At 31.2% G+C, this 288,358-nt stretch overlaps 6 protein-coding genes and 1 non-coding gene across 18 annotated transcripts; 6 read left to right on the top strand and 1 right to left on the bottom strand.

Annotated features, from left to right (window-relative positions):
* The first annotated feature begins 17,070 nt into the window (after window positions 1–17,070).
* Trnaa-ugc (transfer RNA alanine (anticodon UGC)) lies at window positions 17,071–17,142 on the top strand. Its single transcript has one exon. It is a non-coding gene; the product is annotated as a tRNA-Ala (tRNA).
* A 49,691-nt stretch (window positions 17,143–66,833) lies between these two features.
* LOC129920593 (uncharacterized) lies at window positions 66,834–67,232 on the top strand. Its single transcript, XM_056002019.1, has one exon. It carries the CDS (start codon window positions 66,834–66,836, stop codon window positions 67,230–67,232), a length of 399 nt encoding a protein of 132 aa, XP_055857994.1.
* A 23,692-nt stretch (window positions 67,233–90,924) lies between these two features.
* Window positions 90,925–154,364, top strand: LOC129907088 (protein Wnt-4). Of its 2 annotated transcripts, XM_055983144.1 has the most exons (5): window positions 123,032–123,315; window positions 123,370–123,488; window positions 153,154–153,652; window positions 153,717–153,941; window positions 154,022–154,364. In XM_055983144.1, the coding sequence occupies exons 2-5, from the start codon at window positions 123,436–123,438 to the stop codon at window positions 154,262–154,264; spliced, it is 1,020 nt and encodes a 339-aa protein (XP_055839119.1). In that variant the 5' UTR covers window positions 123,032–123,315; window positions 123,370–123,435; the 3' UTR covers window positions 154,265–154,364. The 2 variants fall into 2 exon arrangements, with proteins under 2 accessions (XP_055839118.1, XP_055839119.1); XM_055983143.1 differs by lacking the exons at window positions 123,032–123,315; window positions 123,370–123,488 and adding an exon at window positions 90,925–91,399.
* A 17,473-nt stretch (window positions 154,365–171,837) lies between these two features.
* LOC129907084 (sodium bicarbonate cotransporter 3) lies at window positions 171,838–252,073 on the top strand. Of its 11 annotated transcripts, none has more exons than XM_055983130.1 (13): window positions 171,838–172,480; window positions 203,943–204,046; window positions 204,456–204,587; window positions 209,890–210,363; window positions 210,600–210,776; window positions 229,002–229,233; window positions 233,138–233,948; window positions 234,001–234,138; window positions 234,202–234,704; window positions 234,765–235,077; window positions 237,717–237,971; window positions 242,954–243,195; window positions 243,500–243,966. In XM_055983130.1, exons 2-13 carry the CDS (start codon window positions 203,953–203,955, stop codon window positions 243,729–243,731), a joined length of 3,603 nt encoding a protein of 1,200 aa, XP_055839105.1. In that variant the 5' UTR covers window positions 171,838–172,480; window positions 203,943–203,952; the 3' UTR covers window positions 243,732–243,966. The 11 variants fall into 11 exon arrangements, with proteins under 11 accessions (XP_055839105.1, XP_055839110.1, XP_055839107.1 ...); XM_055983135.1 differs by lacking the exons at window positions 171,838–172,480; window positions 243,500–243,966 and adding exons at window positions 183,417–183,749; window positions 250,351–250,661; XM_055983132.1 differs by lacking the exons at window positions 171,838–172,480; window positions 210,600–210,776 and adding exons at window positions 183,417–183,749; window positions 225,252–225,386 and having other exon boundaries at window positions 243,500–243,967.
* Window positions 252,074–259,357: 7,284 nt separating this feature from the next.
* LOC129907086 (elongation factor G, mitochondrial) lies at window positions 259,358–266,108 on the top strand. The gene is made up of 4 exons (XM_055983141.1): window positions 259,358–259,541; window positions 259,614–261,009; window positions 265,145–265,766; window positions 265,823–266,108. Exons 1-4 carry the CDS (start codon window positions 259,461–259,463, stop codon window positions 265,962–265,964), a joined length of 2,241 nt encoding a protein of 746 aa, XP_055839116.1. The 5' UTR covers window positions 259,358–259,460; the 3' UTR covers window positions 265,965–266,108.
* A 2,554-nt stretch (window positions 266,109–268,662) lies between these two features.
* Window positions 268,663–274,757, top strand: LOC129907089 (thioredoxin domain-containing protein 17). The gene is made up of 3 exons (XM_055983146.1): window positions 268,663–268,941; window positions 269,000–269,078; window positions 274,535–274,757. Exons 1-3 carry the CDS (start codon window positions 268,797–268,799, stop codon window positions 274,686–274,688), a joined length of 378 nt encoding a protein of 125 aa, XP_055839121.1. The 5' UTR covers window positions 268,663–268,796; the 3' UTR covers window positions 274,689–274,757.
* A 62-nt stretch (window positions 274,758–274,819) lies between these two features.
* LOC129907087 (vacuolar protein sorting-associated protein 52 homolog) lies at window positions 274,820–285,913 on the bottom strand. The gene is made up of 6 exons (XM_055983142.1): window positions 285,038–285,913; window positions 277,911–278,126; window positions 277,694–277,849; window positions 277,513–277,631; window positions 275,523–275,643; window positions 274,820–275,468 (listed from the first exon to the last, which is right to left on the bottom strand). Exons 1-6 carry the CDS (start codon window positions 285,779–285,781, stop codon window positions 274,839–274,841), a joined length of 1,986 nt encoding a protein of 661 aa, XP_055839117.1. The 5' UTR covers window positions 285,782–285,913; the 3' UTR covers window positions 274,820–274,838.
* Between the last annotated feature and the right edge of the window lie 2,445 nt (window positions 285,914–288,358).

Below are 288,358 nucleotides of genomic sequence, written 5' to 3'. Positions count from 1 at the left end.
AGTGCATATAATTTCCTACTCCTTTTGTGATTCATAAAGAAAAATTCATTCAAACTCTTTTCTCTTTCTTTCTTCGACTTTTCCAACCAGTACCAGAACTAATGTGGTAACATTTCTTTATCTGGCAGAGAATTGTTTATGGCCACCCTGTGGGGGACATAGAGCTAAGCTTATTAGTTTTCTTTGTGGTGAATGAATAAAATACCTTGAAAATGAATAAAATCAACTTTCATTAGGTTTTTTTTTTTTTTCTTTTAATTTGAGTGTTGAATAGTTAAAGACCTCACACAGATCGGTTATCATTATGGAGTTAGGGAGTTTAGACATTGATGATTGGTTAAAATATGGAAAAAAAGGCAGGTATATTTAAAGTTCTTTTTCTTCTTATTAAAAAAAAACAAGCATTTTTTTTTTTGTTAACCGAAATATTTTATTATGTTAATGCCACAGATCATTACCAAAAAAAAAAAAACTTTGAACTAATTCCACTCTTTCCGGGCATATTTATAATTTATCTTATTTTTAATATCTAAACCCCACAATTTGGACGCGATCATTTCATCTCTCGGTCTGTGTGTGGGGTCGATCTCGATCTTGTTGCAAATTGTATCTTTTTCACAGAAAATTGTAATGAATTTATAATTAATGTGGAACACTCATGCTTCTATCTATCTATCTTGAGTGGAAGCTAAAGCTTTGGTGCTTATAAATCAAGTTAACAGATTTCCCGCTGTGAGCTTGTATTATAAGACAATAAACAGCAATTTATCTTCGTACCTATCATCGCGCATCGGTCGATTGCTATTCGGATGTGATGAGTTATACTTTTTTTCAGGTAACTTGTTGAGCTTATAATTTAATTTTAAATTTAAACATTTTGTTAAATACGATTAATATATCATGGAAATTTTGTGGGCGGTAGCGGTGCGGCTGGCGGGTTTTTTAATGTTTGCATATAAAAATGATTTTATTTGAGTAATAAATTTTGTGGTTAATTCAATTGAGTATAGTTTATTTTTTGCGTATTTGATTGAAAATAGAAATGAAAGATTCATTTAGATATTAATAAAAAATGTATGCAGTTTATTTATAAAACAAGTGGGAAATTAACATCCTTAAAAGCATAAGGGAAATTAGTTTTTCTAATTGAAAAATATATTAAATTCACAACTGGGTAGCACTTTTACTTGCTTTTATAGTTAAAGATGCTTAGAATTTTTAGGCTTTTATTTACAAATAAACTCTTAATAATTTAAGAGAAACGTACAAAGCATTTTATTTGCAAATATTTCGTACAAATAAAATTCTTTGGTAAGAAAAGTGTGTGTACGCAAAGCGATGTTGACGAGATGTAAAAAAGAGGTTGTCGATGATTTTACGTGATAACGTCGTAAGAAAACAGGTTGTGGGCTTTTAAAATGAGCCATTTGAAGCGTTTATTTATTTCAAACAATCATAATTTACAAGAAAAAGCTAAAAAAAATACCTTTTTTCTTTTCTCATTATATTAATTTTTTTATTTTAAAAGCTCACAAAAAAAATTATACCATTAAAAAGCCAAATATTTTTTCTAAATAATAAAACCATTTTTAAATTTTTACAATGAGCAAAAAGTATGAAAATAATTTATTGAAAACAATCATTTCTTATGAAAAAAGTGAACTTTACCCAAAAACTAATTTTTTTGATACAACAACCTATAATAAATTTTATACCACCTGAAAGCTTATTGCTTCAGCTCAAAATATATATATATAGATCATGTCTATTTGACATCTACAAAGAGAGCTAGAATTTTTTGAACTCGATCAAATTTCATTAAAAAAAGCAAAAAAAAAAACATGTAAATTTATCTTCTCACGCTATTAAATCCATTTTTTCCCTAACAACCTATACACAATTTTATACCATGTGAAAGCTTATTGTTTCACCTTTCAAATGACATATCAATCTCATTTCAAAGTTGCCTACAAGAGCAGTTAGAATTTTTTAAAGTCAACCATGTGGAATTTCCAGACTGAGATTACAGTACTTCCCACACTGGTGGCTGTTCAATGTTCATGGCGCAACAAATCTCCACTGGTGGTTTTAGGTTTTTCGCAAGTTTCTTGATTTAACATTGTGTGGCTTGTAGTTAGTCTAGCGTTATGTGTGATATACCAAATGAAAGGTAATTGTATCAGGATGCTCATAAATGTTTAATCAAATTTCTATCTGCTCTTAGTAAAAAGTTATAACCTGTTGAATTCAAAAATTTTATTTTACCTTTATCGAAAATGGTTGAAATTTCGCACACATAAAGTCGTGGTCACGATGAAAATCGGTTAAAAACGGCAAAAAAAACCTGTTTTTTAAAAACTTTTTTTTCTCCGTATTCAGTCAAAACTCTTTTAACGATTCCAATTTTTTGCAGAGTTGTCAAAAAAAATTTCCCCTACCAAGCCACGATTAAGTATTGAAAAGAAGAAAAAAAATATGACATTTCACAGAAAACACTCTAGTTTGCTCCCTCAACTCTTTTTATTTTCGGAAGTTGAGTTGAAGTTAAGAATCAAAAGTTGAAACTGTCAACTTTGTCAAGAAAATTGCAAGTTCACAATAAAAATCTTCAAGTTGAGTTCAACTTTTAGTGAAGAAAACGCTCTCTTTCGTATTTAAAATTTTCTTTTCCTATATAGGTTGAAAATTTGTTAAGTTCATTTATTTATAGGAATGAGTATATAATCGAAGTTGCAATGACTGGAACTCAGTAAAAAAACACCTCATATTTCAATATTTAAAATCTCCAAAAAAAAATAACAGGACTGTCAGAAATTCCATCAAAAGAAGTTGGAAAATTCAGTCGTGCCGATTTGATATAATTCAGTAAAACCAAATCTGGACAACATTCAATTAAAGTGGAAAACTAACAGGTTATTAACCCCTTTATCAAACAGTATAGAAGCAGATTATGTCGAAAGTAACAACAATAGCGGGGCAAAAATGCTTCAGAATCTATTTAAAATATATTGTTTGGATAAGCTTAGACGAAGGCAGTACGCTAAAATTCCTTAATCGGACTCACTTTATCTTTAATAGTTTGTGAAGATTTACAACTATTGGATTTTACAAAAGGCAAAGTAATTGATATTTCTAGTATTTTCAAATGGTGACCTTATTTGGTACTTTAATTTACACATGCGGAAATATCTGGAAATTGGAAGCTTCATCTAGATACGATTCAAAAAATGATACCGTTTTGTATTGCAAATAGTCATGGAAAGATATGCACAACATTCGTACTAAAATGACTCCTGAAAATTATAAGAAATTCAGTTTGGTGCTTCATAATCCGAAGATGAGGGAAATTATTCTCTGGAACTTGATCGGATGTGACCATGAAGGGGATTTATATGAAAAATGTACATATTATATTCGATGGAAGGACGCAACCTACTGATCATGGATTACAATCATTTCCTTACAAATAGCTATTTCCGACCAAATAGAAAGTTTTCGCAAGTAGTAGATAGTAGTTACATCTCATAAACACGAAGATGCAGTAATTAGCAATATCACGAAAACTCAAGGATGTAAAAGATGTTAAAACTCTGTTAGATTGGTTAGATCATCCTACATTAAATAAAAAGAAATGATTTCGTTTGTATTAGCAATGGCTTAATAGCAAGTTAAGATTTTGATCTTTTTGATGAGCAGACCGAAGGCACTTTCATCAAGTAATCAAGGAGAACTTTGACGTCATCAAATAAAATAAAATTAAATTTAAATGTGCATTTTTCCAAAATTAACCCTTTCGACCCTGTTGGGCCACATGTCCCAGCGAAAGTTCAAAGTGCTCTGAAATTTAAAATACAATTCGGATTTGGGTGAAATATGTCCCAATTCGTAGATTTACTATTTCTTATGGGTTTTTTCATACTGGAGGTGCAGTTGTGGAAATGTTTGAAAGTTCAGTCAGGTTTTTGTGGTAACAGTTCTTCTAGTTTACAACTAATTTTCGGAAAAAAAAATAAAACTGAGCATTTCTAAGTGTTATTTGTGAATATAAAGTGAAAAAAAAGTAATTTGATTTGTTGTGAATACAGTAAAAATACAATGTTATTCAAAAAAAACCATTTATGGTAAAATCCCGAACCGTCTTTTGAGCCCCGACTAAAGGTTTGTTCTTACCGCGATTCAATCGTTAATGCCGACTTCAATCGTGTTGACACCTCACAGGTAATTAAAAAAAATCTTCCCTCAAAGCCTTTTCAATTACACTGCTCAGATTATGCAAAAGAAAAAACCTTAAACCAATATAAAACTAACTGATGAGGGAGGAATAAAAAGTGTTATTGGCTGCATGCTAATTATGTCCTACAACAGAGTGCCTTCTACCAATGGTTATTGGTCTAAAAATGTCTGGCTTAGAAATGAGGCAATACAAAATGCCATTTCACGGTATCGGTTTGTTATGCTTATTTCCAAAATGTATTTCGCCTTTCCAGAAAAGCCTAATGAAGCAGAAAAAACGTATTACATTGTTGATATAGTAGATTGCATTGCTCGAAGCATCGGTTCTTGAGACCAAGACAAGACAGCCCCTCCTTCCAGAGCATTGACGAGTCTATGACCAAGTTCAAAGGCCGTTATACGTATGACTTCAACATTTACAGCCAAAAGTGTAATCATAAGTAAAAAGATTCATATATTTATTTTTGTCTATTTTTAATTTCTCTTACATGAATTCATATTTTTATATATTTATATTTTATATATATTTTTTCTTCATCCTTTCCGCTGTTTATAAACAAAAAGAAATATGGATATTTTTAGAACTTTTTTGTTGGAAATATTCTAAGATTAAATCATTTGATCGATTCAACGAAAAATATTTCATGTTAGGTTAATAACAGCATTCCGGGTTGGAATGGAAGGGTTTTAAAGTAGATGGTGACAATAGTTCTGTCGGTTCAGATTCAGAAACACTTTTTCGAAGAATGCTTTTATTGATAAAAGAAACAGGTGACAGTTAAGCAGTTTTAACTTAAAAAAATCCACCAACAATATCTGGGATTAAGACACGCTTTTAGTGGTTGCGATACTGCATTATCATTCTTATAAATATTTTAAAGTGCTCTTTAAAAAAAAAATGAAAGGAAGAAGAAATTGAATCGCACAACGCACTGCGACAGCTTATATGTTGTTTCAGTGCAATATGGTGCAGCATCTAAAACCGATTGTCTGAACAATTACTACTTAGGTACAATTTTTGTCCAAAATTTGACAAAGAACGGTAAACGTTTTCAATTTTTTCAACTTCCTTCAACTGCTTTTGCTAAAAAAAAGTTAAATATTTATATTTTGAAATAAAGACCTAGGGGTGCTTCAGTTGTGCAACTAGCGGAAACAAATTTTTTTTGTCACGAACTATACCTACTAGTTTGTATATATTCTGTACTCACAAAATAAAATCATAAATACAAATAAATGCTTCTGCCTGTTAATTCTTGTTGTAGCTACAACTTATTCATTAAAAACAATTTTTTTCCTCAAAATTTATTTTTAAAAATTACCAAACAATTTTAACCACTCATCCGTCATACTCTTAGACCGAAAGATCACAAGAATATTTGCTCTGGATAACCGAAATCCTTCATAACAAAATTCCAAAAAATAAATAAATAAATACATTTTTTTAATGCGAAGGATATAAAAAATGTATTCCAGTTTTTTCTACCCATAATATTTATAGTCAGCTTAAATTCTTATTTTTTTGTTTTTAAGTTACGGCCATGGTACCATGATAAAATATTTCTTTATTATTCCAATAATCTCAGCTCCCAAATATACGAAATCATTCAACAAAAAAATAAAATAATTCAAAGGGAATGACCGTCAGACGACAACTAAAACCGACATATTTCCCCTGGACTCAACTGTAAATTAACAAAAAAATTCACCAAAAGAAATAAATCTCACGCATTTCTTATATATCGAGACTTTGATTTGTGAAAGGAATTTGTTATTCCCTTCAACGAAAAACCACCAACTCTTGGTACCGTAAAAATTCCAAGGGCAGAGCAAGTAGATACAACACACAAAAAAAAATTGGCTTGAACTCCACATCAAGAAAAAATTTCTTTGAAACAAAAATCCATCGTGTCGAGACCATCTCGAGCATCAAGTTCCATAGCCCAGATGAATCAGAGAGTCACAAACAATAATACAAAAAAACGCTAAGAAAAAGGCAACAAAATGCCTCGCGTCTTGAGATCCCTCGCATCTTCGAAATGACAAAAATCGTATACGTCTGTCAAAGTTGCGTTGCTGTCGCATCGGCAATTAAGCAAAAACAACACGGGAAAGGACACTAAATTGTCTCCCACAGTTCCTTTATTTTTTTTTTATTTTTCTGTTTGGGCTTTCTAGAGACGGGCCTTCACCGTTGAATGACTACTGACCACCATTGCTGATGGCCATTGGCCACGGCATTTGTCATTCATCTCTAAAAGAAGACTCAGTTTGCGTCTTGCAAACAATCATAATAATGTCCATAGCCAAGGGGCAAATAGCTTTTAGTGGAAACTATTTTTGATTGCGTTGTTGGCTTTTCCCACATCATGTTTTTCATTCAACATTTTCGTATGTGTGTGTATTACTTCGCTTATAAACAAAGCAACAATAGACTTTTAGGCTTTTTTATGATTCATGAGAAGATACGCATAGGTTGATGCTTTTATCTTCATACCGCAATTCTCTATGCGTGAGTTTTGAGTTTAACGCACGCCTCGCCTAAGAGAAGCTTCGACTGTAGACTAATTTACTACTTTGTGCGTTGCACCAAGATTGGTTTCTGGAATGTTATGTTTGGCGTTGAGAAATATAGATTTGAAACTTATAATAAGTATACTTTACAAATCAACAATCAGAAAGCCCCAATCAAGTTCAAGGTAATCAGGTTAGACTACTGCAGTCATAGGAGACCCTATGTAGTAGAATAAAAAACTGAAAGAGAATTTGTGATCAAAGTATTGAAAGACTAGAAAAGGTATACATACTTAGGCAAGCAACTTCAACGAAAGCTGTGAAAGTAGTCCACTACAAGATTTCTTCGTCTTTCCCCGGTTTTAGGTTTTCCTGGTAGTATCTGGTTTTTATTTAGGGTCATTACTTATTACAAAGGTTGACTAGCACCTTAAAACGGCTACAATCCAATTTGGATTCGGTCCTCAACCACCAAGCTTCTCAATCTAGCTCTATACTCAGCTAGCTGCTTCTAGTTTAGCCCGCCAAGTTGATTGCGCCACTTTTCTACTGCGCCGTCCCTCTGTTTTGGAGTCGAAAACTCTGCGGGCCGGAGCATTGTTGTCTATGCGCCCCGCATGGCCTAACCATCTCAGGCGCTGCACCTTTACTTTCTTGGCTAGGTTAGCGTCCTTGTAGAACTCGTATAGTTCTTCTCCAATCAGCCTCAATTCATACGGGACCAAAAATCGCCCGAAAAACTTTCTCTCGAAACAATCCGAGCTGTTTTCATCCGCCTTCGATAAAGTTCATGCCTCTGCACCATGTGGCAGGACTAGTATGATAAGAGTCATGAATTTATAGGTATTTTTGTTACCTATATGCTTGACAGAGGGCTTTGACGGTTAAAGTAGCAGCGGAAAAAGTTACCCATCGTTTGATTTCAATGCTGTGGCCCGTTCTTTTATTAAATAAAGTTAGCTTTGGTTGTGGTGTCCAAAAAAATCATTGTATTTGTTTTTGTTAAATTTTGTTAGGAAATTTCAACTTTGATACTGAAATAATTCCTTTAAATTGAATTTTAAGCAAATTGAAACAAAAATATGCATTAAATAATTTCAAATATTAAAACAAACAATAAATTCTCTTCTTGCACCTTCCCCTCTCTTCCCATTTAGTTGTGTTTGACAGATTAACATTGAAACTCAAGTCCAGGAGCTGAGTTGGAAAAAGTTACAAAATGTAACTATTTGACACATTTGTTACATTTCGTAACTTTTTTCTCATCTAGGAACGATGAAAGTTAACTACTGTTAACAATAGTTAACATCGGCGAATAAAAGAACGCACTTCTGGTGTTGTGTTCTGTGCAGCAAAGGTAAACGAATTACCTTACTTTATTACCTCTTAGTTATGAATGTTCTTGGTGATATTTTGTCCAATACGTCAGTGTTGAGAGGCTGTTTTTGGGGACAGCCTTATTGACCGTTAGACCTATTTTTGCCGCTTCCGTTCGTTGCTCACAAAAGCGCCACTCCCACTGATGTTCTATCTTGGGTTTTTGCAAGAACTGCTGTAATGTAAATATTTTGTCGATAGAGGACTTTTCTGATAAGGACTAATCCGATTATATTGACGAGGTCATCCGTTCCTAAACAAAGGCAAGGAGAATCCAAACATATTCGGCAATTTAGTTGGTTCGTACTCCTGCTGCTTTAATCGGCTAGGCAGCAAGGCATTTACTTCCAAGCTCCCGCAGCTTTATTTTACTTAAGTTTGGTAAGGCCTTCCTTCATTTCGGAGAGACGGAAATATTGGCTTTAATCGTCGACGCGAAGTTGAATGCTGCAATCTGCCAAAATCTCAGTAGATATCGCTTGTGACTATATTACTATGTTTCCTTGTTCATCTTTGCAGGCTTCAGTTCTAGGTTTATAGCCTTGAGATGTTCTTTTTAACTTCTGCCAAGACTTCTGGGCCTCATTTCTGCTCTAGCATCTCTATATTTCATCAATTGTACTTTTTCGTGTACAGGGGCGTACTCACCATTGGGGCAAGCAGGGCATTGGCCCAGGGCCCCCGACACGCCCCAGGGCCCCGGAGATAATGCTGAGAAGGCAACTTTTTATACAAGGAACGAAGAAAAAAGATAAAATATTTAACATGAATCACTTCCAGACAAATTATATTTTATATTCTTCAGTGTAGTGTTCAACGGTTTTTTTTTGTGTTGAGCTCATTGCCAGCTTTGGATGGTCCTTCTCTGCAGCGCCGTTTTGTATGCATTCTAATAACCTATATATGCTTGCCGGCATTTATTTATCAAAATAACAGTTTTGAAACTAAGCTTAGCTTACAGAACTTTCCATAGAACTGCTTTTTATCTCACAAAATGGCTTTTTTATAACTTCATTTGAATTAAAAAAAAGCTTCTTTTCCAATACACAAACAAATCAGAATTTTGTTTGCTTTGAAAGATGTGTACACACCTACTTACTTACAAACTCACCCTTCTACCTTTTCTTTAATATTCTTAAAATTCCCTTCAATATTAGAACGTGAGAATTTATTAAAAAAAAAAAACACAAAAAAAAGAAAGAATTTTATGTCACCATAAAACTTCAATTTTCTATTTATGGAGCGTGGGAAGGTGCATAAAAAACACTATCTCTTCAATATAAGAAATGGAGTTGTATTTTTATGAATACAACATTGTCATGTCAAAAAATTAAATATTGACCTTTTTGTCATCAATTAGTCATTGCGGCGGCAATATTGTTTGCTATCGACACACCTGTATACAATGATATGATGTGTCAGTATACAATGTTGACACCAAGCAAATACTTTTTGTTTCGATATCTTAAGAGTTTTTCCTCTTGAAGAAATTTAACATAAAGATAGGTAAGACAAAAGACAAGAGTCAAGATATATCTGTGTAGTGTGTATATTCCCATTCCCACCCACGACAGATAAGCTACGTTTACTGTGAAATCGCATTAAAGCTATTAGCTAGTGTAAACATTTTTTCCTTGATTATTTGTTATTCAATTGCTTATAATTAACAAAATTAACAAAACAAAAAATTTTAAAATAAAATAAAAAGAAACTCCCACGATTGCGATAAGAAGCAGGGTTCGGACTTTACTTCGATCGAAGTAGATTTACTTCGATTTTGGGAAAAAAATAAAATCTACTTCCCTACTTCTCTTTTTGAGGATCTACTTCTTTTCTTGATTGAAAAATATTTTTCAAATAATAAATTTAGAGAAAGGGATTTAACTTCAATTTTAAATCTGGTCGAGGAATTAAGAAATAAAGCTCAACTGAAATCTCAAATGATGAATGGAGGTCAATTATTCTTCGAATTCAAGATATAAATAAAGTTTATTAAAATAATTTTGACTGATTTTGGAGAATTTTTGATCAAAAATTTGTTAGATTATGCTGAATTAACCGTTTTACCCCAAAGCACCGTTACAACCACTAGATGAGAAAGGTTTTTTGGAAAAGATCATAATAAAAAAAGGAAAGAAAAATAATTTTGTTGAAAAATAATTTTTTTAGAATAAATTTTTGTAAATAAATGTTCTGAAAGTTTAATTTTGAAATCTACTTCCGAAATTTGGGATCTACTTCACTTTTTTTTTCAAATTTGCTTCGAAATTTTGAAGCTGAAGTCCGAACCCTGATAAGAAGTAAACATCTCTTTTAACTTTTATTTTAACCATCAGTCTTATAGAAGTCTTAGTGTGGGAAAGTACAATGAGCTCTGTTTATCAAGTTATAAAAATATACTCGCAATCTATATAAAGGTAAAAAGGTCTATAAATTAAAGGTATCAAAGCTCATCAAGAAAAATCTGTGGTTTACATTTATATAATCTACTATTAAATAATTTGAAAACAGAACTTATTTGAAAGATAAGGCAAGATTGGTTTTTTTGATTATTAAATCATAATGAAAAATGGTTCATGAGCTTAAGATTCAAGGAATCTTTGGCCGACACTTAGATACTAAAAACTAAACTGATACTATACTTAAGCTAAGCAGACCCCAATTGTCCCTTTTAGTTGGAATCCGTACAGGTCACAACTCAATTCGAACCCAAATGAGCAGAATAGACTAGGAAATTGTCTCACCTGACTTGTGTAGAGGGTAAAATGATAAAGAGGTGGAAGAGGCCTAATAGCGCTTCCTTTGCACGAATGCCCAAGTAAAGCTTAAAGCAGGAAAACAACTCTCGGAGACTACTTCATCGACGAGATAGATGACGACGCCTCTCCCTTGCCACTAAAAAACATGAAACTTATCCAAACTTCAGGATGGTTAAGCGGATTTCTGCATGGGTTTTTGCCAAGCCGACGTCTTTAATGAAGCGGAAATCTACTTAATTTAAAATGGGAATCTTCTTATTTTTATAAGTAAAAGAACATACAATTTAAGATGAAAATCTTTTTATTTTCATAAGAATAAGCAGACTTTCTTCTTTAATTAAGTAAATTTCCGCTTAATTTAAGACGGAAGCTCGTATGGCAAAAACCAATCCAGAAATCCGCTTGTTTTTAGGTGGTCTTTTTCTAGGTGTAAAACTGCACTAAACCCTTTCATTTAATTTTTTATCCAAATCCTTCACAACCTAACCCTGGGGAGCACAATGGATCCAATGAGATTCGAGTGAGATGATTCGGCTTGTCAAACTATCAGCCCATACCACCTAACCTAACTTTTGATCTTAGGATTAACAGAGTTAAATGCACAATGAACACCACCGATGAGAAATGTTGTTGTCTGGAAAAAAGTACCTAAACATTATTGTAAATAAATTAATTAAAAATATTTTTAGGTATGGTAGGGCTATATAAAACAAAATTAAGGAATAATCAAATGAGCATTTCTGGAACAGGTTGCGGACCTTGTAAGTATAGAAAATTTTACTTTAACCGCCAAAAAGCGGACTTTTAAGAACTGCCAACTGCTGTCAATTCAAAAGGTTTAGCAAAGAACCAAACCAATTTTTCGTACCTCTCAATTTGAGCAGCAAAGAACCAACCCAAACCAAAATGTATAATTTCAATTCACTTTTTACAAAAAAGTTTACCGTCGATTGAAAATAAAAATAAAAAACTTCAAAAAAAAATATCAAAATACATAAAATTTAAAGAAAAATAAAGTGCAAAATTTGATGGATATTGCATTTTTTAGAAATGTGAATTCTTAATTTTTTTTTGTTTCTACCTATAAGAATTTTTTTAATAGTTTGGCAGCAGACAATGCACACAGGTAAATTTTCCCAAAAACATGGCCAAAATTATTTTTTGTGTTTATTCAATTTATTATTGCATGATTATATCAAAATAAGATAATTTAGATAAAATTCACCATTTTTAAGTAAATTTACACGAAAATTCACAAAAAAGAAGCAAAAAATGAAAAAAGTCGTTTTTTTTTTACTTTACGCCATAGGGTTTCTTTAATTTGACATTTAATAATACAATATTTATACATTCAATAGATTGAAAAAAAAACAGTTGAACAGTCGTTATTATAAATAAATAAATAATGCAGGCATAGATAACAACTATATACATAAATAAACATGAGTGTGAGTTTGTATGTGTGTATATCATGACTTGTGAGTTGTGAAACTGTAACTATAAGTCTGCTTGCTCGATCTCTGGTTCTATTAGAAACTGAAGTATTTCAGAGGGAAACGCATTTTTTGTTTTAGGATTTAGTTTTCTCAAACCACTTATTAATGGGTCAGAAGAGACCAAGAGATAAAACACATCTTCCATATTTTGCTGCCTCGAAAATTTTCTTGGGAAACTTTCTCGAAACGCTTTATATCTTTGTTTCGTGATTCTTGGGCTTCTTCCCCGAGCTGTCCAATGAATGAATAAATTTTATTGAGGCTTAAGTTTGGATACATATGGTTATTATGAAACTAAGTTAATTTTCCTTCAACAACTATTGAAAGTGCTTCTTCTGCTGTATATGGAATAATTTTCTGGTCAATTTTTTTTAAAGCTTTTGATATTTTTCAGCACGTGAAGGAGTTGAAAATATTATATTTTTCATTACATTTGATGAACAAGTTTCCCTTTTTCTCGCAGTTGCATGGCGCAGCATAGCTTAATTCTTCGAACGTTAGAACGTAAATCTTCTGTTTTACGTCTCTTTGACCGTTCGCTTAGGTCTGAAAAATCCATTTGAGGCCGTCCAACAAAGCCATGGGCTCAGCATGGAAACGATATTTCATATTGCAACCAATTTATATTTTGTTTTAAGAAGGTGTTGTTAATTCTGGAAGCACTCAGCCATCTTCTTCTATGTTCATATATGCAAAATCAAAATCCGTTAAATTTTTCTCTATTTGCTCCGAAATTTCAATATTTCAACCTTTTTTACCAAAAAAATTAATTTTTTCTGTAATGTCACGTGACGAACAGCTTTTAAAAAATTCAGAAAGCTTATTTCTTGAAAGAAAAATGAAAGTTAATTACGATCCTGTGTCAAAAAAGAAAAATCTAATTAAAAAAAAATCACTGTCCCCAACACCTTTTGAAGCCAATATTATAAAAAGTCGCAAAAAACCGCAATGTTTTAGGATTGTTTCCCATAAAGGAAACATTTAACTATTTTTCAACACTATTTTCAGTATAGAAAAACGCAAATCAACTTAACTTTTTCATTATCAAAGAAAAAAAATTTGTTTGTTTTTACTGCTCAAACACATTATCTTAAAAAGCTTTAAAATTTACTTTAGACTTAAAATTTTGCATTATCTTTGTCATTATCTTTTTTTAACATACCACTAGCAACAGAATCCATGTTAACTATTTTAAAAATCGCCAAAAAAAATTAAATAAAAAATAAAGCAAACTACTTCTTATAAGAAACCAACCTTGCTACTGCACTCGTTAATTAAAATGTTCTACTTTGAAAGCATCTACTGATTAAACAGTTACAATTTGCATCGCATGATCAATCAGGTTCTAAGCTTATGTTATTTGTAAACAACGTGGCATTAAAAAAAAAAACAACAAATCGCAAATTTTTTTTTTGTAGTTTTGGCCATGAATTTGGGAAAATTTACCTGTGTGCAATGGTCCAATCCCATGTCTTGGTTAAGAAGGCCGAATAATAACTTAACCAACCGTACCAAAGCTAAAATTATTAATTTATTGCTCTCAATAGAACAAATTGGAGATGGACCTCATGTTTTGGTAAGTTTTAATATTAATTGTAAAATCTTGATTTTTTTCTCATCTGGGAATAATTTATATGTCCAGCAGGAAGGCGTTAAAATAACCTGGGGCCCTATTTTGTAAAACGATTATCGTTGAAACTACTTCGTTCTCGTTCAAATGCGATTAGCTATTACGATAATCGTTTGATTTCAACGATACTCGTTAATGCTTACGACTGTCATTTCCCTATCGTTGGACTTTCCTTCTCGTTTGTCTTGCTTAGAAAAAAAAAAAAAAAATTGTCAAACTTCGAAGCCAATTTTATTTCCACTGATTGCAACGAAATAACAAATATGTATACAAACATACTCAAATATTAAAACGAAGAAGCAATTTTTTTATGATTATTAAAGCACCACAACACAACAAAACTATAAAACAAACAATTGATCTCAATCTTCATGTCCAATTAACAATGGCAGAGATAAAGTTCTCGGAAAGATGATTTTCTTCTTTAAACTTATAAAATAAATAGTGGAAATCACAAAATATGTCCATAAAGTCAATTTTATTAAGTTTTTGAATAGAAAACATTATTAAATAGCACAAGAAAAGTAAAAGAAAATTTTTTTGCCACTGAAGATTTTGTTTATCTACTTATTTTTTGACAGCTTTTCATCGGCGTGAAGTTGGTACGCTTGAAAAAAAAATGTTTTTTTCATTTTTATCTGGCAATATTTTCAACCATGCATTATCGTTGTACTAAATCGCTCTATGTCGTGACTATCGTTGTCCTGGGTATCGTTGTTTTGCCTTTCGTTTCGTAATACAAAATAGGGCCCCTGGAGGAGGGTAGTCCGAATACGCAGGAGGGTACAATTTTGGGTACGTCAATACATACATATACAATTATACATATTTAAAATTATAATTTTGTTATATTTTTTATTGGCTTTTTTAATTATTATAATTGCTTTCTTTTTCAAAAATTTAATATATTTGTACAGTGGCTGAAGCTGAAAATCTAGAAAATTGTAAGGAAAATAAAGAAATATTAGAAAATGTAGTGGAATATTTTGTGTGGTTGGTTTCTTTATTTAGTTATTATTTTAACAATGTATTTCATTATTATATTTTATTAATTCAATTTTTTTTTTAGTTTTATATTCTTTAAACATATACTTATATATAAAATATTTTTCTAGTTTTTTTCATCCATTTTTAGCTGGATAAAAAAAATCATAGTCGAACCAAGTAAGGTCTATAAAATAATCCAGAAATCGAGATTCAAGCGAAGGTGTCTTCGTGAAGAAAAACGAACTATTCATATAGCGCAACGAAGTCAACGATAATTATAATTTGTCAGCAGCAGCACTGCTAAAAGAGTGCGGTAGAGGCATCAAATTTTGATGAAGTAGAGCCTTTAAGGAAGGTAAAACGATGGTGAAAATGCAAAACACAAAAAAAAAAAAACAATATTCCCAGAATGTTTGTAAATTACAACAAATGCATGGGCAGGGTGGACCAAATGAATCAATCCATAAAGTTTAACCGAGAAGTTACAGAAGCGCGTTGTGAGCTTTGCAAGAAAAGCCTTTGTGTCCAAAGACCTTGTTTGGCCGTGAACTCAACCTGCTAAGTCTTTTAGCCTTAAAAAACTTGTAACAAGACCATATCAGTTAACAGCGCCACCTTCAGTAAAATCTTAAATTTCTCATGATAAACCAACAAATTCAAATTCTCAGAAAAGTATGAAGTAAAACTACTTCATAGAATCAAATACTATGACTGACTTTCTCAGAGCAGAAAATTCTAAGGTTAAGTGGTTTTGTAAGTACTATCTTTATAATATTCAATGAGATAGATAATGATAAACATGTTAAAATAATTCTTCCATTCTTTTACAAAACCACTTAAACGATAATTCTATATGAGACCATTTATTTATTAACATATTTATCATGAGCCGTAAAACTTTTTGGGTGGTCAGAACAAAAAACAGAATGAAACAAAAGGGACACGCTATGTCAGTCAAATTATCGCAAAAGTGATAAGTGTCCTAGCAGGGAGCCTAACACACCACACACACGCACACACATCAAGAAGAAGAAGCTGCAAACTTCCAACAGCGTATTATAACAATAAAACTGTCATCACCGCTTCTGCATTACATTGTATTATCATTGAACAGTTAGGGCCACCGGGTATGAAAGAAACGAAGAAAACAAAAAATATCCCAGGACTTTGCCAGAACCCCTACGATAGAACCTTTCACCTCTGGATTTTTTGTTTCCTTTCGGTGGCCTTTCCACTCTCTTGTTCAACAACATTTTGAGGTGCCTAATTTGGGGTATTAGAAAATAACATATTACATCTCAATTTAACAAAAAAAAAAAGATGTCCATCCCTTTACGATTGTACCTAATGTGTATCTAGAGAGAGACGGTCGCCTTTGTAGTAATTGTAGGTCTTCGTGTAATCATTTTGTACAAAAAAAAGAAAAATTTATGTTCAAAAATAGGGTTTGTCTACCGTGGCGGTCAAACTAATAGTAATGAAATGAAAAAGCGTGTTTGACTATTTGAAAATAATAGAAATGTTACCGCCTTTATATGGCACCCTTTTGTCGGTATCAAATAATATAGTCGCATAAGCTGTTATATCGAGGGTGGCCAGTTTTATTTTATTTTATTTTATTAACTTCTGTAGGGTCCAAGAGTTGGAAATAAAACATTGACTTCCATGACAATATTTATGTTCCTCAGGTATGTCAACCGCGACGAATTAAAATCAGATAGGTGTCCCGGTCCATTAACATGCATGATGTGAAATCGATAGCATGAAAAACGTGCCCTATTGCATAAGAGTCAACAGCAGATGTCAAGATTGATGGAAACAGATGTCAAGAGGCGCTTAGTTAAAAATGTGACGGCCAATTGAAATTTGGGCTATCGAAATATGGTTTCGCTTAATGCAGATTTAACAAAAATGGAAGATTGATGCCTTTCCAGTTGTCAAAATTGATACGGGCGTAGTGTTTGTAGGCTTCCAAAACTGTGTAAAAATAAATAAAACCTGCTCATGTTTTGGAATATGAATTTTAAATATAAAACCTTAAAAAATAATCAACAGTTTATTGATGTTTTACGAAGGGGATGTAGCTCAGTGGTAGAGCGTTCGCTTTGCATGTGAAAGGCCCCGGGTTCGATCCCCGGCATCTCCAATTTTGATTTTTTTTTTTTTTCAAATGAACAAATATTTTAAATTCGAAAGTATGCAAAGGACTTCTCAAAAAAAACTTATAAGTTTTGTATTTAAATAAAACACACAAATTGAGACACAGGGAGGGCTGAAATTCACTGCAGCACCTTCCTGTGATATTGGCCTAAAAAAATTTCAAAAAGATGACTGGCATTGCAAAAATGTATTTGCAGCAAAGTCAAAGGGAGAAAAAAAAAATACTTTAGAGCTCACACAAAAATGCTTGCGAATAAATTGCATTTAAGGCCATCATAGCCTAGAAGAAGATTTCGGGAATTTTTGGAGAAAATATTTCGGTAGTGAAACCATCTAACGAAATTAATAACAGGTGCGTAATGATTTATAAAATAAGCAATATGTGAAAACTGATGAAAAAGTAGAACCTGTGGAAGCATTGAGCCATTGATTGAAAACGTTTTTAGAGAAAAAGATGGACAATACTTTGAAATTCGGTTATTATGATCATTGAATTTAGTACTTCGACCAAAAAGTGGTAAGGGTAAGTGGTATCGTGTTTTGATCTTTATCAATGCCTTTCAACTTAAACTTTTCGAGTCAGAGCTAGTAGGAGCTTGGCTTGCCTTGAATTTTTACTTAAAGTGGGTAATATTTTTCAAAATGCCGTTAAACAATTGGAATCTATCGATTTAAACGTTTTGGAAACGTACAATATTTAAAAAACTAAGTTAGAGGAATAATAACCTTAAGACAAGATTTGAAAGAGAAGCCCAAACTGTTTCGGAAATTGCAGTAAAAACTTTTGCAAAAGCATTATGATTAAAAAATAAACAAAACTCACTTTTGCTGAAATCAATTTTTGATGTTAAGATTCATAACTTTAAATATTAATATTAATTTAATTTTTGAATTCAAAATAGAAAAAAAATGTATTTTATAGGTTAAATTTATTTTTCAAAATTTTATTTTATTATCCGTACTATTAAAGACTAATTCTTATTTGTAAATTGCTTATTAAATAAATTGAAAAAAATTAAATTGAAAACTCAAGTGACTCTACCGTAAAATAAAAAAAAAAAGAATAACATTTAACGAAATATCGGAAATTGTTTATAATTTCACTATAAAAGACATTGATATTTTCAGAATTAGCTGTTCTTAAGAAATATATTCAAAAGTAGACCTATAATATTTCTTACGTGAAAAAAATGAGTCGGTTTTTTTTTTAATTGAATGATGCACAAAATTAAAAAAAAAATGTCAGTTTGCGTTTTCTTTACCAGATTTCACTGCTAAGTGCTAGAGAATTTTAAGTTTTATGGCAACTGCCTTGCCACTCAGACTAAACCCTTCATCAATACTGCATCCAAATTTTGCTGACTCCTGTAATAACTGGTTATTTACAATTAAGGAGAACAGAACATACTACATACTTAATTAGTAAAGGACAAAAATACAAAGTTCTTGGTACCATCAAATTGAATGGATTCACATCAAATAATGAGTGAATTGTAGAAAACTAAAATACTATTAGACAATTTACTTAAAATTAATTTCAAAATACCTAGAAAATGGCTTAAAATTTATACACGAGCGTTATTACGTATAAATTACATTAATAATAATATTTTTAAGCTCAAAACCAGCGATTTAGTTGCATTTATAGTGCAATAATAGTTCGAGTTCTTGGTCTTGGTCATGTTTAGACACTGCTCTTACATGTACAATATTTGCAAAGTGTGATACTTCAAACTTTCTTTGTAAATAAAGCCTAGGTAAAATAAATAAATCCCAGAAGCACGACACTTGAATGCATATAATTCAGCGTTACTACTAATCCCATAATGCCACTAATTCCTTAAAAGGATGACAATATAACCATCGATGGACACGAGCCCAATTAGGACCGAAATGAATTACTATTACAATGAAAATAGATAATGACTCTTTACAGTATAGGTACAGTGGAAAATGCAACTCTTAGCCATTTTATTAAATCTCGCAGTTTTCAGAACATAAAGGACTCGTACCTTAGCATCAAACAAGAATTTATAATATACAACGACATGGAATGAATGTATAACCGACGCATACGTCGAGCAGTTTTCCAAATCAAGATAAGATAAACTTCATAGGAAACAATAGAAAACAAAACCAAACACATTCCCTGACAAGCAGAGAGTTGAAACGCGGATGGCAATAAATCTAGGATCACCTTCTAGGAATTAGCTATTGTTCCGGCAAATTAGCATTTAATACCACCTCTGTGAGGTGTGTGCGGCGATGGTGGCAGTATGCTATGCACACATACCGCTTCTTTTCAACTCAAGGGTTTCTGTTTCTCATCAAATATCCATCCCATCCATATAATTTAACAGGTACAAATCATAGGGCTAATCCAGGATGCAGGTATCTCTGATCTGATGGTGAAGTGATGACTATGTTAAGTATAACTAATGAAACATTCTTCGCCATTAGAGGAAGAGGACTATGATGATGGTACAAATTGTATATTCATCCGTGAAGTTGAATTTTTTCAATTTTTTTCTGTTTATACATAGATGGATGCATTCATATGAATGTGTATAATTTTAAAGGACTCTTTTCAGGACCTTACATATATGGAGTAGGCTATAATCTATTTAAATCGTTTCAAGTTTTCCAGTTGTTCCTTTTTCGGTTACTTTAACTTAATAACTCACAAAATGAGAGCCATATAGGATTTAGAGTCCTCCTTGCTAGGCTTTTTGTTTTGTTCTGAAAAGTACCTTTAGTTTGTAAGGATACAAAACGTTTGTATTTTATGCAAATCATATGTAATCGGATTGACATTATTCCTTTTCTGTGCGCAGTGGGCTCTTCGTTGTGCTTCTGGAGATTAGTTGTTTTGTTTACATTTGTAATCAATACCTTTCAAGTTCATAACGTATCCTTTTAGTTGTAAATCTCTTCAAAAATTAGTTCAGTTTTAAGTAGGAATTGCAAAGAATTCAATTCAAAATTTTAAGAAGTAGGATTTAGAATTTGGGCGCACCTGTCTTACCTGATACGCTATTTAAAATCTTAGGGAAAATATTTTCAAAGAAAAGCTGAATCAATTCGAATATTTAGATAATAATATTTGGGTTAGTTCTACAGATTTTAGAACTTCAAGAGGCTAAAGCAACAAAAGTTATTTGTAATGAAACATTGCAATATACTCTAGGAAAATCAATTACAACAGCTAAAGTCGCAACAAACGATTCCGTAATGAAAATAGAAGAAATCACAATGTAATAAACCTATTTATTTTTTTTTTCTAAACTTATTATATCTGCATTTGTTTGGTTTTGTATAAGATCGCCAGTTGTTGAGATTAAGGATAAATCTAACGAATTCGAATTTAAGTGAGGGTTTTTTTCTCAACTTGCTGCAAGTTTTTTTAGTGCTGAATGGAGTTTAGTTGAAGCCGAAAATTGTTCACTTTAATTAAAGTTGTGAATTTGTTAAATAAATTTAATCAAATTAGGCTATGATTTTCAGAGAAAAATAGATAAGCTTTGAAAACACTATACACGAACTCAAACTCATATCAGTTTATATTTTGTAGCGAAGCAGCAGCAAGACCAAATTTTGTGAGCTGCAAATAAAATCAAATAACTTCAAAATGTCAGACATTTTTTTCAAAATGTGTGGTCATTTGCCAAATTGCAGTACAAGTCTGCAATGCAATGCTGCAACAGACATCGTATGAAACAAATATGAAAGTACAAAAATACATTTCAGAAAATTTGCGATATTTCCCGTCTAATGACTTTTCAGCCCGACGGGGCTACGACAACTCCAGGAAATTTGTGTCCTACAGAGACAGAAAAAAACATAATAATATGTTGTCTTGGCTCTGATTAATCGGCGAGTCCGATTAAATCTGATAAGAGAAGACTAAGCATCGATTCTTTCGTGGAAGCACTTGACATTGGTGGCATCAACACCATTTTCAAGATGTCTACGACAGAAGAGATGTTTTTTTTTTTAATAATTTATATATATATATTTCAAAGTAATTTTTTTCAAAATTTCATGTAACTAAGTACTAATTTAGTTTCTAAAATTCGATGCTCTTATTTATTTCTAAACAAAAACCGAAAACCGCATTGAAAAATATCTTGTGATTTTCGAGAAATTAACAAAAAACCAAAACTACTTTTTTCTAAAAAACCTCTTTATTTTTTGTTTTTACATGGCTGGACTTGTTGATAAATTAATTTATGAAACATTAACCATTCGTCAACTATTTTTTAAACATTCAGACTTAAGTAAGGATACATTACAGATATACCGCATTGGATTAACCCTGAATTGACCAACTTTTTTCATTGATAACATCTGAAAACTTACCTGAGAATTTTTCTTACTATTTCGGGGGTGCTCGCTGCCCATGGATTCTAGCTTTAAGGGCTTTCAGGCAATAAAATCGCAATTTCTTCATGGAATTTGAATAACAAATAATAATGTTGATCCAAAAGATTAATCGAGGACAAGAAATGGCAAATACGAAGGAAAAGAATTCAAATGTTATCTAGGAAAAAATGATTCTCTTTTGAAACCTTTAAAAATAAAAAAATATGATTTAAAAAGTCCTTTTTTTTATTTTGAACTGCTTGCGCAAGTACTATTTCATTGTTTTTCATTAAAATAAAACAATTATACTGCCTTAAGACCCTTACAGCAAGAATCCATGGGCAGCGAGCACCCCCGACATAGTAAGAAAAATTCTCAGGTAAGTTTTCAGGTGTTATCAATGAAAAAAGTTGATCAATTCAGGGTTTATCCAATGCGGTATCACTTTAATGTATCTTTACTTAAGTCTGAATGTTTAAAAAATAGTTGACGAATGGTTAATGTTTCATAAATTAATTTATCAACAAGTCCAGCCATGTAAAAACAAAAAATAAAGAGGTTTTTTAGAAAAAAGTAGTTTTGGTTTTTTGTTAATTTCTGGATATTTTTCAATCCGGTTTTCTGTTTTTGTTTAAAAATAAATAAGAGCATCAAATTTTAAAAACTAAATTAGTACTTAATTACATAAAATTTTGAAAAAAATTACTTTGAAATTAAAATTAATTTTTCAAAAACTGTGCCATAAAATGGATTTGTTTAAAATGTTTGTAAAAGACTAGGGTTTTGGCTTTACAAAAAGGTATAGCACGTTATTGTTAGTACAACCGTTGATTTTTAATAATTTTTTTTTCCAAAATAAGTCAATTTTTTTTTAAATTGCCCCTCCCCGCTAAACGAAGGGGAATAGACCCCCCCTTCCCATACAATTTTTTCTTGTCTCGACCTAACCTACACGCTCTAGCTTTTTGGCACATTACTCCTGAATCACCCTGTATGTACATATTTATTTATTTTATTTTCAGGTTTTGGCATTCGGCACAATAGCTAGGTGGTGTTGTACCCTTACAAGAAGGGAAGGGTAGACACAGGCTGGCTGATGGGCCCAACTTTTGTGCCCAAGGACGAGACGGATGGGTCCAAAAGCTCCGTCCGGTTTATGAAAGTTATATTGCAAATTTTAATTTTTTTATTGAAATAAAATTTGCTTCTTCTTTTTCATAAAAAAACTTTTTTTTCTTATTGAAAAATTTTTAGAAGTATCTACAAAAATGGTTTGATATATTTTTCCATACCAGCTTTCAGTTACAAGATATCGCTAGTTTAAAAACTTTAAAAATGATGATTCTTTTTTCAATAATGATGACCCAATATTGTAATTTTCTTCAAGTTCGCAACTAACTCTAATTTTTATTAATTTTGGTGATAAGTATGTGAGGTTTTTTGAACAGTGGGCGTGTCAGTGGGTGAAATTTATTGTGACGGTATTCTATAATAATTTATTAGTTCTAAAAATATTATCGAATTCCGTTGAATACTTTAGATTTTATAGGTTCAATACGCCTCGCCTTCCCAAACAGTTTCAACAACTGTGCTCTTTCATGATTCAATCGACGATTCCATGGTCTTTCAGCAAGATTTGCTGAAAATATTCTATAAAAATTCAACTTTTGATTTTTATAAATTTGGTGCATTAATGACTTTTTTCAAAAAGTCAGTGTGTGGAAATTGATTGTGATTATCCTTTATGAGTGATAATTTTATTTAAATTATCTGACTGGTTCAGATTTTATGACTTAAAACTGACTGGTCATACATCGTTCAGGATAAAAAATCGACTGGGCTCTTGGTCTAATACATACCTAAGAAAAAAAATTACCCATTAGCATTTCAACTTTCTGAAAATTGAAATTCCATCCCAACAGCTTCCAATTACCTAAAAATAGAAAGAAAAAGAACAATTTAAATTTGTTGATATTATGTATAACCACTTAATTCGAAGAGCGCCGGGCGGGCCATCCTTTTTCATCTGAGGATCTAAATAATAAATTAATTAGTTCATTCCCCAAAAATTATAATAACAGAATGAATGTCCATTTGAATTGAAATCCCAAGTGGTTTTTGGATTCCATAATATTGTGCGTCTGACAGAATACACCATTCCAGGTAATTACAACCTTTTAAAACAGATTTTTTTGTTTTCTACTCACCTTTTGTCAGATTTTCTAACATAATAAGAGACTTTTCTTTCCCATCTGTCGACAAAAAAAGCGTGTTGCATGTGTTATCAAAATCGTTCAAAGGTCAAACAATCCTCCTTCTTTAGCGCCGCTGCCGCACCGCTTATATTTTAAAATCTCCCGATCAGATAAGAAAGATTTGTAAGAGCGCATAATGAAGACGCACATATAAAACGTCTTGCCCATCTCAAAAAAACACACAAAAAGAAAAAAAAACTAGGAAAGAAGAATATTGGGAGACGGAATTTTAAAAAGGCTTCCAAAATTAACCACTACACACATAGCAAATGAGCGAAGAAACCTACAGCATCGAAATCGAAAAGGCAGTGAGGAGGGGTGCTTCTTCAGTGTGTACCGCCCTTAATGTCCACTTTTGATTCATCTTATTGTCTCTTTGGATTTTTGTGTTCCTTTCTTCTTGGTGGGATCACAGTATACCTAAAAATCTATGGTGTGAGAGCCTCGCAGTTAATTTCTCACATTTTCTTAAGACCGACGAAGGAGTTTTCGATGATGACGCAGAAGCGCCAGTTGAAACACATTATATACTCCTCTATGCTCACCTTCAATAAATTTATGACTTAAAAGATTGGAACAACAGATTTTATCGTTTCATCCTTTCTCTGTTAGGGACACAGAAAATATAGAATATCGAAAATAGAGATCGAATGAAGATTCTGGAACATGGTGTATGCATTTTGAGAACCAAAAAATCAATAATAATAATAGCTTTGCGTCTTTTTGGCATTGCTATCAGTGCTGCCACAATGTTACAAGTGTAACAAAAGTGTTACACTTTTTTCAAACCCAATTTTTTTGTTACTGTGTTACTTTATTTTCGTTTTTGTTACACTTTTTTTTTAAATCATTTTTCATTTTCGTCTTTAAAAATATTTACTGGCAGCACTTTTCTTATAAAAACACATTTTTCATAATTTATTTAAATGTATTTGCTTTCTTGCACATTTTCGCCTCATCAAACAACAATGACAGATTTCCCTAACCCTTGAAATCACACACATTACTAATACACAAGCATATTCAAGAAACTGTAATAAAACTACAAGTACAACTACAAGGTAATGTCTATCTATAGCTCATCGTTCTCGGTGTTATTTATCTTTGTTTTAAATCTAAAATAAAACGAAACAGAAACGGTTGTTTAGCTCAAAGTAAAATGTGAAGCATTTAAATTTTTGAAGAGTTTGCTGTGGATTTTTTCTGATTTTATTGTGAAAATGGACAAGTAAGTTAACATAATCATTAGAAAATTGTTTCATATGTAATAAAAGCTATAATTTTCAGGTACATAACACGAACAAAAAGACAAACAAACTGGCTCCATTAGTTAAAGTTCCAGTTCATCATCATCATCTGGTGATGATTTAAGTGAAAATGAAGATTAAGACCAGCATATATAAAAAAAAACAATTTTTTAATGATTTGTTTAACTAATTACAGTGGACTTTAATAATGAGGCCTTAAAACAAATTTCATTGATCGATCCTGAAAAAATAGTAAGTAAAAAAATTTCAAGCTGACATTGTACACAACTAATCATGTATCACAACCTAGTACAAGATTGAAAGAAACAGATGTATGTGCAAGAGGTAAATGAATCAGAGCGTAGTTTTTTCTTACAGACAGAACTGCTGCAGTTTATAAAGAGGGTTTAATCATCGTCTTTATTAAAGATTATTTCCTTTTAGGCCGCAAAATTAAAGAAACATTACCAGACATCTAAGACCAAATATCTTCGAATACAATTGTATTAACTAGACCAAAGTACAAATCTACTTCAGTATTATTAAATCTTGAAAACAAAATATCTAAAGTCAAAACAATCAATGAGCAAGAGAAAGTATATGTATGTGTTCAATCAAGAACTTCAAAAGAACTTTAAACAGTTCATTGCCAAGGAAAGTTATTTAAAACATGAAGCCTTTTGTACTGATTGTAATATTAGCCAACAACAGACGATATGACTTGGAATAACGCATATCATCATTAAAACATAAGAGTTCCGTGAAAGGGGGTGACATATACTCAAAAATTCCTTCGATGTAATTTCCAAGATATACCAAACTCGATGACAAAATAGCTGCTGCTGATAGAACATTTGCTTTTCATGCTCTCAAGCATCATTTAAATTTTCGTTAAACGGATTGTTCAAGTTAATTGTTCAAAGATATTTTCAATGATTCGGATATCGCGAAACACAAAGACTAGAGAAATTCAAAAGCATGTCGTTGCGTTTTCAGCTGACAATTGCAAATAATTGCAATAGAAATTTGGGAGATTTAAAGAGAGCAGGAGTTAATAATGTTCTTTTTAGACTTAAATCTTCAATACAGAATGATTTGATTTGCATATTGTTCGAAATGTTCTCTTTTATCTTCTTTTTGCATTATGGACACCCCAACCTACAGAAACTGACTCTGATTCTTCAGTTGAACTTCTTAAAAATGAAAATGATAAGGAGAACATTTCTGGTAAGCCCCAAACAATTAGAAATATAAGGTCATTTTATGTCAAAAATACACTCAATTCCACTGAGCAAATTTTGCATGAAGAAATTTTACAAATTTATTAGTAAGAGCAAAATTTACTGCCATTTGCAGGATTTTTTTATCGAATCGAAGCCATTAGATACAAATGAATATGGGAAAATTGATTTTGTAACTTTTTTTTGAAAATTTTCTATCAAAGGATATTGTGATGGAAATGGTTACATATACTAATACTTATGAGGTTATGACCATGTATTGAGAGCATTACGATTACGAACGTCTTTTTTAATGAAAACTCTAATAATACCCCTTCTGTTTATATCCACGAGTGTGTTACGCGCGTAGCTTAAGCTTCAAATTCGTTCTTTTCTTCAAAACGCCCTTAAATTGAAGCCGGAGAACAAAACAACAAATTGTCATATATGTAATACATACATACATACATACATCCCAAAGATGAAAATAAAAAGACACAAACAAGAAGCTTTTATAAATAATTCCTTCAAAAATCTGGAAAAAAGCATCCAAAAGCTAAACTAAGGAAACAAGCAACCAACATGAACAGGGTTTTGAATTACTCATTATAAGGATCTATGGAAATTTAGCACCAAAAATATATAAACCCGTGTTTTCGACTGGATGTGCTGTTTAATTATTTTAAATAGCTGAAAAACAAAGTAGGTAAACAAAGAGACGTTTCTTTGCCCTTCGACTGGACCCCTCTCAAGCCAGACATTATCTCTGGAAGAAACTTCGGGACATTGGATCGGAGAACAAAGTACTATTGACTGCAACGATTTAAATAGGCAATTTACTTCTCATCCAAGTTTCTGCATTGTTGATAGCTATACATATAAATATTTCGGAGGAACTTAAGCAATGGAAGGTTTAGACAAGCTGGGATCTGTTGTTATAAGATTCTCTAGATCTGAAACCCTCTTAGGTGATTGGCAAATTATTGTCACTGGCAATTACTAAACGAGCTTACTGAATATTAGCAACGTTTACGTTCATAAAAGACCGCAATCTGACAGGTCTATCATCCAAAATAAACTGAATAAAAAATCTAAGGCATTGCTTGGGTATCACGATGCTAAAATGTCGTGATAAACGTGATGTTCTTATGGTATCTACTTGCCAAAAATGACACGTCGCAATAAGCCTATGAAATTGTTAAAAAATTATACCAAATGGTTTCATAGGTTATACTTATAACAAAGCTAAAAAAGGTATTGATATAGCAGATCAATTAGCTGTATTTCATTCGCCATGAAGAACAAGTAGGAAAGAGTAAGCAAGTTCAATAAGAGGGACCCTGGCCATGGACCCCCCCAGAAAAAAAGGCTAACTACGCCAATGATTCTATGACTCTATTAACATCTATCCTTATAAATATTTTATTATCAGCAAATAGAAAGAATAAAATAATAATCCTTTAATAAGGAAATCATATTTCCCACGAGACAGCGATCATGTATGAGTTTCACCTTATCGCAGTGCAGCCTCATGCAACATCCCACACAAATCGATACCACCTGAGTAGAATACTAGGTCGTCCTCGTCGCTCGATGGTTTCTTGTTTTGGAGAACAAGCAGCAAACTGGACTGATTTCTTACACATTCTGTGCATTAAAAAGCATTTCTTCGTGGTGATCGCGTCCACCTTGTGGTAGCAGTCCCGTGACGTTGTCGATCGTCGTTGTCGCGTCTTCATCTTCAGTCCAGATCGTCATTAACATCTGTATATAGACTGAACCGTACACAATCATAAGTGAACTGAACCAGCACCAGGAGTGTAGTCAAAGTGAATGAGGAGGTCCAGTATATCGGCCTCGAAATGGCTACATGATCTCCTTTTTAACTTCTGGTTGTTATTTGATAACACACAGACAGGTGGAATTCTATTACGATTCTCTTATCATTTAAGTCCATTAGAGGTTAAATATATGTATTTGTTTATTGCGGCACTACATTTGATCCGACAGGCAGTCGCATCGGTGGCAAGGCAGTAGTTTGTGCAAGGCTACAACGACCCCTTAGCATCAGTTAGCTAGCCCCAGTCCAATAACTGGCCTAAAGAAGTGGTAGCGACCAATTTATTGATTGTGAGAACTGCATGTAGAGCACAAGCGATAAAAATCCCCCGGGTGGTTTTGATAAATTTGGACACTTACATATGCTGGAGCGCTTTAGGTTGAGATGGTCATTGATCGGATCTTAGAAAAAAATTTATATTTAATTGGTATGTATTTTGGTTTTTTTTTCAGGAAATTTAAGTAAAAGGAAAATTTGAAAAATGTAGCTTCAACTCTTTGAAGCAGGAAGTGAATGGAAAGAGTTGATAACAAAGAGTCATCTAACTTATATTTTAAGATGAAAAAAATAATTGACTTTCTAATTAGGCACAAAATAGCTTGGCTTACAAAATCTTTAAAGAATTATATTCTGTTGGTTTACAAGACTATTTTTTTTTATATCAGAAGGAAAAACAGAAGTGCAGAAGACAAGAACGTTTTATACGAATTAACTTTGTAATGCATCTAATAGATACCTACTAGGATAAGTTCTTTGGAACAAAGGATTGTTCTGGGAAACCTTTTGAACGTTTTGTAACGTTGTGAGATTGTCAAAGAAACAAAATCAAACAGTTAAAAACTAGGCCGACGCACGTCTCTTTTGAAATCAAGAATGTTTCCGAAGGATTTAGACCGGAAACAGTATTCGTACGAAAGTAGTGAAGAATTCTTCGTAGCTATTAATAAGATGTGATTTCAATTAAGATTGCCAATTCCTGAGGTAGATGTGGTAAAAATGATTAAGAGGAATCTCAATGAAAAAATCCGCAAATTGGTATTTTCTCAAGCAATATTTTCGCTCGACTAGTTGAGATTTGTGTGCAAAGAAGCGAAAGCTGCGTTTTATTTATTTATTTTCATCAATCAGAGATATAAACTCTTACAGACTAATATATACATATTAACAAATATTTTAGTAGGTGGGTTATAAAAAAAATTAATAATGCTATACTTTATTTAACAATTATAACAGTTTTTTTGTAACAAGCAAAACAAAAAAGGAACATAGGAATTTATACAAATTAAAATTGAATATACATAAATAACAAAGTAAAACAGGTAAAAAATATAAATAACATTAAATAAGAGATATCACAATTGATTTAAAAGTATCTCTTGTACAAATCATAAAAAAATCTATTCTTGAGCATATAGTATTAGCCTCTCTGATGCAACGGGAAACAGGTTCATTGCGCCCATAGTTCCTGCGATGATACTGTTCATATATTACAAAACGTTCACGTGTTAATCTAGATGGTGCATTTCCTTCAAAAAATAGGTTTTTTAAAGGAGGGCATTGTATATGACCGGTTAAAATATCTCTAACAAACATGACTGAAAAATATTTCCGTCTTGTTTCCAGAGTTTTTATTCCAAATAATAAGCATCTGGTTTCGTAAGAAGGTTTAGGAATTCTCCAATTTAACTTAAAAAAAGCAAACCTCGTAAAATGTCTTTGAACTCTTTCGATTCTTACCAAAGAATTAGAATAATATGGATTCCAAACTGTACAGCAGTACTCAAGCACAGATCTCACTAATGAATTGAATAAAGTTACCAATGTAAAAGTATCATTGAATTCCCTAGTGTTTCTTTTAAGAAAACCTAGCATTTGGTTTGCCTTATTAACCATATAGTCATAATGCGGATTAAATGACAAACTTACATCAAAGATAACTCCTAGATCTTTTTTCTGCATTACTCTTTCTAGCTCAGTGTTATTAACATTATATTCAAAAGTAATTGGACTACGATTTCTGTAACATGATAAAACTTGACATTTGGCCACATTGAGATCAAGGCAATTTGTCTTGCACCACTTGACCAAACATTCCAAGTCAGCTAACAAAAGATTACAATCATCTTTGTTTGAAATTCTACGATAAAGTTTCAGATCATCGGCAAAAAGAAGACACTGCGAACTAAGAAAAAAATTGGGGATATCATTAATGAAAATAAGGAAAAGCAATGGTCCCAAGTGACTTCCTTGTGGAACGCCAGATGGAACATATATATTATCAGATTGGTAATTTAAAATTTTAACAACTTGCACTCGTTCAGTGAGATAAGACTCTAACCACATTAACAAAGATGAGTGAATGCCAAAGCATTTGAGTTTAAACAGAAGAATTTTATGATTTACCCTGTCAAAGGCTTTAGCAAAATCTGTAAAGATAATATCTGTTTGAAAACCTTTTTCCATATTTGTTAATATGGCATTCGTCATAATCGTTAAATTCGTTGCAGTTGATTTGCCCACAACAAAACCATGCTGGTAAACTGATATTTTTTCTTGAATTGTTCCCGATATTCTTTTATAAACTATTTTTTCAAATATTTTTTGTATAGCTGAGATTTTACAAATTGGTCTATAGTTAGTTATGTCTTGCTTAGATCCAGACTTAAAGATCGGAGACAAGAAAGACATTTTCCACGCATCTAAAAAAATTCCTTTTGACAAAGATAAATTGAATATCATTGTTAGTGGTTGAGCTATCTCCACAGCACATTTTTTTAAAAGAATAGGAGGAATGTTATCAGGCCCATCACTTTTATTAAGATCTAGACTTAATAAAGCTTCTTCTACTTCATCTTTGCTAAATATAAGTGATCCAATATCAACACATTGACTAACCCTAGGCAAATCTTGATTTGTCAGCGATTCTGAAGAATACACTGATTGAAAATATTTCGCAAACAAATTGCAAATATCCGATACTTCACTAGATGTAGTGCTTAAGTACTTCATACAACTAGGTAATCCATATGATTTTCGTTTAAGATTAATAAAACTCCAGAAACGCTTACTGTTTGTTTTAAGATCACTTTCAACTGAAAGTATATAGTTTTGATACAAAAATTTATTCAAGTAATTAAAATTACGTTGGCAGTTCAAATAAATTGCACGAAGACTTAGATTTTCTTTATTTTTTTTGTAAGCTTTATATGCTTTGTTTTTTTGGTTCTTCAAATTACTTAACCTTCTATTAAACCAGATAGGATTAGAATTCTTTTTAACATTTTTTTTGGAACATATTTTTCAATCGCGGTTTTTAAAATTGATATAAAGATAGCGTAATCATTTTTTAAATCAGAAACGGTTAAAACATTTTGCCATGAAATACATGACAGATAATCTACCATTGCATCAAAGTTAGCATTTTTATAATTGTATTCAGTTATATCACTAGTATTTTTGATTTTTAAATATTTATAAAACAATAACTCTCCTTCAATTGCAAAATGATGAACCGAATTATTTACTACAGGAAATTCAGATTTTTCTATACAAAAATGAAATTCTTTATCCACAAATATTAAATCAAGAATGCGACTTAAATCATTTTTTAGAGAGTTAATTTGTATTAAATCGTATTGACTCAAGAAATCAACAATAGATGATTCAATTTCGGTTGTAACATCAAAAGGAATTAAATATTTTTCCTCGGAGTCTAAAATCCATTTAACATTTCCAATATTAAAATCACCAGCGAAAACAATGTGCTGGGAGTTATTTAAATTATCTAAAATTATTTTAGAATTGAGCAAATGTAAATTATAAAACTCTAATGAGCTCTTAGGCGGTATATAGCTTGCTAGAACATAAAGTTCAGATTCATTTAAATTTACACAAATAATTAGTTGATCAATATCTTGGCTAGGAGAAGAGGAATATGATTCTAATTTTATTTCTTTGCATGACAAAGAATTTCGAATCGCAACCAACACTCCTCCCCCCCTTTCCATTCCTGTTTTTATTTTGCATCTATCTTTTCTGAATACAGTATAGTTATTAGAAAATAATTCTGATGTTAAATAATCTTGGGACAACCAAGTCTCAGTAAGAACAATTATATCATAACTGGATTCAGAAAATGAAAGAATAACTTGATCTAGCCTAGTTCTCAACCCACCTACATTTTGATAGTAAAAAGATAAGTTTTTTTTCTCAAAATGTAAAGATGTTGTTTGGTTTGATGAATTTGAGGACGGCATTGGTGAAATATTTAATCGTTTTTTGGAATGTAAACAAAAGGGCGTATTGTAACCCCACTTGGCCAAAATTGTGCATCATAAACAAAGTTTGTGTACTCTATTGGAACGCAGATTTTAAAGTTTATGGACCTTTGCTTATGTTCCTTTTTTTGGTTAATCAAAAAACAAGACAAACCGGAAGGATTTGTATGCATACGTAAATTAGAAGCAATGTAATCAATAATTGCGCCGGCGGTTGTATTTGGATGAAAACCAGATAAATGAAAACATTTTACTTTGCGTATTACCTTGAGGTTTTCGCATTGCCCTATAGCACGTGTTGGATTGCTATTCCTTTTTCTTTTCTCGACGACGAAACACTTTTTATTTTTTTAAGGTTTTTATTTTACTTATTCTTAATAAAACTTTAACAATATAATTTAAGTTAGGTTGGGAGCAATATTGCACCAGCACACAATTTAATAGTTTTTATAATTTAATTGAAAATTGAAGTATGAACTGCATGAGTGATGAAATGGAAAGCGAATGAATGAATGAATGAATGACAGACAAAAGTTAATTATCAAGAAAACAAGATTGACAGTTGGTTTTTTGTTTTCGTTAAGTTGTTTTGGTGAGCGTTCAGAAAATGAAACTTTAAGTTTGAAACAGAAGTATGCGGTTGCGTTCGCGTAAACGATTTAAAATCGCGATGCGATTTTATTTTGGAGTGTTATAAAATGTTTTATTTTATTTTATAAAATGTTTATTTTATATAATGTTTATTTTATATTATATCCACCACATCACCCTCCTCCAATCGAGTCTCCGTCTTCGAGATTTAAAAGTCTTTTAAATTAAATAAACTTTGATTTATTTTGTTTGTAAAATTAGATGCAATGCGCTGGCTTAAGGCGATCGATGGAAATCGATACATTTTTGTTTTTTATTTGAACTACAAAATGTTTTCTTAGGCGTCGAATGACGTTATATGGTCCTTCGTATGAAGGCATAAGACCTGTTTTGACTTTGTCAATTCTAACAAAAACTTGTTTACACGCGTCTAATTGCTTTGGTATGAAAATTTCTTGATTTTGTTGTCGAGTTTCTGTTGGGATGAGATTTTTCATTGTGTTGCGAAGTTTTTCGATTAAAGTCTCTGGAGAGGTTTGCTTATTTTCGTTACCAACGAAAATTTCTCCAGGTAATCTTAGATTTTGTCCATAGACCATTTCTGCTGCAGAAGAATTTAAGTCTTCTTTGACTGCACATCGAATTCCTAACAGGATTATTGGAAGTTCTGAACTCCAATTGATGGTATTGCACCTAGCCTTTAATGAACACTTGAGTTGCCGATGAAAACGCTCAACCATTCCATTAGCTTGCGGGTGATATGGCGTTGTGTGGATCTTGTGTATGCCTAAAAGTCTAGAAAGTTCACTGAAAAGCTTTGATTCGAATTGGCTTCCCTGGTCCGTAGTGATTTTTAAAGGAGTACCAAAACGGGAGATGTAGTTTTCGACAAATGCTTTTGCTACACTGTTAGCTGTTATATCCACGAGAGGATAGGCTTCTGGCCAACGCGTAAATCTGTCAACGGCCGTCAGAATATATGAAAAACCGTTAGATTGAGGAAGAGGTCCTACCAAGTCTAAGTGAATGTGATCGAATCGACCAGTTGGAACTTCAAATCTACCATATTCTGATTTAGTGTGTCGCTGAACTTTTGACTTTTGGCATCCTATGCACGATTTGGCCCAAGTGTTGATATTTTTGTTCATACTTGGCCAGAAATATCGTTCGGAAATTAGTTTTCGAGTTGCGCGAATACTTGGATGGGAAATTCCATGAAGGATGTTGAAAACATTAAAGCGTAAATCAGATGGAATGAATGGACGATTTTTGTTGGTTGAAGTTTCGCAATAAATATTTACGTTGGGAAATTTGAACTCTTTCAACGAAAATTTTGAAGTTTTCTTTGAGTTCTCATTATTAAGAAGTTCTTTTAGTTCTTTATCTGTGGATTGAAGTTTTGCGATCGTTTCTAAATCGATTTCGTGACTTTTCTTGGCGGCGATTTCTTCAATGCGAGAAAGGGCATCGGCGACGACATTTTCTTTGCCCTTAATGTGTTGGATATCAGAAGTAAATTGAGAAATGAAGTCAAGATGACGTGTTTGTCTCGGACTTCGTTCCGTTTTGCTTGTGAGTGCGTATGAAAGTGGTTTATGGTCTGTGAAAACCGTGAAATCTCGTCCTTCGACGAAAAATCGAAAATGCTTGATTGCTAAATACACAGCTAATAATTCGCGATCGAAAGCTGAATATTTTTTTTCTGAATCCTTAAGTTTTTTAGAGAAAAACGCTAAAGGTTGCCATGATTGTGAAATCTGTTGTTGAAGAACTGCGCCAACGGCTATGTCGGATGCATCAGTGGTGATGCTAAAAATTCCGTCGTGGATGGGGTGCGCTAAAAGTGTGACTTTTGCAAGTGCATCTTTTGCGTTGTTGAAAACGGAGTTGAGGTTTTCGGGCCAAGAAAAAACTTTTTTTGATTTTTTGTTTTTTGTGAGCAAAGCTAAATATTCGTGAAGAGGAGCGATTGTTTGAGCAAGTTTAGGAATGAAGCGATGATAATAGTTAATCATCCCTACGAAACGTTGAATTTGCTTGACTGAGTTGGGAGTTTGGAAGTTTAAGATTGCTTCAACGCGATCCTTTGAAGGAGAAATTCCTTCAGCGCTGATTGAGTGACTTAAAAATTCCAAGGTGGAAACACCAAAGACGCATTTCGAAAGATTGATGTTTACTCCATATTCCTCTAGTCTTTTAAATAAAATCTCAAGATGCTCTTTGTGTTGTTCTTCAGTTTTACTGGCGATGAGAAGATCGTCGATGTATGCAAAAACGAAGTCAAGTCCAAAACAAACTTCATTCATAAAACGTTGAAACGTTTGAGCAGCGTTTCGTAGCCCGAATGGCATTCGAAGCCATTCGAAAAGACCAAAAGGTGTTGTAATTGCGGTTTTATGAATGTCTTCGGGTGCAACGGGGATGAGATGATATGCTCTCACAATGTCAAGCTTCGAAAAAATTTTGCAACCATGAATATTCATGGAAAAATCTTGGATATGGTGAATTGGATGACAATCCGGAACCGTGGCAGCGTTTAGTCTGCGGTAATCACCACAAGGTCTCCAATCTTGGTTGTTTTTCTTTTTCACCATGTGAAGAGGTGAGCATGTGCTTGAAGATGAAGGCTGACAAATTCCCAGTTGCATCATATGTTCGAATTCAGTTTTTGCAGCTTTGTGTCTAGAGGCGTCAAGCCTTCTAGGCCTTGAAACTGGGAGCTGGCCTTTTGTGACAATATGATGAACAATTGTATGTTTTATTGGCGCAAAATAATTGGGTTCTTCTGTTAAACTCGGGAATTTTTGTATTATATCATTATATTCCCTTGTAACTTGAAAATGTTTTGGGGTTGGATCGTCAGATCTTATAGCTGTTGCGTAAGTATGGAGCTTTGTGAGGGGATCAATTAATCTTTTGTTTTTTGTGTCTACTAATAGATTGAACTTTGCTAGAAAATCGGCTCCTAATATTGGTCTATTTACTGAGGCTAAAATGAAGGAGTGAACAAAATTTCGCCTTAGGCCAATATCGAGATTTAATAATTTGGAACCGAATGTTGGAATTGAAGTTCCATTAGCAGCTGAGAGTAGAAACAAAGGATTTTGAGATGTTGATCCTCTTTTATTGTTATGAGGAAGAACTGACAGATCCGCCCCCGTATCAACAAGAAAAGTGAAATTGGAAGTTTTATCTTTAATGAATAAGCGGCGAGTTGAAAGACACTGCATGTTTGCCGCTGCAACAGCAGGTTGAACTAGTTTGGGTTATTCTTTTTATCAAAGTTGCAGGGCTTGTCGCATTTTTTAGCATTTTTCCTAAACCGTCTATGATACCAACATATATTCGACCCTAAATTCGAATTTGCACGACTGTGTGAACGACTACTCCTGCTTCTATTATTTTGAAAAGTTCTATTTTTACTACGTGAACGGGTATCGAACGAAATTGCTTCAATCATCGACTCAATTTTACTAAGCCTTTGTTCAAGTTCATTAGAAGAATTATTATCTTGCTGAGCAGTGGAAACACTACAAATGTTTGTATTTTGTGAAGCTTCGTAAATTTTGTCAGCGAGAGATGATAATTCTTCTAGAGATTTTTGACCGACCGATAGTAAAGCGATATTAATTGGTTGTGGTAATCGACGCATCCACAAATTTTTGACGATATCGTCATTAAAAGAGGTACCGGCTAACATTTTCATCGAACGTAAAACTTCTGATGGTTTTCGATCACCAATGTCCGCTTTGTCAATGAGGGTTTCTAAACGTTTTATTTCGGAAACCGAATGGCGTTCTACGAGTGCTGTTTTAAGTGCGAGATATTTGTTTGTATTAGGTGGATTTGAAAGAATGTCAATTACCGAGTCACAGGTGTCTGGTGGCAAAGCAGCAACCGTGAGACAGTATTTTGTCTCAGAACTGGTTATTCTATGCACTGTGAATTGTGCTTCTGCTTGGATAAACCATGTGACCGGATTGGAATTCCAAAATGTAGGAAGTCGAACTCTAATTGACTCTACTTCTACCGGAGGGGGACTCGATTGTACCGGTGGTGGTGGTGGATCCGTTACGTTTGATCCATTTTGACCACTTGATTGAATATCACCAGGCATTTCAATTTTGATTACTTTCATAAATCAGAACTTGAAATGAAATTGAAATTCCGAATGAATTTCAAAAGAATCGTAAAAATTTTGCAAAAAAAAAAAAGTTTGCACGAACCTTTCCGCTTTAGTTTCTTATTTGTAGTATTAAGCTTAAACCGCAAAGAATATTAAATTAAAAAAAAATTACTGTCAAAACTGTTGTTCCGATAAAAAGTTAAAAATCGAGAAGTATTTTATAAAGATATGAAATTACTGGAAATTTATTTGTATGTGTGTGTGTGGTGTTGCAATTAACTCTCACCTGTACAATTTTTCACAAAAAAAAAATTTTAATTCAGGAACCAGGATACCAGGAACAAGGCTACCGGCAAGTTGAAATTTTGAGCCGGTGTACAAGATGATGCTGCTTTCGTTTGAACTGGTATTCTAGTTGGGCGCTGATGAGTTTCAGGATTTTGCGCTGATGGCGTTGATGCAGCTTGTTGTAAAATGAGGCAAGTTTTTGTTTCGGAAAAAAACTTGGAAAAAATGTTGACAAGTTATTTGTTGGGAGAAAAAAACTTGTAAAAAAAATGGCGGCAAAGTTATTTATTCCAAAAAAAACTTTGCGGAAAAAAAATGTGTTGCAGCGTGTCTTCTTTGTGAGATGATTGGTAAAACCTTTTGTGGCGAGCGGTTGCGAGGCGGTGCCCGCTTAAGCACCTGTATGCGCTTTGGTAGCAACACTGATCGATGGCGACAATCGTTGGTGGTGACGACGGAAGCGTTGGAAATAAAAGTGGTAGCAGCAATGACGAACAGATGTGGTAGTGGGTGGCAAGCAACGACGGTTAGCAACAACAACTGGCAGCAAACAGCAATGAGCAGCAACAACGGTGGGCAACAATAATCGGCAACCGCCAAAATGGGCGGTAGCAAGAGCAACAGCAAGCGGTAGCAACAGCAAGCGGTAGCAACAACGAGCGATGGTGAAAATTTTTGTGGCAACAAATGATGAGACGTATTTGACTGTGCAGTGACGCTTGGCAAATTTATTCGTGAAATTTTTCTCGAAAATGCCTGCACAAAAATGTTCTTGTCGTTGGTGGCACTCGATATAAAAAAATGTTGTTGAAACTCGCTGGCTTTGTTGAAAAACTTTCGTTTCAATTGAAAGCGTGGTGTTGTATGCCGTTATAACTGTAGCGTGTCCTACAACAGTTTTAAAACTGCACTTTCTATATGCGGCAAATGGCGTCGTCTCGATGGCGAAGAAAAAAAAATTTGATTCGGGGTCACCAATATAGCACGTGTTGGATTGCTATTCCTTTTTCTTTTCTCGACGACGAAACACTTTTTATTTTTTTAAGGTTTTTATTTTACTTATTCTTAATAATACTTTAACAATATAATTTAAGTTAGGTTGGGAGCAATATTGCACCAGCACACAATTTAATAGTTTTTATAATTTAATTGAAAATTGAAGTATGAACTGCATGAGTGATGAAATGGAAAGCGAATGAATGAATGAATGAATGACAGACAAAAGTTAATTATCAAGAAAACAAGATTGACAGTTGGTTTTTTGTTTTCGTTAAGTTGTTTTGGTGAGCGTTCAGAAAATGAAACTTTAAGTTTGAAACAGAAGTATGCGGTTGCGTTCGCGTAAACGATTTAAAATCGCGATGCGATTTTATTTTGGAGTGTTATAAAATGTTTTATTTTATTTTATAAAATGTTTATTTTATATAATGTTTATTTTATATTATATCCACCACAGCCCCTTACTGCCGTAAAGTCCTTGAGGTCTACGTTTTGGTTGTTTTGAATCATGCATTTGTGTTCTAGTGTTTAATGCAGCAAGAGCATCAGCATCTGCAGCATTTGTAGCCGAAGCAGAGACATTAGCAACATCAATTAATACGGCAACATCTTTAGCAGCAACATCAACATCAGCAACATTACGATCTTTAAGAGCAACATCACCAACATCATCAGCAACAACAAGAGCTCCAGCACCAGCAACATCAACAATGGCAACTCCATCATTAGCAACATTAACAGAATCATCAATAACAATTTCTTTTTCTTCTATATTCTCCCTTACATCAACATCACCCATAATTTTTTTTTCATTCACGTCATCTGAGCTTCGTAAATCGTGTGAGCCAAAAATTAAACTTTCATCAGTTCCATCAGGACCAGCGGACGGATATGATGCGGAATCTTTAGTAGCAGACGATAGATCAACAGCAGCACTTATCCCTTTCGATGTCGAAGCTTTCAAATTGCAAGCAGCATTATTAGCAATATCGTCGCTCTGCTTAGAAGAGCTCGATTTGCTTGTTGTAGTTGCTCCACGCTTTGACGACGAAACCGGTTTTTTCTGAGATTTATTTGTGCCATTGTTTAGAGCAGGAGATGATGTGGGGGAGTTTTTGGATAGAGGAGAACAAATTTGCCGCACTCGAGGAGAAGATGAGAGAAGAGCTTTCTCTTTAAACAGTTGTAATTGTTTGTTGTTGTTGTTGTTTTTTCTCTCCGTACCCGTTGATGAAACTTTGGAGCGAGTTACTCGAGAGGGCTTTAAAAGATCATCGAATTCAGATTTATGGTCGACAAAGAAACGATACAGATCTCTTATTTTCGGCAAGCAACTTAAAAAAGAAATGTTTTTGCAAATACTGCACTTCCAGAATATGTTATCATTTAATTCAAGCGTAGCCCGGTCAGTTTCACTCATTTTAGTGCATTTGAAATGAAAACCAGATTGACAAACTCCGCAAGAAATTAGATCACATTTAGAAGTAAGAAAATTACATTGAGAACATTGAATGTCCATAGTGAAAAACAATAGCAATTTGTGTATAGACTTTTTGTGATGAGAACAAGACTGTATGTAATGAGAGCAGAACTAACACTGAGAGAGAAGGAGAGAACATCGAGAACTACCGAAGCCAGCTGGTAGGCTTTCCGCTAAGTATGGTGTGAACGAGCTGAAGTATACAGAAGAATACCAGCATTCGGAGGAACAACTAGCGGCTTATCAGTTCAGTCAGGCTCGTCCTAGAAAGCCTCCTCGGAAATACGCCAATATTTCGAAGCTAGAGTGTTGGAACTGCAAACAGCAGGGACACACCTGGTAATTGCCCGTTCAAAAAACGTATTGTAAATTGCAATGCTAGATACGAAAAAAAAACTGTTAATCAAAATTAATTTTCTTCGAATTTTTACTTCAAAGGGGCATCGATCTTTAAACTTTTAAATCGTAAGCCAAGAATCACCTCCATCAACCATCTTTATTTATCATATGGTAACCATACATTTTCATTAAAAACTAACTTGTGTCATATTTTCAATCACCCAGTGTTATTTCATAAATCAGGTTGTCTTTAATTTTGAATTAAATTTGTATATTTTCAAAAATTAACACAAAATCCGAATAAATAATTATTGCGAATGCAAATGTTCTACAATAAATTACCTGTCATTGAGAACAACATACTACCGGCTTGACACCTTATCAAACTCACCTCAATTCAACCACAACGACAATCATCATCATCACAAAAACTCATCACATAATATTTAATTTAATTGCAAGATCTTCAAACAATAATGACTTCCTCCGAAAACAAATTTCCCATGACATTCAACATTGTTGTGTTGTATTTTTTGTCTGTTAATTCAAATTTACGCTCAATTGAGTTAATTTAAATGCAAATCAGTGGCGCATTCGGTTAATTTGGCTTCCAGAAAACATCGATTTTACATTAGTTGGCAGTCAGCAAAAATGTTAATTAAAGCAATAAACGACAAGCAATCGCGCATCACCGAAACCAAACCAAAGTTAAAGGTTTTTGTTGGCTTCTTTTTGAATTTTGATAATTTTTTTAATCTGACTAACCCATATCTAGATGTTCGGATTGATTGGTGTGGTTCTGGTTAAGATTGTAAAAAAAAACAAACAACAACACAAGGATTAACTGAACAGAGACGAAGAAATTTTAATGGAATTCTGCAATAAATTTAGATTTTATGGTAACTCACACTCGCGGTGGCGATTAGCTTGGTATATTGCATCCGTATCTACACTTCGGGTCAAGAGATTATACTCGAATAAGATTTGTTTCAATTTTTAATGGGCAAAACCACAGTAAGAAGTTGTATCATCCAAACAATAAGAGCCATAAATAAACACCTTCAAAGTTTGGTAATGCCAGTTCTCAAGAACCCAGAAGACTGTGAAACGATTTCTCGTTCCCAACTGCCTTGGAGCAATTGATGGAAAACATGTTCGCTTCGCGCAGAGCTTCGACAGTTCTAATGGCAGTGGTAGATTTGGAATACAAATTTATAATGATGGGCTAGGAGCCCATGGTCCCAAAGCGGTTCCCATCGTGATTTCATAATTGTACTTTGGAAAATCTGGGTTAAATTATCTCCAAAAGCTGTTTGTGTGCCTCCTGGTGTCCCACAAGAAACTTCCCTGAGGAGCCCACACAAGAAAATCATCTGTAAAAGCACTAGGAAAAGAAATTCCTACTCAAGCCGTGAAGTTAAAAAAAAATCAGCCACGACGGAAAAGGAAAGAGAAAAGGAAAAAGAAAAGGAAAAAGAAAAAAAACGAATTGTAGAGCGAAGGAAAACCGAAGAAAAAAGAAGCACAGACAAAAAGCTAAACCAGAAGATTTATTAACCAAGACGAAGGGCAGTAAACAATATTCGTTCCTTAAAGAAATCCACAACACATGTTGGTCGGAAAGCTCTTAAGCGTATGTACAAATCTAATACTTTTTTGGAATTGATTGGTCTACGTCTGCTTTGGCTGAAGTACTCCGTTTGCTTTTGAAAAACATTTCCATTTGCGCATTAGTTTTCTTTTGTTGGAAATTTTCGATCGCCATAAGCACTCGCTGGAACGGCTCATCCAGGTGCGATCTTCTTTTCCTCGGTACATTGATGGATGGTTAAAGTGTATTTGGCGATGTGTGTTTTCCTCTTCGAGGCGTTGCTGTTTTCCGGATCGTTCTTGGCATACAGATAAATGTGGCTTCCTACCTCAATTACCTATACTATGATAATCATTGTGTCTGCTTCCTCTGATAGAGACTCTACGGGCAATGCTGCTGATGTACCTACTTATTTTGGCATTGTGATATTAAATATTGTGCACAGTTGCTGGCATATAATACCAAGAATATATTCAAGGGCCAAACAATTTTTTTCTTCAGTATAAGCCTCCAATTTGATGGAATGCAGAATATCGTTTCCAGAATTACACTGAATATTTTGATTAAATTTTAATCTATCGTCGTCATGTCTGCTGTTAAAGAGGGGGTTCCGAAAAAATCTCCGCTTGGTGTTGCCATTATTTGTTGTAACTAGTCCTTGCTTTACAAGTTCTACCCTTAAAGCAGAAACACAATCACGCTTTGCCGTCGATTTTGACAACTGCCAAAAGTTCAATCATACGAAATCTGTATAACCTCCCACAATGACGCTTTTTTTACGTACGCTTTTTTTGACAAACGTAAGAAAACGTAAGAAAGCGAGCAAAAGTTCAACCAGACTGAACTTTTGCTCGCTTTCTGACATTTATTTATTTAACAAAACTAATTTACTAGTTTACAATAATTATACTTAATCTATCTTAATTTAATCAGACATAGTTACAGTCACCCACATAATTGTTGCGCCAAATTTGAATAAAAAAAAAATAAATTATTGCAAAACTAGGTGTGTTTTTTAATTTCTCTTTATAGATGTTGCACATAAAAACAACATCGAGATATTTTAAATCAAAACAATTTACTTATTAAAAACAAAAATAATTTAATGATGTTGTAGACTGAGTTTTACTGGTAAAAAACAATTTTTTTTGATTGCTTTTGTTTTTATAACTATAGGATTAAAGAATAAACAAATTTCTATGCATTTTTTAAACACATTAATATCCTTCTTCATTTTTCCACAATTAAATCAAGATAAAGACTTGGCCTAATAATTTTGTGAGTGACTGTGTTTTTTTTTTATTTGACAGCAGATTTTATTTTTCAATCAGCTGTTCGAAGTCAAAGTGACAGAAGCGCGCTTTGAGGATTTCTCAACGTAACGCGACGACGCGTCTTGCAAAGCGTGATTGTGTTTCTGCTTTTATACCCATCTATCAAATAAAAAAATATATGTTAGCCCAGTAGAATTAAACATTTCAAATGGAAAAAATTAGATCGTGCAATTTTTTTTCATAGGATGATAGAGGGGATCACTGGGAGCTTAAAACCAGTTTTTCGGGAAAATCGACCTTGTGCTTAAGCCGCCATCTTGGATTAAAGGTAAAACACGTTTTAGTGAATAACTCGGCCATTTTTGATTTTTGACAAAAATTATACATGTAAAACTTGTAGAAAATTTTATTTTCTATAACTTTTGTCTTAATAAATTTTTCTATATGACCTATATTTTTCGAGTTAATTTGAAAAAACTATACCCCTACTCAGCTTAAACTTTATACCCGCTTTGATTATAGATTTTAAGATCAATATTTTAAGAGCAATATGGGAGTGTTTTTATATGTTTTTGGGGATGATAAATCTAGCTGCAATGTTAGTTTTTGCAAATTCATGAAATTTTATAAACAAACGGAACTATCTCAAAATCGGTAAGTGTCGTTTTAAATAAAATTAGTAAATATTATAATTGATGTCTAGCAAGACAAGCAAGTCTTTGAATTTTTCAAATCGGTTCATTAATGCCTGAGATATGACCAATTGTTTATAACTCACTCTCTCTTTTAAGCTTTTATTATAAACAATTGGTCATATCTCAGGCATTAATGAACCGATTTGAAAAATTCAAAGACTTGCTTGTCTTGCTAGACATCAATTATAATATTTACTAATTTTGTTTAAAACGACACTTACCGATTTTGAGATAGTTCCTTTTGTTTATAAAATTTCATGAATTTGCAAAAACTAACATTGCAGCTAGATTTATCATCCCCAAAAACATATAAAAACACTCCCATATTGCTCTTAAAATATTGATCTTAAAATCTATAATCAAAGCGGGTATAAAGTTTAAGCTGAGTAGGGGTATAGTTTTTTCAAATTAACTCGAAAAATATGGGTCATATAGAAAAATTTATTAAGACAAAAGTTATAGAAAATAAAATTTTCTACAAGTTTTACATGTATAATTTTTGTCAAAAATCAAAAATGGCCGAGTTATTCACTAAAACGTGTTTTACCTTTAATCCAAGATGGCGGCTTAAGCACAAGGTCGATTTTCCCGAAAAACTGGTTTTAAGCTCCCAGTGATCCCCTCTATCATCCTATGAAAAAAAATTGCACGATCTAATTATTTCCATTTCAGCTTAATTTTTTGTACATCCCGACTGGGCTATGTGTAATATAGTGATTCGGAGTGTTTATTTTCATTTCTTCATATTTTAACAAATCAATTATTTAATAAAAAAAAAAATACATACAGATGTATATTTGTATATACACACAATTTATTAAATGCAGATCCCTTTTCAAATCTGACGATGTGTCAGATTCCTGAAACAATATCATGCTCATTGAATTTGTATTTATCCACTTTAAGATCTGTCCTGAGATGTATCTTGATTTTTCTTTTATATCCAAATGGCTCTTTAAACATTATTTTTAATTTGTTTTTGTTTTTTTTTAAGCTTGTTGTTCTCCTCTGTGTCTTTATTCATGATTTCTTTTTATTTTATTTGTAAATTTATTGGATACATATTAAAATTAGCATAAATGTGTGAATGAAATTTGTCAGCAGCTGAAGTGATTTTTTAATCGCTTATATTTTTGTTTTTCTTTTCCTGAGCATTTAACGTTATTTTGTAATTTTTGTGTTTAAATTGTTGTTTTGTTTGTTGAAATTGCTACATTGTGTTGTTTTAATTTGAAGTCAGCAGTGAAATGAAAAAAAAATACCTTACTCTTATTATAAAAATCATAAAATTTTACAAATGATTTTTAAGTAGGTATTGATAGTAATTTAGATAAAATAAATCTATACCATCGCTGATCCAAAGCAGACTAGGTGAATAATTTGCCGTTATTTTGGCGTTAATTAGTTGTGGTAATGGTAACTTTTAACTTGGATTGCTCATCCTTAGCTTTCACAATTCACAATTGAATTTACCGTTTTAAATTTTTCGTACATATATGGCATATGAATTGAGCTGATCAAAAGTTAAGTTAAAGTGGTAAGTAAATAATTTTACTTTTTACAGCAGCATATGTTTATTTGTAAAACTCTCATTTTATACATACCTACATAAATAGATTTGTGATAAGGACACCGAAAACTAAAGCACAAGAAGTAAAACAAATTGAAATAGAACCTAGCAAGAGCACATCTATCGATGAATCGCAATCACAAGCCGCAGAAGTTCCTTTTCCTTTAAAAGTGAAAAGGTAAGTATTAAGAACACCAACATATAAATATATCAAAATACTCTTCAAAGAAAAATATTACAAATCCTTGTTTGAATTTAAAATGGCTTTCAAAAACTAAATAAAATACTTAAATTCAGACATATACCAGTTCCAATTAAGGACGAAAATAGGCATTGACGTAGCTCACTTTGGACGAATGCGTTGAAATCCGAAAAAAAGCAATTACAATTTTTAAATATTTTCCATTGCGTACGTAACTGATATTATGTCAACGTCAGGTGGAAGCAACCAAAAATATTGAATAACTCTTAATTAAGTGAATTCGCTGGACATGGACACCCATTTCTCCAAGCGGCAGTAGACTATATAAAATAACTGATCACTATCGTTAGGCAGGAAATGGGGGATTTTCTAGATCAAAGCTTGGACATGGAAAAAGATGATGAAGATCTGGAAAAAGACTATGAAAATGACAATGTTCTAGAATATTTGGAGTAAGGGAAGAAGAAAAAATTCTAAGAAAATGGAGGATAAAGTAAAAGGCACCATTGAAAAAGTAATCGGGGATGATTTGAACGGAAAATATTTCCCAACATTTTTGACACACCTTTTGAAGCAATTGACATTGATTCCACTAAGGACGAATACCAGTACCAGGACCAGCTAGTAGTGCTCCTGTTAAGCTTGAATTCAAAACTCTTAAGCACTTAGTTTTGAAAGATTTGAAAAATGTCTACCAAGCAGTAGATATTCTGTTTAGCGATTACGAAGACAAGCTAAAAATAGTAGATTGTGCTATGAAGAGGAAAATTCAGTCTGATTTTTTTAAGTACCTACCTTCAAATACATCTGAAGAAAAAAGGAGCCCACTTGGAAATTTATCTTCAATAGAAACGGCTCTCAAATTTGTTCTCTCAGTACTTGTACAATACTTCAAATGCTTATTTCTTGAACGGATGGTCAATTCCTCTTGATGGAGAATAAGAGGAGTTTTAAAAGCTCTGACTTTCCCACAAAAATTGCTCTGAAGGAAGTTGAGAATTGGTGCGGCGGGGCCTGGGAAGAGAAAACAGAAGAATTCAAAATTGGTAGGTACTACTTGAGGAAAGCAAATGAAGGGCAAAATAATTTGATTTTAAACAGTGCCAACTTGGGGTTGGTTACATTGGGACCCACAAAATTTTCGGCAAAAAAAAATTGCGCTCTAGAAAATTAATTGCTCTCAAAAAATAAAATTGATTCCTCAGGTATGTAACGGTAACCCATCAAATTTTAATGAAGTTTTTTTAATTCTTTCTTTTAATTATACAAGAGCTTACCAACATATTTGGCAACGATACCAAAAACATTTGTGTGTCCAAAAATAACACAAATTTACAAAATATTAGGAATAGTTTAATACTGCAGTGAGTTCAATCATACTTTATCCATCGCAATTATTAATTGAATGCTGAGTTATTGGTTTATTCCAAATTCTAAAAGAGTATGACTCAGAAACAAAGGACATTCAAGAACCGACCTCGCACAATCAAATTTTGACGAATTCTTGATAAATTTGAAAATGTCCAAGGACATTCGTACTTTATTGATGAGCATGAAGGAACTCAAAAAACCTTTCCTTACCGCACGTGCTCTGTTATGCGTGGAAAGGGAATGGTCGTTTTTTTGTAGGAATTGCTACAATTTTGTTAAAGGGCCGAAAATTCTAGATACGACTGTTCCAAGCATCCTAAATTTTTCTGAATTCTCTATGATTCCCAAAGATTCGTTGCATAGATATGTTAGACTGTCTGCTGAAAGATATATTTAATTTTGGTAAAAAACGACTCTTTTTGGTGGGAACTTCAGACAAGTTCTTCCTGTTGTTAGACACTACAAAAGAACCACTATTGTTGAGAAAAGCAAAAAGGTCCAAAATTTAAAAATTGAGAGGAATATGAGAGCAAATGATGATCCTATTTTTTTTCAAGTGGTTATTAGAGTTAGCATTAGCAGACGAAGAAAAAAAGAGGATTGTAATAACAAGATAAACAGTTACTTAGTTGACAAAACGGTTGAAGGCCATCTAAAAACCTATTACAGCAATGATTCACTAATTTGAATTTCTGAAGAATAATCTTGATGAGCACCTCTATATCTACTATTAAATTTCTAAATAGTATTAGTCTAGGACTTCCACCTAACAAACTGTTATGTTAATAAGAAACCTTAAAGGCTTGGCCACACCGGAGGGTATGCGGTATAGCGGTAACGATATTTGTACTAAAAAAATTCCACACCTGAACGTTGATGTGTCAGTTTGGAATTTTTTTCATACAAGTACCCTCACCGCTACCCGTACCGCTACCGCATACCCTCCAGTGTGGCCAAGCCTTAAAGCTAAAAAAGATATTATAAATGGGGCAAGGATGGTTACCACTCCGATTGCGTCAATTTTTTTAACAGCGAGGCTCTTAAACAACGGTAGTTACTAATTCTCAGAATATCACTAACACCATCCCATGTAACGATGCCATACTTAAAACCAGAAATAAAAAAAATAAAGCCATTACACTTCTTAATGCGACAATAAAACAACATCTTATTTTAATAATTGAAATATACTAACTAGTCAATCTTATCCAATTCAAGAAATTACTGATTGACAGGTATTTCACTTCAAATAAATATTTCTTTTGAAACCACTAAAAAGCATAAAATACGATTTTTACATGGCTCAAGGCAAGTTATAGCGGCTTGACTAATTAAATCAATTTATTATCCCCAAATGAGTCAAAAAACTTGTGTTCATCTGAGTTGAGTAGACTTCAGAAAATAACTGAGTTAAGTAGACTTCAGAAAATAACTGAGTTGACTTCTTATTATAGACATTGGTAAGCTTCTATACCTACTTTATCTCTACTTCATTTAAATAATATGATATGCGTAGTAGTCTACATTATTCAAATTTAAAATTTGTCAATTTAAAACTAATAGATGCGACCACCAGGTAGTTCTCACAATCAATTTAAATCTTTTTTCAATAATCTGATGTTCCAATTTCACGGCACGAAAAATGGAATTCAATGGTTTAACCAATTCAATCAGATTAAAAACGGCTATTAGCTAATTATTACTACCGAACTTCGATTTACTATATAATATAAGCTTGAATCGAATTCCAAAAGGAAAAAGGTAATAATTACTTAAGGTGCTGCTATTCATAGTGACATCAGTGATCAGTGGCAGTTGTAAACAGTTAAAAATAGATTTGTTCTTGACATCATAGATAAAGGTTATGAAAAGATAATTCTTTTTTCTATGTTATACAAGATTGAACATATGTAACAGGAAATAAAATAAGACTTTGAATGCAGTAAACGTCAAAGCAATAAAATATACCAACTGGATATTGTTGAAGAAGCCAATAAAGTTGGAACTTTAAAAGCTTTTAATTTTAATTTTTAGTCCTTAAAAGCTAAAAATCTGTATGGATTATGGAAATAATTATTTACAAAAAAGCTACACATAAAAAGTTAAAGAAAATTTTTTCTTATTTCTTGCAAACTAAAGCCCCCTTCAACATTATGTGCAGTCTCAATCAAAATGAAACTTCTTTCACAACCTTATCCAAAAATTTTATTTTGCTTGGTGAGTTTTGCAGTTATTTGTGTAATCTGGTTTACTTTTTACTTATTTATAAATAAAATGGTATTTATGTAAATCTAAATAAGATTTTGGTTTGTAAAAGCTAGGACTTTGAAGCTTTATTTTTTTTACTTTTTCCTATTTATAAACCCTTATTCATTTCTTGGAGCTTTTGAAAAGCTTTACTTTTTATTCAAAAACTCAAGAGATGACGTAACATTTACATAAAAAAAATAAATACACATATTATTCTGTATTATTTGAAAATTATATTTTATTATGGACTTGTTTCACAATATCTGATTTTTGAAGTTATTTAATTTAATATTAATTTCCATTTAAAACATGAAAATAACGACGACAACACTAGTTTGCAGTAGCTTACCTACTACAAAGAAAATCAGATATTGTGAAACAAGTCCATAATAAAATATAGTTTTCAAATAATACAGAATAATATGTGTATTTATTTTTTAGTTCAATAATAATTTTCGAATCCGAGCATAAATAGGATGTTTTATTGAAAATATTATCATAATGCTTCTTAGACCCATTTTTTTGTGGAAAAACAAGTTAATTTTTTTTTTTTTTTATTTATGTTGCACAACCTAAAAAAGTTTTACAATTATTCTTTTCCATTTATAAATTAAAAACGAAAATGAAAAAAAAATTACATTTTTCAACATTAATTTCAGTAATGAAAAATGCTGCATACTTTTTGGATATTACCACTCTATGAGCACTGAAAATGCTTTTCACAAAAGTACAGCTACTACTTCATAGATGGTGAAGAATATTTTTAAATAAATAACTGTCAGTTATTTCAACCCCATATTCAAACGAAGCAAATACTTTCTTATTGGAATCACACCCCGTTGTCGACATTGTGCACATAATACATGTGTATGGTGATGGTGAGTTATTGCATAGAATAGAGTGTGTAAGAAGAGTCTATTTTTAATGCTTCAGTGAGATTTTTGTGCTTCATTCAGTATTGATAAGTAGTATCATCATCATCAGGCAAATATAAAGAAGTAGATTGCTATAGGAACACTGAAATATTTGTTGAGGTGAGTATGTATTTCAAATCGATCGACTACTAGATTGAATGAAACTTAAAGTTATTGGTTGGTAATGGCGCAAAAAATCTTAGTGGACTGAAGTAAAAACGAGAATGAAAGTATATAGGCAAAAATTAATATGTTAATCTTAATTGGTTATTAGTTTTATTAGTTTAAACTGGAGAAAAGTTCTTTATTTATTTCTTCTAAAATTTTATATTGAACCCGCATTTTTGCAGCAACAATGAGGGGCTGCATCCTTCTTGTCGTGTTTAGCATGAACTCCTCGTCAATATCCTTAGCAGCAGTCGGAATTGACGAGGGAGCAGCCAGTTCCATTACTGTTTTTTGGATTTCTCCCTTGAAGGGAGTCATAAGACTGTGTTTGACTTGGCTTCAATCATCCCTGTCAATGATTATAGTCAGTGTTGCCAGGACCGGCTATTTATAGCCAACGCGGCTCCTTCAAGTTTTCTCCGGCTCCTTCAAATTCTGATTTCCGATTTATCAAAATTTGGCTCCTTAAGTTTTCAATTTGGCGATTTTTGGCTCCTTCAAAATTAAAAACTTTTATATTAAAAGAACTTGATTATTATGATCACGCCTTAAAAATCTTCCAAGTAGAACTAAACTTCTTCAAAGTAGAATCTGACGTCTTGCTGAAAAGCGCAATTTTTAATGTACTTACTTCCATTTTCATTCATATATGAGGCGTTCAGAATTATAATGGGTCAAGCCCACTTCTCTTTAGGTTGAATGTTTTAAGGTCTTAAAAATTAAGGGTTTCGTTTTATGTCAAATAAAATAAAAGAAAGACTTTGGAGAAATAGCTCAGGGAAATTAGTCAAAATATGGGCATGAAATCGCATTTTTCGCGGGACAAAATTTTTTTCATGAAATGTGTTCGGGTGGTTGTCCTTATCATAAAAGTCAATTTGTTGGCATAATTGGAGGTTGGGAACAGCCGCCATCTTGGAAAAGAGATTGGTATCGTTTTTATTGAATAGCTCCATTGTTATTCATTTTAACAAAAAATGACAAAGGTAAGACTTATTAACAATAAAATTATCTAAGAAATGATATACAAAACAATTCCGTGAGTTGATTAAATAAAATTTTATAGTTGGTCAAAGTGCGGGTTTGTATCGCAAGGTTGGGACAAAATGACATTTTTTCATATATCTGACGAACTTTTGATTTGTTTGGATAATTCTTCAAGAATGAATTGTAGTACTTATAATTACCTATAAAATGAGCCCACAATCGTTATTGTCACCATCGTATTGTAGAAGTAATCTAACTCCGAAACTCTCCATGTACTAGTCAAAAGTAAGAAAAAAGCTGTTTTTTTGCTAGTAGGCCGAGAAAATTTTGGGAGTAGAGGTATAACCAAAATATAAGTACGCAGTTTTGCACCCATACGCGTGTTAATGTCGATTTCGAAGGTCTGACAAGTCTAATTTTGTGCTTTATACGGTTTTTGGGGGGTTACATAACGTAAGTTTTCCAGTTAATGTGAATGGGCTAAATTTATACTATTTGAAATTATAAATATACAAGCTGATGCTCTATTATTTTTCCTAAATCTGGACACCTCAATCTCGGCTATGGGGTTAATAGAACTCACGATATAAGCTTTTTTAACTAACCATATCAGGCTTTTCAATTCAAATAAACAAACAAAAATCTAAACAAAAAAAGCTTCTAAAACATAATCGTATAAACGGCTTATATATAGTTCTATTGGTCACATCCTCAAGATTGGGGTGTTCAGATTTAGGAAAAATAATAGAGCATCAGATTGTATATTTATAATTTCAAATAGTACAAATTTTGCCCATTCACATTAACTGGAAAACTTACGTTATTTAACCCCCCAAAAACCGTATAAAGCACAAAATTAGAGTTGTCAGACCTTTGAAATCGACATTAAAACGCGTATGGCTGCAAAACTGCGTACTTATATTTTGGTTATACCTCTACTCCCAAAATTGTCTCGGCCTACTAGCAAAAAAACAGTTTTTTTCTTACTTTTGACTAGTACATGGAGAGTTTCGGAGTTAGATTACTTCTACAATACGATGGTGACAATAACGATTGTGGGCTCATTTTATAGGTAATTATAAGTACTACAATTCATTCTTGAAGAATTATCCAAACAAATCAAAAGTTCGTCAGATATATGAAAAAATGTCATTTTGTCCCAACCTTGCGATACAAACCCGCACTTTGACCAACTATAAAATTTTATTTAATCAACTCACGGAATTGTTTTGTATATCATTTCTTAGATAATTTTATTGTTAATAAGTCTTACCTTTGTCATTTTTTGTTAAAATGAATAACAATGGAGCTATTCAATAAAAACGATACCAATCTCTTTTCCAAGATGGCGGCTGTTCCCAACCTCCAATTATGCCAACAAATTGACTTTTATGATAAGGACAACCACCCGAACACATTCAATGAAAAAAATTTTGTCCCGCAAAAAATGCGATTTAAATTACTAATTTCCCTGGGCTAATATAGAGCTATCGATCTGTGAAACATTTATTTCCTTTAGTTTCTGAGAAAAAGCACAGATTTCAAATGGACTTCACCCATATTATTCTGAATGCCTCATATTTTGTTTCCACTTTTCCACAATGTATATTTGTTTTGTTATTTATTACTAAAATAAAAATTAAAGAATCTAACTTGAAGTCTGATAAATTTAATACAGAGTATTAATTCTTTTTTTATTTTTTTTTTTTACTTTTTATTTATGTAATCATATATCTAAGTTAATTTGAAGTTGGAAAAAAAATGATGAACAAAATAAAAAAAAAATGGTACAAAATACATTATTATGAGTTTTTATGAACAATTTTTGAAATTGGCGATTTTTGGCTCCAAGACTTTTAAAATTCGGCTCCATGCCTCTAAAATTCTCTGGCAACACTGATGATATTTGTGGTGGATGATTTTTTATTTGTTCCTTTTGTGTTTCCTTTCTTTTATTATATTTGTTATTTTTTAATAAAAACAAACTTTATTTTACTTTTAATTGAACATTATAATTTTTTTATTGCGATTTTAGTTTGTATGTACTACTGTATGTACTTTTACTTTTTATAAAAAAAAAAAGATTGTAAGAGGCGAACTTGTGCCGATGAGTGAATGTGTTTGAATGTAAGTAATGATTGAAAGGTTGAAATGGAAGAATAAAAAAAGAAGGAAGGGCAGCCAACCGCCCGCCACAAAAACAGGACGAAAAAATATTTGCTGATGCCAAATATTGTTTCGTTGATGATTTTGTTTATAGGTGCGTGAACATAGGTAATAGAAAACAGACAACAGATAACATTTTAAAGTTAAAACGGAGAAAACCAATATTTTCCACATTTTTCTTATGTATGGTAAAATAAAGATAATTGCATTTAAAAACTTTCACTTGTAAATTTTGCCTGAATAGTACTTAACAAAAGAAAAATATGTAATATTAGACACAAAAACATTTGCGTGAAAAGCGTTCTCTGTATTTTTTTAAACATTTTGTTTTTAGCCTGCTGCGCTTCTTCGCTTTGTTGCCCTATTAGAAGTTAATTCTATTTATGACAATGCCACCATGGATTAAAACTTGTGCACGGTAGGGCACATAAGGTCTTTAAATTTTACAAAAAATGTTGGTTCTTTATCGTAAAAGATATTTTTTTATTTTAATTCACTCATTTTTTCTTTTCATTGATATAAGAGCTAGGTTGCTCAATCTTTCCTTGCCTTGATATGTTTCTATCCTCAGGGCTGAGAAGGAGAACGTGCGTTCCACTGGATACAGGGATAATTCATATTAATTTTTATAGTGCATACACCTGTTCCAAACTTCATGTGATGTTTATTGATTCCAACCATGAGAGGATATTATATGTAGTTAATGTTTTGAAGGGTACGAAATTTTTAAATCGACAGAATTCGCATACAAAATCGTGAGCTCGTTTTTAATTTGGATTATTTCAAAAATTTCTGGTACTACTTACCTACTCTGTAAAAAATAAATTAGGAGTTTTTTTTGTTACGGTTTTCAACTATCTTTAACCCGTTTAAGAGATTGGAGAGTTTTAGCTTTTCGATAGCGGAAAATCTTTCTGAAACTTGCATGACCAGATTATCTATAGATAATTCCATAAAAGTTTTTACTGGTCATATTTTAAAATCATATATATATAAAAATATTCTCACTTTCTTATACTATTTAGTCTTATTGGAGATTTGAAAAAATTCTTTTAAAATCCGTTTAAATCTTTTCAATATCTCTTTTCTTTTCTGGTAAATTTTCTCTATACAAAATCTTACATTCATTTGTCTCTTACTTTCATTTGCGTTAAATAGCAGATCTCGGAAAGTTTCTTTGCCATTCCTTTTCAAATTTTGATATAAACGTATAGGCAAAAAGATACAAGCTAACAAATCGAACAATTTTTAATTTATTTTTTAACAAAACTAGAAAATAACAATTATTGAAAATAATCAAAAGAGATAACAAAAACATATATTAATACAATTTTAAGTTGTCGCGATTTTTAAATATGGCATTATATTTCTGGGTCTATTAGTGTAGGGACTTGGTTTCTCATCTTGTTCCGAATGGCAGATATCAAAGGATCAGATGTTAAAAACAAAACATTCATTAAATCGGTGTTAGAGTTGATTCTAGACGATTTTCTTGTGTGATGCTCAAGTAAATTTCTCGAATCTTTGTGTCTGCCTTCCAAAACTTCAGACAACTGACCAATAGGCAAAGTAAATGATTCGACAACATCGGCTCCATGTATTAGGACCTTATGTTTAGACATGGGCATGTAATACAATGAATATGAATTTAGGTATAGTCTCCTCTCAGCAAGTAAATCTTTGAATTTTTCCAAATTTATTTAAACACCACTGGATAGTACTCTGTTTCTGTTGATGAAAAAAAAAAAGTTTGATCAATTCTTCGTTAACCCCCGTTATTTCAGCACTAACACTCGACTGCCGAAAGAATGTCCTGGCGGTATTGCCATTATTGCTCGAGCCATAGCCGGGCTTAGGCTTATCAAATAGTAGGCCCATTTTTTCTTTGAACTCGTGTTGTATTCTTTTTTTATTTTCTCCAAATATTTATTTGTTGGGACTACCACGTACTTGCCAACAATTTAAGGGCAATCTATAACCAATATGCAGTAACATTCAAAACTTCGAATCCAATTGCGTAAGGTTGACAATCCCAACTTATATGTAGACTCGTTTGGCAGGCGATAACGATACTAACTTCATTCATCATTTTTGATAACAGGTCTGTGTTGAATTAGTTTTCCATCGAATATTGAAAATCGTTTCAAAACATACCGTTATAAAACCGCCAGCAACTTTTAACGGCAAAGATAGGTACTTTCTCCAAGCCAGGGGCGGATCCAGGATTTTTTTCTGGGGGGGGCACAAGGGACGGATTGGCAAAAAAAAACAGCAATAACAGTTAGAAATAAAGTGAAGTACCATACGACTGACTAACAAGCAGAAAATTTTAACGACCCACAGTGGTCTAAAACCTGGCCAAAAATATTTAGGCACATTTCCCACATCAAATAGGTACCAAATGACCAAAAAGTTATTCGGAAGGAAATTTTCATTTTCTTGTTACAGTAAAAGCCACTTAAGTGCTAACCCTCTTACTCCTGGATTAGCCGGAAGAAAAAAAATATAAAAAATCAGAAAATGCACGTACAATTCTGTGCTATATTAAAGTTAGTAATCTATTCTTTGTTTAATTTTTTGACTTAAGTTGTTTCACCAAATAGATTTTGAGAAATTAAGTTTTAAAGATGAAATTTTGAAAAAAAAATGTTTACGTTTTTTAATTGATTTTGTATAAAATTTTGCAATATTATGGACATAATTATACCATTAGGTAATGACCTAGTAGTTTTTAGTCAAATACTAAAGACTTCATTCTAATAAATATTAAAGTTCCTAAGAATAACAAAAAAACTGAATCCTACTTTTTTGCCGGGAAACCCAGTTTTTTTTTTTTATTTGCATTAACCTTTTGTAACCCAAGGTCGTAAATTTAAAAATTAATAAGTCAATCGATTGGCCTCTATCTTTAATAAAACACGTATTTTTTAAAAATTCAATAAAGTCATTATTTACTTAGTTATTTCGATATTTTGGGAGTAAAAAAAAGTTTAAATAATTTATTTTTATATAAAAATTCAAAAATTCAAGCAAAAAACTATCTAATATTAATTTTTAGGCACTTTCCTAAAATCCAAAAATAAAACCCCGTGGGGTTTACTAACAAAAACTATTTTTTTTCTGAATTTCGTAGTTTTTATACAAATTTGCTTATTTTCAAAAAAAGCCCAACTTTCAACATTAACTGTCAATTAAAAACTATTGGTGCTATTTATTAGAAATTTGAAGTACTATTTCGATAAAGCAATACTTAAAGATTATAATATTAGAAGCTTCAAAAGAAAAAAAAATAGTTTGTAGAGCTTTTTTGCAATCTTTTTCGGTTTGTTACAGAAATGTCACATGGGGCTACAAGGGGTTAAATTGTTTTATACCTCAAGAATATTGTGTTCAAATCGTAGGTCTCTTGGAGCCAAATTGACCAAGTTATAAGTATTTTAATACTACCCTTAGGAACGTTTTAGTCTTTTAGTCCAAAGTTCAAAACTTTAAATCGTTATCCCCACAACTAATGTTTTCAACGCCGGTGCTCCTCATAACTTCAAAACTACTGCACCGATTCTTTTGAAATTTGGAACACTATTTTTTTTACATATTTTTAGAGGTATCCCTGGAGAAATTTTCTCAATAAAATAATATTTATAAAAATCTATAAGGAAGGGTCGCTTTTGAGGAGTTTTTTTTCAAGGGGTCTTTATTTTCGGGGTGCAAACTTGGGCAAACTTCTGAAATGCAAGTTTGTTCTACATATATTGCAGTTCTATAATGTATAGTTTATGCAATTTTGTGACGTGTTCCGCTATTTTAAAAACACTAATGTTGAAAAAAAACAACGAAAAAAGTGCAAATTTTTTAACCCCTCTGTATGAAAAAATAGAGTTGCATATAGGTACAATTATTTTTTTTATATCATTCAATGTCATTCGATGTCCATATCAAAATTTTTCACCAAAATCACTTTGAAAATTCACTTTTTTTTAAATCGAAAAATCGTTTATTTATTTGTGAGGTGGAGCTTTTCATGGGAAAGGGATGAAACAATCAACAAAATTCGCATTTTCAGCCAGAAATAGACAAGAATTTTACTCAAGTTCTTTCTGTTATTATTCATATATTTTTAAAACTCTTATAGTTTGATTTCCTTTAAGTATGAACTTTAAGTTCTGGGGGGGGCACGTGCCCCCGTGCCCCCCCCCCTAAATCCGCCTATGCTCCAAGCTGTTGCGATATCTTGAAAGTTATTTGTGTCCAGTGTAATTGTGATGCCATCAAAAGTCAAATTTTATTTCTCTATTTATTTCTTCTCAGGAGACAAGAAATAAGTATATAAATAAAAAAAATCTAGACATAGAATCCACAAGAAATATTGGCTAAATGACATATTTCTTGCAATTATTCATATCTGGTGAAGGCGTAGGGTAAGGTTTCTTTGGATGCTGGAAGAATTTGTGATGAGAAACATTCACCTAACTCGGCCATTAAATTGATTTTACTCCCTTTCACTACTACTCGTTATTAGCAATATTAATTAGGATAGGAGTAGGAATATAAACAAGCACATTATAGGTAGAAGTAAGAGGTAGACAACAAATATTTGTTTGCAGCATTTTTTTCTGCGAGACTTCAAGTCGAATTCTGACTAAGGCAATATTCTAGTATAAAATTAGCTTCTTTCCATAATACACAAGTGTCATCTTGGTCCATTGTTATTCCAACACATTGTTCTGGTGCATTTTGAATTAATTGAAGCGAAAGCTTCCTTCCCCCAATTTCTAACCAAAACTTAAACCCAAATAAGCTGCTATACTCCACACACATATTTCACATTACATTTTTTCTTAAGCAGTTCTAGGACAATAAATACAGTTTTTTTTTTTTTTGTATTGTGTATATGTTCTGATTCTCTTAAGTGCTTTCAAGGATTATTAACCGCGATGAAATTTTCGGTTAAAATTTATACCAACAGGAAAGCCATAGCTATAGAGAGATAAGAACAAGAACCCATTGTGTTAAGTGGGCGTATGCGTTCTATTAACTACATGACAATATTATATTCACGAGTAATGCTCACGCATGACAGTAAAATAGGGTTGCACACTTCATTTGTTGGCTTGAGAGTAACAAAACAGTAAGAAAAGGTCCCATTTTTTGTTGTTGCTATTATTCGAAGGTATGCACACACAGAGCAGCCCTAGGCTAATCGTACGTACTCATAAATATATGCAAGTTGCACCCGTAAATCCGTCCATTCCATCTTTATAAATGTGCTATGCATCTATATTTAACGAGCTTTATTGCAATACCAGTTTTCAGTATCCTATACGGTGACCATATTTTTTTTAATGAATTAAAGGGCAGTAAATTAGAATTCTTCAATTTTTAAGTTATAAAATGTCTGAAATTTCGCTAAGTTCTAATTCATTCCTCAGTTGGGCAACATTTTTTACATTTAAGGGGTGACTCTTGAGTATATTAAAAGGAAACACCAGTTGGATAATTCTGAGGTATAACTCGTCGCCGGAAAGCAAAATTGTTCTAAGTCACAAAAAGCAAATTTTAAAGGGGACGAATTTTAAGTTTCAAATTGATTGAAAGTGATATTTTTTTGCTCGTCGGTAATTCAAGTTATGTTTTCTTTCTTTTTGAAGAAACAATACAAACTTACCTAATTAGTAAATACATACTATTTTTAAATATTTTTAAAAACTAAAATTCCTATACAAGTACGCACTTTCCTTAAATAAAAAGTGGACTTAGAACAAAATATGATGGAACAATCAAGAATACTCGGGTCTCATTTTCAGAAGGCTATCCCCTGTTTTTTTGTTCTATGTCTCATTAAATTATATTATCTAATGAAGAAATTTTTTAGACAAAAACGTTTTTCTCGGAAAGAGCACCCTCAAATAAGTAATTGATTTAGAACAATTTTGCTTTACGCCGACGACATCTGCAGCAAACAAGTAGCAGAAAACTCAACAACTAGTCACAAGGCAATGTTACAGTGGACAAATAATCATATTAGTCACACTTTCTGAATCACTTCAGATTCATCCAGGATCACTTAGATTATACGATTACACCACAATTGGTGCTCGAAAATAATTTCTTCTATTCCTAGTCGAAAACGAGTTCCTACATATGCCGTGGAAGGATCCGTCGTAATCTTGCCTTATTCCGGGAATTGGTTCTGCCTTTCGTTTTTGAAATGGACTTTAATAACACTTAATTTTCGGGAGGTCATAAAAATGGGTTTCAAAGCTGAAATTAGAGAAACGAGAACTTATATCTTTTCTTTAATAAAACTGACTTTCCTTCAACCGAATGCAACATCGATATTGCAATTAGTGTGATAAGAAGCCTCAAAACGAATTTCCACAAAAACTTTTTGTTCGGGACCGAGAATTTAATGTTGAAAAACTTTGGAAACGAAGAACAGTTTAAACAAGTGCACGATTTCTGATTGAATTGTACTGATAAACATTTAAAAGATTGCCTTTTCAGAAACAACATCAGAAACTTCAAGGTTTGTTTTGATAATAGTCTTTGTTTTTACTGAGCCACTTGCTTTGAGAACCTGCTTTGTGTAATAAAAGAATTTTTATTTCTTCAGGCATGGAGCTTTGTTATTTTTCGTTACTTAATATGCAAGGTATTTGTTAAACAAAATATTACTTTAAACGACTTTTTTTTTATTTTTTAAGGATTAACTTCTTATCTATCTATTCCAGCACTTTGAAATGAATGCATAAGTTGTGTTATGTGCACTTATGTAGATACCCTCATTGACTACAAAGGGAACCTTCATTGTGCATTCACCATCTTTCTAAGTACTTCGGAGTCGGCGTCTTTAAAAGAAAAGGTAAGTCAATTGTCCGCTCAACGACATTTGTTTGTTGTTGAATCTACTCCTAGAACTTTTATAAGCTTATTTTTTGTATATCCTCATTAGCAAGGTGCTAATCAAGCAGTCTCTTTATAACATTTGGTAATTTTTTTTTTTAAACAATACGAGTATTTTTGTATAAAAGGATCCAGTGTTTTAGTCTTTGAGTATATGAATTTTTGAAGGGTTAAGAGTTCTAGGTTTATAGAGTGCACATATTCATAACATACATATATAAAAACGTAGGGCTATATTGTACACATACTAATATTTAAGCTTTTCAATTACTCCCTATTTTACTTTTAAGACACAACATTATTTTTCTTTCTAAAAAGAAAAATCTCATCGAATATTTGAGAGGTTAGAGAAGGAGCTAAGAAAAAATACCAGTTATTATACCTACCTACAAAAAACCTGTTACGAAATACTATGAAACTATGGTAGTCTCAAATTACTGGGAGATGATTTAAAAGGGGAATTTTATATACTAAGGACTTGACGGCATTTAGTCATAAAAAGGATGATTTTTTTATATGAAAATACTGAAAAGGAAGACGAAATCAAGTACTGCAAAAACAAAAAAATGCAGTAGGTATTGTTAAAAGAAAACTTCCTAGGTATCAAGGTAGGTATATGACTGGACGTTGGCCGATGAACTCTTCCAAAGACTTTCTTTAAATAAAAATCAAGAAAAGACATCCAAAAGTCTGCTAACCACTTACTCTCTCTTCTCAATTTTTGTATAAATATGTTTTTAATTAAAACAAAATCTGTTTTGTTATTTTAATTAAATGGACAAGGACATTGATTTACATTGAAGATATAGCCAGTACGGGATGTACAAAAAATTAAGCTGAAATGGAAAAAATTAGATCGTGCAATTTTTTTTCATAGGACGGTAGAGGGGATCACTGAGAGTTTAAAACCAGTTTTTCGGGAAAATCGACCTTGAGCTTAAGCCGCCATCTTGGATTAAAGGTAAAACACGTTTTAATGCATAACTCGGCCATTTTTGATTTTTGACAAAAATTATATATGTGAAACTTGTAGAAAATTTCATTTTCCATAACATTTATCTTAATTAATTTTTCTATATGACCAATATTTTTCGAGTTAATTTGAAAAAACTATACCCCTACTGAGCTTAAACTTTATACCCGCTTTGATTATAGATTTTAAAATCAACGCAATATGGAAGTGTTTTTATATGTTTTTTGGGGATGAGAAGTCTAGCTACAATGTTAGTTTTTGCAAATTCCAAAAATTTTATAAACAAAAGGAACTATCTCAAAAACGTTAAGTGTCATTTTAAACAAAATTAATAAATATTATAATTGATGTCTAGCAATACAGTTAAATCTTTGAATTTTTCACATCGGTTCATTAATGCCTGAGATATGACCAATTGTTTATAATAAAAGCTTAAAAGTGAGAGTGAGTTATAAACAATTGGTCATATCTCAGGCATTAATGAACCGATTTGAAAAATTCAAAGACTTAATTGTCTTGCTAGACATCAATTATAATATTTACTAATTTTGTTTAAAATGACACTTACCCCAAAAACATATAAAAACACTCCCAAATTGCGTTGATCTTAAAATCTATAATCAAAGCGGGTATAAAGTTTAAGCTCAGTAGGGGTATAGTTTTTTCAAATTAACTCGAAAAATATGGGTCAAATAGAAAAATTTATTAGAATAATGTTATGGAAAATAAAATTTTATACAAGTTTTACATATATAATTTTTGTCAAAAATCAAAAATGGCCGAGTTATTCACTAAAACGTGTTTTACCTTTAATCCAAGATGGCGGCTTAAGCTCAAGGTCGATTTTCCCGAAAAACTGGTTTTAAGCTCTCAGTGATCCCCTCTACCGTCCTATGAAAAAAAATTGCACGATCTAATTTTTTCCATTTGAAATGTTTAATTCTACTGGGCTAATATAAGATTATGAAAAATTAAGTATAAAATGAAGTTCTTCAAATATTTTCAACAATCATATAATACATACATACTTGTGATAACAGTGTCTACATCGATCACTGGCTGGGCCTGTGAGACACTCTTCACCCATATTTGCGCGAAGCCAGGTCTTAAGACGTCTCAGTGTCGAGAGTTGTATTATATCTCTGCCTTTGCCACACTCACAGAAAGTAAAGCAAGTATTTGCAAAAATCTATGTATGCTTGAACACAGACACGTATCACAAACATCTAATATTTTTGGAAGACTATCCGGAAAAATTTGACCACTTTCAGCTTCTCTTTCCCTTTATTTGTCCACAATTGCAATTGTTGGACAATCGTGGAAATGGGAGGAGGAGGATTATTTAAAAGCTGTTTGTACAAAGTTGTTGCTCTACGCACGGATTCCAAGTCATTTTCTATGACCGTTATTTTTGGCAGAAAACACCCAGTGAAGAAAGAATGTAAATTTTTCTTTATAAATAGAGCTGTATACTTGAGCTGGCTGATTATTGTCTCTATGGATTTGTTTGGAAGCAAATTTTTTTTTTATCTCAATGTCGAGTTGGTCGCCTATCTCTTTCTCTTCTTTCTTTTGTCATCTAATATGCTCATCACATCACTTACCAGCATTCGTTGCCTTACAAAGGTCTAATGAGGCTTTTTGTAGAAAAGCTGAGAGATACAGTAACACCTGAAATAAATATTAACGATCAGTAAAATAATTTTTGAGTATTATTTTTCTCTATACCTAAGACGTCGAAAAACAAATGCCATTATGAATTCTGAACTTTGCAGGGCTTGTTGAAGACACTGTGCCTCATACGCAGTTTTGCTGTTTTCCCAACAGGATATTTTCTCCAGAGCATTGCAAATATAAACGAGGTTCAGACCTTGAAATTGAAGGTGCCCATCATGTCTCTCGACCCATCGTATTTCACTTGTAGGATATACGAACATAATCAATGAAAATTATCCTACGCGCATCCCAAAAAACTAACGCCATGACTTTGCCTGCAGATGGAACTGTCTTTGCCTTCGTTTGAGCCGATTCTCCCCTTTCAGTCCATTGTTTTGACTGGACCAATGTTTCATCCATGGTTATGAATCGAAGCAAAAACTCTGCTTTATTTCTGTGAAACTTCACCAAACACTCGATGGAAACATACTCACGACGCTATTTTTGTTCCATTGTTAGTAATCGCCATTTTTTCTCCATTTCTGGTGTGGTCAACTCATTTGGTCGACCAATGTGATGTTAGTCTTGGCAGCTCGTACGACCTCGTTTAAACTCTGCCACCCAATATTTGACTGTTGTAAACGAAGGAGCAGACTCCACTAGTAGCGGCATCTATACGTCAGGTCGCCCAGGTCAGATACTTCTGGGTTTACCCTCATAGCATTTGTAGCCTGGTGCGTTTTCTCACAAAAATGACAAAAGAAAAGAAGTATAACTTCAAAATCAAACTTAGAGAGGTTGATTGCATCATCACTTATTCAAAATGATGATATGATGCCTACAATGGTTAGGTTAAGACTAATCCTTTTAATATTCTTGTCGAAACGGAAATTTTCACTATTATAAGCTTGTTGTTCAAAGCTTATGTTATTCTATAAATACAAGTACAAAAACATCACTCAAAAAAAAGTTGGGATAGGTTCTCCAAGTATTGGACGAAAAGACAAAAGACAGTAAAAAATTCTCCATTAATTATAGTTCGGTCAATGATCTAGGAACAAGGAGTGTTATGGACTAGCCTGGGAGTTCACCGGATAAGAATGGCGCTTAGTAGAATAAAGACGCTTGTGTGCTGATGAAAAAAAAAAACAGGAAACCGTCGTGGTATTTTATGAGAGCTTATCCATTTAAAAGGATCATGGGGCTATAGTAAGTTTGGGATCTGATGAATGTCCCATACTCTTATGTTAAAGAAGTTATAAAAAACAAGTTTAAAATTTGAGAAAAATATGAAATTCATGACTGATGGTCACCTTAGGCATATACTGGATCATACCTTGTTGACATTCGCAGTGAAAATGTGTACCTACTTATATTGCCTTAAGTACTTCTAGTCCTAGTCCTAGTGCTAGTCGTACGCGTGCAGAAGATGGTTCTTCGGCAGCGAAACGAACGTTGCGCGCTGTGCAAATTCGTTGAAAGTCTTCAAGTGACTTCCTACTCAAACTCAATTCAAAAAACAGCGCACGAAAATAAATGAATACGACGAATACGAAAAAATGGGGGAAATCATTTGCTGCTGAATCGCTTGTTCGCAATCGCACATATAATATTTTTATGCTGCTATCAAATTAAAAAATGACTGCAGGAGACACCAAATGTTAAAATGTTCCTCTAGAGTGCCAATTGTCTTGGAATATTTACTTACATTCACATTTAATGTAAGGGAAATGTTAGGCTATGGGTAATAGAGAGGGTATGTGAGTTTCTGGGGGACTCTTCTCGCGAAACAACACACTGAATACTGCCTGATTCCAAGCATCCCCCATTGAATGGGGGTAAAAACTGTGTAATGGACGTGTACGCTAATTAGCAAAGTTACTATATGAAGATAACTCACCGAGTGGCCACTTGGAAAATGCAACAATACGAATAAGCCACGCATGTTAAATAGAATGTGACACTACTGGTGGATGCAGAAAGCAGAATATGCAGTTGCATCATCAGTGCTCAGTGCTGAGGCATAATTTCAATAACCATACCTACTGCCTACATTCATTTTGAATGATGAGTATAAGACCACATCCTTCAGTTTTATTTATATGAATGTAATGTAATATAAATTATATACCTACTCATACTTTTAATATAACATCATGAGGTTCATTTTGTATTAAGAAAATGTGCCTATTTACATTTTTGCGAAAGAAAAGGATGCACCAGAACTGCAGCTTTGGGTTTATAATAAAAGAAGATGCACTGTTTTCAAGTTCTTTAAGACATATGAATACGGAATTCAGTTACCAGTTTTTTGTTGTTGCATTAAGTAAATTAAAATGTGCAAGGATTTCAAAAAACTTTGCTATTTCCATGACTTGGTCGTAGAGGGTATCTACATTTCATTTAGTACCAAAAACAAAAATAATGGTAATATTCCATTAGGAACCTAGCTAATTAACTTATCATTTCCTACATGATTGCTTTCAAACAATGGGCCCTATCGCCTATCTCGTGAATATCCTTGGGAATTTTGTTTCCTTTCCCTTTTGTGGGCTTGTTTTTCAGTCACATTCATGTGAAATTCTTCAGTAGTTGGCAAGCTTCTGCTTTAAAAATACTTTAAATCATTTATAATTCCTTAATTTAGTTTCTGCATAATTTTATCAAAATTCCACTTTTTCATGGAATTACCCTTAAAAAACTTTGATACAAAATTAAAAATGCTGGGAATGAGAGTAATTTTACTGATAGAAGAAGAAAATCAAAGAAAAAAATAAAGAAGTTAGATGTATGAGAAGAAACTTGAGGGATTGATCAAATGGCTTGGAGCTGCCTCCAGAATTGTAAGTAAAAGTAAACAACGAAGTTAAGTTTGTACCTTTTCTTTTTTCTTCAGATTTAAGCGGCCCATTGACCACACACTTGTGTGCACACGAGAGCGACAAAATCAAAACTTTTTGATTTTTGTATATACCTAGTTACATTTTACACACATATTCAATTAAATTCAGAATTTGTAAACTTAAACGTTACTGACATCATAGACAAATGCTCAACTCATCGCTTTTTGTCCATGTTTCTATTTTTAAATTAATAGAGGAAGTTAAAAAAGACCAGTGCTATACAAAAAAAAAAAAATAAGAGTACCTACTCCGATTATATCCTCTAGGAAAAACTGTGGGAAAAAGTATGTGATGCAGTAATCCCTGATTTGAATCTGCTTAGCACCGAGAACAGAGTATAAAGGTGAAAAATTCAGACATTATAATAACGGTGTTCTACTGGAGTAAGATGGGTTATTAAGGTCGTTATTGGTTGGATAAAGCGTGATTTTGAAATTTTCCGGCAAGAGTATTTTAATTGTGCAGTCACCCATATGTTTGTATACATACGTATTGTTGCTACTCTTTTGAACAGGTTTAGAGAACCGTTAAGAAACGGCCAAGGGGCTCAATTTATTTTAGAGGTTTTAAATGAAAGAATCCATATTGCGAATAACCATAACCGCGAAGGAAATTCAACTTCTGTTCCAGTATTGACGGAAGATGATCTTTTGCTCATTTCATTGGGAAGTTACCAAATAAAACTTGCTCGTTCGTATATGAATGAACATACAGTTAGTCCCGAAATTGAAAGTACACTCATATAAAAAAAGTTATTCGTGGCTTTGCACTATTAAGATGCGACGCTTTTGGAAAATACACTTACATTTTTTTTATTTATTATATTTTTGTATAGATACAAAAGGAAAAATTACTTAAACAATAAACAAAATGCAGTATTTTTTAAAAAACATCAAATATTGCAACTTTTTAAATGAAATAGAACAAAATCAACCGCTGATTTTACTTGTTACTTAACTGAATTTGATCGCAGTTTCTATCGCGAATTTCACGTCAAAAAAATTCATTCCTTTCAAAGTTATTTTTAAAAATGGCAGAAAAAAGAAAAGAAACTGATATTGGTACTAGACAACTTATTTTAAAATTGCACTTGAAAGGTAATTCCTTGAGCGAAATTGATGGTATTGTTGGGCGAACACATTCAACGGTCCAAAAAATTATTGATAAATATCGTTTTGAAGGAACGATCCATAACAAAGCTGAAAGGGGACGAAAAAAGACTCAACAAGACGAAAGAGTAATTTTGAGAAAAATCAAAGAAGACTCCAAAACAAGTGTACCACAGCTGACGTCGGAAATGGCAACACGTATCCAGAAACCAGTTTCAACCGAAACTGTTCGACGCGTCCTTCGGAAGAATGATGTTAATGGCAGAGTAGCTAGGAAAAAACCTCTTATTTCGAAAAGGCGAAAGCGTCTTGACTCTTGAGTTCGCTAAGATGCACCTCAGCAAACCCCAAAGATTATGGGACAATGTTTTGTTTTCAGACGAAACCAAAATTAATTTATTTGGGTCTGACGCACAAAGCCAAAACCACGAATCTGCAAAATTGTTGTTCAGAGAAAAACGGCTTCAAAGTTTTGGAAACTCATGCAATCTTATGTAAACTCGTGCAACGAATTTGATAGCTTATGCTCCTAACCAACAGATGGAGGATTGGGATCGAGGCAGTGAATAGAGGGACCGATAACTAGTAAAATGACGCATTAAAGTGAAAATGTCAAAAAATGCAGATTCGTGGTTTTGGCGTTGTGCCGAGGATGTTATAGGGGCTGCAAGTGGAACGGGAACATTCGAATTTATCGAAACAATTATGGACAAGTGGAAATTTCTGGACATTCTCAATAGAAATATGCGTCAATCCGCAGAAAAACTTAATTTGCCACCTGACTTTAACTTCCAACAAGACAACGACCCTAAACACAGTGCGTGCGCGCCAGAGACGCCGCTTATCGAGGAATTTACAGACGAAAATAATTCACGTACGTATTTTTGGTTTTATTTCTATAATAAAGTTCACAAAGTGATAAGTGATCAATTTAGAACAATAAACAATAATTATAAGGCCATACGAAAAGTTTTGTCACCTCTAACAGAATATTTTTTTTTATAGAATTGAACAGTTTTTGGTCCGACCAGGCAACTATATTCTTTAAGACGATGTTGAGGAGTCTTCGCCCAAAGTTGGGTTAGGTTTCAGCTTTAAAAACAAAAACAAAGATGTATAAAATTGAAAGTTCTGAGACCTAAAAAAGGCCATTACTTTGAATGGAACCAAATTGAAAACAAAACTAAACTTTTAGATAAGAAAAACAAAAAACTCGGACCAGTGTATATTTCAAAAGTAAGAATTGACTTTTTAATGCTCAGAACTGATTCCATATTTGTATGTTATTAATTGATTGCAGTGAATTACAAGAGCTTTACAAGGACCGGGCAAATGTTTTTCCAGAACTGCTGTTTTCTAGCTGCTCAAATTTGGAACCCCTTACCTGCTGATTTTAAAAATATACTAAATTTGAATAATTTTATCCCTTCCATCACCAATCATCTACGAAACCCTGACATAGCTTTACATTTTCACTAGGGATGCAAACGATACATCGATGTTTTCAAAACATCGATGTTTTGGTGAAAAACATCGATGTATACATCGATGTTTCTTAAGCCGATACATCGACGTTAAATCTGCAAAACATCGACATCGTTCATTTTGTTACTCGTTTTTCTTTTTTTGCATAATAACAGAACTTGAACTCTCAAACTCAATCTTTTTTGTCTAGTGTTCAAAGCTTCAAAGTTTTTTTTACTGTTTTCATTCAAAAGACTGTTTCTGTGTGTTCAGAAATCAGAACGCGACCATTATTAACATGCTTGTGAGTTCCGTTCAGAGCTCTGAACGTTAAAAAAATTACATCCGTTTCATTAGAATTGATGGTATTTATATATAAATAAAAACGAAAATCGTATTAAAAAAATATGTTTCATTTTGATGATAAATTTGTCTGTTTTGTGGTATTGAATTCAACTTAGGTTTTTATGTTTTAAACAGATAAGACATAAATATTTTGTTCTTTAGAAACAATAGATCATATTTATGTCAAACAAAAAAACATCGGGAAAACATCGATGTATCGAAGATTGAACCGATGTTTTTTTAACATCGATGTTGTAAATTAAACATCGATGTTTTCCAACATCGATGTTTTTTTTAACGATGTTGCATCCCTAATTTTCACTCTCTGTTTGTTAATTAATGTTGTGAGTATTATAGCAATAGCAATTTATTTTTTTCTTGAATTACGTTTGTTGCATTTTTCTTTAATAATATAATATATATATATTTTATATATACCTACATTATTATAATTCTATTGTAAATTTTTAGGCCATAAAACAAATGTTAGTCTTAAGGCTTTTTATATAAATAAAATAAATTGAATTGAATTGAAATAAACAGAGTTAATCGAAGAAGTGGGTATTTGGAAGGGTCAAATGCTTTTTTTTAGTTAAAACCTCTTTCTTGGAGTAATATGGATGCATTTCCTATTTAAAACTTTATGTTCAATGACCAAGAAATATAAGTTTTTCGTCTAACAATAACAAACAATTTGCATACTCTTTTTCACAAAGTATTTCCGCCAGCGAGAAAAGTGGTGATGTAGTTAAGCCTATAGACTCCCACCCAATAAAGTTGCGATGGGAAATATTTAACATTAAAGAAATTAACGAAAATAATTATTCATGTTAGTATTAATGTTTCTTACAAAATAAAAGGTAGGGATGTAATGAATTTCATATTCTTTTTGTCTTAAAACGTGGGCAACACTAATGGTGGGCCTTATATTTATTTATTTATTTTACCACTTACAAAACATATAATCTACATAGAACAAGGGTAAGTAAAAGCTCACATTATAAAAAAAAATATAATTTTAAGGGTTGAACCCCTTGCTTAATAAAATGGTTACAGGATATGTTGACCTTCTTTAACGAGCAAATAGTAATTAATTGTTTTTATTTGTCTTATAAAATAACTAATTATAACTGCGTTACTTTTGATTCAAAAATAATGAGTAGATAATCTCTTAGTTCTGAAATCAACTACTATTTGCTCTGTTACCATTATATTTGTTTGAATAACTTTATATAAACCAAATATCAGTTTATATTTTGCTGTGGGCTGGTTTGTTTTATGAAAAGATAATTATTTTTATTTTTAAGTAGGTCTTCTATTTGTTGGTTTTTGTTTTTGGGCTTCTAAGGAAGATGAGTGTTACGTGATTTTCGAATCATCTTTTATGTTTTTGTATTTCCTTCATGAAAACTGTATTCTTATAAAAATAACAAATTGAAAATTTTGAGTATCTTGTCAATGAAAAAAGTTCTTTTGAAGGGCATGATTCTTCATTTACTTAGTGCAAAACATTGTAAGAGATATATTAAGTGGAATTCTTTTGGCCTGTTAAGAATCTAATTTTTGAGATAACAAGACATCTTTTCTCTCTTTCGTCAACAATTTATATCTCTGTCATAAAACTAACCAAATGTTATTTAGCCCATATCATTGTCTATATCTGCACCCTTATCCATTAAGAGCAGCATCGAAGATACAAAGAAAAACTTTCGTCTTTCGGGTGCCATTGATGATTCCAAACACAAAAACAAAAAAATGCTGAACTAAAGTAAATTTTCCAAGATTATATATATTTCATTTTACAAGACATTAATTTCAGATGAGCACAACATGTCCGAATTTTCTACTTAATTACACACCTGGCTACTTTTAACTTCTGTTTGGTTTGGTTTATATCTTCCTGGTCAAGGAACACACATCCGTTTAGTTATCACCCTGCTTTGTGTCGGGGCGTCTTTCATAAAATTTGAACCATTTTTATCCCTGAGTAACCTTAAATACTTTATGACTAATTAAGTTGTTCATTATTTCTTTCATTTTTATTACAAGGCAGAAAAATATATAAAACTGAGGTAAATTACAAGCAAAACGGAAGAATTATCAAAAAAAAAAACCTTGAAGCGAAAGGAAATAAAAAAAGTATAAACTCCAAAAGAAATTTTTTTGAACGCATCATGTGTTATCGGCATAAAATGGAAGACGTTACTATTACTATAACATCTTTAATATGAAAGATGAATTCAACCATGAAAATGGATTTAAATCATTATGAAGATTTTGAATACATCAAATACTTAAAATCAATTCTACATATATTATGCTCACGCCCAACCTAAACAATATAAGGCTCCAGAACTTGTTTAGGTACAAGTTTTATAAAATAGGGTGAAGATGAAGACTGAAATATTTGAAATAGGTATGAATAGGTATGAAATATAAATGCGTTTCGTGAATGGAATAATTATAATTGATTCACTCTGATAGTTTTTTGGATGTTTTTGTAGCAGAAATAAGACATCAATTCTGGTGAATTCAAGTATGCTGAATTCAGTGGTGGCACCCGTTTATGTTGGGCCAGTTTTTTGTGATATTTTTAAAATAAAATTTTAGGTAGAAGCTCTCAAAGTACTGAGTGAATTTTTCCGCTAAAGTCTCATCTGTTCGGACTGTGCCTTATTGGGAAAACTCCCTTGTAATTAGAAACAAGCAATAACCTATTCGGCTTTTACCTGTCGTCGACCTTGGGAGGCCCGAGGCCCTCCTGCTAAAAAGTTTCGCGATCGCATAGCTCTAAGCTTCATAGTGGAGGTATGCCCCTTCGCCACGTTTAGACTTATACTTTACTATCACGGAGGGACTGCTACAAATACTGATATCAGCACAAGTCATCGTCGACATCGGATGATTCTTATTGAAGATTTCTGTAAATATCAACTAGCAATGAATACAACTTTGTCCACTGTATCAACGCTCCTGTTGAACACGTTAACCGTGCTCCTCAGATTCCCAAGGGGAGTGTTCCGCAAATTTTTCACGGGCAGCAATGTAGGAAGTGTTTCAGTTTTAAAGACATACTATAGCAGGGAAGGGCTAGCAGTGTTAGGTGGTAGATGCTGCCTATATTATTTTAGGGAGTGTGTTTCGATCCAATTTCTTCAAAATAAATCCCCAGGACAGGGAAAGTCGCAATTTATCAAAATTACAAGTTTTATTAGTCAAATTAAAATTGCAAAAAAACTAATGCAGAACTTTTTGAAATCTTTGAAAATCAAACCAAAGAGGGGTATAGTATAACTCCGTCAATGGGATTAAAATTGATTGTAACCACTTGGAGAGACGATACCGAACTATCTTCCAAGCTATCAAAATCAAAAGTGATTTACAATCGATTCTGCTTGTGTTTTTTTATAATAAATAATATTCTTGAAACATATTCTAAAACTGCTTTGTTAGAATCTCAAGTTTGCTTTTATATTGACTAAGAGGAAGAGCATTCTACAAATCAGCATCTTTCGTTGATTGCCTGATATCCGAGCCATTCAGTATTCCTATTTCCTACTTTTATTTTCATCGTACACGGAGAAAAAAATGAAACTTTAAAGTAAAACAATAGGATTTCCGCTTAAAACCCGCTTAAATTCTTTTAAATTTGAACTTCATTTCATTTTAATATGCATTTTATTCTTAAAAAAACTTCAGTTTAGTTGCAGTTTATCATACTAATTTCCAATAGTGAGATTATCAGTCTGATGGTAAGGCGTTCGGCTAGGATTTTCCACTTAAATTAAATAGATTTCCATTTAAAATTCCAAGAAAATTTGTTAATATTTGGTTGTGGACCCCTTATTTGCTTATAACTGCCTCACGATATCGCTTCATAGAGTCAACTAAACCATGAAAGCTCTCTGATGGGATAACTTTCAATTGCAATCCAAAGTTAATTATTGTTAGTGGGTTTCAAAGATGCAAGCAACTGTTTTTTTTTGCATCTGACTTAATATTCTCGATTGGTTTGAGGTCAGGTGATTGGGGGTTTGGGGAGTCTAACCCAAATTTAAGGATATCAAGCATTGCTTTTGGTGGTTAAATTCAATTTCCTAATCAGTTCTAAATCAATTTAAGAAAACCAGATGCTAAAATCCTACAGTTTTTGAAGAAAAAAAAAAACAAAATATACACTTTATAGTTTGTAAAACAAATTTTTTTTTTCGTTTATTATGCGGATAGGACTTTAAGGTCGATTATTGAATATCAGCATTAACTTTATATATATTATTCCATTTTTAATATATAAATAAATATTAAAATACATCATAAATAAAATAATAATAAAAAAAAACATAATTATTGCATTTAGCTTTTTTAAAAATAAGTATAGTTTTTTGTTAGGTACTTTGTTTTCATACACAAAAAGTTGCAAGTATGTGAGTGCAACCCCGTTTTTATCGGTCGGAGGTCGGAGTGTCTTTTCTGAACTCCGTTTTCTTGCTTGAAGGGTTGTTGCAAAACAGTAGAACCTACAAATAAACGTTTAAATTATTTGAAAAGTCTTGTAGATGTCCACGGATTATATCGTTGTCTCCTTATCTTTTTTGCTGGTGTGCCTCAGGTTATTTATTATCTTGGTGGATCTCTTCTTGTGCTTCTGGCATTTAGATTATTTCTTCTTCTAAATTTTTCTAAACTTTCATTGAAATTGAATTTCTTTCTTAGCATTTGGTCAGTTTTTTTTATCTCTGCATAAGTTTTTCTTTCCGAAAGAAGGTGCAGAATGATTCGGAATTTCTCCGGAGTGCATGTTTACTACGTCTCACACTGTAAGTGTATTTCACTGTCTAAATATGTAAATACTATGAAAACAAATATAAGTGCATTCAAGACAAAATTAATACTACAACTACAACCTATTCACATGTGTAATCGCCTAAATGTAATGTAATGGACCAATTGCAATGAAAATGATTGCATTAACATTATCATTGCTCTGTTCAAGCTTCAAGCATACCCTTTCAATTTTCAAACAGTATCATTTTGCTGTCGTCTACTGCTTTGATATCTGCTATACAATTGACCTCAATCCTTTTAACATTTTCAAAATCATTGAATGACATTTAGCATGAAGTTCATATAAAATCAAATGATGAAATTATCGTAGGGAACCATTGAGCCAACATAATCTCCGGTACTTGTAGCTACACACAAAAACTTCCCATCACATCACCATTGTTGCACCAACATCCAATTTAAACTAAACAGTGTGGAGTAAATGCAATTTCAAAAATCAAATAGAGAGGATTGTAAAATGAACAGGAAGAACCTTTGGCCACCTGCGTTTTGTGAGTACGTCTGTGCTACAGTTCCATCGAGCGAACTGTGCAGCCGCTTTTATGGGCACTCGTTGCCATTATCATATGGATCAAAGCCCATAATGTAAACATTATTTTTATGGTGCCGATATATTTTTATGTAGTTTTTGGTTGAAGTTCCGGAATTAGATCCCCATTCGAAGAGAACATCATGTTTGCCAGCCAACGCAAACGTAGACAAATCCAAAAATAGCTACGTTTCTATATTAAGATTTACCTGTCGTTTCAGATCAAAGGATTAAGACTACTAATAAAATATTTTTTTTTGTGTTACTGTTTTTAGAGACACACTTTGCAACTCCTCTATTCTATAACAACTTTGTACGAATGAAGACCATACTATTGAATAGGTGTGATTGTTGCAGTTCTAAATTCCTTATGAAAATGCTTGGGATCACCAAAAAGTCGAGAGGAATTGCAAAAGTTCTTAGGAAGTAGTTTAAAAAAAAAACCAGTCAGTACTCGCTGGAATAGTTTGTTTGATAGTCTTAATCAAATTTATGAGTTGAAAGACAAGCTTCTGACTCGGGAACTCATTTCGATATCCAACAAATTAATGCTATTTGTAAATAGCGATTTTGACTACATAGCTAACTACCTTACTTGGTCTGCCCCTTTGGCTAAGGCTATTGATATTCTACAAGGTTAGGAAAACTGCCACTACGGGTTTCTCCTGCCAAATATTTTGACGGTGACAAAAATGGTAACTGTTGCTAGAACATGATAAGACTTACATTTAGTGGTCCTGTAGTTGAAAAGTTAAAAAAAAAACCCGATTCAAAGACATTTTCGATGCAAATGATAGAGGTGAATGTGCAGCGATTGTTGCGATGACGCACCTTCGTTTTAAAATTGCATGAATAAATATCCAGGACAAATTTAAAAGTTTAGTGCAGAGACTTACCAGAGGTCCGAGAACAGATCGTTCTGTAAACGATGACTCAGACAACAGCGATGACTTTGGTGATGTCCACAAGCTTAGCAAAAAAGTGAGATGATGAAGTTTTTCGTCAGTTGATGCTCGAACGAAGAGCTTCAAGCATTTCGCTCAGTGAGATCTTTGTTCGAAAAGTATAACACCGCTTTACCGTCGTCTGCCCAGTGGAGAGATTGTTTTCCTATAAAATGAGCAATTATTTGAGATGAGGGTTTTGTGCAAAGCTAATGCTAAAAAAAATAAATTGCACGACTGGGGTCGCACGTACTTGCTCTTATGCTTAAAGTAACTATTATGTTAAAGCTTTTTATTCAAGAAATTTAAAATTTGATATTTTGAAGAAATTTCATAAGTAGTATAAAAAAATTAAATCTGTTTTTATAATTAATTAAACTCCATTTTAAATTATCTTAAAAAAAGAAACAAATATGCCATTTTATTTCTTGTATAAAAAGGTATTTTAAGAAAAAAATTTTCGAAAACTGTAGGAGCCGTTTTTTAAAAAAATAATTTTTTATGTATAAAAATTTTTTAACATTTTTCAAAAAAAAGTTGGTATGCCATTTTGAAGAAATAATTAATTTACACATAAAAACTAAATTTCAAAATTTTTCATTGATCCGTTTTCAAAAAATTGATTTTTCAAAAAAAAATTTTGAAATATTTTTTAAAAATCCAAAAATGCGTTTTTTGAAAATTTTCTAAATTCTTAATATTATCTTTACTTACACAAGTTTGTATAAAAATTTTCATTTAAATCGGGTTAATGTTGTACGAGATATTCAGAAACAAAAAAAACCGTTCTATGACAGGTACCATTAATAACGGTACAAAAAATATTTTTTTTATTTTAAAAGTTGGCTCTTATGTGTAGTACTACACACAAAAATTTAAATCAAAATCGTTAGAGCCGTTTTTGAAAAAAAATAACTTTTCTATTTCCGTTATATGGCAAGTACCGTTAGTTTTGGTCATAAAAAAAAAATTTCAATTTCCCCTCTAGGGAATCACCAAAAACTGCTAACTACCAAGTTTGAAGAAAATCACTTCACTCGTTTAGGCTGCAGCTCCAGATAGAGACAGACAGACAGACAGAATTGCCGGACCCACTTTTTTGGCATACTCCATCATCGTAATGTCATGTAAAATTGTTATCTCGAGTTCGATTTTTTTTACGAACCCTAAACTTGCCCTATAGTACCTATATCGCAATTAATAATTAGGTATAATAATATTCATTTGTATATTAAAAAATATGAATATTCATTATTTTGTTTTAGGCCCATTTGCTCATACGGGTCATAAATTTGAATCCTAACTAGGTCAAACATAGTTCTTAAGTTCTTCTTATTTTATTCTACGTTGCTAAAAAATATTTATATGGAACTCAGCAATGATTTACTTTCATGATATAAATCGCTGAGAACTTCAAATCCAAATGTCAAATCGATAGAAAAGTCAAAAAATTCGAATTGTTTTTGAGAAAATTAAGCAATTAATTTATTAATTAAACAAATTTGTTGTTATGAAAAGTTTGTGTCTTTTTATTACAGAAAAAAAAGATTCAATAGTGAAAGTGACCAAAAATATATGTTAAATTTAATTTTGAAAAATATTCATTTGAAAGAATTTAATTTTTAAATGTGTGCGTTTGACAAAACTAAGAATGAAAACTATGATAACAAAAAGTAAACAGTGTTTCAAAAATTTGTGTTGGAAGTTTTTCCATTTGTAGATGGTAAATTCTAATGAAAGTGAGTAAATTTCTATTAAATTGATAATTGATGTAATTTTTGACTACATACATCCATTTCTTAAGCCGCATTCTTTTCTTCTTTGTTTAGTAAAAATGCCTAAGTAGAACATTAACTTCTTATGTTCTACAATTTCTTCCCCCTAAGTTATGTTAAACTTAGGATCGTTTATGACATAGTTTGAAATTCGAGCAAACCGTTATGTGAAACTTAGCTCTTTAGGTTTTACTTAACTATTTAAGTTTCGTTTCAGCAAATGGGCCTTAGTAGTATAAGTTTTAAGTGAAAATATTTTTTTTATATATTATTTTACTATTTTTTTTTTTCTATGAAATCAATTTTATTTTAATTTATATCTTTGTTTTTTTTTTTATAAATACCTATATCTTTGTGATATTTGGAATAAAGATGATATTTCTTATTACTTTTTCCCTAAAAATAAATCAGAAATTTAAATTTATAAAATGCTTTGGTTTCCTTTCATTAAAAATTTTTTCAGGAAATTATATTTTAGTTGAGAATTCAAAAGAAGTTAGGAATGAGCCTACTTAAACTGGGTTCTTCCATCCAACCGTTTTTAGGGAGAGAGTTTATGAATTTCAATATACCTAGTTTAATTTAAAAACCAATTTTGTAAGACCTTCATGCTCTTCTTTTTAATAAAAAAAAAAAAAAATAAAATAAGGTAATATTCTAATATTCACGAACAAATTAGTGTTTTGTTGTCTTCGAAATTGCGAAATCTCCGCTATTTTTTCATATATTTAAAAATCGCATCAAAAACATAAAAATGTACCATGGTTTCAGACAAAGCGTTGGCTAGCATTTGGCATTGCTTTTTTATTTCCTTCTTTTGTTTATGTATTCATATTGATATAAATAAATAAATACTGTCGGAGTGTGTGACACGCAATTTTATAGAAAGTAGCAAACAATCGTCTGAAATAAAATAAACTTTAAATTATTTCAAAATTGTTTGCATACTCCACGAAAATATAAGTTTAATAACATTGTTGTATGATACAAATTTTCCATTATTATGCAGGAGTGCAGGGATATTCGTTGGACCGCAAATTCGCAAAATCATGAATGATGGACATTTTACTGAGAAATTGAATCAGGTAGAAAGAAGAGCATGGAGGAGTTTCATTCCTCTTTGTAAAGCAAAAAGTGACGACTACGTTGCCATCGTAAATGAATTTCTACAAGCCTACGGAGATATGGGATGCAGAATGTCCATCAAAATTCACTTTTTGCATTCGCATTTGGACTTTTTTCCGCAGAACCTCGGTAAATTCAGTGATGAACAAGGAGAAAGGTTTCATCAAGAAATGGCATCAATTGGCGCCTTGGTGGAAAAAACAAAATTGACATGTTAGCAGATTGCTGCTAGTCCCCAGGGCTGCCAGAAATCATGATTTATCATGATTTTCATGTTTTTTGAACTAAAATCATGTTTTAATGTTTTCGTGTCCAAAATCATGTTTTTTTTTTAATCCTAGAGAAAAATCTTTACAATCTGTTTGTTAACCAACAACTTTTTTCACTTGGTGAACTGTTATTTGTAATAAGTTACTAAATACATGAAGTATTTATATGAAATTAATTTTAAATGCGTACAAATTATAAACTTAATTATGTTTTCAAGTTTTATTCCCGCTATCTTAGTAATTTAAGTTATAACTACAACTACAACTTTTTGGAAAAAGTGGGAAAATTACAAAAGCAAAAAACTATTTTTTCCTACAAAGTCCATTTTTTTCGGAAAAATAAACTATAAACAAAATGTTTGAAGCCAAGATCTAAGCTTTCTGCATCATAAAATGAGTTTAAAATTGTTCACTTTTAGAATTTTTTCAAAACGGAGCCTATGTAGTTACCTTTGATACTTTATTAAAACTATTTTATAAAATAAACTCTAAATAATTTGTTTTATTTATTCCTCCCTAGTCACGATGTGGTTGTTCATTTTCTATCAGTTTTTTCTTCTTTTTTTATAAATCATGTTTTTTTAACTGAAATCATGTTTTTTATCATGTTTTTTCAAATTTCGAAATGGCAGCACTGCTAGTCCCTCAAACGCGAGACGAGCGATTCTTCTCTTAAACGACGAAGCTTCGTCGAGGGTCGGCTAAGCATTTTTTATTAAAGTTTTAAAAATACATAATAATAAAATCATGTATAAAACAGATTGTTTACTATTTTTAATGAAGAAAAAAAAAAAAAAAAATGATGTTGTTTTTGAACATAAATTAATTTCATATGATGTCATTTCTGCTGCAAATTTTTTTCTAAAATAATAGTGCTCCATGTTTAATAGTAAAAAATTCCATATCATTTGAATAAATAGATCGGGAAATATAATTAAAAGAGAAACAAATAAATAATTTAAATAAAAGGACGTGATCCCTTAAATTCACAATTTTTGTTTTATTTTTTGGAGTAGTTCTTACGCGTTTATTTTTCCGAAGCAATTTAGCTATGTGTTCAACTTTGCTTCAAATAATAATAATTTATGATTGACTGTTTGTATTGTAAAAAAAAACTTTGACTGGTAGTCAATTAACTTCTGTAAAATTGAGGATAACATCTTGGATTAAAAGAGCAAGTTCCAATAGCCTTGACTATTTTAAGTGGGGTAGGAGTCTGAAATAAAATTAAATACATTTTCTTATAAACATTTTTCTGACAGCAGAACTGATAATGTCATTTGTCACCGTATAAATTAAAAAATAGTTGTCCTGAATTTGTCAACACCGGTTTCAGCAATTTGTGATCAACTTTTCGTATCTTTTTGCTGTAAGAGCAAAATATCACTTAGAAGTGTAAAAGGTTTTATTTAAAATATACGAAAATTGCCGTTAAGCAATAAGCAATAAGAAATGTAAAGTTGAATGTAAAGTAACGAAGAAAAAAATAACAAAAATAATAAAAAATTATTAAAATTATTTTTTATTTTAAGTGGAGTGATTGAATATAATTCAATTATTCAATATAAGTTCAAGTGACCTCAACTCCAAAAATTTATAAAGCGTTTCGCCCAGGTACGACAGTGGGCTCATCAGTTAGATCTGTCGTACCCTTACTAAGACGCCTTATTTTGGTCGATGTTTACCGACACTATATAAAACTCACAGCATGAATATACTGTGAATTATAATATTCTAAGTGAAATTTGTTTACATTCAGACACTTAGAAAATGTATGCCCGTGGTCAGGCCTATATAATAACGAAGAAAAAAATAACTCCACTTAAAATAAAAAATAATTTTAATAATTTTTTATTATTTTTGTTATTTTTTTCTTCGTTATTATAAAGCCTGACCACGGCACGGGCATACATTTTCTAAGTGTCTGAATTTAAACAAATTCCCTTAGAATATTATAATTCACAGTATATTCATGCTGTGAGTTTTATATAGTGTCGGTAAACATCGACCAAAATAAGGCGTCTTAGTAAGGGTACGACAGATCTAACTGATGAGCCCACTGTCGTACCTGGGCGAAACGCTTTATAAATTTTTGGAGTTGAGGTCACTTGAACTTATATTGAGTTGAATGTAAAGTTTCTATGACTGATTAGTTGAATTCAATCAAAAGTGAGTGGTACGCTTCAGACACATGTACAACTAAGATTACACATCGACTGATAAGTTCCCTTCAAGCAAACAAATCCGACCTCGGTCCGAATCCGTTCCGCCTCGGGCGGAGCTGAGTCCGACTTCGGCTCAGAAACGGGTCCGAAGGCGGCTCAAATTAGTATGGGAATTATAATCACCGCGGAGCCGATTTTATATGTATTGGTTTTTTCACCACGATTTCTCCTTCGACTTTGTGTTCATACACAAAAAGTTGCAAGTGTGTGAGTGTAACCCCGCTTTTCTCGATCGGAGGTCGGAGTGCCTTTTCTGAACTCCGTTTTCTTGCTTGAAGGGTTTTTAGATGACAATGACATAATAGAAACTGTAACCAGCGTTACCGTTGAAAATTTTTGAAAGGTCGCTTAAAAAGTCGCTTTTTTGTCGAAAAAGTCGCTAAACCATTTTCATATGTTTTATATAGAAAAATAGACACAAGTTGCCTTGAAACAAAGTTTTTATTAACAACAACAAAATAAAAAAATTAGAAACTAAAAAAAAAAACAGTCTTCATTTTATAGCGTGTTTTCACCATAAACAAAAAATACCAAGACTGGAAAATTTCGTACGTCTTTCCCCCCGAAACCCTTTTGTGTACAGTGCTGTCTGTGAATATATGTGAAAGCCACCACGTTGGTAAATGACGTTAACACGCACACATTTATAGATTCACGACATTCACCACACATTTGACACGAACACAACGATAGGTTCACGACATTCACCATACCACGCAGCTTGTAGGCAAACGTCAGTTGACCGCCGAGTTTCCAGTCTTGGTATTTTTTGTTTATGGTTTTCACTACAGCCTAAATGAGATAATTTCGCAAATTACCAAAAAAGTGTTTTCACTATGAAATATCTCATTTCGACTGTCAAGTGTCAATTCAGAAATGAGTTAAGATTTGAAAGACATTTGACAACAAACAGAAGGTTTTTTAAACTCAACAATTAATTTAGGCAGCATCAAAAATGTTCTAAATGATTGAAATGATTTTTGGGAACAAATCTTAAGTGTAATGGGAACAGACAGAGTACATGATGATTCAACAGCTATAGAATCAGGCGTGGCTCCAGCAGTAAGTTTTTAAAAACTTGAGTTTGACAAAGCAGTAAATATTTTTATTTTTATTATTGAAATATTAGAAGATGACTTCTTGTTCTTAGAACATCCTTCAAGTATCATAACACTCGATGACAGTAACTTGGAACCACCACAGAAAGTCCCTAAACTTGAGCCATATTCTTCAGAGCCAAATTCCTCAAAACAGAAGTCCTCTAAACATGAAACACCACCATCAGCTAGTTTCAAAACTGAAATGGAAACTGCAAGAAAGATGTATGCTGCATTGTTAAAAGACGTTAAGCAAAGAGATTCAAAAATCGACAACATTGAAAAAAAAAAAAAAATTGAAAAAATTTAAAAATAAAACAATGATCTACTCCCAAAAAGTTAATTTTGTAGTTGATTTGTTTTTAACAGATGTTTACCGCAATAGATTCGATTAATATAGTTCTTGCAAGAAAACACACAACTTCTTTAAAAATATTGTTCTTCCCTTCTAAATTACAATAGTTAGTAAGTATCTATCATAATACAAAAACTTATTATGTTTTATTGTTCTTTACAGTAAAATAAAATTGTTATTTTACTTACAGAAGACACAACATTCAAAAAGAACCAATTGACTTCTGTGTACTTAGTAATAAAACAGCGAATAACTTGCTCAACCTAATTTAAGACTTCTTTGATCTTCTTTTTTTTCCAAATAAGATCAAAAAAACCAATGTATTTATATTTTCTCCATGAAAATTAGCTGTCGCATCGCAATTCTTAAACATTATTTCGTTCCATGTTTGGCGAGGTGATGAGTAACAGAGGACAAGATCAAAACAAAAAGAAGGACCACATTTTGAGTGACAAGATCACATGTTGATGAATGAAGAAAACTATCGGTTGTATATGCATGATCTCGCTGGCTCTGGGTGCATTTTATATAAACTATTTTGGAAGTCTCCTAGTATAAACAAGCTAACACGAGTTTCTTCTGGCATCTGTTTAGCACTCAACGCTGACGCTGACTGTATAAGGAAGGCTTTTGTGTCAAGCATTTTAAATTCTTGACGAGGAAATTTTTGCGGATTGATTTTGAAAATCTCCTATTCGCAAAATAAATTTGTTTACTAGATAGATGTTATATTCGATGCATTTGGACTTAACGTTCAATTCCAATTAATTGATCATGTCTCATACCTGTATTTGGAATTTTACAGTTGAAGTTTCCTTCTGTCATGTGTCAATACAAAACTATAAGGTGTCGATTAAGAAATCTGTCGGAAAAGTCTCGTACTCTTTCCGGCATCAATGTTTTGTTAGAATAAGTGAAACGAAGAATTTAAGAAAAGAAAGAAAATGAATGCTCACATGAAATCACCGGATATGATAGAGTCAATTTATTGTGTAGGTATGAAAATGGATGTTATCACCTTATTTTCTAATCATATTTATCAAAAAGGGTTTAAGTTTTTTATTTAAGGTGATGAAGATAAAAAGAAGGACCAAAATTTGTGTACCAAACTATAAAGTCTTCACGGCACCTCTTGGAATATCGTCCATTCTGTAATCGAAAAAATGGATTCCCCGCTCACCTTAAGCAACCAATGCTAACAATCGCCACACAGACTTAATTTCAATGCTCAAAATTACATAGAAATTATCAATTGAGTGGACGATTTGCTATCTCCTACATTGTTGAAAAATATAAGCGACCCGGAAATAATTTCGTTATCAAAAGTAATTCAATTCCTAATTGGAAAAATGATTTCCCAGTTCACAAGCAGGCAGTTGAATAATAATAAAAATTGCGTAAAACTCGTTTGTGGGTTCGAGAATAGAGATGGATTTATAATTACCACCTTGACGTCAAGGGTAGCCATCCAAATTTTTCGCAAAAATCTAAATTTAAATTTCCTTTAGCTCATAGAGTTTGAAACGAAGTTGTTCATCATAGCAAAATGTTGACAAAAGAATTAAGCAAACATTTATTTGTTGCTCAATTTCATCAACTTTAACGTTCCTATGCGGCCGGCAGTCCTTTAAAAATTTTAACCATTTATTTTTCTTCTTATGTCGTTTGCAATTGTATAATATATATATTGTGTGATCGTAAACAAGACATTAACTTTGTATTGGACAGTGCTATAATAAATTTATCATAAATTTTGTTTGTAAAATGGCAGACGTTGATTCAGCGGATTACGACTTGATCTGCCAGGAAAATCGAGATCTAAAAGAGATTGGGTGCAATCGTTCTCCAAAAAAGAATAAGTAAGTAAAAATATTAATTCTTTATCATATAAATTAATAGTTTATATATTTACTATAGATGGACACAATGTTAGCGGCCGTCTATGATGATGTCACCAAATTTTACGACGTTCCCAGTCAATCGCAAGTTGATAATAACGCGGTAATTGATTAAACTATAAGCAACAAGGCTCAGGTGGGGCTCGTACATATTTCGTGTATACTTAAATTGATACCTGTTGAAATGCCTATTTCTTTTTTATCAGCGATACATAAATGATATGAGAATGAGCCTGAATCGCTATAAGAACCTTATGTTGAAAGTCAGGAAAAAGTTGGTCCAATAAAAAAGTTCAGATCAAAAAAATATATGTTGATGCACATTGCCTAAGAATGTGGCAAAAGGCACAACAATAAAGTTACACATGAGTAAGTAGGAGGCCGTTTTAAAACTGTTATCAAGAAATCGAAATTGGCCATTAAAAATAATCGAGTGTCCGGAGTCAGTCGGAACAAAATTCCCTTTGAGTCGTCAATGCTAAAAATACCATAAAACGACGACCCTCTGGTACCCAAAATTTGTATTGGCCCTGACAAAATGCTACGGAAGGAAAACCTCTTGACTTAGAAACGGACCTCTACTTCATCATGTGTTTCGGCTTCTGTTCCTCTTTTAATTCTTTGTCAGTTGTGCCAACAGAAGATCAGTCTGATCGAAAAACATCGCCTTCCGAAGAGTTTGTGGCAGCAAAACCTGAAAGAAAAAATCCGAAATCGTTTTCGGAAAAAATGATCGATAGATAACAAAAAAAAAAAGATAGCAAAAAATGTATTTTCTCTAAGCAGATTGCATATCAGCTCTGTAATAGGTGTCTTAACAGGACACTGTATCATAGGTAGACACGCCATAAGACTTGGCGTAGTCTCTAACGACTTCTGTAGAAGTTGCCTTGATGAGGAAGAAGAAACAATGTTGATCTTCTCTGCTCATTCCCTGCCCTTTCCAATAGACGTAAAAAAAACTTGGAAAAATATTTCTTAGAAGATACTAGTGAGTTAATTAATACTGACATCTTCAACCTTCACCGCTTCATTAAAATCTCCAACTGGTTTAATTAGTGAAGAATTTCCTTGCAAAATCATTGTATCACAACGGATCAATAAGTGGTCTAAGTGTGTCAGTCGTTTTCCTGCCAGCCATTTCTACCTAACCTAACCTAGTAGATAGCAAAGATGTGCACACGAAACTACAAGTAGAGAACAAAGAACGGAGATAAAGAGAAGATCAAGAAAAAATTAGAAATCATTGAAAAACTCCTGGAAAATGTTCTCTCTCAGAAAATTAAGCCAAATTTTTTTCCTGTTCTTGTTTTATTTTTTTAAATGAAGTATTTAGTTTCAAATGAAAAAAGACTGAAAAGAAGGTGCTATTATGTTTAAGTTTTTTTAAATTTTTTTTTTGTTTTTATTTTATTTTTTACATTTTGGTTTTTTATTTCTGAATTATCTTTTGTTTTTATTCATAAGTATTTTTTAAGAAAAATTTGATATGTAAAAGTTCCTGTAATATATAACAATAATTTATAAAAACGAATTACTAATCCTATTTTTTTTTTGTCACTCCCAACTGTCAGTGTCTGTTCCTAGCAAATTCTCAATCGGTCCTGGTACATTACCAACGTTTTCGATTTCTTGGCCTCGGCTTCATTTCATAGGTCTCTTTTATCAATGCAGAAATTGTGTAGGACACAACATGCCGGCAGGTCGTTGTTTATAAATGAAAGCTGAAAGATTCTGTCATCATGGATATTACTAGGAAAACCAATAAACACATCAACAAACCTTTTATCTGCATCGCGAATACCTTGAAGAGTTAGCGAAACCAAGTCAGGGGTTCAAAAGTCTTATTGATGTCGGTTTTAATTTCTACAAGTTGTCTAACATTATAACAAATAACGAATCGGTCTGAATACATTAAAAATTTCGGAGTTAGATTGAATTTTGTAGACATGGTATATTATTTTTGTGTCAGTCTCCTCGTGCAAGGAGCATAGGCAAAGAGAAATTCGAGCTCTTAGTCTACATAATATTTCCATTGGCATCAATTTTGTTAATGCTGTATATCTACACTGTAGATTCTACAGCCTTGTAAGAAGCTCAGAAGAATTGTTTTGTTTCCCATTAACGATGTAAGAGCTTGATTTTTTCCAGTTTTTTATTAAAAAGAGGGCAAGAGCTTGTTTAAATTTATAAATCCTTAAATCTCAGACATGGTCGGTTGTCCTAGCTTGTTCAGGATCATAGATTACATATTCATGATGACTATCAGATCCTTTCCTGATCGAGCATAATCCTCACAATGGTAACAAAACAATACATCTTTCTTAGCTAAAAACTTCATTACTAAAATCGAACCATTATTGTGATTTGTGAACATTGTTTTATTTAATAATTTTAATGTTTCAGCATTTGCAGCAATTTCATAAATATATAAATCAGATATGTTTTTGGTAATAAAAATAATGTTCCTCTCAATGGAAAAAAAATGTTTTAGTAGTCTTCAAGGGTGTATCTATGGCACCTTATTTTATGAAGGTGAAAACCTTCTACTTGAAAATCGAAATTCATAGATTTTACAATATCTTGCATCTAACTTCATAGACTTGGTTTCCAAATTGTTCTGATGTTTCTTCAGAGCTGTCCTCTGGGCTCTGGCTAAAAATTCATCTTGTTTATTAATATTTCTCGTTTTATGATAAGTTTGAATACCTTCTTTTGGTGGAAGCAGGTTGAAAAAACGTCAAGCACTCTGAAAACTCCCAATCGGTGTTGTCGTCATCCAGATGTTGCTCAGCTTCACCCGGGTTTTCTTCTTCTTCAGCTGGACCCTCGGATTTATCCATTTTCCGGCAGTGGCTGTGGTAGCGGTGGCTGTCTCGCAAGAACTTCCAACCTTGCAAGTAGCTTTGCACTTTGCAGCCATCAACTAAATTTATTTTCGTTAATATTAAGGCCGTGTGTGAAAAAAATCGTGTACTAAACTTAATGTGCTAAAAACTGTGAACTGTTTGATTTTTATCTGGAACTCGGCTTAAATTTGAAGAGAATTTTGTATAGGAGCTAAAATTTAGAGCGATCCGCGCACCAGTCCTTAAGGGATAACCACAGCGTCCCATATATATTTAGTTTTTTTTTACCGCAACATCGTCTTGGAGTTCTTTAAATTCAAAATTTCTCTTAGGTCACAAAAAAATTATAAATGTCTCGGGCTTTTTTTCTTTATTTTCTTTCTTTTCAACTTTAAATTGTAATTTTTTTGCATGCACTTGAAGCACACAAATACAAAGAATGAAAATCTTATCGTTTGAAAAATTCTCAAATTTATGTCATCACAGAAGCATTGTCTGTAGCTAAACCTATAATATTTTATATGGGTGTGTCCAACATATTTAAATGGTCTTTAAATGCACTCAAAAATGTACATGTTTCTTCTGAGAATTTATTTAAACAAATAATCATTTCGAAACTTTTTTGTTGATGGTCAATCAAATCTTCACTAAAGGATTATGTATGTGCTAATAGAGCCTTTTTGATGTTGGCTTGCAACAGGATCGGGTTCGGAATTCGCGGTTGTCTTTTTTTTGTTGTTTTTATTTACTTTTTTTTTTATTTGTTTGTTTGTTATTTGTTTATTTATTTATTTTTTTAAAAAAGTGCAAGATGAAACATTGGCCTTGCTCTATTGTCTATTCATTTTAATGTTAACAAAATTTTTTTTTATGATTGTCAAATGTTCTTTAGAATTCCTTAGAATTATACAATTATTACAAATGAATGTTTTTATACTTTTGGTAATATAAATATTAGGGTGCTTCTTATATGGTCGAAAAAAATCTTTTTTTCGATTTTTTAATGGGACACCCCTGCATTATGTTCTACCATATAAGCATAGTGTATGGTATTTTTTTCCGATTTTAATATTAAAATTTAGGGGTCGCTACCATTCACTAAAGATTTAAGTAAAAAAAGAAGATCAATTTCAACAAAATTTTTTTTGTTACAATACAAAGTAAGTTTAAGACCAGGGGCGTACGTTGAGTTGTGGGGGCCCCGGGACAAGACTAAATTATGGGGCCCCTTTGATATAGAAAATAAGAACAAATAAAAAAGTATGTACATATACGCCCACTTATTTTTTTTTGGGGGCCCCTGATGTACCTATCATTTGTTGGTCACGAAGAATATGCAAGTAATAATTTTTGGGGCCCCAAGATAATATGTAATTTTTTTGTTTCTCTTGTGTCCGAAGTAATTCATGTCAAATATCGTATCTTTTTGCTTCGATACTTTTATAACCAGTTGGCTTCTCTGCATTGTCTCCTTACGGGACCCTGGCGTGTTGGGGGCCCCGGGGCACCGCCCCACTTGCCCCAATGGTGTGTACGCCCCTGTTTAAGACCCGATTTTTCAATCTTCTAATAAACAATCAGTTAACTGTCTGTCGAATAAAGATATTAGGCTCATAAACAATCAGATAAAATCATTGAATTTTTCAATTAAGCTATTCTACAGAATAACACAAAAAAATGTCAAATTCGAAAAATATTCTAAATTAAACTTCATTTTTATTCCGCTGTATTTTTATCAAAACTTCTTTCAAAACAGTTAAAGATTTAATATAAAGTACCTAATTCTGATTACAAATTTTTAAATTTTCTGAGAAAAAAAAAACAAAATTTGGTGTATTTTTCAAAACTTTGAGTTGTGGTAGCGACCCCTAGAACGTGTTTAAACTGGACCAAATTTTACACAATTTATATTTAAGGCAGGAAGAACAAAATGAAAGGGTGTCCCATTAAAATTGCGAAAATTGATTTTTAAGAAGCACCCTAATAAATATGTTCCTATAACACGAAGTGTGAAATGTAAAACTTTCAACGTTAGTTAACTTTGTATGTTTTTCATCGTTTCTTTCTGTACTAGCAGCAGTGATAGTTGCAACACTCTGAACTTTTAGCACTCTATTTGCTTTACTGAAGATATTTTTATCACAGAAAAAAAAAACAATTTTCCATTGTAAAATTTAAATATAATTTCTACGAAAATCCTCAACGAACGCGAAAAATGTTAAGCGAATGTAATCGTCTGACTTACTAGGATCTGCAAAGTTTGCGTTTGTAAACAAGAATTCAAAGCTGACTAATGTATAGACCTTAAAACTTTATAAGATACTTAAATAAAACAAAAAATGCGAAAAAATAAGATAGGTTCAAATGGCTTTACTTCGGTAAATTTTCAATGAAAGAATTACTTGAGTTTATCATTTTGAAGGAAATTTAATATTCTTTATTTTATTTAGAGCCATGCTGCTTATCACATCCCAAACAAAAATACAGAAAAAAGGCAAAAAACTCCACGTTCTTATGAGAATCGACCCATACATGACGGACTCGACGGATGCGTTTTATGGGTCGGTTCTCATAAGAACATGTGTATGTTATCGGGCTGTCAATTAAATCCGTCGATGTAACGGATACGACGGATTCTATGGGTTGGGCCCTTAAAGGTTTAAAAGCTACAACATGGAGAAAAACGGTCCACTGTGATGTGAGATGGACTAAAAAGATACCTGTCTGGTGACTGGATTTTTTTCGTCTTACACATGGAAGAAAAAATTCGGAAACTTAAGGATTTGGCAATAAGTTCAATTAAAGCTATAGGCATAACCCTTTTCCATAATTCTTTCATTTCTTTGAAATTATAAACTATTCGTTTTAGTACTTGAACGAAAAAAGCAAATTGGCATCCATGGTCATACCCAACAAGTGCAAGTCGTTGTTGCGTCGTGCAACATTAGCTTGTGTTTTGTTGTCTTGTTTTGTCCTTTCCTCTTCTCTCTCACCAATGCGACCTACCTTATCATTATTTTCCTCAACTCTGTGTGGGTAATGTAGTTTACCAATGCAACGTAAATCAAACTCTCATAAACCATGTTTGTTTGACATCGGCAATTCCGTTATCGTGTTTCGTTCGTGTGGCATCTGGCGTTCCTAGTCTATGACGACTTCGGCACCACTGCAAGTGCAGTGCAGCAGTGTCATGGCAAGACAATCATTATGCGTTGTGTTATTTGTTTACCAATTCCACGACCAACATGACACTCGACTAATACCACACTGAGCCAAATACGGACGCAAGCAAGCAAACGCGCCGATATATGATGTTACGAAGAAAAAGAACTTCGTCAGTGCTGCAGCTCAGCCATCTGTCAGCCAAAAAGCAAAGCGTATCGTATAAAGTTCTTGTTCTGTTCTCTTGGTTTTTGCTTTAGAGGAATCCAGGCAGGAATTCAATGATTTCCTCTTCCCGAATCAAACACTCCGGTTGGAGTTGGCTGTTCTATGTTCACTCTGCTCTGTGGTTGTCTCCGTTGTTGGTTGTCGGTCGGTTGTCGCTCTGTTTGTTCGTGCCACGCTGCGCGCCGTTGTGCTGTGGTGGTGGTGAACTTTTATATTACGATGCTCTACCTAAACAGTTAGTTTGGTTCTGTGTTGTTGGATTTTATCAGTTCGTGCCACAAGCATTTGTGCCACCACTGGTACTGGTAGTCTTGTTCACTCTCGGAACGTGTAGTACGTAAGAAGAGTGCCCGCCGCCGCCGGCTGACGACAATTCAAACAAACAAAACAGACAGACAGACAATTCTATTGTGCGTGTGTTTGTGTGTGCTTCAAAGAATTAATTATAAATACAAACAATCCGCTAGTCGTTATTTCTTCTCCTTTACTTTATTTTTTTTTTTTTTTTTTGTTATTTGTCATTCGTAAGGCTTTGCATATATTTCTGCGCTGTTTTTCGTCGTTTGTTTTTGTTTATATTTTTATTGCCGGCTCTCTTCTTCCAGAACTCGCATTATTCTTCTTCTACTCCTTCGAACACTTCGTCTTCATATCAAAAGAAAAAAAAAATAAGAAATAAAATAAATACGAACAAAGCAAATAACGAATAAATCCAAACAAAATAATATTTATAACGTATTTCTTGCCAAATATTTATAATCAAAATAATTAATAATTTAATAAGAAAATAAAATAAAACTTTAATTTAATTTATTTATACATTTTAATAAAATACTTGTACATAAAATAAATTAATAATTTATACTGCAATAGATAAAAGTGTCGTCATTTTTAAATTTTAAATAAAAATTAGTTTAAAACTTAGTCTACGTGTGTTTTTTTGTTTTTGTGTTTTTTTAAATTTAAAATTTTTCGTCTAACTTAATACTTAAGTCTATTTAGTATTAGATTAATTTAAAAATATTTAAAATAGTACAACACAATCCAATCTCAAAATCGACAAAAAGAAATATAATATATACCTAAATAAAAAAAAAAAATAAATCCAAAAATGTATATAAAATTGTATCTGTGGTTCGTGTGGTTCGCGTGTGTATCTTTTCGCGAATTCATGTGCGATGATCTTGTACCAATGATGATTGGTGGTAATAGCAGTATTAGTGGCATTAGCAGTGGCAGCGTAAGTGGCGGTAGCAGCAGCAACACCGGAATCAGCAGTGGCAGTATTGGCGGTATTGGTAGTGGCGGTGTTGTGGGAGGAAGTGCAGCCATTGGTTATGGTGGTGGTAGTGTAGGCGGTATTAGCAGTAGTTTTAGGTAAGTAATAGTAACAACAATTATAAACACTGGCCTCAAACGAAATAAAATTTCTAAGAGCTATCATTCAGGTGTTCATAGATTTGTGTACAAAGTTTGATCGTACCTACGTTTTTTTTTTTGAAAGATAACAGTTTTGTGCATTTCTACAAGAACAAATTTGCAATTATAATGAAGTATGCACTCACTTAAAAAAGTTCTTACTTTTAATGCCATGTTAAATTAAAGTGATGAAAATAAGTTAGAGGAATACCTTTTAGCTACCAAAATTAGAATAGGTACAAAATCGTTGAAATCTTCATATATGGCAATGCTGGTAGAGTTAAAAACCTTGCCCACGTTACTACCTACCCATTTTTTAAGAAAATTTGAAAGTAGATATTTTAGCCAAAATCGCACTGTGATCAAGCGAACGGACCAAATATGTTATATTTTTACAATTTTGCTTAAATCTAATTATATTAATGATAGAGTTCATGAAAGATATCTAGGTATAATCGGATACAAATAATATTTTTGTTTTTGGACTAGAAGTAGGTTCTGAGCTCCACAAAAGGTTTAAGGCAGAAGTCTTTTGTTTATCCTCCAAATAGAACTGGACGCATCGTTCAATGGGGTCATGTGCGATTGTATCAATTTATTCAGCCCGATTTTGAACGAAAACTTTTGGAGAAATGCGTTCGGAAAAAGGGCTCCGATATTATCATTCCTTTTTTGTTTTATTTTTGTTCCCTTGGTTTAATAATGATGAAAAAGAGCGAAATTTCCCGGGAGTTTTCATTTAGAATATGGTTGATTTACTTTATCAACAAAAATTCGTTCCTATCTTTGCATTACCTTTAAACCTAAATTGTTTATAAAAGCTTCTATAAAGTGTAGCAAGCCATTTTACGAATGGGGCAAAAGAAGTATCTTGTCTTGTATTCCAGCACTTGAAATCTGCCAAAGAAATACCTTTCACTGGGAATAACGGGGCAACGCAGCCGGACTCAAGGCAACACGATTCTCTACACCCCGATTCAGATAGCCCGATTCAATTCTCAACCAGACTCAAGATAGTCCGACTTTCCCTAGCTTGACTCACGACAACTCGACTCAGGTAGGCTTGTATTTTTTCGAGTTTAATTTTTTTCAAGAATTATGACGGTTTTTGTTATTGGTTGGTGGTTGGTAGGAAAAATAATGCGGGAGGACAATTTGGTTAGTTTTGTCGAGTTGTGATGAGTCGGGCTATCTTAAGACTTACTATGTATTTAGTCGGGTCTGAGTCAGCAGTCAGGGTGTACAAAATCGTGTTGTCCTGGGCTATTATATCCTTCCAGTTTTTTCGAAGCCGCATTGGACTTGAACATTAATTTTATATATTTTAAATATAATTTTTTTAGGAGTAACTCGTATTCGTTTATGTTCTCTTCTTAATGGACTTTCTTTACTATTTATTATTAATTTATTTTCTAAGCATCGTAAGTTGTAACGATTCTAGAATTATTTATTCTAATATTAATAAATTTAAAAAAAATATATAATGTACACAAAAAATTTGAATTTAAAACTAATATTATAAAGATTTAATTTTAAAACTCGTTCAAAGAGATCATACACAATTCTACCAAGTAGGTATCCAACACAAATTCAAAAGTTTAATAAAAAAGAAAAAGAAAGAAAGAAAATTTCATAAATATCTGACCTATTCAAGTTAAATTCTTCTATTTATTAAAATTGGTGTTCCTCTGTGAATAAAAACTATAAAAAAAGGATTAGACGCGTTTATTTCACTTTTTGAGTTTCCATTATTAAATTATTAAATTTTCTATTGTGAACTAGTTATAAAAAAGGGATTAGAATTAGAACTGATAAAAAAATTATGTAAATTAATAAGAGACACGAAATGACACGGAAAATGCAAACGTTCTAAACGAACGGACAATTCAATGAAACAATTTTTTAATATGAAGGAATCCTCAATTGTTTTTTACACTGCGCTTCAACTGAATAGGTGCAATAAATATATATTTATCCACGTTGATGGAAAAATCAAAGAACAGTTTTCATTGGTCTCCGAATTCATCTGCACAATTTTCCAACATTTTAAAGACTATGGATTTTCTGGAATTTGGAACACTCTTATTATAATAATGTTTATGATAATATAAGATGGAATGGAATGAGAACTTTTCTTATAAAAAAAATATATTACAAGATGCATGCTTATTATTTTGATTAATAAATGGGAAAAAAAATTTTATTTAATGTAGTTTTGCTTTTTAAAAAATTACTGCAAAATTTTCCACCTTCATGAATTAAAAGAGTAAATATGAGCACTTGAGCAGTGCATTTACGAAAAGCACACATAAAACAAAACTGGGAGCCACTGTAACTCGGTCTAAGAAATTCTTGGGTTACTGCCTTATTGTTTGAGTGCTTTACCATCAGGCCAGCTTAATTTTGAAAATGAATATAATAAATTGCAACTACAGCTGATGTCTGATATAAATTGTAATATTTTCCTATGACGTTTGAACTTAAATTCCAAGATGTATGATATTAATATACCAATGTCTAAATTTTCGTTGCGTTTTTTCCCTCATAGTCTTCCAATGTTTTTATATGTTAAACCCTAAAACCCTTCCCTACATAATTTCTAAATTCAATGAAAATTTCTCCAGGAAATATAGCCAGACAAAAATACCTAATATGTACATTGTATAGTATTTGTATTTTCTTTTTTTTTTGCTTAAGTTTTCTTAACTTACCTAAAATATCCACCTATATAATTGCAAGTTTTAAAATGATAAGTTTTCATGTATTATGACACACATTTTCCAAATAAAAAAGAATATGCATACAATCAAGCCAAAACCGCCCTCCTTTTTTTACCAGTCCACCGCACTTATGAAAGGTCCTTTTGCAAGAAAAGTTTTAACATTTAAGAAAACCAAGGCACATGTTGTAAGTTCTTATAATGAACAACTTAACAAATCCCCCTTGATAATGCTTATTGTTATAAAAAAAGAAAGGCTAAAACCAACTTGAGTAGGAATAATAATTATAGACAACAATCCACCCTTGAAGACATTATTCTCAAATCAAAATGTTTTTTTTTTTTTTATATTATTGTACTAAACGACGAAAAGTCACGACAAACAAAGGGACAAGTTGGTTGGGTAATTTCAAACATTACTCTGCTAACTACTCACAATTCATTCAACATAAAAAGAAATTAAATGACGGGAATATGCCAGGGTTGAAAAATCGTCTTTGAGCATTGTATCGAAGTGAAATAAAAAGTGTATCGAATTGTACTTTTTGAATCTTTCAAACTTTATTGAAGAACAATTTAAAAAATTTATTTTAAATGAACGAAAAACTTTAAGATAAACCAAAAACTAAATAAATTTTTTTTTTTTCAAAAAAATCTGAAAAACTTTTGAGGTCATTTTTGATTTTGTTACTGTGATTCTATTACAGTTTACAACTGCAAAACACTGATGATTCATTACAACTCAAAACTTTGGTCTTTCGTGATAATGTAAATATGCAGTGAAATATGTAAATATACAGAATTATTGCAGGTATATTGAACTTCAAAACATAGGCTTTAATCTTATCGTCAATGGCTATGAAAATTGAGGTGAATTTTCCAAAAAAAAAAATATTAAAAAACCTAACCTGTGCCAATTTTTCTTTTAATAAACCTCACATGTAAACAAAAAAGTAATGTCCTGAAAAGAAAATCTTATTTCTTTGAAGAAAATTAAATAAAGACTTTAAATTCACCCTTGACCGTTTAATGTTCTATTCAAATCAAACGTGTATTTGACTAATATTGCAGTTTTAACAATATCTTAGAAGAATTGATAAGAAAAAATTGATCCAGAATACCTTTTACATTGATATAAGCGAGCGGAAGAACAAAACTGTATCGAATTTAGTAATAGTGTATTTGTGTACTTTAGCCAAGCCAAGTGTATCGAAAAAAGTACAATCGTATCGACTTTTGCAACCCAGGAATATGCTCGTTTGTCACGATGAAATTAATGTTGGTAGTAGGTATTAGGTAGTTTAACATGGTAAAAAGGTCTAGCTTAGCTAATTATAATATCAAACTGAATTTGCCCTTTTTGGCAAACGACCTCTTTTTACCATGTTTTTTTTTTTGCTGTAAGGAAGAAAGTAATCGCAATGTTTATGTAATTTGTAGTAAATTTCATAGTCTGTAATCACACAATATCATTTTCTTAAAGGTTTTTTTTTTGCTGTTTTGCTGTGGAAGTTGCAATTACAAAAGAGCCTTACAAGGACATGTAGAACCTTGGGTTTGTTTGCAGATGACTTTTAATATTACTTCGAGGAATATTGTGTAAATATTACAGGAGAGAAAATAGAAATTCTCTTTAAAAATTCTGTTAGAAAAAAGGACTTGAAAAAAAGGAGGTCCTTTTGAAGTCCTTATCTTAAGGTTAAAGGGTTCAAGAAGTCCTAATCAAACATACCTACTTTAACGAGTTAAGTTACTGTGAGACAATTTTGTAATTTATCATTTCTATTGCGTCTGTTATGCTCTAGAAGACTGCAGAGACCCCTTATAGCAATTATGCAGAATTATCTTCATTTAAAACTCGCAACAACAAACCCTTCATAATTCTTTTTCTACTCGGTACCTATTCAAAAATCAAACCATTTGTTTCAAATGAACAACTTCTATTGTTGCAATATGTACCTTTTCTAAGAGTACTCATTTTCATCCCTTCAATGTAAGAAGATTTTAAAATAAGACTAGAATTTCCTTTCCCTTATATTTTATGCTTATACCAAACCAACCATTACAACCATAATAATATTGTAATATTGCGCGCCCCCATCCGGAGAAATACCATTACTTAGTCAATCAATCAGCAGCCGTCTAAATAAGCAACCACTTTGTTAATCATTACTGTAAAACAAAATACAGTTGATCTCGTACAAAATATCTTATAATATAGCCTATACCAACCTGCAATCTGAAACTCTTGTAATAATTAAAATAAGCGTATAATAAAATCCTTAAACAAAAAAAAAAACAGAAATATGAATTCATACAAAAAAAAGGACAAAAGCTTTAAACTCAACAACATGACGATGATGATTGAGAACAATAGAAATGAAAACAAAAAGTGCTGTAATAAAAAAACATCTCGATATGAATAAAAAATAAATATGAAGAAAAATAAAATACAAAAAAAAAAAAAAAAACAAATTTGAAGTAATATTGCTTTTGTATGTCCTTCACAGTGAAATGAGTATCTAGCATTTGGGTGACCATTCAAGGTTTTTCGAATTTTGAATGATCAATTTTTGATTTTTTTTTCATATGTAATTTTTAAGATTAGTAAACTTGAAGATTATCAGATACATTGTCAAAGACACTGTCAAAGATGCTTCTAAGAAAGACGGGAGTTTATCCCATTCAAATAACATTGGATGAACCCCAGTCTAAGATAAAATGGGGTCTAAAAACGACCACGAGTCTTTAAGTTTTTTGTGTGTATGTATAAATTGTATTACGAAATGTCATTCAAAAGGTTACGGATTGGACTTTCGATAATACTCGTATCTAGCTATATCAAGGAAAATCGCTGCTTATCTTTTTTTGTACGCTCGATGACACACTTATTAGATTCTGAAGGAATCACTAAAAAGGTGCGGTGACTCTGCAACAATCTACTGATGCAAATAACAAATGGTGCGGTGACGCAGCGGTTATATGGGAACCTGCGAAAGAACGATAATACCGCAGCTTCACCACACGAGAGTTGTAAAAAAATTATCAACGTTTAAACTTTGACAAAACAAAAGCATGCACTCTTTTAAAATTTATTCTTGATCCTTGAAGAAATTGTCAGAAAAAAAAGTTTTTTGTTAGTAGACAAATCTGCGATTAAAATTTTAAGAAAACTATTTAAAAAGAAAAAAAATGTCTAGAGGTTTTTATCTATTTTGGAAATAAAATATTCTTTCGCTGAAGAAGTATTTTTCTGAGATATGTATGTAGGTTAGGGTGGTCCTTAGGAAAAAAAAAATTGGGGACGCTCCCTAGATTGGTTCCAAATCAGGAAAAAAAATACCCTAATTTTTTCAAATTCTTGTTCCTAACCCTTCCGGACCCTATTTCATTAAGAAGTTTATACGTATGAATAATCAAACATCCGCCATTTACCCAACACCTGATACAGAATATCGCCCCTGCTCTAGTAACATCTTATCAAAATAGGGCCAGGATAGCGATAAAAATATGAAAAAATAGTGTATTTTTTTTCCTGATTTGGAACCAATCTAGGGGGCTTCGCACTCAATTTTCGCAAAAGAGTAAAATAAGGACCACCCTAATATAGGTAGACGTGCCTGATTCCGGCAACCTCGAGTGGCCGGCTACCTTTCAGAAAAATCGTTATAACTAGTGATTTCCAAATTTTTGCTCTTTAACTGCTCTCTTAAATTTTTCTCTTAAAGTTGCAATATTCTTGTTCTTGTTAGTCAGTCTTCTTAAAGAACTCGGAAGTGGGCGTGAACGGTCTTAGAGGCTTTTGTTAGAGTAGCACTACTAAACTAATGTAGAAGTAATATTGTAGCCATTGGAAGGATATGACCTAAGTGATCTGATAGACCGGACGCCTTTGCCGCCTAAAAGAATGTCTTTTAGAACAGCAGTATTAAATGGTAAGTTTTTGAAGGATATTGGATTATATATTTTCTTTAGATACGGAAATTTTAGTAAATTGACTAAATTAGTTTGGATGTGATGCTATTGTCAAATTTCGAAATTTATTTAAGAATTTTACCGGTCGCATGGGTAAGACACCAAATTTCACTTAACTGTAATGAATATATTAAATTAATTATAACCGATAATGCACTTTTTAGTTGTTTTTCACACAAATAAATTTAACTTTGCTAAATTAATTCTTTAATTAAAAACAATCTGCTGTCATGTTGACAAAAAAAAACTTTCCTAAATTTTTAGGGAAAATTTTCTTGCCTAACTTTCCAGTCAGCTTTCCAATAAAATTACCTAAATTGGAAGGATTCTTTTTGACAGCTGACCAATCAGAGACCGAGAAATCACCTAAATATTTAGTCCCTAACGTTTCTGAACCTGCCCATTTTCTCGGCTTATCGTTAAATGGATTTTTTTGTCTTGTTGACGTATTCTCTAACTTTCTTATTAAATATTTTTTTATGTAATCGTTTTGTATAAGAAGATATTGACGAAAAAATTCAAATTTTCCAAGATGATCGTGAATGTTAAATTTTTTCTCGGTTTAGGTTCATCTGAGCAAAAAAATTCTTATAATAACTTTAGTACTTTTTTTTTTTAAATATGGTCACCATAATAGCATATCCGATACATTGAGAACCATCAAAATACTCATAATAAGTAATTGGTACGAAAGCTAAAGAACATAATAGGGTGAATTTGAACAAGTTAAGCAACGGATTAATTTCTCCTTGGCCCTTTGTTCTTATTTGGTTGTTGGATGTAATAATAATATAATTATTGTTCTGGTTGATACTTTGGTTAAATTTAACTATTACAAAGGGTACTCCACTGATAAGAGATTGCCAGACGTCTCGTCTCTCTTTAATAGGATATTTTGTACCCAATAATACCAACGTCAGTACACAATTTTGTGATAATTGACATAATATGGCTTACCATTCGCTATTATGAGTTTATTAATAGGACTGCTAAGGTATAAATTTAAACTTGAAAAAATTAATAACTTTTCCAATTTTTCTCACTCTATCTTTGCCTACTCTGGCAAGATCAAAATATCGGTTAGTGAAAACATTTTTAAAATCGGTTCAGCGTTGTTACAGTGTTTTAACTTTACTTAAAAGTGAGTAGGTAATCTGTTCTGGTGCAAAGGTAGAATTTTTTTTCAATAGGTATTCGATTGAAAAAAACTTAATATAATCTAGGTACAAAGAAATTGGTAGTTGATAGAAATAAAATAAGGGCGCCATGGCTAGCCCGCATGTATTTTTATCTTATACGCATTGACAGAGCTTTACTCTCTATGGAAACCTAATCCTGTACTTTTCTTCAAACAAAAATATGTCTAACTTCAATAAAGTTATTAAAGATGGTTCATCATAATTTTTGTCTGCTTATGGTTATGGTTTTATTTCTGAAATCTTAAAATTATAGAGACCCAGTTTGAGTTCTTTTTTATTTGTTTGCTATTTTTCTTAGAAAATACGTATGTAGGTACACAATTTAAGAACGTTGCCAACAACCTCATCATAATTATACTGGTAGGCAGCAGGTATGCCATATATTAATAAAATATTTTTCGTATTCATATTTTTTTTTTCTAGGTTTATTTATTATTCCATCATTCTGTTCTGTGAACAAAATTTTTTGATTCATTCAGTTTTTTTTTTTGTATAAATAAATTTTATATTTGTAGATGGATAGGTACCTCAACCTAACCTACGCTACACCTACAATAATGTTTACATACGCGTATTTACACTCCGTGTCAACTAAATAAATTCGCAAAGGTATATTTTCAATTTCTTGGTAGCCCATTATAATAAGCTCCTTTAAGCCAGAACTGCGACCTCAAAATTTTTAAACCAAACTATAGTCTAATGGCGTTGGTCTAATTTATTTATCTAATTTTTGGACATGTTTGTCCACTCAAAAGGGAAAAAACGTCTGTAACGCTCAAATTTAAAGATAAACTTATAAAATCAATTGCAATCGTTTGTCCAACCTACATGAAAAATTTGAAGTTACCTAATAGGTATCCCCAGAGTTACCTTTTATCAAAAATTCAAACTTCTATCTTTTGTCAACCTCGAGTTCTTTACATACACCAAAAAAAATTGTTGTTCATCGTACGTTTAGAAGATTTGCACTGAAAAATTCAGAGTCCACAAAAAAATCTAAAAATGTTATCACTAAAACTTAGTAAAAATTCTTGGCACAATCATTTTATACTTTGATTTTTTCGGTACCTACAAAATTAGTTTTTTGAATATCTTCTAAGCGTAGCGTAGGGTGGACAAACGATAATTATCGTTTATAAAATTATAATATTTGGTACCTATATGTAAAGACCTTGAGTTGAACAAAAGATTGCAATTGTTTTTATATGTACCTACGTCTGTCTCAATTTTTCTTGAACGGGGGTGGACAATACAAAATTTTAGGTGGAAAAATATGGACAAAAGGTGGTTGAAATTGAAAATTAATTAATAAATTAATTAATAAAAGGCGCCCCTTTTTCTCAATATTGCCGATCCGGCTCTGGAGGTAGAGGTCGGGACTTTTAGGGCGATTTTGTTCACTAGAAGTTGAACATAACTTGAGGATTTTTATCTTTAACTTTCGAATTTGCTTTTGTTCGCTAAAAGTTGACGTTTTCAACTTTCGATTTATCAACTCGAGAGGGTTTATCAACTTCCAGTTTTCTCAACTTCCGGAAAAAGTAGAAGTTGGGCAAGCAAACTTGTTTTATTATAAATTTTTGTTTTAAACAATTTATCGTGGTAAACAAAATTATTTATGGACAAAATCGACGTCAAATGAACCGAAATGGCTCTTAAGCATGGAATACACGATACAATAATCGTACAGGACTTGAGATGTACCGATATCGGTAACAATATCGAAAGAAAGCATATACACCGTGCGATTCACTAACGATTTTATTATCTGTCAAATTAATTTGACTTGCCAATTTAGCTTGCCAAAGCAGCAACAAAAAAAATATGAAAAAAAAAAAAATTGATTCTTTTGAGCAAATTCCTTTTTTTTATTGTTACATAGTACTTGCAAAATCGATTTAACTATATTTCTTGCAAATTTATTTTATTTTCAAGCTGAATAGTCGCGCAAAAAGTAATCAAAATAAAAAAAAGCTAAATGTTTATCAGCTGATCACTCGGATACCTGAGGTATGCCAGATACCTCAGATTATTTTTTGACAGAAAATGGTTCGTTTCTTTGCTAATTTTTAACATTGTTTACAACAACAAAAAGCTATCCGATAGCTTTATGTTAACTGTTTGAACGTGCCCATTCACATTTCCCGCCGTTTTGTATTTATGTAGGTACACACATATACAATTATACATCTGACTTCAGATTTTTTGTTGTCGAACGGCACATTCAAATTTTTGCAAAAAAGGGAATTATTTTCTTAAAATTTGAGCAAATTAAAACAAAATAAAGTTAAACACCAATTGTTAATACAAATTTCACATTTTAAACACAAAAATTGCACAAAATATAAAAAAAAACTTCGATATAAATAACAATTAACTTTAAGTTTTTTGTTTAGCTGTCACAAATATCCTAGAGATATTGGGCACGTTCAGGAAATATTAGGGACTAGATATTTAGGCAACGTCATTTTCTGAACGGAAATTTGAATAAATTGACTAAATTAGTTTGCATGTGATGCTTTTGTCAAATTTCGAAATTTATTTAAGAATTTTACCGGTTTCACTTAACTGTAATGAATAAATAAAATTCATTATAACCGATAATGCACTTTTCAGTTGGTTTTCACACAAATAAATTTAATTTTGCTAAATTAATTCTTTAATTAAAAACAATCTGCTGTCATGTTGACAAAAAAAAATTTTCTTGCCTAACTTTCCAGTCAGCTTTCCAATAAAATTACCTAAATTGGAATGATTTTTTTTGACAGCTGACCAATCAGAGACCGAGAAATTACCTAAATATTTAGTCCCTAACCTGTCCATTTTTAAAACTGCAAGTCAGCTAACTTTTATTTTATAAACTCGAGAGTTGAGAAAAAAAACAGTGAACAAAATAAATTACCAACTTTTGTTTTAACTCTCGAGTTGAAGTCAACTCTCAAGTTCGTCAACTTGAGAGCTTGCTAGAAGTTGAGCAATAGTGAACAAACTGGTCTTAGTAGAAGTTTTAAGGAATTTTTTGAGCTGAATATGTATGAATGAAAGGAGAATGGGCAATTTAGTATGGAACTTGGACGTTCCGCGGCCAAGAACAATTTTGTTATTTTTTGATGTAGTTAAGTCTTACATACATTGTGCAGAAGTTTTATCCTTCTAACGTTCTTCACAAACCGATAAAATGCATTTTTGCATTTAAAAGTTAATGCAAATTGTCTCAATGCTTAAAATTGAACGTGTATTTTAAGTGCAATATATGATAATCTGTCATTTTCCCTGAGCCTGAAGACCTTTATCTTGGATATCCAACCAATAGAACCCAAAATATTGGCTTTTAAAACATCAATTTCGAGTCTATTTTAAGACTTTTTTTTCAATTTTTTATTTGTTTTTTCCTTTTGAAAACTCAAAAACAAAATCTTGAAGTGGTTGGCTTAAAAAGCTTATATTTTGAGGTCCATTGGTCGGATATTCAAGATTTAGGTTTTAAATCATAAAAAAAATGACATTAAATCATATTTCATAATTTAATTAAAATAGTAATTCTCATATTGCTCGATGCATTAACAATACTAATATTGCAATATCTTCCATTCCAAATGCAATACAACGAAACGGCCATATTACAAATTTTTCCTACGTTATAGTTCTTTCATTTGATACCAATTTCATTACTGGCCGCCAAACGTCCAATATGCCCATTCTCCTTTAAAATTGTTTGGTTGAGAGATGGAATGAAAGATTTCAGGGTTTTCATTTTTTTTATCTCGTTGGTTCTTTTTTTGTTCGACGTTTTTTTCAGCCGGTTTTTTTCGGTTTTTCGTTTTTTTTTTCAAAAAACCGGTTTAAACCGAAAGGACAAAAAACGGAAAAAACCGGTTGACCGAAGCAAAAAACCGAAACCAGTTTAAACCGGTCGGTTTTTCCTATCCCTACCTTAATTTAAGTCTCCACCAATTTTCAGCTTTTAATTAATTAATTTAGGTATTTTTGCTAATTTGACTGCACTACTAGTGAATTACAACTTTCACCTTTTTCTGTTTAGTGTAATTTATTTGGAAGAATGAAAGGACTTTCTAACTTCATGCCGAGAACAAACGGTTAAGGAGGGAAACATACCAATATCCATTTAGAGGATGAACCTAGCTTTTGTTAAATAATTTGGATCTTCTTCAATACTTCTTTAAACATTCAAATCTTCATCAAACCCACTTTTATGCTTTACGCTGTCAATGCAACTTGCAAAGATATTGCTGTCCTTAAACTTTCACCAATACAGAGTATGTGCTCTATAAACTTGATCACTAGCTTATTTAATCATAATATAAGTCATTGACCATTTTTTAACTATTCATGGAAATATGTTTTATAATAGTTTCTTAGAAAAAAACATCAAAGTCGTGGCGGAATAATTGTGCTTACAGCAATTAAAAATACTTTAACCAAAAACTCATTAAGATAGCATTAATAGTGGAGTAAAAGAACAACAACTGTTTCTAATATTTACTTTATACTTTTCAATTGAGCTATACCTTGTTTAAAATTGTAACAGGTCATTAAAATATTGAATTAAAAACCTATGATGATAGGGATGGATTTTGTTTCTCTCTTTTTGACTTTACAACCTTCTTCTTACTTAACGCTGCTTAACTAAGTTGAAATCCTTGATTAAAATCTTTTATCTTTCAAAGTTCAGTGATCCAATTATTGTATTGCTTGCTTGACTGTATGCTTTATGATGTAGTTTAAAGCTTTTATAAGATAATTTAACCCTTCTTAAACCTATCGTTCTTTTTCTTTTTGACTGTTCTGAAGGAATTTATAACACCATGGGTCCTAAGGACTTTTAATGACTAACTTAAAGAGTTTGGTTCATTTATCATTAATCTATTTCTTCCCAAAAACAACTGCACCAGCAATATCTTAAATTTATGGTCTAAACTACTAAATTCACCTCGAATATAAATTCCACTAAAATGCATGTAGTTATAAGGCTTAGTTTCTTCCACAGAAAAAGAACATTTGTAAAATCAGGCGCAATGATTACTTCGAAATTACCTCCATAAAATGGCATCAACAATATTAGGCACCTATATTCTATATTATCTACTCGCGCACAGTGCAGCCAGAAACACACCGCAAATGATTGCCAATTTTCGAACATGTGCGGACATCTAAATTTAGAAACGCACGCTTGAATTGGTTCACAAGCCCCTCCACAACATGTTGGCGGCTGCTGCCGTGCGTTTATAAGTAGTATCATCCATTGCCTTGCCGTTTGCCATCGTCGTTGTAAGAAATTAAAAAAAAAAAAAACGTGAAATATAATAAAATGCGTTCGCAGAAAGTATGCATTTTGCTGTGGTATCGGATTATAAGGGGGCAAGGTTGCCAAATGTTTCCAAAGAGGTTTTCAGACCAAGTTTAAAGACTTTTCGATAATGTTCTTACACTCTTTAAAAAGTCTTACTCTTTCAACTACGGTAACCCTGATGCATTTTCGAGCGACCCAAACATTGGTCCTGGAAAATTTTGTTACCAGTGATCTCAGCATTGTTCAAGATAAGATTTCATGATTTAAGTAGCATAAACCCGATATATGGCAACTCTGCTTATGCAATGTCGGAATACTACTTTCAATCTACATTATCGGCAAATATGTGACTAGCGCCAAACTCTCTAGAGCGAGCGCTGCAAATTGTTGCGTCAGCACTTTGAACCTGAAAAGACGAGCCGCGCCGCCAAAATGGTATTTCAGTGCATTAGCGGCCTGATGTTCTTCTTTTTTTTTAAAGGCTTTCCTCCCGAATTTTTCTTTTTCCTTCGGGTGAGTTATGTTTATATCTTTCTTCCCTTTTATTTTTTTGTTTTGTTATCCCTTTTAACAAGAGTTCGGATCTTTTATTCTTATTTATTTTATTTTTGGTTCTTTTATAAAAGACTGATGGTAGTGCGATTTGTTTGATTATTTCGAAATGAGACAACGGAATCAGTCAACAAAAAAAAAAGAAGAAAAAGAGAGATTTTCTTCATCAAAGGCTTAGATGTCAAATTGTTTGGTGGCACTTTACTTGTGTTGCCAATGATTGGTGGTGTCGATTGATTGATCTACACACACATACAGTTGTTAAGGCGCTGATAGTGCATGCATTTGAAGATGTAAACGACACAAGGCAATGCTCGCAACACAGAAAATAAGAGTGTTACAAGAATTTCTGTCAAATATATCTACCGCAAGAGTTCGCCTGTCAATTGTCATTAGCATGTGAGGTATTTGTTTTAAAATAGACAAAATGCATGTTTAGGGAAGATGAAAAACAATGGTTCTTTCCGTCACGTCGTCTTTTAATCAGGTTCTTTTAGCACCACCTACAATATAGTTGGCTGTCTATTTAGAGAATTTAAACTTGATTTTTTTTTAAACATTCTAATTTGATTTATTTTCTTTGTATTACAAGTTGGTGTTGTTTGGATGTAATCGTGAAGATATGGTTCCCGAACCTGACATGGTGTTATTCCTATCAGCTTTTTATCTCGGGTAGATTGTATGGGTGTGCTTATGCTGACTTGGTCATTTAGTTTATAGAGTCGTTTGTGGTAAGTGTGCGCACTTTGGACTTTGAAGAAGTATTACAAGCAAAATATAAGATGTACATAAAAAAAGTAAATTGATTATTAGAGATACATGTTTTGACTTCTTAAATTCAATTAAAATATAACTAATATTTATAAAATTAATTATGTTTCTCTAAGAAAACCAAAACAGGTCATATTGCGCACACTTAACCCTTAGTAGGGGTAAGTGTGCGCAGGGTGTACGGTAAGTGTGCGCAGGTACTTTTGCTTAGTAATCTTAATGAATATCAATTGTTCTTTTTTTAAATTTTTAAAGACATTTAAAAACCAAACGAGGGGCCTAAGACCCCCGCCCCCATACGATTTTCTTATTATTTTGATCGATTCTGTACACTGTGAAATTTTGATGCATTTTGAAGCATTTTATGCAAATATATATATTTTCAGTAAAATCCCATGCATTTGCATGCGCACACTTGCCCCCAAAATTTTGCGTACACTTACCCCAAATGCAGTTTTTTATTGTTTTTGATAAAATATTAATAAATAAATACTAAAAACAATAAAATTTTAATTGGAACATAAAGTTTAAATAGTAAGCTCAATAAAAAAGATCAATTGCCTTCACTTTAAGTCAAAGGCAGACCACTGTCAGAGTTTGAAAATTGTGAAAAATTTTAAGGAAAGTTAGCTTTTTTTTCTTTTGCTTTTTCTCGAAACACTAAAAACAACAGAAGCATAAATATAACGGACTTCGACGAAGATCAGATATCTAATTAATTGTGCATTAGCAGAAATTTAAATTTTTACACTAGTTTCGAGAAATTAGCAATGCGCACACTTACCGGCTGCGCACACTTACCACGAACGACTCTAAGATCGTTAACGAGTAGAGGTATGAAATGAAAGATTATTTTCTTTAACGCATTGCAACCGTAACAGGCATGGTCTAAACGGTCCGTTTAGCCGAATTTTATTACCTTTTCAATCCACTGTCTTTGGAAGTATATGAGAAACTCCTTTAAAGCATTTATTGCATTTCTTGAATGTGCTTGGTTGTCAAATTCAGATTTTATCAAATTAAATCCTGTGAGAATGTTCGATGGGCTCAGCAATGGAAGAGCTAATATTTTTTTAAAATATTCGATGAACATCATGGTCTTTCCGCATTATTTGAACAAAATTTAAAATTTTGCTTGCTTTTCTTCTCAAGGCCAATGTATAATTAAACCAGCAGGTGTTGAATAAATTGAAACAAATGGGTATAAATTGCTTCCGATTTTGTATTTATCAAAACATAAATCAATGTTTTTGCTGTTTTTTGGACATTTCGGAAAGGCACTATTTTGTATATTTATTAATTGTCTTTGCATTTTTCCAAATTGTAATTGTAGTGCACTTTCCTTGTCCATAGCACATTCATCATTAAAAACTTCCCGCATACCACTCCTTATTAATTTAGAATCTGCACATTTTCTTTTGATTTTACTTGCCAAGCATAGTTACGCTCTTAAATCCTCTTGATAAGAGTGTAAATGAAGTGTCTTTGGGAATGCGCCAAAATTTCGTACCCTCAAAATCAATAACAAAACTTGCATGTTTTTTTGCATGTTTTCTCATAGCAAACATATCTTTTAACACCGCCGGAGTTTGATTTAAAGCTGTACAATTGTTTAATTTGTGGGACATAAATCAATTTACTATCTTTTCTTCGATCTTCACACACTTCAAATTCAAACACTAATTTTTTTCCATCACTCATTTTAATATTTTTTATGGAAACTTTTACTACTTCACAAAATGATCCACGAACTATTTATGAGAGGCTAGTTGCAACAAAATCTCACCAAAACAATTGTGTTATCAGTTTTCCCGTTAGTGTAAGTTTTGATAACATAGTAAGAAACAAACAGTTCGAAGTGGGGTACACATTTTTGCACAATTTGGTTTTATTTCTATTTCTAAACCGAAATAATGCCAAATTCATGAACAATTTGGCTTTATTTCCATTTGGAAAACGAAATATTGCCAAATTTTGAATTTAAAAATTTTCCATTTTTGTTGGCCTTTCTTTCTTTTAATGGTGTTATTTCATTTGACGTTCACGTCACCAATTAAATACTTTATTCAGTATAGAATGACGAATATGTGCTAAATAAAATGTGAATGCTTATCTAATAGGTCTTTGATTTTGTTTAAGAAAACCACCAAGGAAACATATTCTGGCTCAAAAAAAAAGATCTTTTAGCAGTACCAACATAGTCTGCCGTTAAAAAAGTCTTTCTGAACTTGCTTAAGTCTCTGGAAAACCAAGATATCTTTTCACCAAAGTTGTTATCGCTTCCTTCGAGTACCCACCACGCAATGGGGTCCAAGCGGTTTGAAATTCGAGTTTCTGCGATAAACTGCTCAAACTGAGAGGTGTTGTCTAGAACTTGCCGTTGCAAAGAGGAATTCTAAATCCTAGTCATGACTGCTTCCGCTGAATTCTTCTTCTGTGACTGTTTCAGAGCATGTTCCCAGAATTTTTTTCTTAGCAAAAGTTCGAATTTTTTCAGCTACTTCACTACTCTCAGTTTTAATGTCCTTGTATCTTGGATCTTAGAACGATTCTACTAAAGCAGGTAAAATTTCATCGGATGGACACATAGTTGGAAAAGCGTTTTTAGGGAGTGAATTACATTATTTTTAAATGTGGTTGCTTCATCACTGTCGTCGAGCTTAGGTTAAGGTGGTGCAGGGAACTAAGCCCACAGGAATTAAGTCCACTGAGGGACTTAGGTAGTACCCACTCAGTGGGAACGAAACCCACTTAAATGAAGTGGGCTTAATTCCCATGCTAGGTGGGAATCTAATTTCGAAAAAAATGTGGTTTTGGTTCCCTGCGAATGTAAAATTATTTCCATTTTAACAAAGAAAAATTGAATATAAAGGAGAGTTTTATTAATCAAATAATAACTATTGTAGCCTTCCAAAGCACTTGGTTCGCATTCCTTATTGTAAACTAAAATGATTGCGGAGTTTCCTGTTTAAAAAAAAAATATGAAAATGTGTACATATTGCATGTCAATTGTCAATGGTTCTTACAATCAACGTCCACTGCTTTTTGTAGTAGCCCACAAATGAAAACAAGCTATCCGAGAAAATTTTGGTTGCTTCATTTTCAATCAACAAAAACGCTTGTTCTATGTTTTCAATGCTCAAAAGAGGCAATGTTAATAATTGTTTAAAAATGTTGTGGACCTTTCCGTCTCTCCTAATTGCCCTTAAAAAACTCGATGATCTTAGAAGCTTTTCTCCTTAGCGCTCTTGTGTAGTGAAACCAACATCCGTTACCTAATTTCAGCATTTAAAAACACCGTTCTAAGAGCGTCTCGTAAACTCCGGTCGAAGTCACTCGTAAAAGAAGCTGCATAAAATTCATACAGATTTCTTTCGATGAACGCGAAAAGATGCTTATACATATACATAGGCATTGACTTATTTGTGGCCAAAATATACAGTGCGCTTAACATGGTTAGACGCACCAATTTTCGTTTACATAAATCTAGTTTTTTTGTAGGTATGTGCAAGAATAACCAAAAAATGTTATGTATTAAAATGGTTATTTAGTTCTCAATAGAAAGGTCCTAAGGTTTTTCCATAGACACCATTGCCAAAAAAAAAATAGGATGAAGTGACCATTTCGAGAGGAATTATTTTAAGAACAGTGCCTCCTACGAAAAAAAAAAAACTTCAAGGAAGGAACAATAGAAGCTTTTACACCTCAGGAAAAAAAGAAAAGCGTCGAAAACAGCTCTATTCCCAAGCAAAATTTAAGAAAAGGCAAGAACATCAACTTTTCGGCGAACTTTTTTGAGTGCTGAACATTCTTTATTAAAATAAAGTTTAAAAATACACAGAGAAAAATAGACCACATAAAATAGAACAAAAACAATAAGATTTCTCTATGGTTTTCATCCAATAAGGGAACCTTATTAAAACAATCGGGTTTTCCTTATTGTTTTAAAATCTGCAAAAAAATAAAAAAAAACATGACCAGGCTGGGAATCGAACTGGAGACTTCAAATCATTAGTCGCCCACCTTACCACCTGAACCAACCTGCCATGAAAATATTGATCGCGATTTTTGTTCTAGTGCTAAGTTGCAAAAAAAATCAACTTTTCAGTCAAATTTTAATAAGATTCTATAAAATAAGATAAGATTAATAAGATTCTATAAAAATAATAAGAAATCTCCTTAAAAAAACCTTATTAATCGTTGATTTTAATAAGATTTCCTTATGAAATGTATGGACGGTAAAACAATATGGCAATCTGTTAGTTTTTAGCGGGTCATATTTTTTTCTGTGTAGTCTTTAAAAAACGCCGTTTGAAAAAAATAAAACACCTCTAAATTGATTTTCCCGTGGGCAAAATTGTTTGCCGCTTGGCTAAAAAAAATCACACACACTTGAAAATCCAATTTACCTAACTCTTTCAGTCACACTTTTTAGTTTATAATTATATAAATGTTATTATTATATTTGTTTATAGTTATATTATTTATTATTTTTGTTTGGTTAGAAAAATACATACAATTTTTTCAAAACCGTTATTTAAAGAAAAATAATAGTAAAACCTATATTTACCGTTATAATTTGACTTCAAAATCATGTTTTTTTTTATTTTTATATATTTCAGAACTGAAAAATGAAGATTTTGTAGGTACCTCTTGCAAAATTAAGTTAAATTTGTAACATTTTCACTATTAAATAGTGCGAACTGATTCTCTTTTAGTAGTACTGCATGTGCAAAATTAAAAAAAAAATATATAAATTAACATGAACTAAGGTGAAAAGCATACTAACGGCATATGCAAAAAAGGAATCCGTCAAATGACGTGGAAAAAACATACACAATTTTGAAAATGTGGTTTGATAAATTAACCACCAAGACTGAAAGAGTTAAAGGACTTTTAAACTAAAAAATTTAACAAAACTTGGTATTGAGTAAATACTTACGTGCTCTGCGTAAAATGTATTATTATGAATTGCTTGTAGCCACATGATGTGGGTAAAACATTAAAGGTTCCATCCACAAAATAATGTTTTTGAAAAGTGTCAGACATTTCTCGTATTATTTCTGTGATTTTTTTACCCATAAATATAGTGTATGCAAAATCATTTTTCAAAATAGTTTGCTGATAAAATTGGGTTTTGTTGCTTAGCAGGGAAAGTCCGTAGCTCTCCATGAAAGTTCCATTCTTGTAGCATGTTAATAAAACGTTACCTGGACTCGTTGAGCATTTCGCTAGGCTTTGATTTGTAATTTTGTTCAGGCTTATTTTTATACTTTTGAAATTAATGTTTATTGACTCATCGCTACACTTTACCTGATTTTCATTCATTTTCCGTTTTAAAGGTGCACTGACACAATCTTTTTCCATTGCATTTATAACTTTCATTTTTTTTTCATTGTTTTTTCTTGATTCTCATGGGAAGATGATAAGCTTCATTAGGTTTTATGAGTTCTTTACTCCCCGCATTAATTACTATGCTCCCTTTGCAAGCCTTGTCAAAATAGCACGTGTATATCGAGATATATTTTTTTAAGTAAAGTTGTTTTTCTTCCCGATCATAAATTAATTCGATAGTTTTTCGAGATCCCGGAATAAATTCGATTTGATTATACATTGTATTTTGTTATACAATTTTTATTTTATAATACACTATTAAAACACTTCGCACTGTTTTCATAAATCAATAAATCGACTGCACTCATCAAGAAACGCGTAAGAATAAGTTTAAGGCTTTAAAAACTAACTGTTGTTTAAGCTTGTGTTACCTTACCATATAAACTTCTTATAAAGCGAGGGCGAGCAAGAATATGTATTTTTTTGTTCTTATTTGAATGTATACATAATATAATCTTAAGTTTAGGCGTAAAAACTTTTGTAACTAGGTATTCATTAAGAATTTCTTAATTTAAAAAGATACATTTTTACAAAAAAAAAAATTGGCCTACTTAAATGTACCTAACCACTATACCTTCCTTTTTTAACTGCAATAAAACAAAGGAGAAGGACCATCCTATTTTCAATGATGAAAATTCTTCATACACAAAAATGTGATCATTTCCCAGCCAGCCAACATCAAATAAATCTGGTGGTAATAAAAAAAAACTACATCTGCTGGAAAATTAGAAACAACCAATGTCAACATCGAACAAGGCAAATATATTTATTTTCGTATATAAAATAAATTGAGAGGTCATACTCATAGCCAACTTCGAAATCCAGATTACACAAATTCCAGTCATATCTTTTATACAAAACAAAAAAGCAAAAAAAAAAAAAAAAAACTCATCCCGACATTCCATTTTTATTTTATTTGTCTTCGTAATTTCCTTACATCCTTACATACCTATGTTTTGTATATGTATCCTTATCCTTGGTATATTGTACAACAACGAGTAATATTATTATTATGAATGTACAGCAAAAATATTGCCTTACAAAGCAAAACTCTCCTCCAGATTGACTTCAATAATGATCCCAGAGCAATGTTGACGACAAGCCAGCCAAAGCGACTATATAGAGAAGAAGATGGACCAGAGGGGTGACAAGAGGACGGCTCTCTCTATGAATTTCATTCAAACCCCCTGTTTACATTTCATTTACATTGCTCAAAAAAAAAAAAAAAAAAAAAATTGTTCAAATTTAATAAAGACACAAGCATTACAGTTCAACAACATTCAAAATAGGGGATGATGATGTTGTTGATGATGAATTCAAGAATCAAGAATGTCTCTATTACAATATTGATTGACGTTTATTGCTATAATTAAAATCAGACCGACATACACAAAAAAAAAAAAAAAATACAGAGAATTAAATAAAATGCCTTACCTTGCCTACTTAGAAACAGACACTAGGACTAGGACTCTATGTGAATACCTATACCTCTATGCTTTTACCTCTACGCTCTATCTACCAACAACATAGAAAACATTTCCCATTAATAAAAATATACATATTATTATACCCCTCTTGCTTGTGACTCCTTTGGATTGCTCAAGAACAGGATTCTGAATGTTTTTAATACAAATACACTCCAACTTTATTGATTAAAGCCAAATATATTTTTACTAGGACAAGTTAAGGATTCGGAAAAAAATCTACCTAGAGATAACAATCAGACATTTAGTTGAGTCAATGAGGAGTCAAATGCAGGGGATCCGAAAAAAGTTGTGACGTCAGCTTAGTGTGGATGCAGTATTGAAGACTGGTTTATCCTGAGTATAAATCTCCGTTTCCGTATTAAATGGTTTTATGGAGCGTCTGCCATTTTGAAAAACGCATTAGTTTCAATATCTCGAAAACGCCTGGTCGGATAGAAAAATTGCAAAGATTTTTTAGATTTTACTACATCATTTTTCTCTAAGAGTTATACTTTTAGAGTAAGAGAACCGCAAAGTATCTCATTTTCAGTTATTTCCCACTTAACTCTAAAGGTTGTTTAAAATATTTTAACAACCGAATTTTTGACCATTGACTTAACTAATGACATTACGATGATGGAGAATGCCAACAAAGTGGGTTCCGTAATTCTTCCTGTCTGTATGTAACAACGTATCCGATTTCAACCCAAATTTTTGAACAGAAACTTTAAAGTAAACGTAATGTAAAAATTTTACAAAACTTTCAATACACATTTTTTGATTTAAAAATAAAAATTGAAAACGGGTTGATGAATTTTTTCAAATTATTTCTTTTATGTGTTAAATAACATTTTCATAACGAACGATTTTGTCCAATAAAAAGCCTTAAACCCTTGACATTTGGTTACTTTTATCATAGAGCAAGTACGTGCGACCCAGTCGTTCATTTTATGAAATGTCTTTTTAGTTTTTAATTTTGACAAGCATTATTTAATTTGACTGAATAGAAAAATAAAAATTTGTTTTGTTGATATCGGTTGAGTCGTTAATGATAAAGTAATGGTCAAGAAACCGATATGTACTAAAATAGATAAATATGTGTTTTTTACCGACTTCCAAAAAGGAGAAGGTATTCAATTCGTCTGTATTTTTTTTTTTTTTTTTTTATGTTTGTTACCTCATACATAACTTTGGACTTAGTGAACCAATTTTTATAATTCTTAGATTTGTATTGGAAAGTTGGTCCCATTTCAATTTCTTCCAGTTATTGCTACAGAAACTATGAGAAAAAAACATAAAACCCAGTTTTGATCCATGGAAGTCGGTTTTTTTCTTATAAAAATGATAATTTCGGTTTATATTTGTTATTGTTTTATAAGTATACAAATTAATCTGAGTCACTAAAATCAGACATCTTTGATGTGCTAGGCATGTTGCCACGGTAGGTATAGATTGCAATTAAAAATGATAGAGATACACAAATGTACTACAGCTTATTTGAAAGGTTATAATCTAAATGTGAATATAAATTAAGGATTTTTAAAAATTCAATCATTAAATAGGTTTAATAGGAGTAAGAGGGGATGGTAAAAAAAAAATTATTTTCTAAACGTTAGATTGTAGAGAGTTGAATTACCTATTTTTACACAGATAAATAAAATTTCAAAACCAAGTTATGAACGGTTTTCTTAAATGAAAAAGATCTTCGACAAAGTTCTTATTATAGAAAGGGACAAGATGCCACTCAAAAGATAATACAAATATTTAGGTGTCTAATGTGGATTGTTTTAAGGGCCTAAGTGAATGAAATATGATTTTTTGAAAAACACCTACTTTTTTATCGATTTTTGGGTGAATTTTTATTTTTTAGACTTTTTTTAAAATATCCAAAATTGGCATTACTGATGCGCATGCGTGTAGAAAATCGGGATTATAAAATGATATTTGTCTGAAAAACGGGAAAACAATTTCCTTTACCCCAAAATTTTTGACCACTTTTAACCTTTATTTATGAAAACTGATTGCATTTGAAAAATTGCAGCTCTTTTTGTAGATTTCGTACAGTTATTATTAAGGTAAATATTTTGAGCTAAAATAATAAGCTTTTAGATAGTATAAAATATGTTGTGGGTTGTCAGGTAAGAATATTACCCAAATGTTGTGAGAAGAATAAAAGGTTTTTATTTTTTTTTTTGCTTTTTCCATGAAAAGTTAGTGATTTCAAAAAATTTCATTATTATTCTTTTTCCTAATATTATAAATTCTTTATTTGTTAAAACAAAAATAATGCGCGCCAAATCGATAGGAAATTATATGAATAATAAATAATTTCCTAATTTTCTAAGCGTAGATATTCGCAAGAAAAGATTTTTTTTGGATGACATCGTGACATTTTTAGTGGTAAAGAAAAAAGTTGAGTTGAGAATTAATGGGCCTACAAAATAAGTTAGACAAATTTTAATCATAATGCTTTTTTCGAAATAATAACTAATATTCAGCTTAGAAATTTAAATTGTTTAATGTCGAAATGTGACTTACCAAAAATATAGAGTCCAATAAAAGTGTCACAAATTAGTTGTAGCCAGGGTTGTAAAAAATAGGTAGGATAGAAGATGGGCCATGGCAAAGCCACTTTAAGGGTGCCTTTATCAGAGAAACAATTAAGATATCAAGATAAAAAAATGTAGTATAAAAAGGTATTTTTAGAAAAAAATTTTCGAAAATTGTAGGAGCCGTTTTAAAAAATAATTTTTTATGTATAAAAATTTTTTAACATTTTTCAAAAAAAAAGTTGGCATTCCATTTTGAAGAAATAATTAATTTACACATAAAAACTAAACTTCAAAATTTTTCATTGATCCGTTTTCAAAAAATTGATTTTTCAAAAAAAAAATTTGATTTTTTTTTTAAAATCCAAAAATGCGTTTTTTTTAAATTTTCTAAATTTTTAATATTATCTTTACTTACACACGTTTGTATAATAATTTTCATTTAAATCGGGTTAATGTTGTACGAGATATTCAGAAATGAAAAAACCCGTTCTATGACAGGTACCGTTAATATTTTTTTTATTTAAAAAGTTGGCTCTTATGTGTAGTACTACACACAAAAATTTTAATCAAAATCGTTAGAGCCGTTTTTGAAAAAAATTAACTTTTCTATTTCCGTTATATGGCAGGTACCGTTAGTTTTGGTCATAAAAAAAAAATTTCAATTTCCCCTCTAGGGAATCACCAAAAACTGCTAACTACCAAGTTTGAAGAAAATCACTTCACTCGTTTAGGCTGCAGCTCCAGATAGAGACAGACACACAGACAGACAGACAGACAGACAGACAGACAGACAGACACAGACAGACAGGCAGACAAACAGACAGACAGACAGAATTGCCGGACCCACTTTTTTGGCATTCTCCATCATCGTAATGTCATGTAAAATTGTTATCTCGAGTTCGATTTTTTTTTTGAGTCCTAAACTTGCCCTATAGCTATAGTACCTATATCGCAAGTAAAAATTTTATTTCAAGTTGAGTGATTGAATTAACATTTTTTCCTTTGATCAAATTGAAAGAAAAAATTTTTGCAAATCGTTGAAAAAAAATTGTATCTATTGCAAATAAAATCTTTTGTATAAAAAAAAGTCTCTAATCCCTTAGTCCTAAATCTAAAAGACATGGAGTGTAAATAGGTATGAATTAAAAATGTTCGTTAAAATTTTCTCATTTTATTCATTTATTTTCTGCATTTTTAAAAATGAAATTCTATAGGACCTTTTGTGTGCAGCAAAATTATTTGTTTAGAATACCTATATTATATTCACGCATTATTATGGTCGGTGCATACTTATTAATAATTATTATTTTATTTCTATATAAATTAAAAAATACATTTTGTTTTTTTTAAGAAACGATTTATGTATGTGTATGACAGTTCTTTGCATTTTCCTCTATTAAAAGAGTTATATTTGTACGTGAACTAGTGTTATGTACCTACAAAATAAAAAAATATTTTTGCTATTTAAATACAATCCACGAGGCAAGTGTAGTTCATTCACTTAACTGTGTACTATTTTCCTTTTATTATTGTACGCAAACATAAACATTTTTATCAGCTGTTGTTTATATATTGACGTGCCTTATAGAGGCGTACTTTTACCTATATTTATTAATGTCTTTTTCTCTCAGCTAGATAGTGATATTCAGAGATTCTGAGAAAATGCGGAACCTTTTAAAGAATAAAGATTCCGACAAAACCACATCCCCAAAGGTAATCAAAATACACGTTAACTCATCCGATGCACTTTAGTCTTTTTTTTTTTTTTGGTAAGTTATTGTGTGGGAAAAGATTTTAAGGTGTTGATATTTGTCTTCTGTTTTTTTTTTATTTTCCTTTTAAATTTTAGGCGGAATTAGCTTGATTTATGTTCTTAAATGCACTCGAAAAGTTATCACTAAAAAACAAGGTACCATGCGACATGAAAGTAGGTTATTATAATTTTGTGTCTGTTAAATAGAACCTTTTGAATGGAACAAATCCGTGCAAGAGTTTTTATTGATGAGTATGATTTCTTGCCAAAAATGCTACTTAATCCATTGGTGCATTTCTGAGAAAACGGAAACACGACCAGTGTCTTCAGTTTTTTTTTTTTAATTTAACTCGAATACCAAGCCTAACTTTAAAAAATTAAAAAAAATTGGAATAATATTAGGAATTTCTAAAAACTTACATGATCTGTTTTCTTGAAAAGTATCTACAAATAAAACTCAACCCAAACTGCACCTACAACGTTTTAGACCTAAAAGCCTCGAAGATTTAGGTTGGAGAGTGGAGGAATTTTTAAAGCATTCTTGTTTTTTGTTCCTAAAAGTCAACTGGACTCAAAATATACCTAGCCACTAGAAAAACTTTTCACTCTACTAAATCAAAAGCAAGATACCAATTCAAATTAAAAAAAAATAAAATGCACGACTGGGGTCGCACGTACTTGCTCTTGGAGTTAAAGTTGCTTAAATTTTTAAGACTTTTTATATAGAAATTTGAAAAAAAAAAATAAAATTCGTTTAAAAAAAAAAATAAAATAAAATCTTAAATTAAATTGCCCTCCAAAACAAGTATGCAGTTTGGATTGATATATTAACGTGCATTTTTAGAAAAAAAATTTTCAAAATCGTTAGAGCCGTTTTTTAAAAAAACAATTTTTTATTAATAATTTTTTGGAAAAAAAGTTTTAAAATAAATTTGGTATGCCATTCTTTAGAAATCACTAATCAACATCTAAAAACAAAATTTCAAAAAAATTCAATGTCCCGTTTTCGAAAATTTGATTTTTCAAAAAAAAATTTTCAAAATTTTTTCAAAAATCCAAAAATTATTTTTTTGAAAATTTTGGTTTTGGTTTATATTTAAATTATATAAATGCTTCTTCACAAAAAGTTTCGTTGAAATCGAATAAGAAGTTTCGGAGACAGACAGACAGACAGACAGACAGACAGACAGACAGACAGACAGACAGACAGACAGACAGACAGACAGACAGACAGACAGACAGACAGACAGACAGACAGACAGACAGACAGACAGACAGACAGACAGACAGACAGACAGACAGACAGACAGACAGACAGACAGACAGACAGACAGACAGACAGACAGACAGACAGACAGACAGACAGACAGACAGACAGACAGACAGACAGACAGACAGACAGACAGACAGACAGACAGACAGACAGACAGACAGACAGACAGACAGACAGACAGACAGACAGACAGACAGACAGACAGACAGACAGACAGACAGACAGACAGACAGACAGACAGACAGACAGACAGACAGACAGACAGACAGACAGACAGACAGACAGACAGACAGACAGACAGACAGACAGACAGACAGACAGACAGACAGACAGACAGACAGACAGACAGACAGACAGACAGACAGACAGACAGACAGACAGACAGACAGACAGACAGACAGACAGACAGACAGACAGACAGACAGACAGACAGACAGACAGACAGACAGACAGACAGACAGACAGACAGACAGACAGACAGACAGACAGACAGACTTCCGGGACCCACTTTTTTGTCATTGTCTACCATCGTAATGTCATGGAAAAATGTTATCTCAATTTTTTTTTTTTGTACGAATGCATAACTTGATATATAGTACCTATATCGCAAGTAAAAAATTGATATTGGGGAAGAGCCGACATTTAGGGTAAAATTTTGTTATATGAAAAAAAATTTTTTTTTTATTTGACTTTTTTGAGAAAAAATAAAAATGCAGTTTTATTTCCACTGCTTTAAATATTACGTATACAAAGTTTAATCAAAATCGTTAGAGCCGTTTTCGAGAAGTTCGCAATATCGTATTTTTTTGTATGGGAGGTATACGTTCTAAACGAGATATAAAAAAACAAAAAAAAAAAACATTTTTTAGAATTCCATAAAAATCATCTGTACCAAATTTGAAGAAAATCCGTCCACCCGTTTAGGCTGTGGAAATGTGTACAGATGGACGCACAGACGGACGGACGGAATTGCGAAACCCACTTTTTCGGAATTCTCCATCATTGTAATGTTGGTTTTGATTAAAACCTCAATTTTTTTTTTCGACACGAAACCAATACTTGCCCTATAGAGCAAGTAAAAAAATATATATGTTGTATAGTTAAATAAAATTTATAAACATACTCTAATTTAGCCTAGAAATGCAAAATAAGGAATTACCTAGTAAATGTTTTTGAACGTACAAATAATAAGTTTGTAAAAAAACATCGATTGCGTTTCCATCAACTTCATTTATTTCAATATCGGAGCATTAGCTCCGTGAAGCCAGAACTTCGACCTCAGACAATTTGAACCAAACTTATCTAATTCGTTTGTCCACCTTTTGCCCATGTTTATTCACCTAAAATTTTCGTTTGTCCGCACCCTTTTTAATAAGGTTGAAAAATGAAAAATCGTCTAAAACGCGTAAATTTTGAGATAGACGTATAAAACCAATTATTGCAATCGTTTTGTCAACCTGGGGTCTATTTCTCGACGAGTTACACTTACAACATCAACTACTTTAATTAAGACCACAAACAATATTTCCCAATATTAAATGGAACTTTACTATTGGTTTTAAGGGTCGTCGATGTAGTAAATGTAGCTGATGGAGTTGATGTAGCTTATCGAGAAACAGCCCCCCTGGAGTTCTATACACAGTCGACTCCCTCTAAGTCGAACTTTCACGGGGTGTCATAATTAGTTCGATTTAGACGAAATTCTTAAAAAATTCGTATTAGAGGGATTACATTATTTTTTTGTTTTTCTTGAATATAAAAAAAGATAACAATGAATAAATAAATAAAATAAATAAACAAAAGCTTCTTACTTCTTTGGCTCGTTAATTCATTACCGTCAAAATATTGCCTCAAACAAATTATTTAAATAAAATTAATAGTTTTAAATTGATTAGAATTTGTTCGAGTTAGAGGGAATTTCGACTTAGAAGGAGTTCGACTTAGAGAGAGTCGTTTTTCCATCCTCCGTTTAGAAACAATTCAGAAAACAAATTTCGCACTGAAATAAATAAATTCCCCTAAAATCCCCTTAACGTAGGGTGGACAAACGACGATTTTTCGTATAGCTACTTATGTAAACAACTCGAGGTGGACAAACGGCAGAAATTTGCATTTTAAATAAAAGTATTTTTTGGGGACTTTACAGGACTTTGATTTTTTTAGTACAAAATTAGTTTTTTGAATATCTCCTAAACGTAGGGTGGACCAACGATGAATTTTGGTTTGTATCCACGTGGACGTGGACACTCGCCGTGGACAAACGATTGCTGTTTGAATTTTTGTAAAAAATAATTTTTGGGATTTCAGGGACTTTGAAATTTTCAATACATATGTACAGTTGGGAATTTTGAAAAATTCATTTATTTCATGTTATTATTACTATTATTATTATAAAAGTTTTTATGAATTTTTAAGCATTTTCTAAGCCGTCAGCTCGACTGGTAACTTTAAAAAATTTAAAGTTAAACAAAAATTTTAACATATTTGAATAAGAAAACAATTGCAAAATTGAATGAATTACCTTTGTATTTTTATTATAAGTTTTGAGTTATGAATATTTCGTATTTAGAAGCATTCTGTAGCGGTACCTAACTATTTCTGTCAAATTTGACAAGTTTGGCCCAATCTGATCCATTTAAACCTTATCAAAGCTCGTTAACAGATTTAATTTGCAAAAAATTGATCGGACCCATTTAAATACCTAAAAGACTAATTTCTACGAACCATCTGGAGTTTTTGCAAAATGATTTACTTACTAGAATTATTGAAATTCAACTATCATCATATCACCAAAAAAATGAACCATGGACTTGAAGTTAAGAATTTCTGAGAATTGCAAGATATTGAACGAAATTTGGTATTGAAATTATTGTTTGTAATCGATGTACTTTCTAGCATGTGAAACACTGAATTTTTTGCCGAAAAACACACACCAACCTAACCAAAATGTATTCGAATAAGTAGTTTTATGAATGAATTATGAAAATCAGTGTGTAAGTGTAGTATATTTTTCATTCATTGAAATTTATGAGTTTTCGTTCACCCAGCCAACATAATTTTACCTCATTGCACTTAAAACATACAAACACAGCAAAAATAAAAAAAAACCTGGTCCTTTTTACAACAAATTCTAACCTTGCTTTGAAGTCATTTGTATCATTTAATCCATAAAATCCACCTCCGCTATATGTATTTTCTTGTTTAAAGCCTAAGTGCATTCCATCATCATCTTAAAGCACATATCCTACTCATTCACTGTGAACAGTCAGTAAAAAAAAAAAAAAAAATTAACACAGTTGAATCCTCTCCCATATATCATCAAGAACAAGAACGAACATCCCAAAAGAATATGTTGTGATGCTCTGCTCCCCCAAACGTACATCATCGTACAACTTGCAACGAGCGTCGAGCGCATATAGTGTCAACCGAAGCTTCATTTAATTGCAATTAAAATTTAATCCAAGAAGAAAATAAAACGACCAAGAAAAAAGGAAAAGTTCAAAAAGGATTCACACTCATTTCGCACGCATTTTAAGCGCCTTTCAGGTCAGGTGTGAATAATTTCAAATAATCACTTTCATCAGGCATTGTATATGACCTCTAACAGCGGCGAACATCAAGACTCTGACTGTGAGTCGACTGTCGAGTATACACAACACAAACATCAGGTTTTTATATGTTGTTGGAGCTGGAGCTTCTGGAGAGATGGAGATGGATGAAGGCAGGCAGAAGCAGAAACAGCAGCAATTGTGGCAGCCAGCAAGCATAATGCACCTTAGGGCACCATCTTCATCTAACTTACCGTCAAGCTCTTTCAGTCTCATATAGTCTGTGCTGTGCAGCATCGGGCCGGGCGGCCACCTTTTCTTTGATGTTGAGTAAAGCATAATTAATTGGTAGGTAAGCTCGTAGCACCTGACTGACAGTGGAGCTCAATTTTTTTTTTTTTTTTATACTGGGGTTCCGAAAGATATACTCGTACATCGCATCATCTGCGCCTCATATAAACATCAAGCTTAGATGATGCTGATGCCTACACACGCTGCGCTGATGGCTGATGGCTGCATATTATTTATACGAGATATGGTGTGGCTTTATACGCCACCATCAATGCACCCATCATCATTCAGTACTGTTGCTTCTTATAGGTGTGACTAAATACTCTTTACATACACTTGCCTGCAATATACAAAGGGTCCTTCGACACTTGCATCTTTGTCGCCAACATTTGACTGATGTAATTATAATTAAATGATTTTTATTCACATACACGAGCGTGAAAATGAAGACAAAAAAAAAAAACAATAAAAAAAAAAACAAACAACGGAAAACAAGGCTACAAGGCTACAAAGTGTATCAGAGGGCTTCCGCTAACACAACATAGATTCTATGACAGAATAAATCGTGTCTTAACAAACAACTATGCCACTTTAAAGGATATTGCTTGTTGGGTTGTTGTTTATTTAAGTAGACTTAAATCCTTTGGTTATTGCGGATGCTACAAATATGTATATTATTTTTAGGTCCTTTAGAAAACACTTTAATAAAAATTACTCTGTATATATCAAATACCAAAGTAGTCCAGTAACCTTGTCGCTAAAAGGGGAAAAACTTACTTCACCTACTTCAAAGTTTTTTTAGCACTACTAACGATTTTGATCGAAACAAAAGCAACATAGTCAAAAAATTTCAAAATGAAGTTTTAAATAAGTTAATATTAAATTGTAACAACAAATCTAGACTCTTGTTAATATGGCCTCCGTTGGAACGGAAAATTCTCCGATTCCATACTAATCATGCTTCCGACATTGAAAAACTCTCCGATTCGTACGAAATCGGACAAATTTCCGCTCCAAAGGATACCTCGTTAGGGCCATTTTCAATTGTACAATTCTATCTTTTTAAAAAGGTATCATTGATAACTGTAAGTATTGCCGTTGAATTTTAATAATTTTTTTTTCAGTTTTTTAGAAAATTGCCCCTCCTGCCTAAAGGGGAGCGCATAGACCCTTCCTCCCATAACAAAACAATGATTGTATTGAATACCTCTACAAAAAACCGTTTTCAATTCTCGGCGCCTAAGTTATCGTACTCGAGCCTTGCGTTGATACCTATGAATTTTTCACTTCTAATTCGATCAAGCTTTATTACTCCATCGCAGCTGCCCTTAACTAAGTCCCAAATTTTCTGTTCACTGTCTAAAAACTGAAAAATTGAAATTGAAAGTTGATTTACATTTAAAAATATCTTCTTTCCAAAATCCGAGGTTTTCCGTGTCAAAGCTAAGCAGTTTCTTCTTGCAGCCATTTTTAAGGTTAGAAGTGCTGAAAGCGAGTTTTTTTGGAAGCAGTTTAACAATAAATCACAAATTCGTTCCAGAGGTGTAGATAATTGTAAAAACCGTATGAGTTTTTGAAATGAAAGGCATACCCGTTCAGGGGTGTGCTAAAGAGCGATTTTTAAAGAGCATAGATTGAAAATATAAAATACAAAATAAATTCATAAAAGGAAGCGATAAGTTATCATTAAAATAAGAAGATTTTCTTCTTAAATTAAGTAAATTCTCGCTAAATCTAAGACGGAAATCATCTTGGCTAAAAACCATATGTTGCTTCAGGGATATAATATCTGAATTATGTATACTTTATATTTGCCATTACTTTATCCATTATCTATCCAAAACCCAAAATTAGAACTTAAACCAAAAATTTTGTTTATATCCAATATTAAAAAAATTATGTCAGCAGTTACTTCGTATATAAACCATTAAATCACGAAACATTGTGATCTCAATCCAAACCAATAACTTTCCAAACAAAAATTTAATTATATTCGCGTTATTGCAACAAAAGCAAAGTATAAAGTAACAAAAATAATATTGCCACGCACATAAAAATCATAATTATTGCTCTTTTTCCACAAAAACTCCAATTCGTAATATACTTTTCTTAATGGAATTCAATAAAATGAAATGAGAAAAAAGTCCTTCGCATAATTTTCCCGCAAATTTTGCTAAAACAGCAAAAATTGACGAAAAAGTCATCAAACTCTCTGCTCGCCTGCTCAGCCCATAACATTTTTAATGCGTTTACCACATAAAATTCATCGAATGGAGAATGTCTAGCGTACACCCTAGATTAATATATTTTTTAACCTACAGAGAATAACAAATCAACTTCCAGCCGGAGCCCCCATCTCACAGATGGTGCACCCAGCAACATTCAGGATCAGGACCACGACAACGATGGCGATGGCGACGACAATGTAATCCCTTATTTTATTGTGTTTTTTGCAAAAGAGAGTGTTAATTTGTGTGATAACATTTTTATAATCCAATTCGATGCTTACATCGCACACACACGCAACCCAAAGGAAAAGTCTTCAATTCCAATAGAACTCTATGGCATCAGCCATATCCCAAGAGGGTATATTTTATGGCGGCCAAAATGGTTGCAAGAACACTTATCAAACGCGCTCTGTACACTGATACAAAAATACCTTTATTTACCCCCCGAGTGCGAGTCTGTTGCTATTTTCAGCAATTTTTTTTCTTTCATAACACACGCAAACATAGAAGAAGTGCGATAAAAATTTCGGAACATAGATTCGGAGTTATGCAGCTTCACGAAGTGTAAATTTGGATTTGGAGTTCCCTCTTTTTTTATTTAGCTGCTGCTTTTGGTCTTGTGCTGTGAACTGCAGTAAAAAATATGCTCAAGGATTAAGGTTTCCTTGTTTCGTTGTCTCGGTTGTTCATTTTTTTTTTTGCTTTGTATTTTTCGGGGATTTTATTACAATTCATTCCAAATGTGCTATGTTACGATTATGATCCAAATATTGGTGTTTCTGATTAATGCGAAGGAAGGATCATACCTTCCAACATCATCATGCGACAGCCTGCGTTATGACATGAAGATTATATGGCCATCCATTCATATATCAATCCATCCGCATCCATTCAATGTTTTTCACCCCAAATTTATGAGCCATATAGTAAAAATGGAAGCAGTAGAATTGTTGGGTCTTTATGGCCTTGGTTGTCCGCTTTTCCTCTAGGTACCAGCAACATTTTTTTTCCTGGCCTGCATAAGATCGCATTTCTTTTGGTGTGTTCTAATGCTGTTGCTATATTACTACTGCTCCAGCACTTTTCGGTAGAACATCGATTTTCATTTCATCGTGATTTCTAGACCTCTGTGCATGTTGGAAGCATGGAATTCATCATATTACACTCTTTATGAAAGAAACAACCCCAAGTAATAAAAAATTCAACAAAATATTTACGATATCTGTACAATCTACCTCTACCTACTCGTACTCCCCAAAAAAAATTGATGTTTATACATTTTTACGCACAAAACACAAAACCGAGGGGGAATTTATAATAATGTTTAATGGTTGGGTTTTTTTTTGTTTTGTAGCTACTCTTTGCTTTAGAATGATGCAATGATTTTTTTTTTCTTTTCATTTTATTGGAGGTATTAGGAAAAACCTTTAGATACACAGATAAGGTCATAGAAAAATTGCATGAGTTTATTGTTGAAATTTTGTAGGAGGAAATCCTTTCGGGTGCATTAAAAATAAAAACCTCAAAATATGTTGGTTTTTATGACCACAAAATAGAAAGAAACAATAGGGCCACCTTGGTGCAAAGAAATATATGTTGATACTAACGTGTTAGAGCCGTTCAATATTCGAACACTTTGGGTGGACAAAAACATAAATAAAAAAAAGAGGTTGTCGTCTGTAAAGCCGGTTGACGGACGATGATTTTACGTGATAACGTCGTCGTAAGAAAACAGGTTGTGTGCTTTTAAAATGAGTCAATTGAAGTGTTTATTTATTTCACACAATCATAATTTACAAGAAAAATCTAAAAAAAATTACCTTTTTTCTTTTCTCATTAGGTATATTAATTTTTTTTATTTTAAAAGCTTACAAAAAAAAATTATACCATTAAAAAGCGCAAAAAGTATAAAAATAATTTATTAAAAACAATCATTTCTTATGAAAAAGGTGAAAAAATCATTTCCATCACCCAAAAATTCATTTTTTTTTTTTGATATAACAACCTATAATAAATTTTATACCATCTGAAAGCTTATTGCTTGAGCTCAAAATATATATATCGATTATGTCTATTAGGCATCTACAAAAAGAGCTAGAATTTTTTAAATTCATCAAAAAAAGCAAAAAAAACATATAATTTTATGTACTCACGCTATTGAATCAATTTTTTTAGACAACCTATACAATTTTATATCATGTAAAAGCTTATAATTTCACCTTTCATATGACGTTTCAACCTTATTTCTGCGATGCCTAGAAAACAAGTTAAAATTTTTTAAAGCCAACCATGTCGAAATTCCAAACTGATATTACGGTACTTCCCACCCTGGTGGCTGTTCATGTTCATGATCAACAGATCTCCACAGGTGTTTTGAGGTATTTCGCAAGTTTTTTAATTTAACATTGTGTATGTAGTGAATGTACAGTTATGTATGATATATCAAATGAAAGGTAACATCATCAATTAATGCTCAATAAAGTTAAATCAAATTTGTATTTGCTTTAGATCAAAACATAGAACCTGTTGAATAATAAAACTTTATTTTACAGTTATCTCAAAATTGTACAGATATAGTCCTATCTATTATCTATCTACAATATAAATTTCATTTATTTATCTGTTGAAGAAAAAAAGATAAAAATAAAAACGGTTAAAACAGGTCAACTTGTTTTTCCCGTTATTCGGTCAAAAACCATTTTGAAATACCAATTTTTTGCACATGTATGCGCAAATCTTTGGAGCAAATAGTTTGGCTGGAATTTAAAATTGATGGGACAAGATCCAAAACCCCAATTCATTCCCATATAAGAAACTTCAACCGCTTGTAGGCACGGGTTAGAATTAAGTTTCAGACTTGAAACTTGTTCCAAAATTTTTTATTTATTTTCAACAATATAAGCCCTTGGGAGCAAAAAAATTCCAACTTTTTTTAAAATAACGACCACCCTTATATAAATGCATATGTCTGTTTGTCTCTTAACATTTATATTGTTGAGGCCCCTGTTCCTCAAAAGAACGCCTGGGCAGTCCTGTAAAGGTTTTAAAATTATCATAATGTTCATTTTTATTTTGCATTTAAGAGAAAACCATTAAATTTTGTGGGGGCCCGATAAAATTACGGTCAATTGGGTGGTCAGCTATCAATGCAGAATGCAAAAAGGCTTTAATTTAAAGTGAAATAGAAAGCACAGTGATTATAAGATATGTTTGCTTCGTTGTTTTATTTATAGTAACAGATATCTTCCCTACTTAACTTCTCAGGGGCCCTGGCATACGTCGAGGGCTCCGAGGCCATGTCCCGGCTGCCCCAATGGTGCGTACGCCCTGATTGAACATAAGTAGATTGTGGAGTGTAAGTATCGTGGTTAAGCAGCTTTTTAGTTTAGATTTTATTGTTTGTTCTATTTAAATCGGAAAAAAAGTAGTCTGTGTAAAGGACTTTATATTACACTGCCCAACACACAAAAATTTTCCAGACCGTTGTTTATCATTTCTTACCAAAAATGACATTAGTTTTTTTATTTATTCAAACATGAAAATTCATAGAAATTCATACAATTTTTTGAGTTACGCTTGTAATAATGAAATCTAAAAAAAATAGTATGAAATTACCCCAAAAATGTGAAAAGTTAAAATATCTAAAAAAATAGAGCTCCTAGAAAGCAACCAGTGTGATTTTTAGGCTTAGTGAACCCAAATGCATACAACGTTTCAACACGAAATAGAAAGAAAGGTAGGCCTAAAAACTCCTGGTACAAGCAAATGCAAAACCACCAGCATTCAGTTGGCCTTAGAAATGGAACAATACAAAACCGGGAGGCTTGCCGCCGATTTCTGAGGTCAACCCGGCGAACCCCACAGGCGGATCACTAGTGTGAAGCAGTTACGTGGGATAGTTATGATCCCCTCGACATCGAGATCATAACAGCGCCGAGAAAAAGGAAGAAGAAGAAGTGAACCCAAATGCATTAGGTTTAATAAGAACATTTCTGGAAAATCTTAACAAACAGTTAAAATAAGCATGACTTTAAAATAAGTACGAAATTACCCCCAAAATGTGTAAAACTAAAATATTTCAAAAAATAGAGCTCCTAGAAAAAAATGAATGTGATTTTTAGGTTTACTGACTCCAAATACATTGAGTTTAATATAATTTTTTCTGGAAAACTTTAATAAACCCTCAAAATAAGAAAAATGTGAAATGTGAAAAATTAAATAGGTATTTCAAAAACTAGAGCTGCTAGAAAGAAACCAATATTATTTTTGAGCTTACTGAACCCAAATCTATAAAATTTGATATACACCTCTCTAGAAAATTTTAAAAAGTTGAAAATTGTTGGCCAGTGTTATTTGTGACTTAATTAGAAAAATACCAACAAAATATTTTGGCTACAGAAATATATATTTTGGATTATAGATTTTATTTTTAACTATACTCAATTCAACACGAAGAGAAGTATTAATTGCTAGCCTTTCATATTCATAAGTTACAGGTGGTCATTTTCATATTCACCAGCATAAATATGAACAAAAATTCCAAACATAAAATACTTAATTGTATAATTTTCAAAAATTATATCACATTAAAGGGAGATACTCGAATATTTCAAAATTATAACCACGATTAACCCCACAAAACAACGATATTGTTTGAGTGCGGATTTATAGAAAAAAGACTGGCGTGTTTATAAAGAATATAAAATTGTTTGTATTATAAAAAATCAACTATAGAAAACCATTCCTCTATGATGAAGTCGATGGCGATATGGCGCCAAGGTGGCCTATTTGAGCAATTTCATTGCCTCACCAAACTCCAAAAAATCTACCATCGAAACCAAACCAAAAACACCCAAAACAAATAAAAGGAAAAATTGTTTGTATTGTATCTTTTGGGATGTTAATAAAGTAGAAACAGTTTAATCTACTCTCGGACTTAATTTGCTATAATATCAACTTGAACGGTCGAATAATTTCCAAGAAACTTGTGTGAAAAAATCACAAACAAAGATATTATATCTGCTCACACTTGCTCGCATTTTTATAGAATACACTAACTTTTGCATGGATTTCCTCTCTTTCGATATCGGCACGTTTTGCTCTTCTGCTTTTTGTTCTGGCTTTTATTTTGTTGATGAAAATTATGAATATATATCTATTGTTTATGGGCCAATTAATTTGTGATGAGTGTCTTGTTTATTATCATTATTTTACTTTTATTGATACATCCAAGGATACTCGTGTTGTTGTTATTGCTATCAATAATTTAACTTCAAAAATGTTTGGAGGAGTACAAAATTACGCAATTGATAGAAATATTCTATTTTTGGGTCTTTTTGTAGACACAAAATAAAATCAAATGTATCTATCTTGTTTAAATATTTCAGCTAGGATCAGACTAATATTATCCATGTCGCTTATTTAAGGATAACCCATTTGCCCTTGAAAAAAAGTTTTAACATAAAGTCTTTTGATTTGTTAAACTTTTTAGTTTAGGCCAGCATTTTTTTAGGACATTTCTTTAGTAAATTTCTTTCAAAGTCTCTTAGATTTTATTAAAGTTTTTCAGTACCTATTTTCTATTCGCATTTTTAAGGATGAATTTCTATCTTTAAAAAAGTGTAACAGAGTGTTTAACTTTAGCAATACATCAGGCATTTCATTATCTCATGGACAAACGTCATCAAAACAGATCCACTACAAGAGTATTGCAATCCAGTGTATATGATGAAGGCAAGAACAAGTGATGCGGATGGGATAATGATGCTTTATGCATAAATCCCGGTATTATCCGTGGCAAAGTAAACGAAATGACTATACAGCATAGAACACTGATGACTGAGTAATGAGTGTATCAGGAGTCCGCGATTTATTTTGGACTAGAATATTTGAAAAAAAGAACGACAACAGAAAGTATAATATCCTGGGCATTGGATGGGATTTGCAAAAGGCTCCTGTTAAAGGGAAGCTAGAAGATTATAAAGACAAACAAACAAACAAACAACACATTTTTCATTTTTTCTGTTGTTATGTGTATGAAGGACCCTTGACTATTTGTGTTTAATCAGGGAACAACAACAGGAGCTATAGATGACATATAAATCAGCTCTTTTGGATAATTACAATCCAGGATACGCACAGGAGAGTGAGCTGATAGCATAAGCAGGAATTATTATACGCCTTGCAATTGTGACATTAGTTGAGCAAAGGTTTGGAATATAGACGTACTACACTTTCACCCTTTCTTTTTGAGGTTCAAAAATCAAGAAAATCTTTAAAAATTCGTTTTTTGTTCTTAATTTTGTAACAAATTGAAAAATTATAATAATCAAACGCGCAAGACTTATTTTTTGTAGGAAATTCATTGCTCCACAAAAAAGGTCTTGTTAACTTTTTTCATTAATCTAACCATTCTAAAGATATTTGAGGTCAAAGTTAAAAAAAATTATAAAAACATTTTTTACTATTAAAAATGTTTTAATTTACCGAAAGTTCATTATTATCAAGTTAGCAAGATGTTTTCTTGTAGGGGCTTGAACGTTTTACAAAAAAATTCCTTGGCATCAAATTGATTGCTTTGACCGTTTAGAAGTTAGACCTTTTTTGTGAAGCATTGAATTTTCTACAAGAATAAGTCTTGCGCCTTTGATTACACTGGTCAACAAAATTTAACTTTTGTTTTGCCACAAGAACCAAAATACACTTTTATAGTATTTTTTGAGGTGCTAAATCCGAATCCGAAAAATTTTATTGGAATCCGTTTTTTAAATATTACCGTTGTAAAATGCTAAAAATCGTCATTTTGGCTGTTTTCGAGCTTCGGTTTTTATGTGGGGCAATTCATTATAAACAAATTTGTATAGGTGATTATAAAAAAAGATATTCTTCTTTCCAAAACTGTTTAAATATTCCCGATATCTCTATAATTGCTCGAGATATCTTAAGTTTCAGTTAGTAAGCCAAAGGGAAACTAAATTTAATCTAAAGTTTAAGTCACTGGTCAAAGAATTTTTGCCACAAGAACCAAAATATACTTTTCTGAAGGTTTATGGGTTACTGAACTCGAATACGCAATCAGAAAAATTCTATTAGCCTCCGTTCTTGAAATATTACCGTTATAAAAAAAAACCGTTTTTTGCATTTTCTAACGGTAATAATTCAAGAACAAAGGCTAATAGAATTTTTCTGACTGCGGATTCGAGTTCAGCAACCAAAAAACCTTCAGAAAAGTATATTTTGGTTCTTGTGGCAAAAACAGTTTAATTTTGTATGCCTGTGTTGTTTCTGATTCAAAGACCGCTACTTAAATTTTAAATATCTCGGGCAGTTAAAGAGATATCGGAAAGATTTAAACATTTTTTGAAAGAATAAAACTAGCTCTTATAGGCACCGTTACAAATTAATTCATAATGAACTACCCCACATAAAACATAGCCTCGGAAACAGCCAAAATGACTTTTTTTGACATTTTCTAACTATAATATTGCAAAAACGGAGGCCAATAACAATTTTTTGACTTCAGATTCGATTTCAGCACATCAAAAACTACTAGAAAAGTATATTTTGGTTGTTGTGGCAAAAACCTTGTTGATCAGTGTTATTATAATTTTTCAATTTGTTACAAAATTAAGAACAAAAAACGCATTTTTAAAGATTTTCTCGATGTTTGGACCTCAAATATCTATTAAATGGTTAGATAAACGAAAAAAGTGTAGGAGGCCTTTTTTGTAGCGCGTTCAATTTCCTACAAGAATATGAAAAGAAATTTGATAAAAAGTCAATTAACAAAAAAATAATTTTTGTTTAGTAGAAGCTTGATGTAAAAATGGAAAATTGCAAAGCGGAGGACCTTCCCATTAATATAAAGATCTCATATTTGGTGTGTATATTCTAGAGGTGTCTAGCAATCGATTTTTCGGAGTACCAAATCAAAAAAAAAAAGAATTTCGATTTTTTTGACCCACCCTAATATACATTAAAGTTTGGTAACTTTTTAAGAACACTTTTTGCATTTGAAGAATGCAAAAAATCCCTCATTATTAGGTATTATGCTATTTGAAAAACTATTTGACTAGTTGTTAATAGTACCTAAATAACTAATTCCTATTATTTGGATATAAACCAACTTCTGAGTCATTTTATTGATTGGAATTGTAAAATGTTTTATCAGGCTAAATTATGAGAATGCAAGAGGTATTTATGGTGACTCATGAATGCAAGTAGCACGAACATAACATAAATGTGATTTGATTTGGTTTTCTTTCTGACGAGTCAAAATTAAACCTACAATAATGGAAGCAACTATATAATTGAACTAGACCAATATTAATTGTTTCCGAGAATGACTCATAAAGTAGTTTTACATCGATCGGATCAAATATGTAAGGAGAGTTCAATTTGCACATAATATTTGGCCCTATTAAAAAAATTAATATTTAAAGGTATACATCATATAGCTTCATCGTGTATCATTCCATATACATAAGTTGTTATTCATAAGAATAACAATTCCATTAAATTTCAATTTCAATTCCATTTAATTTATAAAGAGCTGGTGACAAAAAAAAACTGCCAGAAAGGGAAAATATATAACATTTAACCGTGTTAAATTTAAAGATTGAAATAGAAATTTCTTTATGTAACTTTCAACCAATAACTCAAGGGATGCAAGTTCGAATGAACTATTTTTTTTTTATGGAAAAGAGGTTTATTTTCAAAAATTAATTACAATTTAAAAAGTTTCTATGGCCTGTAGTCCAAAATGAATTTTATTTTTAAAGTCCACAAAACATTAAAAAAAAATTATGAATTTATTTTCATTATTTTAGTTTTCTGTTTTCTTTCTTCTTAAAAATTAATTAATTTTTTTTTTTGATCGGCGACGAGGACATTTCTATTAAAGGAACCTTCGTAACTTCAAAAAAAAAGTCTAAGTCAAAAAAGATTTTAAATAAAATACATGACAGAGGCGCACGAAATTTCTGATATACTCTTTGTACTGATCTAAATTATTTGCTGGTATTTTTAAGTGAAAAAGTTTCATAAAAATGTAATTAAGAAATACAAAAATTTCTAACCGTATTTTACAATTTCTAAAATTTGTATTAACCAATAAGATATTTCAATACAGAAAAGTTACACATACGCCACAGTGATCCGCAGTTAGGACGCAAACAAAGTAATTAATACAAATTTATAACTGACCAAGCAATTAAACCAGTTCAACTTTGTTTATCATTCAATATAAATATCAAAATTTTACATAAGTGATGGTAAGATTTCGGAGTAAAATACTTTTTCCATTTTCGCTTGCGATACTTAATCGCAAACGAAAATGGGTAAAGTATTTTTTACCCACTAACCGGAAATTTTAATTTTCTTATACCTGATAGGAAGAAATACGAAGAACTACGATATTACTTTTTTGTTAATTTTTCTTTTCGTGAAAAACACTTTGTACTCCCACCTTAAATGATCAAAATTAAAAATGAAAAGAAACTTGGTTAGTTGAAAAAAAATGCTTTAAATAAAGTTAATACCTTTAACTTTTAAGATATTGTATATATAAGTTTGTATTTTATATATTTTTCTTTAGATAATCGAAAACATAACAACAGCTTTTTTTTGCAATTTTTGCGATTTGTTGTTTTTTGTTTTAAAAATAGTAAATATAATAAACTGAAGGATGATATTTCACCTGAGTAAATTGATTTTTCATAATCAGAAGAAAAAATGTTACTCAATAACGCCTTTTCCAGATGATTTTTTACAGTGTATTTTGCTTGCTTTTTTCAAATTCTTGTTAAAAATGCGAACATATTTTTCACAAAAAAAATTTTCAATACTTATATAGAACTGAACTAAAGATGTTATTAAAATTTTTAAAATTAACCTAGTTTATTGGTCTTTAGTCCTTTTTTTTTGTCAAAATTGAAATTGAAAACTCGAAAACCGGAGCCACTGATCTCAGAAGTCTTGAAATTCAAGAAACTATAATAAAGATACGGCCATTTAAAAAATCCTTAAAAATTTCTAATTTTTGTTGGGTTCTTTGATTTTTATAAGTGTGGGTAGGTAAAGTTTTGAGCGCATGTTATTTAGATTTTGAATGCAATTACAGTAGGTAATTTTATAAATTAACCACTAAGATATCATCACACTACTAGCTAGTTGAAAGTTGTGGATATTTCTCTGATGATTTATGTAATACCTTTAGTTCTATTGTTTATTTGACACTTCTTTTTGCTATGGTCACAATCGATAATAAATACATACAGCAAAATGTTAAACATATCCAAATTAGACTTTAAATGAATCAAATTTAAATGAATTAAATAGATTATGATTATTACTATATTCATTTTTTTCTGTGCGTATAGTCTCTCAAAGAGCTATAAAAATGAAATCAAATGCATTCATACCTTCGCCGGAAAACATTTTTTGAATTATCCTGTTAAAAAAAAATTTTTCAAACGAAAAATTTGGTCCTTGTGGCTGCTATTAGTTGCAAAACTTCAACTATTATAGGATATAATACAGGAGCAACATATAGAAGGAGATTAAACTGACATAAAAATGATGTTCAGTATTCAGGCCATTAACTATGTATGCGCGCTCACAAAGGTATGAAGATGGAATAATATTACTATAGTAGGTATAGGTACAAGGTGTATAAGTACACCCCAATACTAATGTGTGCATCGTTTATGCTTAAAAGCCGCACTCATAAAAGTTGTCGTCCTGCAAATCCTATAAATGTTTAATGTTCCATTTCGAATACAAAGCTCTTAATGTGCTTAACTGCTAATGGTGGTGCGCTTTTCATAGCTTATTGCGTTTGCCTAAGTGGAAATTTGAAATTTGATATCTTCGTTTGGACAGACGACGATGATGATGACGACGACTATCTACGACATCGACGACAGACGGACGCGGCCAGTCAGACCGAACCGTACCGAATCCCAACCAGTCTCTAGTTGTGGATATTTGTTTTGATTACATGATTCTATATCTTTTACTATTTGGTTGGTCGTTGCCCATCATCAACCATCAAAACCATGATCTGATGGCTGCTATCTCTGCTCCTGTCCTCTTCATGGTAGATAAATTCAATATCTGTACACTGACTGTATCTAAAGTTTTCGTCGGTCGGTTCACTTCAAATTCTCGTTAGTTAACCAATCCTATGGAATAATTGATGAAATGTGTGGGTGGTTCTTTCAGTGCCACTGGCAATGGCACTGCCATTGGAGGGACCCTCTTTTAATAGACCTTTACTATTCAGATTTAGAGAGAAGTCAATTTCGTTTCTATTAATTAAAATATTATTGAATTTAAGAAATATCATTAGGTTTGTTTTCTAGGTTTCGAGAGGGCGAACTTGCATAATTTGATAATACACAAATTGGCTTGTGTTTGATGTTTCATGATATTTATAGAACAAGGGTGGTTGAATAAAAAAGAAAAATAATACAAAAAAGTACACAAAAACCTTTCGTCGATCTAATTCAATTATAAGGAAATTGTTAAGTGAACCATTATAAACATTTCTTTAAGCTTAATTAAGTCAATTAAGAAAATCAGATGGCTGTGACAAGTGTGGGAATACAGTACAGCGAAATGAAATAAAAATAGTTTTGAACCGATAAAACCTTACATTAACTGAGTTCTTATGTACTTTGTATGTCTCCGAAATACAGCAGGAACAAAGTTCAGGGAGTGGAAAGAATTTATCTAAGGCTCAGAGTCCGGACTCAAGGACTTCAGCGTCAATTTTAGAAAAAAAGTGGTTGTCTGTAAAGTCAGTTTACGGACGATAATTTTACGTGATAACGTCATAAGAAAATAGGTTGTGTGCTTTTGTAAAAAAAAAAAAAATATCTAAAAAATATTTATTTGTCAACTTTTTTCTTTCTTAAACTAAAGATAAAGCTATGATTACACGGTCAACGAAATCGGTCAACGTGTTGACTCTCTGACGTAAAAATGACGTCACTATCTGTCCAAAGAGTGTTACGTCGTGTGATCGTCAACGAAAACTGCTGTCATTGCGTTGATTGGGTACGATGACACTCGCGTTGACACACATTTTTGGGTCAACGCATTGACTATTTTCGATGACCGTGTTATCTCTCTTTCAATGTCATTGGGACGCGTTGACAGGGTTATAGGACTGGGTGTCATCGCAATTAGTGATGGGAACTATCAAATAAAAACTATCAAACTATCGATAGTTGTAAAATTTTCATTCATTCGATAGTTTTAAATCATTCATTCATTCATTTAGTTACTATTTTCATTCGAATAGTTTTTTCATTCGAATAGTTTTTTGTATACGATAGTTTTTTCATTCCAATAGTTTTTTTTATACGATAGTTTTTTCATTCCAATAGTTTTTTCATTCAAATAATTTTCTTAAACGATAGTTTTTTCATTTGAATAGTTTTCTTAAACGATAGTTTTTTCATTTGAAAGTTTTTTAATACTATAATTTTTTCATTCAAATAGTTTTCTTAGGGCCAATTTTTCAATACTCAGATAAACCTCAGTTAGAGCTTATTCCTAGGAATAAAAGTTTTTTACTTGCGATATAGGTACTATAGGGCAAGTTTAGGATTCGTAAAAAAATCGAACTCGAGATAACAATTTTACATGACATTACGATGATGGAGAATGCCAAAAAAGTGGGTCCGGCAATTCTGTCTGTCTGTCCGTCTGTCTGTCTGTCTGTCTGTCTGTCTGTCTGTATGTACCTCGAGCTACAGCCTAAACTATTGGAGTGATTTTGTTCAAACTTGGTAGTTAACAGTTTTGGGTGATTCCCTAGAGGACAAATTGAAATTTTTTTTTAGGACCAAAACTAACGGTACCTGTCATATAACGGAAATAGAAAAGTTAATTTTTTTCAAAAACGGCTCTAACGATTTTGATTAAAATTTTTGAGTGCAGTATTACACATAAGAGCCAACTTTCGAAATAAAAAAAATATTTTTGTTACCGTTATTAACGGTACCTGTCATAGAACGGTTTTTTTGATTTATGAATATCTCGTTCAAGACCATACTGATTTCAACGAAAATTTTTATACAAAAGCGTTTAGGTGAAGGTGATATTAAAATTTTAGAAAGTTTTCAAAAAACTCATTTTTGGATTTTTTAAAAATATTCCAAATTTTTTTTTTGAAAAATCAATTTTTTGAAAACGGGTTTATGAAAAATTTTGAAATTTCGTTTTTATACGTAAATAAATTATTTCTTCAAAATGGCATACCAACTTTTTTTTTGAAAAATGTTAGAAAATTTCTATATATAAAAAATTATTTTTTTTAAAAATGGCTCTAACGATTTTCGAAAATTTTTTTCTAAAAATTCCTTTTTATACAAGAAGTAAACTTGCATACTTGTTTTTTTGTGAAAGATCATTTAAAACGGTATTTAATTAATTATAAAAACAGATTTTTTTTTAATTTCTTGAAAATATCAAATTTTAAATTTTCTTGAATAAAAAGCTTTAACATTAGAGTAACTTTAAGCATAAGAGCAAGTACGTGCGACCCCAGTCGTGCATTTTATTTATATTGACATTTGGCATTTTTTGTTCTTCTGATAGTCTAACTGAAGATTGAAAAATCAGGGCTTAAACGATAGTTTTTATTCGATAGTTTTATTCGATAGTTTTTATTCGAATGAATAAATGAATGAACAATTCGATAGTTCAAATCATACTGGAAAACTGTTCAACTTTTTAATGGAATTTTGTAATAATTAGATTTCATTTAATAACGGTTACCTTTTTATTTTATTTTATTACTATACGAGTAATTGATTGAGGTTTTTTCACAAATATAGTCCTACCTATAAAATCTATCTACAGTATAAATTCAATTCATTTATCTGTTAAAGAAAAAAAGATACAAATAAAAAACGGTTTTTTCCCGTTATTCGGTCAAAAATCATTTTAAAACACCAAAACACAGGTCATAGACTCCATGTTCTATAAGTTTGAGATTTTTTGAAGGCTAGGAAAAATTAAAAAAATAAAAACACACGAAAAATAAAAAGTAGGTGTTTTTAAAAAATTCACATTTCAAAACGCAGAAACTTACCTTTTCTTTTATTCTCTTTCGAATGACGTTTTTCAAATTGTCAAAAAAAAATATCGCCTACCTGTAATCACTACTTTGTCAAAGGTTAACCTCGTGTTTTAGTTTAAAAAACCATTTATAACTCTGTTTTAAATTTTTTTAGAATTTTTTCAATACTTTTGTCAGCTTAAAATAAATTTATCAATCTATTAAAAAAAAATCAACTTTCTGTAACGTTGCGTTTAGAAAATAGCCACTTTTTTGCAATTAACCCTATCAAATGACGGAATTTTTAAAAATCCTTCATTTGTATTCAATTTTAGGTTATTATATTTCAAATAAGCTATAAAAGATTTTTGAATCTCTTATAGTTTATTTGTGAATTGAAATTTTTGCCGCACTGCTAAAAATTTCAAGTGGAACGGGAGAAAATGGCGTCACTTTTTTGTGGATGCTGCCATGGTTCATCGATTTATAAAACGTTATCATGTCAAAAATTAATTTTACCAACTGACTTCTTTTCTTTTCTTTGGTCAACGTTTCGAAGTAACTCAGTTTATAAGTCTTAAAATGTTCAATTATATTCTTACGAAATACTCATTAGTCATTACAACATTACCTATATATAACATCTAAATTGACATAATTTTTATTTTAAATTTTAATGATAATAATATCTAACAAAGAATAATTTTCTTTTAATCCAATAAAATGCCATCGTTACACTTCTTAGCCAAATACCAGTGGCCGGTCGGTCGATGTGGCGGCACACTTCTTTCAACCATTAGCGGCAACATCAAACTTACAAAGGGCGTTCTCATTTTATTTCACACTTTTTCAGTCTTTCACTTTGTACCCTTTTTTTCGTCTTCTTCTAAAGAACTAAAATGCCTACATAACAATAAATAATTCTATTTAGGGAAAACCAAATCAGAGCAAATATTATGATGCTGAAAATAAACATAAACACGAAAGGACTCCGCGCAAAGAGCTATTTGACTTGATGCAATTATACAACTACAGTGCTGGTAGAAAATTATTTACTTGGCAAAAAGTGTAGTTGAAAATATAGATACTTGAAGTTAGAACAAGATCGTTTGAAATTCAATTTTTTTTTTCAAAAGTTAAATAATAGCAAGTGGTAAATTTTAAAGGAAATGCCAGTTTTAACTGAAATCTTAGGACCCTCTTTTATATAGAATATATTTGCCTTAATGATGTCTTTGTGAATTTAAAACAATCTTTGATCAGTTTAGGTTAAGAAATCATTTAAGAAAAAATTAAAACGTTGAAACCCGATGGGAATCTTATGGAATGAAAACAGACCACAGTTTATTTTTATTAATAATGTAACTCATTTTTTTTTTGACGTTACTGTATTGTTGATGTTTGAAACCTAAAGAACTTGCGGATCTGTAAATAAGAAAATCAATATGGATTTTTTGCAGGAATTGGACAAAAACACATAAAATAACTTTAAATTGAAGAGTTTGTGACCCGGGATATAAGTTCTAATTGTTATTTGTTGAGATTTTTTGTAGAAGGTCTATTTAAAAACCGTTTATTAAATTTTTTTCGAACCATTATATCTTACTCATGGTGCATTAAAATATTACAATTTTTTGTGTTACCTTACAGAAACTTCGCTAGTTTTTCGGATGCACGTGGCCTATTTAAAGTTCGAATGCTCGCCGTGGAGATCAAAAAATCGTTGTTCAATTTCCATTTGCTTCTATCGTTTGCGTTATGGTTATCACTATCCTAGGTTTGTAGTTGATTCATGGCTCAAATTCGTATCAACTCCTATTTATTTGACCTAGAGAAATTTCGAACCTGCACCATATAACAGGACTGTAGTGATAAGAAGCTTGTATAGAAACACCTTAGTTGCTCAAAAAAGTAGGCTTTTCTGGTCAATTGCCTTCCAAACAAAAGTAGCAGCGGATGGCAAGATTATTCTTCATTTAATTTAAGAAGTATGTAGTCCTGTTGTCTGTGCTTATAGCGGATCCTAGTAAGACGAAGTCTAACTACCTCGAAGTTAACCTGCATTGTGCATATGTTTGCCGGCATTTATCATCAAACCAGGGATTTTGTTGTGGTGGCTTAGTGAAACTCAGAACTATAGAGGCGGCATTTCCGATTGCTTTTTGGCATATTCTTGCCAGTGGCGTACGTTGAGTCGCCGCGCCGGAACCCCGGGGCAAGACTACATTTTGGGGCCGCTTAGATACAAAAAGAAAAGTACGTATACGCCATACATTTTTTTTGTATGGCTTATTTATTTTTAGGTTTATTTTATTGTCATAATATGTTCCTAATGCACTTTGCTATACTTAATTAAAATTTCTATCATAAAAGTAGTAAATACTTGTACTAGGGGCCCCCAAAATTAAAATATTTAGAGACTCCTAAAATAAAAATATTTTTAGCTTAGAATTGATAGTTCTTGGGGCCTCTGTTCTGAAGTAATAAATACATAGGTATTTGATTTTCCATCATCAGACATATTTTTTTTTATTTTGGGACCCCTGAAAAATTATTTTTGGGGCCTCAAAATTAAGTGCTTAGAGGCCCCTAAAATCTAATATAATTTTTTTGGAGCCAAGAATCAATAGGTATTGGGGCTTCTGTTCTGAAGTTATATTCGGAATGCTACCAATAACGTAATGTTTTTTTTATTTTGGGCCCTGATGTATTTATGTTGGGGCCCCTGAATTGATATTTAATTTTCCATTTGATTGTTTTGAACCACTGAAGTAATAGCTTTTGAGGATGCTCAAATAATATTTGTCATGGACATCAGAAAATTTGATAAATATTTTTGGGCTTCTTAGTAATAGATTCTGGGGCCCCCAAATTAATATTTAATAGATTTTGGGGCCCCTAAAGTAATATTTAGTAATCCATCAACAAATGTAATTTAATTTAAAAAACAATTTTTTTTTAATTTAATTTTTTTTTTGACGCCCCGAAGTAAAGGTTTTTGGGGCCCCTGGCCTGAAGTTGTTTTTTTCTTTTTTGGGACCCCTAATGTATATGTCATTCTTTTTCGGTTGTAGTCGTGTCCGACTTTGAACTTCTTCACAATATTTTCTTGTGGTGGTGATGGTCTGGATATCATATGATCTCAAAACTAGAAAGATCGAACTTTAAAATCTTCTTTTCTTGCATGCCCTAACTAAACCACTGGTCCTAGAAAAATGGTTTATACCTTTTTGAAAACGTTGTTTAATGTAGACAAGAACCTCATTAAAAAATTTTGATTGAAGTCTATATCTAAAAAAATGGCTCCATAAGTCAACACATACCTATTTCAAATGATAAAAAACTTAAACCCTCTTGGGGCGCCATCTAGTGTCAAAATAAAAATCTGAAAAAATTAGAGTTTTTTTTTATTATTTAGAAACAGTTTTTCTACTTAGGAACTTGATTCAAAAATAACGAACGCCCTAATATACATATTTATTTAAGTTAGCTTAAACCATTTAACTTTAAGCCTTGAGTTTGAAATGAACAAGGGACTTAACTACACATATTTACTCCTATTTAATTATGTTCATCGATAAATTAAAAGAATATAATGAAACATAAACAATCGATTATTTGTTGCTCCAAGTGTTATTTTTAGATTTTATCTTTTGTGTATCTAAGGAAAGTTTTTTTTTTTTTTTTAATTTTAACACCGGTTTTTCATTCATAACAAAAAACTGTGTGAAAACAAACAAAAAGTAAGATTGATGAAGAGAGATCCATCAGGTGTTTGGTTTTTTTCAAAAAATAACTATAAAATTGTTTACAAAATAGAAAAATCATCAATTCTATGTCTTCGTTGTTGTCCTTCAATGAGTAATTTTCTTCTCAAATATACTTGTCTAATTATCACTTACTTCCAAAAAGCTTCCACACTTTACAAAAATAAAAGAAAAAAAAAAATATTCATCTTCAACAAAGAATCAATCAGAATCTTTTCACGACATTTTCATTTTCAATTTCAATATTCCCGTATCGGATATAATTTTTTTTTTGTTCTTTTTTCTTCTTTTACTCATGCACATCATGTGGGAGATTTTGTGGTTTTTCTTTTTATGTTGGATCTACAAAAATACAAAAATCTAAACAAAAACAAACCAACAAACTTCTGACTGTTCATATTTGTATTCAGGGTTCTTGAGATATTAGAGGATGCTGAGTTACATGAGCTGCAGAGGCGCAGAAAGGCGGTGTGATGCAGGCGGTACTGTAAATTTGAAGAAGAGACCAACACAGGCGTTGAGCGATGCATATCAATCAGCATCGAATTTGTACACACTAGTACACAAATCGGCGTTTAGCGGCACAGATGATAAATCTTTACGCCTTTGCTTTCGTTTTGTAGCTCATGGAGCTCATTTTTCAGATACACAATTTATCACAAGATTGATTATAGTATTTCATTATAGATAAATCAGCGTTTGTAAAGAAAACCAAAGACAGAAACTGTTTTGAATTTTGATGGTCAACCAAATATGATGCCCTAAAGAATCTATTTTTGAAATAATTTTTCTTTGCACTGCCATGTTACAAGTGCGAAGATCGATTGATCGCACTTGAACTCCAGATCGTGAGAGCGAAGTATTACCTATATCAGAATTTTGTTAAATTTAATATTCAGTAGGAAGAGGTTTACTTTTGATTGGCGAACGTGCATTTTTAAGTTGAAACAGAAGTATTTCGTTGAAAAAAAGAGGTTTTCTGTAAAGCCGGTTTACGGACGATGATTTTACGTGATAAGAAAACAGATAATCACAATCATAATTTACAAGAAAAAGGTAAACAAATTACCTTTTTTCTTTTCTCATTATATTAATTTTTTTATTTAAAAGCTTACAAAAAAAATTATACCATGATATAACAACCTATAATAAATTTTATACCACCTGAAAGCTTATTGCTTCAGCTCAAAGTATATACATATATCGATCATGACTTTTAGGCATCTACAAAAAGAGCTATAGATTTTTTTGAACTTGATCAATTTTCATCAAAAAAAGCAAAAAAAAAACATATAATTTTATGTTCTCACGCTATTGAATAAATTTTTTTTAGACAACCTATAAAAAATTTTATATCATCTAAAAGCTTATAATTTCACCTTTCATATGACGTTTCAATCTTTATTTTGCGATGCCTACAAAAAAAGTTAGAATTTTTTAAAGCCAACCATGTCGAAATTCCAAACTGAGATTACGGTACATTGGTGGCTGTTCATGATCACAGTTACGTGTGATATACCAAATGAAAGGTAACATCATCAGGATGCTCAATAAAGTTAGATCAAAATATAGAACCTGTTGAATAATAAAACTTAATTTTACCGTTATCTAAAAATTGAGACTACAACATTGATTGAAATTTTGCACAAATATAGTCCTGTCTATTATCTATGTACAATATAAATTTCATTTATTTATCTGTTGAAGAAAAAAAGATAAAAATAAAAAACCGTTAAAAAAGGTAAAAAAAACTTGGGACAAAAAAACTTGTTTTTCCCGTTATTCGGTCAAAAACCATTTTGAAGTACCTATTTTTTACACATGTATGCGCACAGTCATAGACTACATGTTCTATAAGCTTGAGATTTTTGGAATGCTACAAAAAATTAAAAAATACCCCAAAATAAGTAGGTGTTCTTCAAAAATTCATATTTCGAAAAGCAGAGATTTAAAAAAAATCTGTATCAGACCATTAACTTTTTTTTTATTATCTTTTGAATGACGTTTTTCAAATCGTCAAAAAAAATTTCCCTACCTATAATCACTACTCTGTCAAAGGTCTACCTCATGTTTTAGTTTTAGAAAACCATTAATAGCTTGGTTTTGAAATTTTTTAAAATTTTTTCAATACAATTGTCAGTCTTGCAATAAATTTATCTATTGATAAAATAAAAATTCAACTCTTTACATTGTCGCGTTTAGAATACTGGAATAATCGTACTGGAATAATCCTTTGGTGCTTGGTCATTTCCAAGCTTCTGTTCTTTGGATGAAAGCATCAGCCTCATTACCTAGTAACTGTCAAATACGTCTTCATTGTAGTAATTGTGGGCAGGATTTTCTTAGTGATTGTTGTTGGTCCTACTCATGCGCAGTGGCGTATCCAGAAAAAAATTTGGAGGGGGCTGGAAAATTTTTCAAAAATTTTTTAGAGGGGTACGAAAAATGTGTCTCTCTAATTTATTCATCTTTGATCGAGAGTGAAGCGCAGTGCTGCGGTACTGAAAGTAGTATAGTAGCATTTAACTGCTCTTGACGTAGACAGCTTCGTACTACTGTCTCCTATTTTTAAAGTTCTTGTGTCCCAAACATTTTACACAAACAGCAAGAAGTTGAGTCAAATTTAAAAAAACACTTTATTTTGTTTGAACTTTGTCATGTGCTGTGTTTACAGATTTATTCCTTTCACGGTGTAGTTTTTGAGCTATACTCATCACCATTTTCGATATGTTCCGCAATTCGACCGCAAGTCATTTGAAATCACTTTTCAATTTCACGTGAAATAAAATATCATATTCTTCATTTCGATCGATTTCGAAAAATTGCTTCGAACTGTCAAAACTGAAGGATCATCCATTTTAATTTTGTTTCTGAAGTTAAATTATTACTACTGGATGCAATTTTATCGACAATTTTAATGGAAAAAAAGAAGAATTCAAAAGAAAAAAAATAAGAAGACACACATAAGTTTTGATAATATTTTGTCCAAAAATTACAGTACGTATTATACTAAAGAAGAGACCTGATGTATTCCGAATTGGACTTAAATTCGAAAAAAAAAACTACCCCAACCCCCAACTTCAGCTAAGGCTCTTACTCAAACAAACACAAATAGCAGTTTCAGAGTTTGGAGGGGGCTCGAGCATCTGAGCTGCCTCTAAATCTATAAGATTTACGAACAAGTTTCAGTCAAGCATATTCATTACTATGAAATTAGGTAAAAAATAACATGATCTTGAACGCTTGGGGGGGGCTTGAGCCCCCTGAGCCCCCTTTTCAATACGCCACTGCTCATGCGTTCTTGATTCAATATTCATTCAGAAATTGATGAACTTGTGGGTTGCCAATGAAGCTTCTTTTGAATAAAAATTGACAGGGTTAAACTCTTAAACCAGGATGACCATGAACTGAAAAAAGGTTCGTCGTTGATTGTACTAAGAATAGATAATGTTACTTGGATAAACCTCAAATACAGTCTCGAAGAATGATAATAAGAATTCATTTATGCTTCAAAGTTATTTCCTTGTTGAACAAATCATATTCCTATTTTGATGAAAAACTATGATTTACTACTTTAATACCAAAACTTCAAATTTACACAATTCATATGAAGTACTAATCCGTCACCCGCCAACGCAAAATTTATCGATTTCCACCGTAAAAACCCCTTTCAATTTAATATCTTGCATAGTAAGTTTAAAAATTCAAAAACCTTGACCTTCAAACATTATACACCTATACCCAGATCATTCAAAATGTTCTTTCTATAATGACAAAATAACAACATAATCATTTTGGTTTGGATTATATTTTCTTTCAGAAGGGATATACCGGCTAACTTAACTCCTTTGTTGAACCCAGACTTACATAGGCTATTCTACCAAAGCCAAATAGGTACATGTTCCTAACAGTCGCGGTAATTGAAATAACTATCGTATTAAAACAAAAAAAAAAAAAGACCAAAGAAAATGTGATAGTCTTTAAACAAAGGAAACAAAATAATATGTAGGTCTTCTTTTGTCCGGTAACAACCTGACTTTGAGCTCATCTTATGAGGATATATAAATGTTGTCTATTTACTACACACAGTTAGAAAGAGAGATAAGTGCATGTGCATAATATGCATAGGAATCAAATTTCATTGCAAAATCGTTTTCACCTCAAATTAGCGTCAGAAATGGTACAAAACATACATTTAACATGGAATTACACACTGACTAACAACAAGCTTATATGGTTAATCCGCAATGCAAAAATTGATTTCAATTCAATTCGCTGTATTTACCAATGTTTACTTACCCTCTAGCATAGGCTATTGATTTCTCTCTGTTTTTTTTTTTTCTCTTCTGTACAGCCAGTTCTTTACCTACCACTTGGCCAATACCTACCTCTCCATTTGTCCACACCGACATCGCATAAATGCACAACCCTTTCTCGGCCACTTGGTATTGTTTTCGCTTTGCCCCCACCTCCCCTACAATATACGAATAACGATAGCAGCGACGACGAACGATAGACTGTCGGACGGAACAATACGGTTCAATCCGTCTATACAATATAACGAAGGCGAAGTAGAATGAAACTATTGAATGCAACTTCACCCCGCTTCGCTTCGTTGTCGTTCACCCAAAGAATAGAGAGAACTAAACTACCCCCGGCAAATTGCAACAAAATCAACAAAGTTATATTCACACATAAAATGCAAAATTAATTATCACACAAACTCTAATAAAAGTCAAGATGGCTAGCCGCAGGAGTTCCATTGCACTGCTGCACAATGCACGCGGCTTCCGGGGGCTAGCAAGCAAAGCAACCAGCCAACAGAGCGATGGGAAGCTTTGCTATAGCGCCCATAGTATTTCCTCTTCCTTTACTTCTCAGAGCTGCGTCCATTGTCCGTTATAGAGAAGTGGATTTCAAATTTCGTCGATAAATTTGAATCGAAAATGACCAACTTAGATTTGATCTAATCACTTCGTCAGCTTTCTTCGGTCTTACCCAAGCCAGGAGATACTTAATACTTTTTTGCGTTGATTACTGTTTTTGCTTATTGCGCTTTCCTCATTTTGCTACAGAGCCAATAAATACACAATCTATACGAAGAACGAAAATTTACTGGGACGGTGAGTGCAGCAGCGTACAATAAATGCGGTTGGTGCATGTTTATTAGTGGCATTGTGGTATGATGATAGGTTTCCGACATTTAGTTAAGAGGACCTAGCCATGAGCCACGAGCCACCAGACATTAGCACAGGGAACTTGGCGCTCTTGGTGGTCTTTTATTTTTATATCTTTCAGATATATGTATTTATGAATGCGATTAGTAAAACGTTAAGTGCTGACGAGAATTTGTATGAAAATATTCTTTCAATAAATTAGATGTGTGGTACTTTGAAGATTTGTAAAGTAATATTTGTCAATGAATCCAATCGATTCCACTGATAATTTATTTTTTTTGCAGAAAAGAAATTTGAGTGTTTGGTGGAATTTTTTTGAGGCATTGGTAATATGAAACTTTTTTTTTATGATTTTTGATGTTTATTTGTCCATGTGGTCAAGGCAGTAGCTAGTGAGGCTATATTCATAAGGCTGTTTTTATCTTCTCAAAAAATTTCTCCTTGACATAAAGTGATAGTCAAAAAAAAGTTAAGTATAAAAGAAACTAATCCATTCAGAGCATTTAATAAATAAAATCATACAGAATAATAATTAAAATCACATAAAAACATATAAAAACAAATCCTTCGACTAAGAATTTACTTTCTCTTCTAGTTCAAAATATCTATATTTTAAAAACCAAGTGGAAACTAGAGATTCTGGTTAAGTTAAAATTTTTTTTTTTTAAATTTTAATAAAACAATTTTTTTAAAAACTTTTTTTTATGAAAATTTGTTTACATTTTACACTACAAGATAAAAAGAAATATCTGTCTGTAAATTTTGAATAAAATCAGTTATCCTCCCAACTAAAAATTTTACTTCCACAAGGGTCTAACGAAGCTGTTTCGATTTTAGAAATATTGCTTGTATACGACCATAGAGAAGCCCTTTTGGCCCACCCGAGAAGCTTGATAGGCCTTAGAAGAGTCATATGCAAGTTGATTGGAGAGACTCATAACATGTCTTTAATGCCTTATAGAAACAACCAACATTTGAAATTTGAAAATGTGTATTATTGTTGCAGGCTTTTATTTTTATTTAGAAGCTCTGAGTAGACTTGTCGAAGGATTGTGAAAGTCTAAACGAGGTATATCCCAAATAGAATAAAGAAAAAAAAATATTTTTTTTTTCATTTTTTTTTTTACCTATTACTTTTTATTTTTTCATTTTCTTCTTTGTTTTCGATCCAGGCAAGTTTTGCTTCTGAAATTAAATTTCCAAACACAATTAAATTGAGAAAAAAACTTCTTACATCCTGATTGATAGTCTGGTACCTTACCCATCGAGCTACTCAGGAATAAAAAAGAGTTTCAAATTTGGACTAGTTGAAACCAGAGCTTCCTAAGGGCTTCGATTTAACTTCCTGATGAGTTGCACTATCTTAAAGAATATGGTGACCATTTGTGTTTTTTTTTTTCAAAGTTATTATTTTTGGTTATTTTCTGGTTTTTTTTTATCTTATAAAAAATTATTTAATAAAGACTTAATAATATTATATAGGTACTGATTGTCAAACCATGTCATTATTGAGAAGATGAAAGAGAATAACTTGTTACTCAAGAACAATTTTTTCTGGAATATCTGAAAAATTCGGTTTTTTTAGACTTTAGAGGTTTCACCCGGATGCCGTCAAGCCCCATTTTTCCGAAGCAGAAAAAAAATCTTAATTTTTTTTGGGCTTTTGGCTTTTTCTTAAAAATTAGAGAATTAACTTTGTTTTGAACTTAGATAAAAAATCTAAAATGTCCATCACTATTTTATATTTAAATAAGTGGAGAAGACTAAAATCTTGTTTTCCTTTCTTCTCCACTTACTTGAATATGAACTCCGAATTGGTCAGTAAACCATTTTTAATATCACTATTTTAAACGAATTACCGATATGAAAAGATTCACTTTTTCATTTATTTCTTTATAACAACGAATAAAAAAACCAAAAATGGTCACCATAATGGCACTTATCCAAATATTTCTTATTCTCATGAGTTTGCCTGACAGTTTACAAAATTTAGCTTGTACTCACTTTCACAGGGCTTCTAGAAATAAAATTAGGGAGCCTAACTTCGCTTAGGCAAACTTATAAAATTAAATGCTTTTTACAATGTTTTGCTTGTACTTAAAGGACTTCTACAAATATAAATAAATATCCCCTAACTTCGCTAAGGCAAACATATAAAACTAAAAGCTTTTCGCGCATGCGCCGGAAATTGAATTTCTTTTTTTCTCACACAGAGATGCAAAACATACAATTATGTAAGTTGTTATATTTGAAAGTGATATTAAACATAATTTTCAATCAAAAACAATGATTCAACAATTTTTGAATTCAAATATTAGAATGGAGTAACTATAACACATTTATTTTGTGGAATTTGTTTAAAAAGGCAAAACCGTTTAACTGCGGTTTATTTGAAATTCAACGTAATTTTTTTTTTTTTAATGAATATCACGACTCATATACTATTGACATAATTTTGGTAATATAGAACTATAATAATAAATGCATTTAAGGCAATTGTATAAGTTGTAGGTACTTCTACCATACTAAAAAACCTACCTAAGTAATTTTTGAGTCTAATTATTTTCGAATTGGATAAAAAAAATACATAGCATTCATAAAGATTTTGTAAGCAGTTCTAATACAATTTCTTTTGCAAAGCCATTTAAAAGAAGTCAGTTATTGGCTTTTATTTCTTGTGCTTCTACAATGGAATTTCATGTGGCCATATTGAAATTTAAACGAAATGTTTTCATTAATGCTTGTAGAAATTTTTAAATTCCACTTGCACTAGGTTTCTAGGAAGCGGTTAACGAAAGTTAAGCCTCGGAAGTTTGAATTTTCGATTCACAAACTAAATACAAGCCCTGTAGAGATATTAGCTGCGAGAAATTAAAGGTCCTAACCTTGTGGTAGTAAAATTGTTAGTTGGGCTTTGATGAAATATACGACATTGACGAAAAAATATGTCAATTTTTGCAAAAAACGGCAACACTGTATTTCCATTTTCCGATTTTTCAGAAAAACTAACGCTGTTTAGTTTGAATTAGGTACTAAAACAATTACGTAAATCAAATTTAACTGAAATGCTTGAAAACGTTATATATCAAATATGCCGTAAAAAGGAGGAATTAAAAAAAAAAAAAAACAAAACAAAAAAGTACCGATCTAGAAAATTACGTAAAAATTGCCTGTACTAAGTTACAAGCGAGTCCATCCATCCATTTAGGCCGTAGTTTTGGTTTTGATTAAACCCTATAGTACAAGTAAAAAAAAATATATAAAGGAGGTTCACTGTGGTGTATGCGTAACATTTTTTTTTTCAATTTTCTAGGGGAGCATAAGAAGAGAATAGAGTATGGGAGTACGGTGAATCAATAAGAGTTAAAATATTCCTTAAATAGTGATTTTGGCAGTCGGACTACTCCCTCACGGAAGGGAGGGAGTTCAAGATGGAACAAATTTCATAACGGTACCCGACAAACAATTTTGGTTCTATAAAGCTTTACAGATGCAATTGTTGCTTCTGTAAAGCATTATAGAAGCAAAATTATTAGTAGGGTAGCCCATTAATTTTTGTTTTTCAACCATAAAAACACCATGATATTCTTATAGGCACTTCAGATTCTTGTTTCTAATCTCAAAAGTAACATAATTGCTGAATTTCAATTGGGTCTCATTATTATTACTTAATAACTGCCGGTTTTACTAAGAAGGGCCATCGTAGTACAGGTTCTGTCGATTTTTCTAGGGTGGGTCTGGCCCACCCACGACCCCCCTCCCCCTTCCTACGCGCATGATTACTTACTTTTTTCAATATACCCACATTTTCTCTACACCTAAAAAACACCCTTTCACATGAAAAAAATGTAAAAACTTATTTAATTCGTAATTCCCATTAAAAGGACAACGTTTTTAATAAATTTCGTAAGGGTACCTACCTTTTATACCATTGATTTTATCTGACTTATCGCGGATTTCCCTTATTTCCCAAAAAAAAACACCCTTTCACCTAAAATATTTGTAAAGAATGCTTAAATGCTTGGTTTCTGTTATAAAAACTTGGTACAAATGTTTACCAATTTTCGTTGGTTTAACATTTTTGTAACAGTTTTTGTGGTACTAATTCCGAATTTCATCATTTCTTTAAAAAAAGACACCCTTTCACTCAAGATGATTTTGTAGACTCTTTAGATTCTTAGTTCTTATAACAAACAAAACTTTTTCACCAAGTTTGAAAAATTAACAAAATTTATATCTGCTGTTATGATAATTATCTCACACATAACTCAATCCATCAAAAAATCCACCCTTTCACCAAAAATATTTTTAACAACTTTATGAATACTTTACCTATGCCTGATTTATCCAAAACCTTCATCCCAAATTTCATCAGTGTATCATGTTTTTCACACGGGTTTTGATTTTATTTTACCTGTTCAAGTCAAAAAACAAGCACCCTTAACTTTTCTGAGCAATTGTATTTATTTTATTTATATATCAATAGATTCAGCATCAAAAAATACCTTAAAAACATGTGTCATTATGATGATATTCGACAAACAATTTTTTTCACTATATTTTTTACCTTCACCCCCTCCCTATTGTCCGCGAAAAAAACACCTTTCCACCCAACTTTTTTGTACAGACTTTTTTTATCCTTCGCTCTTATCTTTTCGATGAGGTTGAGGATGTCTCCGTTTGTTCCTTTTTAGAATCATGCTTTTCTTCGTTTTTGAACGCACAAGATGTCCACTTCGTCATCTCTGGATTTGCAACTTTGTGCGTTCCAAATCGTGATTCTCAATTTTTTACCAATGTCGGGCATTACTTTGCTAGCAGAAGTTACTACTTCGTACATAGTTAATAGTTAGGTACTGCGTGTAAAAAAAATAGATTTTCGCAAGTTTTCAACATTGGCTTGCTTCTTAAATTTATTCTCCAATGTCACACAATGGGACGTTTTATAGATTTCAAAGGGTAAAAAATCAATTTCATCACCATTTCTTGACGAAAATTATAAAATTTGGCACAACTTTAAGGCTTTAGTGTGAAAATTCTAAAAACACTACCAGATTATTGTATGAATTTTGGGTAAACTGCTGTCTAAAAAATGTGCTTCTCCATCCATTTAAAACTTAAAAGCAAAGTGCAATATACTAATTATACCAAAACGATAAACAACTAATTTTTGAGCTACTTGTTGAACTTTTTGACAATTTATCTATCAAATTTTATAAAAAAGTTTACAACTTTGGTGTTACTACAACTCTCACTTTTTGATTTTTCAAATCCATATTAAATAGCCAATTTCTTTAAAAGGAAATAGTCAAGTCTTGTCTACCTATATATTTTTTAATTCTTAAAAAAATACTCAGAATACGTTAACTTCATCAAAATATTTAAAATTATTTCAACTCGCTCGCTGCGTCATCTGCTGCTTGCTGGCATATATTAATAACCTATTTATCAAAGACACAAACCTAAAGTCAAATTCACCACATCTATTTAGTACAGACATGCCCCTTATCCCATGTTATCCGACTTTTGATAAACTTTTCTTAGCAAAAACCCATACCTTTTTGCCTTACCATTTAAAAAGTTTGAGAGCCATTGATTTAAATACTCGTTACGTTATAAAATTTAAAAAATGAAAAAAATTGTGTTTGTTTTTTCCTTCTTTTAGTGAACATTTTATATCGGAACACACCGTTATGGCAGTGTTCAGCTCAAATGGACAAGTGCCGGGTCCCTGCAGGTATATGGTAGCTACACGACGTCAAAATCATCAATGTCGCAAAGAATTCGGCCTGCCGGACACAATTCGGGAAGCTAGAAGATTGGCGATAACACACTGCGAAGACCAATTCCGTTACGACCGTTGGAATTGTTCAATTGAAATACGTGGCAAACGAAATATATTCAAAAAGCTCTACAAAGAAACAGCGTTCGTCCATGCTCTAACGGCAGCTGCTATGACGCACTCCATAGCTAGGGCCTGTGCCGAGGGTCGAATGACAAAATGTAGTTGCGGTCCAAGGAAACAAAACAAAGCTAGTCAGGACTTTCAATGGGGTGGCTGCAATGACAATCTTAAGCATGGAAAAAGGGTCACCCGTAGTTTTCTAGATTTGCGTGGAGGTGATGGAGATGAGGTCTCAGAGATATTGCGTCATGATTCAGAGGTATGATAAATATTATGACATTTTAGGACCTCTTTTTTGAATAATTTTGTTTTTTCCTTTAAAGGTTGGTATAGAGGCTGTTTCGTCCTTGATGAAGGACAAATGCAAGTGCCATGGAGTCTCCGGTTCATGTTCAATGAAGACCTGTTGGAAGAAGCTATCCGATTTCAATGCAACTGCAGGCTTATTGAGGCAAAAGTATAACACAGCCGTCCGAAAGGCTCCAAATATTAGAACAATGCGAAGAGAGGCACCAAGTAGTCGAATGAAAAAGCCAAAGCGAAAAAAAGTTTGTTTAATTTTTCTTAAATTTTCTTAAATTTTTTATAATTAAAATTAAATAAAAATAATTTTAAAATAATTTTTTAGCAACAACAATCACAATATACAACTTTATACTATTTGGAAACATCACCAACATACTGTTCGGTGACCAAAGATCGCCAATGCTTGCATCCAGATAATTGTGCGAATCTGTGCTGCGGACGTGGCTATACAACGCGCGTTTTCAAACAAGTGGAGAAGTGTCGATGCCGATTTAATAACGGACGCTGCTGCCAACTTATATGTGACTATTGTCAACGCTACGAGGATAGATACTTTTGTAAATAATTCTTTTTTTATTGTATTTTCATTCCTAACGACAAGAATCTATATATTATACAGAAAATAATTTTCATAATACAAACAACACAACAAAAAAACCGTAAATTTCCCAGAATGGTTGTTTTATTTTTCAAAGAAAAGTTTAAGAAGGATTAACAACAAATAACATCATCTCTACCTTAATTTAAAGTTATGGTTTTTTTAAAGTATAGGAAACTAATCTTGGCCGAATCTGCCCAAATGATTAAAAGAAGAAAATGTTAGACTATCGATGTGTACAAACCCTGAAACCCCGTATCTACCTGAAAGACGCAAAACCCTTTTTTTGTGAAAACTATAAATAAATCTGATTCATTTCTATGTTTACAGTTGTTACAAAATACTGGCTACCACTCTAGAGAAAGAGAAAACAATATTATGGTCACTGTGGTGTATACGTAATTTTTTTTGGTAGTAAATGTAGTAAATTAGTTGAGTTTTGAACAATTTAGAACCTAATAATAAGAGTAAGACTGTTTTTACTGTACGGATTAGTATTACACTGAAAAAGAAAAAATTGATAATAACAGCTATCAAATTAACATTTTTGAGTGACAAAACTCGCCCAACAATTAAAATATCAATTTTGATATGATTATCATATCATTTTGACATTTTTTAATTTTAGGTGGATAATCAAAATTTCACTTCGACAATTAAAATACAATGTTGACTAGATTTTACGTTTCAGTTTATTATAATGATATTTCTTTCTTTTTCTTTTTTATTATTTTATTCTTTCTTTTTTCAAAACAGTACTAAAAGTGAATATTCTTTATAAAATAGTGGTGATATTATTTTTCCTATTATAGGTGATATAATTGTTTTGTTATTTTCTCCCAAACTATGTGAAATAAAATCTTATTGCCGATAAAATTTTCTCAGCATATCATATATTTTACTTCGAAAAAAACACAAAGCGCCTTTAAATTAGTACAAATTAAGAGTTTTTTATTTAATATTTTCATTAATTTGGAATGAAAAATTGATATGATAAATTGATAATAAAATATAAAAAAAAAAATCAAAAATGTAATATTTAAATATCATCTTAATAATAAAAATATTATTTTGATATTAAAATTTAAAAATTAAAAATTTGCCCTCCATGTCGGCTTTCCCCTACAATCCTACATCATCAAAATTTCTTTAAAATCTATATTTAGAGGCAGCTCTTATAATCTAGGAGTTAACTAACATAAGTTTGATTTGAACTGAAAGAGCAAGTAGGTAAGTGCGACCCAGTCGTGCATTTTATTTAATTGATGCAAAGCGAAAAAATCATCTAAAAGTGATTTTGTAGTTTCCAAGTTCAGCTTGTTAAAACGAAATTTTATAGTTTTTTAAGATATTCATTTACAAAGCGCCGTTTTTGCTTTAAAGTTAATTTATTAATTTAGAAGTGCTCTTATCATATCGATATCTTGAAAATTTGGTTCGGTTTTAACTATTTACATTTAACTCGTTTTGAGATTCATGAATCATGACCGATTATAAAATTAGTCGAAAATAAAATTATTAAATAAATGAGCTATTATGACCTGTTCTGTGAATTGGTTCAACTTAAAATTATTGTAAGTCAAAATGTGTTTCTCATCAAGTGGGGGTAAAATGATGTTAAGTGAAATACCTCGATATACTGTTCTAGATATAATACTATTCTAGACCAAAATCGGGCGCTAACGTTTAATTTTAAGCATATGAAAATAATAGCAGTTCCCAACTCAATTCTTATTTAAAGGCATACAGTTTTAGTTTTCTATTTCTATACTTAAATTATCATTGTCTGAGCTTAGAAATAATCAAATAAAATCTATTTATTTAAATGCATAAGAATTAAGTTTGGATTTTCGTAATTTCTAGTATAAACATCGATACAATTAGCCCCTACCTGTGAGTGAAGCGTAACTTTCGAAATCGAAACTTCATTATATCAGATTAATATACCTATTATCCAGCTGAATCAAAGCAAAATTAATCTATTCACCGTGGGGTATTACCCAAAAAAAAAAAAAAAATACCCTTTCACCTAAAATATTTATATAGACTGTTTGGGTTCTTGGTTTCTGTTATAAATGAAACATTTTTACCAATTTTCATTGATTCTTAATTCCTATACCAACCAAAAGTTTTTCACCAACCTTTAAAAATTAATAAAATTTAAATCAGCTATAATCATAACTTTCTCTCACATAACTCAACCCATCAAAAAACCACCCTTTCACCAAAAATATTTTTAAGAAATTTTTGAATCCTTTGTCCCTGCTTTACCTAAAAAATTCATCCCGAATTTCATCAGTGTAGCATGTTTTTCACATGGGTTTCGGTTATATTTTACCTGTTGAGGATTTTTATGTCGTTAGATTCAGCATCAAAAAATACCTTAAAAACATGTGTCATATCCTTTTGTCCACGAAAAAACACCCTTCCACCCAACTTTTTTTATAGACTTTTTTTATTCTTGGTTCTTATCCCAAAAGCAAACTTTTAGCCAAGTTTCATGAGTGTAACAATTTTTTTTATTTGTTGATTTTATGAACTATTTTACCTGTACTAATTAAATAGTCATTATTGACTATTTATAGTTAAAATTGACTATTTAATAATATAGTTGATTTGGAGAATACGTGTACGTTCACTGTTGCGTATACGTGTTTATTTTTCAATCCAATTTATCCAAAGAGGACTCTTTATGGACTTTCTTAAAAAAATTCACTTTCCTTACCACACCTCTTTGAGTTTGACATTTGTTGAATTGAGTACTATTGGTTTTTGTTTTTTTTTTTTGCTCAAATATTACAGAATAAACTTCGGTTACGATGGTTTCCAGAAGTTTCTTGAAATTCGAGATTTTGTTATTTCGATTTTTTTTTATTTCAGAACTGTTTTATTTTTCTTAAACTGATATTTTATAAAGAGATATTAAACCTTCAATCACAGAGAAAAATAGACCACATAAAATAGAACAAAAACAATAAGATTTCTCTATGGTTTTCATCCAAGAAGGAAACCTTATTAAAAAAACAATCGGGTTTTCCTAATTGTTTTGAAATCTGCAAAAAAATAAAAAAAACGATGACCAGGCTGGGAATCGAACTGGAGACTTCAAATCATTAGTCGCCCACCTTACCACCTGAACCAACCTGCCATGAAAATATTGATCGCGATTTTTGTTCTAGTGCTAAGTTGCAAAAAAAAATCAACTTTTCAGTGAAATTTTAATAAGATTTTCTCTATAAAAATAATAAGAAATCTCCTTAAAAAAACCTTATTAATCGTTGATTTTAATAAGATTTCCTTATGAAATGTATGGACGGTAAAACAATATGGCAATCTGTTAGTTTTTAGCGGGTCATATTTTTCTCTGTGATCCATTAAATACAAACTGAATCCAGATTTCGACTTAATATTCTTTCAACGAATACCTACTTGTTTATTTCAATTAATTGAAAAAAAAAACTTCCCAGAAAAAAATCCACAGGTATTTCCATCTGCACCCTGGCACAATTGGCTTGGTAAAGATCATTAATTATTGTGCATCTCAATGGTTTGTATGGTTAGAAAAAACTATCAACCAATAGCTTAAAAAACTTGTATGCCAGGAACTAACAAAAGACATTGTGTGGTAAAAAATAAAATGCACGACTGGGTCGCACGAACTTGCTCTTAGAGTTAAAGTTGCTTAAATTTTTAAGACTTTTTATATAGAAATTTGGAAAAAAAATAATAAAATTGCCCTCCAAAACAAGTATTCAGTTTTGATTGATATGTTAATTTTTTAGAAAAAAAATTTTCAAAATCGTTAGAGCAGTTTTTTAGAAAAATAATTTTTTGGAAAAAATGTTTTAAAATAAAATTGGTATGCCATTTCGTAGAAATCACTAATCAACATCTAAAAACAAAATTTCAAAAGATTCAATGTCCAGTTTTCGAAAATTTGATTTTTCAAAAAAAAATCAATTTTTTTTTTTTAATCCAAAAATTATTTTTTTGGAAATTTGTTTGTTGGTTTATATTTAAATTGTATAAATGCTTCCTAACAAAGAGTTTCGTTGAAATCGAATAAGCAATTCCGGAGTTATTCGGATTTGAAAAAAAAAACGGTTCTATGGCAGGTACCGTTAATAATGATTTTCCAAAAAATACTTTTCATTAGAAGATAGACCTTAGCTTAAAACTAATATTTGAATTTTTTAAACAAAATCGTTGGAGCCGTTTTTAAGATATTTAAATTTTACTAAAATCGGTATATGACAAGTACTGTTATTATTAGTCCAAAAAAATTAATTCCAAAAACCCCTCTGGAAAGTCGCCAAATAACGCTACATACCAAGTTTGAAGTCAATCGGTCCATCCGTTTAGGCTGTAGCTCCTTGTACAGACAGACAGACGGACTTCCGGGACCCACTTTTTTGGCATTCTCTACCATCGTAATGTCATTTAAAAATGTTATCTCAACTTTTTTTTTTTGTACGAATGCATAACTTGATATATACAGTCAAACTTCTTTATAACGAACTTCTTTATAACGTAATTTTCTCTATAGCGAATTTCATTTCGTTCCCCTTCCCCTTAAAAAACATTCCATACGAATTAGTTTCTTTATAACGAAGTTCCCTATAACGAAATTCTCTTTATAAAGAACTAATTTTTTTTGAGCCAAGAGCAAATTCGTTTCTTTATAACGAAATGTCAATTTTCAAATTTGAAAAAAAGCTCACTAGATTTGTATACAGAGTTTTAAAAGGGAACTCCTCGTTTTGGCAAGAATTTTCTTAAAGTTATTGTATGTATGTATGTTTGGATGCATGAAATCGTTCGTTTGAGTTTACATTTTAAGTTAGCCAATCACAAGGCTATTTCGCTATGAGAGAATATTGATAAAATTAAAAGTGGAGAAAAGAAAAGTATGTGGCTGAAAAATTTGATGTGTCGTTTAGTACACTATCAACAATGTTAAAGAATTAACTAAAAATTTTAAAGTTATGATTCATGTGCATGTTCAATTTCAAAGTTGATATGTTTTAACTAAAAAATATAAATGAATAAATTTCCTTAAGATGAGTTCTTTTTTGTACCATATTATTTTAAAAGAACACATGCAGTATTAAAAAATAAATTTTCTATATAACGAATTTTTTATAAAACTTCTTTATAACGAAGCAATTTTTTGTTCCCTTGAAGGTTCGTTATAAAGAAGTTTGACTGTAGTACCTATATCGCAAGTAAAACATTAAGATTGTCGCTTTTAACCTTTAAACGGGATGCTTTTCAATTTATAAAGTTGATAACATTAGCTTTTATTTGACGATGTATTTTACTACGCCAATCGTGCCAGGATGCGAACCAGAAAAATTTTGGTTTTCGTATGACTAAGCTAATGATAGTCATCTTTTACTTCCACTTATAAATTTTCTTTAGCTCTTAAAGTGGCCACGTGGACCAATTTACCAGTAGGCAATATATTGCTGAAGAAGGCAGGTTTTTATGATGACCAGAATATAGCATATCAAAAAATCATTATTTTTTTTTGAAAAGAATATTTTCCACATGAAATTAGACCATCGTACTTTTTCTATTAGACTTAATTGTTAATGAAGAACATTCACAATGTAAACAAAAATTAATAATGATAAAGTGCAATGTAAGCTTGTTTTTGTTATTATTGATGAGTTCAAGTACAATTGACAATGATGTCGTTGATTACTTCCGCAACTAAATGGGTTTTGTATTTCATTTTATGAATGTAGTACGTTCGTTACTATTAAATTTTGTTATTAAATTACTTAACTCCGGTTTTATTGTTTTATACCGCTAAATAATGTATTTATAGAAAAAGTTTTTAGTTTGATGTATAGGTAGTGGATTCTTTGTATCTTGTCGATGTGACGCCCAAAGCAATTACATTTAAACCTTTTGGAAAATTGAAAATGATGTTTTATGTTTCATTTTATGCATTAAGTTTCACTATTGAGCATTTATATCTAACAAAACGACAGTATTTAAAAGAGATACCAACATATAATGTATATGAAACATTTAAAACCCTTTGCTACGTTAAGATTTGTTGACCCAATTCCTTTGTTTTACCTTAACCATTGTTGAGGAGGTTGGTTTAAAACAACCTTATAGTTATTTTTTTTGAATTTTTATCTTCAAAATTTCATTCGTTATTATCTTAAATACTGTATTTATAATTTCAAAGTGACTAATTGTCTATTTAGAGACACGTTGCCTATTGTTATACTTGATATCTTAAAACAATAGATATTTTAAAACACCTCCTTTGCCCTTTTTATAAATATTAACAACAATATAAAATTCTTCATTGCCAGGTCAGAAGCAGGGTCAAGTACAAAGACATTGTATCACCCTGACATGAATTAAAAACAATAGAATCATGTCTTTTCCAGGGTAATTCTTTGATGTAATGCAGTATACTTGAGTCTCTAAAAAAAATCAATAATAATATTATAGACTTGAACGTACGTAAGTTAAGGCTAAGTATATTCTTGAAACGTATAAGATATTGTACTTGTAAATAAAAGATCATAAAATCTGTCCGTGAAATTTGTTGAATTCTTTTTAAGAATGTGAGTCTGCGAATGAAAAGAGCACATTTCAAAATCAGTATATATAATGGATATTATGAGTTAAGTACGTGACAATGTCTATGGTGTAATAACTTTCTTCAAAAAATTAAAAAAAAAAATCTATACAGCTGATGTAGTCAGTTATAAGTGGCAATTTTAGGTTCTTAATTTAAGCTCAGTTAAACACAAAAAGGCATTTCGTGTGGGAGAGCACATAGAGCAAGACTTTATTTTGCTATAGACTAAAAATGGAATTGTGACAGATTTATTTTAGTTTGTTCAAATTCTTTTTGAAAGATTTTGAGTTATCTTCGTTTTTCTACCGGCAGATTAACTGATTTTCAGTAACACGTATTACCTACAATGATCATCAAATTTTATTTATTGATATTGATAACTCGAAAAAAAAGATTCAATTTTTCTAACTAAAGTAGAAGCAAAGTAAAAAAATTGTAAAAAACAAAAATTAGTTTTGGAAAGGCAAAGAACAAATAATCTTTTTTATCAAAAAACAAAACCTACTTCCATGGATGGAAACTGGGTTTTATGGTTTTTCTAATAGTTCCTATGGCCAGAACTGAACGAAATTAAAATGGGCCACATTGTAGCCACCAGCTTTCCAAAAGCTTACAAAAAGAATTATCAAAATTGGTTCACTCAGTCTAAAGTTATGAGGTAACAAACACAAAAAATAAAAAAAGAGGTTGTCTGTAAAGCCTGTTTACGGACTATGATTTTACGTGATAACGTCGTCGTAAGAAAACAGGTTGTGTGCTATTGTTTGAAATGAGTTAATTGACGCGTTTATTTATTTCAAACAATCATAATTTACAAGAAAAAACTAAAAAAAATTACCTTTTTTCTTTTCTCATTATATTAATTTTTTTATTTTAAAAGCTTACAAAAAAAGCCAAACATTTCTTTTCAAGAATAAAATCATTTTTAAATTTTTACAATGTGAAAAAAGTATTAAAAAAATTTTTTTTCTTATGAAAAAAGTGAAAAAATCCATTTTTTTTATAAAACAACCTATAATAGATTTTATACCACCTGAAAGCTTATTGCTTCAGCTCAAAATATATATATCGATCATGTCTATTAGACATCTACAAAAAGAGCGAGAATTTTTTGAACTCGATCAATTTTCATCAAAAAAAGCAAAAGAAAACATACTTTTATCTTCCTTCGCTATTGAATCAATTTTTTTTCAATGACAACCAAATCACGTGAAAGCTCATAATTTCACCTTTCATTTGTATTTGATCTAGACCAATTCGGTCAAAAATCATTTTAAAATACCAATTTTTTGCACATATATGCGCACAGTCATAGACTACATGTTCTATAAGATTGAGATTTTTTGAACACAGCGAAAAATTTAAAAAAATAAAATGAATTTTTTTTCAAATCCATTGTCAGTTTTTTAATAAATTTATCTATCGATTAAAAAAAATTCAACTCTATACATTGTCGCGTATAGAAAATAGCCAATTTTTTGCAATTTTGTTTTACCCCTATTTACCCTATTAAGAGATGGAATTTTTTTAAAATCCTTCAAATGTATTCAACTTTAGATTATTATCTTTCAAATGGGCTATAGAAGATTTTTGTATCTCTAATAGTTTATTTTTAATTTTGAATTGAATTTTCGCACTTTCGCAGTGCGGCAAAATACAAGAAAACAAATTTTAATCAAATTGTATTAAAAACCGTTAGCGGTTAGCGGAATCCAATTTAAAAAAAGAAATACATTTCCTGTAAAAGTACCTTTATATTACTCTTTTGGTTTGGAAATATGCATTTTGTAACCTTTTTTCTGATAGAAAATAAAAAAAAATCTGAATTTGCACTATTTTGAAGTTTGAATTACTGACAAAATTTGATCGGCAATAAGAATTCACTCCATTCACATAGTTTGTGAAAAAAAAAAAATAAAATAATAATATCACCATTATTATATTAATGATAAATTATCGCTTTCAGAAATATTCTGTTTCATTTTAAAATAAAATGCACGACTGGGGTCGCACGAACTTGCTCTTAGAGTTAAAGTTGCTTAAATTTTTAAGAATTTTTATATAAAAATTTGGAAAAAAATAAAATTCGTTTTAAAAAAAAAATAAAATAATATCTGAAATTAAATTGCCCTCCAAAAGAAGTATGCAGTTTTAATTGATATATTAACATGCATTTTTAGAAAAAAATTTTTCAAAATCGTTAGAGCCGTTTTTTAAAAAACTAATTTATTATAAATAATTTTTTGGAAAAAAAGTTTAAAAATAAAATTGGTATGCCATTTTGTAGAAATCACTAATCAACATCTAAAAACAAAATTTCAAAAAAATTAAATGTCCCGTTTTCGAAAATTTGATTTTTCAAAAAAAAAATTTTCAAAATTTTTTTAAAAATCCAAAAATTATTTTTTTCAAAATTTTATTTTTGGCTTATATTTAAATTATATAAATGCTTCTTCGTTGAAATCGAATAAGCAGTTTTGGAGATAATCGGATTTGAAAAAAACGGTTCTATGGCAGGTACCGTTAATAATGATTTTCAAAAAAAATTTTTTTTATTAGAAGATAGACCTTAACTTTAAACTAACATTTGAATTTTTTAAACAAAATCGTTAGAGCCGTTTTTGAGATATTTCAATTTTACTAAAATCGGTATATGACAAGTACCGTTATTTTTGGTCCAAAAAAATTAATTCCAAAAACCCCTCTGGAGAGTCGCCAAATAACGCTGCATACCAGGTTTGACATCAATCGGTTCATCCGTTTAGGCTGTAGCTCCTCATACAGACAGACTGACAGACAGACTGACAGACTGACAGACTGACAGACTGACAGACTGACAGACTGACAGACTGACAGACTGACAGACTGACAGACTGACAGACTGACAGACTGACAGACTGACAGACTGACAGACTGACAGACTGACAGACTGACAGACTGACAGACTGACAGACTGACAGACTGACAGACTGACAGACTGACAGACTGACAGACTGACAGACAGACAGACGGACTTCCGGGACCCACTTTTTTGGCATTGTCTACCATCGTAATGTCATGGAAAAATGTTATCTCAACTTTTTTTTTTTGTACGAATGCATAACTTGATATATAGTACCTATATCGCAAGTAAAAAGTAAGAAAGAAAATACTTAAAATAATTAAAAATAATAAAAAAGAAAAAGAAAAGAAAACGTCTTTTACTTTTTTAATACAAAAAAATTAAAATTTCAATAAATTTTGTATTAGACTTAAATATGTAATACATTCTCTTTTTTATGACGTGATAGGCACACGGGTGCGAATTTGGTTTATACTTTTTCATGTCGTTAGAACTTTTTTCGGTCTCAATATTTTATAGAGAATCATATATGAAATTGGTGAAGAATTTTCCGAAGAATTCGAATATTGTATTCTCAATTCCGAAAAAAAAAAATATTTTTAACCTCATAAAGAGACTTTTTGTGACCACTTTTTTGAAATTTTTTTTTTATTTTTGTCCTCCCAAATTCGCCCCCGTGTACCGACAAAGCGTTAATTTAAATAAAATTTTGGTGTTGCCTCATATGTAAAATGTAACCCATATTTTTGTATAATCTACACCAACAAAGGCCTTATTGCACCAACCACTTTGCATTTTGCAACTTTGCACTTTAAGTTTGCAAATTCTGTTGCACCAAACTCCAATTTGCAAAGAGGAAATTATTTTTTTTTTAAGTAAAACAAAAATTCCTTCTTTGCAAATTTTGTTACACCAACCACAAATTTGCAAAGCACAAAGTACTTTTCCGAAAAGTGCAAAGTTTTGCCAATTTGCAAAGAATTCATTGATATTGTTGCACCAAACAAAAAAACTTTGCACTCTTCATTTTAAATTCTGCAAATTTTTGCAATAATATGCAAAGACAAAATTTCATATGCGGATGGCCATTTCTTGTGTAAAGTTCGGGTATATTAAATTATAATTTAAAATGAATCACTTTGAACGACTTTTTGAAGATTAAGTGTATAACAAAAGTTACGGAAGTGATTAAGAATAACTTTTGAAATAAGGATTAATTAACTATTTTGAATGTTTAACTATATGGTTAGTATGTGAAAACAAGTTGAAGTATCATTGTTAGAATTAGTTGTGTTCTTTTTACAATGAATAAAATTTCAAAAATTCCATTTTAATATAATTTTTCCGCTGCTTCATAAAAGAAATAAAAATGTTTGAATTGTCTTGAAAACCAAACATCTTTCTAATTTCACAGATCAACACACTAAACTCATATCATGGAAGTGAGTTGGAAAAAGTTACGAATCGTGACTTTTTGACACTTCAAAAGGAGTTTAAGAACTATGTTCCAAAAAAAAAAAAACAACAAATGATAAAGTAAAGTACCTACAGCCAAAAGATATCGTTGTTTTAGTAAAAAAAAAAGAAGATTTCAACCTTTTTTTAACAACGAAAAGAAGTTGAAATTATTTACTGCTTTACTTTGCAAATTTTCAAATTACGCAAAGTTCCATTTTTAGTTGGTGCAACGCCCGCAAAATCAAAAATTGCAAAGTTCAAAGTGGGGAACATTTAATTTTTGGTGAAACACTTTGCACTTTTTCTTTACAGAAAAGTATTATTTTGCAAAGTTGCAAAATGCAAAGTGGCTGGTGCAATAGGGCCAAGATCATGTGTTTCATTTTTGAAACCAAACAGTTGAGAAACTAAAAGTTGCAAGTGCGGATAGAATTTTGACGAAGTGTAAAAGTTTACGTCTTCCATTCTCTTGGTGATTGCATATACATTTTGTTATATAGGTCTTGATATTTGTGGATATTCTATTGCGGCTAGCTTTGGCAAAAAAAACACGCTTCTTAATATCAATATTATTATTCTCCTAGAAAACACGTGAGCAATGCAAAAAACTATAGCTTATTGATATCTTGATTAATTAGGGATGATTAACAAATATAATTTCGGCAATCACACACACATTCCATTTATTAATCAGAAAAACAAATTAATAGAAAACAGAAAAAAAATAACCAATAATAAGGTAAGTACCTACTTGGATAAATTTTTTGATATGTTGTGGTTTCTAATGTCGTTTTAGATTTCTATTGAAAATAATTTCATGTCAGCAAATTATAATTTATTTGCAACGTTTCATCACGTCTAATCTAATAATTTCAAATATACGAGTAGATATACCCAAATGCATCATTAAATTACTAAACGGAAGGCAAAACAAAATTTGACCCTTTAATCACGTTCTCAATAAACCTACTAGAAGATAGATTGATGCGGAAGCAAACCTTTACAGAAAAAATGACTACAAAACGAACTTATAAGTATCTTAGTTTGAAGTTGATTAAATCAAGTTGAGATTAATCGATAAACCAGAAAAGATGCAAAATAAATTGAAAAGAAGTTTTAAAATTAAATTAATTTTTATTATTTGTTTAATAAATTATGGAACTTCTGCTCCAAGGAAATTTCAATTGAAGTGAGTTTCTGTTTAAACTAACCGAGTTTTCTGTAAGAATTAACTTCTTTTTTGTGAATATTTTAGCAATGGTCAGCAAAAAGTTAAACGAAGTGCTGGTTTCATGAATTATTTGAGTTCGATGTTTTATAAAACCTCATTCAACTATCCTGATTATTCATGGAATTCCTATGGACAATCATTTCCACAACCTCAGGAACCAAGTTATGAAACAAATTTTATTCAATATCTTGACGAAAATGACCATAATTATCAGGATCAAAACTACAATAATTGGCCAGAAGACGATTTGAAAAAAATTATAATTTTCGAAAATATTCCAGAAGATGCTCATAATTTTGAAAAAGATGATCCAATCACTTACATCCCAGAAAAGGATTGTGACTATGATCTGAAGAATGCGGTGAACGACTTGATTTGGAACTTACCACCACAAGGTATTGATGAAAGTATATTTAGTAATTTTTATGAGATACCAGAAGAGAGATATTTCGGTCCAACAACGACCCAGAAGCCATTTCAAAATCGAAATGTTGTTGAAGATGAAAAATCCCCAAACATAAGCGTTATAAGTTGTTCGTCTAATCCTGTGCAGAAGGAGTTTCTAGAAAAAGTGTTATCGGACAATGATGATGAATATATGATACTGTTGATAAAGAAAGCTCCTTTCCTTGGGATTAAGCAACAAGAAAATAAAACCGAAATTGAAGGTAACCTATTAGGTGTTAGTGATCAAATTCAACTCGATAAACCTTCGAAAAATGGAACTTCTTTAATTACAGAACTTCAAGAAGAAGTTGGTATTGTTATGCAAAATATATCAAATCAAGTTGAAGGACCTTTAGATTCGATTGATAAGATAATCGGGGTAGTTAATCAAAATGTTAAAGACTTGACAATTTCCCTTGACAACCAAGATCAAAAAGACATCGGCGATGTTCAACAAAATAATATTGGTGAAGTTATAGAAGATGGGAAAATAGTATCAACAACTGTCAGTCCTAAAAGTGCAACTAGAATTGTAACTACAACTTTGGCAACACCTGTGGACAATCAGGCAGAAGTCGTCAATATTTCAGAAGTTTCGATAAATGAAGAAACTCAAAGTACTGTTGCAACTGATCTTGAAACGGAAACTGAAAAAACAATAATCATACAAATTCCAGATGAAGATCGTGGCGATGATTTAGTAAAAACTAGACAAAATGAAGACAATTTGGACGAAGTAAAAATGGAAGAAAAAGGTCCGGAAGGTGCAGCAGAAGAAATCTTAAACCCTCAAAGTGATCTTGACACTGAATTGATGAAAGAAAATACAGTGGATCCTCAAAATCAAGCTACAGAGGAAACTTTATCTTCTAGCCCTAAAACAAATTCAATTCCGTCCGAAAACCAAGATTTAAATGATAGTCACAAGACATCAGTAGACAAATTAATTGCGCTCATTCCATCAGATATTATAGATATTCCTTTGAATGGCGTTGAAAGTTCTGAAAAAAATTTAGATTCAACTGATGTAAATTCTAATACGGATATTGAAGTTATTTCTGAAAAACCAACTTTAACAGAATATTCAATTGTTTCAGTGACATCAGCATATCTAAATGAGACTCAAGAACAGAAAATACTTTCGAAGCCGATAGAAATTTCAGTTGCGGAAACAACAACTCAGACTGCAGAAATGGAGAAAAACAATTTAGATTTACTACCAATTTCTTCTGACCGTAGTACTGATAATCCAGAAACAACAACAGTGGAGAATCAGATGGATGGACCAACAGAAATAGCAATTTCACCTAACTTAACGTAATTTTTTTTTCTAAACTTGTTAGTGAATGAAGGTAAAAACAGGATATTCTTAGGCAGTTCGTAAGAGGTTTAATATTAAAAAAAAAAAATACTTTTTTACCTTTACTATATTATATGCTTTAATCGCGCATTATGCAAAAAAATTTATTGATAACATTGTGTTTAATAATAAAAACATGTTAACTAATTTTGAAGTGTTTTAAGCTACATCTTAAGTTTTGAAATTCTTTTTTGATAAACAGTTTTTTTTTTCTTATGCTGAATCAACATATCGACATATTGGGACAATCGAAGAAATGAAACTAATTTATCTGCTGCTTTGATACTAGTCTTAGAAATTTTGTTAAGGTCTTAATTTTTAGAAAAAATGCTTTTATTTATGACTACGTTTGAAAAATTTTGATATCTCTTTTGGTTGCTCAGATCAGATATAAATTTTTAAACACTGTTCACTTTTTCTTGCCCCTGATAACAAAGGCCCACAAAAAAAGTGCCAGTACTTTAGACCGGGCCTACTTCAGAATCTGAAGTCAGTTTTAATAAATTGCAAATCAATTATCACGTACTTAAAACTATGAAATAATTTAATTGACTTATTGGAAATGGTTAGATCAAAAATCGTCGAGTGCTTTGTTCAAACTTTATAAAATACGTGCAACAAAAATGAGCTCTACGCTTTTTGATCTTACCATTTCCAATAAGTCAATTAAATTATTTTATAGTTTTTAGTGCGTGATAAAAGCGTATTTTTAGTTTTTTTTAAACTATATTTTAATTTTTGTTTTTAGTCTTATCATGATTGAAAGTAGGGTGTTTCGATCCCGAATGCTCCTCCCCAGGGTCTGGACCACTAAAATATTGAATAGTCATGTGAGCTCCATATATGTATGTTAGGGTGGGTCAAAAAAATTGAAATTCTTTTTTTTTGATTTTGTACTCCGAAAAATCGATTGCTAGACACCTCTAGAATATACACACCAAATATGAGCCCTTAATATTAATGGGATTTTTACATCTTTACATCAAGCATCTACTACAAAAAAAATCATTTATTTTTAAATCGCTCTACAAAAAGGCCTTGTACACTTTTTTCGTTTATCTAACCGTTTAATAGATATTTGAGGTCCAAAAATCGAGAAAATCTTTAAAAATTCGTTTTTTGTTCTTAATTTTGTAACAAATTGAAAAATTATAATAATCAAACGCGCAAGACTTATTCTTGTAGGAAATAGATTGTTCCACAAAAAATGTCTTATTAACTTTTTTCATTAATCTAACCATTCTAAAGATATTCGAGCTCAAAGTTAAAAAAAAATTATAAAAACATTTTTTACTTTTCAAAATTTTCTAATCCACTGAAAATTCATTATTTTCAAATAAGCAAGATATATTCTTGTAGAAGCTTAAACGTTCAATAAAAAATTCCTTGGAATCAAAAGAAATTTGCTAAAAAATCGATTTAAGAAAAAATGATTTTTTTTAGTAGATGCTTGATGTAAAAATGGAAAATTGCGAAGCGGAGGACGAAGCGGAGCTCATATTTGGTGTGTATATTCTAGAGGTGTCTAGCAATCGATTTTTCGGAGTACCAAATCAAAAGAAAAGAATTTCGATTTTTTTGACCCACCCTAATGTATGTATAAAGTTTCATTTCGATACGCAAATTGGAAGTAAGCTAAAATTGATGGAGTAAGCTAAAATTGATGCCCCTCCCTACTGCCCGGACCACTAAAGCTAATAAAAGCGTATTAAAAACCATAAAAATTGCATTAAAATTGGGGATTTTTTCAATTTACTCAAAATTTTGAGGAGGAAACTCTCCATCGTCATCCTGTACAGGCAGACGAAGTTGTCAGGGATGCCAAAACTAGACATACAAAGCTCGCCCTTTACAGCTCGCCTCTATAAATACTGTCATAAGTGGTCTTGAAATCCGTGAACGGTTGACGGGTATTGATTTGATGTACTTTTTTGGTCTAAGGCCAAGATTTTTGCCGACTTCAAATGTTCACATATTACGGCAGAGAAGATTTTATAAGACCTATAGTAGTTTGGTGCAGTTCAGAGGGTCTCCTTTCTTAAGGATCAGGTTTCCCCTCGCCAAAATAAATAAATCAATCAAGCTTTCAAGCTTAGTACGCAAAATGCGCTATTTTTGACATTTTTTTTATCCGTTTCTCTTGACTCTGCACAAAAATGTCGGCTGAGGTTCTTAAAAGAATTTTAGCTCGACTTTATTTTTAAGATAATTTTGTATGGGAGTTTAATTTTAGATCGGCCTGGGTACTAGGCTTTTAGGGTGGAAGCGCTAGAATTATAAAATCAAATAAACACCCACCCACCTGTTGGGATTCGGCCGAAAGTTGGGAACCTCTGCTTTATATGACAACAATATTAAAGATTTCTACTTTTGAAGTTTCGAAGCTTTGAAACTGTTTGTTATCAATGCCGACACAAATTTGCATTCAACTTTGAAGGTATAGGTACCATTAAAAAATAATGTTCCGCTTTAAAATCATAAATTGATCTTGGAAAAAATCGGTCTAATCGGCATAAGGATCTCGGACTAAGGCGCCAGAAGTTACAATTAACAGTCATTTACTTCTTTTTTACACAAAATTTATTATACATATGTAAAAGTTAATATTTCTTTCAACAATTTTGTTATATTTTTGTAGGTTTGAGATTTCAATTCAAGTTTTTATACCAACCAAAATATTTTTAAAAGTTCAAACAAACTTTTTTTTTTCAAAACGCACTTGATAATGATAGTACCTATCTAGTACGAGTTACCACACTAACCATTATTTGAATTTTATCACATCTATTTACTGATTCGATTTTTCAATTTTAACACATCAGTTATTTTCAAATTTTTCAAAATTCCAAAAATGTTAACAAACACCAATTTAAATTCTTCAACATTTGCTCGTGTGTGAGCTTTTCAAATGAATTAATCATGCTTCATCACTTCTTGCCACGAGTATTCTATAAGCCCCCCCAAAAAAAGACTACCAAAATCAATCAAAAAAAAAAAATATCAACAATCAATCAAATGCCGCGCTCTCAAGTGCAATATACTCTTCGTATAACTTATGACTTGAAATTGACACGCGAGGACTTTGCCGCATAGATTAGGCTCCAGAACATTTCTGTTTCGCGCACTATCGGCTATTAATTTTTACATGCAATTCGACACACTGTCAGAGATAGTAATTGTATAAGGAGAATGAGAGTAATTTCTCCATGCTTTTTTCGAAACTGGATTCGGCGCATTTGAAAATTTCCATCTAGGCGGTTAGAAAAATACAATTTCTATAAAAGCTATATAAAAAAAAATTGCCTACTTATTTGTTCTACTGATATTTTTACTTCCTCAGAATTCTGGTTTCTCCTGGCCTGTTCGGAAGTGGTCTATTATAGTTTGTCGGAAATTAAAAAAAAAAAAAAAATTATATATATCAGATATATTTGTGTAGAAGTTATTGAAAAAATATATAATTCTTATAGAAAAAAAATAACATTAAATTATATTTAACATCCACTTTAGATAATTATTACGGAAATCGATGTGTTCTTTTAGCAAAATATTATTTGTCTTCGATTTTGTATCGATTTAGTGAAAATTTTTGTAGTTTTAATTAAGTGTTAAATAAATGAGTAAATTTTTAACTCTTCTTCCATTTATTTGTTATTCAATCAAATTAGTCAATTCCAAGAAGAAAAAAGTGGTATCTAATTAAGTTATTTTTAAAGAAAAAATCACTGATTTTTTCCTAACGAAGAAAAAGGGTGTTAAGTTAAAGAAAAAAAATTGCATAGATGTGGGAAGAAATTATGTAAAGGAATGTTTTTTTTTTGCATTAATCGATATTTAGTTTGTTTGAGTTTCCAGGCATTAATGCCACATCTATTTCAGTGAAATAAAATCAATACATAATCTAGTAATGTGTCTAATAATATAGTGAAAATTTATATTATTATAATATTTTCCATCAAATTTGAAATGTGTACGGAGATTTTTCCGCGCATCTGAAAAATAAAAGTATCTACATCCATGACAGCTGTATCTATTATAGCTTTTGAGATTCAGGATTTGTCTCTTGCTTTCACTGCCAGCAACTACAACAACAACAACAACAACCAAAAACATTGGAATACCTCGCCTTTGCAAGACCGTCAAATCAAAAAAAAAAATAATAAAGAAATCAAATTCGTCTGTAACTTTACCTTACTCAACTTTAACCTAAAACTTGCATTTACTTATTAAAAAGGGTGAGTTTATTGAAAATTTAAAAACTTAATACCTAATTATTTTGATATTTTGTAGAGAGACAAATTGATTTTCGATTATACACCTTTTTAGATTTTGTGTCGCGAAAGTGTAGGTGGTAGTAAGGTATTTTCACAGCTTTTTAAGGGTTGAAGTTGAAGACGTGCCTTCGTTTAAGAAAGAGTGCTTTTATTTGCTACAATTTTATGAATAAATGCTTATGCAGTACAAAACCACTGAAAAATGTTTTGGGTTTATGTTTTTTTTTTGCACGGTCATGGATTCGAATAGTTTGCGTTTTCCAACTAAAAAGAAAGAACACAACAATGCATTGACAATGAACGCGTGGAATCTATTTTTTTTTCAATTTGACATTGAGCATTTGTCCTCGATTGGGGATTGGTTTTTTTTTCACTCTAGTTTCTTTTTATTTTGCAGTTGCTTCCCTTTTTTTTATCTATTTTATTCTATAACAACGTCATTCTTTCGGTCTATTTTTGCGTGTGTGTAGTATATAAACAATTGTAAAGAGCACGTGTCAACATTTTTAGACATCTTTGCAAAGTTGCAAATTTTGTTTAGAAGTGGGTTTAAGCTTTAAGCGGTGCGTGGGTAAAAACTTGAAGTATAGAGAAAACTTGTATTTTATTGTTTGATTTAAGAAACTGTTCGGGGATTATTGAAATTTTTCAAGATCTGAATTAATCCAGTCAAATAAGGGTTTAACCTCGGAATGAATGCTTATAGAAATTTATATATTTGTGGCTATAACTTATGTCAAAAATCTAAAAAATCTCATGTCCGCAAGTCCTAATTTTCTTGGTTTGAAGATAAGGTGCAGATTTTAAAAAATTGAAAAACTACACTTCAGATATATGTGTCAGATCAACATGAATAAGGTACATTATTTTTCAGGGATGGTGAGATTGATTTGTTTGTGGGTTTTGTTGGAATCAGCGTTAGAAAATACCTTGAAATCATATGGGTTATGTTGGTATTCATATAAGAGTCTAAAGTTTTCTCATTTTTTTTTTTTTTAATCTGCATCTAACTTTAGTTTAACCTGGAAAATTAGAACTTGCGGACATGAGATTTTTTTAGATTTTTGACATATGTTGTAGAATATCCAAAAAAAAAGATAGAAACAAAAAAATTAGCATTACCTAGTCCTAATTCCAAGATTGTACCAGGACGTTTTTTAGTGCATATCTTAAAATTTCCCTCTTTCTCAAAAAATACCATTTGTTCATAGATTTATATGTTTTTTTCATTGCATTGTTTTGATTCTTAACCCTCTGTAGGCACACCACTTTTTTGTGAATTTGGTTTATACTTTTTCATGTCGCTAGAACTTTTTTCGGTCTCACTGTTTTATAGAGAATCATATATGAAATTGATGTAGAATATTCCGAGGATTTCGAATATTGTATTCACAATTCAAAAAAATGTATTTTCACCCTTATAAAGAGACTTTTTTGTGACCACTTTTAAATTTTGTCCTGCCAAATTAGCACCCGTGTGCCGACATAGGGTTAATGATAAAAGATATGAAAACCCTCATGCAAAATTTGGTTCCTCTACCATAATTTTTAATGGTTTTTCGATAGTAAGTTAGCAACTGTTATAATAATATGGGTAGACAGATGAAAAACAGGTATAACTTTTTTTCAGAGATGTCAGATTGCCTTGATTTTAGATTTTTTGGAATCAGCATTAAAAAATAAGTTGAAATCATGTATCATATGTGTATATAATACCATCGCCTTTTTTGCTAATTTTGAAAACCCCCATTTCGCGCTTTGACCTTGAAAATCGCGAATGCGGACGTGAGGTTTTTCTAGACTTTTGAGGTATGTTATAGAATGGCAAAAAGAAGGTATTGAGCAAAAAAAATTTCTATTAGCATTCATTCCGAGGTTTACCCCTTTTTTTACCTTATTGACTGTATTAAATAGATTTTAAACGTATTTTTTTAGATATTATTTTATTTTTATAAAAGCTGCGTTCCTTTGGAAATATTTATCTACTTTTTAGTACTTAAAACTACTTTGATCTACTTTGCTATACTGAAAAAGTAGTTCAAAGCAGCTTTAAGTACTAAAAAGTAGATAAATATTTCCAAAGGAACGCAGCTAAAAACTAATGAAATTAGAATTATACTCACCCAAATATGAAATAGCCACCTATAAATTTTCGATAGTTTTTTTAAATCTTTCTGAAATATTTTTTCCGAAACCTTTTGATGTATCTGTAGAGTTTTGACTTTGTATAAAATTAAAATGTGAATTTTAGGCTTTAACATTTCCAAATTTAAATTTTACTTTGAAGTAGATTATGTACTTTATCAACTTGAAACATACTTTTTAAAGTGAGGTACATTAGGCGTATTTTTTTGGCAAAGCTATCATCAGTAGGATTTCTCAAATATCAATAACGCTAAATGTATATCCACTTACCAAGAGAAAGGAAAACGTAAACTTTTACAAAATTCAAAATTCTATCCGCAAGTGTGCAAGCAGCGCAAAAAAAAAAACAAATCCATAATAATTAAGAAACACAAGAGCAATTCTTTTCCAAAAAGTTGACTTTCTTCCTTTGAATACAGTGCCGATCGAAAAATGATGGCCAATCTTGTTTTTCAATTTTTTTTTCAAATGCCTTGCAATAACTATACAATATACACATTATTTAATGAGAATTAATCTTTTTGATGATACCTTTTTATACAAAGAAACGCGTTTTAAGGATTGAAGAAAAATGCTTTATTTCTGGACCTACCATAATCTTGCTTTTATTACAACTACATATTGTCGAGACTTTGACTCTGAAAAGTTGTTTTTGTGTGTATGAAGGTATCGTATTTCAGGTTCGGATAAGGAACATTTTAAGGCTTCAATTGGCTCTGGACGTAGGAAAAATTTACCATAAATGTCATTATTAGCCAAAAAATCTTAACTGGATTGATTTATGCTCTGGGGAGGCCAACTTAATACTTTTAAATTATTTTCTTCCAAGAAATAAAAAACAAATGCAAATATTATTTTTATTCGTAAAAGTTTTAGCCTATATTAAAGCTTGATATTAGTTTTTCACTGCACTCGACAAGGGTAGTAAATTGTTTCGAACAGCACTGTACTGTACTGTACTTTATACTTTACCCATTTTCGTTTGCGATACTTAATGGCTCCAAAATCTTAGCATCCCATATGTAAAATTGGGACATTTATGTTTTGAATGATCAACAGAGGTGAACTGTTGTAATTGTTTAGACAGCTATAAATTTGTTTTAACGATTTTGTTTGCGTCCTTACTGTGGGTCACTGTGGTGTATGCGTAACTTTTTTTTAATTGAAATAAAAAAAAATAAAACCTTATGTGACAGTCTACGCAGAGGAAAAATTTGGGAATACATATATGAGTTTATGTTCTACTTAAATATTTCAGTTTTGTCTCAGCAAATGGCAATAAAAGACCTTACAAAAAAAGAGAAATAAACCCTTACCTTGCAAAAAAAAAAAAAAAAACAAATGCAAAATAACAAAAAACAAATTTGATGAAATATGCACATGATGAAGATTCTTGGCTAAGTATTACTCGTATTTTGGCATTCAAGGTATGTCATTGCCATATGCAAATTATTTGGGAAGATACTTTACTTCAAAGTATTTTCTGCAAGGATCTGTATTCCAAAATTCTGTAAATGATAAAAGAAAAATTGAGCACTTTTTTTCATTATCAAAACAATTTTTCTTTTATCATTTACAGAATTTTGGAATACAGAATTTTGAAATCCAGAATTTTGTTTTTACAGAATTTTAGAATACAGAAAATTTTGAATTTGCAGAATTTTAAAATACAGAATTTTGAAATCCGAATTTTGGCCCATACAGAATTTCGACCCCAACCCTGGCCACACCCCAAATGGAATTCGTTGGGACTTTGGGTATTCAAACAATATCCACACACAAAAAATACTGTATTTAATTCAGGCCAGGTCAAAACCTAAATACCCTACACAAATTGTTTTGGTTGGGGTCAAAATTCTGTGTGTGCCAAAATTCGGATTCCAAAATTCTGTATTTTAAAATTTTGTATTATAAAATTCTGTAAATACAAAATTTTGGATTTCCAAATTCTGTATTCCAAAATTCTGTTAATGATAGAAGAAAAATTGTTTTGATAATGAAAAAAAGTGCGCACTATTTTTCATTATAAAAACAAATCTTTTATCATTTACAGAATTTTGGAGTAAGAAAATGCTTTGAAGTAAAGTAACGCGTTTTACCTACCCATTTTAGGAATACAGAATAACGACCCGTTCCCAAAATGATTACGTGTCAAGAAAATGTCAATTAAAATAAAGTAAAACAAACTTTTCGAATTTTTCAATAATTTTCAATCGGTGCCGTGAGAATTTTAGATTCGTGTTCAACACGCCAAAAAAAAAAAAACTATAAAGTCAGCCAGCAAAAACCAATAAATACTTTCTATTTTAAATAAAATTTGACTCCATAATATGAATTCAAATTTTCTACAAACCATGTCTTAAAAAGTTTTTGAACTAAAAACAGCGTAAGAAGTCTGAATTTTTTTTGAAAATCATATGTGTGATTATAGAAATACTACCGTGTTAAGTTCATATTATGATACCTATATTTTTCATTAGAAGTTTATTAGAAGTAGTGGGTTACTCTAACTGAATAAATTAGCTTCTTTAATAGAGTAAGTATGTAAATGCGAAAAAGATTACTGGCTATTTAACCGAATAGATTGGCTACTCCAACTGTGTAGATAGGCTACACAAACCGAGTAGGTTGGCTACTCGAACCGAGCAGATTGGTTACTCCAACCGAGCAACGGGTTGCTCTAACAGAGTAAATAGGCTATCTTGATCGGGTAAAGAGGCAACTAACCGAGTAGATAGGCTATTGTAACCGAGTTTTGAGTTTAGTGAGTTTTGACTTAATAACAGAACAAACAAGTTTTTAAAAAACACGTTTTTTGACAGTTTTTAAACAATTTTCATCGTTTTTTATTTTTATCTTTTTTTATATAGATACAGGAATAAAGTATATGAAGTAATGATAGACCATGACCACGACTATATGTGTGCGAGGTTTCAATCATTTTCGTAAACACAATTTTGAGATAACAGTAAAATAAAATTTTAGAATTCAACAGGTTTTATAACTTTTGACCAAGAGCAGATTAAACTTTTATGAGCATCCTGATACAATTACCTTTCATTTGGTATATCACACATAACGATAGACTATCTACAAGCTACACAATGTTAAATCAAGAAACTTGCGAAAAACCTCAAAACACCAGTGGAGATCTGTTGCCCCCCAAACAGCAACCAGTGTGGGAAGTACCGTAATCTCAGTTTGGAAATTCGACATGGTTGACTTTAAAAAATTCTAACTTCTCTTGTAGGCATCTTTGAAATGAGATTGATACGTCATATGAAAGGTGAAATAATAAGCATTTACATGGTATAAAATTTTTTTGAAAAAATTGATTCCATAGGGTGAGAACATAAAAATAAATGTTTTTTTGGTTTTTTTTTAATGAAATTTGATCGAGTTCAAAAAATTCTAGCTCTTTTTGTAGATGTCTCATAGACCTAATTGATATATATATATTGAGCTAAGACAATAAGCTTTCAGATGGTATAAAATTTTGTATAGGTTGTTGGGGAAAAAAATGGAATTAATGACGTGAGAAGATAAAAATTCATGTTTTTTTTTATTTTTTTGATGAAAATGATTGTTTTCAATAAATTATTTTAAAAATGGTTTTATTCTTAAGAAGAAATACTTGGCATAATTTTTTTTGTAAGCTTTTAAAACAAAAAAATTAATATAATGAGAAAATAAAAAAGGTATTTTTTTTAGCTTTTTCTCGTAAGTTATGATTTTTTGAAAAAAGTAAACGCTTCAATTGACTCATTTTAAACAAAAGCACACAACCTGTTTTCTTACGACGTTATCACGTAAAATCATCGTCCATAAACCGGCTTTACAGACAACCTCTTTTTTTGTAAAAAATTAAAAAAATCATAACCATTCGAATAATGTACAAAACAATTTTCAGCGTTACAAAAGTGACCGATATAATCAGCGGTACACAACAACACCACCTATTGTAATTATTCTCGAATAAAATACCAAAATTTCAAAATTTTTTTATGAAACTACAACCCCATAGAAGAAAAACAAGCTGTTTAATAAACACTATTATAACTTTTGTCTAAAGCAACAGTTATTTCGAAAAAGATGATATATTAAATTTGTCGTTTTCGAATACAGTAGGCTATAGGAACGGACACATACAATTTTCGCAAATTTTTTTCATATTTTGACTTCATTGCTGATCCAATTTTATAGAATAGAACATAGAATTTTGTAAATTATAAGCAACAATAATTCTAAAAATCTGAACTAGATCATATGTATATCAAGTATTTAAATCAGTCTTAAAAAGAGTAGTTAGTTTATAATATGTTCTTTTTTATTTAACATTTTTAATTATAAAAATAATTAAGAACACGTTTCTAAAATCATATTAGAATTCACATCAAAAATTAATATAGGCGATTGCAATGCAGATTCGATATGGGGCGAAAAAGATAAAAGAAAAGTTAAATGTATATATTTAGCATATTTATTTTGAAAAAAAAATCTTTATTCATATCTTGATAATTTTATGCAATATTCATCACACAGGAAATTGTAAAAAATAAATCAATTTATTTTAAAATTATTTTCATTTTTTTTTTATTCTTTTGTCTCATTTATTCTTCAGTTCATCTCATTAAATCGATTAAATAATCGAATTTGCATATAATTAAAATATAATTATATACATGCAGCATTTATAAAAAAAATAATTAGAAACAAAAATATATATTCTTTCTATCTATAATTAAGTGAAAAATCTCTGCCCCCAAGTGGGACAAATTAAAGAGAGCGAAAATAGTCTTCGTTTGACCCTGACATTCATATCGCATACACCAGCTATAGTTACATTATTTCAATTATAATTATTATTATGTGCATCACAACAAAACACATCGACATTTTCATCATCATCATCGTCGGTCGTCACCCACTCGATATGAATTGACCAATCAGATTCTGATATTTATTATAAAGTGGATTGCTGGTTGCTTTGCTTGTGGAATCGTCTAGTCTAGTCCGTCAAAGCTGATTATAATATTAAAGTGCTGTTTGAAAACCGCATTCAATCTAAAGCAATTTTATGTCTTTTGATTAAGTTTTTTTTTGTTGTTCGTGTCGTCTGTAGAACTCTCTTGAGTATGATCACATAAATAGCTAAGCATAATATAAATTTAGAGTACTTTAGGCGCCGCACCACAACGACCGACGGAAATGTTTTGAGTAAAGCAGACTTTGATGAGAGGTGTGTGAAAATGTTTTTATTCATTTGACACAGATAATGGTTTATAGACTTTTTGAACCTAATATGGAATAAAATCACTACAAAAAGTGGCGAGAGCTCAGTTTTTTTTTATTTAACCAAAAATTAGTCAGAGTTAATGTTAATGTTTGGTAAATGTTCCCCTTTTGCATTCATAGGCATACAACAACTGCAAACGGGATAAGTTTCCTTGAAGTTGAAGCCCTCGACATAAATTTGTAAATCCATTCCCCAATATTTTCTTTATTCCCCCAACGGTTAAGTTTTAAGAGGTTATATACCTAGTTGTAATTTTGAAATAAAATTAAATTTTTTTTTTGCATATCGGCCATTCCATTTGCATTTTTAGGACATTTTCACGCTTATTATCCAGTGTATCTAGTTGAAGAAGCATTTTTTTTTTTCTTGAAACTTGGTAGGTCCTAAGAGCTCATTATAAAGTTGAAGTTCTAGAAGTTGCAAGAAAAACTAATTCAAAATATCTGAATTATTAACAGACAAAGACGGTAACGAAGAAGATTTGTACGCGTCTTCTCCGTTACCGCTTTATCTGTGAATAATTTGGCTACGTTTAGTTAGTTTTTCGTGAAACCAAGTTTCAAGAAAAAAGATTGCTTCTTCAACGAGATAAACTGGAAACAAGGTCAATATGCCTTCTCCGTTACTTTGGAATGGCCGATATTTTGAATACACATACATATATATAAGAATGTTGTTCGAAAATTTCACATTGATACAGCAATTAGTATCAGAGAAAATACGTATTTATGATGACTTTTCAACTAAGTTTACATGGTTCCCAAAATTTTTAAACGCGTTTTTCTCGAAACTGTGTTTTCAAAGTCGGTGAGCAAAATTTCTCGGAAACGGCTGATGGAGTGATCAGCTTGAAATTTTTATACAATTTTTGTAAATACTTTTGTTAGGTAATGAACGAAGGAATAAGGTTTTTGACAATAATTCAATTTTTTAAGCCACTTTAAAGTGTACATTTTCGTAAAAACAACGATTTTTTTCTATTGGAAGCCGCCATTTTGTCAAAAACCAAAATTCTGACTATTTCTCCCTTCATTACCTGCATTCGTCTATCCTGGAAATGAATCTTTTGGTTTTTTTAATTTTAGGTGATTTGGATTAGAGGTATCTTGCTCATCGCCAGACACCTTTTTTTGCAGGTCGTCTAGGAAATCTACTACAACAATAACGGAACCCAATATTTTTTTAAATACACAGCGAATTCTTTTAGTACATTAAATTTGCTATATGTACATGTATTCCTTATGTTTATATACATTTAATACCTCTTCAAAAAAATCCACAAAAAAGAACGTTTTTTCGCACTTACAACTAGATATAACCCTTTAAGCATGTTCGCTTCACAGAAATGTCCCATTTAATTTCTTGTTTATGAAAGAATTTTCATAATTTCTTTTTAGATTTTAGGAGCCCCCATACCCACTGTAATGCATACCAATTATACAGAATTACAGTTTGGTGTTACACATACTGTGACACAATTGTTAGATGCGTCAATCAAACTTCCAGAATGTAAATCAGTATGTCAAATTTGAGTATTGCATTTTGGAAGTTGACGAAGAAGTTTCAGTTTGGTTTCTAGAACTCAAGTGAGTCTTATTACAAAGTTACAAGTTTTTCTCAAAGATCTGAATTAACATTTTCAAAAAAAAAAAATTGGAATATCGTTCTGAAGAAATTATTAGTGCACAATGCACATGTTTCAACAAAGTTTCTAGAAAATTCATTAATCCTTTAAAAAAAATGATTTTTCAAAAAAGAAATTGAATTTTTTCAATTGATATCTTTGAAATTTATTAATTTTTAATTTAAGGTTATTTAAAGTTTCCGCACAAAAAAATTTCATTGAAATCGGATAAGTGGTTTACGAAAAAGTCAGAAATCAAGAAAATGGTTCAAAAATATTTGTTTTATTTAAATATACCTATAATACCTATAGTATGCCGTATAAACGTATTTTTCTTTCAATCAAAATCTTTAGAACCGATGCAGAGAAAAAGAATCTTTCCATTTTGGTCATATGGTAAATTCCCTTAATTGTGATCTTAAAGAAATAGCTTTAATTTCCTTTATTCTAGTCAATGACACTGAAGTACCAAGTTGGAAGCTAATAGCTTCAGTGGCTTGGACTGTAGTTCGAGATAGAGACAGGTTGACCTACTATTAGGGGTATTTGACCAAAAAAGGTGATCAAAATTATTGGTTGGTGAATGAAAAAGGTTCTTAAAAAGTGTTACAATTTTTAAAATTTGTATTAACCAATATAATATTTCAATATAAAAAAAATTACACATACGCCACAGTGACCCGAAGTTAGGAGGCACATACGCCACAGTGACCCGAAGTTAGGAGGCAAACAAAATAATTACGCCACAGTGACCCGAAGTTAGGAGGCAAACAAAATAATTAAAACAAATTTATAGCTTACTAAACAATTACACCAGTTCAGCTCTGTTGACCATTCAATAAATGTCAAAATTTTACATATGGGATGCTAAGATTTCGGAGCCATTAAGTATGACAAGCGAAAATGGGTAAAGTATTTTTTAATTTTTACTAACTAACTCATGCAGAAAAAAAAACATAAAACAAATCAAATCCTGGTGTAAATACCAAAAATTTAGAGCTGTGAACCTTTATAGGTTTAATAGTAGATTATTTCAAGTCTAAAAATTGATTTTTCAACTTTAAACTAACGACATTATTAAATTTTGTAAGCAGACACTTGCAACCTAGTAATCCTCTTAATCATATATTTATTTATAAAACAACAGTCCACACCTTGTTATTTAAAACTCAAACATCCGTTGCCATTCAAATATTTATCAAACCATCATCATGGCAAGCCTGTCACACTGTCACCACATCCACACAAAGAACAAAAAAAACATTAAAAATACCTACATACTTGATGATTTCCTATTTGCCCTACTCTATACATTACATCTCAAATAACCATCCATTCCATGGTCAATATTATCAACAACACAGCACTCGCTCGCTTTTACTAGCTAGCGCACGCTCAGCAAGCAATCTACACCATACCACCAGTCCGTTTTATACGTGCTCCAGAGCAAAAGTCTATCCAAAAGATACACTTGAGAGCTCTGAGAGAGTTTATAAACAACAACTATAGGAACTTCTTTTATGATACTTTTTTTTTTATTTTCACTACTAAATAGTACTATTTTTAACCTTTCTGTGTCTCTCTATTTTTGATTTTGACTTTTATGAAACAATGAGAGTGCTTAGCTTCTGTGGAATAAAGAATTAATACTATTTCAGTCTAGCACGCGACATCCCTCGGATAAGAACACTGAATGGATGGATTATATTTTGTGTATTTTCGTGAGAAATATGAAGTGAAATCATAGTGAGACATATTATAAACCAATATTTTTTTGTTATCAATATTTGTCTTCCCCCAAAATGTTTAAGGGTTCTTTAAGCAAGAAATAATGTTTAGCTTCGGTTAAAAAAGATCAAAAGGAAATTCACTTTTTCGCCGAATTTTCGGCTCTTTTCATTTCGGTTGTTTTTTTGTTTGTTTGTTTAATAATGCAAGTGTAATTGGAAAATAATAATAATTTTATTCACTGATAACAAAAAAGTTCCTAATTTTTTTCATCTGTCTAACGAGATAATGAATTAGTATAAATAAGTGAATGAAACAAGTGTTACTTATAGCAGCTTGCTGAAGCGGCATTATTTAATCAGCTTTACGATAATTTTGAAAAAAAAAAATCACACATTTTCCTAACTGAAAAAACTGGACTAAACAATTAAGATGGAGTAAGCATAATATTATTGTATATTTTAGAAATTGCGTTAAAAATTGTTGTAATAATTAATTAATTATTATTAAATAAATAAATTAATTAATTAATTTAATAAAATTGTTTCACACAAAACGATGGTCTGAAAAGTCTGTCTTAAAGATCAAACAAAGACCTTTGTTCCATTGTGTTATCTACAAAGAATCTAATATTTTGACCTTATAGTCTTTAAGATCTTAAGATTCGATTCTGGAAACAAAGGGGTTAAAGTTTGAAAACTTTAGAATTGAAATTAAAACGAAAACTTTACATAAATTTGAGTCTCTTCGTCTTCTTTTATATGCCGCTGTTTTACTATGTAGTATTTCGGTTTTTGTTTACAAACAAAAGGAGTGGGTATGAAGAAAAGTTATTCGAAATGAAGTAGAGTTTGAGTTTGGGGTCAAAAAAGGGTATATATCAAAGGTAAACAAACTTCAGTTAAGAGAAATTCGAATAGTTCTCTTTAGTTTTTTAGAATAATGTGATTCAGGGAAAGCAGAAGAAACGATGAGATAGAAAATTATTTTCCTGTTTTTTTTTTTGTTGAGTTTCTAAATCCGGAAAATAATTTCTTCGATTTTCAGAGATTTCATTTTTTTTTTTTTCAGAAAGGATACTTAGAACTCTGAGCAAAATATATTCAGTTTTGATTGCTTGATGTAGCAGATATTGTGTACGGGGTGTAATCGTTTCGTTTGTTGTCTGGGGGACATAGTTTTTGTTTGTTTGAATTGAACAAAAGAATTGATTTCAATAAGAGTTGGGGTATTATTTGCATGAACCATCTTTGAGTTGTTGTACTTTATCAAATCTTTGTTGAGATGTGCTATGTACCAACTGACGATCAAACAACAAAAATCATTTTATTGTTTGGGAAATTAAGTGGAAAGTTTGTCTGTCTTGTGTCTTCAATCTATTGGGTTTTCCAAATAGTGTATCTTAGTTTCCAATTAATTGAAGAAAAGGTTTTGTTTTCCACTCGAAAAAGAAAACTTTTTAATCTTATTTTCTTGAATAATTTTTTGTTCTTAAAAAACAAACTTGAACCTAAGCGACTCGATCCTTTTAATTTTGTTTGTTAATTAATAAATAAAAAATAATAATACGTATCTACTAAGAAACATTTTGGGTATTAAACAAAGTGAAAAAAATAATGAAAATTATTTTTATTTTTAAGCGGAGTGATTGGGGTATTTTTATTTATTATTTATTATTATTTATTTATTAAATGCATTTAGTGATTTAGAGAAAATCAATGCAATTCGAGAGGTCAATCAAAACATAATTTAGTATTTAAATTTATTCAAGTTATGCATTCGCACAAAAATAAAATGCACAGCTTGCACGTTTAAGTTGCTAACATATTTAAGACTTTTTATGTAAAAATTTGGTAAAAGTGTTATGAAAAAAAAAAACAAAATTAAAAAAACACAAACGAAATGAAAAAATCTGAGCTTAAAACAATTATGCAACTTAATATCTTTTACTAATAGGCATTTTTAGAAAAAAAAATTTTAAATTATTTATAATTAATTAACTAATAGTCCTTATTACTATAATTTGTATATAATATATTTTTTTGGAGACAAATAAATCTAAATCTAATCAAAAATCTAAAACATCGTTAGAGCCGTTTTTTTAACCAATTTTTTTTAAGTAATATTTTTTAATAGAAAAGTTTTAAAATAAAATTGGTATGAGATTTTGTAGCAATTATTAACCCTCTGTCAGCGCACGGGTGCTAATTTGGAAAGACAAAAATTAAAAGTGGTCACAAAAAAGTGTCTTTAAAAGGGTAAAAATACATTTTTTTGAATTGTGAATACAATATTCGAATTCCTCGGAATATTCTACATCAATTTCATATATGATTCTCTATAAAATAGTGAGATCGAAAAAAGTTCTAGCGACACGAAAAAGTATAAATCAAATTCGCAAAAAAGAGGTGTGCCTACAGAGGGTTAATCAACACCTTTAACCAAAATTTCAAAAAAAAATTCATTTTTCAAAATGTTAAACATATTTGATTTAAACTTTAATAATATAAAGGCTTTTTCAGAAAACTAAATCGTTGAAATCGAAAAAGTAGTTTGAGAGAAAATATGTTTTAATCGGTCTTATCACGAATTCCATTCGTATCGGAAATTCGCTACGATCACGGAATCTGTTCGTAATGAAAAACTTCATACAAATCGCCACAACGAACGATCGGATTTTGTGATAGTGTTTTTTTCGGGAAACGAAGAAAACTTCCCATACGAATGGAATTCATGATGAGGCCGAATAAAAACGTTTCTAAGGCAAGTAGGTACCGTTAATAATGATTTCCGAAACAAAATTCTCCATTAAAAGATAGACCTTTTTTAAAAACTAACATATGAATCTTTTCAAAAAAAATAGTTGGAGCCTTAAAATTAATTTTTTGGGTCCAAAAATAACGGTACCTATCATATACCAAATTGGCGCAAATTTCCCACTTTACTGGGTCATAAGTACCGAATCGAATTTGGGAATTATGTCTCACCTTACTGAGACATTAGTCCCGAAAAAAATTTTCGGGACTTATGATCCACATGTTTTTTTTTTGCATAAATATATCTAAAGAGACTATTAGAGACTACAGCTGACGAAATATTAGAACCGATATTGTTCTCACTATTTTTTTTTCGTAGTACCTACCAACTCCAATGTAAGGTACGGTTACAAGCTGTTGCAAAACAAAAGCAAAGTTTGCAAATTTATTGGTGGGGCAAAATTTTGTTTCGGCTAAGCGTTTGGGTTGTGGAAATCAAAGAAATTCGAATCTGAGAAATTTTTTCCGCTTCACGTTTATCGAGTTATAACACAAGCATATCTTTGGAACAAACATTAAACTGGCAAAATATTCTCTTTGAAGTTTGAGTTTTATTTTTCTTCCTTATCAAAATGAAGTAAGACAAATTTTAAATAAAACTTTTTCTTTGAAAGTTGGAATGATTTTTTGATTTTTATATCATCATATTGGTATTATTTCGCTTTAATAAACCGAAATGAGGCACATTGGTTTTTTTTTTTTTCTCTGAAAATATATTGACGTGAAAAAGAAATAAAGTCAAATGTTGAAAAATGGCTTTATTTCTCTTTTTTGAAAATTAAAATTATGCCAATTCTCATACTTCATGGCACCAAAAAAATATCTTATGGATTACTTAGTACCTATATGAACATGAACATATAGTAAAAATATGTATGTAAAATAGTTTTTACTCTATTTGGGACTTATGTCCCATTTTCGACCAAAAAATTCAGGACTTTAGTCTCAGTAGGGTGGGACATAATTCCCGAATTGGATTCAGGACTTATGACCCAGTAAAGTGGGACATTAATCCCGAAAAAAAATTCGGGACTTGTGTCCCGGGGACTTATGTCCCTGCGCCTACCAAATTTGGAAAGGTTCAATTTTCTCAAAAACGGCTGCTACAATTTAAAAAAAAAAAAAATCTAGTCATAGACAAGGTCTATCTTTAAATGAGGTACCTCCCAAATTACTGGTTGAATTTTAACAAAAGTATACAAAATTGTTTATATTGTCTTAATATAAATCAAAAACAACATTTTGAATTGAACAAGAAAACGTGACATTGATTAGGTACATACATATTTTTTTTTTGAAATCTAGATTTTAGGTGTTGATTAGCTTCGGAATGGCACACCAACTTTATTTTTAAACTTTTTTGCAAAAACTTATTTATACAAAATAGTTTTTTTTTTAAACGACTTTAATAAAATAAATTAAGCTGCATAATTTTCCATTTCATTTAAAATAATGTTTTTTTTTTTTTTCATTTGAAGAACGAATTTTATGTTTATATTCATATAGGAACCTATCTACATTGACCAAATTTGTATATAAAAATTTTTAAAAATGTTTGCAACTTCAGTTCTACGAGCAAGTTCATGCGACCCAGTAGTGCATTTTATTTAAGGGTTTAAGACTAATTTTTTCCGAAAAAATTGAACAAATGATTTAAACAGTTCAGCCAGGAAGAAGACCTTATAAGCAGCTAAATGTACTACTTATATCCATATAGCTATTTATACTTGTGTTTTGTCACGTAGGATAGATGTTTTGAACGTCATCGTCTAAGAAGACGGAATTGTTCTGCTTATGTAGTCACAATTACATCAATTTCAGAGTTCAGTAGTGACCCCAGTTAATGTAGCCGATTTGGAAGAATGCCTGAGGTGTTAATTTTGTTTATCAATAGACCGCCTAATGCCTGAGATTACTAAGGTCTTGAAATCGAGAGCAATTTATTGAAAAGTCAAGAATAAATTATTTTACAGTGCCCTTCGATGTTCACTAACATGAGTGCGGTTTTTGCTGAAAAAGATAATAATTTGTCTTATAAAACATTTTAACATTCACATGCTTTAGATCAAAGACGAATCCATTTGGTTTTGATATCCAGTCTTGCATTTTGAGTTTAAATTTTACTCAATTTTTGGTATCATGCCTACTTCCTATGTATACATATTCACATATTCAAGAAAAAATATAAAAAAAAGGGAATGTTTTCTTAGGAACGTAGATAATAAAACACAATGCAAAAAGATGTATTATTGTTAGCTAACAGTCACGTAGGATAAAGGTAAAAACACCGAAGAAATCAAAATAAATATTTATACAACATGACAAAAACCAGGAAAAATTTGTGTTGTTTTAGATCTTTTACTCTTTATGGGAAGTATATTTTGGTTAAAAAAACACCATTCGAGGTTTGAATCAAACAAAACGCTTCAGAAATAGATTTTTATCCAAATATTTACTTTGATTCACCTTTGTGACTTCACATTTCATAAAAAAACAACATTGAAAGTAAAAAAAAACATTCTTTTGAATTTTTTTAATTTTTTTTTTATAAAAAAAAAAACATTGCAAATAAGAGTTAATATCAGTGCCGGTTTAAGCACTACCGGCGCCCCTGGGCAAGATTGCAAGTGGCGCCTCTAAAAAAAAATTCATCTAAAAACAATTTTTTAAAATCACGAAAAAAAGCAATAGCAGATTATGTCTTACCTCTCATAAACTTGTTAATGCATTTATTAAAAATGTGCAGTGTATTAACTTAAAAAGGTTAACTTAAAAAAAAAAAATTAATTATTCATGTCATTTAGGCTCAATTGACAAGACTACCTTTATCTCTGACTTTTTTGTTTAAACACATTTAAAGATTAGGTACAGCTGGTTTTATTTGAACAATATTTTTTCAAAAACTTTTTCAACTAGGTACATTAATGTCGTTTTCGATTGGAATCACTCAATGATTCACTCATTCTGAAATCCAATAAAAAACTTTGAATCGCTTCCACCCAATTCTAAAATTTAATATCTGTATTGGTGAAAAATCAAATATTTTGTTTTTGTTTTTGCACTAGGAGAATAAAAAACTTGCAGCACGCTTTTTAATGATTCCAGGCGCTTCCGGACGGCCAATCGAAAACAACATACATAGCACTCTGGGTCGCTCCGAATTCGTTGTCAAGCGTTTTTTGTAGCTCCTTTTTCAACCAGAGTTATTTCCTCTGTGTTCGATGTTCGCTGATGAAACTAAAGCTCTGAGGTGTTCGATGTAAAATGAAAACCCGAGAAACTCAGATTTTTTTCACAGTTAATTGAAATGACTTAGAGTGCCCTGGAGGGGGGAACAACGAACAGACCTATTTTTTTATTCTCACACACAAAAGTAGTTTTTATGAGAAATGGAGAAGCTGTCAATTTTTGCCATTTCTGGATTTTGGGTTTTCGGGATTTTGGGATTGTGGGTTTTCGGGATTTTGTGTTTTTGGGTTTTCGGAATTTAGGGTTTTCTGGATTTTGGGCTTTCTGGATTTTTAATTTCGGGATTCTGTCCGTCTCCCTTCTCTTTCCTTATTCATTATTATAGGGGCACCTTTGCAAAAATTAAATTGGTAGGAGGAATATTAGGATTTCTTTAGTCTTTCAAAAGAAATTGGGGCGCCTTGTTCTTCAAAGATGAACGAAGATTTTGGACACCATTGTCCTTCCGGAAGCCAAATAAATTAACCCAAAATTGGGGGGCGCCTTCATTCTTCAAAAAGTTTAGGACAAACAATACGAGCGCCGTTGAAAATGTAAAATATAAAAAATTGGGGCGCCTTTGTGAATGTAAAAAAAATAAAACATCGATTGGAAAGACTTCGTTATTTATAAAACTTTTGTAAAAGTTCGGGGCGCCTGCGGCGCCCCTCAATTCTTGCGCCCCTGGGCGACGGCCCAGGCTGCCCCCCCCCTAAAACCGGCTCTGGTTAATATTACTACATACCTAAACCTTCAATAAACAAATATTTTCCAAGCTTTTGGAAAAAAAAACAATGAACAAAAAAGAACTGAAATAAAAATATGGAATTTAAATCAATATTTTGATAAAAAAAATTTTAATTTACATTGTTTAAGCGTTAATACTCACATAAACATTACACCTGTTATGTTATTTTCAGTTAAATTGTTATTCACTTAATTATGCTGGCGTACATAAATAAAAACACCTAATAATTTACAAACAATGAGAGTTATCTGGTTGTGAGAATTAGTAAATTGGTTTAGTTTATTCAATTAAATAAACAAATGGTTTTTTACAAAGGCAAAAGGTTAGCTTATACGCAGTTGAAATTATATCAATTAAAAAAAAAAAAAACATCTGAAATTCTGTTATCAATCTATGTAGGTACCTAGTTTAATTTTGAGGAAGTTTTTTTTGCAATATTTTTTTGCAATTTTTTTAATGTTTCCGAATTAATTAATAATTGTCATCTTATTAACAGATTTTTCGATAAGACTAATTTCTGAGTCAATTTCTGATTTAATCTGATTTGGATGAAAGTTTTGTGTATAGTAAGTATTTTAAATTTCTCGCTATAACTATTAGGGTGTGTCATGTCGTATTTTTTTCTAAAATCCAAATTTTTACCACAAGTCTTATCAAAATTTCATAGAGCAAAAAAAATCATTTTGAGTTGTGGCTTAAATGTTCTAAAAATAAAAAAATTATGAAGCGTATCGCTAAAATTTGAAGAAAAAAGTGTTTTGTTTTCATTGTTTGCCAAACAAAATTTATAAAAAAAAGTTGTTGTCTGTAAATTCGGTTTACAAATGATATCTAATTGTATATTATAAAAGCGGGTGAGATGGTATACCTTTTTTGTTTTTGCCATATTTTTCAAAATAATTTAATTTAATATTTCTAACATTGCAAAAATGTTCTATATTCAATATCCAACGTATTATTTGTTTTACAGAATTTTATAATTTTAACTTATAATTTTAAATTAAAATACCAAAAAAGTCTATAAAAACCTATCACCCCCTATAGGGTTAGGGTGGGTGAGATGGCATACCCTGGCAGGTGAGATGGTGCATGAGTTTGTTTTAAGTTTCTGTTGCCACATTCAATGTTGAACGATGTGCAGGTGTCCAGCACCAATTCATGCCATATAATAGATTGCAACTAGTCGTCTTTTTTATAAAAATGTTGGAGTACAAATTTGCTTCTCCTTTAAATTTGTTGCTATGTATTTAGTTTTTACTTGTTATTTAAGTTAAAAGAATGTTGTATATGTCAACAAAGCAATAGATACAAGTTATGTCAATGCAAACGTTTAGAATGTTCACTTACACTACCTCAATCTAAATTGTATTTTAATAAAAATTTAAACTTGGCTGAATTATTTAAAAAAAAATATTTTGAATGTGATATGACACATGCTAACACTATACCCAAGTACAAAATTCTAGTACGGAATGCGCCATTTCACCCACAAAAATCTGCGCCACCTCACCCTTTTTCCGCATAATCCCTATTCGTAAGCACCCAAAAAAAAGCAGGTAGAACTAGAGCTCAGATTTCAGATGCAATGTATAACTTATACTCTCTTGTATGTATCGGTTTACCAAGGGCATCTAAGACCCCAGCGATTCACAAAATATCGGAACAAAAATATTTAATGAAAGCTAAAAATATTTTTCATACATTTTTGGAGCAATAAATGAACAATATATTTGAGGTGCGCCATCTCACCCGCTTTTACCCTACGTGATAATATCATAAAAAAACAGGTTGTTGCTGCAGCTGTATCTTTCTACTCGAACACAGAAATCATACGTGAACTTTTACTATGACTTTCTAGGAAAACCATTTTCAGATAACTTTTTAGGCCCTCGCACACCTTCAGTTTTGGAAAAAACCCGGAAGATGCATTCTGAGCACCATCTTTCCTTTGGGTCTAATTCTAATTCTAACACCTCCAACATGAATCTTAAGCTTCGATTCCTTGGAAAAGATAACATTGTTCTACATCATGTCTTGAGTTTAAATTATATGCCTCTAAGCCCAGAGCAATATTTTTTCTCTTATTTTTTTTTTTTTTTTTGGAAATTTCCCTTTAGCACATGCTTGGATCTCTAAGTCCAGCTTTCATGAGCCTGTATTTCACTTAGATATATGCAATTACTTTCCTTTTACTTTTCCTGCAGCTCAATACAGTTGATTTATAGGATCCACTGAATTCTTGATCCGATGTCGACGACTGCGCTAAGCACCAGAATCGATCTCCACTTTTTGGCGTCCTTGATCCTTTTTTCTCTTGATAGTCCCGCTCATGGTATTTTTTTAAATGTATGCAACAATTTGCTGAGCAATATTCAATCACTGCGGGCGCAGTGTCCACCAGGCTTATTAAGGGCACGGATCGTATAGTACTTTTTTAGTCCAATGAAAATCGAGAGGGATACGGAAGGAAAATGTTGGGAAAGAAGACTGCATCAATGCCGTTTTGGCAAGAATAAAAAATTAAAGCTGTCGAAGAAATTTCTAACTAATCGAAGAAATTCTATCACGGTATTCGTCCTCGTATAGATTTTTTGGAGAAATTTTTATATTTTTCCATTTACATATATCCCAGGAAAAATAGATTTTTTCAAGGAAAAAATTTCAGGCTGTTCTTATTTATTTTTAAACAAAAACAGAAAACCAGATTCAAAAATATCTTGTCATTTTCGAGAAATTAACAAAAAACCAAATCTACTTTTTTCTAAAAAACCTCTTTATTTTATGTTTTCACGTATAGCTGGATGTTTCGATAAATTAATTTATGAAACATTTACCATTCGTCAATTATTTTTTAAATATTCAGACTTAAATAAGGATACAATAAAGTGACACAGTATTGGATTAACCCTGCATTTATCAACTTTTTATTGATAACATCTGAAAACTTACCTGAGAATTCTTCTTACTCTGTCTGGGGTGCTCGCCGCCCATGGATTCTAGCTGTAAGGACCTCCCATACGAAACGGCTCCAACGATTTTGTTAAAAAAATTCAAATGTTAGTTTTTAAAAAAGGTCTATCTTTTGAAGAAATTGTATTTCAACGAAATTTTTTATACAAAAGCATTTATATAATTTAAATATAAGCCAAAAATAAAATTTTGAAAACAATAATTTTTGGATTTTTAACCCTCTACCGCATACTAACCCATATATGGTTTATCGATTTCATATCGATTTATTTCCGTTATATTGCACAAAATGTCAAAAAGAAAAAACTATAATAAAACTATGTCTATTTTTGCATAAGTAACCGGTTTTTATTATCAGTAAGAGAGTCCTGATTCTGAAATAAACTCATTGTTTCAAGAGCATGTGTAAAGTGCAAATCAGTGAATAAAAGTGTGTACTTTTCAAGTGTTTTTTTGTAATAAAGAAGTTAGTTGCATCTAATTAAAAATATGTTTCGTATGTATTTATTATACTCTGATATGTCTACGAAGTTTGTTTTTTGTTTTTATAATAATTTTTGTCTTTTTTTGACGTTTCTTCCAAAACACCATATATGGGTTATCATGCGTTGGTGACTTACATTACTGATTTTTGTGAGATTTTTATTTATTTTTGTAAAATGACTTCGAAGGCTTTCTATAGAAAAAATAAGTGTCTAAATGCTATAACTTGTGATGGATTTCTAAGTGATGACGATCTAGCTTCAGATTCTGGCTCTTTTTAACATCAAACAAGCCATCTCCGAGCACTTATGCAAATCTTTAAAGCCTACAACGTCACTAAAAAAAGTACGACCTTCAACTTTGGCAGGTGATCAAAGCAGAGATGTAACAGAACAAAGGTGAGGGAGTTATACAAGTCACGGAAGTCCATCCCCATCTTATCCCGAAACTTCAATTCACTCACAACATCAACCAAGGGCAAAAGTCGTTGAATTCAGTGCGAACTGGAAAAATCGACCATATCCCTGAATGGCAAAAAAAACGCCAAAATATATAAAATTTACGGAATAAAGACGTACCCAATGTGTAGAAAATGGAATGTGTTCTTCTGCTACAATGATAAAACAAAGAGTTTGAATAAATTCCATGAATAAGAAAAGTCCATTGTAATAAAAACATACTTTACAAAACATGCCTTGAATGCGTACTAAACCATATATGGGTTATTAATTTTCTGCAGGAAATCGCCTTACTGCATACTAACCCATATATGGTTTATGTTTCTAAAAATGTATGTATATGTAAAAAAATAAAAATTTCTATGTAATACCTTTTTTCAACCCCTAATAAAACTAAAAAATTGTAAAAAAAAATTTTATATCACTTCGTTCATAATTCATGCAGTAGAGGGTTAAAAAAATTTTGAAAATTTTTTTTTGAAAAATCAAATTTTCGAAAACGGGACATTGAATTTTTTTGAAATTTTGTTTTAAGATGTTGATTAGTTATTCCTACAAAATGGCATACCAATTTTATATTTAAACTTTTTTTTTCAAAAAATTATTCATAAAAAATTATTTTTTTTGAAAATTTTTTTTCCAAAAATGCACCTTAATATATCAAATAAAACTGCATATTTGTTTTGTGGGGCGATTTGATTTCAGATATTAATTTATTTTTTTGAAAAATGAATTTTATTTTTTTTTAATTTGTTGTTTTTTCTGTTTTGTTTTTACATATGTATGTACCTAAATTTACCAAGTTTCTATATAAAAAGTCTTAAAAATTTAAGCAACTTGAACTCTAAGAACAAGTTCGTGCGACCCAGTCGTGCATTTTATTTTATTGTAAAACGGTAGGTTATAAACAAAAATTATGTTTTACAAAATTATAACTGAGGCTATTTTATAAAAAATAAAATAAAAAAAAAATGAAAAATTTTCTTGTGTTATGCCCCGTTTAAAAATGATATCCCTTTAAACTCGCATATATTTTTCTTGATATTTTTATATTTGTTATTTTAATCAAATTACATGCGATAGTTTGAAATGTTGTAATGTCTTAACGGTTAGTGATACAAAAAAAACTTTAAATTAGAATTTTTTTGTAAGATAACCTCATCTACAATTTTGTAGAACATATTTTTTGTCTAAAGCCTACCGTTTTTTAAATAAAAAATTTTGTGACCTTTAACCGCTTATAATGGGACTAGCGGACAAAGGAAACTTCAGGATTTCTCACAGATTGTAAACCACCTAAACACCAAGCTGCATATACCAAAAATCAGAATGTTACAAATTTTTTTTCTTTTCTTTGACAATTTTTCGTCTATTCTAACTGGGCTAATATCCAGATAAAGTCGGTGCGGTTATGATATTTGATAAGATTTCCTCATACCAGACTAGGCCAAAATGATACAGAACAAAAAAAATATATTAAATGGAACAAGCATTTGGTTTATTGTCAACAGTTCATTCATCACTTGTTAGCCAAACGTTTATATTTTTCATTGCTTAAACAATTCATTTATTTCTAAGAACAAAAGTCTTTCCCAAAAGGAAGTAAGGGCTAAATATCATACAAAAATCATCAAAATGTTATGCTCCAAAAAACCAAAGATTATAATTTAAAAAAAAAAAACTATCGCAGAGAATAATAGTTTCCTTCGAGGTATGTATTAAAAATACGAATATTTCTTAAAAAACTACCAGAGAAAAAAATAATAAATTTAAGAGAATCTGAAAGTTCTCTTTAATATCTTTTTTTTTTCTTCTATACATATTTAATGCTGGTATCGGTATGTAATGTGTATAAAGAAAAACAACAACAAAAATACATCGTGGGAAAATAAAAATTCTTTTTTTGTTGTTTTGTCTTCAAATTTAAGAACCGGAAGATGATTTTCTACTTTGAATTTTTGTTTTCTTTCTTGTTTTTAGATTGAAAACATTCAAATGCATTTGCATTTGGTTTCAATTGTAAATGAAAGTAGTAGAAAAGTGTTTTGTTGAGAGATTGTATATATGCGGGTGAAATCGATTTGTCTGGGAGATAGCATTCTGTCTAGGAATGAAAGAAACAATAGAAAAATGGGATAAGGGTTTGTGGATTGAGTGTTATTTACACTCAACAAATCTTTATTATTGAGACAAAAGAAGAACCACAAATTTAATATTAAAGTAGTTTATTTTGTAAGTTGAGTAAAATAATTAAGTAAAAGGTAGTTACTTACAGTTTTATTGAGTTATCTTGTAAAATATTTCTTTTGTACACAATCACGTGGTACCTATAACGTGCAAATTCATAAGAAAATAAAACAAATATTTGTTCATTAAATGAATACAATTTTACTATAAATATCTAGTTTCTTAATTGCTTCTCTTTATGCAGGTAGATAATACAAACATTTTTTGTATTAAATATACATATAAGTATAGAAAATTATTATTGAAAGATGAAACAGTAAGATCATGTGCAAACAATGTATTGCAATCTTTCTTTCAATTTCAAGGCATTTAAGATCAGTTTAAAGGTATTTTCTATCTAAAAGATTTTGTCATACTTGAAATAAAAATTTAAAAAAAAAACTATAGAGTAATTAAAATGTATCTTAAATTAAAAAAAAATATTAAAAAAAATTTAAGTTTCTTAAGATTGTATTGCCATCCAAACTAAATATTCTTGATAAAAGTCAAAATAAAATTTAAAATGCAAAAAAAAAAATGTATTCTTTCAAATACACCCACTTTTTTTGTCCTCAATGTCATAGATTTGCATAAATTCAAAAGAACTTTTTATCTAAATTTTCTTAGTTTAGTTTTTTTTTTTGGTAATTCAATTTTTTATTGGTATATTTGAGATAACAATTTTTTGAAGAGGTATTTTTATATTGCGTCATAATACGCTGATTTTTAATTTAACTGACACTCCTATAAAAAGCTCCACCTAAAAATAAATATAAACACCTTTTGTTAGGTAATATAATTGAAGTTTAATTGTAATTATTGTTGTTCTAATAAACTAAATACCAATATTAATATTTATTAATGTTTTGTTTTTTTTTTTTTTTTATTGGACCTGCGCCAACTCCAAGCTTCAAAGTCGTCTTGCAATGGAAATTTTGTATTATGTTTGTTTTTTTGTTTTGCTTTTATTTTAAATCAAAATGTGAAAACAAGTTTTGAATACTTTATTAAATCTTATCTAAATCTATGCATGTAGGAGGATAGATGTTCAAATCTAATTTGAATAACGCATGCAAATATGTATTTTTTTAAAGGCGCAAGTATGTATGCACGTATATGTTTATTTCACCTAGAATAATTTTGAATTTTTGTTCACATAATGAATATTAATTGGAACAAAAAAAAAATAAATGGTTATAAAAATGTTTTAAGTACAAGCAAATATATAAGAAACAAGGAAGAATATTTGTCATAATTAATAGTCTATGAATTATTGTTGCAGTTTTTTAACAAATGAAACAAATTCGTTGGCTCAAAATGATTAAATTAAAAATTAAATTAATTTTCTTCGATATTGATAGCTTGGTACTTTTTCTATTTGAGAGCGTTGTATTTCTAAAGGTTTTAAGTATACATATATAGTCAAGCTTTTTTTTCTGACTGAATTCCAATTCAAAGCCAAAAAGGTTTTTGTTATTAATTCTATTGATAGAGGCAATATGTTGAATGAATGCATCGTGATCGTACTTCTACGTGCCGTCACACGTAATTAATACCAAATTTGAAAATACTGTAGGTTAAGTTGAATTCAAGCTATGCAATACAGGTAAAAAAATACAATTTTTTTAAAAAGATTTTTGTAAAAAAACTCTCTGTCTAAAAAAACGGTATTTTCAATTTCTCCAAATCAATCGACATCAAAAGAAAGGGGTCTTTAGGCTCTTTTCATAACTAAAAACCAAAAGTTTCTAGAATTTCGAGTTGCTGAATTATTTGCAATAGAAATATTTTGTCTTCTTCCATAATTCGGAAGCATATATTTTCGATTTAAGATTTTCGAAACTTATCATTGTCTAAAAACGGAATTTTCAAAAAATTTCTCCAAATCCATCGAATGAGACATCAAAAGAAAGATCTCTTTGGGTTCTATTCATAACTGGAAACCAAAAGTATTTTTAGGATTTCGGGTTGCTGAATTATTTGCAATTCAGCTAAAAAAATAACAATTTTTTTTTAAGATTTTCGAAAATTATCCAAGGGGTACCCCTTGTCTGAAAAAAACGGAATTTTCAAAAAAATTATTTGCAATCGAAATATATTTTTTTTCCTTCCTTCTACATAGAAATAAAATCAATTGCCGAATTTAATTCTGTACCTATTAAACTTTTTCAGCGATTGTAAAAATTTTCTTCTAAACATGGTTAACAAACAAGGCAGTTCGCATTTAATGTGAATTTTTATAATTATTGAATTTTGAATCTTAACCGATAACCTAAGTTTAATGTTTCGTACATACTTTGCTTTGGCTGTAAATAAACATGTTAAATTCAAAGATATTTAAATCAGTTCCGATTATGAGGTTCTTCGCGCCGCTCGTCATCAACGGAAAGGTCATAATAAATTATTAGCCTTTATAAAAAAAAATTACTCATGAGGTTTCTTATTATACTAAATTATACTGGTCCGCAAAAACAAATAAAAAAAAGTCAGGAGCAAGAATTTAGTCAAGTGATTTTAATTGACTTTACTGTGATGAATTCAAAACTGTTTACAGTTTTGCTCTATCGCGTCTAGTTTTTGAGCTATTAGACCACCCTATTTTTGTTTTAATGTCTCAAAAACTAATTGTCAATGAAGTTTTTTTTTATGTTTTATCAAAAATATATATTTTTCGGTAGCCAATACATTGGGGACAAAAATTAATTTTGAAAAAAAAATATACATATATTTAGGACGATAAAATATAGCATTTTGAGATAGAATCAGTAGTTTTGCAAAAAAAAAATTAACGGGGATGTTATACGACGTTTTTGACTTTTTAATATTCAAGTATTTCAAAAACTTGACGTGCCAGTGAAATTTTGACTTCGGATTCGAACTCAGCACAGAAAAAACCTTTAGAAAAGTGTGGTTTGGCTTTAGCTCTACTTTCGTTGCCGACCAGCAGTGGCGTACGTTGAGTCGCCGGGGCCCCGGGGCAAGACTAAATTTTGGAGCCCCTTTGATATTTGGGGGCCCCTTAGATATAAAAAAAAGTGCGTATACGCCATACATTTTTTTGTATGGCTTATTTATTTTTAAGTTTATTTTAATGTTTTAATATGTTCGTAATGTACTTTGCTATACATACTTACTTAAAATTTCTATAAAATTTTTTTAGCTTTGATTTGATAGTTCTTGGGGTCTCTGTTCTGAAGTAATATGTAGGTACACATTTGATTTTCCATCATCAAACATAGTTTATTTATTTTGGGGCCCCTGAAAAATTATTTTTGGGGCCTCAAAATTAAGTGCTTAGAGGCCCCTAAAATATAATATAATTTTTTTGGAGCCAAGAATTGATAGGTATTGGTGCCTCTGGTCTGAAGTAATATTTGGAATGCCACCAATAACGTAATGTTTTTATTTTCGGCTCTGATGTATTTATGTTGGGGCCCCTGAATTGATATTTAATTTTCCATTTGATTGTTTTGAACCACTGAAGTAATAGCTTTTGAGGATTCTCAAATAATATTTGTCATGCCATCAGAAATTTTGATGAATATTTTTGGGCTCCTTAGTAATAGATTTTGGGGCCTTCAAATTAATATTTGATTGCCTCTCAACTAACGGGGTTCCTGAAAAATTAGTTTTTGGGACCCTTCATATAATATTTTTGGAGCCCCGAAGTCATATTTTTTGGGGCTCCTAAAGTAATATTCAGTAATCTATCAACAAATGTAATTTAATTTAAAAAAACAATTTTTTTTATTTAATTTTTTTTGACGCCCTGAAGTAAAGGCCCTGAAGTTGTTTTTTTGCTTTTTTGGGGCCCCTAATGTATTATTTGTGGTTGCAAAGACTTTTCAAGTAATATTTTTTTGGGGCCTTATTTTAAAATTATAATTTTTCTTGTTTCCAGTGGGGGCCCTGGGGTCGGTCGGGGGCCCCGGGGCGCCGCCCCCCTTGCCCCAAGGGAGTGTACGCCACTGCCGACCAGTGTTATTAATTCAAAGATCTGAATCTTGATGATCTCCTTTTTAATGTTTTATAATCCCGCTTGATAAACCACCTTTTATAAGTTAAAAAATTTAATCCAATTTCCAATTTAACATGATTCTCATAAAGTATCTTTTTTCTAATTTTATTATGAGATGGCCCATAATTTCACTTAAGTAACTTAAACGTTGTTAAATTTTTAAAGACTATTTGATTAATATCTCAATTTAATTATTGGTATTATATAGCAACTTTATCACCATATTCATCATTATTGATAATGATGTTAGCTGAAATGTAATACCTCTTGTCAAACAAATTCCAACTTCCAAAGTCATGAAAAACTATTATTGTAATGTTTGAAACGTGTCCGACATGTCCACATACACTAATATAAACCTACACGATTTATTCTTCGATATATTTATTATTTATATTATTGTTACTTGTTATTGTCATCACAAGCACAACATGTCTCTTTATCATTAAAAATTGTTTTTCATTAAATGAAGTGTCTATTTTTGAATTATTTACAACATGTTTACTGATGGAGAGTGCATATACCTCAATGCAAATTTTTTTTCATTCGATTCTAGGACAACCGGCTCAAAGTGAATAAATGCAATTAAATTTGCATACCACCCTTTTGTTTACATGTCGTCGTCGAAGCAATCACTGACTGATTAAATTTATTAAAACAAAAAAAAATTAAAAAAAAAAAAATGTCTCCCCTATTTAAAAGTTGATAACAGTCTATAATGGCATCATAATGGAAGAAAGCTCATTAATACAAAATTTTATTTACAGTAATACCTGTTTAATTGGTGAACAAAATAAATTGAAAAGTATATCTATTATCTATCTGATTTGCGTTGTTCTAAGAATTATGAAAAAATAAGAAAAAGTTTCATTTTAAACTTCAGGTCACTGTGGTGTATGAGTAATATTTTTTTTTATAAAACGCGGCATTTAAAATAATCTTTAATGCCAAGATTTATCTTGTAAAGTGTAAGATAAACAATTAATCTTTTAATTAACTGAAAACTGACCCAATTAAGCAATAAGCTTTTAGCGGCACGAGAGACATTTTTGCTAATTGAAAATTCCCAGAAAATATGCCGGAAAAATTAGACAAACTATTCATTGTCATTAAGTGGGGAATACTGTCCTATTAAATTCTTTATAAATGCGCAGGCAGATTTTTTATCAATTGCAACAATCTTTCATTTGCGGCACAGTTTGTTACAGTGTTTTGTATTTTTTTTTTAATAGTAATCTTTTAATTTATGAATTCCGTACTTAATCTGTGCACTAAGTTGACAGTTTAAATTTTATACAGATCAAAATTGTAACAAAACAAAAGACAACTTGAGATACAATAGTTATGTATTTTGATCGAGATAAAAAATTGTCAGTTGAACCTTTTTGAAAGCTTTGTTTTATCTCAAACATGCAATGGCGCTTAACGTCAATAACTTATTTATACAAAGAAAACTGAGAACTTGTTCTAGACATGAACCTTTTTCGCTCAATTAACATGTCTTTTATGTTGACATGCTTTTAATACGTAGGTAGTTGATTTTAAATTAAATTAACATATTTTAATAAATTCATACACACTCAGTTTTGAATGACTGACTTCCCTGTGTGAAAATGTGTGGTGTTTATAAACTTTGTGTAAAAATTCTCTCAGGCAATATAAAAAAAACAGCAACATACTTTCAAGAGGTTAAAATCCTATTTGACAGGTGGTTAATTATATTTAATGCAGCACTAAAATCCCGTTTAAACTGCATCGTTTCAGATTAAACTCTGTGCGTGACTTTACTGAATTGACTTTTAATTTAATTAATTTGTTCAGGTGAAGGTATGTACAATGCATTGAAGGTTAATGTACCTTTTTATGTTTTATATACTCGGTAAGTGTCTACAAGTACAAGTAAACAAAGGGTTATTGACCTTAATTATTTTTCTAGTATAGGTATTTTTAAATTCGAATCTGTGAATTCACGTGTCACATCTTTAGAAGCATTTATTTTGAAGTTAATTACTTTTTAAATATTCAATTACATGTCATGATGTTTATTGCCTTCTTATTGAACCGCTTTTCTTCTTTTTCATAAAAGGTAATTGACAACTGATATCTTTGATATAGATTTTTAAAAATGGTGATTTTAAAAAGTGTTTAGAATGAAGAGCACTAGTGGTATGTTTTTTAAGGTCCTTTTTTCAAAAGGATAGTTCTCTTTTTCGTTGTTTTGTCTTTTCTAATATTTTTTACTAAAAGAGGACAGTTGATTGTCCTCTTGCTCCTACATTGTCCCTCTAATTTTCTTTTTTCTATCAATTATAATTATGTATATACAATTTTCATGAAGAAATATTATAAAAATACTCGCGGTGACCTTCATAGCTTGTTGCTGGATCATGTTAAATCAAAATAATAAATAAATACATTTCTCAAGGTAATGCTGGGATCGTTTTTCACAATTTCAATTTTTCACTTTTCTGGAACGCTTTGAAGAGAAAAACTCCGGTTTTTTTATTATTTTTTTTCCCTTTCAAGTATTCAAAAAAAAATGAAAAATTTAAATTACGAAAAACACAAAATTTGCATAAAAGATACAAATTTTTGTTTCGAAAAACTGAACCATGTACTTAAATGTACTCTTTGAAAAATAGTACTGTGTGATCACAATGGCTAATGCTTATGAAGCTGTGTAGGTGAAGAACGAAGTAGTATCTTGTGTGTTGTATTGCCTCCGTTTTTTTAATGACTTAAAACAGGAAAAGTACTTTTAAGAAACACCGGTACTAGTACCGTCTGTCTACTTCTAATACCTTTTTAGAAAGCTTAGAGCTAAGTGTATTGTTTTTATTAGAAATAAAAAATGTTGATGTCGAGGAAATCTCGAAAAGTATAGATACTAAATATTAGTGTGATTCTTTCTATCTTTCAGTTTAATTTTTATTTCAAAAATGAACACCTGTTCAGGTTAAATTTCCAAAAATTACCGGATATTGACTTTAAACTTTGATTTGCTTTAATCAACTTATAAATCCACAGTCTTATTAACTTAAAAAATTGATAAGAATTATGTCATATTTTCAAAAAAAAAAAACCGAAATCAGATAAGTGAATTAAATGTTCATGACAAAAAGTCGCTGCAATATTTTATCAATATATTCTGAGATAACATCTAGGTATACTATTTTTTTTTTGTAAGTTAAATTTTAATTTTATGAAAAGGAACGAAAAAAAAAAATGTTTTTAATACTCAACTGAAAAAGATTAGGTAAAATCATCCGAATATCATCACATTTTCAGTGACTATTAGTTTATCAAGCAATTAGCTATTTAACAAGGGCTCTATTGAAATGGAAAAAATCTATTCAATAGAATTCATTCGTGATACACTGAGGAAAAAAATAAATTGAAGATGAAACGTCGTTGTTTCAAAGATGAACTACTTTGATTTATGTGACTCTAAGATACGAAACCATCAAAATTTAACCTTTTTTCCACGTTGATTTTAAAATGTTCACCTTCAACGCAAAATCATTCCGAATAATAGTTAAATCAATGTGGTTTTCATTGATTTTACGTGGTTTTATGGTGGCTTTTCCCTCAGTGTATAAATATGAAGTTTTAACAATTTTATACCTAAATATATTTCTTATTAAAAAAAAAAACTAACTTATATTTTGAATTTTTTATTCTAGACCGTGGACCATGCAAGCGACAAATACTGACGATGAAGCTCCTAAAGACCCGCGAATATGCCAGCCAGATTTCCAACTGGAGTTCTCAGAAAAAGACTTCCAAGGTACCTATGTCATTAAGATTACTAAACAATGTTACTAATTTATTTGTTTTTCAATCACCATTATATCAAAACAATAAATCAAATCAAATAAATAAATGTGCTTAAAATATATTTTGATTTTGTATAGTTGAATTGTTTTGTTTTGAATAACGTGATTTAAACAATTGAAATTTTAGAGTTTAAATCTTATTTATTATTTGTTAAAATTTAAATTGTGGCCATCTATCTCGGTTTTAAATACATATTTACAAGTTTACATGGTCAAATTATGAAGTTTTTAAAAATATTAGATAGAGTTAGTTAACTTTTAACGAAATGTTACGTTACAGTGCATTGTTTTTACTGCCTGTGAAATTACTGCCTGTGATCTAAATTTTAATATTTTGTTTTTGTTTTTATCTAATCTTAGGACATAGAGCACATTCTGTGTTCGTTGGTGTTCATGTGCCAGGAGGAGGCCGAAGACACTCACATCGCAGACAAAAGAGGCATCACAAAGAAAATGGCGAAAAACTTCCAGACACTGAAGCAGATAGGCCAAGTAAGTATAAGTTGATACTATCATTTAACAGTTAAGAAGAAAATAAATTTTGAGATTATATGTAAATGACCTTATAAATGAAGAAGAGAATGCAAACGTTTTATTCGAACCATTTTCAAGGAAGAATAGTCTAAGCCATAATTATTTTTCGTGGTTTTTGTTATTATTTCTGTTTAAAATGAGTATTCCTACAAGAAAATACAATATAAACATAGTTTTTGTTATTTCAATGTTTTTACCAAAAACTAAAGAAATTGATTAATGGCCTGTACTCCGCCTTTCGACAATTTTTTTTCTCAAATTTTTTCCTCATCTCTAATACGCAATTCTCAGTTTCTTTTCTCTCTTCCCCAACTTTAATTAAGATCACCCAAAATAAAATACACTAATAACATCAGTAAATTTAATTTAAAAATAAAAAACGTTGCATTTAGTAAGGAGTATTTTCTATCAGAAAGTGAAAAACTAATTGACCCTCGATTCTCTAAAGAGCACCTAAGAGCACCCAATTTTTGTTGCATTATGTTAAAGAATATATAAACTAACTCATAAGTTTGAATTCATAGCAGAATAAAGGGGTATACTAAAACAAAATCATTAAAGTTCAAATAACAACTTACCAAAAATATCAGGTTTTTAGATACTAGTTCTAAGCCCGAATTAAAATAGAAAAAACCATCTAACATTTTCAAAACTTTATTAATATCGTTAATAAATAACTGAAGAAGAATTTCCCATTTAAATTTTTTTTTTTGATTTTTTCTTGATTTTTGGTCTCAATTTTGATTTTCAGAAAATCGACTTATGACCAGGTTTTTACTGCTAATACTCCTATGTGCGGCGCACAGTGGATCGAAACTATGAAAAAGTGGTCATGGGACTGTAACTTCTGATCTAATGAACGGATCCTAAAACGGTTTTCGCTATATTGCTTCTTGAAAATCGCAGAATTGAATCCAATAAAAAATCAAAAAAAATGTTTAGTTCTTTAATTTTTTTTACTTAAAATAGCTGTTAACATACAAAAACTACCAAAATATTGTCTTATTTATTAAGTAAAATAAAGCGTTTACATATTTTGTTAACAGTCTTTTAAAATACCGATTATTTGCAAAAAAATTATTATGAATAAAAAATAGCTTAAAAAGGATTATCTTATGTAAATATGTGTTATTTAAAAATGAATTGGTATTATTATGAAAATACCAATATAAACATAAAAAATATGATAAAATATAGACATTGTCAACTTAATAATGAAATTAATTTAAAAGATAATGATGGATTCATTAAAAAAAAAAAAAAACAAAAAAAAGCAAACAAAATACGATATACCTACTTATACACTAAAATTATTTATCAAAAAATCATAAAGTTACATATGTACAGCTAAATATGAAAGACAAGTAGCTTAAATTGCAAATTAAAATGTACAATGTACATAAGAGCGACCAACGAATGATCAAATGAACGAACAAATGAAATTGTACATATTTTTAGAACAAATTTCTTAACAAAAAACTGGAGTTTAAATTTTTCAAAAAACCAAAAAAAAAAAAATACATTTTATTTTCTTAAATAAGAAACAATTCAGAGAACAAATTGTTTTGTAAGACAAATTTTATTTCGAAGCCATAACATTATTTTAAGCTAACCTAGTACGCTGCTGAAGCGAAACGAAAATGTTTCTAAGCCTCCAAAGTCAGCAACGAAAGTCAAAATTAAATAATGTCAATAAATTAAAACTTGAAAATAATTTTGAAGAAATTAAAATTCACAAAGTGCAAAATTCTTTTGGACCAAGGAATTTTACCTGAAAAAACATTATTGAAAACTTTCCAAGTATTTAAGTACAGGTACCTAATAATATCGTTTGTCAATCTCGTGTGCTGTGAAACGAAAAGCATAACAAAATTTTTCGTTGTGCTGTTTTTTTATACAAATTTCCGTTTCGCTTCAGCAGGATACTGGGCTTTAGAAATTGAAATATATATATTTTTTTTTTTTTTTTAATTTAAACTTTAGTTAGATTGCTACTTTATTATCCAGATTTTGTTAGAAAATACATAAGCATAAAAAATTACAGTTCGTTCATTCGTTGATCACTCTGACAGTGCTTTACTCTTAAAAAAACCTTAAAAATTAATTGTTTTTACTCACTCTTTCTTTATTTTTTTGGTCAATCTGCCTTACGTTATGTATTCAGTAGTTACATTCTTGGTTTAAGCTACTCCATGTCACTTTAAGCTAGCCAAATAACACCAACCCTCCCCTTTACAGATAGGAAAAAATAAAAAAAATAAATAAAAAAATACTACCTAAAGGGTTAAATTTATAAAGATGGTGCTCTAAAAAACGGGGTCGGATTCGGTCGGATCCAAATTTTTTAAAATATTATACCCGAACTATTAAGCTTTCATTCTAGACTACTAAGAGAGCGGGCATATGTGAGCATTTTTTTAAAAGCCTTTTCAAAGTTGAAGAGAAATTTTCAAAAAGGGTTATAGAAAAACGTGTTTTAGAATTATTTAGAAATAAAATTTTAGGATTTTTCTTAAATATATATTTTAGATATCAGTATCTTATCAACAAAATTTATTTCAAGAAGATATCTTAAAAAATGAGCCAGATATAAGAGTATGAAAATTTCTAAGAAAAACATCATTTTTTTTCTTGTGAAATAGTCCCCACTTGAGACTCTGTATCTTGGAAACCAAAACATTTTGATAAAAATAACTTGTGGATTATGAAAGAAGGGACAATTTTCTATGATTAACAAACAAAAAGTATATACAAGAATGAAAAAAAAATTTTCACCCAATGTCCGGAATTTTGTACTAGACGTTCCACTGTGCGGCGGTGACAGTCGAGTTACTTAGCTCATAAGGTTAGAGGTTAAAATTGGTGTCAAATGAAAGATAAGTTGATACTGAAAATAAGAAAATAGGGTTGCCACTTCTAAAATGGGAACTTCCATGTTGCAACTCTATTTTAAAGGAAAAATTGTCACATAACTTTGTTGTTTGGCCGGATAAAAAAAATGTTTGAAATGCCAAACAAAAGTCAAAATTGTAGGAAAAAATAATAAAATTATATAAAGAACGTAACCGTTAAAATGTGGCAACCCCATTCAATTGAAAACAACACTGACAAAAATCTTCTTTAAACAAAACAGTATAACTTTTTATGCACTAGAAAGCTAAACTATACACCATATTTTCCTTCTATCTAAAAAATGTCGGGTGCCCTTCGCAAATGCAGACAAGTACTCGGCAACCCTACTCAAATGCTAAAAAACACTAAAATTACTTGTTTTTTTGGCCAATGTGTATAATATTTGATAGAGTAATATAGGCATAGAGTTAGCATTTGAGTATAATATTTGATAGAGTTAAAGGCTATAGCCTATAACAGACATAATATTTTAGCTAAGACTCTCTTCTAGTTTCTTAAAAAAACTTCTCTAACGATTTTGAAACTTTTTTTTCTAAAAATGCATCTTAATATATCAATCAAATCTGCATACTTGTTTTGGAGGGCAATTTGATTTCAGATTTTGTTTTATTCAAAAGAAAACGAATTTCATATTTTTTTTTTTCAATTTTTTTTTTTTTTGTTTTTATATTTATTTTTTTTTGTGTTTATACAGGGTGTCCCAAAAGTAAACGTCGAAACGAAAACGGTAGATAGGGCAGGTGGTGACAGTTATCAGAAAAATAATTAAAAAAATCGCAGCCAATTCGATGAGTTTATAGGAAATCTTTAAGATTTTAGCTTAAAACACTAATAAAAACACATTTTTAACCCTTAAATTTGACTTTAAAAAACCATATAGGACTTCGTTGGTTTAATTTAGAACAATAAGGTTCTATATACAATTTTTATTCTTGTGACCTTAGTTATTCGATATTGAAGAATTGGGATGCGTTGAAATAAAGAGATTTAAATAATTTTTTTCTTTTTGTTTAAGAGTGGTGGATTGTAGCAATTATTTATTATTTTTATAATTAATTCTATTTCAAAAAAATAAACAAAGTCTAATTGCTCAGCATTCAATTTTTTCGTCTAAACATGTAACAAAGTTCTAACTGCAACATTGTTTGCAGTTAGAACCCTATTGCTCACAAATCAATAGAACTCTGTATCTGTGGATATTTTGTGAAACAAAGTTCTAAGTGGAAGTTAGAACCTTATTTTTTAAATCTCAAATGAAAATTGTGTAGATAGAACTCTGTAGCTCAGGTTATCTTCAAAACGGAAAGAGATAGAGCAAAATAGATAGCGGGAATCGAAAGAGCAGCACGATTTTACCTAGATTTGATATATAATTCATTTTTTTTTAAATTGTCGGTTAGAACCTTGTTGTTCTAAGGTCGCGCCTGTCAAAAAAGCTTAAAGTTGTAATATACAGCCTTGGCCAAAAGTATTAGGCACCCCAAAATTTTTTGAATACTGGAAGTAACTGAAGCAAATTGTACAAAACTTTAAGTATTCACAGTTAGAAGGCTTCAGGAAAACAAGAACTTGCAGTAATTCCCTTCGAGATATAGTGAGAGTGCGTTGAGAAAAAAACTACTTGTGTTCAAATACTTCTATCTGCTTTTTGCAACAACATATTCCAAAGAAATTTGGTGTGAAAGAAGCATGATTTCCTTAATACATGGGAGGAAAAATTAGGACTTGGGGTTTCATTCTTCCCGACTTATTTAAAAAATTAGTGATAAAAAATAGTAAAATCGGCCCAAAGCCACATTCAAACAATATGAGAACCAATGGATAAATTGTTAAAGTTGTATATACTTAAGACACCCAGGTGCATTACGACTAATTTCAGCCAAAAAAAAATGGAAGATGAAACAAATCCGAGCTTCCAGTGTTCAAAAAAGCATTTTTTTGGGGTGCCTAACACTTTTGGCCATGGCTGTAATTAAAACCTCCAAAGATTTTTAATGAAATTAAACTCTGTGCTGCTGATTGTTCTCAGGCCTAGAAGCTTGAGAATGTTTTTGACGCACTTATGTACCTCTTAGTCTATCGGTATTCGATTGTTTCCTTTGGTATCTCCGAAATGCATCAGTGCGTAATCAAATCAAATGGTTGTCCCAGAGGGCAACTTGTTCAACAAGTTAAGTTTGTTTGAACGGAAGAACATCCCTAGGTTAGATACCATTTCTGCAATTTTCTACTTCCAAGATACTTAACATGTTCTTGATTTTAAACAACAATAAATCTGATTAGCTAAACTCATCACCCCATGCATTTATCTAAATAAAATTATTACATTAGTTTATTTTATTTGCAGTTACACCACCAGCACAACGTGTCCAATTTATACTTGGAGAAGATGTCGATGATGGCACACACGAGTCACATCCTCTATTCTCCGAAATGGAGGAGCTCGTCAAGGAGGGTGACGAAATTGAATGGAAAGAAACGGCACGTTGGATTAAATTTGAAGAAGATGTCGAAGAGGGTGGCAATCGGTGGTCAAAGCCTCATGTAGCCACACTATCATTGCACTCGCTATTCGAGCTGCGAAGTCTCATTATGAACGGCACCATTATTCTAGATATGGAAGCAAGCAATTTAGAAACTATTGCTGAATTAGTGTGTGAGAATATGGTCAATGCTGGTACTTTGCCACCCCAGTCAAGAGAGAAAGTCAAAGATGCCCTTCTGAGACGTCATCGACATCAGCATGAAACTAAGAATAAATCAAAAATGCCAATTATTCGATCGTTGGCTGAAATTGGGAAAAATCATTCATCGTCAAAAAGTAAGTTGAATAAATCTTTTAGTTTTAAATATCTTTAAATTGTTTGATTTCGACTAAATAAACTTATATTTAAATCGTTTGGTTTGATTTGAGTGTGTTATTTAATATAAAGTGTGTTGAGAAGCTTTTCATTATAGAAATATATAACTTTGGGATAACATAATTTTAGATATAAGATAGAATTTTTATAAATTTATAAGTTTACCGCAAAAATGAGTAATAAACAAATTTCTAAGAAAAAATTTATATGAAAAAATATAAATTAGACCTCCAACAAGCCAAAACTGCATCGCCACACACATTGCATCCAACAGCCTCATCTTCGGGACTTAATGCAGGACGATTATCGCCAGGTCCACAAACTTATGGCCCAAATAGAGATCAACGAGGTTGTTATCTGGCGGTTCCATCAGGTATTCATTGCAAAAAAAAAAAACTATTCAGCGCTAAGATCTACTTGTAGTTAACGTAAATTACATTATGCTAACTTTGTTTGTTCTGGTTGAGGTTCCAACTGATTTGTAAATTTTATTAATTCATGGCTTGAGATATATGCACAGATATTTGTGTTAATGGTTAAGGGTTTATGTGCTTTAAATAATTCATAATTTAATGGAGTTTTAATAAACATGGTATTTTGTAAAAGTAAATCACAATACTTATTTATGTCCGGTTCTGTATCGTTTTCAAAATTTCGAATGACAACATCTTAAGAAAACCTTTAAAGAATTTCATTTAACAATCTAAACATCGTTGAATACAGATCTTTTCCTCCCATGTCGAACACAGGATGATCTGAGGTGAATCGACAACCAACAATATCAATACTTTTGTATTGGTGAAACTTCCCAACTCAGTTACAATTAAACCCATGAATTGGGTCCCGCAATTCTGTCTGTCAGTCTTTCTGAACCTATCTATCTTCAACTACAGCCTACACTTATTAAGTGATTTTCTTCAAACTTGTGATATTACTTAGAAGAGAAACTGAAATTTTATTTTTGCGACTTCTCATATACCAAAAATGAAAAAGGTTGTTTTTCTCAAAAATGGCTCTAACGACTTAGATAAAAAGAATACGGTTAGCACACAAGGTCCTTCTTTTGAAATGAAAATAATATTTTTTGAACTTTTATGAAAGTTGCCTGAAAAAGTTAAACTGCTATTGCGATAGCTGTATCAATCACTCTTTCACTGAGCAGAGAAAAATCATCTTATTCTCAATTCACTCTACCAACAAAAATTATTTTCTATCTTTCTATTCCTTCTAACTAGTGCCGTGCAGTAAGCATTTAAAAGACCTTAGGTCTTGCAGGCATATATTTGAAATTATTATTATTATTATTTAAAAAACTGCTATTATGCTCTTTTGCTCTTTTCTTCTCGACTCTTAGAAATGTTACTCTTTTTTTTTGTGAGCATTCTGTTCTTCACTTCTAATAATTTGATCAACGATGAAAAAAGCCATTCTCGTAAACCATTTAACCGATAAAAAGATTAAAGGGGTACTCTTTAAAAAATTTTCGTTTTGGATTTTTTCGGAATATTTTATTTATTTATTTATTTATTTTTTTTTTTTTTTTTGAAAAAATCAATTTTTACAAAACGGGAAAGTGAATTTTCTTAAAAATTTAACAAAATTTTATCAATTACAAATTTTAAAAAATGCATTGAAAAAAAATGTTGTTTCCCAATATTTTGTTGGTTATAGATATGTAAAAACCAAAACGGAATTTAAGTTGTAGATCATTAAATTATCTACAGCTTTTGTTTAACTATATTTCATATGAATCCATCCCCTACTTTTCCTCTGCGACCCCACTTCCGGCTATCCAATCGGGTTTTCCCCTTATATATAAAGCCTTTTAGCCTTTTAATTTTAAACTATCTCATGAAGCATATACCGCTAGTATTATAAACTTTTGGAGTCTGAAAAATGCTTTATTATCGCTGACCTGAAATACACGAAAAAGTAAACAAAAAAATTTTTCCTGTGTGCTCTTAATCAGAATTTCAATCTAAACTTTATAGTCATGTATGGTTTCTGTGTAATGATAGCATTTATTTCCATATTCTCTGCTTAATTCAATACAATTCTTCAATATTTACAGCAATCGTCCCGAGGCAAACACGAACCAGATTTTGACTATCACTCTTACTTCTTAACTGCCTAGAATTTACTGACATGTACAATGTTACATGTACCAGAACATACGCCACACGCAAGCCCTAGAGAGGAGTATGTTCATTACGAAATTCAATTTAGAACCACTTAACCTTCTCATTCTTTGTAATATTTTTTTTTCTTTTCTTTTGACCTTTGACCTTCTTGTTTATCCAAAAGTAATTGTATAGGTATAAAAAAGAATATATCTAATTACATTTATCTTCTGTATCACTCATCACTCCAATTTCACTTCCTCTTGATAATCCCGATAAAAAAATAATAAAGAAAATAGTTTGTCGAAAATACTGCCAATTTAAATGGAACATCAAACATGTTACTTAAAGTCTGTGAGTGTTGTTTTATGCTTCCCATCGTCATTTCAAAATACTATTACGTCCACTTTTACATCTCTTTTAACAACTTAAATAAATGACACTCAACTTTGTACAAAATCAAAGTGTACATAAAAAGAAGAAGTATTTGCATTATTTTATTAATTGTGTTACATTTATGTTCAAATAAAATATATTTGTTCTTTAACATCTTTTATCTTTTAACTAAACAAAAAGAACCTATTCAAATAAATTCTATTTATATAAACTTAAATGCAATAAAACAAAATAAACTTACTATTTATAAATACATAAAAAATGTTGATATCAATCAGTTGGAATCTCAATACCAGTTGGTTTGGTATCAGGAAGTAAAATAAATTCACAGCTTTCTTGGGAAAATGAGTAAACAAACGCATAACATTTTGTCAGCACCAATAAATCACAATATCACGCAGTGTATTCTCCATCGCAATTCAACAAAAATTAATCCACAACTAAAGTAAAACTAAAAGCTTGTGTTAGAAAAAAGATTTGGCATTTGTGTTATCTGTAGACTATCTATCTTTTTATGTTTTTTTTTTATTTTCTTAACAATTGCAATAAATTCTTCGAATATTGTTTTTTTCTTTAAAAAATCATAAAAGAAAACAAAATATGTATAAGTACGTGCTCACTAGTTGTGCCTTGGGATACAAATAATAATAGTCCAAGCGGCGACCGTCGAGTTACTTAGCTTATAAGGTTAGAGGTTAAAATTAGTGTCAAATGAAAGATAAATTGATACTGAAAATAAAAAAATAGGGTTGCCACTTCTAAAATGGGAACTTCCATGTGGCAACCCTATTTGAAAGGAAAAATTGTCACATAACTAATACATTCATATCTTTGTTGTTTGGCCAGATAAAAAAAAATTTGAAAAGCCAAACGAAAGCCAAAATAATAAAAAAAAAATAATAAAATAATATAAAGGACGTGACCCTACAAATGTGGCAACCCCATCCAAATGAAAACAACACTGACAAAAATCTTCTTTGAACAAAACAGTATAACTTTTTATGCACTAGAAAGCTAAACTAAACACTATATTTTAGATAATACTCCCTTCTATTTAAAAAATGTCGGGTGCCACCTCGCAAATGCAGACAAGTACTCGGCAACCCTACTCAAATGCTAAAAAACGCAAAAATCACTTGTTTTTTGGCCAAAGTGTATAATATTTGATCGAGTTAAAGGCTGTAAAATACATTATGTTTAGCTTAGACTCTCTTCTATCTAAAAAATGTCGGGTGCCACCCCGCAAATGTAGACAAGTACTCGGCAACCCTACTCAAATGCTAAAAAACCCAAAAATCACTTGTTTTTTGGGCAAAGTGTATAATATTTGATCGAGTTAAAGGCTATAAAATACATCCTGTATAGCTTAGACTCTCTTCTATCTAAAAAATGTCGGGTGCCAGCCCGCAAATGTAGACAAGTACTCGGCAACCCTACTCAAATGCTAAAAAACGCAGAAACCACTTGTTTTTTGGCCAAAGTGTATAATATTTGATCGAGTTAAAGGCTATAAAATACATCCTGTATAGCTTAGACTCTCTTCTATCTAAAAAATGTCGGGTGCCACCTCGCAAATGCAGACAAGTACTCGGCAACCCTACTCAAATGCTAAAAAACGCAAAAATCACTTGTTTTTTGGCCAAAGTGTATAATATTTGACCGAGTTAAAGGCTGTAAAATACATCATGTTTAGCTAAGACTCTCTTCTATCTAAAAAATGTCGGGTGCCAGCCCGCAAATGTAGACAAGTACTCGGCAACCCTACTCAAATGCTAAAAAACGCAGAAACCACTTGTTTTTTGGCCAAAGTGTATAATATTTGATCGAGTTAAAGGCTATAAAATACATCCTGTATAGCTTAGACTCTCTTCTATCTAAAAAATGTCGGGTGCCACCTCGCAAATGCAGACAAGTACTCGGCAACCCTACTCAAATGCTAAAAAACGCAAAAATCACTTGTTTTTTGGCCAAAGTGTATAATATTTGATCGAGTTAAAGGCTGTAAAATACATTATGTTTAGCTTAGACTCTCTTCTATCTAAAAAATGTCGGGTGCCACCCCGCAAATGTAGACAAGTACTCGGCAACCCTACTCAAATGCTAAAAAACCCAAAAATCACTTGTTTTTTGGGCAAAGTGTATAATATTTGATCGAGTTAAAGGCTATAAAATACATCCTGTATAGCTTAGACTCTCTTCTATCTAAAAAATGTCGGGTGCCAGCCCGCAAATGTAGACAAGTACTCGGCAACCCTACTCAAATGCTAAAAAACGCAGAAACCACTTGTTTTTTGGCCAAAGTGTATAATATTTGATCGAGTTAAAGGCTATAAATACATCCTGTATAGCTTAGACTCTCTTCTATCTAAAAAATGTCGGGTGCCACCCCGCAAATGTAGACAAGTACTCGGCAACCCTACTCAAATGCTAAAAAACCCAAAAATCACTTGTTTTTTGGGCAAAGTGTATAATATTTGATCGAGTTAAAGGCTGTAAAATACATCATGTTTAGCTTAGACTCTCTTCTATCTAAAAAATGTCGGGTGCCACCCCGCAAATGTAGACAAGTACTCGGCAACCCTACTCAAATGCTAAAAAACCCAAAAATCACTTGTTTTTTGGGCAAAGTGTATAATATTTGATCGAGTTAAAGGCTGTAAAATACATCATGTTTAGCTTAGACTCTCTTCTATCTAAAAAATGTCGGGTGCCACCCCGCAAATGTAGACAAGTACTCGGCAACCCTACTCAAATGCTAAAAAACCCAAAAATCACTTGTTTTTTGGGCAAAGTGTATAATATTTGATCGAGTTAAAGGCTATAAAATACATCCTGTATAGCTTAGACTCTCTTCTATCTAAAAAATGTCGGGTGCCACCTCGCAAATGCAGACAAGTACTCGGCAACCCTACTCAAATGCTAAAAAACGCAAAAATCACTTGTTTTTTGGCCAAAGTGTATAATATTTGACCGAGTTAAAGGCTGTAAAATACATCATGTTTAGCTAAGACTCTCTTCTATCTAAAAAATGTCGGGTGCCAGCCCGCAAATGTAGACAAGTACTCGGCAACCCTACTCAAATGCTAAAAAACCCAAAAATCACTTGTTTTTTGGGCAAAGTGTATAATATTTGATCGAGTTAAAGGCTATAAAATACATCCTGTATAGCTTAGACTCTCTTCTATCTAAAAAATGTCGGGTGCCACCCCGCAAATGTAGACAAGTACTCGGCAACCCTACTCAAATGCTAAAAAACCCAAAAATCACTTGTTTTTTGGGCAAAGTGTATAATATTTGATCGAGTTAAAGGCTGTAAAATACATCATGTTTAGCTTAGACTCTCTTCTATCTAAAAAATGTCGGGTGCCACCCCGCAAATGTAGACAAGTACTCGGCAACCCTACTCAAATGCTAAAAAACCCAAAAATCACTTGTTTTTTGGGCAAAGTGTATAATATTTGATCGAGTTAAAGGCTATAAAATACATCCTGTATAGCTTAGACTCTCTTCTATCTAAAAAATGTCGGGTGCCACCTCGCAAATGCAGACAAGTACTCGGCAACCCTACTCAAATGCTAAAAAACGCAAAAATCACTTGTTTTTTGGCCAAAGTGTATAATATTTGACCGAGTTAAAGGCTGTAAAATACATCATGTTTAGCTAAGACTCTCTTCTATCTAAAAAATGTCGGGTGCCAGCCCGCAAATGTAGACAAGTACTCGGCAACCCTACTCAAATGCTAAAAAACCCAAAAATCACTTGTTTTTTGGGCAAAGTGTATAATATTTGATCGAGTTAAAGGCTATAAAATACATCCTGTATAGCTTAGACTCTCTTCTATCTAAAAAATGTCGGGTGCCACCCCGCAAATGTAGACAAGTACTCGGCAACCCTACTCAAATGCTAAAAAACCCAAAAATCACTTGTTTTTTGGGCAAAGTGTATAATATTTGATCGAGTTAAAGGCTATAAAATACATCCTGTATAGCTTAGACTCTCTTCTATCTAAAAAATGTCGGGTGCCAGCCCGCAAATGTAGACAAGTACTCGGCAACCCTACTCAAATGCTAAAAAACGCAGAAACCACTTGTTTTTTGGCCAAAGTGTATAATATTTGATCGAGTTAAAGGCTATAAATACATCCTGTATAGCTTAGACTCTCTTCTATCTAAAAAATGTCGGGTGCCACCTCGCAAATGCAGACAAGTACTCGGCAACCCTACTCAAATGCTAAAAAACGCAAAAATCACTTGTTTTTTGGCCAAAGTGTATAATATTTGATCGAGTTAAAGGCTATAAATACATCCTGTATAGCTTAGACTCTCTTCTATCTAAAAAATGTCGGGTGCCAGCCCGCAAATGTAGACAAGTACTCGGCAACCCTACTCAAATGCTAAAAAACGCAGAAACCACTTGTTTTTTGGCCAAAGTGTATAATATTTGATCGAGTTAAAGGCTATAAATACATCCTGTATAGCTTAGACTCTCTTCTATCTAAAAAATGTCGGGTGCCACCTCGCAAATGCAGACAAGTACTCGGCAACCCTACTCAAATGCTAAAAAACCCAAAAATCACTTGTTTTTTGGGCAAAGTGTATAATATTTGATCGAGTTAAAGGCTGTAAAATACATTATGTTTAGCTTAGACTCTCTTCTATCTAAAAAATGTCGGGTGCCACCCCGCAAATGTAGACAAGTACTCGGCAACCCTACTCAAATGCTAAAAAACCCAAAAATCACTTGTTTTTTGGGCAAAGTGTATAATATTTGATCGAGTTAAAGGCTATAAAATACATCCTGTATAGCTTAGACTCTCTTCTATCTAAAAAATGTCGGGTGCCAGCCCGCAAATGTAGACAAGTACTCGGCAACCCTACTCAAATGCTAAAAAACGCAGAAACCACTTGTTTTTTGGCCAAAGTGGATAATATTTGATCGAGTTAAAGGCTATAAAATACATCCTGTATAGCTTAGACTCTCTTCTATCTAAAAAATGTCGGGTGCCACCTCGCAAATGCAGACAAGTACTCGGCAACCCTACTCAAATGCTAAAAAACGCAAAAATCACTTGTTTTTTGGCCAAAGTGTATAATATTTGACCGAGTTAAAGGCTGTAAAATACATCATGTTTAGCTAAGACTCTCTTCTATCTAAAAAATGTCGGGTGCCAGCCCGCAAATGTAGACAAGTACTCGGCAACCCTACTCAAATGCTAAAAAACGCAGAAACCACTTGTTTTTTGGCCAAAGTGTATAATATTTGATCGAGTTAAAGGCTATAAAATACATCCTGTATAGCTTAGACTCTCTTCTATCTAAAAAATGTCGGGTGCCACCTCGCAAATGCAGACAAGTACTCGGCAACCCTACTCAAATGCTAAAAAACGCAAAAATCACTTGTTTTTTGGCCAAAGTGTATAATATTTGACCGAGTTAAAGGCTGTAAAATACATCATGTTTAGCTAAGACTCTCTTCTATCTAAAAAATGTCGGGTGCCAGCCCGCAAATGTAGACAAGTACTCGGCAACCCTACTCAAATGCTAAAAAACGCAGAAACCACTTGTTTTTTGGCCAAAGTGTATAATATTTGATCGAGTTAAAGGCTATAAATACATCCTGTATAGCTTAGACTCTCTTCTATCTAAAAAATGTCGGGTGCCACCTCGCAAATGCAGACAAGTACTCGGCAACCCTACTCAAATGCTAAAAAACGCAAAAATCACTTGTTTTTTGGCCAAAGTGTATAATATTTGATCGAGTTAAAGGCTGTAAAATACATTATGTTTAGCTTAGACTCTCTTCTATCTAAAAAATGTCGGGTGCCACCCCGCAAATGTAGACAAGTACTCGGCAACCCTACTCAAATGCTAAAAAACCCAAAAATCACTTGTTTTTTGGCCAAAGTGTATAATATTTGATCGAGTTAAAGGCTGTAAAATACATCATGTTTAGCTTAGACTCTCTTCTATCTAAAAAATGTCGGGTGCCACCCCGCAAATGTATACAAGTACTCGGCAACCCTACTCAAATGCTAAAAAACCCAAAAATCACTTGTTTTTTGGCCAAAGTGTATAATATTGGATAGAGTTAAAGGCTATAAAATACATCCTGTATAGCTTAGACTCTCTTCTATCTAAAAAATGTCGGGTGCCACCCCGCAAATGTAGACAAGTACTCGGCAACCCTACTCAAATGCTAAAAAACCCAAAAATCACTTGTTTTTTGGGCAAAGTGTATAATATTTGATCGAGTTAAAGGCTATAAAATACATCCTGTATAGCTTAGACTCTCTTCTATCTAAAAAATGTCGGGTGCCAGCCCGCAAATGTATACAAGTACTCGGCAACCCTACTCAAATGCTAAAAAACCCAAAAATCACTTGTTTTTTGGCCAAAGTGTATAATATTGGATAGAGTTAAAGGCTATAAAATACATCCTGTATAGCTTAGACTCTCTTCTATCTAAAAAATGTCGGGTGCCACCCCGCAAATGTAGACAAGTACTCGGCAACCCTACTCAAATGCTAAAAAACGCAGAAACCACTTGTTTTTTGGCCAAAGTGTATAATATTTGATCGAGTTAAAGGCTGTAAAATACATCATGTTTAGCTAAGACTCTCTTCTATCTAAAAAATGTCGGGTGCCTCCCCGCAAATGCAGACAAGTACTCGGGTTGCCGAGTACTTGTCTGCATTTGTGGGGTGGCACCCGACATTTTTTAGATAGAAGAGAGTCTAAGCTAAACATAATGTATTTTACAGCCTTTAACTCGATCAAATATTATACACTTTGCCCAAAAAACAAGTGATTTTTGGGTTTTTTAGCATTTGAGTAGGGTTGCCGAGTACTTGTCTGCATTTGCGAGGTGGCACCCGACATTTTTTAGATAGAAGGGAGTCTTAGCTAAACATGATGTATTTTATAGTCTTTAACTCGATCAAATATTATACACTTTGCCCAAAAAACAAGTGATTTTTGGGTTTTTTAGCATTTGAGTAGGGTTGCCGAGTACTTGTCTACATTTGCGGGATGGCACCCGACATTTTTTAGATAGAAGAGAGTCTAAGCTAAACATAATGTATTTTACAGCCTTTAACTCGATCAAATATTATACACTTTGCCCAAAAAACAAGTGATTTTTGGGTTTTTTAGCATTTGAGTAGGGTTGCCGAGTACTTGTCTACATTTGCGGGGTGGCACCCGACATTTTTTAGATAGAAGAGAGTCTAAGCTATACAGGATGTATTTTATAGCCTTTAACTCTAGCCAATATTATACACTTTGGCCAAAAAACAAGTGATTTTTGGGTTTTTTAGCATTTGAGTAGGGTTGCCGAGTACTTGTCTACATTTGCGGGGTGGCACCCGACATTTTTTAGATAGAAGAGAGTCTTAGCTAAACATGATGTATTTTACAGCCTTTAACTCGGTCAAATATTATACACTTTGGCCAAAAAACAAGTGATTTTTGCGTTTTTTAGCATTTGAGTAGGGTTGCCGAGTACTTGTCTGCATTTGCGAGGTGGCACCCGACATTTTTTAGATAGAAGGGAGTATTATCTAAAATATGGCGTATAGTTTAGCTTTCTAGTGCATAAAAAGTTATACTGTTTTCTGCAAAGAAGATTTTTGTCAGTGTTGTATTCATTTGAATGGGGTTGCCACATTTGTAGGGTTACGTTCTTTATATTATTTTATTATTTTTTTTTAATATTTTGACTTTCGTTTGGCATTTAAAAAAAAACTTTTATCTGGCCAAATAACAAAGATATGAATGTATTAGTTATGTGACAATTTTTCCTTTCAAATAGGGTTGCCACATGGAAGTTCCCATTTTAGAAGTGGCAACCCTATTTTTTTATTTTCAGTATCAATTTATCTTTCATTTGACACCAATTTTAACCTCTAACCTTATGAGCTAAGTAACTCGACGGTCGCCTCTCCGACTATAATAATCGATAGCTTCCCGATTATGTGAATATGAATTTTTAATCAAAGCTATCAACGACCTTAAAAGAATTTATTTATATATAAGAAAAGTCACCAAATTTGTTAAAGAACTTATGGAATATTTTATTATTTTATAAATTTATTTAAATATTTGCATTCAATTTTCCTGAACTATCGGAAAAAAACAATTTTAACCAGTTAACTTTGCAGAGCACTGTAAATAATGTTTTAGAGGAGACGCTTTTTTTTTATTTATCGAGGTTGTTAGAAAAACGAATCCCTGTAATAAAAAAATGTGTTCTCAATGATTTGTGTGGTACGTATGATTGGATTAAGAATTTTTTGATTAGGTAAAGTGGTCGGGCTAAATAAACGCTTTTATACTAGATGCTTGCTTGATATCTCTAACTTCAAAATCACAATTGAGTTCTCGTATCTCGGATGCTATTACCTGGTTCGAATATTTTCAAGAAGATAGGGTTGTAGGTGGCGTTAGTTTATACATACATACGCGAAAATTTGCCTGACAGCAGCGTGCATCTCTTCTTGATAAGTTTTTGAACAGCTCTAAGAAAAAAGTTTGAGGTAGTGACCAAAATAAACCAACTTCTGGGTTTATTCATGATTTTATTTTTTGCACTTTCCAATTTGGTGTTAATATAATTATTTATCTTACAAGAACGTTCTGTTTTAGGCCCTAATAGAAATCTTAGCTTTACTAATCAAGTTGATTTTGAATTTATATGCTTCCTATGTTTCAGTAGTTACAATGAAGGGAGGTTAATTAGATGTCTGTGGTTTCCTAGCAATATAAAATTTTTGAAAAGAGAACGAAAACGTTTGTTCCGATTGTTCAAGAGTAATAAATGTCCCTTTCGTTCTGAAGTGATGCTTCATACTTTGATTCGTAGTGACTTGCAAAGCACTATAACATCTGCAGCTTTTTAATTAAAATTATCATATCGCTCATTTACTTGAATATTGTCATAACTCAAAAATCACGGGTTTTTAGTTATTAATGCAGAAGTTATTGAAAAAAAAACTGACGGAAAAGGAGCACTAGTTTTTTTTAGAACCAAACTTTTTACATACAAAAATAGATCGATACAAAATTTCAAACTCGTTTTCTGAAAAAAAAAAAACAGTTTTTTTTAGGTTATGAAAGTGTTCCAGTAAATGAGCGATATAATTTTGAAAAAGATTCTAGATTTCTAAAATTCTCCTTTAATTTTTTTTTTTCTATTTTAATACTTTTGAGCCAGGCAAAATAGTAAATGAAATCGCATTTTTTAATCGAAATCAAAAGTTTGTGAGAAATATGAAAAAATGTCATATTTTTGGTTAAAATGAGTAAAAATTGAGCTCTTAAATAAAAAGGGTACCAACATCTTTTCCAAGACGGTGGCTGGTCCCGAAATCCTATCATCTCAACAAATTCATTTTTATGATAAGCACATACATTTATGTAGGTACACCCGACCACTTTCAAAAAAAAAAAACATTGGCATAATGGTAATTTACAGCTCTGAATAGAAGTCATAAAATTTCCGCTATAATATAGGCCCGTCTAAGAAGGTCAAAATTAATCTTAATTCTATTTTTTTTTAATTCTATGATGTATTTTAAAAAGTCCATTTTCGAAAAAAAAAAAAATATTTTGCAATAGAAACTCGTTCCAAATAATTTACCATGTTGTGTAAGGTAAAAACTTGAATTTCGGCCAAATTCTGAACTTTCTGCAATTTCAATCAAAGAATCATACATTTCTGATAAATTAACTTTAAGACGCGTAATCCCCCTTGTTGCACAGTATAGAGCAAGAATAAATGGAATATGCAGAATTTTAACCTAAAGAAAATAACCAAAATTATTTCCTTAACAAAATAACCAAAATTATTTCCTTAACAAAAATTTTTTTTTCCACGAATTTTAATTCTTATCAACTATCAATTACACAGCCACACAAAAAAATATAAAAGTTCTGACCTGGGGTTGCGACTAGGTTTTTCATATAGTTTTTGGGTCGCTGAAACCGAATCCGAAGTCCGTTTTGCTCCATCACGTCAGGTTTTCGAGATAACCTCATAAAATGTCACGAAAACAAAAAAAATTTTTCTCTGATCTGGGTGTGCGAATATGTTAATCATATAGTTTTTGGATCGCTGAATCCAGATTCGAAGTCAATTTCGCCCTATCACGTCAAATTTCTGAGATCCCCAAAAAAATGTCAAAACCAAAAAAACAAAAGTTCTTATCTGGGGTTGCGACTAAGTTTTTCATATAGTTTTTGGGTCGCTGAAACCGAATCCGAAGTCTATTTTGGCGTATCACGTCAGGTTTTTGAAATATCCTCAAAAAATGTATAAACTAAAAAAAAAAGTTCTTTTCTGACATTTTTTGAGGATATCTCAAAAACCTGACGTGATACGGCAAAATAGAGTTTGGATTCGGTTTAAGCAACCCAAAAACTATATGAAAAACTTAGACGCAACACTAGATAAGAAATTTTGTTTTTTTGGTTTTGACATTTTTTTGAGGATATCTCAGAAACCTGACGTGATAGGGCAAAATTGACTTCGAATCTGGATTCAGCGATCCAAAAACTATATGATTAACATATTCGCATATCCAGATCAGAGAAATTTTTTTTTTGTTTTCGTGACATTTTTTGAGGTTATCTCAAAAACCTGACGTGATGGGGCAAAACTATATGAAAAACTTAGTCGCAACCCCAGGTCAGAACTTTTATTTTTTTTTTTTGTGGCTGTGTTATTGATTGTTGCGAATCGCAATACGGGTAATTATTTTATGAACCCTTTGAGTGGTAGTTTTCATGACAGATGGAACTTTAATACCAAATTTTATTATCATTTTTAAAAACTTTCTACCAATTTTTAGCCTATTAGAAAATTAGAAAATATTGTCGAAAAAAAAAAATTAATTACATAATTTTAATAACAAAACTTAGCAAAACGTAATGAATATGTTATATTATGTTCAAATTTTTGAGACACCAAAGAACAGCTGCAAATATTTCGCAAATTGTTTTTATATCGATTAAGATTCTACTGTTTTTTTCCATCAAATATTATTTTCTCGTTATCTGCGTTTGGTTTCTTTTTTTTTAATGCAAACTTACTAATGGCCTTTGTAGCTTTTATTTTATATACATTTTTGTTTTAATATTATCTACTAATGACCTTATTTTTGTCGATTCAGTTACCAGTAATATATCTCCAGCTGAATTGTGTACAAACCATAGCCTTATAGTATGAAAGGTAAAGTTGACATTTCACAGTCTTCTCCACACAGTACCAGTAAAAAATTAAATAAATAATAATTTAATTAATTCTTTGATGAAGCAAACAATAAATTGTTTTATATTATAAATCACATTGTTACATTTCCTTCCCTTGGCAACTTTGCTGTTTGTACTATAATGTTGCAGCCTAGTCTTATCAATCTTTCTTGTTTGTTTCAGAAAAAACTTACTTTGGCTAGACGTTCTGGATCCATTACTTTTTATTTTGATAAAGTTTTTTTTTTATTTATGAAAGGAAAGATTAAAAGTACCTACGCACTGTAATTGTACAGTAAATAGAAACCTTTTTTTAACCTTATGAGTCGTATATTTGCAGAGGGTTCCACAAAATTTGATTGAATTTTTCAATAAGAGAACAAAAGTTTTAAATGATTATAAAAGTAATGTTTCGAATTTTAAGATTTTGATGAGATAATGATAATGATAAAATTGTTTCTTTGAGACATAATCTACCAAATTTTAACGCGAATTTGTTTTTACACAGAGAAAAATATGACCCGCTAAAAACTAACAGATTGCCATATTGTTTTACCGTCCATACATTTCATAAGGAAATCTTATTAAAATCAACGATTAATAAGGTTTTTTTAAGGAGATTTCTTATTATTTTTATAGAGAAAATCTTATTAAAATTTGACTGAAAAGTTGATTTTTTTTTGCAACTTAGCACTAGAACAAAAATCGCGATCAATATTTTCATGGCAGGTTGGTTCAGGTGGTAAGGTGGGCGACTAATGATTTGAAGTCTCCAGTTCGATTCCCAGCCTGGTCATCGTTTTTTTTATTTTTTTGCAGATTTTAAAACAATAAGGAAAACCCGATTGTTTTAATAAGGTTTCCTTCTTGGATGAAAACCATAGAGAAATCTTATTGTTTTTGTTCTATTTTATGTGGTCTATTTTTCTCTGTGTATATGATGCTTTAACACTCTTACATTCTGTAATATTTAAGATTTCCTATGTTTTATTCTATTTTTTACCAACAGAAAAAGGTTTTATAGTAATAATTATAAACTTATCGAATGTGTATTTGTGTATATGTACATATTGAATTTATATCTAGGTGATTTTGGACATCCATTCACTAATCAATTTGGCGGTATAGGTGTTACAACATGGTTTCATGCTGGTGCATCAACATCTGGGGCAACATCTTCCAATAACAGCCGTTCAGCTTCAAGTGGTCAACAGCCACTAGGTTCATTCACTGCAAACATAATTTTTAATTGTTACCTGTTTTCCTATTTCATAAATATCAATATTTTAATATAAAATAACTCTTTCCAACTTGACGAAAAACCTTTTATCTTCTCTTGACATTAATGTTAATTTTCTAAACTTTTTTCAAATTATTTTTTTTATTATAGATATTGTAAATAGATACATTTAATGTGAATGATATTTTATACAATTTAGTTTTGTTATTTTTTATGTGAAAGTTTTCAAATTTTCTCACATCATCCAAAAAACAATGCATTACCATAAATTCCAAATTTATTGCTCTATACCTACCTACTTTACTGAACTCTGTGGCCAAATTTGTTTTTGGCTTCTGATATTAAAAACAAAAAAATTAAACAAGATTTTTAATTTAGCTGTAAGTTTATTTTTTAAAAGGGTTTTTCGGGCTGGGAAAATATTGGAGGTACCCAATATCCAAATAAACGATAAATTTTATAAGAAGAGGTTCTTTTGAAGGTCATAGTACTTAAAATACTTTCTTTAACTCAAAGAAATACTTTTTTCAGCAAGGAAAGTTTCAAAAATTTAAGACATAAGATCTCAAACGATCTCCCAATAATATACTTTTCAAAACTACACGAAAAATTTTTGGGATTTTTTTTTTTTTTGGTTTTTGGGACTTTCATATTTTAATTCGAGTTTTATTTCATGACAAAACGGAGCTCCTATGAAATTGGGCTAGGAATTAATCTTAAGAAAATTTGAAATTGGAAGTGGTGATCCTGATAATTGGCGTGGGTAAAGTGCATTTTACATCTAATTATAATAAACACGATATTATTGTCAAATTAAAAGTAAAAATATTTTTTTTTTTCAAAGGTGGTGGTCAGTTATGTTTTTTGATTAAAGTCTTCTTTTTTGTGTCTTGGTTTTTTTGGTTGTCAAATTAAGAAATTTTTTCATTTTAAAAAAATATAACAATCACTTACATTTAGATACAACGTTATTTTGAAAGCCTTTGTAAATGTAACACAATTTGTCATCTCTAATAACCATCAAGCATTCAATCCTTTAATAAACAAAATAGACCACATATAATAGAACAAAAACAATAAGATTTCTCTATGGTTTTCACCCAAAAAGCAGAAATCTTATTAAAAATTAAATCATTCCGGTTTTCCTTACTGTTTTAAAATCTGCATTTTGTAGGGTTTTGCTATGAAAAAAATAAATACGATAATGTCAGAGATCGCACTAAAGTCTTCAACTTTCTAGTCGCACACCTTACCACCTATGGAAAAACATTTTTAGTCGTTGATTTTAATAAGTAAAACGTCATGCTTAAATCAACGTTAGTTGAATTATTGGACAGTTTTTTTTTAAGTACTTTGCAACTTTTTTTTGAGTTTTTTTAACAACTGTCAAAACTACTTTAAAACTTAATTTAATAAATTGATATTTCTTAACCTATTTTAGTAACAACGTTTAAATGTGAAAATTCATATTGTGATTAGTGATTCACAACTTATAATGTTTTTCAATTTAATTGAAATGTGGGACAACGTTTGTTTTTTTGAAACCATATCGCTAACGAAAGGTATTAACAATATATTGGCGAAGTATTTGTGTTAAATACACGCATACTTTTCTTTTATGACTGCAGGAACAAATGGTTGATAAACACAATAATTTTTACTTAAAAAAAGCACATATCTTGATCCTACTTCAAGGGTCAGCCAACTTCACATATGACCCAGGATTTTATACCGTCGTAATTTTGTACAGCTACTTTTGAAATCCAGAAGACTATGTGTGTGGTCTGTGGGTGACAAAGTTACCCATGCAGTGGCAACGTAACCCCGTTTTATTGCACCACAAAATTGTTTGATTTGTCCTAGTTGAAACTTGATTCAAATATGGTTTCCTTTCAACAACACCTTTCAAAGGTTTTCAAAGTTAGTCAATAACGAACGTTGTTTTTTTTTTCGTTTTTAATATACCTGACGCCAAGTCAAACAAGATAATGTAGTTAGATGATTGTAGATGATTTTACCAAAGTTGTATTTTAACTTTAGTCCAACTTTATTTTCAAATTGAACCATTGTCTGAACTGGAAAATAAAATATATAAAATGAACTGTTGCAGATGCATATTTTTTTTTTTTTTTTTTGTTTTTTGTAATCTAACTGCTCCCGATGCAGTTTTGACATAAAAAAATCGTGTGAACAAATATGGTCAAAATATGTAATTTGTTATTAGATATGACTCGCAATTAAAAAAAAATGTTACTCATACACCCGAGTGGCTCAAATAGTTAATGAGTTTTCTTTATGTTTTGGAACGGTAATTATTTTATTTAATTTTTTTTTATTTTAATAAGGTCATTCAATCTTTCTTTGAAATAACATATTAAGTTTCAGAAGGTTCATTAATATCCCTTTAATAATACGAAACTGAGGTTTGTATTTGCTGTTAGAATCAGATCTTTAATATTCAAAATGAATGCTTACTGCACTTTTGTGCTTGAACTGAATTTAAGTGAACAAATTGTATCAATAAATGGCTTTTAAAGATTTGGGTTCGTTAAACATAATCACTTATAAAGAAGATTAACACAAAAGCGTTTCAGGTGAACGTAAATATTTGAGAATCGTGTCAGCAAATGGGTTTAAATTTGTTTTACCTTATTTGATAAACAAAAACTTTAAAAACCTATATAGCTTATAGCAAATAAATTCTAAGATCTTTAAGTATTTAGTTTTAATGAGGATTAGAATTCTTAAAATATTATAATAGAATTTTTTCATAATAAATTATTTTACTCTTACCTGTTCCTAATCCTGACAAAAGTAATTTATAAATATAGGTACTCGTACAAAACAATTTGTTTCTTTATTTAACTTATTATGATTTATCTCAGGCATATGTAATTATTTGTATTTTCCATCTTTAAAGAAAGATAAGGTATTTGTTTTGTTCTTAAGTAATAATTATTCAGCTCTCAGTGACTGAAGAATTTTATTATCTTTGCAACGTGATATTAGCGAAAATCCATCTTATTAAAAAAAAAATATATATATTATGTATTATATTATCACAATTCCAGTGGATGAACATTTAAGTCCATCAACAATGCATTTATCTGCAAATAGTTCATATAAATCAACTGGAATAAATGACAACGGAAATGGAAGATTTTTATCAATACCTGGAAATGGTAAAAACAAATAAATTCTATAGAAAATGAGTTGTTAATATACAATTTACTGCATATTCTTAGATACATTTAAATATTCAAAATCGGTTTGAAAAATATATTCAAAAATTATATAATATTAATATGGGAATAAAAAAAATAAATTGACTTAATAAAAACTTGAATTAAAAAATACTGCATGTGCTTGCTTACTAACAACATTCCCACATTGCTTTCGTCATTGAAAAATTCTAAAAAATCATTCTATTAAATGTACACTAAAACCCACAATTTCTCATATTCGTCACATTTTAACTATTTAAAGCATGCTTTTTGCACAACATTCTGAAAAATGTTAGCTAGAAATGTTTATCTTGAACTTTGAAATTTAAAAAAAATATTCAACATTATTGCATTTTTATTTTCACAATTTAGATGACATGATCAAGAGTCCAAGCAGTCAATCAATGACAAGAAATATAAGCTCCAATGAACTCAGTGACCATCGTGGTAACACACATTTTATGAGGAAAATACCGCCAGGAGCTGAGGCTAGTAACATTCTAGTGGGCGAAGTTGATTTTCTTGAAAAAATCTTGTCAGGATTTATAAGATTACATTCGGCAGCCGTAATGGGCGATTTGACAGAAGTTCCAGTTCCAACAAGGTAAGTTTTAATTACGCTATAATTTTTACTATAGGAAAATATCTTATATTTTATTGAACAGAAATTGGATATTTTTCAGCAAAGATTATATTATTTTACAGTTGAAGTCGATTAATTCGTGTTTGTTTTTAAAATTCTAGTTTTACTTATACCCCAGTCAAAGCGTCATTTGACCTTGTGCACAGAGGCACTGTCAGTTTTTATTTCATGGATCGATAGGGGTATGTTTGAAAGGCTTAACCCCAATTTCTCACCACCTGATCATTCTTTTTAGCGGAGTTATTCACAAAAATGCATTTTTTGGGATATTTTACTTCTAAGCTAATATCTTTGCTCCAAATCGTCGTAGACCAGAAAATAAACATACATTCTCTTCCTTATAATATTTGCTATCGTTGTATGTAATTTCATTATATTCGAGTAAGTAAATACAAAATGGCAGCCATTTAAAGTCAAATTCTTCTTGTTAAAAAACGTCGTTTTTTCCGACGCTTTGACTGGAGTATTAGCCTGGGGCTTAGCTAATGTTATTTTTCCGTAGCCACAGTTTAAACAGGGTTTATAAATACGCCCCGCTTTGATTATACTGTACCTATTGAGGTTCGCTCCAACAAAATGAAAAACATTAAAAATGTTTTAAACCTACAATTTAAAACTGTAAGGAACGTTTTCGAATTTTTTTTTTCAATTTTGTCTCTATCGGCACATATTTTAATAGTAAATAATTTCATATATTTTATTAATTCGGTAAAATTTCAAATGAAAATTCTTTAGACATTTAATTTTTATAAAGTAAGAACAAATGTGCACCAATACGGTTCCCTTGAAGAACAAGAACCAGAAAACTGTCCATAAAATAGGACAGTTATCTGATTCTTTCACAGTAAATAGATGTAAAATTATTAAAAATGGAGTTTCACATTCGAATTAAAATTTCTTCAAGAGATTGTAAAAAAAAACTTTCAAGTCCACAAAATGTTGCTGTTATAAGTATCACAACAAAAACATAAATGTTAAAAAGAGAGCCAAGTTCTAGTATATTAAAATTATGCTTGCACAAAAAGGACTGAGATGTAAAAGTGTACCAAGTTCTAAAGTTTGGTTTGAAATTTGTATATCAATTAAATTTTTATTGTTTACTTGACAATTTTTCTTTTTTTTTATTCAAGGTTATTTGATTATAGGCTTCCATTTTTCTTTGTTTTTGTAAGGCAGTTTTGTTCGTATATCTAAGATTGGGGACCACACCCTCTGATTAGAGAATGCCTATTTTTTAAATGTTTATTTTGCTTATGCAACAATATAAGATTCTAGAGCACATGTGATAGATATTTGATAAAAATTCAGTAAAAATGGGCGGTTACCACGCCCCCTTGCTAAAATTCTCAAATTACATTTTTTCCTTTGTATAAACTACCAGCTTTACCATTCTACCAAGTTTCAAGATTCTACGATAATCAGAAGTGCTCTAAAATATTTGATGAAGATTCAGTGAAAATGGGCGGTTACCACGCCCCCTGAATTGAAATTCCCTTGTATGTACCACAAGACCCCTCACTGTACCAAATTACAAGTTTCTACGACAGCGGCAAGTTCTCCATAATTTTGATGATCTGTCAGTGAGTGAGTGAGTGAGTGAGTGAGTCAGCCAGTCAGTTACGGTTTTTGTGATTTTTGAAGCTCCATATCTCAGAAACTACTCACCTTAAGCAACTGAAATTTTATGAGGAGTTTGTTTTTGTCTAGTTCAACAAATGGAATGGGAGGAAGAGAGACCTTCCCTTTTCATTATTCTGCTGCTAACACATTTTACTGCAAAAAAAAAAAAAAAAAAACAATTGAAATTGAAGGTACCCTACGCTCAAAACAAATTCTTATTTGATGCCAGATTTTGATATAGCACGAATTTAATGTACAAGTGAAATTTTTTTCCTAAAAAGCGAGATTAGTTTGCAGGATTTTGAAAATGCGAGATTTTGTTATGTAAGATGTGCTTTTTGCAAAAATGCGATATTTCGTTAGCTGATAGATTTTAAATGAAGATTTTATTTGGTTTGGTCAAAGTTCTCCCGAGGGTAAAAATGCTTTTCTTAAAACTCTCCTTTTCAAAATTCTGTGTTTCATTTTATTTGATAAATTATAAAATTTGAAAATATTAAAAAAAAAGTGTTCAATGTTAAATATTTTCGAAAAATAACACGGTGTTACAAAAATGAGGTTTTAAAATATACGCGGGCGGAGACCTATCAGGTTTTGTAGAGCTAGTCGCACTGAATACGAAACGGTATTTGAAAATCCCCTAACACCCCCAAAATCTGGAGTTACGGGCAAAAAACGGTTTTTTGGGCCTTCACCCATTCAAAAAATAGTATAAAATGAGTTTTCAAAAATTTTTTTTCCCCTATTTTCAACTTTGAAATCGATTATTTCAAAAACTATTGGTAATATTATATTGATTTAAAAATTAGAATCAAATGCACAATTTTGCCTTTTGGAAATGGTATCATTTATTCCTGTAAGTGTTGCAGTTGTTTTTTAATAATTTTTTTTTATTTTGATAATTTTTTTTTAGAAAAATGCCCTTCCCACCTAAACGGGGGGAGATAGACCCCCCTCCCAAAGAAAAAAAATGTTTGTATTGAGCTCCTCTACAAAAACCCTTCATCAAATCCTGGCGTCCAACTTATCCTACTACGTGCCGAAACAACATTTTTGTTCTATACCTAAAAGTTCGAATTTCTGTATCTGGGTTGAAATCGAAAATTTTTTTTTTCTAAGCCAATTTTGAAGTGATTTTCATAAAAAATACCTCGATCAATTGGGAAATAGATATAGTTTTAGAATATATTTTTTAAATAGCATGTTGTTTTGAAAACATATACTTTAAATTGATGCCGAAGTTGGGCCAATGACAAAAAAAATTGAATTTTTGAACTTTGACATCTTATAAATTCTAAGTGGTTTAACCGAGTTACATGTTTTAAACATTGTTAAAAAGGTATATTTATCTTCTATCAGAAACTATAAAAAAATCGAAAATGGGTAAAAAATTGTCGAAGCTAGAATTTTTTCAATGGGTGAATGCCCAAAAAACCGTTTTTTGTCCGTAACTTCAGATTTTGGGGGTGTTAGGGGATTTTCAAATACCGTTTCGTATTCAGTGCGACTAGCTCTACAAAACCTGATAGGTCTCCGCCCGCGTATATTTTGAGTGTTACACCGTGTAATTAAAAATTTATTGATTTACTAATATAAGAAAACCAACCTATGCATTTAAACACTTAGGAAAGTACTAAGGTTGAATTTCATTACTGAGGTTTGTTTTTGCTTAGTTAGCGCATATGAAAAAAAAAAAAAACAGAATTATCAGATATCGTTTGTTCAAGTATTTATATGTAAGAAGAATTTTCAAAAACAGAATTTTTAAAAACAGAATTTTTACAACCAGAATTTTGTAGTCCGTATTTTGACTCGCTCCTTAATTTTCAATTCGTAAAAGAGTCCCTTTTACGTATGTACGTTTTCTAAAAGAGATGGTCAAAATGTAATGGTCGATATATTTTCACATTTTTTACACATTTTGATTGAATTGAGAAACAAAAATTTTCCTCCGTTTTATTGACAATTTTTTTTTTTTCAAAATTTTGATTTTTAGAATTAATTTTTCAAAAACTGTGCCATAAAATGGATTTATTTCAAATGAAAAAAAGACGAGGTTTTTGACTTAAAAAAAGTAGACTTAAAAGCAGTAGATTTTTAATACTTTTTTTCCAAATTGAGTCAAGTTTTTATTAAATTGATTTTTTTCTCGTCTTGACTAAATCTACATGCTCTAGCTTTTTGAAACATTCCTCTTGAATCACCCTGCATAATGTTCCGAGTTTTATTTTATTTTTTCTTACAGATTTCTCTTCATATTACTCGGTCCACCGGGCAGCAATAGTAATTTCCATGAAATTGGTCGTGCCATGGCAACCCTCATGTCTGATGAAATATTTCACGAAGTCGCATACAGAGCACGCAAACGTGATCATCTATTAGCTGGCATAGATGAATTTCTCGACGCTGTTACAGTATTACCACCCGGTGAATGGGATCCAACTATACGTATTGAACCACCTGCAGCAATACCATCACAAGAAGTACGAAAACGTCCGCCCGAAGCTCACAAAGAAGAAGTGGACGAAGAAGAGGAAGAACAACGTTTGCGTGAGGAATCGGGTTTATCCCGAACGGGACGGCTATTTGGTGGTCTAATAAATGATTTCAAAAGAAAAGCACCTTGGTATTGGTCAGATTTTACAGATGCTCTGTCACTACAGTGCGTAGCATCATGGATATTTTTATACTTTGCTTGTCTTTCACCGATTATAACTTTCGGTGGGTTGCTGGGTGAAGCTACTGGAAAAAATATGGCTGCTATGGAGTCATTAGTATCGGGTTTTGTATGTGGAATGGGCTATGGATTTTTCTCGGGGCAACCGTTAACGATATTGGGATCGACTGGTCCGGTATTGGTTTTCGAAACGATAGTTTATGATTTTTGTCAGAATCAAGGATGGGATTATATGACTTTTCGGTTTTGGATTGGTACATGGATAACACTAATATTACTGATATTAGTTGCCATTGATGCAAGTGCCCTGGTTTGCTATATTACAAGATTTACGGAAGAAAACTTTGCGACCCTAATTGCATTTATTTTTATCTACAAGGTAAGTAAAACGTTATAATGTAAGAGCTTAGTTTAAGTTTGATGTGTTTTAGGCTGTCGAAAACGTTTTGGCGATTGGGAAAAAGTTCCCAATTCATCCAACGGTGCCGTATGACTGTGTTTGCACCCCACCTTTGGGTAGCAATTCGACAATCTTGGAATGGGCCAAATATGACAAAGGCCAGTGTCTGGTAAGAGCTATTATCTTTCAATCTCTGTAAAAGTCTAAGTTTTAAAGCTCTTTCGTTCTTAAGGTTCGTAGTGGAACTCTTCTCGGAATGGATTGTGATCAAACTGAAACAGCAAACGTTTTTCTGATGTCAGTCATTCTATTCTGTGGAACATTCGTGGTATCAGTGATTTTGAAGGACTTCAAGAACGCTCTATTCTTCCCATCAAATGTTCGTCAATTCATTAGTGATTTCTCTGTTATCATTGCTATCTTTTCGATGTCCTTCTTGGATGGTTTTATGAATATTCCAACACCAAAGTTAGAAGTCCCTCATGAATTTAAGCCAACTTTACATGAACGAGGCTGGGTTATTCCACTGTTCACCGCGAAAAATCCACTTTGGTCACCAATAATTGCTGTATTCCCAGCAATGTTGGGAACTATTTTGATATTTATGGATCAACAGATAACAGCTGTTATTATAAATCGCAAAGAAAATAAACTAAAAAAAGGTTGTGGCTATCACTTGGATCTATTTATCTTAGCTATATTGATACAGATTTGTAGTCTAATGGGATTACCATGGTAAATATTGACTGACAGACTTTTAGTATTCTAAAAATAAATTAAAATTAAATATTACAGGTTTGTTGCTGCAACAGTTTTAAGTATAAATCATGTCAATTCATTGAAAAAAGAATCAGAATGTGCTGCCCCAGGAGAGAAACCACAATTTTTGGGTGTTCGAGAGCAACGTGTTACTCATATTTTGATATTTTTAATGATTGGTGGATCGGTTCTCTTGACGCCACTATTGTCTCACATTCCTATGCCAGTGTTGTTTGGAGTTTTTCTGTATATGGGTGTGGCATCTTTGAAAGGACTGCAATTTTTCGACAGGATATTAATTATGCTAATGCCAGTGAAGTACCAACCGGATTATATGTTTTTGCGGCAGGTGAGTTAAAATGATTTTGAATGTTTTATGTAAAAGAGTTAATTACAAGTAAAGTAGCTTGATGATCCGTAATCAGGCTTTAGGTAGGTACGTTGATTTGGGACCATTATCTTTTGATCTGTGGATTAATGAAAATGCCTTGCGTAAAAAAGCGAACATTTTCATAGAAACAGTTTAAAAGTGATGGTGATTTAAGTGTAAGTTGAAGAAAGAGGTGAATTTTATGTAGAATGATCCAGTTTCACCAGCTACATCAACGACTTTAAACATTTATTGTTGCAGCCTGTTGGATTTCTCGAAGCACTTTTTTTAACATTTGCACTATTAAGACCTAAACATTCCAACATTCATTTTTGAATTTACTGAAGCCCAAGGTCTATTGATTCATTTGGATCGCTGTTTTGGTGTGGAGCTGAAATCGAGAGATCTCATTTCAAAACCATCGTAATTGGAATAAGAAAGAGTATAAAGTCATTTATCGGTGTTGAGAGTTCTTTAAACTCTTTGAATTGAAGATGTGGCCCCACCGCCCGGAAATGCTTCTTTAAAATAATGAGAATATAGCTATTTTCAAAAGTAAAAATCGCAAGGCCACTCAAATCAGAGTGTGACAACCAGTTCAAATAACCTCCTAGGTAAACAATTTTATGATTAATATCTCACTCAAAAAGTCCGTGAAATCGCTGCTTGAAATCAAATATGATGGATGAAATCAAACATCTTCCAGAGAAAAGTAAAATTTCCGGATATTGGTTCGAAATGTGCAGAATTCGCAGAAGCTAATCGATAATTTTCTCCAAAATTAAATCCGATGATCCCTATTCTTGGTACTAAACACCATATATTTTCACCAAAGTTAGAGCGCTGATGCGTGGTAGAAACTGGTAAATTTTTTGTTTAGGACATATTCAATAGCGTGAACCAAACGATTGCATTTCTAGGTGATATATACCAAGCATTTTTCGCTATTAGGTTTTCTGGCTTCAAAATTATGTAGCCTTCATTCTTGGACGATAACTATCTTTTAGAAGTGTAATTGCATGCAGGTGCAATTTAACGATAGCTTGAATGAAACGTTTTGAAATTCTCTGGGGCAACCTTATCGTGGACATATTTCCGGTATTCTGGAATACAACTAAGAATTCGATTTCTAGCCGAAACTTGAATTCGACGTTATCAGTTTTTTGAAAGTGGATATTACTGTTTTAATTACTACATATTATACATACTTACTTTAGGAGCAAAAAATTGGTTATAATTTCGTAGCTTTTTGGTGATTGTCAGTCAACTTGAATTGTACCTACCAAATTTGCTTTTACAGCAAGTATAAGTTTTTTTCAGTTCCTTGAGTACTTCATTAAGTTACTATGTATATTTCTTTAAAGAGGTTATTTTTACTTAAAGAAAGCAATATTTGTATTTTTTTCTATAGCTGTCCCCAATATTAATAGTTTTCCGGCCTTAGATTTCAAGTTTTTTTATGGTTTAATATCTATATTCAATTAAGTTTTTTATCATGTCCATAACGCTCTTTTCTTTGGCAATGTTTCAACATCTTGATTTTCTTATGCACATGCATAAGGTGACCTACCTACCAACACAGAAACTATAATTTAAATATGTACAAGTACATGGAGTATTTTATCGTCGCGGGTGGGACATTTGTACAGAGAATTTAAGGTCTACCTTCCAAATTGTACACAATATTGTACAAAATTAACAACAGTAAAGTTTATTGATAAATATATCATATTTTTGAAAGTAAACAATATATTTTCGACTGTCAGGGGTGGGACAAAAAAGAAGCGATTTTGAATACAGATTTTCTGCCAATCTATTTCAAATTTTTGTCAGGTGCTCTTTTAGTTCGAAATAAATACTTGTTATGCGGTAAGTGTATATATCCAAAATAGCAACTTTTGGACTTTTATTTGCTGATTACTTTGTCATCCCCGCTTACACAAAATTAAAAATTTCTTTAAAAAAAAGTAAACAGAATATGTTTGGGTTTTTGTTATTAAGGTGACACGCTTAGTTTTCAAAGAAATACAAGTTGAAAATAAGTTAAAAATCAAAAGAATGTAGGTACTCGTGCAAGGAAAAATTTAAACTTACAGAGACATCGTCCTATCCTTGTAGAATAGAAACTTAAAAGAATATTGAACTCAAGTTCCAATTAGAGTTCGTTTTAAAAACTGTTTTTTTTTTCTCCTTGCTCTTAAAAAGCACAGTAGTCGAAAAATACATAAATGGCATTCCCTGCCAGATGTTCGGGTCTTCAATTCAAGCGTTCAGTTAGAATTTACTGCAAGTTTAAAAATCATTATTTGAAAAATAACAAGATTTTTAGAATCGTATTTTTAACTCGCAAGTCTTTCAAACTGGGCTTGAATTACATTTTATTTCCACTACCGAACCAAGTTTTGGTTTGAAAATAAAATCAAATAATTTCACGGATGAGTCAAACATTTACAACATCGGTTTTTGTTACAATCTTATAAAATTATAAATCAAAATTTGAAACTAAAGTCTTATCGCATAATATAGAGTAAAACTATTATACTACTATTTTTAAATTTAATTAAAATATCTTATTTCAAATTTCAATTAAAAACATGTAAACTTATTTTCCATTTCAGGTTCCAATCAAAAGGGTTCACATATTCACGCTCATTCAATTGGCATGCCTTATTGTATTGTGGCTTATAAAATCATTCCATCAGACATCAATATTATTCCCATTGATGCTTGTTGTAATGATTGGAATAAGAAAATCATTGGATCTCTTATTTACACGACGTGAACTTAAAATACTTGATGATATAATGCCAGAAATGACAAAACGTGCCGCTGTCGATGATGATCTACATCAATTGGAGGATGGAACAGCCGAGGTGGGAATGTTTGGTAGATTGCTAGCTTGTTGTTTAGGCGAAAATAGTCATAAAACATTAGGAAACAAAAAATAATAATGCTCACACAAAATTTTATTACCCACCTCTTTGAATATACCTAAATATTTTCTATTTCACATTTAATTAGTTTCTTCCCTTTTTTATATTGAACTTGAAGAAATACAAAATTCACTACTTTCACAATCACTTTTAGTTCTATGTCACAAAAATGCGATACCTACCATCTTTTACTTAACTACATTTATGTTAGCTCAGTTTCCTAGTCAAGTATGAAAAACAAGTCAAAATATTTTGTTAAAATCGGATCGGTTGGAAAAACATATTTTTAATGTTTCACGAAGAAATATTTTGCTTCTTTTCTTATTTGACTAAACTTTTTGTAAAAATGAAAATATTATATTGTTTATATAAATTACACCTAGTCACCATTTCGCAAAACAAATTTAATTATTTAATTTTGTTTAATTTGTTTATTTTTTTGTTGCTAATTTGAGAAAAGTAATTTAAGAACCTGAAGTTTTATAATATGCAAAGTTATCGCATGGTGTGGAGCTAAGCCAACACACCCACAATATTATTTTAATTTTGTATAAATCACTCTTGCACACTATACTTTTCAAAAAACTCTCTTTTTGATTAATATTTAATTCATAATTTTTATTTTTAATTAAAATTTAAATAAATAATTGAAAAATCAATAGGTAGTAATATTTTATGCTTTTTTGTTTTATTTTTTTTTTTTTTTATTTTTTATTTAAATTCAAAATAATTCCACACTCTTTTTTAGATTAACAACATATTAGGGAATTTGATTAATAAATTTTTATTAATAGGTACCCCAAGAACAGTTATGGGGTGCAAATGCATATACAATTAAAGGTACATATATTATATTTAGGAGTGTAAGCAATTAAAATGTGAAATTTGTTGACTCACTCAAAATTATGAGAATCAACAAGAACAATTGAATTATTGGGAATTTATAGCCTATAGATATTTATTGGAAAGCAAATATGAGTCACACTACTGTTGCCCTCAGACGTTCAGCATTATTCAATAAAATCTGGGATATAGGATTATTTCTTATATTATTTAAGTAATTAAACATGTTTGTTTTTAATTTTAACAACAGGATAAAACTAAAAATATCTCTATATTTTTTTTCTGGATACAAATTTTTAACAACTGCTAAATACCTAGATATAAGAAATGGATACCCAAGTAATCGGGCACAATAGAGCACCACTTTCTTTTCTGCTACAAAAACATTTCTAGAAAATGGGTCGTCCATGCTTTGTCTTCCCATTGATAAACTTGTTTGATCACATCGCAGAAGCTCTTGACGTTTCATTTAGTCTTCTTCTGACCCGAAATACATATTCAAATATTGGATTGCACCTTCCTGTAGTAGAAATAATTAATATGTTACTATTTTTTCTACCTACTTCGTAAAACACTGTATTTTAAAAGGTGATAAACTTAGATTTAACGATAGTTTAAAGTGCTGCTGAACACTTATAACTGCTGCTTCATTAGGTAGGTTCTTAAGAACTTAAAAAAAAAAAACACATTAAACTGCCTATTGAATTAGGTTGGGGAAAATAAATTAAAGAAATCTGTCAAACAAAAACTGCTTAAGCAAAATCAATTTTTTCTTTTAATTTAATTACATTTTTAAACCAGACCTTTTTAATTTTTTTTTCAATAAAAGCTTTAAACATCTGCATTATTTAGATCAATTTTATTTAGTTTTTTTTAGGTGTAAATACAAATGTATATAAATTTTAAACATTTGAGAATTTTATTCCAACTTAAGTTAGGTATAGAATAAAAGGGCCAGAGGTGCAATTACTTCAAATAACTGCTTTGTATATACAAATAATAACACAATTCATGCATTAGCTTATGAGTGATGACTATACTTTTAGTAGATTAACCAATTTAGTTCTAGGATAGTCAATTTACATTAAAATAAATCAGTTCAACATAATAAAATAATGGTGCATTTGGATATTTATAATATTTTATAATAAAACATAGATAAAAAGACAGATATTATAGTGCGTTATTTGGTTAGATGTGTTATTAATAGATTAAGATAAAAATATTAAGGAGAAAATTGCGAAATACAAATTTTTACAGTTTTTCGTGGCAAGCTTTATTACCTTACCTATAAAAAAAAAATACGGTTAACAAACTGTCAATTTTAAAGCAGTACATATACTAGTAAATATTGAAAACTAAGGATATAATACTTTATTTCTTATACAATATGTAAGAAATTCTAATAATAAGCTAATTTTAATTATAATTATAAAAAATATAAACATTCCAATGTCAAATTGAAAAAAAAAGAAACATACACCACACAATAAAAAAAATCATCACAATATAAAATACTGATAACATTTATAATATTTTTAATTATTACTCATAAAAATGTTTAAAAACAAAAAATAAAATATATCAATAAAGGTAAAAATAACAAATTTATTTCTACACATGTTTCGTTTTTGTTTTATTTATTTGTTTTATTTTATTTTCATCTTAGAATGCAGCTATATTCCTTCTTGATGTATTTTTTTTTTAATATTTTTTAGTATTCTAACTTTTATAGATAATACTAATAACATCAATGATAAGGCAGAAAATCGTGGAAAAAGACTTAAAGCGATTTCAAAACAATTTTGAGTGTATATTAATACATAAATTTGACCCACTTGCCATTTAAAATTAACTGCTTACCATTAAAAAAAAACTTGCACATATTTAAAAATTAAAAAAAAAACATAATATTACATTTAACATTTATGTAGTTTTGAAAATAAATAGTAATGGAAATGTAGGAAAGTGCGCCCAATACAACCATTAAATATCAAAAAGTTTGAACGGTCGGAAAAAAAGAAATTTTTTTCTACATTATTTCCTTCATACTAAAATATTTCCTATCAAAACGATTATTTAGACGGCCAACTAGAAGTCCAAACGAACCAAACTGGCTAAAAACTGGCTATTGTGTAACTGCGGGTAATTTTTCGGTAAAAACGTACCCTAAAATAAACTCAAACTTAATTTCTGTTAGTTTTGTATTCTTTTTCTCTTAGTTAAATTCGCTTTAAAAAAATAATTTTGCAATCTAGTTTTAAATTTTATTTTTACCAATAATTATTTTTTTTTTTCGATTTTCTGGTTTATTTATTACCAATGGCTAAAATTAGTAAAAGTTTAAAACTAGCTTTGAAAAAACTAATTTGAAAGGTTAAAAATTTACCAATTTTACCATAAATTTACCATAAACCTTATTTTACTGGTTATTATGTAACCAATTAAATTTCGAATATGAAAACGATTTTAAAATAACTTATTTTACTGGTTTCTGGTTTTAAAATAACTTGTTTAGAAAACTGCAATAACACGGCAAGTTTTTAAAACAATAAACCTGTGTCACACCATACAAATTTTTTCAGGGTGTTGCTCCGAAATTAAAGTAAGAAATCGAGTTTTTATAAAACATGGAACTGTTAATTAATTTGCAGCAAAATGGCGTATGAACTAAAAATTATTAAAATATTTTGATTAACTAACTATTTTTTTTTTACTAGGCAATGTTTTAGTGAATGAATTGTAAAAAACAAAAATCAATTATGAGCGGAGGAAGCAAAATACTGTTACAAGGTCGGGATTTTTCGAAATTTCACAAAAACTGCATTAAATCGAAAACCGTAAGCATTTGGGATGAACAAGTTACTCAGTTCTGAGAGCCCTAAAGTTGTCATATCAGCATATTTCGTTTGATCCATTACTTTTGGGACACCCTGTATTTAAAGTTATGTATATTTAAAGTTCTCTGGCGACCGCTTTAAAAAAAAAGTCTATAGGCAGGGCCGGATTTAAGGCTGTGGGGGCCCCGGGCGGAAAAAAGTGGGGGCCCCCCTCTCATCAGAGAGAAAAGAGACCACATAAAACTAAGCGGATCCCACCTTAAATTAAACGGATTTCTGCATGGTGTTTTGCTAAGATGACTTCCACTTTAAATTAAGGTGACAAATCACATTAATTTCTTGAATGCGAAAATTAAAAAAAAAAACTGGCAGCCACTGGGGATCTAACCTACAACTGTTGGGAAATGAATATGATAAAATGCAACTAAAGCTAAAGTGTGACTTTAATTTAAAATTTAAAATTTTGAGCTACCAAGTCATTTATATTATTTTTTTATGACAATGATGGTTCTTTGGTTTGTATTTGTTTTTCAGTCGGAAAATGATTATTTTTTGTTTTGTTTTGTGGGGGCCCCTATTTTGTGTGAAATCCCCTAAATCCAGCCCTGTCTATAGGTACATTTTGTTCACAAATGAAGCTAAAGAGAATTCCCTTCAAGTTTCAACACTATGTGATTTTAACATGATAAGGCAAACTCTCACTTTTCCAGGCTTATATTTGCTTTTAAGGAACTTTTATGAAACAAAATAAGTTATTTGATTTTTTTTAAATTTAGCAAAACTCATCACCCACCCTGTATAAGCACAATAAAGTTTTTTAATTTTGTCGTTACAATCACTGACTAAGTCAAGTTGTAATTATGTGTATCACTGTTCTTTGTCCAACCTATCTAAATTTTTCTGCCTTCATTGATGTTTTGTATTACACACTTTCCTTTTTCATCACCTATACAATCAAACTTAAATGTATTTTCCAACCTAAAAACAACACTAAAAAGCATTATTTAATAATAAAATTAAAAAAAAAAAAAAAAAGAAAAACCAATTCAAAAACTATCTATATTTTGCATACAAATGAGAAATAAATACAAAAAAATAATTTAATAATTCAATCTTAAATCTCAAAGTCGCTTCATATAAGCTGTGACTAATATTAAAAATTAATAAAACAAAAAAACAAGTTCCATTTAAATGTATATAGTATATTGTTTGTATGTAAAATTGAAACTGTTTTTTAAGGATATTGGCCACCATCATACAAATGATGGCTACTCCTCACGAACAAGTAACGTCCACATACCTCTAGCAAATGGATGTTTAATGCAGGTTCCAATTAATATAACGGATGATGTCAATAGAACAACAATTTGGAATCAAGTTAATAAAGATACAAACAAATTGAGCTATGGTGACAATGGGGAAAACCAATTAATTATACCAGTTACATTAAAAGTTCGCAAAATAAATGGAAATAATTATCAGTAAGTTTTATTTTTTAATTTTATTAAAAGAAAAGAAAGTTCAAAAAATTGTATCTAGCGCTAAATTTGTTATTTCTCATAACAAAATTTCTTAACTCTCGCCTTATTTTACTGTTAATTAAAGTTAATTTAAAATTAATTGTTCTGTACTTTCATTTTTTATCATCTAATTTTGTATAACATTCTTTTAAATTCATTCTATGTACAAAATTTAACTTATTCCTGTAGTTTTATAAGCGCTTTGCATAAATGTTAATTGTTATTTTGTGTAAAATTAGACATTATTGCATAATCCTTATTCCAGCTCCAATGATAACAAATTGAAAGGTAGAAATAGCTCGAGCCCACCCAATTCCCATCATCATCAACGTTTATCAACAATGAATGAAGAAGAAGAAACCAATACAAAATCAAGTTGCAATGATCTAAACATTGTTAAATGCATGAAAGTTGAAGCTAAAGGTTCGATTTCGGTCCAAGAGCAGGATACAAAAAATCAAATAAAATCAAAATCCAGTGAAAATACTCAATTGTAAATTTAAAAAATAAAATATTAAAAAAAAAACAAGATTGCAAAAGGCAAAATTAACAAAAAAAATAACAAAAAGATTAAATTTGTGAAAAGAAGAAAACAAATACTTAAAAATTTTATATGAAAAATTCAAAAAGTCCAAATTTTTACATTTATGCATCTAAGAAGATTCCACACTGAAAGTCATGTCAATTCTACAAAAATTATAATTCTTTTATAAAGTTTATGCGATTAAATTGTTTTTATTCACTTTTACTAATAAGTGAAGTGAAAATTTCGTTCGAATTTTCATAAATGAATTGCATTGAGAACACTATAAAGCAGATTTTTTTTTAAATCTCTTTTTCAATTTTGTGAACACAAAGTTCTGTCCATTTGAAGTTATTGAAACTTTGGAAAATAATGTTGCCTATAAACCATTGTATTTTAGGCCCTACTCTTTCATACTTCATACAATTTCATAAAACAAATTAATCAATCATTACCTAGAATTGGATGTGTTAGAATTTAATTCATTATAAACTCCCTTATCGATTTTCAAGTTTATGGTCTAAAAATTTTGTTATTAAATCTGAGAATGTTTTGATATAATTCGTAACAGCAAAAAAAATGTTAATACAAATTAGCCGCATTCATTTAAACGTGATAAAATATTTTGCGCACTTGGCAAGGCTTGAAAATATAAACTATTGTTAAACTTGTAAATCTCAGCAAAACTAGCAAACCACAGTAAAACTGTTTAACAAACGACAAAATTAGTAAATAATATTGGAAGCTGATAAATCGTAGTCCAAATTGCTGAATGACAAAGAAACTGATGCACGCAAGAGCTGAAAATGATAACTCACAGATGAAACTTGTAAATGTCAATCGGAACCTGATAATACAAATTCAGGAGAACCACAACATGTGAAGGTGTAGTATCCAAATCTTCGTATGGTAATCTGACCCGTTAGGATGTCGTTCTTACGTATGGTTTTAGATTTTTTTATCACTACAAGACATGTGTTCTCTTTATTTCACATGCCCATAGAGGCTGGAAAACTCGACGGGCTGGTGCGTCGGTGTTCATAAGCTCCACATCACAAAGCCATCTGAACCGCTGAATTTTCAACTTTCTGACCAGATCAATGACACTGTAAGGTCGATAAGTTTATGCCTTTCCAAGCCCGAAGAAATAGCGATTGGAAATTTTCACTTTAGCTTTGTTTCGGCTCATTCACAGCCAAACCTTTTAAAGGCCTTCAACTCAATTACAGCGAACTTCATTCTGCCTACAACGTCAATGTCATCCGCATAAACCAGAAGAGGTTGCATGATAGCGCATCGCCTTGTGTCGTAAACGTTTCTTGACATCAAAAGCTTCTGTGATGTTCTGATCGATTTTGACGGAGCAGCTAGAATTCTCTATCGTCATCCTGCACAAGCGACAGGAATGCCGAGACGCAACTTGGCTCTATATATGTAGCTCGTGTCTATTAACGCCATCACAGGCGACTTTGTCGATATAATCGATAAAGGAATTGTTTGTATCGATTTGGTATTCATGGAGTTTTTCTAAAATATGTCGGAGTGTGAAGGTTTAGTCGATAGTAGATTTACCTCTCCTACCTCAAGTCGCTGGAACAAGTTTCTTGGCGATCCCAAAAAATAGCCGTCACAATTTTATATGCGATGTTGAGAAGACTTATACCTCTAAAGTAAGTGCAATTCAGAGCGTGTCCCTCTCCGTCCCTCGTAAATGGAGCAAACTATGATGAGTTTCCATTTGAGCGGACTTTCTTCCGACCTTATTTTACAGATGTATGCCCATATCGTCGGTGAAACCAGAAAAGTGTGTAACTCCATTTTAGCAAATTTTATAGGAGAGCATTAAGACCTCATCGTTTTGAAGGCATTTGTATGAGTTTTCATTTTCGAATTAGCTATGTATATGTAATTAAATAAAAACTATAAACTTTAAGTTGATACCCAGTTTAAGGAACGCTAGATATCAGGTTTGGCTAACAAATTAAATTTGGAGTTACACCTTTTCCCGGTTTCACCGACCGACGATAGGCTCCAACTGCTTTGAACGGTTCGGCAAGTAGGCCATCCATAGCAGCAGCTTTATGCGATTTAATGGGTCTTGAGATCCCTGATTTCACATCTTGCAGGTCACATCGTCGAAGATGAATGGGTTTTGCTCTAAAGCGCAATTGTGGGCATCTTCGCGCTAGTAGTAGCTAGTAGTTTTTAAAACTGTTGATATTCTTGTGTATATTATTTCACTTTTTTTTATAGAATTTTCTGATGTAACCCCTGCTACCGCAGGGATTTTGTTTTTTCGACTTGCCTCAACTTCCGTCTTAAAATTCGATGTTCCTCTTTCCTTTTTTTAGATGTAGATCTCACGGGATCCTCTTTCAGCAATTCTGGTTCTTGCCTACAGCATTTATTTATAGTTTTCGTCCTTGGCTGCATGCGTTTGCCTTCAATCTTGGTGGAACTAGGGGTTTCGGTTTGGTCACCTAATAGAACTCAGCAGATCAGTACTGGCATTTCTGCTGGCCCCTTGACGGTTTTCTTCAACAAGCTGTAGAACAGTATTCATCGTATCTTCAGAAAAGGACCCACAATTTGTAAAAGTGGTGAAAGAAGCCCAATTTTTCAAAGTCATAATAGTACCAACATTAAATAATTAATAATGATCTGACGTGCGTCGTCGTCGTCAGACTAGTGTCCTTTCTAGAGTGCTCCTTTTTTCTCAACAGTCGATTATTTGTTCCTTGCAATATGGGAAAACCTCTTTTGGTTTCCGGGGTCTTTTTTTCTCGCTAGTGTCTTCCGAATTATAGTGTATCCTCTTCTTTTAAAGTTGGCTCATTATTGCTAACCTTAGCTATTGTCTGTTGAATACTAGACTTTACTTGAATACTGTACTAAAAACCGTATTCACATGTTTGCTATAAGGCATCTTTAAGACTTTTAAGTACTATTTTAGTATTTGAGTTTTGAATTTCTTAACTTTAAAAAACATCAGTTGTAACCAATTCTTAAACAAATATGTCCTCAGTGCAATATCATTTCTTCACATTGTTTGGTTAAAAATACAAATGAAAATAGAATTGATGTCAATTAACTGTGTCAAAATAATAATTAAAAAAAAAAAATAACAAAAAACAATTCTGAGATCAAAAGCATTTATAACTTATCTCTTACTTATCTCTTTTTGGGATTTAAATCCAATCTCGCAAACAAACCTTTTTAAAGGATACCTCTTATTAAATTAATATTACTTACACTTGTTTTTTTTCTTACTAATAATTTAAAGCTTACTTCTTTACCTTATACCTAACTTCTTAAAACATTAATTAATAAGTAGCCTTAAATTAAAAATTCCTAAGATGCTTAAAAACAAAAATTAATTATAATGATAAGCAATAACCAGCCCAACGTATACATTTCTTTTATGTTGGATATGTTAAAATATTAAAAAAAAAAAATAAAGTTTTGTAAAAAAAATATACCTATAAGTAAAAAAAAATAATAGGCTGTGCTTTGTGTTTGCAATTGGATTGAATTTCTTGTCATATTTTAATTATTTAGTTCATAAATCCATATTTTAAGCATTATAAGATATTATTATGTAGAAACATATAGATTTTTGTCACACCTCATAGAAATAACAAAGAAAAAAATCCATAACAATATTATTTATACCTATGTACATAAAACATATGTATTTGAAGTTTTTCTTTTTGAAAAAACTACATGTTTAGTTTTTTTTTTGTAATTTTATCATTTATCAGTATTAATAGTTTTACTTTAGTTTGTATGTGGTAGAAACATAATTATGTTGAAACAGTGAATAAACATAGCTACAAAAAAAAATAAATAGTCAAGATATTAAAATATTTGTTGGTCTTTAATTTATTTTCTTTATTGATTTTAGAAAGCATACATCATAGACACATACAAATACATACACATACACACAAACAACTTACCACATCATGCGAAATTTTTGTGTATTTTTCAGAAAATATTTAATTTAAGAATATTTTATTTTTGTCAAATTAATATAAAATATTTACAATATTATTTATATATCATGCTAGCTGACCCGGAGGACTTCGTTCCACCTTTTCTAGTATTTATTTCCAATTTTTGACTCTGTAGTGTGTGAACCTTTTTCAATACATACAAACAGAAATCGGGTCTCAACAACAAATGTAATACATTAAATTTTCGTGTCGCGGTAGTTCTTATCAAACTCCTCCTAAACGGCTGAACTGATTTTTTGGAAATTTTGTGCGCATATCGGGTTATTCTGAGAATCGGCAAACACCTATTTTTTAGACCCCTAAACTAAGAATCGGCCAACATCTATATTTTAATAGATGGTTAGGGTCCAAACAAATTTTTGTTTATTTTGTTTTGAACGATTTTTAAGAAATTTTGGGGGCTATCGGGCAAGTGTGAGAATCGGCAAGGACCTTGTTATTAAAATGATTTTTATGAAACTTTGTGTCTTTGGTATTAGACCGAGAGCCCACTGCAAATTTTGGGAGTGGAGGCGTTCTAACGAATTAAAAAGTCTAGCAACTTTAAATCATGGCCTGATGTGATTTTCGAGGGGTTGAATAACGTGAGTTTTCATATTTATATGAGTAGGCTCAATTAACACAAATTCACATTCTGAATATTAAGACTGATGCTCTGTCATTTCTCCAAAGCCTGTATAATTTAATCTTAATCTATGCGACAAATAGAACTCAAAATATAAGCTTTTTTAACTATCCATATCTGCTCTAATCTTGGAGAGTTCTGAACTTAAAAAAATGAAATTAAACAGAAAAATTTGTTTCCAAAAATTAAAACAAATAATAATAATGGTCAGCATTCCTAACCATTTACGTGTATGAAAAATAGATGTTGGTCGATTCTCAGACCTACCCGATATGTCTACGAAATTTCATAAAAATCGGTCCAGCAGTTTCGGAGGAGTTTTGTAACAAACACTGATTATAATTATAATTATAATTATAATTATTTAAAGTGGTTTTAAAAAAATTCATTTTGAAAAAGGAGAAGCTTATTAAAAGCTTCTAATCCTAACACTAACTGCGGGGTGCACATAAAACGTAAACACTGAGGGAAAAAACAAATTAAAGTTGAAAGTGTTTAATTGAAAAATGAATTACGAGTGATGAAATGAAAATAAATGCGGCTTTAGAGTAAAAAAAAAAAAACATTAAATCACTAAAAAATTTTCACGTTGATTTGAAAATATATTTTCATATTACTTACTATAGCTGTGTTTTTTTCTAAAACTCAGTATCTGCTCATTTTTTGATTTTACTGTTAAAGCAAAAACCAAACAAATACTTACTTGTGTAGTTTGTTATTGTTTTGTGTTCAAAATGAAAAGTGAGTAACTCCTGAGTTGTAATAAAAAAAAAACACCTCTTATCAACGCTATATAACCGTCAACTTAATTTGGTCAGAGAGTTATTTCAATGCCTGTTATTTATTTCAACATAACAACAAAGTTACTCATACACCACAGTGTCCATTGAAGATTTTATTTCTAAATTGGTCCAAAATTTTGTAGCAATGGATTAATTAATTTTTTAAGTGATAAACCTGAACTGAACATGCATAATCTCAATTTACTAAGGGTGATAACGTCTACGAATGATTTTAAATAAAGTGAGCTGTGTTTACATAATGTAAGAATGTGTGGGATTGGAATAAACTAACAGAAACCCAGTAATGGGAACCTTGAGATTATAATTTGTGTGCCACCCAAACCACGTTATGAGACGCTCACACAAGGCCTTCAATATCGGACTCCAGCCCAATGCACTGGCACGTCATGTTTTTGAAATAATAATTGAATACTAACAGGTCAAAAACGCGGTTTTTGGGTACTTTGCAAAACTACTTAAGGAATCTACAGACGACTCTAGATTGTTATAATGTTGTTTAAGTTGATGTTGATTGATACTGTTCGGTAGTGTTTAGCATTTTTTTAACTTGTCATAAAATTAGCAACCACATAAAACTACACACTAAAATTTTAAAGCCATTTAAAAAAAGATAGAGGGATCTTATTGCAAAAGTACAGAGATGTGCGTTAATTTAGAGCAGGAGTATATAAATGTTTGCTTATCTTATTTGAGTGAATTTCAGCAGAAATCGGATTTGAAAATGGAATCACAAAAAAAAACTACTACTTAGCTTGCTAGGTTAATCCCAATGCAATTTTTTTTTTTTCAAACAAAAATAAATTTTCAATTTCTTTATGAGGTTTCAGATTTTTTTTTTTTAAACTGCAGCTTAAACATGCGAAAAGTATGGCAATATTTTTTGTGTTTTTTGGCAAAAAGAGTGATACCTAATATTTTTAATTACAATATAATTATTATTTTTACTGTCACCATACCCGGGAGTTAAAAAGTCTTGACCATTATATATTTTCTGGAAAATTGTTTTGAATTAGGTACATAGGTACATAATTATGTATCCATAGAAAATACACATCCAACACAAATATCATGTAGTAAACTAAAGAAATACATTTGAAGATAAAAAAAAAGCATTAATAAAAAAAAGAAAATTAACCCAATTGTTTTCAGAATTCGACATGTAATCAAACAAAAGCAAAGCTTTGGAGTGGATATGAAAACAGCCGAAAGTTCTTTGTGCTGCCAGAAACGACCGTTTGAATCACTTATATAAAATAAAACAAAAAGCCATTTAGATTCGTTAAGTACTGTTATAATTATATTAAATCAAATACTTCACACTTAGTTAAACTACATTATATCTATAATCTATGTGTATTTATAAATTCATAAGTTAGTTAATCTTTTTAGCACTATAAAAATCTCAACGTCGTCGTCATGGTGTAGATTAGAATATATAAATTCTAAGGCATAATTTTATTGAAAAAATATTTTTTGATTTTGATTTATTTTTTAAAGATTTTTGTTAATTATTAAACAATTAGGTATTTCAATCAATACAAACAAGGCAATATACATACAAAATTTAAATTTAAACTTAATTGTTAAAGTTTGTTTAAAAATTTAAAAAAGAATAGATTTTTTTTTCGATAGAATATTATTAATTTTTGCTTTCAACTGCTTTAATTTTTTTTCATTTTTTGTAGCTGAAAAAGTTTTAGTCTTATTCGGTTCGGTTCTTCCGTTGCAACGCTCGTCTTCAATGATGTTCTTTGTGTCAGGTCTCTAGAGTAAGTAAAGCAGATTGATGCCAATTACTACTCGACTATAAACTGAAATATGACAGATATAAACACTTTTTAAATTTAAGATCTAAAAAATCGAAATTCCCAACCTGATGTAAATTACAAGAAAAATATTTAAAAAAAAAACTCGTTATTTCGTATTAAGATTGAACTCAATATAAGAAATAACTTGAATATAAAATAACAAAAAAGCAATATTAAATTTTATGTTTACTCTTTAACCCACCAGGATCTCAAGTACCTAAGTCAAATTTTAATAAATATTCCCTCATAAAAGTTCAAAATATACAAAAAAAAAAAAAAACACCGTTGACCTACCTTTAAAAATAAAAACATATCGATATTGTCTAAATCTAAATATATTTATTAGTGATTTTATAATTTATAAAAAAAATTTATATAATATTTAACATTATGAAAATTATATTTAAAAATAATCAAATAAATTATATTCAATACAAATTTTAATTCAGGTTATGTAAATAAAATTATATGTGAATGTATTTGAAGATAATAAATAATTGTGCCACATTTAAGAACAAAGTATTTAAAGAATTTTCTGTAATAATTTTTTAAGTGATGGAGCAATTTTTTCAATAGAGATAATAGAAATTGTTTTATTATAACATAAATTATTTCTGTAAATAGTAATAACCTCAAAATATATGTTGTTAAAAAAAAAAAAAACTAAAAAATGTAGTCTTTCTGAGATTAAAAAAAAAAAAACTATATACTCACATGGAAATAACTTAATATCTTTGAAATAGAGTGTTTTTATCACAAACATATAGTTAAACAACATGAACATTTTAGTTTTTTAGTCTACGCTGTGCAAAATTGAACAAATCATTGTAAAATTGGTTAAAAACAAATTATTTAATATTTTCAATTTTGTACAGGATCTTTGTTTGAGTCTTAGCAGCCATTTATACTTTCGACACAAACATTTCATACATGGGCTTTACGTCGTTTATGTTGTTGTACTTAATTTCAACTTATCTCTTTCAGCTATTTTTAGAAATCCTTGCAATTATCATCAGTTATGCCGAGCCAGGTTCCTACATTTAAATGGAGAAAACCCTAATAATACAACCTATACCGACAAGCGTACAAATAATTATATTCATGTAAATATATGTGTAGGTATAGATGTTTGTTACAAATAAAATGGTTAAAAAACTAAATAAAATATACATTCATAATATTTTTGTGGAAAATTGTTTTACGTTCTGGAAAATAAAGAGATTTGGTTGAAAGTGAATTATAGTTTTGACTATCTTTGAAGGACGAAATTACGTATTCAAATATGGTTAGTTGTTAATAACAGATGGAATGAATATCGTACAACATAATCTTGACATCATTCTGTACTAAATTCCATTTTTCTGTATTTGCATGATATGTCATTATACATTTAAGTAAGATAGATATGATATAATAGGTCTGTTTGGGTTCTTTTTGGACAAAAATATGAAACCTGTCAAATTTTGAGGAGTGGGGATGAAATCCTCTCAGAGAAAAAAAAATTGAGCAAAAGTACCCCAACACTTTTTGACAAAATTTTCTGCTTTCTTTTTAACAACAACAAATGTAAACAACAACACCAATTGAAAAAAATAAATAAAGAAACAAAAAATTTAAAAAAAACTTTGTATTATTTTTGAAGCACTTTTTTATTATTTTTTTTTTTTCATAAAAACACTTATTAATTTTGAAAAACACAACACAAAGCCACACTGCCATGTTTGTAGTTTGTTTTATTTTTGTTGTGCGACAAGACCAAATAAGAAAAAAAGAGAAAGCACTACCTTTTGACAGACATCAGATTTTTGCCCGAAGAAATTTTTGGGGCAGAAATTTGCACGAAGGGGAAATCTTTTTGTGAAAAAATGCACAATTTCAGAGTACCCAAACAGGAATTGGGCTGGAAATGTTGAAAAAAGTTGATATATTTCTGTTTTAGGCAGTACCCAAACAGACCTAATATTAGGTGCTGCTTAAATTCTTATAACTTTTTATATACATATACCTACAATCCTACATATGAAAAAATTATCTAAATGAAAGTTACAAACTAAAATTGGAAAAACATAGAACTCAACCTTTAAAAAAAAAAACCGTCACTTACAAGAAATACCTACATTAATTGATTTTATTTATAAAGATTCATTTGAAATAAAATGTACGACTGGCCGCACGAACTTCCTCTGATCTCTAATGGTTAAAGAAGCTTAGAATGTTAAATTTGTTTACAGCGTTGATAAAACAAAAATTTTAATTTGATTTCAATAATATTTCAATAAAAAAAATTGGTATGCTATTTCAAAGAAATTGAAAGCAAAAATAAAATAAATATCCAAAAAATTGGTTTTGAAAATTTTTAGACATTTTATATTGCGGTTTCTTGGTACAGAATTTTTTTTTAAAGCCGTTAACTCATTCAGGAGAAAAGCCAGAACTATAATTGGCGAAAGCAGTCGGATGCTTATGTCAAAAAGTCAATGAAAACAACAACAAAATGGTTCTATGATATATCTACAATATACATAGGTATAAATGATCCAAACAATATTTTGTATGTTTCAAAAATTAGACCTTATTTATCACCTTAGCAGGTTTTCTTTTATTCAAACCGTTAAAACCATTTTTTGAGATAATCAAGCTTTTTTAAAAAAATTCTCAAATAAATTTTAACTCGGCTAATTTTTTTCGATAATTTGTATGGGAGCTAAAATTTCGGTCGGGCAAAATTGACTTCAGATTTGGATTCAGCACGTCAAAATACATAAAGATTGGCAGGTCCGGTCAAAAGTATTGGCACTTTTTTTTGTGGGCATGGGCAGGAAAATAACAATTTTTCTACCATTAGTATCAACAGAGAAATTAATTTTTCATTCCTTCGATCTTCCCAATAAATTGAAATTTCTTCCTCTAGTAAAAAAAATCATAGCTTCTACAATTTCTTCTACAAAAAGAAAATAGCGCAAAATTTTAAACGATTTAGTAAATTGCTAAAACCATTTAGTAAGTCACTAACTTAAAAATCCGTATGCTTTTTGGCTTAAAAACTACAAATACTCCTTTAATTAAAACTGTTAAAACATCTCAAATTAAACGAAGAAAGATTTTTTGAAGCCGTTTTTGAAAACATTGAAAACGGTTTTTTTGACGATAATTTTAAATTTTGAGGGTCTATGAAAAAAAATGCGGTAGTATGATGTACTCATTCATACCTACAATACCTCTGATAAGTCACTTCAAAAGTAATTAACATGTTTTTTATTTTGTAACACAGTGTTATCAGCCAAATTATTAAGATCAGGGCATTGTGCTTTTTACTTGCGATATGTAGGTACTATAGGTCAAGTTTAGGATTCGTAAAAAACAATCAAACTTGAGATAAGAATTTTACATGACATTACAATGATGTAGAATGCCAAAAAAGTGGGCCCGGCAATTCTGTCTGTCTGTCTGTAGGACCCTCGAGCTACAGCCTAAACTACTGGAGCTATTTTCTTCAGACTTGGTAGTTAACTGTTTTGGGTGATTTCCTAGAGGACAAATTGTAATTTTTTTTTAGAACCAAAACTAACGGTACCTGTCATATAACGGAAATAGAAAAGTTGATTTTTTTCAAAAACGGCTCTAACGATTTTGATCAAAATTTGTGGTAAAACACATAAAAGCTTTCTTTGGAAATAAAAAAAATATTTTTTTTCCTTTATTAACGGTACCTGCCATAAAAGTGTTTTTTTTTATTTATGAATTTCTCGTAAACAAAACATATTTCGACCAAAATTTGTATACAGAAACGTTTAAACAAAAATTATTTAAAAAATCTAAAAATTTTTCAAAAAACACCTTTTTGGATTTTTAAAAAAATATTTCAATTTTTTTTTTTGAAAAATCAATTTTTTGGAAACGGGTTGATGAAAATCCGTTATGTGTAAATTAATTATTTGTTCAAAATGGCATAACAACTTTTTTTTTGAAAAATATTAGAAAATTTTTGTATATAAAAAATTATATTTTTAAAAAACGGCTCTAACGATTTTCGAAAAATTTTTTCTAAAAATTCCATTTTATACAAGAAACAAAATGCCATACTTATTTTTTTGTAAAAGATCATTTAAAGCGGTAGGCGAACCCCACATGCGGAGCCGTAGTGTGAAGCAGTAGAGTGGGAGAGTTGTGACCCCATCCGAGATCATGACTATCGTCGATAATGGAGAAGAAAAGAAAGAAGAAGTATTTAATTACACTGGTCAACAAAATTTAACTTTTTATTTGCCACAAGAACCAAAATATACTTTTCTAGTAGTTTTTGGGGTGCTGAATCCGAATCTGAAGTCAGAAAAATTTGATTGGCCTCCGTTTTTGAAATATTACCGTTATAAAATGCTAAAAAACGTCATTTTGCCTTTTTTCGAGGTTCTGTTTTAATGTGGGGTAATTAATTCATTACAAACAAATTTGTAAAGGTGATTATAAGAACAGATATTCTTCTTTCAAAAACTGTTTAAGTTTTCCCGATATCTCTTTTATTGCTCGAGATATCTTAAGTTTCAGTTAATAAGCCAAAGAGAAACTAAATTTAATCTAAAGTTTAAGTCACTGGTCACAGAATTTTTGCCACAAGAACCAAAATATACTTTTCTGGTAGTTTTCGGGGTGCTTAACTCGAATCCGCAATCAGAAAAATTCTATTAGCCTTCGTTCTTGAAATATAACCCTTATAAAAAAACTTTTTTTTGCATTTTATAACGGCTTTGATTTGGTTGGCCAGTGTTATTTCTGATTCAAAGAAAGCTACTTAAATTTTAAATATCTCGGGCATTAAAAGAGATATCGGAAAGATTTAAACAGTTTTTGAAAGAAGAATATTTGTTCTTATAATCACCTTTACAAATTTGTTTGTAGTGAATTACCCCACATTAAAACAGAACCTCGAAAACAGCCAAAATGACGGTTTTTAGCATTTTATAACGGTAATATTTCAAAAACGGAGGCCAATAACAATTTTCTGACTTCAGATTCGAGTTCAGCACATCAAAAACTACTAGAAAAGTATATTTTGGTTCTTGTGGCAAAAACCTTGTTGACCAGTGTTATTTATAAAAACAGATTTAATATTTTTTGCACTTATTTTGTTCAATGAAAAGCTTTAACATTAGAGTAACTTTTACCATAAGAGCAAGTACGTGCGACCCCAGTCGTGCAATTTATTTATTTTGGAAATAAGTTCTCTAAAAATATCTTGCTAGACACGTCACAGGTTCCCTGTGTCCTCGCGTCCCTTTTTTTCCACGGGGCTTTGAATAATTGATACAGTTGATACCACTGCATCATGCTGCCTTTAATTACACAGCCACACAAAAAAATATAAAAGTTCTGACCTGGGGTTGCGACTAGGTTTTCCATATAGTTTTTGGGTCGCTGAAACCGAATCCGAAGTCCGTTTTGCCCCATCACGTCAGGTTTTCGAGATAACCTCACAAAATGTCACGAAAACAAAAAAATTTTTTCTCTGATCTGGATATGCGAATATGTTAATCATATAGTTTTTGGACCGCTGAATCCAGATTCGAAGTCAATTTCGCCCTATAATTTCAGGTTTCTGAGATATCCTCAAAAAATGTCAAAACCAAAAAAACAAAATTTCTTATCTGGGGTTGCGACTAAGTTTTTCATATAGTTTTTGGGTTGCTAAAACAGAATCCGAAGTCTTTTTTGCCGTATCACGTCAGGTTTCTGAAATATCCTCAAAAAATTACTAAACTCAAAAAAAAGTTCTTATCTGACATCTTTTGAGAATATCTCAAAAACCTGACGTGATACGGCAAAATAGACTTCGGATTCGGTTTTAGCAACCCAAAAACTATATGAAAAACCTAGTCGCAACAACAGATAAGAAATTTTGTTTTTTTGGTTTTAACATTTTTTTGAAGATATCTCAGAAACCTGACGCGATAGAGCGAAATTGACTTCAAATCTGGATTGAGCGATTTAAAAACTATATGATTAACATATTCGCACATCCAGATCAGAGAAAAAAATATTTTTTTTTCGTGACATTTTTTGAGGTTATCTCAAAAACCTGACCAGCGACCCAAAAACTATATGAAAAACCTAGTCGCAACCCCAGGTCAGAAGTTTTATTTTTTTTGTGTGGCTGTGTTATTCTTTAAAGCAAAGCATTTTTATTTTTATTATTTATTTTTTTTTATTAAATTAGATCATCGAATATAAAAAATGATAAGCTTTTCTATTTTTTGTAAAGCATGCAAAATAATTTTTTCATGTTTTGGAACATGTTTCTAAAATCGTGTTTTCTTTTTATAAAATTATAAAACTTTTGAAATAAGGAAACATATAAGAGGTAAATGATTTTTGTTTTTTGGATTCCTGGGATAGTTCCAAGTCGTTTTTACTTCGTTCTTGAGTTATGACTTTTATGTTTTAAGTCCTTTTTTTCATTAAACAGATCCATTTTCCCGAAATTCCTACTATCTAATTTCAAAAATTTTAACAAGACTTAATAAGCAAAATTACAAAAATTGCTACTCAATATTTAATTTTGTTTTCAATAAAGCCTAGTACGCAGCTGAAGCGAAACAAAATTTTCCATACAAAATTTCGTTAACGAAATCTTGAACGAAATTAAATTCGTTTTGTTTTTGTCCTATTTTCTGATGTTTTCTCTTGAGTTTTTTGATTTGTATTTGAATTATTTTTACTTTTCTATAATATCCGATGGTATTTTTTAGTTAACATGTCCGCTGTTGACTTTGGGGACTTCAAAATTTTTCGTTTCGCTTCAGCAGCGTACTAGGCTTGGATCATCAAAATAACACTCAAAAACGATTAAAATCCTATTTGAAAAAGAAAAATTCAGAATAGAAAAAAATTATGAGACAAAAAATTAGGAACTGCATTAACTGAAATGGTAACGGAGTTACGAATAACAGAGTTACGCGCGACAGAGTTACGGCCGTCAAAGTTACGCGAAACCGAAGTTACGAAAAACTAGAGTTACGAATTCTAAAGTTATGTTAAGCTATGACATGTGATTTTTGGGTTGGCAACAATTGCGAGGAACGATATGGAATTATGGAAACATAAATAAGAGAATATCGATTCTCATTGGTTATTTTAATAGATTTTAACGAAAATGGGTGTGGTTTAATCTTTTTATGCAAAAAACAACCCCATTGCACATCAGTTCACCACACCAAAATAAAGTCTGTAAAAAAAAGGGGTGGTTTGGTTATTATTTTAATATAAATAATAACAAAGTGGGTATTACAAAATACGCTATGAATAATTATATTAATTAATAGAAAAAAAAAAATACGTATTTGCAATATTAGTTGGACAAATAAGAAGTTAAATTCAATTATGTCCCCCAAACTTACATAAGTATACTTATGTTTTTTTTTTCTATTTCAACGTTTTTGCGATCTTCTCACAAAAACAAAACCATATATATGTATATCTATACCTATCCAATCAAAATTTTACAAGATTAAATTAATAACACCCATTTTCGCTTTACTCATTTAGTTCTGAAAAATGTTAATCTCTTGTTTGTATCATAATTCCATATCGTTCCTCGCAATTGTTGCCAACCCAAAAATCACATGTCAAAGCTTAACATAACTTTAGAATTCGTAACTCTAGTTTTTCGTAACTTCGGTTTCGCGTAACTTTGACGCTCGCCCTACTAACAATTTTGCTTCTATAATGCTTTACAGATGCAACAATTGCATCTGTAAAGCTTTATAGACCCAAAATTGTTTGTCGGGCGTAACTCTGTCGCGCGTAACTCTAGTATTCGTAACTTCGTCGGTTTCCCGCATTAACTCGTTGAAAGTGAATTTCATTGAAAATCGCTAGTAAGCACTCAAAAATTTGCCACGTCCAAAGTAACTGGGCTAAATATGGCTGCAATAAATCATTCAGTTCTAATAACCGCTTTCCTTTGGAGGTGAAAGACTCTACTCATGAGTATAAATCTAGTACAACGACTCCATATGCCTACACAGAGAAAAAATAAGGCAGGGATGACTATGCTTCTGGTATATTTAACTTTATTTCTGGTATATTCAACTTTATTCTGATTAAATATACTAGAAGTAAAGTTATCCCTGGCGTTATGTTTTCTCCGTGTACCTACTCGAGCAGAAGATCATGTGTTTAATGAGTACTAGACCTATTAAGTATTAATCATCTACTAATGAGTAGTCTACCAACTCCAAAGAAACAAATCCTTGTATGGAATTCCATATGTAATTTAATTTTTTTGCTCCACCTGTGAACGCTCTCATCAACCCCAAACTGACATTTCTCTTTTTGACATTGGAAAACGTCAGTCAACTGTCAACTAGCCTTCTTTTCCAACCAACCCTTCTGCCGATGGTGTGGTCCCAGTTCTCTTCGATTAATAACTAAATTTCTAAATTTTTGTTATTAAAAATGGTAACAAGAGTTATAACCAACAATGTATTCCTCAAATACAATTCATTTCGAATCAATGCCATCAGTGGTCTACAAAAAGTAAGTAATTTATCATTCATAAAACTCCCGGGAATGTGTTCAATGTTATGCAATTCCCCATCTTCCTTCTAGACATACTGTTCACATGCAAAATACGCTGAACACAAACCACTCGAAAAAATACGCAACATTGGAATATCCGCTCATATTGACAGTGGCAAGACCACATTAACCGAGCGAATCCTCTTTTACACTGGTCGCATTGCTCACATGCACGAAGTTAGAGGCAAAGACAATGTTGGAGCTACAATGGATTCCATGGAATTGGAAAGACAGCGAGGTATCACAATTCAATCGGCAGCCACATATACAATGTGGAAAGACAATAACATCAATATAATTGATACTCCTGGTCATGTCGATTTCACAGTCGAAGTTGAAAGAGCTCTTCGAGTTCTCGATGGAGCTGTACTCGTTCTCTGCGCTGTTGGCGGAGTTCAGAGTCAGACTCTGACTGTCAATCGTCAAATGAAACGTTATAACGTTCCTTGTTTAGCTTTTATTAATAAACTCGATCGATTAGGCTCAAACCCGTATCGAGTTTTGTCTCAAATGCGTTCGAAAATGAATCATAACGCTGCTTTTATTCAGCTTCCAATTGGTTTGGAATCAAATTGCCAAGGAATCATTGATTTAGTCGGTGAGAAGGCAATTTATTTCGAAGGTCCAACTGGAACTGAGTTGCGTTATGATGAGATTCCTAAAGATATGGCGACTGAAGCCAACGAACGTCGACAAGAGTTGATTGAACACTTGTCGAATGTCGATGACAAACTCGGGGAGTTGTTTCTCGAAGAGAAAACTCCAACTGAAGATGATATTAAAGGTGCTTTGCGTCGGTCTTGTATCAAGCGAACCTTTACTCCAGTTTTAGTTGGAACAGCTTTAAAAAACAAAGGTGTTCAACCTTTGTTAGATGCAGTTATTGATTTCTTGCCTAATCCAGGTGAGGTTGAGAATCTTGCATTGGTTGAAAAAGAAGGTGAAGAACCTGGCAAGATTATACTTAGTCCAGCGAGGGATGGAAAAAGTCCATTTGTTGGTTTGGCATTCAAATTGGAAGCAGGTCGATTCGGCCAGTTGACCTACTTGAGATGTTATCAAGGAGTTTTAAAAAAAGGAGATAGTATCTTCAATACTCGTACTAAACGTAAAGTGCGAATTGCACGACTTGTACGATTGCATTCAAATCAAATGGAAGATGTTAATGAAGTTTATGCTGGTGATATATTTGCATTGTTTGGTGTAGATTGTGCTAGTGGTGATACTTTTGTAACGGATATTAAATTGAATATATCAATGGAATCGATGTTTGTACCGGAACCTGTTGTTTCGATGGCTATTAAACCAAATAATCCTAAAGATAGAGATAATTTTGCTAAAGCTGTTGCAAGATTTACGAAAGAAGATCCTACTTTTACGTTTGCTTATGATCCGGATGTTAAGGAGACACTGGTTTCGGGAATGGGTGAGTTGATTTTTTTAAGTTTTTACTTTAATTATTGTGTTTGATTTAATTCAATTCAATTTACTATGAAGTAAATTATATTTATTAAGATAAAATATCATTTATATCACCATATAATTTAAATTAGTTTTGATTCGTTTCCATTATCTGCTTTACATCAGCCTTTGGGGTTAACTTGGTTGTCCTCAGAAATCAGCGGCAAGCCTGGCGTTTTTTTTTTTTTTAATAATAATTTTAACTATGTGTCTGTAAGACCTAAGGTCTTTTAAATGCATATTGCACGGCACTAGTTAAAAAGAATAGAAAGAAAGAGAAGAGAGGACTCGAACCCACACCTGCAGAACAGCAGTGAAGCACTACATCGACTCCACCTTTTTACATTTGTTTGTACCAAGAGTTTTTAGACCTATCTTTCTAATTTTCGCGGTCTTGTTTGATCGTTGTATGATATTAACTTCTTTTCAAAGTTCCTAGAATCTCTCCTTTGAACTTGGCAAAACCAAATGAGTCGATCGCGTTCTATTTTTTGAAAGCTGGTATTTTTTACATGAAGGCTTCCTTCTTTTTTGCCGTGGAGGGTCCTCGGATGTCCTTGCTTCTTATTTGATCAAGCTTTATTACTCCTGCTTTCTTGGGAAGAATCTTAGTCTCAGCTGCCGTCAATTTACTCCCATTCATTTGTAAATTGTTGTAATGCTGAGGCAAATAACTGCCGTGTAGAACTTGCCATTTCATCTACCCTCCATCACAAGATGCTTCATTATTGATCACTGAACCAAATATTTGAATTTGGGAAGCGATGTTGCATTCAAATAAAGGCCGAAATAAACATGTTTGGATCGGAGAACGAACATATAAGTATTCTGTCTTCTTCTATAACTTCTGCCGGACATAGTACTTTTGTGATCATTGTTGGCATTTGTAGGCGGTTTTTTCATTGCTACTCATCTACGCTGTGATTATTTATTTGTTGTGAAATAATTTAATGTAGAATTCAAACAACCAAAAATTCGATCTGCAGTCGACTTGCGGTCGCTACTTTTTCCTTAAATGAATTCCAATGAAAACAAATTCTCTGCTTTTTCCCGAAGAATCGATTCTTTTAAAATCTCTTTTTTGAGACGGATTTACACAGATTTTCACACACACTACAATTTTTTCAAATGCAAAACGACAAACCAAAGTTAAATTTTGTAACGAAATGAAGAACAAGAGCCAATTTTTGTTTATTTGTGAAATATAAATCATTTTTAGTGAACAAAATAAACAAATTTTACGTTGTTTTGTTCTTACTATGAATTTTTGTATATTCTATTGTTTTTCATCGGTCACTTGAACACAAATACATTCACAAAAAGAGATTGCTCCCTTTTTTAATTTCCTAAACAATCAAATAGTATCGACTTTAGTAGCGATTTTAGTAGCGACTGCAAGTGGTTGAAAGAAATTCGACATACCTATAGCGCTTTACTCCTATTTAAGTTACCCTCTACAGTTTTAAAGATTTATCGATCGAAACGAACAAGAAGTGAAATCAATGGTCCTACAAAAAGCTCAGTATCTAGTCTTTACAACTCAGTTCTCAGTAGAGATCATCCTCATTTATATAACACTTCAACTAAAACTCGAAAATGATGGACTTCAGTGTTACTTAAGTTATATCTGGATTTTTAAAAAACTTTCCTACATTGTTGCCATCAATGGAATTTCATTTGCTTTGTCATGTTTTTCCTTCCGGAAATAAAGATAGAAGACTTTTTTTCTCGTTGTAGCGAATAGTTTGGAGTCTGCCACTTTTTCATTCCGAAATTATAGGATATGTGCAAGAGACATTCAAATCCCGAATCCCAGAATGCAAAAGTTAAATACCAAAGTTGAACATTTTTCCATGTGGTTCTCTCGATGAATTATTTTCGGTGTTCATTTCTCTCAAAGTGACTCCACAAATATTTATTTTTATAATACAATTCAATACAAACTTTGCCACCATTTAAAAAGAAGATCAGGTTTGCAATGGGTTATTTTACCATTTAGCAGTAAGTTCGCTGTCTTTATTAATTTGTTCTTGCATTTCTTGCTCTTCAATGTTTATAAGTTGTGTGTTTTTTTTTTTCTTGAAAACAAATTTAATCAGTTTGCAGTACATTTGCATTAAGTTTTTTTCATACTAAAATGTGAGGGCTTCTTCCGGTGAAGTTATTTTTCTCTCCTTTTTCTGGGCTCCTTCATTAAATTAGGTGCATTTATTTTCCCAGCTGATCTCCGCAAGTGCGATTTTCGCTTTGAGTCAACCAATTCTTCAGTTTTTTGTGAATTCTTCGAATAGTTTTTGGAGCCTTCCCCTATTCGCATCTGAGCTGGTTGATGAAACACTTTCTATAAAACTTTCTGTTTGCTTTCCATCCATATGCAGATTTAGTCCACTTCGATCCCATCTTTTTAGTATTTTGCTACTTATTGAGCTCACATGCGTTTGGAGCCCTCTACGAATATTGCCTGATTCTCCCAGACCGAATTCTGAATGATATCAGAATTTTTTTGTTGGTTCTTCTTCGATGAGGTTCTTCTTTTAGGTTCCATATACTAAAAATTTATGAATTTTCCATTTCGATACATAGGCCTATAACACTGGTCAACAAAATTAAACTTTTTTTTTGTTACAGAAACCAGGGTATACTTTTCTATAGGATTTGTTTGTGCTGAGCTAGAATCCGAAGTCAGAACAATTCTACCACATCACGTTTTTGAGATAATCCCGTTAGAAAATCGAAAATGCCGCTTTTTACCAGTTTTCGAGATTATTTCTTAGCTTTTGGTTATTTGTTTTAAATAAATTTGTAACGGTTTCTAATAGAACTAAATGTTGTCTTTCTAAATCCGTTTAAATCTTTTAAAAATCTCTTATCTTCTTTGAGAAATCTGAAATTGAAATCAACGTGTTTGGTATATCTCATGTTTATTTACTTTTAATAGCGAATCTCGAAAAGTTCTTTGCCAATCGCTTTCAAATTTTGACACAACGTTCCATTTAGAATCTTGCAAGTTTTTATATTTGCGAAGGTGGTGAATCGCAGTGAGATACATCAAAGCGTGACCGTGTCAGATACTTATACTAAATAATTACTAGTGAGAAAAATATAATTTTTTTTCTTGTTAAAAACAAGATAAGAACTTACTGGAATGTAAATGAAACGTTGTGTCAAAATTTGGAAGCGATTGGCAAAGAACATTTCGAGATTTACTATTAAAAGCAAATAAATATGAGATATACCAAACACGTTGATTTCAATTTCAGATTTCTCAAAGAAGATAAGAGATTTTTAATAGATTTAAACGGATTTAGAAAGACAACATTTAGTTCTATTAGAAACCGTTACAAATTTATTTAAAACAAATAACCAAAAGCTAAGAAATAATCTCGAAAACTGGTAAAAAAGCGGCATTTTCGATTTTCTAACGGGATTATCTCAAAAACGTGATGTGGTAGAATTGTTCTGACTTCGGATTCGAAGCACCCAAAAAACCTATAGAAAAGTATATCTTGGTGTCTATAACAAAAACATTGTTGACCAGTGTAATTAGTTTTTGCTCGGTATTTGCGAAGTAATAATACATGGAATATCTATTTAAATCGGTATTTGAAAAAAAAAAAACTCAAAAATACGACCTAGGTTCATGTAAAAAATTTTTGGGATACCAATTTTATGTTAAATTATTGTGTTGTTTTGCTTTTACTTTTGAGGAACTGAGATAAGACCAGTTTTTGAAGACTTTTTTTTTAATGTTGGAATGTTATAAAAATCCTAAATTGATTATTTTTCGATTTGTTAAAGAAAAATAAGACCAAGTTGGTCTTGTTTCTAAAAATCAATCAAACTGTTAAAAATTGCGGCTTTATTTCGCTTTTGAAAAATGAAATCAGGTGTATTTTTGAAATTTAGTTTTATTTCACTTGGCCTTATTTCATGGCACTTGAATCGTAGGCTTGACTTATGATGTTTTTGGGGTAATTTTACTTTATGGTGTATATTTTGTCAGATAATAATGACTCTTGAGGCACTTTAAATCTTACTTTATATCAGTCACGTATGTTAGCTTATTTTAAATATATATATTATATTTTTTTAAATTTAAGGTGAACTTCACTTGGAGATCTATGCCCAACGAATGGAACGAGAATATGGTTGTCCGGTAACTCTAGGCAAACCGAAAGTAGCATTCCGTGAAACATTAGTTGGTCCATGTGAATTTGATTATCTGCATAAAAAACAATCTGGAGGATCAGGACAATATGCCCGCGTTATTGGTATCATGGAACCACTTCCACCAGCAAAGAATACACAATTAGAATTTGCTGACGAAACAGTTGGTACCAATGTACCCAAGCAATTTATTCCTGGTGTGGAAAAGGGTTTCCGAGAAATGTCTGAGAAGGGCATGTTGAGTGGTCACAAGTTGGCAGGTATTAAATTTAGACTAACAGACGGTGGACATCATATTGTTGATTCAAGTGAATTGGCATTCATGTTGGCTGCTCATGGAGCCGTTAAAGAAGTGTTTGCATCGGGTGCTTGGCAAATTCTCGAACCAATTATGTTAGTTGAAGTTGCTGCCCCAGAAGAATTCCAAGGAGCTGTTATGGGACAATTGAGCAAGAGACATGGTATTATCACTGGTACAGACGGTGCTGAGGGTTGGTTTACTGTTTATGCTGAGGTACCATTAAATGATATGTTTGGCTATGCTGGTGAACTAAGGTGAGTTGGAAATGTTATGCTTCCATGTTCTATTAAAAATCATTTTTTTCTTGCAGATCAAGTACACAAGGCAAAGGTGAATTTACAATGGAATACAGCAGATATTCGCCTTGTCTACCCGATGTTCAAGAACAACTTATAAGACAGTATCAGGACTCACAAGGCTTAAACGTTGATAAGAAGAAAAAGAAAAACTAAATAAATAGCTAGATAAAAAAAAAATATTTATAAGATTTTAAAATAGTATAATATTTGTTTGTTTTTTTTTTTTTCTTTTTTAAAACTGTGATAACGAATGTTTTACCAACGGATGCCGAATAAATTTATAACAAGTTGTTTTCATTCGGGTAATCTTTTAAGTTTAATATTGTTTCTTTCTTGTTAAACGCATTATCTCAGCAAAAACATAAATATTAAAAACCGTGCCAAGTTCTCCTATGTTTGAAAAGGCTGAGATGTGAGAAATAAAGGGAACCAAGTTTTAAAATTTAGTTGAAAGTTTAAATTGATTAATTTGTATTATTTGCTTAGCAATTTCTCACTAAACGACTATTTTCTGAAGTTATTTGAAAACTTACCAAGAATAACAATCAAAATTTTATAGATTGACATTTTAAACCAAATTTGAGAACTTGGTACCCTTTATAATGTTAGTGGCTTTTATGCGAGACTTGATTCAAACATAGGAGAACTTGGCTCATTTTTAACATTAATGTTTTCGTAACGAACATTAAGCTTCGATTCAGCAAATAGCGCTTAGTGCTGCCGTCCTACCAATTTACTAGACTCTACGATAATCAGAAGTGCTCCTTTATAGTATTTGATAATAATTTAGATAATATGGATAGTTAAAGTCCCCTGGGTATAAAATCTCAAATTTTTAAATGATTCCATTGTATTAATACGAGCTCTATAATTCTACCAAGTTTCAAGATTTTACGTTTGAAAGTGCTGCATAACGTTTGAAAATGCAAATGGGGGGCTGTCACGCCTCCTGAATGGAAAATCTCTAATTTTAAATTTGTTTATTAAATTTAACATCATCTCTTTCATTTAACCAAGTTTTAAGATTCAACAGCAATCATAAATGCTCCATAACGTATCACATTCTTGCAAAGAAAATAGGAACGCCCTCTTGGTATACCAAATGTGCTTCATAATTTTGGTGATCTGTGACTGAGTGAGTCAGTCAATTACGTTTTTTGTGATTTTGAAGCTCTATATCTCAGCAACTACTTATGCTTAGAAGCTGAAATATTTGAAGTTTCTGGCTTTCTTTGCTATAGAAGTTAAAGGCAGTATAGTATAACGTATAAAATAAATGTTAATGAAGACAAGTACAAGTAAAAAAATTTCGCCCATCGATAATAACTTAAATCGTAGATGTGATCAAAAGGACAATGGTAATTTGTGCCCTGAAACCAATAACAATGAGTCATATTTATGTCGTTGAAAATGTATTTTTACTTAGATCAATTGTTTATATGGTATAGGTACTTTAGACCTTTAAAACGCATTTATTCGTCTGAGCATTTCGAATGGTTTGAGCATAACTCCAAATTTGAATGTATTGGTTCCATTTGAAATGCAACCCAGCAAACATCGATGCACAGAAATCACCGGTTTAAATATGTTCGTATAAGAAGTGCTTTCTTTCCACTGAAAAAGATAAGCACTCGGTAAAAAATTCACCTTTTTACTTCCTTTACATAAGAAACGTAAAGTTACTGTAGGCCTTATCACGAACTACATTCGTATCGGTTATTTGCTACGATTCCCGAAAAAACAATCACGGATTCCGTATGGAATCTTTCGCAAAGATCGGAAAACTTCACAAAGATCGACTTTGTGATAATTTTCGATGCGAATGGAATTGGTGATAAGGCTAACTATATCTTTCTACCATGAATTATAAAATAATTTCCTTTACGATTTGACGTTCAAAATGAGATGATTTGCGAAATTATCTCATGACCCTTGTGTCATTAAGGATTTTTTTCTCATAAAATAAAGCACAGAAACGTCAAATATCAACATGTTAAAATAATTCTTGAAAAAAATGAAGTTTATTTATTTCTTTTTCTGGACAGTTAAAAAAAAGTTAATAGGTAATTGTTCCAAAAATAATTTATTAGGTAAAGTTTTTGTAAAAAGAAGTTCGATTTTCCTAAATGCGGCCTTTGTTTCCTATTTTCGGCCATCTAGTTTCCTATCTGCGGTCTTTGACTTTATTAGGTCAAACTTAAATAAATTGAATGTTTTTTTATTTAAATTTTTGTTTTTTTTATGAATTTAGAAACAATTTTGAATATTAATAAGTAATAACATCAAATGATTCAAAAATGTATCTATTTTTTTCCATTTTTTAAACTTTTATCAACAAAAGGGGGCCGAACACAGGAAACCCTTGAATTTCAAAGCTTTTTTTTTGTGTTCTATCTCGGCCCCCCCTCAAAATTAGAGACAGCAATAGTCAAAGCGTTAACGTATGATCGTAATCGTGTGCCGTGATTCGGTCCCAGGCTATTAACCAACAAAAATTTGTTTTAAAAAAAATATTCCACATACGCCACAGTGACCGCTTAAAAATAAACTTTAAAATGAATACAACATTTGTTAGCGCTGCAACAAATAATGAAATAAATTGAAATTTCTTAACTATTTATTTACATTTTTAGAATACAAAAATTATCCAATAAAAGCAGTGGGAAAGCAAATAAATATTGAATGGTCTGCATATTTAATTTTAAATAGAGCACATTGTGAAATTCTTTATTTATGTTAGATTCACATGTACCAACTCTGTGAACATACTCTACAGCCGCTGTATATTTTTCACACCAATATTTTATGGCGGTTCTGCCAACAAATCCAAAACGTCAAAATTCTTATCGAATCATATAAAATTATAATACATATAAAAATTAAAAAATTTTTAATTCCCGGCTAGGTTGTATAAAATCAGCAAAGACGAAGTTTATTAGATTGTTTTGTGATATCAGGAAGATATCAAGTAATTTAACTAACAAAATGGTTATCAAACATCACGCTGAAAATTATGAAGAATTCACCAAATTGGTTGAAGGATTAGAATCTTCTGGTGAACCAATTCATGTGCTATTTAGTGGTAACAAGGATGAAAATGGTAAAAGTTGGTGCCCATATTGTGTAAAAGGTAATGAAATTATATCAGTCAAATTAATTTGAATTTATTATAAATAAACTTTTTACAGCTGAACCAGTTATTACAGAAGCTGTAGAAAAATCAGCTGAAAAGAGTCACTTTGTTCATGTTGAAATCGATAGACCATTGTAAGTTCCTACTGTTTTTTCTTTTATTTCATTCAATTTACTTGTGTACTTGCAAATCAAATCATTTCACAACATAAAAGTTGCATATATGAATCAGTGTTTTATTTTTAGATTTTTTTATGATGATTGGGTTTTTTTAGGAAGCCTTGGGGGATTATTAACTGGACATTCCATGGGCGTGGTTGTTTGCCATTTTTTTAGCAAACATTTTTTAAGAGAACAAAAGTAGGTGAGGGGAGGGGGATTGGCAATTATTTTAAAGTAAATCAAAAGCATTGAAATGACCTTAGCAAGTTTATCTTTAAAATCGCAAATTAAAGGCAATGACTTGCCAATATTCTTTTATCTACTTGATCAGTTTAGGCTTTATTTTTTAATTTGTTGTACGACAAATAATACCTATCTTTTATAAGTTTGTAACTCACACAACGCTTAATCTATGTAGGTATTCTGCTATCCGATTAGATCGGATTTTTTGATTAAAATTTAAATTTAAAATAATTATCTTTCAAGTGGAAAGCGTTAGCACTGTTTATTTATTGAAATTTTATCTATGTTTTGACTCAATAAAAGCATTCTATTTGAAACTTTAACTTGGATCTGATACTAGAAAACAAATGTACAAATGAACAAATATCTTTACTAAGAATTTGAGAATAATTGTATTTTAGCAGTTAAACAATCGATTTTTGGGTTCAAAACAAAGTTGATTACAATCCTTGATCGAGACGCGTTACTGATATGAAGAAAAAATGATAGAGACAAATATTTTCATAACATTAAAAAGTTTATTTACTGGCCGTATTCTGCTATTCGATTCACATGAAAGTCTAACTGGTAGACCAGAATGTGTGTCTGTGGCTTGTGTCTTGTGTCGCTGTCAAAGTTAAAAAGTATGAAATTAGTATATTGGTGCCAGAATACGTAGATGTGGCTGTGGCAAGCAAATTCGCTGTGGTACAAGTCGAGTCGACTTTTACTTCAAGCTACAAGCGCAATGACTTTTGACGTTTCAAATGTGGTTGCTCAGTTAAAATTATTTTTTTTCAAGGCAATTGACATTTTAGCGCGCCACATAATTCTGTTCATCTTTTCTACATTTTGAGCGATTTTATTTGACATCTTGTACCACGGCGTTTTTCTTTGCCACAAGCGAATTTCCATTCTGTTCAGCCAGTAAAATAAGAAGCGTTTAAATGGGGGTTAAAATCGAACTTAAACAATTTGCTTTTCCTTAAAATTTCTAAAACAGACGGAAACAACGTTTTGCCATGTTGACGTGGTAAAGGAAGGAAATACTTCAATTCACGTGAATCGAATAGCAGAATACGGGTGTTTATGTTGAATCGGGCTTTTTTGGCCACTTCCTTCCGCCTCTTTGCAAATAAAAATTTGTATTTCATACTTTTTCCCTTTGTTTCGTCGTAATTTCTCGACTTCATCAGGGGTATTTGAATCGATGATTGCTAAAACAACATAAGTGATTTTTTTATTTTTTTTTTAATGTGAGACCAAAACCTCTATAATTTTAAATAGACTAAGGATTTGTATATTATAATAATCAATATTAAACCTTGGAATGTCAATTGAGGTATTAAAACTGTCAATGCGTTGAAAATTTGACCACCTCATGGAAATTTTAAGGGTTTTGTCTCTCCTACGAAAAAAAAATCTCACTTATGTTGTTTTAACAATCACCGATTCATTTTATTAAGTCGTTAATTGATTTGTTTTGAATGATTTTTTAAAAATATGAATACAAAAATAGCAGAACCATTCAATTTTCTTATAAGCTGTAGAAAAACGTATTTATAAATAAATTTATCCATCAATTATTGGATTTTTTTTTTAAATAAAAGTCGATCGATAAGGCGAACGCTCTCAATATAGTGAATGACCTCGAATATTATAATCATTCGTTTGGACGTCCACTGTAATTTTTGTATAAAACAATTTGTAGGATAATTTTATTAGAATATAGAATTTAAAAGATATCTATTCCTCTTCTATCGTTTTGAAAATCGACTACAAATTTGTCGTGTCGAAAAAGTTGTACAGACTGCTTCTGTTCGTTTTTGTGATTTTGAAGAAAAACTATTTCTTAAAATTAAATTTTTACTCCCATTTAAACTATTCTTATTCGCAGAATAGGGCTGGGTCCTATTTTGTAAAACGATTATCGTTAAAACTACTTCGTTCTCGTTAAAATGCGACTACGTTTTACGATAATTGTTTAACTTAAACGATACTCGTTAATCTTTACGACTGCAATTTACCTATCGTTTGACTATCGTTATCGTTTAGCTGTCATAATATTATTGCGTCTGTTTGTAGAATGCATGTGAGCCTAAAAAAAAATATATTTGTCGGTTATTTTGACTTTCTTGGTTTACATAATCGCTCTCTATCGTTGACTTGCCGCTCGTATTACGTAATAGGCCCCCTGAAAGAAGCCATTTGAAAAACAACACGAAAGAGAAAACCTAATAAAACGCCACGACATCGGTATTAGCGTGAATTCCTTAATTTATCCCGCCACACCAGCCTTTTCTTAATCAATGGAAAATTTAGTCTTGGATTTAAAGCAGTTGCGTTTGTAAAAAATAACAGAACAATTCAGAGTAGCTGGTTCATTAAGTTTATTTAAGAACTTATTGATTCCGCGAATTCGAAACTGGTTTTTGAGGCTCGAAGCAACAATATTCATACGAATTCCGATAAAATTAAGAGACTCAAGTCATTTTGAAGTAACTTGGTCATTATCCGGGCATGAATTCAATAGAAAACACTTTTGGGAGTGTCTTCCCTATAGCAACAAAAAAAGAGCTGCTGGAAAAGCTTAACGCTGGGTGGCAGAATAATAATAAGGCATAAGGGAAACATCAAAATATCCAAAATAGCTTTGTCCATTTGTATGTTGTTTTTTTTTGTCAAAATATTTGTATTTTTGTCAAAGTATTTTTTTCCATAAATCAAATAATGAACGTTACTAGTACAAAATATCAATCATGTTTAATTTTAAGACATTTGACCCAATTTTGTTATATAATTTCAAAAGCCTAATAATGTAGGGGTCGATCAATTAATAAGTTTTTTCATATTTAATCAAATTAAAACTAAAACTGCACAAGCATGTATGGAAAATAGTTCAAATCTATCCAATGAATCGGATGCAATACAAAATTTCAGTTTTCGATATAGTTTTGTGTTACAATCTATGTGATTTTAGAATGTTATTTCATTTCTCAACAGGAGGAGCTTTATTAGGCTTTAAAGTGTAATCTATACAATGATGAATTTATGAATGAGTCAGTCAGCTTCCAAAATTTCCAATTTTTTTTATGACATCATCATCATTTTCAGATATTTGTGTGTTTCCTGTTCTATATTATCGCATTTTAAGAATTTAATTATTGTATGTCGGTATTAATGGGTTTTCTCGGATCACTCATCGTTTCCTTTTTTTTTTTTTTGATAAAAAAATTTTGTCGTTATTTTTGCTTAAACGCTTAAACTTATAATCAAACATATGTCACCAAGGCAAACTGCAAGTCATGGCTTATTTTGTTACTATCAATTTGGTACGTAAACTAAAATTGTTGTTCTTTGTAGGTAGTTAAAAAAAAAATTCTGGATAGCTTTCAGTTTTAAAATTGTTTTGTGAATTTACGAACGATTATGCCAATATGTATTCGTTGCTTGATATAACAGTGATGATAAACATTTATACTGTACAAACAGAGTGACAAACTAATATTTCTATATCAACTCAAATAGCACAGTCATTATTCTTCTCCCGCTATGATCATAATAATATCTATTTATATTTGAAGTAATGACAGACTTCAAATACGTTACGATTCGTGTTTAGTAACAAATTAAAATTGTATTTAGTTGATATTTACCTATGTTTAATAAGCGCTTCACACCTGTTTAATTTGTTAGACCACCAATCTGGACAAAAATTAAACTTGTATCGTATTTGATGATATAGCAGACTGAAATTGTCATTATGAGCGATTTCAATGTAAGTAAATCATTCCACAAAAGAATTTATAAAGCGATGTTGGCTAAATTAAGCCACCTTGCTCAGGTTTTTGATGGAGTGAGTCACTAAAAATCTCACCAGTTACAGCTCGCTTCGTTCTGATGACAACGTTTATATCATCCGTATAAGCCAGGAGTTGAACGGACTTTTTATGAATTTTGCCACTTGTGTGGATTTGCGAGTTGCACAAAATTGCTTCGAGTACAATGCTAAAGAAGTCTTGTTGCAAACCTTTATCGGTTATCGACGTGAAAGGCATCAGTGATCCTCTGGCCGACTTTGAGAGAGCGGCGAGAATTTTTCATGGTCAACCTTCGCACGAGAACGATTTTGGCAAGGGTGGCGAGGTCGAACATGGCTCTTATTTTATGCTATCACTATCATAGGCGACTTTAACCCCTCTTGTAGCGACATGTGACATTTCTGTAACAAACCGAAAAAAATCGCACAATAGCTGTAGAAACTAAATTTTTTTCATTTTGAAGCTTCTTACATAATCTTTATGTATTGCACCAACAGTTTTTAATTGGCAGTTAATGTTGAAAGTTGGGCTTTTTTTTTTTGAAAATAAGTAAATTTGTGTAAAAACTACGAAATTCAAAATAAATAGTTTTTCTGGATAAACCAACGGGGTTTTATTTTTGGATTTTAGAAAAGTGCCTAAAACTAAATATTAAATACATAGTTTTTTGTTTGAATTTTTGCATTTGTATATAAAAATAAATTATTTAAACTTATTTTATTACTCCCTAATTATCGAAATATCTAAGTAAGTAACGAATTTATTGAATTTTAAAAAAAAATACGTGTTTTATTATAGTTAAATGCCAGTCGATTGTCATTATTAATTTTGAAATTTACGATCTTGGGTTACAAGGGGTTAAAATCAATAGAGATAAACGATTTATCGAGTTTATATTATTGGATTTTATTCTAAAATCTGCCGGAGAATTAGGAATTTTAAGCCCGAAAAGTAATCAAAATAAAAAAAAACTAATGGCGTTTTCGATTGGAAGTCTGGAAGCGTCCGGAATCATTCTGAAAAAGTTTTATTCACACAAAACTATTAGTTTTGTGCGAATAAAACGCTTTCAGAATGATTCCGGACGCTTCCGGACTGCCAATCGAAAACGCCATAAATGTTTATCAGCTGATCACTCGAATACCTGAGGTATACCAGAAATTCTCGGATACCTTCAGATTATTTTTTGACAGAAAATGGTTCGTTTCCTTGCTAATTTTTAACATTGTTTACAACAACAAAAAGCTATCCGATAGCTTTATGTTAGCTCTTTGAACGTGCCCAATAACACTGCTCAATGTTTCCTTAATATAAGTTTTCTCTTATAAGAGTTCAGTGTCATAACGATTTTACTTACATATTTTCTTTTTTTTTGTTCATTTTCAGCTGGAAAGATTTAAACTGTCCCTTCCGTAAGGATCCCCGCACTCATTTGATATTCTTGCCAACTTTGTTGCGTTGGAAATCACCTCAACGTTTAGATGGTGAGCGTTGCTCAAACGCTGATCTCGTTGAAATGTTACTTACTGATGAGGACTAAGAACGATATTATAGAGTGTGGAATGTTAAGATAAAGTTTATATTTGTATTCACAAAAAAAAAAATAAAAGTTGTAAAATTACATAAATACTAAAATAAATATAATTTGTTTGTTTTTTTCTTCATGCATCCCAAGTCTTACTGAATTTATTTAATAGTTACTTTTATACTTTTTAATTTCTACCATAACCACATGTATATTTGTAAGTTGAGCTCTGGCATTTGGTGTAAGTAATTTATGGAATCGATGATAATATTGCACTAAACTGGCCAAAGCTAGCTGTAAAAGTTGAGATCCGGTGAGTAGAGATGGAAACGAAAGCAGAACTTCACGATTCAATTCTTCGAGTGATTTCTTCCAATTGGCTGAAAAACTTGCAACCAGTGCAAGACTGCGTCTTTCTTGTTTTCGTAATTCATCCATTTGTTCTTTTTCAAAGTAATGCTCGCATTCTTTGACAAATTGAATGATTCCACCAAAATGTGGTGCAAGAATTTCTTCAACATATTCTGAACTTCGAGCATTGAGTTGTTCACGAAATGCTTCAGCTTCTTTGGAATTATCTCGAGTGTGTTCCATAAGAACACCCAAAACCAGATCATAATTATTGATGAGATAGATGAGTTGCTCTTTTCGTGATGGAAATATTGCCGCCATTCGAAGGATGAAACATTCGACTTCATTTTGTAGTTCGAGGAGGAGCAAACTGACAACTTCGTTTGGGAAATGCTCAGAAATGCCAACGATTGCCGCTGAAAATTCTGCATAACGTCGTGTTATCTAAATGCAGAATACAATTATTTAACTACACTCATGTAATGTTACTAAACTTACGTAATGAGGACCCATTTCTTTGTTGAATTTAGTTGGATCACAGTCACGAATACTTTTTATGTTCAATCGAAAAACATGATCAAAACGTGGCCATATAACAGCTTGCATTGAATCCCAATACCTGTATGACAAATAATTTACTATTTTTGATAGATCAAACACAAGTCTTGAAACTTAATTGAGGGACAACTACAACTGAATCAAAACTAGCCCAAAAAATGAAAGGGATATACAACCATTTTTATGTTTTTTTATGCGATTTTGGTAGACTAAATTTAAATTAATGAGAGCGTCATGAATTTAACTTTTAGGAGTAATTCAGAAGGTCCAAGGAATCAATTACCAATCAGCATAAAAATTACCAATTAAGAAAAAAATAATTGCCGTTTAATAGCGTTTTACTAAAGATTGTGAACTAATCAACACAAGTGGTCAGCGTAAATTAAAACTAGGGTGGAACGGGCCAATAGTAGAAATCATCTACTGGCGTGGTGGGACCAGCGACCACTTGCTCTTCGGCGTAGACTGTTCCATTGAACAACAGCCTTATTTATTTTTGGTTAGCGTAGCCCGAATATAAATGAAAATAATTAAAAAAAATATTTTATCGAGCGTTCGGTCACTTCTAATATTTTTCACATTTTTTACGGGCCATCATGACATATCTTTGCCGCCGGGTACAAAGGGGTTAAGTCATAATTGATAGTTTGCCTGAAAATGTGAAGTTGAGCTAATCGATGAACTTTTGAGCATTGATCCTCTTATTTTTATAGAAAAGAGTTGTTCTAAATTTATGTTTTTGATACCAAATAAAAGAGAAAAAAGAGGTTATTCTTATTTCATCGAAACCCGGAAAGTGCAATTTTGTGACTTAACCCCTTTGTACCCGGCGGCAAAGATATTACGGCCTTGTTTGAAATTTTTTTCAGAATCTTGATTCAAAGAGATAAAGTTCAAATAGTGGTCACCAAACTCAAATGATTTCAATATTTGTTTAGCTTTAGAAATGGAAACGAGTTCTTTTTTTAAGTAATAACCTCTGCATCAGGGACTCTCTAGAAAGGGTTATAGATTTGCACGTTTGATTTAACAATAATAACTTTGCACCAAGTAAAATATGTATTTAGATCTTTTTGTAAAAGAAAAGAATTGGGAAGAATGTTTGCTCTCCGCAAACATTGATTATTGCGATTCTTTTAATCCGACAACGGCAAAGCCAAACCTAGGGTTAGTATTGTACTGCCCATAATCTCGTAAAGGCCCTAACTACAAAATTTTCGATTTTGATTTTTTTTGCATATTTGGAGTTAGGGCATTGTTTCTGATTTATTCTCAATTATTTTTTTAGCCTAGGTCTTCAAATATGTCAGAAAATTCAAAATGTACTTTTGATTTTTTTCATTTTTATATGCAAATTGTGATATTAGATTTAGTGTTTTGCTCTATAACTCAGAAGTAAGAAAAGTGTAGTTAGGGCCTTTACGAGATTATGGGCAGTGTAGGTCCGTTTGTTTTTCGAAACACCTATAAATTCGCAAAATGTTTTCGAATACGGAAATCGGAGCAGCTAAAATTTGAAAACGGGAGAAAATAGAATTCGAACGGAAACCAGAACAGCCGTGTTAGAGTAAGTGTGCTATTTATTTTATCGCCACTGTATGTGTCTTAGGCTACAGCTCGACATAGAGACAGACAGACAGAATTTCGGGACCCACTTTTTTTCGCATTGTCATATCTGATTTCGATATTTTTACGAATTCTTAACTGGCCCTTTAGTACCCATATCGCAAGTAAAAAATACAAAGCTGGTAGGCTTTGTAGACACATTCTTAGGTAAACTCATCGAACCCCAAAGACGGATCAATAGATTGAAGTTGAAGCGTTATGATTCTTTAGACATCGAGATCATAATAGCCCCAAATAATGAAGAAGTCAGTTAATTTAAAATAATATCTTACGATATCGTATTAGCATGAACAACTAAACTTACTTATCCAATCCCGGAACACATCTTTTATGACACATCAATTGGTATCGAAATATCAACTGAATACACAGAAACATCGCAATAGTATCATAGCACTCCTGTATACTGCTTTCCAGATTTTTCTATAAAAAAAGACAAAATCATTCATTAAACATTCGATCACTGCCGACCTAAATAAACTCACAATCATAAAAGTAAGCGTTTTGCCCATAATCTGATTGAATAGATCCTGAGCTTGAATTCCACGAACCATGAAAAATTCAATAACAAACAAATATTCTCGACATGCATTGTCGACCAATGCATATTGTTCGGAGCGGAATAGAGCTTCAAAGGTGTACTAGAAGAAGAATAATCGTAAATGGAATCTAAGAATAATAATAAAGATTGCAATGTTTTACCCTATTTTTAAGCTGCGCATGTGGGACTATAATAGGTGCCTCCAATTGCTGATTCAAAATATCACCCCGTTTGCCAATCGTAAAAATGGTACTCTTGTGCTTGAGATTAGTTGCTTTCGAGAACAAACTTTTCGACGCTGTGTCTTCTATTCCCATCAAATCGTCTTTGGTTACAGATTCTTCAAACTTCAAAGCTAGCAATCGTGATGAATAACTCTAACGAAAAGAAAGGGTATTAAAAAAAAAAAAACAAAGGTAGAAAGATAATTTTTCAATTTTATGAATTTAACGGAAAACATGAATCGTTTAACTGCTTTAATTTTAATTTTAATAAGGCCGACTTCACAGGATAGTTCTATAGTTTAATTGATTGGGAATCAGAGGCGTACGTTGAGTTTCCGGGGCACCGGCAATTTTGGGGCTCCTTTGATATTTGGGGGCCCCTTTTATATAGAAGAGCAAATAAAAAAGTACGTATACTTCCTACTTTTTTTTTGTATCCCTGATGTATCATTGTTGGTCGCTAGGATTATTCAAGTAACATTTTTTGGGGCCCCAAGATAATATATAATTTTTCTTTCAAAAACCCTATTTTTTTTTTATGGGGCCCCTGACGAAATATTTTATTTTTTGAGATGAAATATTATGTGGCTGGCTACCAATTCATTATGCATTACACTGAAGAATATAATTTGTCTCTCTTGTGTCTGAATGGATTCATGTCAAATATCTAATCTTTTTGCTTCGTTACTTATAATAAGTTGCATTCTGTGATTTGTCTCCAATCGGGGCCCTGGCGTGTTGGTGGCCCCGGGGCACCGCCCCTCTTGTCCGAACAGTGTACAGGTACACGCCCCTGTTGGGAATGTAGGTAAATCTGAGGATCATGCTATCTTTCTTCAGCTTCGGAGAGAATTTGCTTTTTTGAATACTTTTTTGGTATATTAAAAGAAACAGCTAATCATTTTTCGTCTTTCTAAATTGAATCATTTATTTTCAAAACATGATAAGTCCACTTTTTTCAAAATTCTTTTTTTTGACTAAATTTGTACTCCAGGGATAACCACGTCTGTCTTCAAAATATGAAGTATCTACTCCAACTATATCAGATTTTACAGCTACGCGAAATATTTTTTTTAGTATCGAAAACAGAATAAGTCCCGGACTTATCATCTTTTGAAAATAAACAACAGCTTCTTTTTGTGTAAATGCTATATTCGACTAATGATTGAAAATCTTAAGTTTAAAGCTACTTTAAAGTTAAGTAAGTAGTCAGAACATTGTATTTTAATCTGAAATACAATTGTTTGATAGAATTGGGGCTAAAAGCAAAATTGTATATCCATTTTAAAACTAATTTCACATCCGTTTATTTTCAAAGTATGATAAGTCCAAAAGCGTTTTTATTTTTTATCTTTTGAACTATCGCTCCAAAAATTAAAAACGAAACGGCATTTTGTAGCTAGGCAAGAGTTCTACAGAATATATTTTTTTATAAATTTTGCTACGCATATCAAAAGAAAATAGAACGTTTTTTTCTTCTCCTAAAAAATTAAAAATCATGGACTTATCATGTTTTGCAAATAAATGATTCAATTCTAAACGCAAAAGTTCTTTCTTGCCTTTAGAAATGGAACTTGATAACACAATATCATTTGATATAAAATGATCTTGCAATCTGTTTGCAAAATACTTTCAATCTTACTATAATAAAGACGTTATTTAAAATATTGTCGATTTATATCCATCTATACACCCTATTACAGATTTTGATTTAAAGTGTTTTTCATATCAAGATGTTTCTGATGATTTAATTGAACTTGATTCAAATAAAAAAGCTATAGTTGATAATTTTCCTCCATCTTTATTATTTAATTTTTTCCCATCACTGGATCATATGCATAAAAAATAGTAAATGCTTTTACTTGAAAAATTATAATAATCCAGTCAAATAAGGGTTTAACCTCGGAATGAATGTTAGTAGAAATTTTTTTTGTTCAAAAACTTCCTTTTGCCATTCTATAACATATCTCAAAAGTCTAGAAAAATCTCATGTCCGCTTGTCGCGATTTCAAGGTCAAATCGCGAAATGGAGATTTTCAAAATTAGAAAAAATAGGCTATGGTATTATATACACAAATGATACATGATTTCAAGGTATTTTTTAATGCTGATTCCAAAAAATCTAAAATCAAGGCAATCTGACGTCTCTGAAAAAAGTTATACCTGTTTGTCATCTTTCAACCCATATTGTTATAACAGTTGCTAACTTACTACCGAAAAACCCTTAAAAGTAATGGTAGCGGAATCATATTTTGCATGAGGGTTTTCATATCCATTATCATTAAGAATCAAAACAATGCAATGCAAAAAAACATTTATATATATGACAAAATGGTATTTTTTGAGAAAAGAGGAAATTTTGGCATGTGCACTAAAAAACATCCTGGTACAATCTTGGAATTAGTGGTAATAGGCTAATTTTTTTGTTTCTATCTTTGTTTGGATATTCTATAACTTATGTCAAAAATCTAAAAAAATCTCATGTCCGCAAGTTCTAATTTTCCAGGTTAAACTAAGTTAGGTGCAGATTTAAAAAAAATAATAAGAAAACTTTAGATTCTTATATGTATACCAACATAACCCATATCATTTCGAGGTAGTTTTTAACGCTGATTCCAACAAAACCCACAATCAAATCAATATGACCATCCCTGAAAAGTAATGTACCTTATTCATGTTGATCTGACACAAATATCTGAAGAGTAGTTTTTCAATTTTTTCAAATCTGCACCTTATCTTTAAACCAAGAAAATTAGAACTTGCGGACATGAGATTTTTTTAGATTTTTGAGGGTAGTTAAAGAATATCCAAACAAAGATTAAAATGAAAAAATTAGCCTATTAGCACTTATTCCTAAGATGAACAAGAATCTTCTTTAGTGCATATCCTAAAATTTGCCCCTCCATCAAAAAATGCCATTATTTCGTAGGTATATATATTTTTTGTAATGGATTGTTTTGATTTTTAATAATGATGGATTCTAAAATCTTCATGCAAAATTTGGTTGATCTACCATAAGTTTTAAGGGTTTTTCGGCATTAAGTTTGCAACTGTTATAATAATATGAGTTGACAGATGAAAAACAGGTATAACTTTTTCCAGAGACGTCAGATAGTCTTGATTTTAGATTTTTTGGAATCAGCATTAAAAAATACCTTGAAATCATGTATCATATGTGTATATAATACCATAGCCTATTTTTGCTAATTTTGAAAATCTCCATTTCGCGATTTGACCTTGAAATCGCGACAAGCGGACATGAGATTTTTCTAGACTTTTGAAATATGTTATAGAATGGCAAAAGGAAGATATTGAGCAAAAAAAATTTCTACTAACATTCATTCCGAGATTTACCCCTTTTTTCTCCTTATTTGACTGTATTATAAAGTATGAACGTTTTTTTATCCACATTTTGTGCATATCAAACCTAGTTTATACTTATTAATTTGATATTGCTAGTATCTACTATTTTTTATTCACTAGGGCCCTTGTTTCATGCGTTAAAAATAATTTTTAATAAATCCTTATGAACTGGAGTCGAATCACCGCACACGATTACGATCATACTATTGCTCTCTCTATTTAATCTGTAGAAAAAGAAAGGGACACATAGCAAGCATACGTTAACGAACGTATGCCGGAGTTCGACCCCAGGTGTCTTTATTGATGATTGGAAAAATCTTATGTCAATTCAATTTTCAAACACCTGGTTAAAAATTACAGACCAATATCAAAACTTGGGGTGCAAAAGTTGTTGTTCGAAGAGTTCTTTGAACTCTATTTATTTATTTGTATTTAAAAATTAGTTTTTTTTTTAAATCCACTTAGTTTGTTCATTTTTTTAATTTCTTTCAGTGTATTCTTTTTTATGAAAAAAAAAAATATTTTTTGTGTTGAGGAAAATAAACTGGGTGACAACTAAGCGAAAAAAATTAATAGGTACTACTTTACGTGTTTTTTTGAATACAATGGTATGAAAGTGCAAAAAACAACTTAAAAAACGATACTTTCAAATTCCTTCCCTTTGAATATAATCACAACAAAAACATTACTGTTAAAAAAAGAGCCAAGTTCTAATATGTTGAAGTTATGCTAGCACAAAAAGTACTGAAATGTAAAAGTGTACCAAGTTCTAAAGCTTGGCTTTAAATTTGTATACAAAATGTTGATTGTTCTCTTGACAATTTTTCTTTAAATTACCGATTTTTAAAGCTATTTGAAAAATTGCCAAGTAAACAATCAACATTTTGTATACAAATTTAAAGCCAAGCTTTAGAACTTGGTACACTTTTACATTTCAGTACTTTTTGTGCTAGCATAACTTCAACATATTAGAACTTGGCTCTTTTTTTAACAGTAATGTTTTTGTTGTGATTTCACTACTTTTTGCAAGGTATTGCTCAGAAAAAATGGGCGGTTACCACGACCCTTGTCTAAAATTGTCAAATTTAAAATTTTTTCTTTTCTATAAACTACCAGGTCTATCATTCTACCAAATTTTAATGTTCTACGAAAATTAGAAATGCTCTATAATATTTGATGAAAATTCACCGGAAATAGGCAGTTGCCATGCCCCCCCCCTGACTAAAATTCTCAGATTAAAATTTTTTTCCTTTGTATAAACTACCAGCTCTACCATTCTACCAAATTTCAAGATTCTACGATAATCAGAAGTACTCTATAATATTTGATGAAAATTCAGCGGAAATTGGCGATTGCCACGCCCCCTGGCTGAAATTCTCAAATTTTAAAATTTTTCCTTTGTATTAACTATCAGCTCTACCATTCTACCAAATTTCAAGGTTCTACGATAATCAGAAGTGCTCTATAATATTTGATGAAAATTCAGCGGAAATGGGCGGATGCCACGCCCCCTGAATTGAAAATCTCAAGTTTTCGATTTTTTCCTTTGTATACACCACAAGTCCTATCACCGTGTAAAATTTCAAGTTTCTACGATATCGGGAAGTTCTCCATAATTTTGATGATCTGTCAGTGAGTCAGTGAATCAGTGAGTCAGTGAGTCAGTTACGGTTTTTGCGATTTTTAAAGCCCTATATCTCAGAAACTACTCATCGTAGGAGGCTGAAATTTTGCGAGGTGTTTGGTTTTGACCAGCTCAACAAATGTAGCGAGTTTGAAATTTCTAGCATCTTTGGTGTGGAAATGTAGCGAGTTTGAAATTTCTAGCATCTTTGGTGTGGAAGTTAGAGGGGGGTCGAAAATGGCCTGAGTTGTTTCCTGTAAATAAGGGTGTAGTGCCGAAGTTGCTAGAGAACTTGGCTGGGCACTACCGTGCCCCTTGATAAGAACATTATTGAATCAATATTTCAATTCAGACAAATTTAGTAACAAGTGTTACACAAGTTTCGTATAGAAGCATTATACAGGGTGTCCCAAAAGTAATGGATCAAACGAAATATGCTGATAGGCCAACCTTAGGGCTCTCAGAATTTGGTAACTTGTTCATCCCAAATCCTTACGGTTTTCGATTTAATGCAGTTTTTGTGAAATTTCGAAAAATCCCGACTGTTGGTATTTTGCTTCCTCCGCTCATAATTGATTTTTGTTTTTTACAATTCTTTCACTAATACATTGCCAAATAATAAGAAATAATTATTTTATCAAAATATTTTTTATGTCATACGCCATTTTGCTGCAAATTAATTAACAGTTCCATGTTTTATAAAAACTCAATTTCTTAATTTTTTTTTTCAGAGCAACACCCTGAAAAAAATTTGTATGGTGTGACACAGGTTAATTATTTTCAAAACTTGCCGTGTTATTGCATTTTCCAAAAATGTATAAAAGTTTCCAATCTTGAAGTAATAACGAAAGATTTTACAATTTAAATGCAACAAAACAGGCCTTTTCAGAGAAAAATAACAAAGAAAAATAAAAACATTTCCTCGACTGTTGTTTGTTTATTTCCTTTTGAATAAAAGTCTCGATTTTTGTTTGTTATTTTGCTCTGAAAACCCCTGATTTTTCGCATTAAAACTGTAATATCTTTTGTTCTAATTTTAACTTTGGAAATTTGTATACATTTTTGAAAACTGCAATAACACGGAAAGTTTTTAAAATAATAAACCAGTATCACACCATACAATTTTTTTTCGAGATGTTCCTCTCAAATAAAAGTAAGAAATTGAGTTTTTATAAAACATGGAACTGTTAATTAATTTGCAGCAAAACAGCGTATGAAATAAAAAATATTTTGATTAAATAATTATTTCTTATTATTTGGCAATGTATCAGTGAAAGAATTGTAAAAAACAAAAATCAATTATGAGCCCAGGAAGCAAAATACTCTTGCGAAGTCGGGATTTTTCGAAATTTCACAAAACTGCATTAAATCGAAAACCGTAAGGATTTGGGATGAACAAGTTACCAAATTCTGAGAGCCCTAAGGTTGGCCTATCAGTATATTTCGTTTGATCCATTACTTTTGGGACACCCTGTATATATTCACCATCTTTCAAATAGAATTTTAAATGCTCCTATTAGAAATAAAGAAAATGTTCGTATTGCTTTTCAGTCGGCAAATATATTTAGAACTACTACATATTTTTCGAATTTGAAGGGTAAACTTTCTAAAATTGAGAAGTCAAACATAGTCTATAAAATAAAATGTTTAAGAGATTTATGTTTAACTTGATTCTGTAGGCTAGATTTGATAAGAAATTTTGAATTTGTTATCAAATAATTAAAAATTTTTTTATATTTTGAAATTTCGATAATTTGAAACGTCTTTTTCAAGACTTTGAATTTTTTGAATTTTTGAAATATTTAAAACTATAACCAATAAAAACAAGGAAAATCCAACCAAAGCTAGAAGTTCTTAAGATTGAACTCTTAAGATTAAAAGACAAAATATTCTGTAAGTATAGAAAATTAGATTTTTAGCATTTATCACGATTTTTCAATTTTCTGAATAATTAGCCCAGAAGAAGACTGTAAACACAGTCGAAACGTCGGAGTAAAAGATAGTCAAAAGATTAAACAAGACCTCAAGCCCACTTAGGATTGAATGTAAATAAATTAAGTTTGTGAATTATCCTTACCTTAAAATAACTGTAATAAATCTTTCCCATCGTATCAATATACTCATTACAAATCTCCTGAGCCACTTGTCTTTCATTCGACAAAATAAACTCAAAAAAGAACTTGTGCTTCAACATGGCATTCTGGGGAATTTGATAGTTTGTCATTGGCCGGCGGAATTTGTAAATCTGTTCCAGCAAATAAGTACGAATCTTTGCCATAGCTTTGACTTTTAATTTATGAAGAACATCACAAACATCTGCAGCCGATTTGCTTTCTTTGAAACTGAGTTCTTTCACAAGATTCAACTTGTGATTCAAAGTATTCAATTTGCTTATGAATTCTTTTTCTGTTACTGGAGTTTCCATAATCGTCGTAATCATTTCTTCAGGAATTGCCATATCTTCAATAAATTGTGACAATTGAGCCTTAACCGACTGTCGATTAGTCAATTGAACCGACATTGAAACTGATTTCTTTTGGAGAGTTGTAATCTCCGAACTGATATTACTCAAGACATTTTGGAAATTCATTAACATCGATTCCATACGCTCGAGAATATCATCACATTCACCAATTTGATTGTGTAGACTGGCAATGTTTTGACTCTCGGCAATGTAATCTTCAATGGATTTGTTTTCGACTTCTTTGAAATCTCTTTCGATTTGTCGTGAATATTGACGCAAGTCTGTGCCTGTTTTGAGTATTTCACGGACTTCATCGTTGTCTAATTGATCAGATATACATGGTTCATTTGAAGTCATTGTTGATCTTTTCGTTTAACTTATTTTAACATTAAAATAAAATATTTAACTTTATTTAAAAACAATAAATATGGGAGCGATAGAAAAGTTTTGCTTTTTTTGGAATTTTGTTCTTGCCAAGTCAAGTCAAAATAAAAAAAGTTGACAGTTGGTGTTGACGAAGATGGTCACAGAAAGCGCTAGTATCGGAAGAAAGAAAAATAATAATTGAATGGCAGCATTCAGCCTGCATTCACATTTTTTATTTGTCGTTTTTGGCTGTGTTCCTTTGGGTTCAGCAAAGTACTTTTTAGTACTTCTGAATCCATTCAAAGACATTTTTTCTATAGAAGAAATGGAGTTGAGTACAACCATTGACTTAATATATATGGACTGCTAGAAGCATATTCAGGTTGGTTCCACTTGTTTCTTCGCGATACTAGCGCCCTAAAAAAAAGCGGAGAATAAGTGCAACATTTTTGACGAAGTGCGAAAGGAACAAATATAGAAAAACAGAGAAAGCACTACCTTTTAACCACAGATGTCATTCACTAAAAGTTTCCTCTTTTCGCCGTCTAAGGTTATACCGCTAGTAAAGCTAGAAAGATGTGGAATCATTTTTTTTCAATTTTTGTATGGAAAAGTCAAACGACTAGCAGTCCATATATAGTAGGTCAATGAGTACAACCAGAAGTACTAAGCAGTAGATACTTTCGGCCAAAGGAACAAAGCTTTTTACTTGCCAGATTGGGATTCAGAAACCAATTAAAAAAATTTAAATTCTCAAAGGAATATATATTCCTTTTTGTGTGCTTTTTTTGCTCTTAAAAAAAGTTTTGTGACTCGCATTTGAACAAATTTCTTTCCTAAATTATTTTATGAAGTCTCTATATATTCTTTCTATTTTATCCCAAAATGCAATGCTAGGTGTGTTTTTTATTACCACCAGTCTTAACTGGACAAAAAAAAAACGCCTCGGGGCCTAACCTGAAATCTTGACAGCACTGCATATTGAATGTTCCGAAAACAGCAGACAAAAAAAAATTTAGAGTTGTCATATTTTTCGCTTTCGGGGTTTTCCTTTATTTTTTATGTACCTATGTTGTACAAAGAGATACAAAAATGTATGCTAGCAAAACTTGTCAAATACATTTTGTCATTCCAAACGTCAGTTTTAACGTTTGTAAACCAATTCTAAACAATTTATGAAAAAATTAGTTTGGTAGCACAGATTTAAAACTCTTCAAAAAGTTAAGCCCAGAGAAATCTCCGGGCTAAACAGCTAAGCCCGAGGGGCTAAGGCAGGCATGTCAAACTCAATGGTTACGAAGGGCCAAAACAGCTAGATCAAAATTTGTTAGGGGGTGCAGAAAAAAATAAAACAAAAATTTTTATAACACAAATTTATAAAAAAAACAGGAAGAATGATAACATTAATGTATTCCATTTTCCATTTACCATGTTTTCTCTAAGACCAAGGTTAGTTAGGCTGTAGCTTAATGGTAACTCATTACTCTTAATGACTTATGTAACAGCTCGCATCAACAGTTACATTTAACACGAAAAAGAGCGAAAAATCAAGATAACTTGTCTTTCAAAGACATAAATCTGCAAGCCTTTTTTCATATTCAGTATTAAAATTTAAATTTTTTAGTGGATTATTTTTGATACGACCGACCACCGATGCAAACTAGCCTAAATTTGACATATTGCATGCTGGTGTTAAGGTTTTTATCATCAAAACCTAAAAAAAATCCCAAGACCCAGAGCCGTTTGGTAGGTTAAAACAGAATATTCCTTCCCCAAGTAACAATTAAGCTTTCATAAGGGTCAATGCAAGCTATTTTTTGGCTTTCATAACAAGAAGGACAGGTCTTATGCAAATCATTTTGGCGCATTTTACCGAAATTGCAAAGGACTTTCCTTCACAGGTAATCCAAAAGCTAATAGCTTGTGACAAACAGCTTAAAATGGCCTTACGGAGGTCTTCCTGAGGGTTTATCTAATGCACAAACCGGATTACTTGCGTAGGATGTTATAATAAGGCCTTATAGAAGTTGTTGTAGGTGTTGTAGAAAATGTTGTAGAAAATGCATACAAAAAAAAGAATTAATTGAATTTTATTTAATTTTTTTTTATTTTCTTTTGATTTTTTCTGTTTTGTATTTTCTACATATTATTTTATTTATTTTAATTTTTTCCTATTTTGTTTCTTTTCCTTTTTTGGAAATTCCACTGCTTTTTCTGTTGTTCTGAAATGATGAGAATATTATTTTAATTGAAAAAGAACACATTTTTTATTTTCATCACATGGCCCGGCCAGGAATTGATCCCACGTACCTCTGCATACCAAGCCAGCACCTTACCAGTAGACCATACTCGAATATTAAAGATGAGTGGAAAAAAGGGAGCTAATTGAAACCTCACATAAAATGCAATGTTTTTTTCTAAAGCGTATCTGCAGGATAAAAGCTTTGCATACTTATTAATGAAAAACATTGCATACTTGAGAGATGAAAACATTGCATACTTACAAGAACCTCTTGGAACAGGTCTTATGAAAGCCTCCTGTCACTTGAAAATAGAAGGCTTCTTTAG

This window comes from Episyrphus balteatus, chromosome 1, assembly GCF_945859705.1.
Source record: "Episyrphus balteatus chromosome 1, idEpiBalt1.1, whole genome shotgun sequence".
In the NCBI taxonomy this organism is placed as follows: Eukaryota; Metazoa; Arthropoda; class Insecta; order Diptera; family Syrphidae; genus Episyrphus; species Episyrphus balteatus.
This window is presented reverse-complemented; position numbering and strand designations above follow the sequence as displayed.

Excerpts from the sequence above, each read along its gene's own strand:
- LOC129920593 (XM_056002019.1), top strand. The coding sequence starts at position 66,834 with ATGGCAGAAAAAAGAAAAGAAACTGATATTGGTACTAGACAACTTATT.
- LOC129907088 (XM_055983143.1), top strand. The coding sequence starts at position 91,134 with ATGTATATAAAATTGTATCTGTGGTTCGTGTGGTTCGCGTGTGTATCT. Across the intron at positions 91,400-153,153 it reads GGTATTAGCAGTAGTTTTAG|TGAACATTTTATATCGGAAC; the intron begins GTAAGTAATAGT and ends TCCTTCTTTTAG. Across the intron at positions 153,653-153,716 it reads TATTGCGTCATGATTCAGAG|GTTGGTATAGAGGCTGTTTC; the intron begins GTATGATAAATA and ends TTTCCTTTAAAG.
- LOC129907084 (XM_055983129.1), top strand. Across the intron at positions 234,139-234,201 it reads ATGACAAAGGCCAGTGTCTG|GTTCGTAGTGGAACTCTTCT; the intron begins GTAAGAGCTATT and ends TTCGTTCTTAAG. Across the intron at positions 235,078-237,716 it reads ATTATATGTTTTTGCGGCAG|GTTCCAATCAAAAGGGTTCA; the intron begins GTGAGTTAAAAT and ends TTTCCATTTCAG.
- LOC129907086 (XM_055983141.1), top strand. The coding sequence starts at position 259,461 with ATGGTAACAAGAGTTATAACCAACAATGTATTCCTCAAATACAATTCA. Across the intron at positions 259,542-259,613 it reads CCATCAGTGGTCTACAAAAA|ACATACTGTTCACATGCAAA; the intron begins GTAAGTAATTTA and ends TCTTCCTTCTAG. Across the intron at positions 261,010-265,144 it reads GACACTGGTTTCGGGAATGG|GTGAACTTCACTTGGAGATC; the intron begins GTGAGTTGATTT and ends TTTAAATTTAAG.
- LOC129907089 (XM_055983146.1), top strand. The coding sequence starts at position 268,797 with ATGGTTATCAAACATCACGCTGAAAATTATGAAGAATTCACCAAATTG. Across the intron at positions 268,942-268,999 it reads GTGCCCATATTGTGTAAAAG|CTGAACCAGTTATTACAGAA; the intron begins GTAATGAAATTA and ends AACTTTTTACAG. Across the intron at positions 269,079-274,534 it reads GTTGAAATCGATAGACCATT|CTGGAAAGATTTAAACTGTC; the intron begins GTAAGTTCCTAC and ends GTTCATTTTCAG.
- LOC129907087 (XM_055983142.1), bottom strand. The coding sequence starts at position 285,781 with ATGACTTCAAATGAACCATGTATATCTGATCAATTAGACAACGATGAA. Across the intron at positions 277,850-277,910 it reads ATGCGCAGCTTAAAAATAGG|TACACCTTTGAAGCTCTATT; the intron begins GTAAAACATTGC and ends TTCTTCTTCTAG. Across the intron at positions 275,644-277,512 it reads TGTGTTCCGGGATTGGATAA|GTATTGGGATTCAATGCAAG; the intron begins GTAAGTTTAGTT and ends TTTGTCATACAG.